This window comes from Amborella trichopoda, chromosome 9 (genome assembly GCF_054954075.1).
Source record: "Amborella trichopoda isolate Santa Cruz 75 chromosome 9, AtrichopodaSantaCruz75HAP2 v2.0, whole genome shotgun sequence".
NCBI classification, from domain to species: Eukaryota; Viridiplantae; Streptophyta; class Magnoliopsida; order Amborellales; family Amborellaceae; genus Amborella; species Amborella trichopoda.
Genome location: NC_142344.1, coordinates 5,864,307 through 6,152,664, shown reverse-complemented (window position 1 = coordinate 6,152,664; position 288,358 = coordinate 5,864,307). Strand labels below are relative to the sequence as shown.

The 288,358-nt window shown below is 35.2% G+C and overlaps 19 protein-coding genes across 83 annotated transcripts; 10 read left to right on the top strand and 9 right to left on the bottom strand.

The window, feature by feature from the left end:
* Nucleotides 1–9,304: 9,304 nt before the first annotated feature.
* LOC18445522 (Pentatricopeptide repeat (PPR) superfamily protein) lies at nt 9,305–14,381 on the bottom strand. The gene is made up of 2 exons (XM_006855659.3): nt 13,773–14,381; nt 9,305–13,313 (listed from the first exon to the last, which is right to left on the bottom strand). Exons 1-2 carry the CDS (start codon nt 14,145–14,147, stop codon nt 12,168–12,170), a joined length of 1,521 nt encoding a protein of 506 aa, XP_006855721.2. The 5' UTR covers nt 14,148–14,381; the 3' UTR covers nt 9,305–12,167.
* A 19,432-nt stretch (nt 14,382–33,813) lies between these two features.
* Nucleotides 33,814–35,692, top strand: LOC18445520 (protein EXORDIUM-like 5). Its single transcript, XM_006855657.4, has one exon. The coding sequence runs from the start codon at nt 33,891–33,893 to the stop codon at nt 34,911–34,913; it is 1,023 nt and encodes a 340-aa protein (XP_006855719.1). The 5' UTR covers nt 33,814–33,890; the 3' UTR covers nt 34,914–35,692.
* An 11,318-nt stretch (nt 35,693–47,010) lies between these two features.
* LOC18445519 (uncharacterized) lies at nt 47,011–50,973 on the bottom strand. Its single transcript, XM_006855656.4, has 4 exons — nt 50,682–50,973; nt 48,866–49,651; nt 47,741–47,788; nt 47,011–47,526 (listed from the first exon to the last, which is right to left on the bottom strand). Exons 1-4 carry the CDS (start codon nt 50,901–50,903, stop codon nt 47,197–47,199), a joined length of 1,386 nt encoding a protein of 461 aa, XP_006855718.2. The 5' UTR covers nt 50,904–50,973; the 3' UTR covers nt 47,011–47,196.
* Nucleotides 50,974–62,338: 11,365 nt separating this feature from the next.
* Nucleotides 62,339–79,843, top strand: LOC18445518 (Calcium-binding EF hand family protein). Its single transcript, XM_006855655.4, has 13 exons — nt 62,339–62,833; nt 66,963–68,121; nt 69,711–69,932; nt 70,251–70,480; nt 70,789–70,863; nt 72,435–72,506; nt 74,060–74,158; nt 74,263–74,334; nt 74,627–74,741; nt 76,688–76,756; nt 77,429–77,777; nt 78,893–79,019; nt 79,141–79,843. Exons 1-13 carry the CDS (start codon nt 62,687–62,689, stop codon nt 79,555–79,557), a joined length of 3,153 nt encoding a protein of 1,050 aa, XP_006855717.2. The 5' UTR covers nt 62,339–62,686; the 3' UTR covers nt 79,558–79,843.
* A 3,387-nt stretch (nt 79,844–83,230) lies between these two features.
* On the bottom strand, nt 83,231–91,231 carry LOC18445517 (coiled-coil protein). 24 transcript variants are annotated; one of them, XM_088847382.1, is made up of 8 exons: nt 91,063–91,231; nt 90,081–90,139; nt 86,708–87,300; nt 85,241–85,370; nt 84,843–84,950; nt 84,411–84,469; nt 83,837–83,912; nt 83,231–83,607 (listed from the first exon to the last, which is right to left on the bottom strand). In XM_088847382.1, exons 3-8 carry the CDS (start codon nt 86,822–86,824, stop codon nt 83,516–83,518), a joined length of 582 nt encoding a protein of 193 aa, XP_088703508.1. In that variant the 5' UTR covers nt 86,825–87,300; nt 90,081–90,139; nt 91,063–91,231; the 3' UTR covers nt 83,231–83,515. The 24 variants fall into 24 exon arrangements, with proteins under 24 accessions (XP_088703508.1, XP_088703517.1, XP_088703510.1 ...); XM_088847391.1 differs by having other exon boundaries at nt 85,244–85,370; XM_088847384.1 differs by having other exon boundaries at nt 86,708–87,267.
* A 5,372-nt stretch (nt 91,232–96,603) lies between these two features.
* On the bottom strand, nt 96,604–98,525 carry LOC18445516 (Transmembrane amino acid transporter family protein). The gene has a single exon (XM_006855653.4). It carries the CDS (start codon nt 98,161–98,163, stop codon nt 96,910–96,912), a length of 1,254 nt encoding a protein of 417 aa, XP_006855715.3. The 5' UTR covers nt 98,164–98,525; the 3' UTR covers nt 96,604–96,909.
* Nucleotides 98,526–109,520: 10,995 nt separating this feature from the next.
* On the top strand, nt 109,521–119,995 carry LOC18445515 (Pentatricopeptide repeat (PPR) superfamily protein). 13 transcript variants are annotated; one of them, XM_020674349.2, is made up of 7 exons: nt 109,521–110,290; nt 111,465–111,761; nt 112,494–112,612; nt 116,699–116,878; nt 117,591–117,638; nt 119,292–119,356; nt 119,559–119,995. In XM_020674349.2, exons 2-7 carry the CDS (start codon nt 111,630–111,632, stop codon nt 119,600–119,602), a joined length of 588 nt encoding a protein of 195 aa, XP_020530008.1. In that variant the 5' UTR covers nt 109,521–110,290; nt 111,465–111,629; the 3' UTR covers nt 119,603–119,995. The 13 variants fall into 13 exon arrangements, with proteins under 13 accessions (XP_020530008.1, XP_088703497.1, XP_088703496.1 ...); XM_088847371.1 differs by having other exon boundaries at nt 109,529–110,290; nt 116,745–116,878; XM_088847370.1 differs by lacking the exon at nt 109,521–110,290 and adding an exon at nt 110,373–110,489 and having other exon boundaries at nt 116,745–116,878.
* A 3,774-nt stretch (nt 119,996–123,769) lies between these two features.
* CGL1 (alpha-1,3-mannosyl-glycoprotein beta-1,2-N-acetylglucosaminyltransferase) lies at nt 123,770–142,161 on the top strand. Of its 8 annotated transcripts, none has more exons than XR_016041129.1 (19): nt 123,770–124,135; nt 125,901–125,951; nt 127,054–127,141; nt 130,981–131,043; nt 131,976–132,010; nt 132,172–132,251; nt 132,456–132,501; nt 136,157–136,219; nt 138,152–138,218; nt 138,318–138,386; nt 138,489–138,562; nt 138,678–138,739; nt 138,923–139,013; nt 140,163–140,256; nt 140,834–140,896; nt 140,995–141,033; nt 141,125–141,295; nt 141,668–141,778; nt 141,861–142,161. XR_016041129.1 is itself a non-coding variant. In XM_006855651.4 (19 exons), the coding sequence occupies exons 1-18, from the start codon at nt 124,067–124,069 to the stop codon at nt 141,776–141,778; spliced, it is 1,332 nt and encodes a 443-aa protein (XP_006855713.2). In that variant the 5' UTR covers nt 123,770–124,066; the 3' UTR covers nt 141,861–142,161. The 8 variants fall into 8 exon arrangements, 5 of the variants coding, with proteins under 5 accessions (XP_006855713.2, XP_020530021.1, XP_020530022.1 ...); XR_016041130.1 differs by having other exon boundaries at nt 141,668–141,783; XM_006855651.4 differs by having other exon boundaries at nt 138,493–138,562.
* Nucleotides 142,162–155,098: 12,937 nt separating this feature from the next.
* Nucleotides 155,099–169,202, top strand: SAUL1 (senescence-associated E3 ubiquitin ligase 1). 4 transcript variants are annotated; one of them, XM_006855649.4, is made up of 4 exons: nt 155,099–155,260; nt 157,718–158,272; nt 158,641–158,950; nt 167,329–169,202. In XM_006855649.4, the coding sequence occupies exons 2-4, from the start codon at nt 157,718–157,720 to the stop codon at nt 168,906–168,908; spliced, it is 2,445 nt and encodes an 814-aa protein (XP_006855711.2). In that variant the 5' UTR covers nt 155,099–155,260; the 3' UTR covers nt 168,909–169,202. The 4 variants fall into 4 exon arrangements, with proteins under 4 accessions (XP_006855711.2, XP_020529967.2, XP_011627534.2 ...); XM_020674308.2 differs by having other exon boundaries at nt 157,715–158,272; XM_011629232.3 differs by having other exon boundaries at nt 157,699–158,272.
* Nucleotides 169,203–169,684: 482 nt separating this feature from the next.
* On the bottom strand, nt 169,685–172,314 carry LOC18445511 (Pentatricopeptide repeat (PPR) superfamily protein). Its single transcript, XM_006855648.3, has one exon. It carries the CDS (start codon nt 171,691–171,693, stop codon nt 169,843–169,845), a length of 1,851 nt encoding a protein of 616 aa, XP_006855710.1. The 5' UTR covers nt 171,694–172,314; the 3' UTR covers nt 169,685–169,842.
* Nucleotides 172,315–173,563: 1,249 nt separating this feature from the next.
* On the top strand, nt 173,564–183,673 carry LOC18445510 (Homeodomain-like superfamily protein). Its single transcript, XM_020674381.2, has 2 exons — nt 173,564–175,731; nt 182,560–183,673. The coding sequence occupies exons 1-2, from the start codon at nt 173,818–173,820 to the stop codon at nt 183,331–183,333; spliced, it is 2,688 nt and encodes an 895-aa protein (XP_020530040.2). The 5' UTR covers nt 173,564–173,817; the 3' UTR covers nt 183,334–183,673.
* A 1,302-nt stretch (nt 183,674–184,975) lies between these two features.
* Nucleotides 184,976–189,844, bottom strand: LOC18445508 (large ribosomal subunit protein uL13w). Of its 3 annotated transcripts, none has more exons than XM_088847360.1 (5): nt 189,555–189,844; nt 187,736–188,057; nt 187,519–187,635; nt 187,307–187,394; nt 184,976–185,178 (listed from the first exon to the last, which is right to left on the bottom strand). In XM_088847360.1, the coding sequence occupies exons 2-5, from the start codon at nt 188,005–188,007 to the stop codon at nt 185,035–185,037; spliced, it is 621 nt and encodes a 206-aa protein (XP_088703486.1). In that variant the 5' UTR covers nt 188,008–188,057; nt 189,555–189,844; the 3' UTR covers nt 184,976–185,034. The 3 variants fall into 3 exon arrangements, with proteins under 3 accessions (XP_088703486.1, XP_088703487.1, XP_088703488.1); XM_088847361.1 differs by having other exon boundaries at nt 187,736–188,052; nt 189,555–189,668; XM_088847362.1 differs by lacking the exon at nt 189,555–189,844 and adding an exon at nt 189,436–189,546.
* Nucleotides 189,845–191,928: 2,084 nt separating this feature from the next.
* On the bottom strand, nt 191,929–197,237 carry LOC18445507 (uncharacterized). Of its 2 annotated transcripts, none has more exons than XM_011629231.3 (7): nt 197,160–197,237; nt 195,195–195,357; nt 194,706–194,768; nt 194,557–194,604; nt 194,369–194,431; nt 192,278–192,338; nt 191,929–192,149 (listed from the first exon to the last, which is right to left on the bottom strand). In XM_011629231.3, exons 2-7 carry the CDS (start codon nt 195,348–195,350, stop codon nt 192,112–192,114), a joined length of 429 nt encoding a protein of 142 aa, XP_011627533.1. In that variant the 5' UTR covers nt 195,351–195,357; nt 197,160–197,237; the 3' UTR covers nt 191,929–192,111. The 2 variants fall into 2 exon arrangements, with proteins under 2 accessions (XP_011627533.1, XP_006855706.2); XM_006855644.4 differs by having other exon boundaries at nt 195,195–195,343.
* A 2,837-nt stretch (nt 197,238–200,074) lies between these two features.
* Nucleotides 200,075–205,835, top strand: LPA3 (Low PSII Accumulation 3). Of its 10 annotated transcripts, none has more exons than XR_016041126.1 (12): nt 200,075–200,446; nt 200,550–200,580; nt 200,861–200,953; nt 201,089–201,151; nt 201,364–201,475; nt 202,702–202,787; nt 203,242–203,300; nt 203,399–203,501; nt 203,605–203,661; nt 204,463–204,545; nt 204,631–204,711; nt 205,497–205,835. XR_016041126.1 is itself a non-coding variant. In XM_088847357.1 (12 exons), the coding sequence occupies exons 3-12, from the start codon at nt 200,930–200,932 to the stop codon at nt 205,554–205,556; spliced, it is 732 nt and encodes a 243-aa protein (XP_088703483.1). In that variant the 5' UTR covers nt 200,075–200,446; nt 200,550–200,580; nt 200,871–200,929; the 3' UTR covers nt 205,557–205,835. The 10 variants fall into 10 exon arrangements, 6 of the variants coding, with proteins under 6 accessions (XP_088703483.1, XP_088703481.1, XP_006855705.1 ...); XR_016041125.1 differs by having other exon boundaries at nt 201,364–201,544; XR_016041128.1 differs by having other exon boundaries at nt 200,829–200,953.
* A 1,856-nt stretch (nt 205,836–207,691) lies between these two features.
* LOC18445505 (F-box/kelch-repeat protein At5g42350) lies at nt 207,692–211,737 on the bottom strand. 3 transcript variants are annotated; one of them, XM_006855642.4, is made up of 2 exons: nt 211,595–211,737; nt 207,692–210,006 (listed from the first exon to the last, which is right to left on the bottom strand). In XM_006855642.4, the coding sequence occupies exon 2, from the start codon at nt 209,938–209,940 to the stop codon at nt 207,997–207,999; it is 1,944 nt and encodes a 647-aa protein (XP_006855704.1). In that variant the 5' UTR covers nt 209,941–210,006; nt 211,595–211,737; the 3' UTR covers nt 207,692–207,996. The 3 variants fall into 3 exon arrangements, with proteins under 3 accessions (XP_006855704.1, XP_088703477.1, XP_020529897.1); XM_088847351.1 differs by lacking the exon at nt 211,595–211,737 and adding an exon at nt 210,792–210,860; XM_020674238.2 differs by lacking the exon at nt 211,595–211,737 and adding an exon at nt 210,266–210,506.
* Nucleotides 211,738–232,274: 20,537 nt separating this feature from the next.
* LOC18445503 (uncharacterized) lies at nt 232,275–242,272 on the top strand. Of its 3 annotated transcripts, none has more exons than XR_016041124.1 (5): nt 232,275–232,531; nt 237,334–237,528; nt 238,040–238,162; nt 238,588–240,838; nt 241,455–242,272. XR_016041124.1 is itself a non-coding variant. In XM_006855640.4 (5 exons), exons 1-5 carry the CDS (start codon nt 232,334–232,336, stop codon nt 241,893–241,895), a joined length of 1,176 nt encoding a protein of 391 aa, XP_006855702.2. In that variant the 5' UTR covers nt 232,275–232,333; the 3' UTR covers nt 241,896–242,272. The 3 variants fall into 3 exon arrangements, 2 of the variants coding, with proteins under 2 accessions (XP_006855702.2, XP_011627532.2); XM_006855640.4 differs by having other exon boundaries at nt 240,620–240,838; XM_011629230.3 differs by having other exon boundaries at nt 240,605–240,838.
* Nucleotides 242,273–244,234: 1,962 nt separating this feature from the next.
* On the top strand, nt 244,235–260,024 carry EMB2762 (CCAAT-binding factor). Of its 4 annotated transcripts, none has more exons than XM_020674293.2 (15): nt 244,235–244,670; nt 244,887–244,979; nt 245,620–245,693; nt 246,766–246,827; nt 246,931–246,982; nt 247,481–247,575; nt 247,792–247,862; nt 249,509–249,610; nt 251,782–251,840; nt 251,933–252,107; nt 256,106–256,279; nt 258,006–258,153; nt 258,935–258,992; nt 259,108–259,213; nt 259,406–260,024. In XM_020674293.2, exons 1-15 carry the CDS (start codon nt 244,293–244,295, stop codon nt 259,595–259,597), a joined length of 1,839 nt encoding a protein of 612 aa, XP_020529952.2. In that variant the 5' UTR covers nt 244,235–244,292; the 3' UTR covers nt 259,598–260,024. The 4 variants fall into 4 exon arrangements, with proteins under 4 accessions (XP_020529952.2, XP_088703476.1, XP_006855701.2 ...); XM_088847350.1 differs by having other exon boundaries at nt 258,908–258,992; XM_006855639.4 differs by having other exon boundaries at nt 246,928–246,982.
* Nucleotides 260,025–261,376: 1,352 nt separating this feature from the next.
* Nucleotides 261,377–277,463, top strand: LOC18445501 (TLR4 regulator/MIR-interacting MSAP protein). Its single transcript, XM_011629229.3, has 9 exons — nt 261,377–261,675; nt 270,715–270,741; nt 270,927–271,006; nt 271,646–271,718; nt 272,092–272,155; nt 275,668–275,719; nt 276,534–276,558; nt 276,720–276,811; nt 276,964–277,463. The coding sequence occupies exons 1-9, from the start codon at nt 261,565–261,567 to the stop codon at nt 277,013–277,015; spliced, it is 576 nt and encodes a 191-aa protein (XP_011627531.1). The 5' UTR covers nt 261,377–261,564; the 3' UTR covers nt 277,016–277,463.
* A 1,245-nt stretch (nt 277,464–278,708) lies between these two features.
* Nucleotides 278,709–283,155, bottom strand: LOC18445500 (putative protein phosphatase 2C 27). The gene is made up of 4 exons (XM_006855637.4): nt 282,399–283,155; nt 281,451–281,648; nt 280,920–281,125; nt 278,709–279,804 (listed from the first exon to the last, which is right to left on the bottom strand). Exons 1-4 carry the CDS (start codon nt 282,597–282,599, stop codon nt 279,249–279,251), a joined length of 1,161 nt encoding a protein of 386 aa, XP_006855699.2. The 5' UTR covers nt 282,600–283,155; the 3' UTR covers nt 278,709–279,248.
* Between the last annotated feature and the right edge of the window lie 5,203 nt (nt 283,156–288,358).

The window sequence follows — 288,358 nt, the reverse complement described above, 5'->3', positions numbered from 1 at the left end:
AAGCTTTTTATTTTTGTGATAAGTGATATTGGCTTGTAGGCCAAGGAGTTATGTGTTTTGGAAATGTATTGACTTGATGAAGCTTTGAATGAATTTTTTGAAAGCATGAGAAGGCTTGTGCATTATTTTAGTATCCAAAATATTCTATTTAGAATTATTTTATTTAATATCTATTAATGGAAAAATAATTTAGAAAATGGGGATAAAGATTCTAGCACTTTCCATAATGTTGACCCATTTATAGAATTGATAGCTCAAATCTCTCACCTCACAAGTCACTCAAGATAAATAGTTCATATTCAAAGGTGTAAGCCACTGAAAACCCTATAAAACCCTAATATTGTTCAAAGCCTATAAAAAAAAGGGATTGTCTCTACACAAAATCTTTACACTTTATCTTTCTATTGATCTCTTATGAAAGTTTCTATCTTTCTTAAAAGCCCAAAGGGGGCACGTCCTCTTCTCTCATATTTGATCACTCTACCCCACATTGTAAAAAGGGGTTAAAGGTTTAGGTTATGGGGTTATTCTCTTTTCCATCTCTTAACTATGGATGCATGGCTAAGGGTTTTAGGGTATAGCAAAAAAAGAATCAATCTCTCTCAAACTAGATTGTTAAGGGAATTCACTTAGTGTTTAAATTTGTGATTAAAGGGGTTCATAGTCCATTAGTGTGACTTGGCCTAAACTTGCTTGGTTGAGATCAAAGGTTGATCATTGATCCTACGTCATTGGATGATGGTAACTCAGTGTGGGGTGTAATAAGTCTGGTTGAGTTAATCTCTTTTTGGTTTGGTCATATTTAATTATATTGTATTTATATTCCCAAACATAAAAACTGTTGATATTTTATTTGTTTAAAAAAAATTAGTTTAGATACATCAAGGTTTTTACAATACTGGATTTGTTAGTTTTGTTTTTTTTTTAAGCAAGAATTATTGTAATAAAACTACTTGTAAGTGATCTTTGTCAAAAGAAAAGAAAAAAAAAAGGGGTGAAAAGAAGAAAAATAAAAAAATATATTCCCTATTAAAATCATATTAGACTTTCTTTAAAAAAAATACAACATAATTATATGTACTATGGTCCTTCGGAGAGCACAGTTTTCATCCACCCTTGAAAAATGGGGGGATTTCTTTTACTGAACTTATTAACAATTACTAAGATGATTATTCTAAAAAACTAAAATTTTAACACTTATATCTCACCATCTAAAAATTTGATGGTCTCACCATGTAAAAATTTGATGGTCTCACCATCTAAAAATTTGATGGTTTTTATTCAATCTTGAGACATTATATTTTCAAGTGCATCGAGGGTACAATTAAAAAAAATTTATTTAAATTAATTTATGAGTTGAAGTGGTTAGATATCTAAATTTCGAGTCCCTAAAATCATTTCTAGGTAAGATTTTACGGGAGTTTTTCTTCAAACGTTTCAAGCGTTTTTTTTTTCCTTTCACCTCGAGGGAAAAGTTGATATAAGGTTCTACTTTAAACCGTAATGTGCACCTAAAAAATCCATCGAAAAATTTGTTTTGATGTGGAGAAATCTTCTAATTAATCATTTCGACATCGAAACGTATGGATATGAAAAAAAAAAATCGGGTCTAAAAAATAGTGCATTTTACAACAAATTATTTGGACGGTCCGTTTCAAGATTTTTATGTGTTTATAGATCTGTTTAATTTGAATAGTTTATAGAGTTTAAAATTTTATAATTAAAAATAAAAATAGATTCTCAAACCATTTTAAGAATTTATGACACCAAAGCCACATTTTATTATAAAATTTGGAAGTGCACTTTAAACCTTATGTAAACCACACCTTTAAGGTTGCAACTTATCTAAACCACACCCTTACCTTTGGGCCTTGAGCTTAATTTTCTGTTTCGTAATAGAATCTTTCGCTCAAACGAAAGCTATGAAGCAGTTAGCCAGCAAATCAAAGTTTGGAACTAACTCAATCCGCAAAGCCTTTGCATAATTCACTTCTTACCCATAATTAATGGACAAGAGGTCATCGATTGTGTGAGTTGTTCAAACCAGTGTTCGTAAAATCGAACAAGAATGGTTAATCGGAGATGGGCCTGCTAGTGGTTTAACCGACTTAACCGGTCGATTCAACCGTTTTAATCGGACAAATCCAAGGCGGTCAAAAAAGTATTAAAAAAATACAAAAAAAAAGTTATACTAAAATATGAAAAGCATATAAAGAATGATTAAAACTAAACACATTGAAACGAAATTGAAAATTAATAAAAAAAATGGATTTTAGCCTATTTTATATTTTCCAAGAGCTATTTTTAAAATTTTCTAAAAAAGATGGGAAAATATAAAAGTGAGTATTAATGTATTTTTTTTTTTTAATCTTTACCATAATGTAAAAAATATTTAAAAATACATTACAAATCAAATTCCTTATTTTTTAGAATTTATATACATTTTTTTGAATTTATTTTTTTTAAATACCGGTTGATCACCTTAACCGCCCAAAACCGAAATCAACGACTGGCCAGTTCCGATCTAACTCGGCGATTAGTGGTTAGATCGGACAATTTGTGAACAATGAGTTCAAACGATCCCTTTCTCGCGGTGGACAAACAAATGGTTACTATTTGTTTTTAATTTCAAGAGAAAAAGACGCATGCCTCGCTCTCTATAATCATAATCGCAATAACTCCTGGGGTCTATGAAATTCCTTGGACTCCCTCCAAGCTAAAAGCAAATAATGTTTAAACCAATGGTTTAAAAACCGGATCGGTGACCCGGATCGGGCTTTTCAAAAACCCATCCGGATCGGCGAATCGGCGATCCGGATCGGAATCGGGTGAATCGGTCAGAATAAAGCTTCAAAAAAATCCGAAAAAATTATTAAAATTCATTATAAATATTGGTTTTTAGGAATTCAATAAAAAATGAGGGTACTCCATTAAGAATTTTCATGTTTTTGAATGAATATGCGAATATTGATATGTTCTTTCCCTGCATGAACCTCCATTCAGCATTTAATTTACAGTATTTCGTGCTCATCCCTACACTGTTGCTGTTGGGACTCGATATGTGAATAATATGGCTGGGATAGGGTGGCCTCAGAATCATCATCTCTCTCGTTTTCTCTTTGAATAATATGGATTAAAAAAAAAAAAAAACAAATTTTCAAAAAAATCTATCATGGATTAAAAAAAAAATCACAAATTTTCAAAAAATTCTATCATGGATTACAAAAAAAAATTCGATCATGGATTAAACAAAAAAAATCACAAATTTTCAAAAATTCAATCATGGATTACATAAAATTCGATCATGGATTACAAAAAAAAACAAACAAAAAAAACAAAAAATTCAATCGTGGATTACAAAAAAAGAAAAAAATAGTTCGATCATGGATTACAAAAAATTCAATCATGGATTACAAAAAACTCTATCATGGGTTACAAAAAAAGCAAAAAACAAAAAATTCAATCATGGATTAAAAAAAAACAAACAAACATTTCAATCATGGATTACAAAAAAAAAACAAATATTTCGATCATATATTACAAAACATTCGATCATGGATTACAAAAAATTCTATCATGGGTTACGAAAAAAAAAAAAAAAACAAAAAAATCGATCATGGATTACAAGAAAAGAAAACAAACATTTCGATCATGGATTACAAAAAATTCTATTATGGGTTACAAAAAACCAAAAAATTCGATCATGGATTACAAAAAAAATCTATCATGGATTACCAAAAAAAAAAAAAAAAAAAAAAAAAAAAAAAAAAAAAAAAAAAAAAAAATCCGTACGGAATCGCCGATTCACTGTTCGGACTCGCCGATTCCGTACAGTGAATCGGCGATTCACTGTACAGAATCGTCCGGTTCTCTCTAGAACCGGACGATTTTCGATTTTCGGGCGATCCGGTTCCTTTTTCACTATTTCCGAGTCGAACCGGGCGAGTCCGGTTCGACTCGGCGTTTTTTAAAACGCTGGTTTAAACTATTTTTACTTCTTTTCTAATGGGTGTGATTTCTATAAAGTTGCAACTTTAAACAATCCAATTAAAGCGCACCTCCAAATTTTAACCTAACATATAATTTTGGTGTAAACAACTCTTATGATCATCTGGAAATCTTTTTTTATATCTAATTATAAAATTTTAAACTCTAGAAATGGTTAAAATCAAGTAGATCTATAAACATATGAAAATCTTGAAAATGGGTGGTCTAAATAATGTGTTGTAAGATGCACTATTTTCGGGACTTAAAATTCTTTTTTTTTTTTTCATATTCATATATCTTGATATCAAGATGATCAATTAGAGGGTTTTTCAACATTAAAACAAGTTTTTGTTATGAATATTTGAGGTGCATCTTTAATTCTACATTTTAAGGGTGCAACCTTATATAAACTTTTTATTTTTCTAATTATCCAAATTGCAGTATTGATCATTTCTTTTTTCTAGTGAACATATGTCATACTTAATACGAGTATGGAATAAGATACTCTTCCCACAATTCATCCAATGTATGTCTATGTTCCCTCTATAGTCATAATCTCAAATAACCTACTTATCTATTTTTCTTTTACTTTTGTCTAAATCACAGCATTTATCCCCAAGTTAAAAGCATATTTTTATTTTTCTATTGGTCCATGGGTTCCAAGTTAAAATAAAATAATTTTTAATCCCTTTCTTACATTTTCGATTGTCTAAATTACAGTATTTATCTTTTATCTTATTTCTACTGGCCTCATGGTATAAATGGAATTCGAAATGCTACTTCTCATTGTCTAAAGGGAATTTGAGATGCCACTTTTAACCTATTTATGAGATTCACAAGATGAGAGAAATGCCACTTTTAACCTAATTATGAGATTCACAAGATGAGAGAGAAATGAGGGTTCAAAGGAGTTTGCCCAAAGAAAGTGAGGAAGAGGTTCATGGGCAAGGAAAACAGAAAAAAACAAGGGGTTTTTTCATTTGAGTTTCTCTCTAATTTATCCATGAGTTATCTTCTGGTTCAATGTTAGTTCCAAAGTTACTCCTTAGCATTGGTTTTCATTTGGCATGGAATTCAGCGGTCTCTTTGCAGATATAGCTCAAAAGATGGATTGGCTCCAGTCAAGTTTATAGTGAACTCATCCAGTTGGAGTCATACATATGGAGGGAAACTCTTTTTGTTATATAGATCTGAGGTTCTAATCAATCAAATTAGAGCACCTTCAAAAAATTTACTAGAAGAAGTTGTTTAGATGTCCAAGTATCCTCAAATTGATCGTCTCAAGATCAAGATGCGTGGACATGAGAAAAAAATGGATTTCACATTTTGGAAATAGTGCATTTTGGAAATAGTGCATTTTGTAATGTATTTTTGGACTGGTCAATTTTCAAGATTTTCAAGTTTTCATAGATATGCTCGATTTACACTATCTTTTAAGCCTTAAATTTTATTATTAGATATGAAAATATATTTTAAGGTTATCACAAAGATTTCCAATATTAAAACCATGTTTCTCGATAATATTTGAAGGTGTCCTCTACTTTGATTGATTAGAGCCTCAATTCTATACAAACCGCACCCATACATAAATGCCCTCCAAGGCCTTGCGGGAAGCTGCGTATATTGGCCACCAGCAACTGCCGAAATGTGCTGGTGAACATTATAAGTTAGGACACCTACAAGCATGAAATAATTTTCGTTTTTGTAACTCAAATTTTCATCGTGTTAGGACACCAAACATAAAAAATTCCCAAATTATCCATCTTTAAAAAAGTCAATATAAATTCCCAAATTATCCATCTTTAAAAAAGTCAATATAAATTTACCCCAAAAAAAAAAAAATCAATATGAGGTTCTTACTTAATTTGATTTACGACTGAACAGATCTCTACTACTGTTGCAGAGACCACTAATAACCAAGAAATCGTTACAAATAGCCATTGTAGAATAAGATCTCACTAGTTTCGGTATTCATGTAGGGTAACATGGCTATTTGAGGAAGAGGGGGAAACTAATCGTCAATATTTGCTTGTTGTGTAAAAATGACGAAGAGACTGGATATCATTTGTTCATTCATTTGCAGTTTACTTCAACGTTGTGGATCTGGGCCTTTCAAGTTGTCGGTTTTCAAATGTTTTTACCGGCACATCATTTTGATCTGATAGATCAACTCTCGATTCCTTCTTTGCTTAAAAAGGGGTGATGATATAGCAGATTTTTAGAGCTTCAATCATTTGGGAAGTTTGGTTGGAGAAAAATAGGCGAATTTTTTAGCGCTTCAGTTGGGAGTTGGATGGTGTAAAATATAAGATTTTTCAAAATGTTTGGTTGTGATTTTCTTCTACGTAATAAGGTTTTGGGGTTTCAAATATTGATGTTCGGCTCAATGTGAGGAGTTTGTTACACCAACAGAATTCTAGACCCAGTATTCGATGTCAATGGACCCCACCCTATCCTGGATGTTTTAAATTGAATTTTGATGGCAATTCTTTGGAAAACCCAGGACGTGCTGGTTTTGGGGGAGTAGTTAAGGATTATCAATGTGTAGAGATAATAACTTTTTGTGACCCATGTGGGATAACTACATCAAACCAAACAGAAATGTTAGCTATGCTTCAAGGTTTAAAGTTGTTGAAGGATCGTTGTAATCAATCCGCATGGTTGGTGGAAGAGGATTCTCTCAATGTTATCAACTAGATGTCCGGATCTAATAAGCCATCTTGGAGCTTGAGAAGGTCTTGGTTCGAAGCTTTGGATATTGGTCGCAATAAAGTTGTCACTTTCAATCATGATTTTAGAGTTTTTAGAGAAGCGAATGAAATGGTTGACTCGCTTGCTAAGGATGGAGCGTTGGCCCCGTCTTTGGTGCTCATATCCTTTTAATTATTATGTTTATCATCTTTTCACTGTAATCGTTGGTTTGATTGAGTAATAAAGCCATTGTGATCTTGTAAATAAAAAAAAAAACATGGCTATAAGTTCTAACTTGTCACCAACAGGCTGTATTGGTCATGGATGCTTTGCGGTCATCAAACTAGAACACGAACTTCTCATATTGATGAAAAATTCATGGCTTTATATTCATTTCATTTTCGAGCTAAGCATGCATAATCCTGTCAATGTGTTATGGACCCACTCAAAGGGGCATAATATACCAAATAGTATCACTATTCATGATTCATTGGCCGTCACATTGAGTGACCAAGCATACTCCTCTTAAGTGAATGTAGTCCTCAAAGTGTATGTAGCAAGACACAAGTACTATCCTAGTTGAGCAATTCAAACTCTATAAAATGGATAACCAAAATAAATGTAACATCACCATGCTATTCACATCAAGCCAAACTGTGAAATTTAACAGATATCATAAGCTGAAATTATGGCTAACCCAAAGATCCCAAAGGATTTGGAGCCAATCAAAAGGAGTTTTCACTTTAAATGCGAACACAATTCAAAATCCATCACAAGACCAAATTTTTGGACAGTTAATTCATGGCCGTTTGAGTGGACACTCTTTCCTTTTGAGCAACTCCAGGCATATGAATGCCAAGCTCCTGAACAGTCCCCACCAAACAAGACCATGAAACACTAGAAATCAAGAGATTGATTCAAAGTCCAAGGATATATATCAGCGAGTCATAAATATAGTAACGAAGTGGCTGGAGCTTTAAAGCAAAACATCAAATTCATGGAGACCCAACTGATCAATCAAAGAAGAAGTCACTGGAACTCAAAGAAGATAATGCAAGAGAAGAACCCAATAGAGAGAGAGAGAGAGAGAGAAAAAAAGAGAGAGAGAGAGAGAGAGAGGAAGCAGATTTGAGCTATCAACCCTGTGAATGATCCAGAGTGCTTCTCGTCTTCTGTACTCTCTCTCTCTCTCTGAACTATCAACTCTGTGAATGATACAGAGTGCTTCTTATGTACTCCCCCCACCCCGAACCCCCCCCCCCTTCCCCCCCGCCCCCACCCCTGGACCTGGCCCCCCCACCCTATGAAACAAAAAGAAAAAGACAAAACCAGAGGAATGAAGAAGGCATAGCTTGGAATTTAGCTTAATGTTAAAAATAGCATCTCTATGTTAAAACATCTAATACAAGAGGTGAATTTTTTCCTAAACGAGTAAGGCATTCACTTTCTAAAGGTACGGCCAAAGAGAAGCAAGGAAAGGAGATAAAGCGGAACAAGAAAAGCCGCTTTTTCAAGAGAGGGAGACCAGGTGAGAAATTAGAGAGAAAAGAAAAGAATGAACCCAGAGAGAGATAGGGTGGCTTGGATTTTGCAGTCTCGTAATGGAGGAACCAACTCAACATAGAGAAGGAAAGTGCTGCTCTGTGCTATCATCCAAGCAGCGAGCATCTGTCCCTTTAAATCACCTCCAAGTGGTTTGAGGGAACTTCCTAGTTAGCCAGCAGGGAATTCAGAGAGGGAGATCCATGAAAGAGGAGGTCCCAAATGTGGAAAGGATGGTTAGAGAGAAAAAAAATCATCATCGAAACCCTTTTCCCAACTAAAGTCAACCTGGGATATTTGAAGATAGAAAGAGTATTTAGGTGAGAACAGAGATTTGAGGGTTTAAAGAGAGAGAAAGGGGGCTTGGAGAGAGGTTGGAAACAAAAAAGCAAAACCTGGCATGAAGTTGACTTGTTACAATAAAGTACATTAGAAAAATAAAAGGCAACTGGCTTCCCCAGCCTGAAGCGCCGGCTGCTTGAGTTTAAATCTTGAGTCTCTAACAACATACAAAGGTACATGTCTGATGCTATACATTCCCATAGATAAATATCCCTCAATACTAGGACCTTGGGATGAAACATAACATACACAATTAATCATAACTTACACTACTTACACAATAAATTGCTACAACAGAAAGATATATGAAACATTCATAAAGCAGCCACAAAGATACATCTACACACATAAATTGAATTAGCTCATCTTCCTATATCAATGTTGATAGGAATATGTGCACACCACCCCAAATGCCATAAATACGTCTAAAGGCACAGGGGCGTATATACAAATACACATGCATACACAAACAATTGTTTGTATGTGCACAGAATTTTTGAGGTAACAGGTATCATAACAGGCTCATGAGGGCTCTCAAGCACAACCCTCTTGGAAGTAAGAGGCTCAAACCACTTCTCTCCGCCAATTACATCTCAATAATTCCACTCCAAGGTGGAAATAACATGCATCCGACTGGTGCCCCCACTTACCAGCCATGGAGAAAATACACAATTTGTATACAGACATACGTACACAGGCACAGAGATGCACATGACACCCACATACTAATACATTCACATCATAAATCAAGAGAGTATATGTTTATAGATCAGCAGAACATATGTTTATATACACATTCACATTTTTTTTGAATGGTTACATGAAGATTAAAAGAATCATCAAAAGATCTCCAACTACATTTAAAGATGCAATATCTGAGAGAAACGATGGTCAAAAATTCAAACGCTGTATAAACCATTGATCCATATGGTCATCAAAACATAACCATGAGGTTGTCACCATCCCATCAATGACTTGGACGGTGCTGGAGGGAACAGATCCCGCTAAACATGTCATTAAGGCATACTTACATCACCATATCACCATTCGACCCATTTGATTGGACAATGATAATCAACATGGTCATGTCGTTATCATAACCATGTGGATCATTTAAGAGTTTCCCTAAATCAAATACCAAATAACATTCATACGGGTTACCAGAAAGATATGATTCTTTTCTGATGTTGAGGGGCTTGTATGAATTGAAACAAATATGAGGCATACGTGCACCACCTGGCCCAACTACTGGTGCTACCAAAATGGTTCTTGCTACACCATGCAAAAATATTAGCCAGAGAGGCCCTACAAATAAGTAACATATAACTGCAGAAGTACTCTTGTAACAGGAGCATGGAAACATTCCCTTCCATCCTAGGAGAGGCAACATAACCCGATTCTCGTCAGACCTTTGGTCGGGCAACACTCCACCTAGAGATCGATTCCCCTCTTTTCCTTGGCCACCAATACATCCTCTTCCATTGAGGACGAGATGCCCATCTCAGGTAGTCGTAGGGTCTGGAATCCATCTTTTGCGGCCCTCTCCCGTAGAGAAACCTTGGACTTTCTCTCTCTCTCTCTCTCTCTCTCTCTCTCTCTCGCTCTCTCTCCTCCTTGTTACACTCAACTTTCCTTGCTTTCTCTGGTTCGGATAGTATGGTGTGTACCCCCTTACCCTCTGGTTCTTTCTCAGTTGCCTCCTACCAAAAACTGCTACAACCACCCACCTTCCCACACTCTCCTACTTCGGTGGTAAACAAGGTGTGGTCCACTATAGCCCCACCAAGAGTACAAGCTTTCGACTGGATAGTGTGCTCTGAGAAGGCACTGACTGTCGACCAATTAAAACGCAGGGGTATTCCCATTCCTAACCGCTGTGTCATGTGCCTTTGTGAGGAAGAGAGCAACCCTTACCTCATTATTCATTGCAGCCTTGCCTTCAATATGTGGAGCCTCATTCTTCGCCTCTTCAGCCTCTCTTGGGTTACAGCGCCATCCCTCCCAGCTCTCCTTTGTCTCTCTTGGATTCTCATTGGCCGAAGGCAGGTCGGGTCCTTTGGAAAGCCTTCATGGCAGCTACCATTTGGTTAATTTGGATGGAAAGAAATTCAAGGATTTTCCAAGGATCCAGGTGTGAAGCCTCGGCCCGCTTCCACAAGATTACAGCTTAAGTCATCTTGTGGGCTTCAAATCACAAGGCTTTCAAAGGCATTTTGGCATCGTACTTTCTACAAAACTGGGAAAACGTCCTCCACCTCCAACCACCTCAGGTTGTTCGAGCCAACAATTAGTCTACCCACCCGGTAGGCCTCACAAAACTGAATTTTGATGGGTGCTCTTTGGGAAACCCAGGGCCAGCTAGCTTACGTGGGGTCTTCAGAGACCACTGTGGCAATATACTGGCCTTTTTCTCCAAGTTCATTGGCCACGCCGACTCCCATCTAGCAGAGTCATTGGCCCTTCTTTCGGGTCTCAAATTATTCAACCCTGCTTGGGGACAACCTCTGATTGTTGAAGGAGACGCCCTAAATATTGTCACTTGGGCTTCTGAAAAGTCAGTCCCCCCCCTTGGTACCTTGCTTCGATTTATGATGAGATTATGCACATTTGCAGGGATAGATCTTATAGAGGCATATTTGGAGGGAATCAAACACCCAGGCAGACCAACTGGCTAAGGAAGGAGTGGTTGCCTGTGAGGTGGATCCTTAAGAGTCCAAGGACTGGTTTGCTAATCTTGGTGTTCAACCCCACTCGTTTTTTGTGGCCTCGACGTTTTAGATCCACTGTTTCTCTTTATATATCTTTTGTAATGGACATATTCTATATGCCCCACTCATTTTTTGCATAGAACCCTTTTTGGGTAAGCCCATTTTTTGCCGAGAAGCCCAGCCTGTGGGCTATCTCCAAAGACTACTGTAATTCCCCTTACACTAATATAACAGTTAACAATTTAAAAAAAAAAGAAAAAAACCAGGAGCATGGAAACTATGGTGCAAGCAACTGCCAACCACCAGACAACCCAGAAATGTATCCTTCAGATGCCTGCGAAGGCTTATAAGCAACATGGCAAGATGTTGAAGTCTGTGACAATTGCACAACCAGCCCAATGTTGACTCTTAATAGGCTCAATAATCAATGCACACTCATCCACAACAAATTCAGCAACTCACATTGCATTTATGACATTTAACCTCATGAGTTCATATGCCTTTTAACCTTATGAGTAGATCTTCTAGAGCTGTTAGCAGGACCACCCTCGCAGCATCCCATAGACCACCCACCAAGTTGGGGTATAGATACAAACCCTGACCCCTTGGAGGTCAATATCCCTAGATATAGGAGCACGTCTACGAGGTCAAGACCCACAAGGTATACCTCACCTCTTTCGACGAGGCCCGATACCACAAATCATCAGCACTTAGAGATGGGATTATAACTTTTTAATCCTTCAGTGCAAGCCTCTCTTGTTTAACACAGGAAAACAACAGCATTCTAGCATTTCATTCCAACGAACACCAGTATTTCGTGGTTGATTTCCAGTAAGCAAAAGCATTTTTATTGTATTCCTTTCCATTGGATATATTTTATTTGAGATGCAGCGATGATCAGCTTCTTTCATTTTGATTAAAAACCAAATCAATCAAATCATTATAGGTCCAAACTTTACGTTCTCTTCCTTTAGCCCCAAGGGACAAGTACAGCTCTTCGCAACTCCTAAGAAAATATCCTTTTCCAAAGGCAGTCAGGACCAAAGGATCAGTGTTCATCTCCACTGGCCTCCTTAAAAAGCCTGTCTTTCTCCACATTCTTAGAGCTTTTATGTCATCAAACCCACTCACATATGCATCCATAACTACCCCAACTGTCACGATGTCAGGATTGACATTAAGCAATTGAAGCTGAGAGAGCAAAACATCTAAATACTGCACATCTTTCATCTTAAGATAAGTCAAGGCAGTGATATTAGCAAAGGTGACATTTGGCCTAACCATGGCTGATTTCATTTCCTGAATTACTGATTTTATGCCTTTCCGACTACAAAGACAGGCATGAGAGAGGAGAAGGAGACACCAAAACAGATCAGTCCGGCCAGTTTTTGAAGCCACCCCAAGACCCAAATCCTCCAATCTAGAGAACCGGTGATTCTTTATGTAAGCCCTCGCCACTTTCCTAACCAGATCCTCCTTTAAAGGGATCTTGGACTTGAGAAGCCTACGAAAAACTGTCTCCATCTCATTCACGCAACCAAGAGCAGCATAGGCCTCGAGCATGGCAACCAGAGTGGAGTACTGCAAACCCATCTTCTTTGAAAGGAGAGTTCGATAAGCACCTTCCATTCTCACCATTAACCCACCTCTTGCAAACTCCCTGATCAGTATATTGTAAGTGAGGTGGTCAGGTGTAAAGCCCTCAGACTCCATTTTCTTTGCACACTTGGCCATATCATCATACATTCTGTGATTTCCATAAGCTCGAATCAATCCATCATAAGTTTCAGATTCAGGAACCAGACCAAGGTCCCTCATTTCCCTAAGGAAAAGGTTGGCCTTGTCAAAATTCCCAGTGTTAGCATACCCATGAACTATGAAATTGTAGACAGCTACAGTTGGCCGGACACCAAAATCTTTCACCTCTTTGAGCATGGTGGTTGCTTCATCCATGAGACCAGCATCTACCAACAACTCTATCATCTTTGTATAATTCGAATCATCGAGCCTTGACCTCTCCACATTCACCCAGTAGTCAAAAACCTTCAGCACCAAAAAGAAAAATCAAAATTTCAGGGAATTTACCATTCATTCTTAAAGCGAACCTTGAAAAGAAATTTGAACCGTGACACAGAGTAATATCTTAATCACCCTCAAATTCCCATACCGAAATGTTCTTTCTCCCGCTTACCCATAGAAGAAAAGATCCATCCAAGCTTCATTACTTGTTAACCAACCATCCAAAAAAAAAAAAAAGAAGCTTAAAATCATTGATGAGTTGAGATTCAAGTTATGAGATGGAACTGGAAATTTCTCCCAATCACCCAATAAATAAAAAGTTGAGTACTTTTCAAAAGCTTCATTTATTTGTTACCAAGCATTTGAAATCTAAGAAAGATACAAGAATTCGGAATTTCTATACAAAAATCATTACTCTTTTTTCTAGGATTTTGACTCATACATGAGCACTAGAAAGATAAATCAAAGACACGGTATACATACTTGCATAGCCTCTTTTATGCGAGAAGTCTCCTTTAGAAGTTTCATCACAGCCCAAAACTGATCCTTGTTCCAATCTCCTTCGTCTCTGAGGAGTTTCAGAGGGTCAATACCACCTTTAATCTTTTCAATTAAGTCCAATAGTTGCTGGGTTTGGAAGAAGTTCTGAACTAGAAGAGCCCTGTGTTTGGAGTCTTGTGGGTTTTGCTCCAATGAGATGGCTGGGTTAGTACGAGTAGACCAGCAGTTTATAGGCAGAAGAAGAGGCTTTAAAACCAGAGGTTTGTGAGGATTGATAGAAGATTTGCAGAAATGAGAAGTCTGAAATGGCAATGGTGGGGTGGAGTTGTGGAAAAGCAAATAAAATGTTTGATTCATGGTTCTTCTCTTACAGGTTTGGTTCTTCTCTCTCGACTTACAGCTCTGCCGCTCTGGTTCCTCTCTCTCTAAGTTAGCTTCTCTCTCTAAGGAAGCTTGAATTCTCTACCCTCTCTCTCTCTGTATAACATTGCTTGAATTTTTTTCTGTTCTTTTCTCTTCGGGGTGAACAAAAGTTCGATTCATGGTTAAGGGGAGGAGTCGTGGACTCCTTGCGGTAAAGTTTGGACCTATAATAGTTTGGGAAAGCTATCCTTCCTTTATCATCCAGCCGTCCATTTTTTTTATCAAGAGAGCCACTCACCGTTTGATCTTAGATCCGACATCTTAAAGTATTTTATTTTTAGTTTTTTTAATATATTTTTTTTGAATATTAAATTTAGTACATGATATCTTCTCATTAGGGCGCACGTATAAAATATTAACAATAATTTTTTGTTAAAAAAATAATGACCAAAATACCCTTTGAAAATTTTAAGAGTATTTTGATCATTTTATTTTATTGAAAATATTTTTTTTACATTTTTTATTAGTGCGAGTTTAATAAAAAAATAGACATCTAAATTTTAGTGTAACAAAAGTTTATAGAAAAAAAATAAAAATAAAACAATGTAAAGACGTGACATTGTGATTGGGGCAATCTTAGCCCTCCATTAAAAAATAGACGGTTAGATAAGGGAAGGATATAACTTCTATGTTGTAGGGAATATAGAAAGCTTTCCTTAAATAGTTGGGAAAGTTTATATGTTCTCCCTATAACATAGAAGTTTCTATCCTCCCCTTACCATCCAGCTGTCTATTTTTTATCAAGAGAGCCAATTATCGTTTGATTTTAGATCTGATGTCTCAAAATATTTATTTTTAGGTTTTTCTAATACAAATTTTTTAATTATGAAATTTAGTACGTGCCAGCTTTTCATTGGAGTGCACCTATAAAAATATTAACAATAATTTTTTGATAAAAAAATAATGATCAAAATGCCCCTTGAAAATTTAAGGGGTATTTTGGTCATTTTATTTTATTGAAAACATTTTTTGTATATTTTTTGTTAGTGCGAGTTTAATAGAGGAATGGACGTCCAAAGTTTGGTGTCAAAACAGTTTATAGAAAAAAATTTAAAAATAAAACAGTGTAAAGACATGCCATTGTGATTGGGGCAATGTTAGCCCTCCATTAAAAAATGGACGACTGGATAAGGGGGAAGATAGAACTTCTATGTTGTAGGGATAACATATAAAGCTTTTCCTAATAGTTTTGATTGATTTGGTTTATAATCAGAATGAAAAAAGGTGCTCTTAATATTGAAATTTGAAAGGAAAATTATAGGGGTGAGGTTTGTATAAAGTGTCAACCTTAAATAATAGGTGCACCTCAAAATCTCATTGAAAGATGTATTTTTGGTACCAAAACTCTTATCATGGCGTGAGTTATTTTTCTCCCCGATAATAAAATTGAAAGCTCGTGCAAATTTAGCATATCTATGAGTATTCAAAATTTTTAAAACTGAATGGTCTAGATAATATGTTACAAGATGCACTATTTTAGGACTTGAAATTCATTTTTTCTTTTATATCCATATATTTAGAGGTCAAGATGATCAACTAGAGAATTTTCTAGTGACGAAGCAACCTTTTTTGATGCGTTTTTAAGGTGCATTTTACATCTATAGTATAGGTGGACACCTTATATAAACTTTTTCTAAATTATAGATAACATAGTTTGTACTTTTTCCCCTTATACTTATGATACCCACAAATACCATTTATTTTTGTACCCACCTCAGCACCTCCAAGCAAAAGTAGATTTTTTTGGATTAAAATATTTCACTTTGTTTTTTAAAAAATATGGCATCCAACATCTGTCGGTCAAGCATAAAATTGTGTCAGACTGGCTCGTACAAATCCAACAAAAAATGTACCGGACCAGTTTTTGACAAAAAGTGTTGTTTTGACGCTGAATGAGCAAAATGTATTGGACTGACTTCTGTTATTAAAATTCTACCAATTCAAAACATAATGCACTTGAAATTGTGCTAGTCCAATACATATATTCAAGTTGTACCAGACCGGCTTAGAGTGAAAGTGGAAAATGCAGTTTAAAATGACAGTATTTTGGTCTAGTGATTATTTTTTGTTCGGTTTTTTTTCTTGGGGTGGATTGGATGTAAAAACGAAGAGTTTTGGGGTTAATAATGTGGTATCAAGAGTATTGGGGGATGACAAAAAGTCTAATTTTGAAGGTATCTATAATCTTTTTAAATTTAAAAGTATTGTTATTTTTTTCTAAAAATAAAAAAGGGAAATTATAGATATCCCCAAATTGGAATTTCTAGTCGTGGCCCTCGTACTTTTAATACTATATTGCTAACCCCTATATTGTTTATTCTACAACTTTAATTCTATGTGCGATATTTTTTTTAATTTCTTCATTCTTCTGGATTATCGATCCTAGATATCGGATAAATCTCAAGCTGATCCCAAATTTTGGGGAGGTAACCTCAAATTTTTTGTTTCCATTTCAAATTGAAAAGTTCTATACCCTCGAAAAAAAAACAATATGAGATTGGACAAGGAATGCCCAATTTTCGAAAGGCAATATCAAGGTGTTGGAAACAAAAAATATATTTTTTATTTTTGAAAATAATAATTTAGTTATTTTTAGTTGGATCCCAAAAACTCAAATAAAAGATTTTCTCAAAAATACATTTTTTTATCTGTGGGAGTTAACATATACTTTGTCAACAAAAAAAATGGGACGCGCAGGTGATAGATCCTCCTTTGACATGGTTGAAAAGCATGTAAAAGAAACTACGCTACATTTGCGTCCCCTGAAGTATAAAGCATTCATCTTAAAGATGAATGCAGATTGATGGTTTATTTTAAAATAGTTAAAATTGTCGGTCCAAACGTTTTTTTCATAAAGTTATTATTTTAAATTTTTTTAATTTTTTCATATTCATGATCTTTATTTTAGAGTTTATATATTCTTAAAAATTGGGTTAAAAAATCCACCTAAAAAATAAATTTTTAAGAGGGAAGAGACTCATTCTACATGAACTCATAGAAACGGTTTCCGTGACTAATTTCAAGTGGAAAGTGCATAGAGCCAGCTCTAAATCTTCTGCCATTTTCAAGAACATCTTGCATCCTCGTTTCAACCCTTCGAGGGTGTAATACAAATAGAAATTTTAGAGCAAGCTAAAAAAAAAAAAAATTTCTAAGTTTTAAATACCTTATCTGAAGTCAAAAGTTAATGCAAATTACTTTTTAAGGGAAATTAATGTATATATCCTATGTTTTATGTAAGGGTGAGGTTTGTATAGAGCTTAGGCTCTAAACAATGAAATTAGAGCCTACCTTCAAATAGTGTGAGAAATATGGTTTTAATATTGGAAATTTTTGTGATAGCCTTAAAATATATTTTCATATTTATTTATAAAGTTTAAAGTTTTAAAAATAATATAGATCGATAGAACTATAAAAACTTGAAAATGTTGAAAATTGACAGTCCAAAAATATGTTACAAAAATACACTATTTCCAAAACTTGAAATCCATTTTTTTCTCATGTCTATACATATCGATGTCAAGATGATCGATTTAAAGATATTTGAACATCAAAACAACATCTTCTAGTGAAATTTTTGATATAGGCTCAAATTTGATTGTTTAGAGCCTCGGCTCTATATAAACTTTTCCCTTCATGTAATTCCCATTTTTTCTTGCATGTCCCTTTTTTTTTTGTCAGTTTTATTTTCTTCCAGAATAACTCCAGCTTGAAGTACTAAACCACATGTTCTTTTCCTCCCAAAATTCGTAAAGGGGCTGCCTCTATATTGCTATCAGTCCATTACTTATAACACTGGACTGATCTTTACCGAACCATTTTGCCCCAAGCAAGTCATTTTGCCCCAAATCAGTCAGGTACTTTTAGTACATGACCGCATTTTTTTTATTATTTGAGCCGGTCCGACACTTCTAGCAAAAAAGTACCAAAATAACTGAGCCGTTACTTCTAGGACCGAACTGTATTTTTTCATCGATAGAGCTGGTATGGTACTTCAATTATCGCTCCAACTTTGGGGAGAAAAATTGTAAATCTAGAGGACTCAGTCTTGTACTTCAAGTGCTAAACTAAATTCCAGTGCGGTATGGTACTTGAAGTATTTCTCCGGGGTTATTTTGGGCAAAAATAAATACCAATAAAAATAAAACCTACTTTAATAATATTAAAAAAAGAAATGGATTTATGCGTGAACTTCCGATTCTTAAAATCCAACATTTTTGAGTTAGCATAAATTATATTTTTAACAATGTTCATTCATCATTAAGATATTTAAAATTTAGGTAATGTAATTAACCTCCATCGATACGTGGATTTTCATTAATTATTGAACTAGAAAATAAAAACAAATCATCAAGTGAAGCCTTTTTAATATGTTATTTGTTTGGGGGAATGTAATTCTTTCTAAAATAGGTAATTAATAATCGAAGATCGTTTCTGTTTGGGCTTATAGCATTTAAGAAAGTGTCGGGCCTGACTCCATGATAGCATGGACCGTTTAAGCTCTGATGATGCGGGTTCGATTCTTTCTCCATGTGATTCTGGATGATCCGGCTCCTAATATTGGAATGTGTTTGCCAGCCGGAAGCTAGTAGTGTTATATGGAACTTGGAAGTTCTTTCTCCATGTGATTCTGGATGATCCGGCTCCTAATATTGGAAAGTTATTGTAGTGTTTGGTAACTTATCTAGAATTTAGAGGGAGCCTGGAAACCTGTGTTTCGTACCACCTAGAAGTCATCAAACCTGGTGGCCGAGTAATTAAACAATTTAATCTATATATATAGAAGATTTTGTATTTGGGGTAATATTAGTTTTCGTACGACCTGGAAGTCATCAAACCTCGGGGCATAGTAATTAAACAATTTAATCTATACAAAGGAGAATTTGTATTTGGGGTAATATTAATTTTTTTTTAAAAAAAATCTAATAGGTCATCCATGATAGATCAAGCAAGAAGAATGGTTTAGACACTCCAAAAATGTTACGTTTCCTAATTAATTTTATCTAAAAAACTCTTCTATCAAGTTCATGTTACGTTTCCGAATTAATTTTATCTAAAAAATATACGAAATACATTTGTTGGTTGAAGTTGGAGGTATAGTTGAAAGTCGGGTGCCCATGCCTATTAAATTCAGATATCACTGAAGTACCATTCCATTCCATTCCAAATATTGAGTTGAATGTATGCGTCCCATTTTCAAATGCACTTCATGTTTTTTCTTCCATTATCATATATAAATATCAGTTCCATTATCATATATAACTCTTCACAATACATGCCAGCAGCCCAACTTATTGGGAATTAATTCCAATCTAAGTTTTCAGACCCAAATAAGCAACTCAACTCAACAAGAATTTGCATATTAAAGACCAGTACATTATTTATAACACAATAACACTCATACTTTGCACACATTTTGCTTAAAAATAAAAGAACAAGTAAAACAAAATGATATGCCCAAATAAAGGAAAAAACATTATGGCTCATTTTTGTAGACATCCAAAGCAAAATATTAGTAAGGGTCATAGATTCACTAATAGACAATGTGCACTAAAAGTAGATGGCTTAAACATGCTCATTTTCTGTTGAACATCTATCTTGGCATGGATTTCACTTCGTGAAAACAACGTCAGATTCACACCTAAGTTTCAGTTATCTAAAGGCCATTGCTTTTGATATACAAGATAGGAATTTGGCAATCAGACCAACATTTTCAAGTTCACAAAATTTATATTTATCTCACCATTGTGTTCAGACAAATTTGTAGCATGAATCAAACTAAAGAATAAAAGAAAATTCAAACATAAAAGCTATAAAAAAGGAATAAAATTTGTTAGATAAAATTAAGCACAACCGTCACAAATATCCAATATAGATAACAAAAAAGAGGCACAAAATTTATATGAGAAATTTACAAAAAACAAATATCACTAACTGTCAAAGAGAAACCACTAAACCGTGATTACAAAAATCCAACACACCATTAAAGAGCTTACAGTTTGCCTGTTTGTGAAGTTTTTAATAGATTTTTCTGGTTAAATAATTTAAATTGGTATATTGAACCCAACTTTATGCCCTTTACAAGTAAAACGGTAATGAGATGGCTTATGGGATATTCATACAATGATATAACCAAGTAAATAAGAAGAATGGAGTGAATATTGATAACAAAACGCAACAATAAACAAATTACAGTAAAAAAAAAAAAAACATTGTGAATATTGTTAGTAAAAGCCAATAATTAATAGATTGCTATATGTAACTTCCACCACACACACACAAAAAGGTGATTTTTCTATTAACCTAGATTTGCAAATAAAATTGGTGAATAGACAAGAACAACTATACATAGCACAATGTGACTTCCTCATAATCCAAAGCATGAGAAACTTAATTGTATATCACAAATAGGAATAAAAACTAGATCACAAAGATGTTAAAAAAAACAATTGATATATGAATGAATATTTTTCATATTGCGACACAATCATGGAACTTAGATCCATAGACTTCAATAGAGAGAGAGATTGACCGAAATTTTACAGATGAAAGAGGTGAACTAGACAAAAGGGCAAGAAAAATGACAATATAACTTTGCAAAATTATAGAAATACATGATCAAGCTAGATATTCATACTTGATGTGCTCCAAAACTTTCAAATCACACTGCTCTTTTTTTTTTTGGAGATCAAAGAGGATGAAGAAGGGGAGGAGAAGCGAGCAGAGGTTGGCTTGGGTTTATTGTTTTGGGGGGGCTTAGGGTGAACTTAGAGAGACAAAGAGGGAAAACAAAATAAATAGGAGTTTGAAGATAGAGAGACGAGAGGGTAAACAAAGTAAATACGAGAGGCCATTCATCCGGTGGTGGGATCATTTCCCTTCAACTACTTGGGAATTCCTATCTCTAACTCTAGGCCATCCTCTTCAGTTTAGCACAAGGTGATTCAGAGGGTTCAAGTGAAATTGGATTTGTGGCTGCCTAAATACCTTTTTTTGGATGGTAGGGTTACTCTTTTACGTGCTTGCCTTGCAAATCTGCCCATTTATCTTATGTCTCTCCTCCTTATGCCAACTTCTATCATTAGAAAAATTAAAAAAATGATGTGGCGAAGTTTCTATTGTCAGGACCATCTCGAGTTCAAAACTTTATCTTCAAAGTATGGCATGGATACGCATGATCTATGGTTGGGTGGGGGTCGTTCTTTGAAAACCTATCGTTAGATGTCGACCTATGGATGCCAGTCACTTTCGTTGGGTGGTGGGTTGAGGAAGTTCTATCTCTTTTTGGCATAAAAAATAGCTCGGTGAGGTTCCCCTTGAGCTCTCTTTCCCACATTTGTATGAAAAAACAACACTTCTTGAGTGAAAGATTGCCAGCATTGTCAAGCTTAGAGGAGTTTGTTTCTTATGAGTAAAGTGAAGATGCGCCCGCGTTGCTTTTGGTCTCCACCAGAGACATGCCGTTTCAAACTAAAATTTGATGGTAGCTCTCTCGGTAATCCAGATTTGGTTGGCATAGGAGGTATTCTACGCAATGAGCTTGGTAAGTCCATTTTTCTTACGCGGTTCCTATTGGGGTTGTTACGGCTAATCATGTGGAGCTTGCTTATTTATTACAGAGGTCTGAAGCTCATTATCTCAAAAAATCTAGCTCATTGTTGTATTTGCGAAGGTGACTCTCTAAATGTTATTAATTGGTGTAATAAGAATCGTGTACCCCATGATTAGTTCGGTCTCTTTGGTTGGAAATCATGGATTTAGCTGGCCCCTTCGATGTTTCCTTCACGCATGTTTATCTTGAAGCCAACTATACAACAGACTCCCTCGCTAAAGGAGGCACTTCTTTGCTTACTCTGTTTCTGATGTAATTTCTTTTGTTTAAGTTATTTAATAAAGCTTCGAACATTTGTCAAAAAAAAAAAAAAAAACACATTTCTCACGCCCTAAAAAAAAAGTCTTAATCGAACTGAAAACCCGCCCCCTAAAACGTGTTTTCTTAAAACCCTCGTCGACAACACACTGCTGGGAGCTGCCAACTTCTTCTTCGTCGATAACACATGGCTGGGAGCTGCCAACTTCTTCTTCCTAACACACTGTTGCGAACTGCCATCTTCTTCTTACTTGATAATACACAGTTGCGTTGCGGGTTGCTAACTTCTTCCCCAATAACACATTGCGGCTGCTAACTTCTCTGACTGTTGGGGGCTACTAACTTCTTCTTCCTTTCTCTCATCTCCTTGCCAACTTCTTCTTCCCTTCTCTCAGCTCCTCGAGAACACACACCTGACGACCTCTAACGACAACGACCAACCTCTAAGAGCTAAGACTCCATACCAGCTTTCTCTCAGCCCATGATCTAATGCTGACTTCCTCGATTTCGTATAGAACCCCTTCCCCTTCCCTTCCTCCTCCATTAATTTCATCGTTCCATGTTGAATCCCCTTCCCATCCTCCTCCATTACTGCCTTGTCCACATTGTCCTTCTTGCTCTTATGGAACATTTGATTGTCATGCATTGCATTGGTTTCAACAGGATTCGTTACTGACACTCTTCTTACAATATGTATAAAGACTTCAATTACTGCCTTGTCCGCATTGTCCTTATTGCTCTTATGGAACATTTGTTTCTCATGAATTGGTTTCAACGGGATTCGTTAATGACAATCTTCTTACAATATGTATGAAAAAATGAAGACGTCAACCCTGAATTCTACATGAATCTTATGACAACCAACGTGAACCAGCCGATAAGTCAACCCTAAAGAAGATGAAGAATAGGAACAAAATGAGAAAAAGTGTCGGGAATGGAAATGCAATTGGGATAACATGGTTAAAATAAAAGTGGGAATGGAAATGCAATTGGGATAACATGGTTGAAAATAAAAGTGAAAGGGTGGTAGATGAAGTGGGTCATCATAAATCAATAAAAGATAATAAAAGTGAAAGGGTGGGTGCATTGTTCCAAAATGCGGATCGCCAAATGGCGACTACCTAGCTGCTCTTGGGAGGCTCCCACGGGGCCTGCGCCCCAGACTGGCGCCCCCCTCCTTTCCGGGGGGGGCTCCTGTAGGGCCTGCGACCCCACCCAGGACCTTCACCCCTAAGGATTAGAAAATATGACTTTAAAAAACAAGAATATGTTGGATGCACATGGGAGATAGAAAAAGTGCTAAATATAGATTGAAAAGACGTCAAGCCCTTATCCGCCATAACGAATTTGATGTGGTAATACATGTTTATATATATTTCTAAATTTTAATTTAGGAGAATCTGTTATTTAATTATGAACATTTTGAGTTTGCCTGCATATTGCATTCAATTGAGGCTAATGCATTTCATTTAGTTAGTCACTTTTTTACTCTCTTCTTGTTTCCCTTTTCTTTTGCTTTCTGCAGTTCCTTTGAGGGTTTGTAGGTAAAACTATGCCTTTGTTTATTAATAATAGGTTAATATGATAAATCATAAGGTGGATTCGCCAACAAAACTTTGTACTCTTTTTTTTTTTTTTTTTTTTTTGATCGAGAACATTCAATAACGCTATGTACTTAATTGTATTTACAGGTTTAGCTAGGCGCTACGTACTATCTTGTGCATATATAACACTCAATATTGTCTTGTACTTAGTTGAATTTACAAGTTTAGCTCGGTATGGTTTAATATCTCTTCCATATGGCTTTGTTTTCTCTGCAAGAGCAAGAACTCTAGGTCTTGGTTTCTCAAGCAGTCCGCTTGGTTGCTCTAGTAGTAGTTGAAAATGTGCTGCCCAGTTGTGATTGTAGCTGAACTAGGGTTTTGTGGCTTTAGTCGTAGCTAAACAAGTCCTTAACGCATTTTTTTCAGAGTTCTATATCACCCAAATGGTTTTTCCTCTTCTTACAGACAACTAAACTGCCACCCTAGGGGATTTTGGGCTCCTGTAAATAACAGTAAATTGTTGTGTATTTTTGAACGACAACATCTCTAGCTATTACTGTAGCTTAACTGTAACAATGCATCCTGCAGCCCACTACCCTTACCCTTATTTTGGATTCACTCGCAATATAACCTTAGATAATATCCAATCCATGATTATGGGCGGACTGAAAAAGTTATAAGTCCATGGATCTCGACCTCTGGAACCTTACCACAAACCATACCCATCTTAATATCCACGAGGTATCAACTCCCCACCTTCGAAAAAATTGATGGAACTGGCGCCCCACAAAAGGATGTTTGTCATTTAATAAAGGAGCCTCTCTTCCTCCTGTAAAATTCAGAGTTTATGGTCCTGCAGATTTTATAGAGAGAAATTGGTTGGAAAAGAGAAAAATTTAATGATGAGTGCATGTAAATTTGAGAATTTATAGCCACAAAGAGAAGGAATAAACTTTTAATATGTCAAAAAAACCACCTTACTGTCCATAAAATTAAGACAGTATTTTTTAGCCAAAATAGTGATAATTTATTTCCCTAATTTCTTCTAAACACAGCCGCAACCAAGTTGCATCTAAATACTACCTAAATAGTAATGTATTTTCGGATACCCAAACAACCCCTGAATTTTACCGTAACCGTTTTAATTTTCAAAGCAAAAATGCTACCCACTATACCCATCTAGTTTTCTTAGCCTTCAAAGTTAGAGTTTATAAAAAATTTAAATCTTAATTTTTCGATTATTGAACATTGATCATTTATTAGGATTCCCCTTGTTCAGGACCGTTTTGGCTCCCTCAAGTGACAAACACTATTATTGGGGTTCTATTATTGATTAGTTTGGAATCTCAACTTGTCAATTCTCTTTGCAGATTTTCGACTCCTGAAAGAGACTTCACGTCCTGAAACAACCAGCGTACAGTTACTAGTTTGTCTAGTCATGAGCAAGAGAGAGAGAGAGTGGGATATGGGGATGATGTAATATTTTATTGCAGGAGGTGAACTTTTTGTTTTTTTGGGTAATTCAAAAAAAAAAAAATAGGATTTATTTTTTTTTTAAAGGAAAAAGTTTAAATAAAGTTACAACTTTAAAATGTAGAATTACGTATGCACTTCAAAAATTTATTGAAAAAGTTGTTTTAATGTTAAAAAACCCTCTAATTTATCATCTCGATGTCAATATGTATGAATATGAAAAAAAAAAGTTATTGAGTCCCATAAATAGTACATCTTACAACATATTATCTAGACCGTCTATTTCAATATTTTCATGTCTATAGATCTACTTGATTTTAACTATTTTTGAAATTTAAAATTTTTTAATTAGATATGGAAATATATTTTAAAATAATTTTAAATAAAATTTATTACGTCTTAATTGGATTGTTTAAAGTTGCAACCTTATAAAGGCGGCACCTTATTTAAAATATTAGTGGGTGCGTGGTGACTAGGGTGTGAGGTACTACCACCACGACCCACCCTTTTTTCCAAATCCGGTGAAACTCGAAGTTGAAAAGTTCAAAAGAAGAAGGTATCTTGTAGCATGAATTTCATTCTTAGTAAATTCGTATTAAATGTAGGCCTCATGTGCATATTCATTGCCCATTTATGAAATAAAACATGGAAATATATATAATAAGACAGTTTGTCATTAGCGTGACAATAAATGTGAAATTGAATGGCCGGATGGATGCTATTGCCCTTGCTAAAAGTCCTAAGTAATTTTCTTTCCATATTTATGACGCTCTTTAGCATAACTGGATGACAATAAATGTGAAATAGAATGGCTGGGGGGAGTGTCATTTGACCTACCTCAAAGTCCTAAGTAAAATTCATTATGAATTTATGATGTAACATGGCATGTTATTTTATAGATTTCATATTTGATTGCTAAAGATAAATGTGACCACTTTGTAATATTGTATTATAATATAAAATCTCCGAAATCTATGTCACAAATTGATATGAATCCTAACTTTCTTCTTGTAAATAGTCGGTAATAATTTAAGAACAATGAATTGCTTTTAAATTCGCAAGTAATCTAAATAACTTCACCTAGAAAGAAGCAAGAGAATAATATATAAGAGTATTGTTGAGATTAAGAAGGCCAGACAAAATAAATATATCGCATATAATGATTGTATACTACAAGACCATTTACGTCTGGTACAATCAATCACAATCACTCTCGACCATTGGATGTAAAATATGATGGGTTGAGGTATGTCACAAATAAATTTTACACTAGACCTTGTGCCCAATGAATAACAGATATCTGATCTCCAACCATCCGATTTCACATCTAGTCAATAACAGTCCGACCTCTTTGTATCAAAAGTAAATAGCCTTGCGGTATACATTTCCTATGAAGTATAGTACAACATCTCATATTTCAAAGTGGGCCACATAAATAAAATGTGCCGCCTTGTTTTGGAATGTCTTTAACTTCTATTTAAAGGGAAAAGCTTATATAGAGCCGAAGCTCTAAACAATGAAATTAGAGCCTACTTCAAATTTTTACTAGTAGATGTTTTGATGCTCAAATATCTTCAAATTGATCGTCTCAACATCATGATGTATGAACTTGAAAAAAAAATGGATTTCAAGATTTGGAAATAGTGTATTTTGTAATGCATTTTTTTACCGTCAATTTTCAAAATTTTCAAGTTTTCATAGATCTATTGATCTATAGTGTTTTTTAAGCTTTAAACTTTATAAATAAAGATGAAAATACATTTTAAGGTTATTACAAATATTTCCAATATTGAAACCACATTTCTAGATACTATTTGAAGGTGGGTTCTAATTTGATTGTTTCGAACCTAAGCTCTATACAAACCGCACACAAAAAAGGGAAAAGTTTATATAGAGCCAAGGCTCTAAACAATGAAATTAGAGCCTACCTCAAAATTTATACTATAAGATGTTGTTTTGATGCCCAAATATCCTCAAATTGATCATCTCGACATCAAGATGCGTGGACATGATAAAAAAATAGATTGCAAGTTTTGAAAATAGTATAGTTTTTTATCCGGATTTTTCTTTTGCACACCTTGACATTGTTTCACTGTGAACAAAACTTACAACGCTGACATTTTCTTGCATGTTAACCATCTTTGACGCCAGGTGGCCCTGCCACACATATCACACGTAGCTTTGCATCATGCCCTTGTGCTATGCGTTTTATACGGTGACTTGTGCCATGTGTTTTATACAGTGAAGTGCTCCTTCATCGTTTCGATAGGGGGCAAATGTTTTTTGCCTATTCACTCATTGTACTAACGTCTATTGTTAAAATTAAATTAAGCTTTTTGCTATAAACAAAAACCCTTTTATTAGATATTAGGCATTAAGTTATAGGTTAATAGAGATTAAAAAAAAAGAAGTAGTACTAATTCATAGGATATTATAACAACAAAAAATAATATTAATATTAGTTTATTGGCCATTAAAAAAATTACTAGTTTATGTGACATTTTAAAATAAAAAAATTAACACTAGCCCAAACCACTTTAAAATCTATTTTAAAGTTGCTCTGCCAATTATCCCACATTGCAAGTATGATAGTTATATATTTTTCTAATTTTATTATAATATAATTACAAATTTATGTTTCTAAATTCTATACTTTTGTAGATTTATTTATTTGTAAGGGTGACACCCTTGTTTATTATTAATAATTAGACATTGATAACCAAATATTGTATTTTATTTATTTATTTATTTACATTATAAATTATATAATGTATTATTTTATTATAGCTGTAAATATTTTTTTTTTAAAAAAAGATGATATTATAAGACAAATTGTAAATTTACTCATACAGGGAAAAAAACATCTCAATATTCGTATATTGATGAAAAAAATGAAAATTCTTAATATAGTACCCCAATTTCTTATTAGATTCCTAAAGAGCAACATTTATAATGATTTTTAATAATTTTTTTGGATTTTTTTTAAGGCCGAATCTGACCGATCCTTGATCCGAAAGGTCGATTCACCGATCCGGATGAATTTTTGAGATGCATGATCCGGGTACTGATCTGTTTTTTAAAACATTGCTTGAATCTAAATAATATATTACCAAATATATTATTTTTAAGACCTAACAATCATTATTTTCATATCTACAATCTACAATCTACAATCTAGATTATAGAATTTTCCAACATCTAAACAACCTGTTTCCGATGAAATTTTAAAGAATATGCTTTGCTATTACACAATAAAGTCGATGCCAAAGGTAGGGCCCTCTCCCACGGACTCACACACAAAAATAAATGAATAATAAAAGAATAATAATAAATAAAATCAATGCCTTATATAGACCTTCTCTAATGGCACAATGCGCAGGCGCTATTTTTCAAAGTGGAAATTAAAAGGACAACATGCTATCTTGTTCTGGAACATCCTAAACTTTGCTTTTCTTATGCAAAATGCAAGGCAAGTAAAGATAACAAAAATAAGGATACATGGATTAATAAATGAAAAAATTTAAATCGTTAAACCTTATACTGTAGAAGTTTGGTGCACCATATAAATCATAAAAAAAAGAAAAAGAAAAAAAGGTTGTTGTGATATTGAAAATCATCTAATAGATCATTTCAACCTCCAGATATATAGATCTAGAGAAAAAAGAAGTTGTTTAAAAAATAGTTCATTTTGTAACATAATATCTGGATCGTCTATTTTTTATATTTTTTTAATATTTATAGATCTGGTTGAACTGAACGGTTTTTTATTTTTAAAATTTCATACGTAGATGTGAAAATAGATTTTTAGGCTATCCCAAAATTTTCTATAGAAAATTGCATTTTCTATAGAAAATTGCATTTTCTATAGAAAATTGCATTTTCTGATAAAGTGTAGACATTAAAGGTATATATATATATATAGAGGGTGCAATTTGCATACGGATGCATCCGTAGGTCTAGAGGCAAGGTGCACCTTCAAATTTTATCATGGTATATAATTTTGATGTAAAATATTTTTACGATTATTTCAAAATATATTTTTATATCTAATCATAAAATTTTAAATTACAAAAATGGTTAAAATCAAGTAGATCTATAAACATATGAAAATCTAGAAAATAGACGGTATAGATAATATGTTGTAAAATGTACTATTTATGAGACTTAAAATCTTTTTTATTTTTCATAGTCATACATCTCGATGTCAAGATGATCAATCAAAGGGTTTTTCAGTATTAAAACTACCTTTTTCGATGGATTTTTGAGGGGCATCCGTAGTTCTACATCAAAAGTCTTATGCAAGCCACACTTCAGCAACAAATAAATATTTTGGCACAACCGTATGTTCAAAAAATAATTGGATGTCCACGCTATGTAAGATGTTCTCCATGTCATCATAAAGCTATTTTTTTATGAAAAAGTATGAGTATTTATTTTTGGTACCGGGTGGTTGCATTTATTCGATTGATCAAACTCAAAAAAAATTTAAAAAATTATCGAACTTTGTCTCAAGCTATCATATTTTACATCTTATGTTTTTAAGTAATTGTAACTTTCTTGTACTAAAGTTAAATAGTATCATTATATATAGGATGTGGTTTCTATAAGGTGGCAACCTTAAACAATCCAATTAGGGCGTACCCTTAAATTTTGTCATGCAAGTTTGGTGTAAAAATTTCTTAGGATTATTTGAAATTCTATTTTTTAAGCTAATCATAAAATTTCAAACTAAAAAAATGGTTAAAATCAAATAGATCTATAAATATATAAGAATCTTGAAAATGCAAGGTCTAGATAATATGTTGGAAGATGCATTATTTTTTAGACTCAAAATATTTTTTATTTTCATATTTATATATCTTGATGTTGAGAAGATTAATTAAGGAGTTTTTCAACATCAAAACAATATTTTCTTATGGATTTTTGAGATATATTTATAATTCTACATTTTAAAGGTCGCAACTATATATAAACTTTTTTCAATATATTATCTTATTTTTTATCATGTGACATAAAATTACCAAAATACCCTACATAATTGTGAAGGATGAAAACTACTTTCCTTTATCTTTTAAACCTTACCCACATAGTCAATATTGATGGGCGCGAAATGATGGGAAACGGCATGGGTATTTTGGTCATTTACTAGGCGTCATTTATCCCCGTTAGAAAAGGTTGATGGGTTGAAATTGCCCCTTTCCTTTTTCTGATAGACAGTTTGATCCCTGCCTTTTGGAAAACAGCTAAAAAGCTGATGCATCATTGGAATCATGGGTTTATGTCTTTATGGGACCACCACTTTGAGTATGGCTATTCTTGTCTTTTTCAACCAAAAGTTGGGGATACAATCGTCATTAAAGACAACATAGGGCAACCCGAGCCCTTCTAGATGGTTAAACGACGGACGGCTTGAAAATGTGGGCACGGGATCCAATCTGAACCGTCCATTCCATAGCGTGTTTATGATTAAGAGGCTTGTGCGGAAGAATGAACATCTGGAAAGTGTCACGTGCGATATTTCACGCACAAGGCATTTCATTTTCAATGTATTTCCAAATTAGATGTTGTACCCCCATGGGAGTACACTGTCCATTTACTTTCTGAGGTCAATTCTGGGGCGTGTAATATCTTCGATCCACACGTTAGCATTTCAATCTATACATTAACTTTAGCAAAAGAAAAATATATAAAAAAGCGCGTATATTGTTATATTTCTACTCCCTTGGTCAGTCAGTTGACGTACTTGGAAGGAATTTTTCAACTTTTCAAATTTTGGTAAACCACCTTATAATCACTAGCTGATTATTCTTTAAAAAAAATTTGAAATTTGAGTTTTTAAATATTTAGGTTTCACCCTTTAAAAATTAGATGATTTCTATTCAATCTTGAAAAATTATTTTCTTAAGTGCTTAAAGGGTGCAATTAAGGAATTCTATTATTGAGGTTAATCTATGTGTTAAAGGGAGAAAATGAATAATCCCAAGGAGTTGAATATCTTTTGGGTAAAAAATTTCTAATTTCACTCTATGTACTAGGAGAAAAAAATGTGTCAACATGGAATATAGACTCGTCCAATTTTTAAGGGGTGAGATCTAATGGTTAAAAACTCAAGTTTTAGATTTAGTTTTTTTATAATAATTATCTATTAATTATTAGATAGTTCCCAAAGTTTTATGTTGAAAGAAATTCTTCCTAGTAGGCTTTCTAAGCGAGTGAGCAGAGGTACACTGCGGTCCCACGGGACTATATTTTGCACGGCGGGTATTTGTTCTTTAGTGAATTTCGAACTTTTCCCCCGTAAATGTGGCCAGGTGGTTCTGAAATATAAATTCGCCAAAACCGAGCGGACCTCGAAGAGGGGAATGAATGTTGAAATGCCCCCCATCTTGCTCATTATTTCTGAAATAAGGCCCCACATGCGCCAATCACTCCCCTACTGTACAGATCCGGATCAACCAATTCTTCAATGTTAAAAACTATAAAGAATTAAATTAAACTAAAAAAATTAGATCATGTGAGAGCTGCACAAACACAGACTGCCAATCGTCCTAACAAAATTGCAGAGATCAATAACAAAATGAACTGACTCAATTAACAATTTTGCACGAAAACTAGTTGGTCATCTACCGATGCTAACCCAAACAACTGATTTTGGATCGATAATTCTTGAAATGAGTGTTTCAAAACTCAGATTGTTGGGTTAGATCGCTCAACCCATATGTCCATATCGGATTGTTAGATCAACAATCCAGTCCAAATTGATGATCTATAAAAATGTTTTTTTGTTAAGAGAAATATATTGTGTATATCCTTGTCCTCGTGTTCATTTGCAAAAATTTCCTATGAGCCATCTTTAGAAGTATTAGGACGCAGGTATAAAGGTCTTTTTTTTTGAGGAGGGGGAGTGGCACTAAGAAATATAGTAGATAAGCTTAGATAATAAAAATATATATGAAATGGCGGTTTTAAGGGAATTGGGGTAGGACGGATACCATTTCATAACCACGTTTAAGTCGATCGATCCTCAATCCAGATTGGTGATCCAAATCAATTCAGATTGATGATCCAAATAAAAAATCATGCCTCAATCCAGATTAATGATCTAAATAAAAAAATCACTTGGTTTTAAAACACTGCTTCAAGCGGATGGGAGACAATTTAGGTCCTATTTATATGTCTAAAAAATAGTAAGGCCAGCAACAGGTTGGGCCTACCCTTGCTCCTGTAGGATCGGCTTATGCCTAGCTCGATCATAACTAGGTCAAAGAGGCAATGGTCCTACCCTTGTCCCCATAAGGCCGGACTATGCCTAGCTCGATCATAACTAGGTCAAAGAGGTATTAGTCGATGTCTAACCCTAGGCCTATCAGGGTCAAGTTGGGCCAAAACAGGTCAGCCCTAACCCAAGCCAGACTCGATCCTAACCTCAGCCGTAATTAGTCACCCTAGCCCAGCCCTCGAGCTACATTTTATGGCCAAGGTCCTAGTGTTATAAAGGATGTTGAATGGGCTCAGCCCATCACCACCCCTGAAATATATTAGGGCAGGGAGGAGCCGAAGAGGGGGGGCGTTTGAGTTATGTACCAAAAAGATATTGAGAGCTCTAGAGGTAATACGTAAGTGATTAAGGATGAGGATAGAAACGATATTTCGAGATATTTAAGGGTGGTACATCAGGCAATCAAAGCAGTAGGCGGCAGCCTGACCCACGCGCTTCCCATCTAGCAGCTGTCCACAGGCAATTTACAGCCGGACACTATCTCTTGAGTTACCCTTTCCAAAAAAGTAAATGCCAAACAGGTATTTACAACTGTACACACCCAAGAAAGTGGAAGTACTAAGATGCCCGTCCCTCTCATGAGGATTAACTGCTGTCTCCGAGTAGATAGTTGATAGAGACTACTAGCATATCATGGAATCCACCGATTCAAAATAGTGCAAGCAAAATGACAAATTGAGAAACAAAACAAGATTATTTATTTAGGATTTTCCTAACCAGCATGGTAGTGTGCAGTGATTACATTTAACATAGACATAAATAGATAATTCTAATGATTTGGAGGAGCATTCAGTTTGGGTAAATATTAGGAGCACAAATACATGCTTTATCATGTAGATTACTTCCACTCTCTCGGTCAGAGAGGATTTTTTCAATCTAAAATTTTACTGAGCACTTTAGGATTACTGAAAGATTATTCTAAAAAAAATTAGAATTTGAGTTTTTCAATAAATAAATTTCAATCTAAAATTTTACGAAACACTTCAACATTACTAAATGATTATTCTAAAAAAAAATAGAATTTGATTTTTCTAATACTTGAATCTCAACATCTAAGAATTGGATAGTCTATATCGTTTTAGTTTTCTAACCCTTGATAGGACCTAAGCTTCATGCTAACCTTCTTTCAAAAAATAATAATAACACAACAACAAAAGCTAAAAGAGCAAAACACAACAAATAGAGCGCGGAAAAGAACATAAATCCGGAGAAATGACACCACACCGTAACTCGGGGCATTTTCGTCATTTCTCAAACCAACCAGGCAAAAGCACCACCCCACTTTAGATATTTCCAACAAAACCAAGGTCAAGAGAAAACTCACTCCACGTACGTTCCCTCTCTTTACACAGTATCGGCGCGCTTCTCTTCTTTATAAACCACCGCCTCCCATCACAGCACAGCCATACCCACTCGGCGGAATCCCATTTTCCGGTAACTGGCTCAATCCCCAGTCCCGGCGAAATCGCGACGGAATCATCACCGGAGTGTCTATTTTCAGGCCTAAAACCATGGCCAGAATCCACCTCCTCCTATCATCACTCGTCCTCCTCCTTTCTGTCCCATCAGAAGCCTGGCGCCCATGGCCAAACAGCACCACCACCACAGGAGACGCCGCCGCATTCACAGAATCAAAACGATATGAAGGCTCGTCCGAGTTTGTAGACTTGAAATACCACATGGGTCCTGTACTGTCATCTCAAATAAACATTTACACCATCTGGTATGGTGCTTGGCCGCTTCGCCACCGCTCAGTCATCAAAGATTTCCTTCTCTCTCTATCTCCTTCGACGGGCGGTGCTGTTTCCTCCCCTTCGGTGTCGGATTGGTGGAGAACGGTGAGACTTTACACTGATCAGACGGGCGCGAATGTGTCTGGGAACGTGAATGTTGCGAGCGAGCACTTTGACGTCGGGTACTCGCAAGGGAAGTCATTGACGAGGCTGTCGGTGCAGAGAATTATACGGGAGGCTGTAAAGGCGAGCAAAGGTGCGCTGCCGGTGGACCCGAAGAATGGGATTTACCTCGTCTTGACGGCGGAGGATGTGCGAATGCAGGACTTCTGCCGGGCAGTCTGCGGGTTCCACTACTTCACATTCCCCTCAATCGTCGGCTACACCCTCCCTTACGCCTGGATTGGCAGCTCCACGGTGCAGTGTCCAGAGGTATGCGCCTACCCGTTCGCGATCCCCTCGTACATGGGCCGTTCCTCAGGGCCCATGCACCCGCCCAACGGCGCCGTGGGCATCGATGGAATGGTCAGCGTTGTCGCACACGAGCTCGCCGAGCTCGCCTCCAATCCTCTGGTGAATGCCTGGTACGCAGGGGAGGACCCAACATCCCCGACCGAGATCGCGGATTTGTGCGAGGGGGTTTACGGGACTGGCGGCGGAGGGGGGTACACGGGCCGAGTGATGGTGGATGGGAGGGGACGACACTACAATGTGAATGGGAGAGGGGGGAGGAAGTTCTTGGTTCAGTGGGTTTGGAGCCCTGTTAAGAAGGCTTGTTCTGGGCCTAATGCTCTTGATTAGCCATACATTCGTTCTTTACTCTCTCTCTAAAATAGAGCCCCTCTCTAAAACAGAGCTCTCTCTCTATAGAATAGAGTCCATTAGGCTTAGATAATCATTTGGTTAATCTCCTCTCTAATATTTTAGGGTTAAGCCTCGTTGACTCCCATTCTTGCCCTCCTTCCTTCACCTCCTCTCTCTCTCTCTCTCTCTCTCCCTCTCTAAAGTTTAGGCTTGAAATTAGGTTTAGATGGTAAATCATTGGTTCTCTTTTAAGCATCTTTCTATCAGATTTTTAGGCCATGGCACATTCTCTCTCTAGGGTTTTTAAACCATGGCGTCTCTCTGTCTAGATTTTGAACCTTGCTCATAGATTTTAATTTAAAAAACGGTCACTTCCATTTCATAGATACATAAAATGATGGAATTTTTCTCACCAAATTCTTCAGGTTTGGAGCTAAGATCATGGCCTCTCTGTCTTAGAACACTTGCTGTTAGAAATGGGGTTGTTAAAATTAGGCCTTGGGGATTCAGACACACAAGAAAAATTATATTGTAAAAAGCAAGTTATAAGACATATATTCACAAAAGGTGATTTGGGTACATAGGTCCATCACACTTATCATCTCAGTCACTCCTAATCACCTCTCTTGTAATTTTTTATTCTCATTTTGAGATTAATACTTATTGAAATTCACCTTTTAGGCTCTATATCATCTCAGTCACCCCTAATCACCTCTCTTGTAATTTTTTATTCTCATTTTGAGATTAATACTTATTGAAATTCAGCTTTTAGACTATATTTGGTAGGTTGGTCTCTCTTTTTTTATTATTATTATTTTCTTAATATTCGAGAGTTTTATTATTGCAATCACATTGATACAAACACAAGGGGAATACAAACAAAGGAAGATGTTTACATCATTAGAAATAACCAAAGAAGAAAGAGAAACACCCCTTTTCGCCGGAAAGTCTCATATTATTTGCCATATCCACAAATTTGCAGTCAACAATGGCGTTGCTGCCAGGGCAACCGTTATTCCTTCTTACAATATTGAATGGAAGGGTGCGGTTTGTATAGAGCCGAGGCCCTAAAGGATCAAAGTATATCCTATCTTCAAATGGTGTCGATGATAGTGGTTTTAATACTGGAAATTTTTGTGATATCTTTAAAATATATTTTCATCTTTAAATATAAAATTTAAAGCTTAAAAAATAGTGTAGATCAAGCTATGAAAATTGATGGTCCAAAAGATGAATTATTTCTAAAACTTGAATTCCAATTTTTTTTTTTCCTTCTTATGTCCATGTATCTTGATGTTGAATGATGAATTTGAAGATATTTAGGCATCAAATCAAAACCTAATTTTTGAGGTGAGGTGGGCTCTAATTGGATTGTTTGGATAGAGTTTGGGCTCTATGTAAACTTTTTCCTTACCATAAAAAGCTGCCCTGCCCTACCAATCTCTCATAAACCAACTTCAAGCATTGCCATTGCCATTGCCATTGCCACAAAGAGGCCATGTTATCCTGATTAGCATGGCATATCATATCCACAAGGACTTGCATTGCATGACAAAAACATGACAGTGGCCAGATCCGCAAAGACCTGATTAGCGGTCGCAGATCCACAAAGACCAACATAGCAACAAATAACATTTCCACCCCAATAGCTCTCTTTTTTATTTGAAGCTGTGCTTTGGAAAGAATGGCAATGGCCTGCCCGTGTTATCTTTGTGGGACAGGCATGGTCCTACATGAAGTAAATGCAAATTATGGCCCTACATGCAGTAAGTGGAAATTGACCTCCCACAACTGGAAACACAATCGATAGCCCTGTTTGGATGCAACAAATTTTAGTGGAGGTGCCAATTATTCCTACAACCGTTGAAGAGTGAAATTTGTTCAAGCTGCTAAATTGGCCAGCCATCCACAAATAGCTTATCTTTTGATATTCTTGGGAATGCGCTCGTGGCCCCGAACTAGGGGGACTGGCAAGTGGCCGGGCCTAGGCTAAGCCAGCATGGTTCCAACTTAGTTGGGTCCCATAGGGTTGGCTTGGGCTTGGCCTGAATCAGGCAAGAGGTTTATGGCCCGTGGCCTTAGCTCAGTCTCAGCTAGGCAGGGCCTAATTGATTAAAAAAGCAGCTAGGCAGGGCCTAATTGATTAAAAAATAAAGGGTGTAATTTATATAAGGCTAATGCTCTAAACAATCAAAATAAGGCGCACCTTGAAATAGGGTCCAAATATATTGTTTTAGCAACATAACATAAATTTAAATGATGATTTGAAAATTTATTGTCAAATTTAATTATAAAAGTTAAGGTTGAGGTTTCTACAAGGCCTAGGTTTTATGAAAACAAAATAAAGCATCAAGTCAAATCATGTCCATAAAATACTTTCGGCAACATAAATCCCAGTAATGGCTCTAAAATCAATTTTCAACACCGATGACAAATTTTGAAACTCAAAAGATGGTATAGATCTTGTGGATCTTTGAACAATTATTTTTAGGGTGAAATGAATGGTCTAGATAATTTATTACAATATATATTATTTTTAGAGCTTGAAATCCTAATTATTTTCACAGTGTAACGCTCAAGCTGAAATGATCAATATAAAGGTTTTCCAATACTTGAATTGTAGCTTTTGATGAGGTATGAGGTGAGGCTTTACTTATTTTGGTAGGGCCATAGCCCTATCAAGCCTTCTTCTAATATTTAAATATTAAAAAGATAGTGTAGATCGAGCAGATCTATGAACACTTAAAATTTTGATAATTGATGGTCTAGATAATACAATTACAAGATGCACTATTTCCAACACTTGAAAATTATTTTTTCTAATCTTGTGGTCGAGATGATCAAATTGAGGTTTTTAAGCATCCTAACAACCACTTTTTGTATATTTTTTGAGGGTGCGCCTTAATTTGATTGTTTATGGCCCCGTCTTTGTATAAATTTATTCCAAAAAGAAAAGAAAAAATAAAACAAAGCTGGGATGGCAGGCTGTAGCCCGAGCCCTCCTGGCCAACCTGGCTCAACTATGGTGGTCTAACCCTTAAGCAATATTTTGTAGTCTGGCAGCCTAACACTTAGTATTTCATGGCCTGGCCATCCAACTCATTACCAATCTCATGAGCTACCAAAGAAAACCTTTTTTTGGAGCGTCAGATTGGACCATGGGGTTAAGTGAATCCTCTATTTTTACTGAAGGGTTGTATACTATTGTTACAATGAGGTGTATACTAGAAATTCTATTTTTCCTAAAAGGGATTGTATACTATGAGACAATTTATCATTGTTACAATGAGGTTTATACTAGAAACTATTTACTATTGTTATAAAAAGGTCACAATAACTCCTAGATATTAGATATCAAATCGGATGGCTTGAGTTGTGGTATAAAGTTTCATAATTTTTTTTTTTAACTTTGAATCAAATCAATGACATATTTACAACCACCCGATTTAAAATCTGATGAACAAGACTAATGGACAAAAAATTTATTTTCAACAACATTTCTTAACCATTCGTTATAGTTCTTTGTGGGAGCACCGCTTTTTTTTTTGCTTATGGATGCTTAGTGCGTTAGGGGACACAAATGTAAAATTACGTTCCCTGTTGCACAATACACTTTTTTAAATTTATTTTTAGAAATTATTGGTTCTTGTCGACAAGTGTTATTTTTTGGAAAGAGTTTGAAAAGGCAAATAGACTTTTAAAGTTAGTTAACCAACCCAAAAAGATGCGAAGCCAAATAGAAAGAACATTCGTTCAGCACAACTCATTTCATTAGCTCATGTTTCCTTTTTATAGTAAATGTGTTGACATCTCACAAAAATAAATTTGAAGCAATAAAATAACCTTTCCCTCTAGTGTAAATCCATTAAAAATATCCTCCCACGTGATGTTTTCATTATTTGCCGGGGCTGATGTCATTACTGATAGTGATGCATTGAGGTTTGATTGCATTTCAATGAACTACCTCGGAAATTTCCAAATTAGTGGATGCCTCCGTAGGTGTACCGGTAAGCTGCACCTTCAAATTTTACTTAGTATATAATTTTGGTGTGAAATGTTATTAGGATTATCTCAAAATCTATTTTTATATCTAATTATTAAATTTTTAATTTTAAAAATGATTAAAATCAAGTAGATCTATAAACATATGAAAATGTTGAAAATGGATGGTGTAGATAATATGTTGTAAAATGCACTATTTCTCTTAGACTTAAAATCTTTTTATTTTTCATGCTCATACATCTCGATGGATCAATCAAAGGGTTTTTCAACATCAAAACTACTTTTTCCTATGGATTTTTGAGGGGCATCCCTAGTTCTGTATTATAAGGTAGCATCATTATATAAACTTTTTTCTTACTTTTAATGTTAGAAATAATGTTATACTTGCCAAAACGGTTTATATAAATAAATGAAAATTACAAATAACCACCAAGATTAGACTTTCTATGCAAGTTACCCCCAACCAAACTTTTTTTCTCACTTTTTATCCCAAAATACTTTTTCTTAGCAAATACCCCCTTTTACTTTTACCCACGCGTCTCTCTCCTCTTTCCCATGAAAAGGCGGTCCGACATATTCTTAGGGCGGTCCGGTAATATAATGTCGGTCTGGTAAATAACAGTGGCAGTTCGGCAGTATAAAGAACGGTCCGGCAACAGGCCCAAAGTGTGGTCCGGCAATATCAAAAACATGAATTTTGGGGGGGCAAAAAAAAAGTATTTCTGTCAAAAAAACGTACTTTTTTTTTTACTTTGGGGGTTGTCTGCTAGAAAAGTGTATTTTGGGGGTGAAAGTGAGAAAACAAATTTGGTTGAGGGGGTAAGTTGCATAGAAAGTCTAGTCTTTGGGGTTATTTGTAATTTTCTTAAAAATAAAAACGAAATAACTTTGTTCAACTTGTACTTTTTTATTTTTTCATGGGATTGTTTATCTTTTATACATGGAAGTCACAATTATTCTCACTTGTACTTGAGGTGAGCCATGAAGCCTAAGAACATTTTTTTTTTTTAACTTTGTGTTTATTTAATGATACTCTTATAACTGCCAATTTTGAAATTTAAAGGACAATAATGATTATGACATCCATGTACATATAATAAATGATCTCTTTATAGACAATTATTTTTTGGGAAAATTTTATACAGAACCCTAATTCTCTATCTTATATTATGGTAGACCCTCTTATTTTTCTTTGAAGCAGCACAAAAATATATGTAAGGATTTCACCATACCCCCTCATCTCTTATCTCCTTCATTTATTAACTTTTGACTATAAAACTTAGCCCCAACTAACATTTTTATACCATTTCAACCCAATGTGATAGAGAAATAAGGAGCCCTCAATGTGGCATTGAGGGGCTAAAAAGGTCAAATATATAATAAAAAAATATTTTTGAAACTTTTTTGGGTTAAAAGATATAATGGGGTGGGTTAAAAAAGTTTTTGAAATGTTTTTGGAATGTTTTTTAATTGAAATGGTATAAAAAAATTTGTTGGGGCTAATTTTTATAGTCAAAAGCGAATAAGTGAAGGAGTACGGTGAAATCCTTAGATAATTTTTTATGCTGCTGCTTGAAAGAAAAATAGAATGAAAGTCTACCATAAAACAAGATAGAGAATTAGGGTTCTGTATGAAATTTTCCCATTTTTTTTTTATTTGAAAAGTGCTCACTTCGCCTATAAATTTTATGGGCGAGGCTTTACCTTCTTATTGGGTATGGTGTCGCGAAACAGGGGCAAAAAATTATGTGAAAGATTTATTTGTTTTCAGGCATATATGATTTCGCTATCTCAAAATAATGTCTACCCCTTTGTGCATCGTGAACAACATGTATAAAAAAGAATGGTGCACAAAACTATCTCAAAATAATATTTACCCCTTCATGCATCGTGAACAGCATGTATAAAAAGGAATGGTGCACAAAAGAAATGGGCAAAGTTGTCTTCATGATATAGGAAAATAAAAGGTCTCAAAACCAACCAATAGTTGCTTATAGTAGAGAAAGAAAATCGAGTTTAGAGAGAGACACATGCGTAGAGAGTGAGAGTATTGGAGAGTTGAATGAGTGGAAACAAAAACAAGAAAAGAAAGATGGAGACTTAAAATAGGGAATTTATGAGCTTTGGAGGTGACTATTCATTGCCCATTATTATTGCACACGACTGTTGGAAACCCATTTTTTTTACCATCCAATGGTTATCAACCTCTCGTCAATAGTCATTAGATCCGACTAGTATTATAGCGGTTGGATCCACCGTTGCCTCTGTACCGAGGCGAGTGTGTAAAGTCGCATCAATGCACTCATATTCTCTCTTTCTTTCTTGGTAATAAGTAGGGAATACATGCCTTACTCGTTTTTATAAATAATTAGGGGTTTGTTACATAAAACTAAGCATAAGAGTCTTTCTATATAGAAGCCACTTTAGCTTCACTCTTATCTTCAATGTAGGATTAAAACTAACCGTTGTCTCTCTCTATTCATTAAAAGGGATTGCATATAGTGAAATCATTTACCTTTAGTACGAGAGGGTCATAATTACTTATAACCATCCAATGTGAAATCTGATAGCTTGAGCATGTCACAAAGTTGGAATTTTTTTTTTTGAACTTTGAGCTTAATGCATCAAATAAATGCAGCCACTTAATTTTACATTCAATGGTCAACATTAATTTTGGTCACTTTGTACCAAAGATAAATTGTGTCATTGTATATTTTTCCTTATTAAAAATATACGAAAATGATATTTGGAAGAAAAAAAATCATTTTGAAATACCATATTATTTTTCCAAAACCAAAATGCTAACCCTTTTTGTCATGCACCTAGTATCTATAGAAACCCTTGGCATCTATGTCATGTTAGTTTTATACCGTGTTTCATATCTTGTCTGGATTGGTATTTTGGGTGGCCGATCCAAAACCCAATTTCAAGTTTTAAAATACTGGGCGGGACAATACATATCTTAGGAGGATGAAAATGGATAAAATTTCAATAAATACATATAAATGTGTAAGAGACTTAATGAATGTGAAGATTCATGTAAAGAAAAAGTTTATATAAGGATACAATATTATAAGGTAGAACTGTGGATGCACATCAGAAATCCATTGGAAAAGGTAGTTTCAATGTTGAAAAATCCTTCGATTGATCATCTTGACATCGAGATGTATGACCATGAAAAATAAAAAGATTTTAAGTCTCAGAAATAGTGCATTTTACAACATATTATCTACACCGTCCATTTTCAAGATTTTCATATGTTTATAGATCTACTTAATTTTAACCATTTTTTAAATTTAAAATTTTATAATTAGCTATAAAAATAGATTTTGGGATAATCCTAAGAATATTTTACATCAAAATTATATACTATGATAAAATTTGAAGGTACACTTTACCTCTACAACTACAGATGCATCCGTATGCCAAGCGCACCCTTCATGTAAATCGCTTGGTAGATGTCGATCTCTTCCTGCCATCAATGTTAATGAAGTTTAAATTGAGGGATTACTACTTATCAGGATGCTGATTACATTTAAATCAAGGTTGAGTTGCAAACCCGATTTATACCCAAACCGGAACTAGTCATCGGAGTCATTTTAGGGTGGAGATCATCATTTCGCATGCATTCCAATGTGAATTCTTAGGCACAATATGGGCTTGAGTACACCCTAAGTACCAGAATCACAGAGACAAAATTGTAGACGTTTATAGATGGTATCAAGTTTTTTTTTTTTTTTGGACAAAAGAGGTATCAACCTTATGTTTTAGGAGTATGATGCACTTCAAGAAGCCACCCATTTCCTAGAATTGATCATCTCGACCTTGGGATCTATCAATGTAAAAAAATATTGTAAGTCCTACAATTTTTTTTTATAGTTCAAGTGGAAGGGTAAAAAAAGAAAAGGCATAGCCCAAAATGACATAATTGAAAATAGTAAGAAAATATATAGCAACTTATGACATTGTTACGGGTATGGCTTTAACTAAGCATAATGACAGACTAAGATTCAAGTAGTGGACTTCAAATAATTGGAAAAAGGCTTTAAAGATAATGATGATGATGAGTTCAGTGGATAATGGGTTTCCTACCTGTGGTAGAAAATAAATTCAAGAAGTCATGTTGATGCACCTTGCCATCTTTGACCACCGCCTTGATACCATTCCTAAAAATGATGTATCTTATATCACGTTTTCGGTAGGAAAATAGTTTCATGCAGGCTAGACCGCATTTCTACATATGCAATCCAGAAAGTGTAAAGCATCCATCCTAAAGATGGATGCAAGGAGGTGTTCCATCTAAAAACAATGGAATCTAATGGTCCAAATGTTTTCTTGCTAGAATTATTATTTTTAAGAGTAATGATCTTATGAGAACCTCCCACACCCATATATGTAAGACCCTAAAAGATCACCATTAAATTTGACACGAATCTCTAAAAAGTTATCACATGGGTGTGGGACTTGACTTTTCTAAAGATTTGTGCCAAATTTAATGGTAATCCTTTGAGGTCCTACACACATAGATGTGGGAGGGGTCTCATAGGATTATTACTCTACTTTTAATTTTTTAAATTTATTTATTTATTCATATTCATGATCTTCATATTAGAGATTACAAGTCCTTAAAAATTAAGTCCTAAAATCCATCTAAAAAATAGATTTATTAAGAGGACTGCATTTCTACATATACGGGCTTGGCCACATAGAAATCGGGTTCTTATTTAGATTGTCCATTTTCAATATTTTTTAGTATTTATAAATCTGCACGATCTACAATAATTTTGGAGTTTAATAGTTCATAATTATAAGTGAAAACAGATTCTTGGGTCATCATAAGGGTTTCCAACACTGGAATTACATCTTTTAGTAAGATCTAGAGTTGCACTTTACATTGATTATTTAAGGTTTACACCCTATTCAAAAGTTAGAAAAAAAAAAAAAAAAAATTTAGCACCATATATAGATCATAGTTAGCAAGTCTCCGTTTAAAACATGATTTTTTTAAAAAAAAATCTTTGTTGTTCTTTAAATCCATGAAGAATTCTGAATTTTTCAAAAGATCTTAAAAAAAGTCGCGTTTTACCAATGGAATCAATGTGAATCTGCATTTTATCTGTTTTCATAAAAAACCTCTTCCCATTTCTTAGTTAATTAATATCTTTGAATTTTGGTTTAGAGATAAGCATATTAAAAGTAGAGAAGTAAGTTAAAAATATTGACAACATAAATTTCCATTAAAATTTCTTCCCAAATGTGCTTTTAGAAAAGGTTCAATATATTCTCCAAAAAATAATCCATCAAAACAACCATATATCTCAAAATAATAGTTAAAAGAAGAAGAAAAGTAACTCAATGAAAAATCTTTTTTTCCCCCTCTAAATACACAGTATCATTATAAATAGCAAGACAGATGTTTCATGACAACTAAGATTTAGGCAGCTTGGAATTCAATATGTGTTTCAAATATTTAGAATTGGTTAAGCATTTTATTGCTTTCTTTATGCATATAGAAGTTTGATTAATGGGAAAAGTTTATATAGAGCAGAGGCTCTAAACAATCAAATTTGAGCCTACCTCAAAACTTTCACTAGAAGATGTTGTTTTGATGCCCAAAGATCCTCAAATTGATCATCTCGACATCAAGATGCATGGACATGAGAAAAAAATAGACTTCAATTTTTGGAAATAGTGTATTTTGTAATACATTTTTTGACCGTCAATTTTTAAGATTTTCAAGTTTTCATAGATATGTCAATCTACATTATTTTTGAAATTTTAAACTATACAAATAAAGATGAAAATATATTTGAAGGCTATCACAAAGATTTCCAATATTGAAACCGCATTTCTTGACACTATTTGAAGGTAGGCTCTAATTTGATTGTTTAGAGCCTAGGCTCTATACAACCTGCACCCTTGATTAATTTCATCTTTTCAATTATTATTTTTTAATTTCATTATTGTATACAACATAGCAATTTGGATGGACCACTACTTTACGTTTTTGGGTTTTAGTTAACTTCAATCCTATACTGAAGGTCATTTTTATTTTTTTTGTTCCAACGATAATTTCATACCTTGGATCCCATTCTTGTTATTTGCTAATGTAGTTCTTGTGTTTAGTATTGTTGTTGTTGTTTTATTATATACTCCCAATAAATCTACTATATGTTTTGTGTCGTGACAACAAAGTAAGTATTGATGTTGTATTTATTAAAAATTTAAACAAAAGTTTATCAAGTATAACAGTAAAGATATAAAACTTTAGTTCAATGTTTTTAAAAATTTTTGTTGACAGTTCAATGGTTTTAATATATCCTAATAATAACTACAACTCATAATCTTATACTTTATTATCTTTAGATATTCGATTTTTTCACTGTTTTTTTAGCCAAATCCAAAATATTCATGATTCTCTAAGTCAACTAATTTTTGGTGATCCATATGTTTTACTTGATTTTTTACCTCCAACTTTTTAGAACAAGACCTGCATCATTTCATAAAGCCATTAGCTATGTCGAGTACGTGATTCCTAATGCACATATAGGACAGCGGAAGGAGGTGACATTTGGAAAAGGGGCTAGAGTCATAACGGTCGCACCCCACATCTTGGTCACCACGTTTTTGTAATCTACTTGAAAAAACAGGTAGAGCCTGCCTTCCCCACTAAATTACCCGAAAAAAAGGAAAAAAAAAAAAAGAGTTGACATTTTCTATAATTTCAAATGTGTAAATTGGGATCCACAAGTTACATCTATCCCCGTCATTTACCATGTGAATATAGCTCTAAACATCTAGCCTAAAAGAACTTGTGACATACAACCTAGGATATTTACAACATAAGACTATTTACTTATTTTGGTACAAGTCAGTTACAATTATTAGCAGCTATAAGATGCAAAATTAGATGTAACATTTCAAACAGCTAAGGTGTACAATGAAATTTGAAATTTATTTTTTTAACTCCATATGCAGATGATCCACTGATAACCGACTGATTTTGCATTAAATGATTTCAAGTGATAGTCACTTTTTTGTACCAAATTAAATAGTTTTATCATATACTTTTTAAAAAAAGTTCCACAAGGTTTAAAACAGTTCCGGAAGGTTAGGTATTAATAGAATGTTTTCCAAGGCCAAGGTAAATTAAAAATATCAACCACCCTAGAGTTCCATAGAGTTAAATGTCAATAGGATCTTGCTCAAGGCCAACGTAAAGGAAAAACATTAACCATCCTAATGTCATTGCCTTAGCCACTTTTTTAACAGATTAAAACTGGTGCAACCAATAAAAGTTTGGAAAAGTAATCATTTTGAAACAGAAGTTACAATAGATTTCTGAGAGAAAATGCACATTCATAGAGATTTCCAGTTATTTCCATTTAGACCTTTTGAACCCTAACAGAAATCCCCATCACACTCAACACATGTACTTCTTCATGCCATTTGCTTCTCACCCATGGTGTCCCTCACAGATTGCTCAGGTAAATGTTAACAACCACCATGATTAAGGAATGCCATGGTGGATGTGTCTACATCATCACCATCATCTTCACTATAAAAGCCTTTTCCCAACATCATCAAATGATTTTTTTTTTTTTCCCAAAAAGAAAAAGAGAAGTCCTAACGCCTTCCACCCACTTGGACTTGTCCAAAACTGTTAAAGTGCCCTTCAAAACACCCTCACACCCAAAGACCTTGCTTTTCAATGGGGCATGCCCTGCCTGAATTCATTGTTGTGGGCTCTCTCTCTCTCTCTCTCTCTCTCTCTCTCTCTCTCTCAGTGCCCTTTATATGTAGTGTTCTTTTCAAAGTCCCATAGAAAAAATATGACTGCCAAATCACTTGCTTTTCCAATGGGGACACATGATGTAGGAACAACCAACACCCCACCCCTCACTTCCCTCTCTCCCTCTTTCATGCACATCCTGTGAACTCTCTCTCTCTCTCTCTCTCTCTCTCTCTCTCTCACACACACACACACACAAGCCCCCATAAACTTCCAACAATTGCCAATCTTAGAAGCTAGAAACAATCAAAGGAATCTAGTGGATGCTCTCTCTCACTGTCTCTCATCCCAATCCCATGCTTTTGATGCAATTTCCACTCTTTTAAAATCAATCAAAAGAATCTTATGAGAACTTTACTGCCAAAACTCATCACAAAGGCAAAAGAATAACAGAAAGGCAAATGATGAGAAGAATATAGAAAATAACAACAAAACCCAAATGGGAGGTTATAACAACCTGTTAGCTTGAAAAGCTAGCATGCAAAATCAACCCTTGAGTTGGCCACCCTTGATCTGCAATTTACTCATCCCACACGCCACCTTCTCCAATCCTGGCTGCTGCTTCTCACCACCTACTCCTGAATTCTTGCCCAAAATCCATGGGTGCTTTAGGCAATGCTCAGCTGTTGGCCTCTTCTCTGGTGCAAAGTCAAGGAACGGCAACAAGAACTCAGCGAACTCTTTTGCATCGATCTCTGAGAAAGCATATTTCTCAACAAGGAGACGATCCAATGGCCAAAATTTCAATCTCCTAATCCTCTTTAGGTCACCATGCCTATCGAAGAGATCCTTGGATCTAGAACCCCCAAGGGCTATCTGAATTTCAGTTTCAAAGGAAAAAGAGGCGGCAATATCAGTTTGGATGAACTTGGTCTTCCCAAGTTTAACGAAATGGTAGTTAGTAAAAGATGAAAATAAGTTATAAATCTAAGAAAAATAATTATTTTCCGGTTAAATGATAGTTGATAACACTACTCCCAGTGTGTTCCTAAGAAGGAAAGTGACAGAAAGATAGTGGACTTTTAATTACCTTTCGAGGGATTTTTCCGAGGAGTTCCATCATCAGAGCCAGGTGGTCCTGAAACCCAACAATTTTTACTTTAGTTGCAGGGCGCCAGGGCCAATGGGGACACCAATTCAAGAGAAGATCATGGAAGTTATTGAGGATAAGCCTAATATATATAAGTTTATCTCAATACTTCTCAAGATAACTGCCATAAAGCATTCTAATAAAATCCACGGTACTTTCTTTTTCTATGGAAAGCACAAACTTCCATGACCTGAATACATTAAACTTGGGCAAAAATAGGAGATTGCATCAGTAACTTAAGACTGATGGAGCTCATTAATAGTTCGAGTTAAGATGAAAGAGGACTTTCTGAAACATTCAGATCATTATTCTGCTTTTATCTTTTCACTGCTTTATCTTTTCTTTGTAAGCAATATTATCCATTTATGTTTACATGGTAAACCAGAGATATTCCAAAATATGATCCAAAGGAGCTTTAGATGGAAAAAAACAGAGCATTTGACTGCCATTAGCTCAGAAAAGGAAAACTGAGTTATGGACAGTTTAGATTGACTACTCATAGCTATTGTCACTATAACCTTTCTAAAAGAAAGCAATCAAGAGCCATCTATAGGCCTACAATTACAATGACGAACACTAGAATTGTGGAAAACAATGACACAAGCGTCGCATCTACAATTATGACAGTTACAAGCAACAATCGTTGCGCATGTGTATATGCATGTGCGGCAGTGCATGTGAATCAGAAGCAATAGCATCATGATCCAGCTGGAAAACTGGAGCAACTGAGCAAAATTCACCACTAACTCGGAAGAAAAATTAGATCAAAACGATTCCAAGTGATACTTGACAGTTAACAGTGGTATCGTCACAATAAAAGGACATGCATTATTCGGTAGCATATCACTGCAATGACTAGCAAGAACCACATAATTCTAATATAGAAGCATAACGATGCAATCAAAACAATTACAAACACAAACCACAAACTTCTGATGTAAGAGCTCTCTCTCCTTCACTGTTCTACCCCAACAAGAAAGAGCTCTCTCTCTCTCTCACACACACACGCACAAGACACATGCCTGCACATTTGAAACTTCAAGACTAGTAAATTAGCACACATACCTCATCGACGTCGTATCCTTGACCACTATTTGGCGCAAAGAGCATATCCCCAGTTGCTAACTCAAAAGCGATGCAAGCAAATGACCACATGTCTACAGAGGCCAAATAACCAGAGCCCAATAAAACCTCAGGCGCCCTATACTGCCTCGTCTGTATATCCTCTGTAAGTTGCTTATCAGCCCAACAAGCATTTCCCAAATCAACAATCTTGCACCTCAAATCAATGCCCTCCAAGCTCCTTTCCCTCTTTCGTGAACTCTCTGAATTCCCCATAATACCCCTCCTCTCTGATATCTTAGCAACTGCTCTCTTTGCCTTTTGCTTCAATTTCTTCTCGATAAAGGTGATATTCCCATTATTGACAACCGTTTCAGGCTTCTCGAGGATTGGAGGAGACCCTGATCGAATGGGGTCTTTTGCAGGATCAATGGTAGATAGTAATAAGACATTCTCTGGTTTTAAGTCCGCGTGAATTATGCCTAAAACTCTATGGAGATAATCAAGGCCTAGAAGGATTCCGTGGCAAATTTGTCCAACTTTATATAGTTCCAGTCCTTTGTAACGATTGTACCTGATGAGTGATAGAAGACTATCGCCCAAGAACTCAAAAACCATGCATATGTGCTGGCCATTGGGACCCGAGTGTTTGAAGTGGTCAAGAAGGTGGACGATTGATTCTTCGTTATCAGGGTCCCCATTGCTTACAGCGGTGAGAATTTCAATCTCATGGAGGGCGGCCTGAGCAAAATTTTGGGCGCTTTTCTGGACCTTCAGGGCCACATATCTCTGTGAAGGGAGAAAGAAGTGTGAGAAACCATGAAATTTTGGAATGTGAAAAGCCAACAGTAGGCAAGGTGGCATATGTTTCACTCTAATTTAGCGAGAGAAATTTTAAATAGTGGGTATGAAATGTTCAGAAAAAAATGAAATGATAAACCAAAAATTCAAAACCAAGAGAAAGAAATGGTTCCTCTGGAGGAAAAGAGAGCTCAAAATGGGATAATATGAGAGAGAGAGAGAGAGAGGCAGCATCAAGACACCCATAAATTGTCTGAAAATGGATGGTTTCCCCCGTCTAAATAAGAACCAAGAATAGGAAATTTAACAAACACATGGGAAAAAAAACCTATTGGAAAAAAAAAAAAAACATCAACTATAAACCAAAAGCGAATGCGGGTCTGAAATGAGAATGATGTATCTGAAACTCAGAAAATACCCAAGAAGACAGAAATAACGCAAAATTAATAAATGAACAAAACATTGCAATTCCAATAACACAACAAGGATAAGTAAGCCAAAGAAGCTGGCCAGGTTTTTCTGAAGTTTCCTCCATTAATCAGAAAAACAAAAGAAGAGTAGATTATCAGGTGATGGGGTTTCCAAGATACATCAATAAATAAAGAAATAATAAAAAAAGAAAAATATGGGTTTCACAGATACTCATCAATTACCAGCTTCCCACAATTAGAAAAGAAGAGGATCACAATTCCCCTCGGACAAATAAAATGAAAAACAAAACACGCAATAAAAAGATCAAAAAATATTCCAATAGAAAGGGAAAAGCTTGTGTTCATGGATCTTCATAGCGATCAGGCCAAATTTAATTGAAATTAAGCCTCAATAAAAAATAAGAAAATAAAAGAAAAGCATAAAATCTATGGGCTTCAGATAAAATTAAAAGACAAAATACGAATTGGGTTAACATAGGACACTCTTAAACAAAAAATAGACAAATCAAAAAAATGAAAAATTGGGTGTCATTTCTTTTTCAAAATTTAGCTAATCAAATGAAACTGAACTTGGGTTCAAGAATTACAGAGTGAAGTGCATCATAGGCGAGCCAAACGGTGGAGAAATGGCCCCATCCAAGCTTTCTCTGTACAATATAACGAGCACTCTTAAAGCGATCAGCAGGTCTAATGTCGTGATAGCCTCCCTTCCTATATTCCTCAGTTCCTTCGTCTTCTCCCTCTGAGGCAGAGGACGAAGAAGGGGAGCAGCCACAGGAGATGCCCCTCATTGGATCGCCTGTCGCCATTAAAATTTGCAGAGTGAAAAGCTCCAAAAGTTGAGAGAGAAAGAGAGGGAGGTGGGTAGTGTCGAAGAGGAGAATTCGGAAGCGGAAAGATGAGAGAACTGGAAATTTGGAATTTAGAGAGAGAGAGAAGCTTTGGAATTAAGAGAGAGAGAGAGAGAGAGAGAGAGGAGGAGCGGCGTCGGCTTTGGGAACGAGTTTGGTGAAGATGGCTGTTTGTTACCTCATTCCTGTTTTCAAAATCGGAATGTACGGTAATACCCTGATTATAAAACGGAAATCACTAACTTGCCCATACTTGTGAAGAAGATCAAGCTATTTGAAGCTCAATAGTCGATATAAAAGGGGTGGATTTATATTATAAAAGGGCAAAGAGTTTATATAAGGTTTACACCTTAAATACTTGCCCAAAAAAAAAAAAAAAAAAGGGGGTCGACACCTTAAATCATAGAATTGAGATGCATTTTAAAAATTCACATAAAAAGGCTATTTAGATGTTGAAAGATTATCTAAGTGATCATATCGACATCGAGATGCATAGATATAGAAAAAATAAAGATTTCATCATCATCATTGTCATATAGATCTGCTTGATTTAAATATTTTTTGAGTTTAAAATTTTATAATTAAAGGTAAAATAGATTCTTAAGCCCATTCTAAAAAACAAATATACCAAAATTACATCTTTGATAAAATAAATTCTCAAGCCATTCTAAAAAAAAAATTATACCAAAGTTGCATCTTCTCCCTTTTATTGTTTAAGGTAGCAACCGCCCACACTTGGATACAAAGACGAACAGCAGGCAGCTTAAAGCACAACACAAGCAAATGAGAGGATTTGTTTGTCATTTTTGTGGATGTATGGTCAACTAGCTCATCAGTGGAGCTTTTTCTTTTTTGGAAAAGCTGAACAAAAGAGATCTAGAGAGAAAAAGGGGCAGAGAGGTGGAGATGGATTAATAAACAGGAATATAATAAATGGATGTAGCTTGTATAAACTGTCAACCTTAAACCAATCCGACTTATCCAAAAAAAAACCTTAAACCAATCCCAGTAAAGCGCACCTCCAGAATCCCATCCAAAAATGTGATTTTTGTGACCAGGAAATTTACTCCACATTTAATATGAAACTTAAAACTCAAAAAAATAATATATATTGAGCATATCTATAAATAAATAAAAATTTTGATAGCAGACGGTCTAGATGATGTATATGACATATCATTTTTTTGAACTTTAAAATCTTCTTTCTTTTTGACATGGAGGCCAATATCCTCGGGATGATCAATTAGATGGTTTTTCAGCATTGGGTCAAATTTTTTCCATAGATTTTTAATCCGTGCATTTTTTTCTACAGTACAATGTTGCAACCTTATATAAATTTCTTCAATTCGATAATTAAATATTGGATCCACTCTAAATATTAGATCCATTTTATGCTACAACCTTATCAAAAGTCCGAATCAACTCCAACTTGCCAGCCTCTGATCTAGTTTGGACTAAAATTGGGTTATATATAACAAAGAGATTGGACAAAGCCACAAGGCTAGAGAATTGGATCGATTCCGGTTTTTTTACCCAAAATCGCCTTAAAAACCTGAATGCCACTCGACTTATTCTTATATAGTTCTTTCTTCTTCTTTTTTTTCGGTCAAGGGCTAGATCATTAAGGAAAGGATCCCCCGTCTCTAGTTAGAATAAAACTCAAGACGCCATGTTGTGTGATATTCACCTTTGACCACTTAAGAGTCCATTTTCATTTGTATAGGGCCCATCAAAAAAAATACGATGTCCTATCTTTAGAAGGTTAGATCTAGGTCTTTGAAAGTCCAAGAACTATCTTCTTAAATGGAATTGTGGTGATTCTCAAGTAAATTCCAATATTCAAAATTATTTTTAAAGCTCTATAAGCGAGTCTATAATATAAGCACGCTACACATGGTTATCGTAAATTGACACACAAGAAGAGAGCCCGCAATAATACTTTAAAGCCAGGCTCCCAAAACTTGACAACAGGGCACTACTCTACTAGATTCCGTTCACAGTTAAGCCACGGATTAGAGCTATTTGGGATAATGGTTGGATGATGATTTTGGTATCATCATCATCATTATCCAATCCAGTATAGATCATCGATTCCACATTCTGATACGGATCTATGGCGTGATTGATGACCCGCAACACGAGTTTTGAAACACTGAATAAAATTATATTTTTCAAAAGGAAACAAAAAACAACATTGTTGGTCTAACATAAATTTAGATAAATAGTGTGTTTATAAAATTTTAGGGATTGTCTACAATTTATCTTTTATACATAAAAGTCACAATCGTTATTGTACATTAAATTTCAAAATGGGCAGTTGTAAGAGTGTCATTGAATAGACACAAAGTTCCAAATAAAAATTTTCTTGGACTTCGCGACTCACCCAAACCATCCAATTTAACATCTAATGAGTGAGAATGATTGTTACCTTCATGTAAAAACGACAAATGGTCTATTTGTAAACAATCCCAATGGCTTATAGGGAAAATTACAAAAAAACCCCAAAACTACACTTTTCTATGCAACTTGCCCCCAACCTAATTTTTATCTAACTTTTTTTCCCCAAAATATATTTCTATACAAAACCCCCCAACCAAATAAAAAATAAAAAAATACCTAAACTACCCTCCCTTACTTTTTACTTTACCCACGCCTCTCTTTCCTCTATCCCACCAAAATACTGGGCTCCGGTACCATGTGAGTGCGGTCTGGTAGTAGCCCTCTAGCACTGTATAAAATACGGTTCGGCAGTAGGGGCCCCGGCACTATGTAAAGTGCGGTCCAGCAATTGAAAATGGCGGTATGGCAGTTTGCAAATAGTGGTCTGGCAGTTGCAAAGGGCGGTCCAGTAGTTGCAAAGGGCAGTCCCGCACTTGTGCGCTCTGACAATGTGATACTAGGATCCAAAAGTCAACGCCAAATTTGTTCAAAATGATTTTTGTGTACGAGAAGGGCATTTCCATCTAAAAAACTGATTTTTTTCTCTTGGGGAGGTATTTGCATAGGAAGTTTATTTTGGAGAAAAAAGTGAGAGAAAAAATTAAGTTGGGGTAAGTTGCATAAAAAGTGTGGTCTTAGGGGTTTTTTGTAATTTTCCCTAATTTATAAGGTGATTTTAGGAAACTCAAATTATTTGTGCTACGATTGCAACAGACTATCCATTTGCTCATTGGGCAAAACCCAATCTAGGGGGTATTTTTAGGGGGAAAGCTTTCTATGCTTCACCTAAAGCATAAAAGTTATATACTTTGCCTCATCCAACCGTCCACTTTGAATGGAGGGCTAAGATTGCCCAAATCACAATGTCACGTTACTACACTATTTTATTTTAAATTTTTTTCTATGAACTATTTTGATGCCAAATTTTGGACGTCCAATCCTCTATTAAACTCGCACTAGCGAAAAGTATAAAACAAAATTTATAATAAAACAAAAAGACCAAAATACCTCTGAAAGTTTCAAGGGGTATTTTGGTCATTATATTTTACCGAAATTTTATTTTTAATATATTTTTATAGGTGCACCCCGATGAGAAGATTACATGTACCAAATTTCATATTTATACAATTTGTATAAAAAAACTAAAAATAAAATATTTTTAGACGTAGGATCTAAGATCAAACGGCGAATGACTCTCTTGATCAAAATTGGACTGCTGGATGGTAGGGGAAGCATAGATCTTCTATGTTGTAGTGGAAATATAGAAGCCTCTCTCATTTTTAGGGCCCTAAAATATTTGAATGTCTCAACCTACTATCCAACTTAGAAGAAGAAATCAAAAAATTTCTAATGCAATCCCTGCAAGCCTTTAAAAAAATGTTATGATATTGAAGTTATGTCATCCAATTTCTAGATTCAGAGATCTGAGTGTTGGAGAACTTAGAATCATAGTTTCTTTTTGTTTTTTGAGTTTTTTTTTTAAAAAAAATAGTCATCTGATTATTTAATATAGCTTGTTCACCTGAGGGAGCAAGTGGAAGGTGTTCCCTCACGACAGACAAAAAACAATGTGTGTAAGGCAAAAGTCTAACTGATATATGTGTGTGCACGTTTGTGAATATGTGTGTGGAAAAAGTTCATATAAGGTTGCAACTAAGGTGCACCTCATAAATCAAGTAGAGAAGAGTGTTCAAAAGTTAGAAAACCTTTCGATTGATCATCTCGACCTCAAGATATATGCAGGTATAACGAAAAAAGAATTTCAACTTACAAATAATACATCTTGTAACAAGTTATCCAAACCATCTATTATCAATATTTTAAGGTATTTATAGATTTGCTTGATTTACACTATTTTTAAATTTTAAAATTTCATAACAGGCTTAAAATGGATTATAGTTTTTGAGACTGTAATAACACCTCCTGACAAAATTTAAAAGGGGGCCTTACTTGTTTGGTACAACGTCGGTACCTTAATACAAACTCACCCTACAATAAGACCATTTATAGAGGTCACAAATTATTTACCATTAGAAATTGGGTTATTGAGGATGTGTCATTGACTAGGTAGAATGTCAAAAATATTACTACTTGTGTATTTCTTATCCCATAAGAGGCTGGTCTTGTAGTATACAATCCTTATATATATTCTCCCTTATAACTAGATTTTTATAAGATTTGGGAACAATGTGAAATGTTGTGCATTATAGTTGGTGGTATTTATCCTAAAGTATGAAGAATGTAAGAAAATATTTTTGGAGAGTTTACCATACACCACAAGAGATGATTGGCTTGTTGACTTGTATTTTGCTTGGAATTGGAAATGGACAAGAGTGAAAGAAGGACACGTGTGATCTAACCCTTGTAAGTGAAAAAAGAACACGTATATACTATTTTTTTTTTTTTTTTTCAATTCTTTTAAGTCTTTTTACAATGTAACAACTTCAAATAAAGTAAAAAATAATAATACAATAGGATCTCAAGAACTTGAAGCCATTCAAAACTACACTTTTCATTAACAAATAAAAGATACAACCTAAGCTTGGAAATAAAAAGATATAATAAATAAATATGGAAGAAACAAAAGAGGGTAACGAAGATTACCTCAACCGAGCTTTTACACCCCGCACCGAGTCACCACCTTCCAATGGCATGGGATCTAATGATCAACCTTCAAGGACTAACCCACTAATCAAGGTCTCCCCTACAGATGAATCATGGTTACCCAAACCTTTATGCAATCCATATCTCAATGGTATACATGGGTATCTCTCGCATATGCACACACTTCACCCTGAAAGGTGATTTGTTTTCTCGAAAATGGTTATCAATATGCATGCCGTGTGATGGTATAAATGATGATGATTTTGCCCCATCTATAAACACCTCCATCACACACAAAAGTTATACCGTCCCTCGACTCTCATCCGGGCATACTCCGATCTCATCAAGGACTAACCCACTAAACCCTCCTAAGTTATATTCTATGCCTAGGTAATCTTGGGTTTTCCCAACCAAACTGACTTAGCACGTTAAATACAGTCCGGTTTTAGCAAGCATCATTTACTTAGTATGGTCTACATGGGACTACACTCACACTGAGTTCATGTTCCAATATATATTTTCATTTTACAATCACTCATATGGCCTTTAATGGCCACATTCACCCAACAAATAGGATACGAGAGAGAGAGAGAGAGAGAGAGTTGTAAAGTGTGAAGCAGGAGCAAATGGAATGGAGAAAGAGAAATAAACCACAAGATGAAGGTTGAGGAGACTATAACAAAATTAGCAAGACTTAGATATGAAAGAATGGGAGACTAGGGTTATTGAGTTGTACGATGTGTTTACACGAAATAGTCTTAACAAAGTGTTGCATTAATGACTAAGGGCAGATGAGATTTATTGGAAACAACACTCTCGAGTTAGATGACTGAAATAATGTGATTTGTATACTCGGTTTTTCATGTAATTGCAAATGCCAAGAAAAAGAATAAACAATAATCAAGGCTTAAAATTTCATGAGATTGCAAAAGAGAATGTTGTAGGATGGAAAAATGCTATTGTTCAACATTTTCAAGAGGCCTTTTCCACTGGTCTTGTCCCTAACACAGACTTTAGTCAAGTCCATTTCTATAAACTTTCAAATGAATGGAGAATTTGGCTCGAGAGACCATCTTCTAAGTACGAAATCAAAGAAGCAATATTTAGTTAGGTCTTTTTCAGCATTTTTTGGATATTGTCAAGAGTGAAGTGATGGGTATGAAGAATGAATTTTATCACATGGGAGTGGTGAATGTTTGTCTAAATTTCATGTTCATTACCTTTATACCAAAAAAATGAATTATTGAAAGTGTAAACGATATTAGACCCATCAATGTTTTGACCAGCTTGTACAAAATCCTTGCAAAGTGTCTTGCTAAGATTGAGGAGAGTATTGCTGATGGTAGTTAAAGGCCCTCGGTCAACCTTTACTCATGGAAGACAAATTACAGACTATATCTTATATGCTCAGGAGTGTATAAGCTATTGTTGAAAAGAGGGCTAGTATTATATACAAGATTGATTTAGAAAAAACCTATGATAAGGTGGAGTGGAAGATTATTTTGCAAACCATGAAAGCCATGGGTTTGGTGGAAGATGGTTAAACTGGATAAAAGGATGTTTGGAGTCATCACATTTTTTCATTCTAATAAATGGAAAGTCTAAAGGTTTTTTCAAGGCAACTATGGATATTAGACAAGGAGATCATTTGTCTCAAGTCCTATTCACAATAATGGTTAAAAATTTTAGTGTGATGCTTAAATCAATGGTTGATATGGCCGTGTCGAATGTGTTTACTATAAAAAATAATGGCACTGTGGTGTCTCATATGTAATATGTGGATGATACACTAATTTTATGTGGAGCAAGTGAATAGGAAATTTTAACTTAGAAAAGCAATATTGTTAAATTCGCTTTACTTTGGCCAAAGAAGACAAAGCCTTTGAATTTTAGGCCTAAACAAAAGTAAAGCGAAGCATGGTGTAGCCACATTCGTCAGATTCAGGTAGATTTAGTCGAAGCTTCAGCTTCTTCACCCCAAGCAAAGAAATATCTCTGTAAAAGTATTTTTATTTAAATTTTTATTTTTTAATTATTTTTATATATTGATGTTGCCGCTTCAGTCAGATTCGGATCGCTTCAGTCAGATTTGGGTTTGCTTCGGAGTAGATTCAACCGAAACTTCATACTCTTTGGCTCAAGCAAGGAAATATCTATATAGTATTTTTTAAATCTTTTCATTATATATATATATATATATATATATATATATATATATATATATATATATATATATATATAATTTATATTGAATTTTTTTTAAAATTGGACGTCTTCTCCTAAATCAGCCAAAACACTAAAGTATCTCATTTTTCTCACCAAACCGAAAAAGACTTCGAAGTAAATTTGACAACATTGCTTCTAAATATGCTTTGAAGTGGTGATGGGATATAAAGTAAACCTTAAGAAGACACATATTATTGTAGTGGCTTGTGAGGAGGAAAAAGTTAAAGAATTTACGAAGTTGGTAAACTGTGGGATACTCAATCTTCCAATCAAGTACTTGGGGATGCCGATGATGGATAATGCTAGACCAACAGTTTTATGGGACCCTCTTATCCAAAGAACGCAATATAATCTTGATTCATGAAAACACAAATTGTTATCATTGGGTAGTTGATTGAGTAGTTGCGGGTAACGAGGAAAAATATCATTTTTTACTGGATTGGAGATAGGCCTAGGTTAATTTTCTCATTTGTTTGCTAAAGTTACATCTAAGAGCAAGATGGTTGAGGGAAGAGGTTTTAATAAGATTTGGGACATAAGATGTTAGAATGGTGGATAATTCTCTTATTAATGAATATATCCAATGCTTGATGTTATTGACACAGTACTAATATTGTCAAGAAGTGGAAGATAATGTTGTTTGGGAACCTAACAAAAATGGAGAATACACAGTGAATTACACTATATTTGATGATTGTCATAAATGGAAAGATGTAGACGTGGCAAAGATATGGAAATGACCTATCCCCATGAAGCTCAGAGCTTTTGTGTGACTTTTGAAGTTGAAAAAACTGCTAATAGTGTATATGTTGATAAACAAAATGTAAACTTTTAATAAATATTTGTATAATGTAGAAAAGTGATGAATAGACCATTTATTCCTCAAATGTTGTTTTGCAAAGATGATAGGAATTGGTTATGGGTTGGTTGGGCATATAAGGTGATATTCCTTTACAAGCTGAGAGGTTAATTGGTCATTAGAAGGTAAATGGTGTTGGAAAAAAAAGCAGGATAATTTGGAAGGTAGTTAAAGTCACTTTATCATGGGAGTTGTGGAAGTAGAGAAATAGAAGATGTTATGAAAATATTGTTAAAACAAATGTAGAGGCGTGTGAACAAATAAGAGTTGCAATTGCCGAGTGATTATCAATTAAAGAGAAGTGGTGGGGGTTTTTAGGATAGATTTGATGTATAATATGAAGGTCTTACTTGGTGAAAGATCAGTAAAGTTGGGGTTTGGAAAATACAAAAGGGTGAATCAAATCAAATTTTGATGGTAGTTTTTTGAGAAATTTAGGACCAATTGAAATTGGAGACATCATTCGGTACTTTCATGGGGTGGTGTAGACAAAATATTATGGTCCAGTAGGGATAATAACTGCGAATGAAGCTAAGTTCAGATCAATGCTTTAAGGTCTAAAGTAAGAGAAAGGTTTTAATATGGGAGTGATGGTGGAGGGAGATTCGTTGAATGTAATAAAAAGGATGAAAAAGGAGGCTGGATTGCCATGGTTTTTTATTGATTTTGTTGAGGGAATTGTTAGATTGTTGGATGGGTATGGAGTATTATTCATTTGTACACATGTATTGAGAACGAAATATGGAGGCGGATGCTCTAGCAAAAACAGGAGTTACTACTGATGCTTTACTGATGTGTAATTTTTTATTTTTGAGTTTCAGCATTTCAGTTTTTTGAATGAAAATTGTCTTGTTGTGTTGGTCAAATGGCATTCATGGTGATGTAATTTGTAAAGGATTATGTAATAAAATTGTTGCTATTTCTAAAAAGGAGTGAGAGAGGGTAGGTGGATAGTTTAGAGAGAGCGAGGGGGTGGTTTTAACATGATTTCCATGGGCAAACAGCGGGTTTACCTTTTTTTATCCTTTTGGGTGGTCCGCCTTTATTCCCACCACTAAGCTAAAAAGGAGTAGATGTGTCCATTTTAATTACATGTATTAATCAATAATATACAACAGTTTCTCTTTTTAAGCACACGAATGTAGAGTCAACTACTGAGATCACTTGGCCTCATAAATTTGAGAGAGTAGAGTATAATACATATGACTGTAGACAAAGTGCTGACAAGTGTCATCTCTCACCATCCATTCAGAGGATGGGTGGTGATTTAGAGTAGAATATAATGGAACTGGAAAAATGATTATATGAGCTAAACATGTCCATAACTATAAAGAAAAATATCATTTGGACGGGTGAAACGGCCACTGCTAACGGTTGACATTTCACAACGCCATATCTAGTGGTTAAATTTTAATTTTATATATTTTAATTTTTTATTTGAATAAATTATTTGCATGAAATTATAAAACATCTTAAATAAAATAACTAAAATACTTCTAGATTTATTTTGGTGAATTTTTTCATTAATTTTTTTTTTTTTTTATTTAATTTCATTTTAAAAATAAAGCTAAAGCTCAAATTTCATTTTAATATTGGTTTTAAATAATTAATTAAAATTAAATTATTTTTGGCCCTTGGATGAGGTTGGTTCGATCTGAACTACTAAATGGTGCATGTGCTGTTGTGCACCGAAAGAGGCGAATTGCTTGGATGTGAGCATCGATAAAATTCTGATTTTGAGAAAAATAATGTTTTGATCAGTTTTTCAAAACCCAGATTAGTAGGGGTGGATCGTCTACTCAATATATCCATCTTAGATGGCTCTATCAATGATCTAAATTGGTTTGAATTGGTGATACAAATAAATCAAAATAAAAAAATAAATATTAAAATAGAATTTACAAAGGTTCGGATTTAGTGGGCCTAGAAAACATAAGCTTAAAAATCAAAAAGCAAAAATATCTATGTACTTTCGTTTAGAGCGAGGTTCTAAACCATCAAATTGGAGCCCACCTCAAAAATTTCACTAGAAGATGCTGTTTTGATGTTCAAATATCCTTAAATTGATCATCTCGATATCAAGATGTATGGACATGAGAAAAAACTGGATTTCAAGTTTTGGAAATAATGCATTTTCTAATGCATTTTTGGACTTTCACTTTTCAATATTTTAAAGTTTCCATAGATATGCCCGATCTACACTATTTTTGAAGATTTGAATTTTATAATTAAATATAAAATATATATTTTAATAATATCTCAAAGATTTCCAATATTGAATCTATATTTCTCGATATCATTTGAAAGTGTACTTTACTTTAATTGTTTAGATCCAGGACTTGTACAAACCGCATCAAAGGGTGTGGTTTGTATAGAGCCGAGGCTCTAAACAATCAAAATACAACACACTTTCAAATGGCATTGAAAAATATGGTTTCAATAGTGGAAGTCTTTGTGATAGCCTTAAAATATAATTTTATCTTTAATTATAAAATTTAAATCTTAAAAAATATCGTAGATTGAGCAGATCAATGAAAACTTGAAAATCTTAAAAATCAACGATCTAAATATACGTTACAAAATGCACTATTTTCAAAACTTAAAATCACTTTTGTATTATGTCAATGCATCTTGATGTTGAGATATTCAATTTGAGGATATTTGGGCATCAAAACAACTTATTCTAATAAAATTTTAGAGGTAGGCTCTAATTTGATTGTTTAGAGCCTCGGCTCTATATAAACTTTTTCCATAAAGAAAGACAGGTAAAAAAGCATCGGAACCATATTTGATTTTCTTATTTTAATATGAATCTCAACATCGCTCCCTGCTGGCATGTTTCATCCTACCAAAAAAAAGAAAAGAAAAGGCAAAGGACATGGTTTTTATGAGTCCATGTAGAGATGCGTCACCTCTTAAAGATATATTTTTTAGATATATGATTTGATATAATTTTTAAGGACATGTAATCTCTAATGGAGATCATAAATATGAAAAAGTAAATAAAATTTGAAAAATAAAAATAATAATTTCAGTAAGAAATCATTTGGACCGTTAGTTTCAATTGTTTTTAGATAGACCACCTATTTGCATCCATCTTTAAAATGGATGCTTTATAGTTTGGGGACAGCAAATATAGAAATGCAGTCCCCGCCGTATGAAATAATTTTCCTAGTCTCAATTGCTTTTGGATGCACCATCTCTCTCTCTCTCTAACCCCGTCTCTTTCACTCTATAAGCCAAACCCCATTTTCCCATAACGTCTGAGGCCTGTTTTCCCACTTGATAGACCCCTCTCTCTCTCTCTATTCAATCACTGTAGGTTTGGATCCCGGTGCTCATGTCGTCGAAACATCGCGAAAATCACATCCGAAAAGGCCCATTTCTCCGAAATTCCCATCAATCCAACCGCTCTCTGATCATCTGAACCTCCCTCTCTCATTCTCTTCTTGGCCCCATCATCAGAATTCAAATACGTTTAGGGGTCAATGTTATAATTCCCATTTGGGATTCTTAATTTTGATAATTAGGGCTTCCTTTTTGTGGCATTTGAGGTGATTTTGGATGCGGTTTCTTCTCTGATCTAGGGTTTCCGGGACTGGGTTCAGCGAAAATGGCTGTAAGGGCTCCAGCTCCAGGCATGGAGGTTTTCGATGCTTATTTTAGAAGGGCGGACTTGGATCAAGATGGGAGGATCAGTGGAGCTGAGGCTGTTGGCTTCTTTCAGGGTTCCAATTTGCCGAAACACATACTAGCGCAGGTTTATAATGATCCCTTCTTTTGGTTTTCAATAACTTATAATTTTTATTTATTTTTGCCATTTTTTATGGTTTTCACAGTGTTTCTCGAGGTTTTGGTTAGTGGGGGTTTTCTGGTTTTTCATTATCTATGTGTTTTTTTGGGTTCATGGGGTAGTTCTGGATGCAGGTTTTAGATATTTCATCATGTTTAATTGGCTTTTCTTGTTATTCTGATAGAACTTATTGAGTAACTTCTATGTATAAGGGATTGAATTATGTCGATTAGTGGTTAAAGGCATGATTTGTGATCTGATTAAGATCATAGGAGAAATTCCTCCTACTAATTTGATATATATTTTTTCGAGTTTAATATTATTGAGCTTGAATGATTCAGGTGGAGGATGTTTCTGGGTCAGTAATGGGTGTTTCAACACTAATATAGATCTCTCTGCCACTCATGACCTTAACCATAAGATGTATTAAATGCCCTACACTATCACAAAATGATTAATGTTGTTTAATCTTATGGAAATTTACTGGCTGATACCCTTAATTAAAATGGAATTATATGAAATACTTAGAAACACCCTACATGTGTTGAGATATTTGTACTTTTTGAAGTTTTTTTCTCAAATGCTGCTATTTATTGCATTCAGTGGAACAACATCGTTGGCTATTTTATACTTGTTTATTGCTTATTCTACGGCAAGCATCGGTGGTTGATAGCTATTTGAAGTTTTGAACATATGGCATATAGTTACTTCTATGATTGTTTTGGTTTCGTATGTATTTTCCCTAAGCTTTGTCAATGTCTATATATAAAGATATTATTCATCATCTCAAAATACAGTTGGTTGTGGGAAAGTTTTGAATCATTTCATATTTTCATGAATCCATAGTATTCCAAAAAAGAAAAAGCATTTAAAATAGGTAGAAGTGTAGAACATTTACCTCCTGGAAAAAAAGATAAAATTTTAGGGTATCAATTGTACTACGAACCACCTTCTTCCACATCAGTTCTCACATCAATCGCTAACAATCATGCAAAATATTAAAAAAGCATCTCTCTATTTCTTTTGAGAAACCATGGCTTTGTCAATAGCAATGGATTTTGGCAAACCATGGCTTTGTTTCCCACAATCATTGCATCTCTGAGAAAAAGCAATGGTTTTTGGGAAACCATGGCTCTTACTTACACTTGTGAAAGCTTAGAAGAGCCTTTTTCTCAAAGGCATAATGAAAAAGCTTAGAACACCAAACTTGTTTCTCAATAGGCATAAATGAAAAGCTCAGGAATACCAAACTACTGAGCTTGTGATTGGGTTATATGAGCTAGTAGTTGGATTAGAACTGAGAGATTTAGGGTGCTGGACTTTGTTAGAGGAAAGTATAAAAGGGAAAAGAACTTGCAAATGGAATTTGTTGTTAGGGATGGCTTGTAAAAGACTTCCCCAGCGCCCACTCCCTTATGTGCATGTATATAGTGTAGTCATGACTGTTGGTCTGTATCCTTGTCGCAGAAAACAACATGAAAGTATTTCAAGGTAGTTTAAGGTAGTGGGCTTGCATTTTGAATCCCATATGTCCCCCTGATACTTGCTCCTTGTCACCAATTTTTCATGCCTTCTAGGCAATGTGGCTCTTCTCTTTTCAGTGATAAGTTTCATTTTCGTTGTTTTAGTCTGTATTACTGCATAAGTGGTCCATATTTTCAAATTTCTCTACATGATGGGTTGCTATACCCAGGGCAAGCTCTACTGCCAGATATTTCAGTGAATATGCATGATCAGATGCTGACAACAAATACGTGTGTACTACACATAGAAGCTCAAATAGAGGGATACATGCCTCCATAGATAATAAATATTTATACATGTAATTCTATGGTCTTGTATGCATGCATGCATGTGTGTGTGGGGCTGTCTGTGTGTGAGTGTGTGTTTGCATATATCAGTAGGTAAGAACTTATATAATAATACTTGTTATGTTCCATGTTATATCTGTGTGAGTGCGTGCATGTGGTTTTTGTTTATTAAATTTGTGGGAAACACAATAGTTTAAGTTTTCCCAAGTTCTTGTTTTGTACCACATCCAAGAATTTTTCATGTTTCATCAGAGGAAAAAGTTTATATAAGGTTGCAACCTTTTACTGTAAAAAAAAGGCACGTGTCAAAAAGGTTGTTCCGACACTGAAAAACCATCTAATTAATCATCTTAACCTTAAGATGTATGGATGTGGGGAAAAAAAAGGAGGATTTTAAAGTCCCAAAAATGATACATCTTGTAATGAATCATCTGGACTGTCCATTCTCAAGATTTTTGTATGTTTGTAGATCTGCTCAATCTATACGATTTTTTGATTTTTTAATTTCATAATTTGATGTAAAGTAGATTTTCAGGCCATCATTGAAATTTCTGCCACCAAAATTACATCTTTTGTTGCGCTTTGGAAGTGCGCCTTATTTGGATTGTTTAAGGTTGAGACCTTATACAAACCACACCCTACCAAATTAACCATGCATTTAGATCAGGATTTCCTTCATGTTCCCCATGTGCTTCTGTTGAATTTCTGGGATGCATACTTTGTTTGATATTCGTACTACTTCTTGTAGTTGTTTGACTTCTGTTTTGTTGAATTATGCGATTATCAAGTACCAATTTTGTACTATTGTTTACAAAACCTACTTGTCCCTTCTGGTGACCATTACTGATAGGCATGGATGGGTGTGCTTGAGACAGTGCAAACTCGGTTCTCATTTTCCAAGCTCAAAGTGTTACTGGATCAAAATAAATTATTCAAACATGATGTTCAAATTATTTAGTTATCATTTTTTTATTTTGATATTAATGATTTGTGGTTTTACTTTTTGTTTTTCACTTTGAGAAGTATGATGCTATATTATTGTTTACTAATTTGAAATCGTTGGTCAACATGAAGGTGTGTTATGCTTGCCCTTTTTGAATTATCTTGATTGTAATTGCATTTGCTCAGTTTGTCCAACAATTTTGGCATGATTGAATTAAGAAGGCCTCAAAAACATTCTGAAATGTGATGCTATAAAATGTGTATGTTCTTCTTCGAGCAGCTTTTTGTCAGAACTTTACATAATGAATAATCAATGGTTGATCATTGGACTATGGATTGGTTTGTCATCTCGTAATTGTAGATATACGTAGTAGCTTATGGCAGATGGTTCATAGTCACTCAACCTCTTAGCTTTGTTTTTCATACATAAGTCATACTACCAATGCGGATGGGGTTTGAGGTAGGTGTTTCTCTTAGTATATGATCCAGATCAGCCACCGGAGTATTTGGTTAACCTTCTCCTAGTTTTACTATTTTAAATCAGTGTTTCAAAACCCATCAAGTCCAACTCTGATTTGGCTGAGCCACTCGGACTTGGCACGAGTATGAGCTACTTAGACCTCTTAGGTGGGCTGCTATGTCTGAGTGGAAAACCTTTGGAACTGGCTTATTCACACCTGTTCCTGGTATTTGTTTGTTATTTTTTTAGACTTGACTGAGTCTGACCTGCTGACTCATCCGAATCTTACCTACTGCCTTGGACTTGGGCCCTGCCTGGTTCCAGGCCCAAGTCCGAGTTTGAAAATGCTGATTTAAATTTTCTGATGAGTTATATTTAGTGTTTCTGTTATCAATTTGTGCATCGGTGAGCTTTACCAGAATAATGAGTCATATAAAGTTGATGTCACTTTAAAATCACTGATCTTATATGGTATGACTCTGGCAGTCCTAGCTTGTTTTCGATTATGGCTTATCTATCCAAAGAGAAACTTGAGCCCATACATTTGGCAAAACTCCAATTTCACTTTTAGAAGAGATCTTCCTCATATGTTGTGTGTATACCTTTTACTAATATTTATTGCTCTTATTATCACGAACATTGATATTATTTAGAATGCGCGGTCCTTTGTTTCTTGTTGATTGGTAACAAATTTTCATAAATAAATAATGTTGAACAAGTTTATGTTTGCTTCTCATGTACAAAAATGAGTCTATATGTCATACTCTGCAAAAGAAATTAAGGTGAGGTGACTACATGGTCTTCTTGTGTTTTAGATATTCTATCGATATTGCAAAAGAAATTAATTTGTTCCCTTCTTGTTAACATCCTACTCGTTCTACAGATATGGATGCATGCCGATCAGAATCGGAGTGGTTTCCTTGGCCGACCTGAGTTCTACAATGCTTTGAGACTTGTAACTGTGGCACAAAGTGGGCGTGAGCTAACACCCGACATCGTGAAGGCTGCATTGTTTAGTCCGGCTGCCTCGAAAATCCCTGCCCCTCAAATAAATTTTGTACCTGGGGCCCCCGTCCCTCAAGTGAACCCAGGGGCCCCACCTCAACCTCAAATAAACTCCATGGCACCATCAGGCCCTCAAAATGTTGGTTTCAGAGGACCTCAGGCAATGCCCAACATGGGTGCGACTCAACAATTTGGTGCCGCTTCAAATACTCAATTCATGAGGCCTTCAACTACACCTGTTGGTCCTTCACCTCCAATGCCTGTAGCCAATCCAGGGCTCCCTGGTGCTAGTGTAGCCGGGGCCCGCCCTCCAAACCCTAACATGTCCACTGAATGGCTAGGTGGAAGAATAGGTGGATCATTGGTGGGGCCTGGCCCACCGGGCCCCACCAAAGCCAGCGTGGGTCTCACCTCGACCCAAGATGGATTTGGTCAAGCCCCATCTTCTAGTACCACCACACTTCCGCCAAAACCTTCTATGGCTAACGATTCAAAAGGCTCAACAGTAACTGGAAATGGGTTTGCTTCTGATTCAATTTTTGGTGGGGATGTTTTCTCAGCGGTATCATCTCAACCAGTTTCATCTCAAATAAAACAAGATGGTTTTGTCAGTCCCACATTTTCAGCTAGCAGTGCAGCTAGCTCAAATGCCATTGTCCCTGTTGAATCCTCCACGTCTCAATCTTCAGTTAAGCAGAGTCAAGTTGATGCACTGCAAGGACCACTGGCTTTGCAACCGAGTGGTGGTGGGCTCCAGCGGGCCCCATCCTTGCCCAAGCCAGGGGCCCCACTTGGTACCACACCTAGAGCCTCTACATTGTCTACGACTGGTGTTTCAGCGGTGCCTGCCTCTGGTTTTTCTGTTGGGGCTATGAGTTCTGCCCCTACAAACCAGTCTCAACTTCCATGGCCAAGGATTACTCAATCTGATATCCAAAAGTACAATGCTGTTTTTGTGGAGGTTGACACTGACAGAGATGGGAAAATCACAGGTGAACAGGCACGGAATCTGTTCCTGAGTTGGAGGTTGCCTAGAGGTAGGGGCACTCTCTGGCGATGATCTTTTTTTTCTTAAGCTAAATTTATGGGATTTTACCTTTTTTATTGAGAGATAGAAGTATGGGTTTTTTGTTCTGACTGCTCTTTAAATTACCTATATGATATGTATTTTTATATTTCTATGCATGAGGTCCTTGGATTGGAAATGAGATATTACAGTCTTGACTTGGGTAGTTTCAGCTGAAAGTTGGAACCTGATCTGTGCTTGTGCACAATATCTTAATCCCAGGGACCCACAACTTGCTATCTTCTCATTTACATCACTCATACTTCCCCCCTTTCTTAAAGCTGATCATATTACCCCTTATTGTCTCGGCACGGCAGAACTGATGCATATGAGTTCGTTTGGATCCTTTGAAAAATATTTCTAGAAATAATATTCCATGGAGATTGCTCATTTCCACCATTTGGATACAACCTTTGGGACGGAAATGAGTTTCTTGGAGTAATTGTTTTCTCTATTTTAAAGGTTAAAATAAAGAAATTTGGATCCATACTCTTGCCTCAAAAAAAAAAATTCCTTCCAAATCTCCCCGTCACGGAGCCGAAAAAAGAAATTGAGCTCAGCTTAACGTGGGATGGTGCACAAACAAAACATAACTCGTACCCCAATGGAAACCCTAGCCCCAACAACCATCTATTGTCCTCTCTCTCTCTCTCTCTCTATTTGTATATATATCCAAGCATAGACCCCACTCTCTCCCACTGCCTTAACCACACCCGAGTTCTCTGTCTCTCTCTCTCTCTCTCTCTCTCTCTCTCTCTCTCTCCCCCCCTCTCTCTCTCTCTCTATCTATATTCAAACCATACCCTCCCTCACTATCCTACTGCCCGAGCACCAGCTGAGCTCTCTTTCTCAAGCTAAAAGCAAGGGGTTCTCTCTCACGCTCTCTGCAGTCAGGGTTGCCATGTAGAAGACCTCATTTCCTAATATATCTTATTTATTTATTTATTTGCTTTTGCTTTTAATTTTGTCCATGTATCTTATCATTTGACCATGATTATTTTTATTTTTCATCTCTGCTTTGATGTGATTTTTATCAGATTTTAAGTGTATCTTTTACTTGATTTTGTTTTTGTTGTTGTTGGGTTTCTTGCATTAGATACTTTCGTATGGGCTGTTGCCATGGAAAGGATTTTGCCTTTTCTACCATCATATTGCTTGTGTGTTGCTTTTAGTTGAATATTGGCTATGGTTTTGGGTATTTGAATGTCAATGCTAATATGTATGTATATGAGCTCCATGATCTTGTCTTATTGTGGTGCCCAATGCCACTTGGGGTTTTATAACTTTTTTTTATTTTTCTTTTCCTGATCCAAACATAGAAATGTATCTTCCAGGTTGCATCCATATGTTATCCAAACAGCAGAATTCCATTTTACAAGAAATACTTCTCCGAGAAATATATTTCAAAGGAAATCGATATCTCTAGACAATATTGTCAGAGATCCAAATGTCCCCTAATACCAGAAACTTTTATTTGATGCAGCTGGAACACTTTTAAGCATTTTGTTTCCTTGTTGTTGCATTATACTAACTGAGCTTTTTGTTTATGCTCGTTTTCAGAGGTCTTGAAGCAGGTTTGGGACTTGTCTGACCAGGATAATGATAGTATGCTTTCGCTAAAAGAGTTCTGCACTGCCCTATATTTGATGGAGAGGTACAGAGAAGGGCGCCCGCTTCCTGCAGTTCTTCCAAGCAGCATTAAGTTTGATGAAGCACTGTTACATACTGCTGGTGGTCAACAACCTGCAGGCTTTGGCGGTGCTCCATGGCGGCCTTCTCAGGGTATATCTAAGGAACTTTATTTTTACAAATTCTCGTTAGCAATAATTACTGTTGTTGAGGATTGCCATTATAGACATCCATAATTAATTAAAGAGGGAGAAATAGAAATTTCACAAATAATAGGGGCCGGCTTATTTTGCAGATAAATTTGTTTGCAGGATTTCCATTCTGATAAAAAAGAAAAAAGGAGATGGGGTGGTCTTTTCCATTTTTTGCTTTCTTGGTGAACTCTTGATTAATTGGTTATGCTTATGAGAGAGAGATTTCCAATTCACAGTTCGTTGATGGCTTTTTCACCAAATGGATTCTTCTTTTTAGGCCTGCCACCGCAAGCAATGCCTGGAATACGACCTGCAATGCCAGTTCCTGGGGTAAGAGCATCTAACCAATTTCAAACCCCTCAACCTGATGGAGTCGGTGCTACTCAGCCCGTGCAACAGAAGTCTAGGGTGCCAATACTGGAGAAACATCTTGTGAACCAGCTAAGTCGGGAGGAACAGAATGCTCTCAATTCTAAGTTCCAGGAAGCCACTGAATCAGAAAAGAAGGCATTTTTCATTCCCTGGACTCCTTTTAGTCTTTTGGCGCACTTATAATTGAATATGCATTCTTGTGAAGGACCATTTTCTAACTAGTGATAATTAAAATATGTGCTGTTTCTACTTCATCTCATTTGGATCCCTATGAATTGACCTCTCTTCTATTTGAGAAAAGAAATAGCTGTGGACGACCAAAATATTCAGAGCCATTTGGGAATATGATCTTGTGTAACATTCGCCTTCTCAACACGTGTTTCTCAGATCCTCTTTTTGTACACATGGAAGGATCTGACTTTTACCCTGTAATTGAATGAAAGGTGGAAGCATTGGAGAAAGAGATAATGGATTCAAAAGAGAAGATCGAGTTTTATCGCACCAAGATGCAAGAGCTTGTGAGTGTATTCCTTTAATGTTAGTTTTGCTTTACCATCTTATCCAAGACTTGATTCTTGCAATTTTTTGTTCTCCGAGATGAATTATCCTATTTTATCTTTTTATGGGCTGCAAATAATTGGGATAAGGCCTGGATGATGATGATGGGTACTTGGGAGGTTTTCGCTAATTGATACTCTTTTAAGGATTATCAGATTTTTAGATTTGAGGAAAACAATGCATTCTTTGTTTGATTAGTTCTTCTGCGGTTAAAGGGAAAAAATTCATTAACACTCGTACTACTACTAAGAATATTGAGGAGCTCTTGGTGGTGTACATATACTACAAACTTTTCATTTATATTGCAAATTCTTTGAATATCAGCATAATGTATACCATATATGGTAGTCCAAAGGACATCCAGTATATGTTCTTCACTATATTGCATGGACATGGGTCAATGTGTCAATATCAGACGCTGATACAGACTTTTGGATTCTTGATACCTTAGTTGGCTGCTCCACATACACTATTGAAGATATATATGTGTCTACTTAAATAAAAGAGAAGATCTAGCCTATAAAATGGTGTACTTGAGTAAATCAGAAGAATCCATAAGAATCTGTGTTGGTATGTGTCTCAATACATGTCAAACATGGGTACAGAACCCAAGGAGAAGAATCCATATAACATAGGTTTTTGATGATGGACAGCGGAGATTATCCGTTGTGGGACTGACCAAAACAGGCATTAACTGAAGAACATCAAATTTCCATCATCTGTTGTCAGCATTATACAGTAGATGCTCCCTGTGGAATACTGCATACCTAATCCTTTGGAATATGGCACATTCTTCCTTGAATATTTCTGTGAATGTGTTGAAAGGCAAAGGAAATCTTGATCAACTTCTCTTGGACTATTTTTGCACTGTCATGTTTCCAGAGAGTTCTGAGATAAATATCCTTGTTCTTTGGAAATTGGAAGCCTCCACCTTAAGGGATGGATCCGCTGATGATCAGATGAAATAATGCAAATGGTCGAAAAATAAAAACATACATAAATAGTAAAAAAGGAAAAAATGATTTAAAAGAATTAAAGGGCAAAAGATTAAAAATAAAATTTTGTAACTAAAAATTAAACAACTAAACAAAACATAACCTTTAAAGAAACAAAGAAAGAATAGAGAAAACAGAAAAAATCTACAGATAAATAATGGGGGTATCTAACAAAAGAATGGAAAGGGATAAACTTTCTTTTAGGTAGATAGGCATGCATGAATGCACTTTCAATATGCGGTATTTGAAGGTTGTCACTTTATTGAGTTTGTTGATCTTGAATTTGATCTAAAAACTGTGTTTGGGAATGCATATTCTACTAGATTATTTGAGACAAAATAAGATTGCAATGGCTTACTGTATTCTTAGAATGGCTTGATAGCATCTTTGAGAGATGCCGGGAGCAAGAGTAATGTACTTGATTTTTTTGAGATAATAACCGATTAGGGGTTACCATATCTATTGTATTAGATCACCATCTAGCTTGAGCAATTTTATATAATTTTGTATTATTTACATACTTTTATGGCAATCAGGTGCTATACAGAAGCAGGTGTGATAACAGACTAAACGAGATTACTGAAAGGGCATCTGCTGATAAACGTGAGGTAATCCCATTCTTCTCTGATATATTCATCTCTGATAATTATTTAACTGAGAGAAATATTGTGGCTGGCAATTTGTTACTTGGCTTTGTTTTCTTGATAAATTGATTACTTGTCTGCGTTGTAAACTAGTCACAGTAAAGCAGGAAATATGGAACTGATTTTGACGAGGACATTGTGGTCTTCCCTTCGACAAATTAATTGGTTTTCTTTATTTACTATTTTGAGATATTTATCCTTTTTTGAATTTAAAGTGTACTTAAATAGCATTACCCTTCTAGGGTCCTAGTTGATATGGATCATTGTAGGCTGTCACTAGTTTCTAGGATCCTAGAAATGATACACCAAACTCTGAATGTCTGGGAAGCCTTTTGAGGTCAAGGTTAAATATATTTGCGCATATTGGGTTGTTAAATTTTAATCTCTAATATGAAATTATATTGATTCAAATCTGGGAAAGAGGTAATGGAATCTAATATGAAATTATATTGATTCAAATCTGGGAAAGAGGTAATGAAGAACTTCCTGAATTTATTAGTTTCTATGTTATAAGAACTTGGGCCTTCCTAATGTAAAATTAAAAGAGGTTTCATTCCTATCCTGTTAATGTGTCAAAAAAAAGAAGAAGACACGGTTGAGTCTATGTAGAAACGAGTCCCCTCTTAAAAATCTATTTTTGAGATGGATTTTTGGACCCAGTTTTTTAAGGACATATAAACTAAATATGGAGATTATGAATTTGAAAAAATAAATAAGTTTTAAAATTGAAAATAATAATTTTATGAAGAAAACATTTGGACCGTTAGATTTAACTGTGTTTAGATGGACCACCCATTTGCATCAATCTTTGAGATGGCTGCTTTGTACCTTGGGGGACACAAATGTAGAAATGCGTCCCCCGACGCATGAGACAATTTTCCCAAAAAAACTTGTGGATCTGGGGAATAAGTTGATATCCCTACTTGCAGCTATGTTTCCGAAAAAAAAAAAAATCTTACAAAGGACATCCATGTGATCAAGTGCTATATCCCACTATGCCTTTGTTATTTTTGGAGGACAATTTCTAACTAGAACTCGGCCTGGCCAACAATCGAAGTGAAACCAAACCTGTCGGTGAGAAGACAAAAGGATGTATATTTGTCATTTCCACAGGTTTTAGATTGGTTGTGGTGAACTTCTACGTTTCTGTTGAGTGGTGATGTTCTTATGTAGGCTTATTTTCTTCTGTTTTTTGAGAGATTTTTTTTTTTTGAGAGACTTATGTAAGCTTATTTTCCCATGCTTTAACTGGTTCGAGTCGCTATTTATATAATTATTCAAAGAAAAACTGCCGTGAAACACTGTAATTGCATCGTAAAAGCTTTATGATGTTTTGTATCGAACTTTCTCACTTGTTCAAGCATTATTTTTTGTTTCTTCTGAAAAATAGTAAACTACGAATTCTAGTGACAGCTGTGGGAGTTGAATCCATGCCCTGTCACTTGTTCAAGCAATTGTTTCCTCCCTGAAAATTTATCCATATGAAAGAGTATGTCTTATAATCTTGAAAATCTCAGGTTGAATCGCTTGGCAAGAAATATGAGGAGAAATACAAGCAAGTTGGAGAATTATCAACTAAATTAACTTCTGAGGAGGCTTCATTCCGTGATATTCAGGTATTTTATCGTTTAAGCTATTGGTCTCCGAGGATTTTATCAGGAAAATACTATCTTGAGATTTATGTGGCTCTATTCTATGAGTACATCCTATCTGTGTGTAGGAGAGGAAGATGGAGCTGTATAATGCAATTGTTAGCATGGAAAAAGGTGGAACTGCAGATGGAATTCTTCAGGTAAGTTATTATGGTTCTGCATATGGAAACACTGACCCCAATATATGCTATAATCTAATGGGAAGCAGTTATTGAATAGGTCATTGGTGTCCGTTTATATGATGGATGTTGTCGGAGTAGGTCCACCATTGGGATCATATCCTATACTCGTGGGTCCAACTCTGTCTTCATTCTTGATGTACACCATTTTGATTGGGTGGTGATGACAATGGAGTATGAATTTGACACGGGTCATTGAATTTGAGCATCTTTAATATCTTGTCTAATTCTGCCTATCTGCTTCACTTTCCAGGTTCGAGCTGATCGAATACAGACAGATCTGGAGGAGCTAGTAAAAGGTTTGAATCAACGGTGCAAGCAGTATGGTTTACGCGTTAAGCCAACAGCATTAGTGGAGCTTCCATTTGGTACTTCTTATTGAATTATCTCTACTCTTATTAGTTCTTTTACCTCTGCATACCTTAGTTTTCATTTATGTTCTATATGACTGGTTATTATGAATTTTTCACACTGATTATATTTGGATTCTGTAATATCCACTTGATGAATTTGGTTATCCATTTTTATTTGACACTTGCTTTAAGGTGGTGACATCTATGTAAGAGAAAAAAGTCATCTGCGCATACTGGTGACATTTTTATGTATTATGCACACATGTTACTCTGGGCAGAAATGGTTGGGCTCAGAGCAGAATATTATTGCCATGTTGACCTCATCTGTGTTTTGTGGGCTTATTCTGTTTGAGCTTGGCAATGGTTATGGTTGCAAATGAGATTTTTTTAGTAATACCCGTAAGTCTTGAGTGAGGAATATTCATTTAGTGTTTTCTCTGAGGCATCTTTTCTGCCTGACTTTTCTGTTTAGTAGGCATGCAGAGTAAGAATCTTATGTTCTAGAAAAGCTACTGAACTTATTGGATTTGCTCCGAGTAGATTGGGTTAATCTTCCAAGGATGGAACCTTTGGTTTTAGTTGTCTATCACATTTCCTCATTCCATGTACTTATCTCTCCTTTATGTTATCCTCTTCTTTACTGCGGTAGTCATCTCCTTCCTGCTCTTGTTTTGATTGTAGCCACCTAACTTCTATGATCATTTCTCTATTGCTTTCTTTTCTGCTTTCATTCTTCTTTAACTTCTCTGCTCATGCTTTTTCTCTTCTACTTTTCCTCCTTCCATTTATTCTCTACTTTCCTATTTCTTTGATCGCCCTCATCTCTGCTCTTTTCCTTTTTTTGTCTTTTTCCTCTTCTTCTACATTCTGCTAGGATTAGTTCTATATCTTACAATTTTTTCCATGTATACTTCATGGCCTCTAGGGCATCGGGCATATTTTTGCCTTCCTTCCTTGTCTTGCCAAGTTTTCCGGCTTTCTCTACTCTCCTTTTATTTCATTGTATTCTTTGTTCTGGCCTCGTCTTATTTGCTGCGCTTTCAAGTTATATTGTCTGTGCCTCATCTCCTCATTCTCTACTTTTTTGTTGATTTCCTACTCTGTTTTCTAGTTTCCTTTGTACCTATAATTGGAAAAAGTTTATATAAGGTTGCAATCTTAAAATGTAGAATTAAAGATGCACCTCAAAAATCCATTGGAAAAGGTTGTTTTAATGTTGAAAAACTCTCTAATTGATCATCTCTCGAGACGTGTGAATATGAAAAAGATAAAAAGATTTTGAGTCCCAGAAATAGTGCATCTTGCAACACATTATCTAGACCGTCCATTTTCAAGATTTTCATGTTTATAGATCTACTGGATTTTACACATTTTTGGAGTTTAAAATTTTATAATTAGATATGAAAATGGATTGGCAGATAATCCTAAGAATTTTTTACACCAAAATTACATGTTATGATAAAATTTGGAGGTGCGCTTTAATTAGATTGTTTAAGGTTGCAACCTTATAGAAACCACACCCTTTATATATTAATATGTACTTATTGGTATGGATATCATTCCTTAAGAGTATGATCACACTAGTTATTTAATCTTGACAATTTAATATAGGTTTGTTTATTAGAAAGTGGCAGAAAGCAAGGCACAAGGTAATATAGCTCAGAACATTGTAGGTGATTGGAACTTTTGTCTTGAATTTATTGGGCTCTCTGGATGATACTTTTTTTCCCTCCTTGATAAGCAACAATTTCATTGTCAAATTCATATTGCAATGGGGTACAACATGACATCTGTGTAAAATGAGATAAATTTATTTTCTGCAATGATATAACAGTTCTTCTCATGGCAAATCTTGTATCTAGTTGAAGTTTGTTAAGACAGTTTTTCTTGATGATATTGTGCTTTATTTTTTGGTGTATCCTTGCACCTCGCTAATTTTCTTAACATGGATCATTTGTTAGGTTGGCAACCTGGGATTCAAGAAGGGGCAGCTGAATGGGATGATGACTGGGACAAGTTTGAAGATGAAGGCATGATTAACTACAATCTTTTGGCTTCTAAGATTATGCAAATAGTTCTGTATCTGCTTTTCACTTCCAGTTCCCATTTCTGATGAAAAGAAAAATCTGTGCACCATCTTAAATTTGGGGATCCCACAGGGCTATATTCTATATATAATATATCCTGTATATATAACAGTCCTTATTTAATATATCCTCTATATATAACAGTCCTTATTTTCATTATAAAAAGAAACAACAAAAACAGTCCTTATTTATATTATACTAATATTCTATATATGACTTTTCATTTTCTAAGGTGAATTAAACAATATTAGAGATGATTTTGCATCAACCTTTTGGCTTCTAAGATTATGCATATGGTTCTGTATCTGTTTGTCAGTATCAGTTCCCATTTCCGATGAAAATAGATATCTGCCTGCCTTCTTAAATTCGTAGATCCACTGGGCAACATTCTATATATAATATGTCCAGTACGCATAACTGTCTTTATTTTTATATTAATATTCTATATATGGCTATGCATTTTCTAAGGTGGTTTAAACAATGTGCAAGATGATTTTGCGTCAATAACTTAGTTGATATTTAGCCATAATGCATATTAGAACCAATTGTTTGTCTATTTCTTCCCAATCCTCTAAACAATGTTTGAAAACTTCATCTTATTGTGTTTTCTTTCAGGTTTTATGGCTGTCCAAGAGTTCACAAAAGAAGGAGACGTCGTTTCAGGCACTAACAAAACTTTGCCTCCTCTTGTTTGGGATGAGAAGAGAACGTTCGATGAGGTGGCATCTGTTGGGCCAACCACTAATGGCGATAGTAAGATGGACTCACCTTTGAGTATTAATCATCAGCGAGCCGTTGAAACCACGTCTTCCTATGCACATAGTGATGATGGATCGATAAAAAGTGCACCAGGGAGTCCTTTTGGTAGAAGTGGACTTGGAAGCCCATCACAAGAACTTCCGGCTTCACATTTTGGGAAGAGTTCCAGTGCTGATACCTCATCGGTTGCCAAAGAAATTCAGAGGTATGCTTTTGTTTTTTAATGGATACTAATGTTGCGTGGAAAAGTATATAGGACTCCAATGGACCATGGTATATGCTACTCGTAAGGGGCTTTACTCCTGCAGTGGAGATGAACTGTAGCTGGGACAATGCCTTGTCTAACACCAGGATTTATGATAGATTCCTTGTTTTCAGGATGCAATATCAGAACGTCATCGATTATTCCATATCTGTTGATGATTCGAATATATGACAAAATTGCATTATGGGTAGTGATTGCTTTTTAATTGGTATAAGCTGGATGAAGGTGCTTGCCTGTTTCATTTTTTATATCTTTCCCAAAGCAGTTATTGGTTATGCAAAAAATCACAACTATAGAGCAGTTTGACATCAATTTTGACACCTGTGACGTTTCTTAGTGTCTACTTTGCTTGTGTATTATGTCTGGCAAGGTTTTGACTGTGCGCTAAAATAAAGAAAAAGGGCGCTTTGATTACCATTATGGGTTCCATTTCTCATGCTTGTTCTTCAACCGTCATAATTATTTCCGTACTTGCCTAATGCCTATTGGATTAACACATGCAACTTCATGTTTAAGCAAATTAAACATTACATTTTTTTGTCAACTTCTTGTACTGAGATGGTTTTAACTAATAATCAATTCATCCTTGCCCCTTTTCTTCAAAAGGTGAGGGAGTACCTCTAAGTTTTGCTGGAAGATAAAGTTCTGGTGTCAGAAATCGTATGATGGCTTGAAAATCCATTATCAACCCTTAATATAAAATTTAAAATTCCAAAATGGTGCCGATCAAGCGGATCTATAAACGCTTGAAAATCTTTAGAATAGATGGTCCAGATAATTTGTTACAAGATGCACTACTTTTAAGACTAGAAATTCTTTTCTTTTGTTGTTTTTTTCCTTATATCCATGTATCTCGAGGTTGAGATGATCAAGTGAAACATTTTTTGAACTTACTCTTTTGTACTGGATTTTTGAGGTGCACCTTACTTCTATAGTATAAGGATGCAACCTTATAAAAACTTTTTCCTTCTTGAAATAATGCTAGTAGTGTTATGTGGACTTATCCTTTTATAAATGCGAGTAGTAAGGGATAAAAATATTATCCTGTCCTGCAGTGACCATGGTGGAGCTGCGTCCACTCACTCCGGTGACAAATTTGATGAACCTTCCTGGGGTGCAACCTTCACAGATCCTAGTGATGATGTTGATTCACTTTGGGGATTTAATGCCGGTACCTCTAAGGTAAGCAAGTCTTCATGCACCCTCTCTCTCTCTCTCTCTCTCTCTCTCTCTCACTCCGTCCCTCGCTCCCACTGTATGTTTCTTGATTTATTTTACTACTTCAAAATTTTATTGGATGCAGGATTCTGTACAAGACCACCAGAGGAAGGACCCATTCTTTGATGACATGGGGCTGAACCCCATCCGCACAGACTCCCTGCACGCCGACTCATTGTTCGGGAAGAAGACTGCCTTTCCATTTGGGGATTCGGTTCCTGGGACCCCTCTCTTCAACTCAGGCAACTCTCCAAGATTCAGTGAGGCCTCGGATGACCATGCATTCAATGCTTTTGCGAGGTTTGATTCTTTCAACCCAGGTGGTGGTCGTGAAAGCCTTGCTCGATTTGATTCAATAAGAAGCACCCGAGACTCTGATCAAAGCCGAAGTGGGTTTATGTCCTTTGATGATCATGACCCTTTTGCAGCTACTGGGCCTTTTAAATTTGACCCTCACACACCAAGAGGAGGTGCTTCTTCAGATAAATGGAGCTCATTTTAATCCATTTTGCACTGAGAGGGTGGTAGCATTTTTGTTTTCTTTATCCACCACCTTACATTTTTTTTCCTTCTCTTTTCAGTGTCGTCTTTTCTTTCTCTTGAGTTTGGGCTTATATGATGATTGAGTGGTGAGCATGTGTGATATATTTGTTATGTGTAGGAGCAGATGGTCTGCTGTGGTGACCACCACATTGTATTTGGTAGAGTTTGAGCTTTGGCGTGCCCATTTTGTATGACCATTTTCCTTGTTCCTATTATTTTTTCAATTCATATTTGATTTGTACTGCTGCGTCTGTGCTTATTGCTCATTACTTTAAAACCCTGCAATGCTTTTTTTAAATTTATGTCTGGATCTTGAGGGTTTGATCTCTTGGTTGAGAAGGTTACTTCCCCAACATATGGGGTGCATATATGACACAAGTATCGACAACACATGTAGCTAGAGGTTTACTAGAGGGAGCAAATGTACATTTTGCTTCTGAGGGAGTGTCAATCTTTCATGGCCTTGGTTTGTTTAACGACCCTTATTAAGGTTCAGCTCTCCAGAGAGAAATGCACAATTTGCATTTTGTTCCAGCGTGAGCATAAAATCTTTCACTTGATGTTACATATCAAAAAAAAAAATATTGATGTTTTGCTGACACAATTTGCATGACTACTTGCCCCTGTACTGTTAAATTTATATTTGACTGGATATGGAACAGTTAGAGGTTGTTTACCATGAAGTTTATCTAAGTAATGGAATGATGGAAGTGAACTTGTCTTAAGTTTCAAGGATTAACTTTGGAAACTAGAAGCTAAAACCAGTGTGATCAAACAAATTATAAATGAATTTGTTTTTCTTTCTTTTTATCTGTTCTTTTCTGTCGTGATTCTCGCAGGTGATATCTATCCTCGACTCCGGTGCAAATTCATCGCCTTTTAGGGTGGGGGTAATCGTCTTCTTCATTAAGATATAATACGAACTGTATTTATAGGTACTTGTGGATTTTGTATCGAATCATGGTGTTTTCCAATATACTTTTAAACAAGCCCTTAGTATGCATGTGGGCACTATTTAGATACTTTAATCTGACCCAGTGTTCGGAAAACAGGAATCTCCCTTCTAATTGGTCCCCTTGTGAGTAGTCCGGATTGGTGACTCCAATCTAGCTTGCCCAATTCCGGGGGGCCGAATACCAAAGAAATTATGTAACTAGAAAATTAGAAAACCGGACCAAGATTCAGGGACTCCTAGAACCACAATTGCTCCCCTAATGATCTTAAAGCGAACTGGCCCCTTTTGACCTGGCTCCGCATGGATGGGTTTCTATGTGTAAACCCAGTGTGCATATGCGGGCCCCCACTTAAATCTATCTTAAAAATGAATTTTTAATTCAAAAATTTTAGGGATTCATGATTTAGATTAAGTTGACCATGAATATAAATAAAAAACTAAAATTTTCAATATTTAAAATGTAATTGTTTTACGGAAAATTTCTACACCATCTAAATTCATTTTTAGCCCCGTTAGATCATTAACAACGTCCATCTCTAAGATGGACGTTAGTGAGTCAGCTGCGTCTCGCATCCATTGACTCGCGACTCTTCCCCAAAAGTTTTGGCATAAAATAAGCTCACAAGTATAAAATTTGCATTAGAATTAACTTGTATGAAAATTTCGAGTAAATGTATAGTTTAGTTAAAAAAGAGAATTTTTTGAAATTTGCTGTTGATTTTCAGAAGAACCACAAAATACCCTTCCAAATCTTAAAATGAGCATATTTGCATTACCAAATTATTTCCAAAATTCAAATGATTTAAAAAAAATCAAAGAAATCTTCTTGAATTTAAAGTTGATTTTTAAAAGGTTTTTAAAATGATAAAAATACTTTTGTTAAATACGAGAATAAATTAAATTCACACGTCATTTTTTAATATATAAAAGTATTTTATGATAAAAACTTTGGAAGTACAAACATTTAAGCTAACCGGTGTAGCCTAGAATAGCTTACATGGATATTCACCAACCCATACATGGGTTTCACATGTCAAGTCTTCAAACATAGAAAGGGATTATTGCAATAGAACGTTACCTTTCTTATAGAAAAGTGACAAACACTCCAAGCCATGAGAAGTATAATTGAATAGGTGAGCCGTGTCATTTCATTCTATGCAGAAAGTCCGAGGAAAACTTTCTCTGTACTGATTGTGGCATCTGACGGCTAGGGATCATTGTAGCATTTTTGTACCAAAAGTAAATAGTCTTTATCCAATGGTTTAAAAATCGGATCGGTGACCCGGATCGGGCTTTTCAAAAACCGATCCGGATCGGCGAATCGGCCATCCGGATCGAAATCGGGTGAATTTGTCAGAATAAAGCTTCAAAAAAATCCGAAAAAATTATTAAAATTCATTATAAATATTGGTTTTTAGGAATTCAATAAAAAATGAGGGTACTCCATTAAGAATTTTCATGTTTTTGAATGAATATGCGAATATTGATATGTTCTTTCCCTGCATGAACCGCCATTCAGCATTTAATTTACAGTATTTCGTGCTCATCCCTACACTGTTGCTGTTGGGACTCGATATGTGAATTATATGGCTGGGATAGGGTGGCCTCAAAATCATCATCTCTCTCGTTTTCTCTTTGAATAATATGGATTAAAAAAAAAAAAAAACAAATTTTCAAAAAAATCGATCATGGATTAAAAAAAAAATCACAAATTTTCAAAAAATTCTATCATGGATTACAAAAAAAAATTCGATCATGGATTAAACAAAAAAAATCACAAATTTTCAAAAAATTCAATCATGGATTACATAAAATTCGATCATGGATTACATAAAATTCGATCATGGATTACATAAAATTCGATCATGGATTACAAAAAAAAACAAACAAAAAAAACAAAAAATTCAATCGTGGATTACAAAAAAAGAAAAAAATAGTTCGATCATGGATTACAAAAAATTCAATCATGGATTACAAAAAACTCTATCATGGGTTACAAAAAAAGCAAAAAACAAAAAATTCAATCATGGATTAAAAAAAAACAAACAAACATTTCGATCATGGATTACAAAAAAAAAACAAACATTTCGATCATATATTACAAAACATTCGATCATGGATTACAAAAAATTCTATCATGGGTTACAAAAAAAAAAAAAAAAACAAAAAAATCGATCATGGATTACAAGAAAAGAAAACAAACATTTCGATCATGGATTACAAAAAATTCTATTATGGGTTACAAAAAACCAAAAAATTCGATCATGGATTACAAAAAAATTTATCATGGATTACCAAAAAAAATAAAAAATAAAAAAAAAAAATAAATAAATAAATAAATCCGTACGGAATCGCCGATTCACTATTCGGACTCGCCGATTCCGTACAGTGATCGGCGATTCACTGTACAGAATCGTCCGGTTCTCTCTAGAACCGGACGATTTCCGATTTTTGGACGATCCGGTTCCTTTTTCACTATTTCCGAGTCGAACCGGGCGAGTCCGGTTCGACTCGACGTTTTTTAAAACGCTGGTCTTATCTTATATATTTCCCTATAAATAATAGGGTCTCATAATCACGAATTTTCATACTCCCTCCTTTCTTCAGCTGCATAACATGCACCAGCAACATGATATCACAAAAGACAACCTTGATTTCCTAACCACATAACAGACAATTTAATATGAACCTGTCCATTTACTCGAAAATACTCCACCCTGCACATTACTCCAAAATATTACAGTCACAAAAGCACAAGGGAACTAAACAAACAAAGTTATGTTACATAAGGGGAAGAAAATAATCAGCGGATTTAAATTGAAATCAGAAAGTGAAAATTTGTGGAGAAAAAAGAAATGAACTTTGACTACTCGTCAAAGGAGAAATCAATCAGCCTGAAAAACATATTCAAATGGTTGGTATCATAAAATGCATTGGCTTAATAGGCGTGAAAGCTCTTTAATTATCTTAGTCCAGGCATTTCTCTTTGAATTCGATCATGCACAGACAGCATCCTGGAACGTGCATTGGCTAACTTCATGAGAATTTCTACAGCTGCACATGATGAGAGAGAGAGAGAGAGAGAGAGAGAGAGAGAGAGAGAGAGAGGGAGAGAGAGAGAGAGAGGGGAGAAATGATGCCAATTAGATGAGACTTTGTATGCAGCAGAACAGAATTAAGTGAGAGCACATCACACTTCAAGAAGAAATGGAAAATTGAAAATCAATTTTATTGGTGAGTGAAGAAACTCTGGTTTATGCATCTAAAAGCTCTCTCTTTTTACCTCTCTCAAATGAAACTTGAGCAGCTTGGAGCCTTGGAGAGAAAATGGAGAGTGATTTGGACCTATGCTTTCGAAGCTGCACAGCCAAATGTTTTTTCATTATTATCTAAAATCAGGCAAGGATACAATAAAAAATGGTGCAAAACTGATTATTGCCACTAAAAGGGGTTAGACGAATATATTCACTAAGAGTACTTTTAAGTGACTTCAATTTTCATTTCTCTGGATTGGTACTTCTATGTGTTTATAACTAGCACTGAAATTTCGTAACCTATCAACAGAGACCAATCTCTCAAACGATGCCTGTTTTGGAGGTGAACATAGCTGAGACATCTTTTCTACAATTTTACGTATGTTTCCCAGGCACTGGACCCAGTAAAGGCACCCAAGTATCTAACATTATAGATTTGCTCTTCATCTCTCTCGCCCTCTCTATTAGTCATCAACAACACAATAACAGTGATAGATATCTTCAAACAAGCAAAGGATACCCAGTTTCCAATATCCATGTATCATAGATGCTCTTGCTAGAACAAGATGATCGTCATCATCAGACCAGTGATAAGTATCTTACTTGAGCATCTTCTGTGGAATTGGCTTCGCTATCTGATGAATCTTCACTCTTCTTTCCTTCTACCAATAAAAGAAGAATAGCCATTCAATAAGCATACTAATTTTCACTTGATAATTTGACTGAAGTAACACATGACTTTAACACAAGGGAAGTGATAATACATTACCTGGCCTCAAAGAATAAATGAAAGAAGCAATGTGGTAACTTTTATAGGATGATTATGAATAAACCAACTGTGATAGAAAGTGCAAAGAAGTAACACATGTCTTTAACACAAGGGAAACGATAATACATTATCTGGACTCGAAGAATGAATGAAGGAAGCAATGTGGTAACTTTTATAGGACGATTATGATTAAACCAACCATGATAGAAAGTGCAAAGAAGATAGCTCAGCTCAGCTAAGTAGCTTCCAGATACTTATAATCAAACCTTGGAAATAGTCAGATTTCTCTGGCATCTCTTTGCTATCTTCTATTCCCTGATTAAGAGAGGCCTCTTTGGGAAGCATAAAGTGAGGTTGTTGAACCATTTCGTCATCTGCAACAGTTTGTGCGGTTTCAGCACCGTTTTTACTTGGTTTCCAAAATAAGGTTTCATCAAATCAATAAGAAAATCACTATCCTTCAAAAAAAGAAACATAATCCACATACATTATGTTAGAATGAAGAATTGGTGATGTGCTTTTGCATGATAGTCCAACAGAAACTAGCTTAGAACCATAATTATAAAGTTACATTTCATGACCTTTGAGTATTTTGAGAGAGAGAGAAAGGTGGGGGGGAGGGGTGGTAGGGATGGGAGAGAGTTGGCAGTTGCATATATACAACTACCTAATTCATCATTTGATTGGTTCACCACCAATTTTATGGCAGCTGGGTGTGGATTGAGATCGAGAACCATCGCTGTCACTCTTGCAGAACCCATAGAATGCCTAGCAATAGCTAGATCCAGCCATCCCTATAACAAAGACAACTTAAAAAATGTTATAACTTGAAAATTGAATGAAAAAGTAAGAACCATCCAAAAGAAAAAGAAGAAAAAAGAACACCACCACAGTAGAACCATATTCTTTTCATGTGCAATGATCAGTTTAAAACTAGAAAGTAGATGGGCCATAAGCAATGTGTGTGTCACCCCAGTACCATTTGATTACGTGGTCAGTGCCCTACGTTTTAAAGCCTGGCATTGATTGGGTCGTGCTGGGCTGAAACTTACATGACGTTAGACCACATGGGCGTTCTACCTGATAGTTCCTCTCTCTTCAAATTCCAAAAAGCAGGTGCGAGAATGAGGACAACTATTAAGATAACAAGCAAGATTTCTTAATAACTTTGAAGATTGTTGGTGGCTTTTGTTTTCATCACTCTAAATAGCCATGGGCTTCTTGGAATATCTTCAAATTCCAAAAAGCAGGTGCGAGAATGAGAACAACTATTAAGATAACAAGTAAGATTTTTGAATAACTTTGAAGACTGTTGGTGGCTGTTGTTTTCATCACTCTAAATTGCCACAGGCTTCTTGGAATATCTAAACCTAATCAGAATTGGCACATTTTATTCATAAGAAGCCCTTTTGGTAATAACTCTATCTGAACCCAATCGTCTATAAATTGCAGATTCGATCACTGAACAAATCTTATCATATTGATGGAGCAATGGATTTCAGGATTGGCAAATTCTTTTACTTTGATCTCGGTGCTCTTAATTTCCACAAAGGGGGGAAAACAACTAGATCATTCAATTGATGCAATATAACATCATAAGCATGTCAAATAAGCATAAGTGAATCTCGTTACAACTTATAAGCATTTCATGAATAGCACAACCAACCACAAAAACTATTTCATAGATGTGATCTTATCACACGAATTTCCATATTTTTAACTAACTCCCAGCCACAAACATTTCACGAAGTTATCAAACAAGGAAACAATAGAAAAATGGAACATCTTAAAGCAAAAAGGACAAAACCATCCTATACCTCATTATTGGGTGTCTATTGAACTTTCAACACGATGCAAAGGAAATAAATAAATAAATAAAATAAAATCTGATTCAAATTTTCAATCCTCGAGGCGAACAGTGACATATCCAAGAAACCCAATGAGATATGTAGGGGGAAAAAAAAGATATTGGGCATGCTAGAGAGAGAACATTGCAATAGAAATAGAATAGAAGATAAACATTGGAAATGAAAGAGAGAGATACTTGTTGGATAACATTCACACTGGAGAGAGAGAGAGAGAGAGAGAGAGAGAGACTGTGTTCGTCCTGAACATGAAGTGGGACACGTACCTGGCGTAAAGTGAGAGATAGGGAATCTTGTAGAAAAAGAAAATCATCCATGGAATCCAAGAATTGCAGAACATCAGCATCCTGGCCATTGACACTTAAAGATCCAGCAAGCTCCATTGATATCCTTCTCCCAAGCTATGATAGAGAGGCACCACAGCCAAGGGAAGGCCACAATAGTCAGTCAAAAAATGCCTTGTTAGTTTACAAGCAAGGGCACGTGCGTTGCACGTGATTGTAATATAACACAAAGGAAGAAGTTCAAGAATCATTCTATTACAAAGTACATGAAAGCATATTTGTAATTAACAGACAAGCAAGCAAAACAAATTTTAAGTATTATCTTTTGAAGAACATGCTACAAAAATGGTAATATCAGATCATATGGTATGATTGCAACAATTTAGCCCTTCAGCATAATAGAAATTTCAGAATAAGGAGACTCCTGTAAAGTAGTTCATAAGTGTATATTCAGCCTTTAAATTAAATGAGTTTTCCAGAATACAGCTCATCATAACTTTTCCTGCTACTGCATTGATGTAGCCCCCCAGAAGGCAGGAAGCCTGCGTATAAAGGGAGTATGGCAAGTCATCTTCCTGAAGGATAGGATAGAATTATAAAATCAGTGTTAGCAATTCTGACACATGAATACTAGAATTATCCATTATTCATTTAAATTTTTCTCTTGAACATATATATTCTCATATATACTCCACAAAATTCTCACAAAACTCTCATTCCAACTCCAACAGCCACACAATCAAGACCTGTTAATTCAAACCTAATAAGAGTCTAATCAATTTCAGCGTCTAACTCAATGCGATGCAGCTATTCGTCCAATCAGTAGATTTCAGAGCTAAATCACACACTTTTTCAGATAAGATTAAAGATAACTTCCAAGAAAATAGTTATATTACAAAATCAATCCTTTCCGTCACTGACCAATGGAGGAACAGATGGAAGAAAAGGAATTGGAGGTTGGTATTCAATCAACAGATAACCTTTCGGGACTCCCTCCCTACCTCCCTCTAGGTGTCTTATTTTGTTGTTAGGTTAGTGTCTTTTCTTTTAGTTTTTCTTACAATGAACTCCATCACTGTCAAATTACATCTTCCCACGCATACTGTTTGTCATCAGAAGGTTCACGAAGAGAAGGAATAAAAGATTCTACCAGGGACTTGGAACAAATCACGCAAATGTTCTCAGCTTATTTAATTGGTTATGACAGCCATTGATCTCATACAAGGATGAGCTTTTTTTTCCAATTCGTTTATCTCAAGAACTTTAGCCGAACTTCTTGAATAAATATTCACTGCTTTCCCAACATTGTAGATGCTCTTGGGACTGCTTTTCCAACATTGTAGAAATATGCTCCTGGGACAGCAGAAAACATGATGCTAATAGGGTAAACCTCTTTATGGTTTCGTGAATTTTAGTGGATGGTTAAACCCTATTGGCATTTAAAATGGCATTATAGGAGTGAAGAATTGGAGGTCTATTGGCATTTAAAATTGCATTATCGGGGTGAAGAATTGGAGGTCTATTGGCATTTAAAATTGCATTATAGGGGTGAAGAATTGGAGGTCTATTGGCATTTAAAATTGCATTATAGGGGTGAAGAATTGGAGGTCTATTGGCATTTAAAATTGCATTATAGGGGTGAAGAATTGGAGGTTTTGAAAGATACAATTAAGCCTTCTGCTAATTAGGAACCTGGCATGTTAATGTGTGACTGCTAATTAAGGCCTTGCAAGCACTTTAGAGTTTAGACAATAAGGAACATAGTATTTCAATGTGGCCCTTACTCCTATTGGATTTACTTTATTCATGCTGGGGTGCTCATGGTACAGGTAAGAGGGAGCAAGGGAAAAAGTGAAGCTGCAGAATCAACTTCAACCATATGATGGGATAGGATTAATAGAGTTTTCTTGTTTTGGTTTTTGTATTCTTTCTCCTTCTTTGTCTTTTTTTAATGTTTTAAGTTGAGACCTGGTGAGAATGGAATTTTTTATGTTATGTTGTGGAACCGCCACCCCAAACAACTATGCCTAGAGACGATTCTCTTTGTTCATTGGATTCTCAATGTATTAACCTGTTACAGGCTGGGAAGGAAGTTACAGAAGGCGGAATTGAAGTTCTGGGCACAAAAAATTATGTTAATTCTGCAATTTATAGAACTTGGTAATTTTGAAGAAACATGCAAAATGAACTTCTTGTAGGCATTTGCAATTGTTACTATGGAAGCATAAACTGAGCTTCTTTTCTTGGAGTCTCTATTATCCATTCTGAGCTCATGGAAATGCTAAAATCTTTTCGATACTATAGATAATGAGTTTCTAATGCTGCTTGTCATTTATCTATAGGTGGGTTATAAATGATTTGAAGTGAGTAAAATTGTTTCCGGCAGTTGACATATGGTTCTTAATGTAATCAAATAGATGGTTGAGAAATTGTTTCTGGCAATTGATAAATCCCTATATCTTTTCTCACTACTTCCATCTATGTCCTTTTGGGCATTCCCCTTGCCCTTTTAGAGCCTTCTAGGTCAAATAGTAGCATGAGCACATTGTAACCAAGACTGTAATATCCTTAAGTAAACCTCAATCATGCATTAAATTCAAACCAAGAGCACTCAATTCTCTACCAAAATGTAGAGTTTTGCCTAAATGCCATCAGACTCTATGCGATAATTTTCATAATTTTCAGCATAGCAGCTTATCCTTACTTAAGAATCACTGCAAAGCATAAACAACAAAATTAAATCCTAACTTAATTCTTTTGCAGAGTCCTGATTATGATAGAACTTCACTAATTTAGTTAATTGCCTGATTAAATCAATTGTTAGCTTAGAATTTCACTAAATTTTAAGGAAATCCAAGTAGACATATACTCTTTCCTGAGGAAATTCTAATTGATTCCACATTATTATTTCTAGGATTTAAGAAATCAATATCTTGTCTACTCTTAGTTCACCATTTCTTGTCAACTGATCAATAGTTGATTTCTATCAATGGTCGAGAAAGAAGTATCAGATATGCCCCTACCATATTTATACATGTATAAAATACTATACCAAACCTTTATATGACCCCTCCAAAAAATAGAACTCTACAATTAAAAATTTCATAAATATAAAAAACAGAACTCAAATAAATTTAAAAAAAAAAAAAAGTGAAAAAAAGCAATACAACAAATTTTGAAATCACTGTAGTTCTTCATCAGTACAAAATACAGAAATTGAGATTTTCCATTTTTATTATTATTTATTGTAAAGTTGGCATCAAGTGAACCACTTAATAATTCACGGTTTACATCAACAAAGTGGATAATCAAGGAAATGTGAATGACATTTAAAAAATCAATCAGCATAAAGAACCTTGCTTGTCTTGTAAGTCGATAGAAGAAACTATCAAATGACACCATGAGAGTATCAATCTGCATTGAAAATGGTTGCACATTCAAATGAATGAACAACAAACAAAGTGTCTAGTATTAAAAGATGTAATATATCATAAAAAACAAGAAAACAGAAAAACTTAGAAAGTCATATCAATTAGTTTTGGTAGACCCTAAATGGTTCAGACTTGATAATCTCAATGGTTCAGACTTGCATTACTTTTTTTGTCGAGTTAGAGCCACAATGGCGAGTGATTGCCAATTCCTTGGATGTCAGGACCCTAAATGGTTCAGACCCTAAATGGTTCAGACTTCAACACCCCAAGACAATCTCAAATCCACCACCTCAGGCCCTGACATCCAAGGAATTGGCAATCACTCGCCATTGTGGCTCTAACTCGACGAAAAAAGTAATGCAATGTAGACACCATGCAACAACAAAAATCACAAGTTCAACATTCTTAGCTTTTAAAACCATCAATACAGCCCATAAATTGATGAAACATAGCCTTTGTACCATTCTCAAGTGGTTTCTACCCACTTGTATGAACGAAATACTGAATTTGCCAAAACCATTAAATTATGAAAAAAAAATAATAAAGATTCTTTTTAAAGGTGAAAAGAAACACATAGAACTGTACTAGAGTGCATAGTTAATAACATGGAAATAAAGAAAAAAAATGGAAACTAATTTTTAGAAAAGCTTGCTCCTCTTCGGCTCTTCCATTCTACAGAGACAAAAAATAGCATATCAACCCTAAATTCACTAATTTCGTTCAAATTTTAACAGGACGATAGACAATTTCTGCTTCCTTCTCCTTAACGGTACATCTTCATTCACTTGTTCACTTACTTCACCCAAATCACAGGTAGAGAGAATCAGAGAAACAGTAAAAAACAGAGCTTTTAGAGAGATAAACAAAATGACAGAAAGAGTGAGGAAAATTCAAAGGCGGGTTCACCATTTCCGTTTGGACTCTGTAGCAAATACAGAGAACTGCTTCTAGAGAGAAAAATAGAGCGATCCCTCTTTGAAGAAGTTTAGGTGCTTACGCCTCACAGCCGTTGGATCTCTTGAAAGGCAAGATCTGAGCTCGAAATGTTCGAGCGGCATCAAAGACCGAGTTATGCGGACAGACAAAGAAGACGCTGCTTTGCAATTATTTTCTCTTCCCCACTCCAAGAGAGTTAGTGGGAGAAAAGATTTAGAGGAAGAAAGAAATGGGAAAAATTTTTGGAGAGATAAAAAGAAAAAGATAAATATTAAAAAAAATTAAAGAGAAAAATAATTAATAACCATAAAAAAATAATAAAGAGATAAATAGGATGAGGAGGAAGGATTTACGTGGCCTTTTAAGTGTTGTATAATATGGGTTAGTTTGTCGAGTACTTAAAATGACGTGTAATATGGGTTAATTTTGACTTTTGATCAAAATTGAAAAAAAAATAATAAGGGCGAGGTTTATAAAAAAAATAGATAAAAATTAATATATATTTATAATAATTTCTCTAGATAATACAATACATGATGCACTATTTTTTATACAAAATATCTTGATATTGAGACGATCGAATTGAGAGTTTCTCAGCATCGAAGCAACCTCTTCCAATGAACATATGAGATGCGACTTAATTTGATTGTTTAGAGTCTCACTTTTATATAAATTTTTCCTAATGGTAATATATATTGAATTATAGTTTGAAAGGAAAATTGTTTCATGCGGGTTGGACTGCATTTCTACTTATGCGGTCCAGAAAGTGTAAAGCATCCATGTTAAAGATGGATGCAAGTAGGTGTTGCATCTAAAAACAATGGAAATTAACAGTCCAAATGTTCTTTTAATAGAATTGACATTCTTTGTTTTTAAAATTACATAAATATCTGTTTTAATTTTCGTTATTACCAGAATACCGAATACTTTATGTTATTATTGGTATGTTTGTTTTTTAGACTTCATAACAACTTTTTTAAAAAAAGATAAACTACCTATTTTTGTTTTTCAAAAACTGAAATCAAGCCAATTTTAGTTTTCAAAAAGACAAAATTTTTAAAATTTAAACTTTAAAATTTCAGTTTTTAGAAAACAAAATTTCTTGATTTTCTGATTTTTTAAAAACCAAAAAATTTCTGACATACCAGCAGAGCAACAAGAGTCGAATCCTGAAAGATCATCAAACCCTAATTCGTTGTGGTGCAAGTTTTATCTTCCACTCCATAAATTGACTGGTTTTGAAGAACTTATTCATTCGTTTTATTGTTCATGCTTTCCCTTGTCTCTTTCGCTCTTAATATATCGGTTTGAATATATTCGTGATTTATGTTCTGTTTGATATCAGATTTTTTTGTTTTGCGCCTTTTGGCCTGGTTTAGGATGTTGATTAAAAGTATTGTCTTAAATATGATGCGTTTGATGTATTAAAAAATACGGAAAGGATTCGTTTGCTGGATCTAGAACTTTATTGACTGTTTGGTTGAGAGAAACATATAGGATTTGAGTTAAATTTCCCGTGCTAGACGCCCGAGCTAGAAAATTGCATCTTGCTTTATATTTGTATTTGTTCCATGGCATGAGCTTGATGCTCATGATGATTGCAATTCTTAGCTGATGAAATTTGTGAGATGAAGATTTTCATGAGGGTTTGTATTTTTCGGTTTTTCAAATATGAAAAATAAAGAAATTTGGTTTTTGAAAAATCAAAAATTTAAAAATTTCGGTTTTTCGAAAACCAAAATCAAGTAGTTTCGTCTTTTTTAAAAAAAGTTGTCATGAAGTCCAAACAACAGATATATGAGTAATAACATAAAATATTTGGTATTTTGGTAATAACGGAAACTAAAACAAATATTTATATAATTTTTCATAAAATTTAATTACTTCTTCATATTCATGATCTCCATGTTAGATATTGCATGTCATTAAAAATTAAGTCCTAAAATCCATCTCAAAAATAGATTTTATTAAGAGGCCTTGGCCATATATAAACCAGGTCCTTCTATGAAATGATTTCTCTCTCGGCAACGTTCGCATGATATCCTTGCCTCACTCAAATATATTATGGTACCATGTCAAAATTCATATGCTTAGGATTAAGGACCTAAAACCAATTCTAAAACCGATAAATCAACATTTGTTAGGATAAAATACATTCCTAATTCCTAAAAAGGTGCATAACTAATTGATCTAATGACAGTATGTTGAAATGGAGCACTCCCAACTTGTTTTTTTTTTTATAATCTTCGTGCTCATATAGATTTAGGTAGAAAAGCAAATAGATATCCTAAGTTTCGGAGTCATCAAAGACCCAAATCATGTGAAAAATGAGAGTGGTGCTTCACACCTTTTCAGGTGTACTATTCATGGAGGTAAAGAAAAAGGTTTATATACGGTGATCAACATTATCCTATTAAAACAGGGTAGTAATCATCATCCAAGTCTTATCTTCACTGTCGGAGGTCCGCATATTATTAAAACAACGTATATTGAGAGAAAGTATATGATAAGATTATTTAGATACAAGGTGATCACGATCAGTCTTCACTATTGGATATAAAATTAGTTGGTTCTATTTATTTCAGTAACCAAACTCAATGTGCGAAAGAACTTTTTTTTGAACTTTGTGACACACCAATCTATCGGATTTCACATGATTGTAAGTAATTGTGACATCCCTATATTAAAGGTAAATGGTCTCATTATATATAATCTCATCTCTAAAATCCTCTGTAAGAGAGTTTTTTGACGACATAAAACCTTCCAATTTATCATCTCGACCTCGAGATATATAAGTTATATGTGACGCCACCTCTTTACCGTTCGATCCGGATCGAACGGCTATATTGTTCATAGCATGATGTCATGTCAAATACTTTTTTATTTTTTTCTACAAAATATTTTTGGATAAAATTTTGAGCGTCCCATCATAAAATTAGGAAGAATTTGGAAAAAAATAAAAAACAAATATTTTATGTAAAAATAAATAACCAAAATACCATTGTAATTTTCAAGGGTATTCTAATAATTTTTTATCAACATAAATATTTTATTCTTATTTTTATCATGTGTGCCCTTGTCAAATCTATGCCGGCCCCAAATTTTGTTTAATTTTATCAATAAAATAAAAAATAAAAAAACTATGAGCCATCTTATAACGGTTAAGTGCTAGCTTATGATACTGTGACTCAAGCCATCTCAACCATCTACTCAGATCTGACGGCTGCGACTAGGGGTCACATATATATATATCACATGTATTATATATGTGGGTGGGTTACATAGAAAGCTTCTCCAAAAGAAAATGCTTTCAAATCCTAATAGTAGGCATCTTATAACAAGTTATCAATACCAAATACCAATGTATAAAAAATCAGGTGGTTCAAAATTTGAACGTATGGTTACACCCAATTAGATCGGAACTTTCGGTTCCGATTTCAGCCAGTTTTGGTGAAACGGCCTACTATTTTTTAAAATATATAAAATCCCCAAAAATAAGGGATTTTGTCTTAATACATTTTTAAATATGTATCATCATTTTGGCAAAGACGGGAAATTGTTTGGCCATAAAAAAAAAATTTTACATTTTGCCCTTTTTAAAAAAATTTTAAAAATACCCATGGACACAAATCTATTATTTAAAATCTCTTTTTTTACATTAATTTTTAACTTCATTTGGATGTATTTTGTTTACCATGCTTTAGATATATTTGTAATATTTTTTAAATACTTTTTTGACCACCCCGGACTTGCGGTTTACCGGTTAGGCTGGTTGAACCACTTTCGGCCCCATGTCCAGTTAAGTGTTCGGGTTCGATTTTTCGCTGTTCATTTTTTTTTAAAAAAAGTAGGCTTTTGTAGATAGGTAAGGTTTGTATAGAGCCGAGGCTCTAAACAATCAAAGTAAAGCACATTTTCAAATAGAGTCGAGAAATGTGGTTTTAATATTGAAAATATTTGTGATAGCCTTAAAATATATTTTTATCTTTAATTATAAAATTTAAAACTTCAGAACATATATATGAAAACTTGAAAATCTTGAAAATAGACGGTCAAAAAATACATAACAAGATGCACTATTTCGAAAACTTGAAATCCAATTTTTTCTTATGTTCATGCATCTTGATGTCGAGATTATCAATTTGATGATATTTAGACATCAAAACAACCTCTTCTAGTAAAATTTCTGAGGTGGCTCTAATTTGATTGTTTAGAACCTCAGCTCTACATAAACCTTTTTCTTTAACGATAGGCTAAATACATGCTACTACTAAAATTTTAGAATTTAAATATCATACCAACAACTAATTAAAATGGCGTTACCGCACCTGAAATATCTGCAAATTTCAAATTTCGCAGTTACTTCGACAATATAAGGACACTTTATATAGAAATCACCCTCTTTTAAAGAAGGAAAAAGTTTATATAAGGTTGCAACCTTAAAATGTAGAACTACGGATGCACCTCAAAAATCCATCGGTAAATGGTTTTTTAATGTTAAAAAACCCTCGAATTGATCATCTCGACATCGAGTAGTATGACTATAAAAAAAAAAGAGATTTTGAATCCCAAAAATGGTGCATCTTACAACACATTATCTAGACCATCATTTTCAAGATTTTCATATGATCTACTTGATTTTAATCATTTTTAGTATTTTAAATTTTATAATTAGATTTGAAAATAGATTTTGAGATAATCTTAAGAACATTTTACATCAAATTGTATGTTATGATAAAATTTAAAGGTGCGCCTTAAATGGATTGTTTACTGTGGCAACCTTATGAAAACCACACCCTTTAAAGCAATAAGATACATCAACACAAGGTTTTCATCCGAGGGAGGAGAATATAACCATCAGGAAAAACATGAACAGATGCATTGAACCTGCACTAAGATTTGGCCTTCACACGCGGAGTTAACAAATCAAGCAGCCATGAGAAAACAAGTGTCGCGTGGTTTGACCACCACCACATAACTAAAGGCCTAAAATTGACATTGACCCTTACAAGTTGCAGATCTGAGCCAACTTTATCAGGTATGCAGCAAATGGACAATGTAGAATTGCGATTGCACTCAAATTAAGCCCTAATACTCTCAACCAAAAAGCCTGAATTTTGTAAGATCATGATTTTGGGCTTAAAATTGAAATTCAAAATCATATATCATCAACAAAAACAAATTCTGACTCAAAAACAATGGAGAAACAGAGAAGTTCATGTCCTATGAATCATTTTATGTATCATTGATCATCTAATAGATGAAAAGCAACACACAGCAGTTTCTCTCTTCAAAAAGCTTCAACTTTTCATTTTCCAAAACCCCATTCCCTCCCAATTTTCAGATTCCAACTAAAGGACAGTGTTGGATGAGATTGCACTGAAATTCAAACCCTAATAACTTTCTGCCAAAATGCCTGAAAAGCCTGAATTTCGTGAGTGCATGATTTTGGGTTTAAACTTGAAACCCAAAATCACATATTTCAACAAATACAAATTCCCACTCAAAAACTATGGAGAAACACTTAAAATTGAAACCCAAATTACATATCTTCAACAAATACAAATTCCCACTAAAAAACTATGGAGAAACAAATAAGTTTATGTATTATGAACATGAAAAGCAACACAGCAATTTCCCTCTCCAAAAAGCTTCAACTTTTCATTTTCCAGATCCTCAGTCCCACATAATCTTTAGATTCTTTACAAACTCCCACCTCTTTAAATGCAACAGCATCACTTTAACTCGAACATGACAAAGAAAAGTTCCTCTCTTTCAAAACTGAAGCAGAAGCTCAATATGGAATCCCTAACCTTTTCAGTTTTTTATACTTATGATCTCCATAACAGCAGAAATGGTCCCTGATATCCCAAAAACCGCCCCCAAAACCATAATTACCCAATCCAAAACCACCCATCCAAGCCCCAAATCCCCCTTGTGTGACAAAAAATGGAAGAGAGCAGGCAAAATAAAGGCCAAGGTACAACAAAAACTGCTCCCCACCAAGGATAAGAAATCTGCAAAGTTTGGCACCAAAAGTGCAACCAAACATATCCCAAAAACCATCCCAAATCTGAAAACCAAACTGTATCTCCCTCTATTGAACCTTCTCTCTATAACTTCATGAACAGGGTTCATCATCAGTGGGAAAGTGAGGAAGAGATTCACAGCCAAAGCCAATTGCACCGTATCAGTGAGAAAGCTCTTCCCAAAATTGAGAGTGATGATATCTTCAGTCTCAGGGCCAAAAGCAAAGTAACCCAGTGCCCCAAAACACCCAAAAAGCAAAGTTATGAAACCCATGGCCAAGGCCAGTATCCTTCCGAAGCTATTTTTCTCTTTGGCCTCGTCTTCAAGGGGCAAAATCATGCCAATTCCCTCAAATGCATACACAGCCACACCAAGGCCATAGGGGATCACTGATAAGCCATTAAAGGCCTGCAAAATTGGTTTTGATCTCAGATAGATGGCCAAATCCTCCGCAATCACGACAAACATGGCCGAGATATCGACCACATCAGCGAATATACTCAGAGGGGCCAAGTGGGTCAAGAGTTTAATGGAATTTAGGCCAAACTGGAAAGGGAAAAGACCCCAAATATAGGTGGCTTTTGGCTTGAGCCCCAAAATATTCGGTATGGGAAAAACAGAGGAAAGGCTATTGGCCACAAAAATGGTGTAACTTACACAAAAACCAGCTTGACTGAGAACAATCATGGCATCCACAGCTGCTCGCCCTGCTGGTCCACAAACTGCGAAACCCAGGTCCCCAAAACTTCGAGTTTTTGTGAAATTTTCCCTATCTAGCTTTCTTCTTGTGTACACAAGGAGCATCATGCAGTAATGGGTGAGAAAGGCAACAATTGAGAGCATTAAAATACCTGAAACCCAACCAGTTTTCGAGAAAGTGTATGGGAGGCCGAGTACACCTGCACCAACAATGGCGATCAGAATATTCGCGAAGGTTTTGAAGTTGGATGAGAGAGGTTGAGATTTGGGGAGAAGAGGGGAGTCTTCTTGTGGGGTTTTCAGGGCATGGGAGGATGAGCATGCTTCTCTCTCTAAACCCATCTCTCTCTAGAGGAAAATGGGTTTGGCGGATTTTTTACAGAAATGGGGATTTTGTGGTTTGGATCTCTCTGCGAATTTGGATTTGGGTTTTTAGGACTTGGAAATTGGGGGTTTGAATCAATCCCTTCCTCTCTCCTTCTCAATTGGCAGTTTGGATCTATGAAACTGGATCTTTGTCAGTGAAAATTGGGACTCTGGGTTCGAACTGAGTATTTTGGGGTTCAGATCTTCTTCTCTCAAATCCTCTTCTCACTTTGCAACATGGAAGTTCAGAGTTACGATCACAAGGTTATATAGAACTGGCTCTCTCTCTCTTGAAAAAGATATTTCCAGAAGAGAGAATTACAGCACGGCGTCTTCACGAAGCAGGTCCCCTTTCTTCCCCCTCTTAATATCCTGCAATCTGGCGGTGGCTCTCATGAATGCCTGCTCGTGCAATCAATGCCAACGTGATAAAAAAAAAAAAAAAAATCCACGTTCCAAATAAAAATAAAAATCAAACTCTCTCTCTCCCTTTCTCTAAAAATATGCCTGGCCAACGTGATAAAAAACAAAATAGAAAAAACAAAATCAGATTATGAAGATTTATAACGCCTAAGCTATATCAAAATAAAATAAAACCTCACTTTAAATTTTCCTTCAAAAATTGTAATAGAAACCATGATGGATTTAAAATCAATTTCCATCACCAACAATAAAATTTTGAAATTCAAAAAATGATACAATCTTATCAATAAAGACTTATTCTTAAGTAAAATGAATGGTACAAATAATTTATTATAATATGTACTATTTGAAAACTGAGAAATTTAATTTGTTTTTATAGCCATAATATTCAAGCCAACATGCAAAGATTTTTTGATGCTTGAATTATAATTTTTAATTAGTTATAAAGTGAGGTTTTATTTATTTTAATAAAACTGCAGCCCTAAAAAATCAATCAAATTCTCTCTCTAATGTTGTACCGTGGTGTGCTTTGTACCAAATCTCGTACGCTTGAGAATATAAAAATAAAAAATTCACGGGCCTGAGAATAGCACTTGCTACTTTACGACGTTCCCCACGTTTTCCTCGATAATGAGTGACCGGGGATGCCCTGGAGGCGGTTTCAAAAAAATGTTGAGAAAAAAAAATATATATATATAATTTGTTTTTACTAAAATGTGAAAAACATATAAAAATGAAAAATAACAAAAAACCTCCCAAGTTTCCTATCTATACAATTTACCCCTAGTTAATTTTTTTTGTCATTTTTTTCCCCACAACGGCATTCTTCGCAAATACCACCAATCCAAAAAAAAAAAAGACTAAACTACCCCCTCTCTCTCTTCGTGGCGTTTGCCCACGACTCTCTCCCTGTGTGTTTTAAATGCTCCGACAATCCATTTAAACGCTCCGGCAATAAGGACAATGCACTCCAGCCATACAAAGACTCGCTCTGGCGGTACACCTTATTGAGCCAAAGTGCTCTGGCGATTGGATAGGTCGCTCCGGCAATGAGGACACGTGTTCCAGCAATGCAATGACTCACTCCGGCAATACACTTTTTGGAGCCACAGCGCTCCGACAGTTGAATAGGTCACTCCAGCAATGAAGACAAGCACTCCGGCAATATAAAGACGCTCTCCAGCAGTACACCTTCTGAAGCCAAATCACTCCGGTTGAATTGGCCACTTAGGCAACACGATACTTGGGACCGCCAATTGACTCTCTCTTTTTCTTTTTTTTGTACCGGAAGGGTATTTTTGTCAAAAAAATAACAACTTTTTACCTAGGGGGTTTTGCGAGGAAATGTGGTTATAGGAAAAAAAAATGAGAGAAAAGGTTAGCTAGGAGTAAGTTGCATAGACAGTATACGTGGGGGGTTTTTGTAAATTTTGAGTAAAGCTAAACACATTCATGGCGTATTTTTGTCGAAAATTAATAAAAAATTGATTTTAACGAATCGATTTGTGTCTAAAGGTATTTTTAAATTTTTTTGAAAAAATGGAAAAATATAAAAGTGAGATTAATAACCAATTTTTTTATTCAAATGTAAAGAATATTAAAAAATACAATACAAATCAAATTCTTTATTTTTAGGAATTTATATATAATTTTTTTAATTATTAATTGATCACCAAACCTCCCAAAACTGGAACCGGCCATTATCTAATCGGGCGGCTAGCAGATCGATCTCCCAGTTTTACCAACACTAGATAAAACATTGTATATTTATTATCTTCAGCATTTGTCAATTTCTCTAAATAAATATATAGTTTATTTAATTATAACATTTGGTGAAAGCTTGCTTGGGTAGAAACCCTTTAAGTATATTTTGGAGGATAGGGCAAGAATTTATATAGGCCAGCCTTGAAAAATTTAAAAATAATGCTTTTTTTCAATATTGAAATCGGATACTTCCATTGTATAGCACTTAAACACAAAATTTAATTTAATTTAATTTTTGGAAAAATTATAAGGCACTATTATATGCCAAATTTTTAGATTTAGAATTTGAAAATAATGATCGAAGTGAGAATCCCAGGCTTTTAGAACAATAAAATATTCTAACTAGGTTTTGTTACTTGAGAGTAGTTTCAAAGCATGATCTCGCGGGAGCACACTATAGGAGCCGATCAAACATTCAATTTACCGTTGTATCATTCATCAAGAGTTGGGGCGCAAATTGGGTGATGGAAAAATGGCTGATCATTTTCGAAACTTATGGCATTTTCCTTTAAAACTCTTTGGGTCTTTGTTCATTGTTCTACAATCAAGGAAGCATGGAGCATATTATATATCTACTTCCTCGGTCGCAATAGATTTTCTCCAATTTGAAATTTTGGGAATCACTTACGAACTACATGATAATTATTTTCAAAATAAGTTTTTTTTGAATTTTGTGTTATCTAACACTTATAAGTCACCCTCTAAAAAATAGATAGTCTATATTAGATCTGAGACAGTATGTTTTTAAAGTGCATAGAGAGTGCAATTTTTTTTTTTTTTTGGGGATTAGTCTATGACTTGAAAAGGTTATATCCCAAAATTAATCCTAGATTGAGTTTTACTCGAGCGAATAAATGGACACTATATGCTCCCGGTGGAGTAAAAATATTTTCCATTGAGGACTTGGTATTTGTTTTACTTAATGCCAAGAATAATGGTTAGTTTAATCACATTTTTCAAAAAAATAAAATAAAAGGTTGAATTTTAAAATGTAGAATTAAGGTGCATCTAAAAAATCCATCACGAAAGGTTGTTTTGATATTGGAAAGCCCTCTAATTGAACATCTCGACTTCGAGATGCATAAATATGAAAAGAAAAAAAGATTTTGAGTCCTAAAAATAGTATCTTGTAACAGATTATCTACACCGTCTATTTCAAGTTTTTATAGATCTACATGATTTGAACCATTTTTGGAGATAAAAATAGATTCTCAAGCTATACTAATGATATTCTACACCAAAATTATATTTATGATAAAATTTGGAGGTGCAACTTAATTTGATTGTTTAAGGCTGCAACCTTATACAAACCATATCCTTTAAAAAATAATGGTCAGTTTAATCCAGTGTAGGAAAAATCGGGCGGTTCAAATTCTAACCGCCCGGTTAGATCGGAACCGCCTTCGGCCGGTATTGGTGAACTAGCTGGATATTTAAAAAAATAAAAATAATTTATTTTATAAAATCCCAAAAAATAAGGGATTTTGTTTGTAATGTATTTTTTAATGTTTTTTATCATTTTGACAAATAATGGAAATTTTTTTGGCCATAAATACTTATTTTTACATTTTTCATATTTTTCAAAATTACCGTTGAACACAAATCGATTATTTAAAATCTATTTTTTTCATTAATTTTCAAACTCATTTGGATGTGATTTTATTTAATCATGTTTTAAATATACTTTTTATATTTTATTAAAAAAATTATATATTTTTAAATAATTTTTTAACCACTCAAAACTTCTCCTGTTGGAGTGCTCATCGGATAGGCCGATTAAACTGCTTCTGGCCCATGTCACTAGTTTAATCTATTATCGTTTTCCATTGGTAAAGTAATCGTACCTATGATGGTCTATCGTGTTTTGGTGGCCATTAATTTAATTGCCACTCCACTTTGTTTTATTATAATAAATAATGAATCACTTTCCCTCTCCGTAAAAGAAAAAAAAAAGAATCGGTGAAGGCCTCACAGCTATGAAATAGATATGTATGTATCCCAAATTTTATATGAGATTATTTACCTTTGAAACAAGGTGGCCACAATTAGTTATAATTGTTCGTTGTGAAGTTTGATAATTTGGATGCGTCACAAAGTTCAAAAAATTTACTATTGAAGTTTGAGCTTGGTCAATAAAATAATTACAGCTATCGAATTTCACATCCAACGGTGAAAAGAGGTAAATGGTCTCACTCTGTACTTTCTTTTTATTTTTTTAGTTTTTATTCTTGAGTTAAATGTTTGCACCATCTTTTTTTTTTTCTTTTTTTGTAACATATGGGATTGTGTATTGGCTTGGAGGTATATTAGAGGTCAGTTTTATGTTTTGAATAACGAGCTGCCCTACAGTGAGCGATTCGATGTTTAGAATCTCGAATCCCATAACCTTTTTAAGTAAGTCTAGCGGTTTTATTTTCTAAACATCAGATTGCTTATTGGACAAGCTGTTTGACGTTACAAAAACTAGATATCCTGCAATCCAATGTCACAAATATCAAAATGTAAAAATTCTAAGTCGGGCTCTATGATATTCGTAATATCAGACGATGCTAGAGTGATGTTTAGTGTTGGACAATATACCTCCAACGCGTTGGACAACCCTGTAGACAAATAAATAAATAAATACAATAAAAAACAATATGAAATTACAAATATTAGATCGGAAGGCAAAATTTTAAAATAAATAAAAATAGTAATGATCTTATGAGACCTTCCCACACCCATGTGTATAGGATCCCAAAAGATCACCATTAAATTTGGCACAGATCTCTATAAAAATTATCGTATGGGTGTGAAGCTTGATTTTTTTAAAGATCTGTGCCAAATTTAATGATGATACTTTAAGGTCCTACACACATGGGTGTGGGAGGGTCTCATAGGATCATTACTCAAAAAAAAATACACGAAAGAGTAACACCTCTACGTAAAATATTAAAAAAATTGAACCATATTGTAATACTGCAAAAGTATTATGATATGGCCATAATTTCCTCGGACAAAGCTAAGGGTGGAGCTACAAAATGTGGGGCGAAGGTTGGGATTGGCCCTATAGAATTAGGACGGCCCTGGCCTTCTCCTGTGTCGGGGACCCCTTGGCCAGGTTCAAGCTAGGGCTAACCTCGAGCTACGGCTAGCCCCGCCTGTTATGAGCTGACACGGCTTTCTTGTACAAAGTTCAACAGTCTTGTGTTTGATGGACACAAGTTCTAAATTGTGCATTTGGATATTCAGTAAAGATATCTTATTCAGGGATGTGTTAGACGGACCTAATGCTCTCTCAAATTATGTTGTTATCTCGATTCAGGCTCAGTTAAAAAGAAGAAATTGAGCTTACATTTCCTGATATTACATCCATAAAAAAAAGGACATTACATTTCCTAATATTACATCCACAAAAAAAAAACATTCCATATCAAATGAGGGGGATTTTGATTTTGTCATCTTGACCGAAACGGGAAGCCAACAGATATTCTAAATTAAACAGGTAAATGACCTCTAACTCCCACCCTTAAATTTTTATACCTGCTAACCCTTGGGATAACGAAAATCCTTTGCAAAACTTTGGGACGATTAGCCCGCTCATTATATTTTTCAATGTTTTTTTTATAAATTTGATCTTTTTGTTTTACAAAATGTCAAACCCATACATTAATCATCCATATTTCTTTTTTGACTTGATATATAAATTTTATTTATGATAATAATGTATAATAATTATAATTAAATAATAATTATAATAATAACAATAATAACAACAATAATATATTAATTGTTAAATATTTCATCTCTTATAAGTATTTTGATACAGTTTTGTAATAAATAAATAATAATAACCATTAACAATAATAACAAATATCTTGATTAATCATTTTTCAAGTTCAAATGATGTCGATATAATTATAAAGTAGGTCATAATGTTAAAGAAAATTTCATTTTTTTTTAATGTCTAAATTTATAGAGTGGGATCTACATAGGTAAGATTGGTTTTAGGCAACGGAAGAGAAAGGGAAGGGAAAATTTTGTAAATTATAAATATAAAATTTGTAAAAAAACCAAATAAAAAAGCAATTAGGGGGCTAACAGTCCCAAAATTTTAAATTTACGGGGTATAAGGGACTTTTATTAACCCAATGGGCTAATAGGGAAATAAGTTTTAAGGAGGGGGGTAAAAGTCATTTTTCCAATTAAATAAACACATGTGAATGTATGGATGTACCAAAATATAAACTTATCCCGAAGTCTAGCATACATAACATAATCCACCAATAACATTAGGAAAATAGAAGCAAAATGCAAACACAATGAAAATTGGGTTAGGATCAGTGTAGGAGAAATTGAACCAGAATGGTTAACTGGACATGGGGTCAGAAGCAGTTCAACCGGCCTAATCGTGTAAGTCCTGGGTGATAAAAAAAGCATTTAAATAATAATAATAATAATAAATAAAAAATATAATTAAAGTGATTAAACAAAGCACGTCCAAATGAAGTTGAAAATTAATGAAAACAATGGATTTTAAAGAATCGACTTATGCTTAGGGGTATTTTTGAAATTTTTCAAAAAGAAATATAAAAATAATTATTAATGGTAAAAACATTAAAAAATGGATTACAAACAAAATCCTTTTTTTTAAAAATTTTTTTTTTTTATATTTTTATTGAATTTTTTTTAAATACCCGGCCAGTTAATCAAAACAGGCCGAAATTGAAACAGTTGAACCGACCAGTTTACCGATTAAGCTGGTTGAACCGCATCCGGGCCATGTCCGATTAACCATTCGGGTGCAATTTTTCCTACACCGATTGCCATGTGCAAGTACTACTTTTTGGAGGAAAGGAGGTATGTTTTGCAAGACTTTGATTCACCTCCTGGCTAGTCTCAAAGTGCTAACTATCCGAACCCCAAGAGCATTTTCTCAAGGGACGGCAACACCCTACCTACATTACTTCCGTTGGACAGAAGGGATGCCCAGGCTTAGATGTTGGGTGCTCAAACATGAAGTGTATCAGCCCTCCTTTGCATATCGAGTACGTTCTTGTCTCTATATTTATACTGGTCTTGTATATTCATTGAAACATCAAAATATTCAGAAATATCTCTATAAAAATTGTGAGACTCTGTCAAGTAGTACTTGGACTAGGCCATGTATTTAGTTTGATAATTCTTTAGGTTAAACTTATTAATCTCTTGTGGTGATCCATGGCCTTGTACATGTAGCCCATCCTTCTCATTCCAATCAAACAATTGAAGTACAAATATCTCAAGGAGCAAGAAAATATGGCCCCAAATTGTTTGTTTTAAAACATTGCACAATAACTTCCTTCTAGATGTCTGGATCCTGGACCCTTATCTACCATGTTTCTACTGTGAAATTCTTCTCAAATGACAATTGTCTCTTTGGCTATGTATGTATGGTATGCATGCTAAAATAGGATTCACGGGTCCATTCTTTTTTCTTTAAAAAAGGTTCACCAGTCGGTTTAGAACTTCGTTACCTATGCCTTTTCTTCATCACCTCTTTCACCATTTCATCATCAACATGAGAATGCTGCTTTCCACTATGCTTAAAGTTTGAAGTAGTCAAGAGCCTTTTTCTTATCAATTTTTTTTACCAGCTACCACACAACATTTTTTAAAGGAAAAAAGTTTATATAAGGTTGCAACCTTAAAATGTACAACTACGGATGCACTTCAAAAATCCATCGAAAAATATTATTTTAATGTTGAAAAACCCTCTAATTGAGCATCTCGACATCGAGATGTATGAATATGAAAGAAAAAATGATTTTAAGTCCCAAAAATAGTGCGTCTTGCAACACATTATCTAGACCATCCATTTTTTAAATTTTCATATGTTTATAGATCTACTTGATTTTAACTATTTTTGAAGTTTAAAACTTTATAATTAGATATGAAAATAGTTTTGAGATAATCCTAAGAATATTTTACATCAAAATTGTATGTTATGATCAAATTTGAAGATGCGCCTTGGATTGTTTAAGGTCGCAACCTTATGGAAACCACACCCTTCTCTAACTAACCTTATTGCACTATCTTTCAAACCTTCTTTGTTTCAGCTTCCTAGACTTTTGACAACATTTTGGTGTTTATAGTTTATGGCAGGGCATCCAGATTTTATAAAGAAGAACATCTAATTTTTTGAGAGGCCATAGCTCAAGATCCGTCGGATCATCTCAAATATGGGTCTGTTGCATCTGTGCTTCAAAGAGATACAGTTTGATATAGTTTTTACGGATGATCGAAAGCCGGATGACACTATTTTTAAGGTTGAAAATGCCATACTTTTTCGGTCTCCGAAATCTTATTTTTCCGGCGACTTTCCAAAATTGGAACGTACTCAAACGGAGACCAAAATTGACGAAATTTATTGCAAAATGATCGTGATAGTATCCTCTTTGATTTGTGATAAAAAATAAAGCTTGGAATGTCATAGATCGTACTGGATTGGTGGTCGAAGAATCACAAGTTTATGGAACTTAGCCGGATTTTGGGTTCTTCCTTAAAAATCCGTTTCAAGACGATTAAAGGGTATCAAAACGTACGCAATAGTTCAAGCATTGATTCTATGACGATTGCTTGTCCAAATTACCAGCGTAAGCGTCCGAAAAAACTCCCGAGGCCTAACAATCGCAAGAGGCCCCTCATGGAGGGAATTAATATTTTAATTCATAAAATGTGTATTTTTGGACAATTTTAGGTGTTTTTTAGCATCCCACCATTGTTTTGTGGTTGCTCTATATAAAGAACTTAAATAATTTGTAATACTTTCTCTTAGTCATTTGTAATCAAATTCTTGAGCATTTGGAATAAAAGTTCTCGAGTTTTTGGCTTGTTTTTTAACTTTACTTTCAAGTTCAAGACTCAATATGGGAGGAGAGAAAAACATTTTTTTAGAGAGAGAAAATACCTCTACAACCCCTCGCTTCCTAGAACCCCCAAATTGCAACTACCTTTGGATTTTCTAATCTCGGCTAATACTTCAACACTAGTGTTTTCAATATTCCAATAGCCTTCTCTTGGCCAATACTTCAACATTACATTTCCTGACAAAATACAAATTGTTCTCAATATCCCAGTACAAAGTGTTTTCAATATCCTAATAGCCTTTTCTTATTCTAATCTTGCTAGTACTTCAACATTACATTTCTGCACTGCACATTTTAGAACTACTAACTACTTTCATCATCCTCTCTTTTAGGCGTCTCCACATTTTACAACTGCTTTTATATCACGAAATACATACAGGGCCTGCAGCGGTCAAACCTGCACATTTTAAGCCTGCTTCTAGTTCAAATATTAATGAAAACATACATACCGGTGGATGTTAATTATATTACATTATACCACCACCTAAAGTTTAAAATCCTAATGATGAATGAACATTGTTAAAAATATGATTTATGCCAATTCGAAAATATTGGAATTTTAAAATAGGAAGTTAGCGCATAAATCCATTTTTTTTTTAATGGAAAAAAAGTACGTCCCTGTTTTCATCGGTATTTTTGCCCAAAATAAGTCGCGTACTTTCAAGTACCAAACTGCATTTAAAGCTCGCTCTTCCTGAACTTGGTTCGACGCTCGTAAAGTATTGGAATGAATCATTTACGTTTGTACTTTTTTTTAGTATAGGAAAAATCGGACGGTTCAAATTATAATGGCCACCATAGATAGAAATCGCCATTGGGCCAGTTCCGGTTTCGATTATGGCTAGTTTTGTTGAACCGGATAGATATTTTAAAAAATTTATATAAGATCTTAAAAAGTAAAGGATTTTGTTTAATGTTTTTCATCATTTTGGTAAAGATTGAAAATTGTTTTAATCATTCATATTGATTTTAATATTTTTTTATCTTTTAAAAATTATTAAAAAATACCCAAGGTACAACTCGATTATTTAAAATTTATTATTTTCAATAATTTTTAATTCAAATTATATCAGCCTAGTTAGATAGGAATCACCACAGGGCCTTCAATTTCGGCAAGTTTTGGTGAATCGGTTGGGTATTTTAAAAAAAATTATATAAAATCTTAAAAAATAACTGATTTTGTTTGTAAAGCATTTTTTAATTTTTTTCATCATTTTGACAAAGATTGAAAATTGTTTCGTTTATTAATACTTATTTTTATATTTTTTTTATCTTTTTAAAAAATTTCAAAAATATATCGCGATACAAATTAATTTTCAATTTCATTTGGATGTGCTTTGTTTAATCATACTTTAAATATAATTTTTATATTTGATTAGATTTGTTTTGTATGTTTTTATTTTTAATATTTTTTTGACTACTCGATATTTACCCATCAACGAAATTGTAACGTGACTTCATACATAAACAAAGCATTCAAAATCTTACTGATTCTTTATACTTTTTTATGTGGGATTCTTTTTATATTTTAATACAACAGTTGAATCATGAATAGAGAACTATACTAGCTATCGACCTAATTTACGGTAAAAATTCATGGGATCAATGATTAGGGGTATTTTTGAAATAATTCAAAAAAATATGAAAAAGTGTAAGAACATAGATTTATAGACAAAATATTTCCCCATATTTGTTAAAAATGATAGAAAATATAATAAAAAAGAAAACATACCTCAAATAAAATTTTTATTTTTAAAAATATTTTATTATTTAAAAGTGCTGACCCTATGACATCCTCTCAAATTTATATGCATAACGCTTCAAAAAATCATTATTACGTTTGACAGATATTCAAAAAATCATTATTACGTTTGACAGAGATTCACATGGATGTGAAACTTGGTTTTTTTTAGAGTTCTGTATCATATTTAAAAATGATCTTTTGAGCCCGATGGCCAGTTGTCAGGCCCAATTCAATCTTCCGACGCGTACGTGGCTTTTTTATTTTGGATCGGCCCAATTTAGTCTTTCGATGCATACGTGGCCTTTTTATTTTGGGTCGGCCCAATTCAATCTTTCGACGCATACGTGGCCTTTTTAATTTGGATCGGCCCAATTCAATCTTTCGATGCATACGTGGCTTTTTTATTTTTGAAACTTTGTGTTTATCCAATCACAAACCACCCGTTTTTAAATTTAAAAAAAGGGGCTGGAATGATTGTCATACAAAAGATAAATAAATGGTCTCTTTCGTACTCTGTTTTTGTACTCTCTGATTTCGTGTCATCAGCGCGCTCCTCATTTTCTCTCTACTCTCTGAACCAGATACGCAAGCGTCGTCAGTCTCTCTCTCCGTCTTCATCCTCTCTCTCCCTCTAAACTCAAATAACCTCTCTCTCTCTCTCTCTCTCTCTCCTTCTCAACTTTTACATAACTTCCCTATTTACCACAACCTGTCCTTTTCCTAAGGATTTTGTTACCAGTTGAGTGCATTTCATACAGCCTTTGCGGCATTTGGAGCCTTCCTTTGTCGGTGTAGTCGGCAAGAATGCGAACTTTTCACTGGAAAAACTACAAAACAACCGCCCACGGGATTTATTGTCGGATTTACCTCCGACCATAGTTTTTTTCTCATTGTTTACCTTAAACTTCTTTTCTCATTGTTTACCTTAAACTTCATTTGTTTTAGCAAATACACAAAACTACCCATAGTATCATATTGGCCTCATTTTGTGTCGTATTGTATGTCCGAAGGGTTGGATTGTCCATATTATGTGTCGGATGGCTTTTATTTTGTGTCGAACGTCGTGCTTTTAAACAACTGTCGGATTGCTTTCATTTTTGTGTCGGACCGCACGCTTAAAGTGTCGGACCTCTCTCATTTTATGTTTGACTGCATCCTTTCTAAAAACAAAATAGCTAACCGTTCCATTCTTTCTAGAAACAAAGTGGCTGGCCGCTCCAGACTGCATGCTTTCTAGAAGCAAGTGCTTGCCCCCATTTTGTGGTGGATGACATGTTTTCCCGAGGTTTTCATTTTACCTTTTGTATGACTTTGATTCAAGGGTATTTGCTAAAAATTATCCATGGGGTAGGCAGTGAGAAAAAGACTTTCGCTGGGGTTAAGTTGTAAAGATAGGCTAGCCTTGGGGTTATTTGTAGTTGGCATTTTGTTCTTCACCCCTAAGTTTGTAATATCTTTCTCTATTCATGGTTTTGATTTTGAAGGTAGTTATTATGGTTTGGTTTGGGGTTATGCTTGTTTATGGCTGAGATCATCACAGTTTGTCACGGAAAACATAGGGTTTAGAGATAACTGCTATATTTTATTGAGTCTCTCATTCACTGACCTCGGTAGTTTTGGGCATATAGCCAAATTTCATATTTTATTTATTTATTTATTTTTCCTGAATGCCTAAATCAGTTTCGTCTGGCGAAGAGTTAGAGTTTGCGTGGTGGTTCTGCAATTCTGAAACTTGTCTAAATGGATTATTCAGGCAATTATTGTTTATTCTTCTTTTCATGGTTAATTGATCTATATTTTTGTTGGAAAGCAGTGTTTTTATTTTACCTATTTACAGTGGTATTGTTTGATAAAATCCTCTTATTAAATTTTTTGTTCTGTTGCTTCGTATGTATTTATTTTGGAATTTTAGGGTCTTTAATCAATATATTTGGTTGACCAATAATGGGGGTGACTTTCGTTTTATCCATGCATGGATTTAAGACTCTGCTTTTTTGGTTCGGTTTATTGGTTTGTATTTGTTGTTTGAAGATGCATGAAAGAGGAAGTAGTTAAAATTATTGAAGAACTGCGGTTATTTGGTGGGATTACTGGTCAGTGGTCACATATTGTATTGTGGTCATAAAAGACCAATTGCATGCGGCAGAACACTAGTATGAGAGATATTCCTATAATACCTCTGATTTGTTGATTGGGTTATTTGTGTGTTCTCTCGCACTAGATTTCTCCTTTGGGTATTTGTTGGGTTTGATACATATTCATGGATCTTGATTATAGATTATGGATTGGTTTTGCAAGAAAATTGTTTGATGAAATGCTAAGTAGATTTGACGTAAACCCATCTGCTTACTAAACTATGGAAATGAATCTATGAATTTTAAAATTGGTTCCAAAATCAAATAGGAGAAAACATAAATCCAAGTCGAGAGTGATTGATTTTCAAAATGTATTGATTTCAGATTGTCCTGCCTCAGTCCCCGTCCTCTTTTGATCCGCTCTTTGCGCGGTTCCATCCACCAAGCCTCCTCTCTCTCTCTAAGGGGTGTCTAGAGTGAACCTTATTATCAGATCCCAACTTGGAAACAAAACATTTCCATTGCTGCAAAAAGTTAGGGTCTTTGAGGATGGAAAGGCTGGTGAAGAAGTACCAGCAGAAATACAAGAGAGTGAGAGACCAAATGGACACATGGGAAGACCTTAACTCTCGTCTACTCTCTCAATTTGGGAATGCCTCCTCCATTATCGAGAGAATGCAGGTTTGGCTCATTGTCTACTACCCTTCTCTTTGCACTTGCTTTCTTCAATATCAGATTCAAAAAAAAAAAGAAGCTTTTTTCTCTTTCTTCTGTCCCTTTTGAAAATTCACAATTATTATTGTTATGGAGAAAAATGGCATTTCATTCTTTGATGTCACCGAGTGCATGACATTGCGGCCAAAATGTGTAGAAAACCCTAGGATACTCTGTCCTTGGCTTGTGTGCAGGAAGTTCTCGAGCCAGATCCATCGAGGCTCGAGGATCAGTGCTGTGCATCTGAGTCTTTGGTTCTTGTAACTGAGAGACTGGCCTAAGGTTGCAAGCATCATCTCTAAGATTTGAAACGTGCACATGTGAAAGAAGTGAAATCTACAGAGAAAGGTGAACTGATTTCAAGTGGGATGTAATCTCTATCTGATCTGTGGTTTATTTGTTATTAATTTTTGTTTTATTTTCTGCTGCATCGTGACTAGCCTAGCGGGCCAGCAGATTAACACGCTTCTAATCCACTTTTTATATTGAGTTTAATTGTATTAATAATTGAACTAGCGGAGTGGGCACTTCTTCATTAGATGTTTTTAAATGATCCTGGTATAAAATTTAATTTTTCATGTCCATTAAGATTAATCATTTGAGTTTTTTCTCGCAACCATGACAGTTTCTAATCCATACAGTTCTAGTTTTATATTATCTTATTCTTTTTGGTATTTACTTGTTTCTTATTTAGTACAGGTACTTCAAAACACCAAATACTATGGTGTATTAACATGCGTCCCAGGCATGAAAAAGGAGCTCTTAGGGAAACAGATGGAATCCTTGGAAAGCTTTTTGAGGGCCATGAAAACCACATTGTGAGCTTCTCTTCTGTTTCAAAGATTTTGGTGAGAGTGGTGAATTGATTGTCCAGATGTTTATTGCATGGTCTGTCTCTCACATTGGTTATACTCGGGCATCATAAGACCTAAGTAGATTGTTTTTAGGGTTATTATCAGAGCAAAATACTTGAATTAATGGAGGCCTTGTATGTTTCTCTTGAAACTGCCAAAGCCACTCAGTGAAAGGCAAGTTGACTCTAGGTCAAGTGCATTTTAGCCATTTATCATGCAAGGGCGTTTGATTCATTTGGGCCAGAACCATTTAGACGTGCGGTATCTTTTACACTTACCAAGCGTTTTAACTAATGGATCAGATGCCGATTAAATATACTACCCCTTTCATTGCTAGGAAAGTTGTAATGGTCCAACTCACAGGTGTGACGGGGTTAACAAGATAGACAGGCAGAGAACAGGGTGTGGTCTCTAACCTAGTCGAGCTCTTGGTGTGACTTTTTGAATCATTGAAACATGAACAAATTACAAGAAACAAAATCAATATTGTTGCATTAGCTGCTTATAGCTGGTTAGTTCAAATTCTTCCTATCTTGATATTATTTAGGGCTAAAATTGGATAGAAAGGTAGGTACTTCCAGCTAAATTCAATGAACCATTTGGTCTTTCTGGGTCTTACAATTTGGATTGTGAGTGTGCAAGTCCTACTACGCCAGATCCTGTTGGCCACACTTTTTAGAAAATTGCATATGTGACTTGGGATTGATTAGAGTTCTGAATGGCTGTGGGGGATATAGACTTCTATAGAAGTGTCTGTAACATGTAAAAATTTATCCGAATTTTCAAGTTGTTTATATTTTGAGGAGTTGCTAAAGCGCTAATATGTGTTCGTACTTTGTGTATAAATTTGGGTTTACACTGTAATTTTGTGTATAAGTTTGTTGTGATATGGGATCTACGATTTTTTTTTTTTTTATGTCAAATGGAATGCGTTTTCTTCTAATTCATTGAATGATAAATCACTACAAGTGAAGGAGATACACGATTTAAATAATAGAAAATCCGATATTTCAAAATAGTATCTAGAATAGTATCTAGAATAACTGGAAAAGTGGAATTTGATCGTTATGACTAAATCCAAAATCTTTGTAGAACGAACCAATCATTAGTTCCCAACCATGGGCGGAATGAAGTCAGATACATGAATCGGTTAGTAAAAGAATAGAAAAAGCTTTTGTTGTCATTTAAGTTATAGAGGAATTATTGAACCCAAGAATTGAGAGTGACAAGTTCTTCATTACCCAGAATAGAATAAACACTTAGAATAGCGAAACTCATTATATTTGTCGAGAAATGCGACGTTATATTGGATATAATAACAGGTTCATGAATTATGGTCAACAAGCAGTGCGAGCTGCAAGTTGTATTGGTCAAAGTTTTATGATTACCTTATCTCACGGAATCGTTTACTTGTAACCATTCAGTATCCTTATGAAAAATCGATCTAAAAAAAAAAAGTCAAAATGAAATATATCCTGTTTGGGGAATGCATAATTAATCCTCATGACCACAGGTATCAGTTATCATGATGGTTGTCACCACCCAATCAATGGATTGAATGGTGATAGATGGAGCATGCCATCACCTAGAACATACCTTTGATGATGGTTATTTTCATCACTGTTATATATATATATAGAAAAAGTTTTCTCAAGACCCATAGGCGAAAATGAATAGTAATTTCGTCTACTCTCATCACCGTCCAAAGTTCATCGTACGGTCACGATTGTCCGGTAATGTTTCAATTTTCATTTTTTTTTCTACAAATCGAAATGACTTGAAATTTGGAACGTGTGTACATCTTAGTGAGGTGCACCAAATAAAAATATAAAAAAACTAATTCGTGAAAAAATTTGACCAAAATACCCCTGAAACTTTTCGGGGGTATTTTGGTTTATTTTTTATGTAAAAGATTTTTTTGATATTTTTCATAGATTCCCCTATTTTTTATGAATACACGCTCTATATTTCAGGTCATTCCGATTTGTAGAAAAAAAATGAAAAATGAAACACTACCGGACAATTGTATTGTGCAATGAACTTTGGACGGTGATGAGGGTGGCGAAATCACTGTTCATCTTCACCCATAGTCGTTCATATATATATATATATATATATAGTGATTTCATATTAGCATAGGCTGTCCATTTTGGTGAGATGCTTAGATCTAAACTTTAGAAGGATCTTTTTTATTTCTAATTTTTTTAGATCACTTTATTGTCAGTAGATTAACATCGTTAAAAAAAAAAAAAATGATTTTGAATTAGAGGCCTAGATCTTGAAATTCACCAAATGGAAGGTCTATATTCATTGTTGGAGGGGACTCATTTTGACCGTATATAGGGTGCAAATTAATTAATTTTTTTTTGATATTGATTATTGAGATGAAGAGAGTGTGTATATTTGTGTCCTACAAATACCACAAACATGGTTTTCTAGAAGTGTGGTTTCATTAAGCTATAATGACATGGTGACATGATTTCATTTCCCATATATATATATTTATATATATATATATAAATATATATATATATAATTTCTAAGAGCAGAAATGGTGAAAAAAACAGAAAATAATAATTTAAGACTAGGAATTGGAAAGCTAGGATTTGAAGAAAAAGTTGGGTGTGATGTCCTATGTTTATGCTGCTCATTGCAGCTTCTTCTATGGGATTGCAAAGTAGTTGGGGCTTGTCGCCGCTTGTTTAGGCAATAGGTTCTATTTATTGTTGTGCGGTTGGTGTGTGTAGACCATCGTGTGGCATTATGATGGAGTTATATGGGGACGTATGTTGTTGAAGTTCCACTCCTACACCTAGAAATTTCTTCCACCTCTAGGGGTCGTGTATTCTTGAGAGATACTGTAAAGTCACCCATCAAAGAATTATCCTTATCACTGATGGCTTTCCTTATATTGGTCATCCTTAATAAATGCAAAATGCAAGTCTTGTTTGCAAACGAAAATGAAAGTCATATGACTCAATAAATAAGAATCAGCAGACTATGGTTTCTTCTAGTGTAAGGAATTATGGTTTTATCTTACCTACTGGTTCTTTGGTAGAACAATTTGGTGTCTTGGTGTCTAACGGCCTGATTATAGTGTCTAAGAGCCCTATACAAATCCAGGTAATAACAAGAACAAAATAGTATTAGAAAATCATAGATGCTTCAGGAAAGGATGATTGAGGAGTGATACAAGCTTCAGGACCAAGGCTGATCCTAAAACAACTTTAAAGATTTCACTGTGCTTCTTAGAGCTTATTTGAGAACTGATACGTCTGTGGATGGGCAGATTATGCATAAGAGAATCCCTCCAAGAGTACTGCCATTTGTCGTGCTCAATTTTTGGTCGTTTCAGGTTAGAATTGAGTAGCTTTAAAGAAAACAAAGATGACCATTAAGTGTGGTTTTGTGTGAAACCCCTGAATGTTCTCTATGCCTATACTGGACACGTTCCGATTATAATGCCAAGTTAGTGGTGGAATGTAGTCATAGTTTAACCTGGGTGCATTGAATTGATGTTGGCAGATGGTTGAAAATGCTTGCTCTTGTGTTTGTGCTTGTAAGCTAAGAGAATCTTTGTTACCTTATGCTCATTGAAATCCTAACCTCTAAAAAGCTGACAGAGTTTAGGGTCTTTTTCTTTTTTCTTGTGGTATTTTGAGGAACTTATTTCAGGCGATATTCTGGGTTAGGTTTGGCTGGGTTTATGGCCAACTTTGCAATTAAGGAATGGTATGTTTCATGAGGCTTGTGATGCCTAGGAAGTGCTGGTGGTTCAATAGTTTTTTCGTTTTCGATTTGCAGCCTAAAAGTTTTAAGGTTCTTGTGCCTTCTCTTGTCAGGTGATTGAAAAAAGTCAAAAGCATGATTACTTATATGATGCTGTTCTGAAATAATAATCTCTGTAGACATGGTTGCTCCTCAATACATCCTTACGATTAGTTTGCTTGTGAACTTTTGAGTATTTTATTCAAATGCTTGTATAGAAATAGTTTGAGTACGTCCTTGAGTCCGCTAGGATTCTGAATCCCCTTAAATGTTTTATACCAGGAATGAGTTTGATGGCATTGTTAAAGCCCTTGAGAAACTCTGGCAGGATGGGTGCCAACTTTTGAAAGGTGAATCTAAGCAGCCAACCGCACGACAAATGCAAGCAAGAATTGGGATAAGGCCAAGTCTTTCAGATTGTCTGGAGGGGCTTAGAGCTATTCATGAGATGCACCATTCAGAGTAATCACTTTCCTCAAAAAAGAGATTATCATGCAATTTCTTGTTGTTCTTGCAAAATTGAAGTGTTTTTAATCAGGGTCTTTATCTACATTTTGGTTGATCACCAATTTCTTCATACTGTTTCATAACTATCATTTATTGGACAAAAGGTATTTCGATGTAGTACCTAAGTAATAATTTCTCTACCTATGGAGTTCGCAGCACATTGGTTTCTGGAAAAATCCAATGTATTCTTCTATTCTGAGCATCTTACTTGATGTAGTTTGTGCAATTAATTCTCTATGGATCGTTTCATCCCTCATTTCTCTTTTAGTTTAATTCACTTTCTTTTGTTCTTCTTCGTTCTTTGATGATGTGCATATATGTTTGAGAACATCTAATGCCATACTTTTTTGTGTATCAGGTCTGGAGTCTGGATTTTGAGTAATGAGCCCCTTTCTTCATTATTAATTTTTATGTTTTATTCCATGTAGTGTTTCTTTAACATTGAGTTACTTAGGGGTTATATATGACCATCCCTTTAACTAGGTTAGACACATAAATAGCAATTCTAGCATTCTAACTGTTTTCATTTATCATGTTTTTGAAATTGGAACTTATACTGGTTGTGCTTCCAGTTGTCTATGGCATTAAAGTGAAAAACTGTTGTCTTTCTATTATTAAATTTTGACTTCCATTTCCCAGTTTTCATGCCTCTGATTTGGTTTTCCAGATACCTTCTCAAATCATCAATAATTGCAGCAATCTCACTTAATTCCAGGTGAGTTTGGGATGTACCTGTATTTGATATCCTTCTTTTCTTCATCCACATGCTTTTTCCTGTTGAATTATTAGGCAGAGGACCTAGTAGATGCTCTAATGTTGAAGTTTGTGTACTTTGATGGACTATTGAATATTTAATCTATTCAAATGCTTATTTAGTTGTGTAGCTTATGCCCAATAGCCCTGAGTGAAGGAGAGGTGGTGTTTTTGGAGGGATGAGACTGACAAACACAGTTTACCTATTTGTCGGCCGAGACTGACAACACGTTATTGTTATTTGGATTGCCTAGATGAGGTGCATGTGTACGAACTTTGGAGTCCATCAGAATCCTATTTGTTTCAAAATATTTTTTCTAACAACGCAAGTCACTTATTTCTGGATCCTTCAATCTGGGTTGTTGGGCTTATACCATATTACGAGTTGCTAGGCTTACAAAAATCATTGTCCACGCATGCACATGTCTATGGGCTGATATAGATTGAAAACTTGGAGAAGGATTCTGGGCTCTTATAAAAAGTAGGGAAAATGTCTCCATAGACCCTATTTTGGAGTTTCATTTCTCTGCAAGGTTTTAAAACCTATCTAGCTGCATAAAGATTCTATTTATTATATCTTCAAACCCTTTGGACCAATTTTATCCTATTTTTTAGCCCAAACAAATTTTACAAAAACATCATTTTTAAACCCCCCTCTCTCCACTTTTCTCTTTCTCTCTCCAATCTCCCAAACCCCTCTCCCTCTCTCTCTCTCTCTCTATTCCCCCAACTTTCTCTCCCCTCCCTCCCCCGTGTCTCTTTTCCTGTTCCCCAACTCTCTCTCCCCATGAGAGAAGCATGTGAAGATAGAGAAAGAAGAGAGAAAGCTAGGTTTTTTTAGAGAGGTCTTTTTTAAATTTGTTTGGGCTAAAAAGTTAAGTTAGAATATATAAAGGATGAAATCTCTATGTTGTAAGATACGTTTGGAAAGTTTGGGTCTATAGAGAAATGAAATTTAAAAATTGTAATGAGTGGCTTGCTGTGTAAAATTGGAAATATTCATGTATTTTGTATCCGGTGTCAATGATCAATTGCCTTCAGCATCAATGGTTCGATTTTACTTTAGGTGACCTGGCGGTGAGATTTCTTTTGAAATGCATAATAAATTGCTGCTTGATGTGATCTGTTTTGTTTTCGGTAACTTACTGTTTGCATGTGTGTGTGTGTGTGTGGAGAGAGAGAGAGAGAGAGAGAGAGGGAGAGTACAACTTAGTTTCTCATTTGCTATGACCAATGCCATTTGTTTCTCTCCGATGTTGAGTTAGATGGCTGGGTAATGCCATTTTTTCGTCTTTAACTCCACTGGAATTGCTATGTGATGTGCTTCCTTCTTTGCCTCTCTTTGTTCTCTCTTTGAGATATTGTGTGTATGCTCATGACATGCAAATGCAGAGACATGAACACTGGTAGGTATGCAGCCATGAACATGTTTTTGTGAGTGAATATGTAAACGATAATATTAGATGTTCCATAGGAAATAGTTTCATTTCCATGTTCTGTAGGTTTTCTGAAGTGTTCATGTGCTGCAATTTTTTTCTATTCTTTGTCATTTTCTTGGATAAATTGGTGCCTCACTTTAATCCTCCAAATTTTATTTGGCTCTTTCTATGAACAGTTCCGCCGACCTATCAGCATTCCACCGGCTTCTTGCAGATCAGCCTAATATCCCAAGAGAGGAAGGTAAGTGAATGGCTTCAGAAAAAGCAATTGCCTATATTTTGCTTAGACAACTTGATTATCTAATCACTTTGTAAATTTATGGCTTTAACAAAATTTCGTCAACTGTTAGGAAAACCTGATGATCTCATCTTTTTACATGGTTTTCATGAACTGTGGGAGAACCCGTATTTTCTGTTTCTGATCTGTGTTTGTTTATGTGCAGTAAAATTCATCTTCAACATCATATTTGCAGAAGAGATCAGCTGAGTAATGCTGATTTTCTGGTCGCTGGTTCCTTGACATAATTCGGTGTCCCAGGGTTTTCTCGCATTACGCCGAACAGGGCATAGCGAAGAATTATCAGAATGAGTTGGAATTCTCTAACGCTGTAACTCTAGCACTTGCACCTACTGGTTGCTACATTGATGCCTCACAACGTGAGCTGCTCCTGGTTGTTCTCAGTAACTAGAATCAGTTGTGGCAGGAGGGACTTTAGAGAGAGAGGAGGTGGGAGGGTAAGGTGGGGCTGGGGGTATCGGGGGTCAGATGAGGGAGATGGATATGCTAAAATGAAGGAAAAAAGAGAAAAAGTGTAGAGTGTAATAAGATTATATTATGGTTTTACTTTGTTATTCCAAATAATATTTGAGGTTGGGAACAGAAGAAGTTTTCTTTTATTTTTTGAACTGTGAGGTGGGAACAAAAGAATTACGGATTGGCTGGTTTCATTTGCTTTTATGTGGGGAAGTAGTAGGGTGGTCAGGTCAGGTTGGACGGACCCAGATTAGAAAAGCTATTATGGGACTTGGACCCGACTGGACTTGGACTCATCGGATTGGGACCTGAAAATATAATGTGGGACCCAGACCCGACCCAACCCAATCCAAAAATTAAAATATCTATATAGTCAAATATATTGCATAAATTGCGACTTGAAATATAATGCGGGACCGGACCCGGATTTAGACCCAATAGTGTTTGGGGTCCAAATTGGATCCTGACCCGTCGGGTCCAATTTTGGACCCATACCCAGACCTGGATTGGGTCTACCCATGGGTCCAATTTTTGGATTGGGTCTACCCATGGGTCGAAAAGTTATGGAGCGCCAAATAGAGGAAGGCCTCCTGCTTCCATCACCTTAGACAACGGCTGCCAGGCCCGATATGTTGTCCAAAAGGGAGGGGAAGGAGGGATTTTGGGTTGGAAAGGGGGATAGGATTGGGAATATAACAATGATGGTCTTCTTGGGAGGGAGATTGAGGTGCTCCTTTTACCATTTCATTAGTCTTATTAAATAAATTCTGAATATGGGTCATTCAGAAATGCACCACTTTTCATGGTATATGTTTGACCACAAAAATGTCCTTACAAATAAAAAAGAATTGCATTAACAATATCTTATTAAATTTTGAAAAGGGCATTTTTATAATTTTAAGTTATTTCTTAAAAAAGTCATTTTAAAAAGTAAGAAGAATTATTTCAATTTTGAAATTCCCTTTTGGAAGGATTTTGAGATGATAAAAATACCATTCTTAAAATAGATAAATTATTCATAATCACAAGTAATTCTTGAAAATACTTTCATGGTAAAAAATGTTGGAGTAGTTACTTACCAAAATCACTTTGACTCAGTGAGTAGAATTGGCACTAGAATTGTGGAAGGGTTTGGTTCAATCAAAGTTTAGTTTGATCTTAAGTTGTAGTGGTCGATCTAAATATTAAAAAGAGTAGGAAAAAATAGAAATAATAATTTTAAGATTGGATTGTATACGATGAGACCATTTACCTTTGATACAAGGTGGTGCATCCGATGTGAAGTTTTAGAGTTTGGATGTATAACAAAGTTTGAAAAAACTTCTTTTGAAGGTTAAGTTTGATCAATGGAATAATTGCAGTCACTCAATTTTACATCCAGTGGTCAATATTAATGTCTCATCTTGTACCAAAGGTAAATGGTCTCATTCTATATTTTCTTTTTAAAATATAAAATCTATTATCGAAGGAGTTGCTAAATTTTGTTAGTCAATCCAATTAATCAAAATCAACTGATCGGACTTGGCTCAACCGCTTAGATATTGTATTTTAGCCAATTTTTAACCAAATCTAGTTTTTGCTTTGAATTTGATTGGTTAAGGAATTGGTTGGTGATTCATTAGTTGGACCAAACATGCATACTAGTTTTGCTACAGTTGTTCTAACCGTCTAACGAAGGGATCAACCTTAAAAATAAAATCCATCCAAAAAAGTTATTTTGATCCCAAAAAAACTCTCAAATTGACTATGTATGAATATGAAAAGAAAAGCAAAAGACATTCAAGTTCTATAAATGTTGTATCTCCTAAATCTGGAATGTCGATTATTAAGCGTTCATTGGTATGCTCAATCTGCTTTATTTTTTGAGCATTTAAATTTTATACTTAGGCTGGAAATAGGCTTCTGGGCCAAGGTTTTCCGCACAACCATAGAAATTAGCATTTATCATCCCCTATATTTCCCATCCGCCCAGTATATTTTTGAAAAAAAAAAAAAACGTCTGTGAAGTATATGCAGTAGGATTTGGATTCAAACAAATTGCTAGCATCTTTTCAACCATCCAAAGCCGACAATAGAGGGTTGTGGCATGCGGTTCGTGTGCTCAAGGTCGGTCAATCGATTTGGAAAATCCTCACAATAGTAACAAAACTAGATTTGATTGAAAATTATTGGAGATGAGCATTTTGATTGGTTTGTGACTGATCACACTCGTTGCTTTTGACTTCCAAGAGTGGTTGGAAAAAGTTTGATCCTTTTTTCAACAATATAGATCATGATTTTAAATTATTATTCTTATCAACTGATAATCCGACCGACTTTAGCTTGTCCAAACCTTTCATTGGTGGCCACAAGGCTAAAAGGCCGGGTTTAAAAAAATGGTGATACAAATCGGAATAGCCCGATCTAGATTAGGAAGTGGTGGAGTCGAACATGTCCTTATTACATATCGGGAACTAGACGATTATGATAGGAAAACGGCCAATTTGGCCCCTCCATTTTTGCTCTATTATCTTTTTTGATTTTTTAGTTTTTCCATTTTGAAATGATTTTTTGCCTGGTTCTCTTAGTTGGACCATTGATCCAAATCACTAATCCATTGGTCCACAACAATTTTTTGGATTAACAATCTAGGTCATTGAACCATGGTTTTAAACATTGCTAAACAATGTTTGAAATTCAAATGATACAAGTATTTCAATTTGGAAATGTATATGACGATACCATTTAGCTTTAATACAAGAAGGTCACAAGTGTTATCAACTGTTGGATGTGAAATCAAATAGGTGGTGATGTGTCACTACTTGAGCACAAAATCCAAAACAAAATTTCTTGAAAGCTAGATACAATTTTAGAAAAATTATCACAAATATACTTTAATTTTCGCCTATTTAGAAAACAAACCCCAACTTTCATAAACCTTGGCCAAACATTTTTTCTTCAATTTTGATTGTTTTGTGACCAAAATAACCTTCACGGTAAGATGATTACTATAATAATTTGAATTGATATTGCGGTACTTTTAATACCATAAAGCCTAAGCCATAGTATACAGCACTTAAAGTAGCATAATTTACAATTAAACTACGCTACTTTAAATACCATAATTTAAAATTAAATTACGCTTCTTTAAATACTGTAAAACCTAAGCCATATTATGTGGTATTTTAACTACAATATAAAATGCCTAGTTTCACTGTATTTAGGTGGTATCTATCATGTCTAGAGATAGATATCCATATTGATATGTTTATCCATAACAGAAGGTTTATTCATATGTAACTATTAATCTTTAACTCTTATTGGGGATAAATTCATCAGATAAATACCAAATCTTATCATAATATATGAATACCAATATGTAACTATTTATCTTTAACTCTTATTGGGGATAAATACATCAGATAAATACCAAATCTTAACAATATGAACACCAATAACGTTATCAATATATATCTCTACATATAGATATCCATATTGATATGTATCTAATGTATATCCATATGGTAGTTAAAATACTCTATAATATGGTTTGGGCTTTACGATATTTAAAGTATCATAATTTATTAAATTACGGTAATTTAAATACCGTATAATATGGTTTAGGGTTTACGGTGTTTAAATTACCGTAATATCAATTCAAGTTATTATATGGAGTTTAGTTGTATTACTGTGAAAGTTATTTTGATCACAAAACCACTAAAATTGAAAAAAAGAAAAAGGTGGGGACGAATTTCATGAGAGTTAGGGTTTTTTTTTTTAAATTGACTTACATTCTAATACGTTAGTTTTGACATCCAATGACTAAGAAAATTTGGGACCTTCTTGTATCTAATTAGTATAAACGAGCGCACTAATATTTCCAACGTAGTCTTGAAGTATAGTCAATCATACGTGCTCCATGTTCGACGAGTACGAATATGCCTGCGAGTTCCGTTGAAGAAATACGAAGAAGCAAGCTTGACTCTATTCCTGCAACTAAAGCTGCTCTCTTTCAATTCATTTTGTCCTAACCCTAACCCTAACCCGAACCCTAATCCTAATCCTAATCCCACTGGCCTTATTTGATTTGAAGGAGAATTTGTAACATTTGCGGTGAACGAGATTTCATCTTTCCAAATCCCCTTCACGTTTATGATGCATGGCGATTCCTGACTCTAATTTTAATTGCGGCCGTTTTTCTTTCTTTGATTGTGATTAATGGCTCGAAATGTTTGCGATTTCCGGATCCTTCTCCTGGTAGCTGCTGCTGCCTTCATTTTTATCCAGGTAGTCTTTTTCGGTTTTTTTTTTTTTAAATATGTTTTCTTATTCGATGCTTATTCTGAGTAATTCGATTCCTGAGTGGTGTAGATATTGTGATGCTTTGTACGATTTTAGAATCAGCAAATGGACGTGCTCTTTTTTGTAATTGTCTGTTGATATCATTTTGTTTTTCAATTTTTTGAAGTCAATTTATTTGATTGATCTAGTAGTTGAGTAAGCTAATTAAATTTGTGACTGGTGATTCTCAAATCTCATAATTAGAAGTTTATTCATGATCGTGAAGAGTGAAATCAGTTACTATGGACCAATAAAGAAACGGTTCAATTTATGAGCCCAATTAAATACTCGATCAACCTTTTAATTAGTTATATTGATGGCTCAGCTAAAAAGAGTTTGGCTTGCTATGTTCATTTCTTTAAAGAACGTTATTTTTTCTAATGTGTTCAAGTCACTGCGTGCATGCATATGTGCATGTGTGGATGAACCCTGCATAGATGAGTTCATTTAATGGCTATATCTGGCTCAGGAGAACTTTAACTTCCATGGTTTACACTTAAAAATGAGGTTAGGGTTCAAAAAATAGTACATTATTCAGCATTTTATCTGAATTCAAAACTACCAGGCTCTTCCCTTCATGTATGTCTATCAACATTGCTTGCACAGATAAACATGTTATCTCAAAATTACCAACCCTTTCCTTAGCCAAGTCAGCTTGCCCGATCACCACGTAACCAACTCTGCAGCTCACCATGTCAAACCTAAGACACAGGTCTACAAAACTTGGTTGTCATGTATTTACCCAAGCTCATTCAACCTTCAAAACAAGGCATTTGAGGATTTTGATTAATTAAGAAACGGAGAGTTCAAATGTACCCTTGTCCAAAGCCAACCATGACAATAACTACCCCAAAAAACACTATTTTTTGAGAATGAAATAAGAGACGATTACCCTGGGGAATTCAAAAAATACAATGACAACTAGTTGAATGATTAGGTGCTCTAAATTGTGGTTTAGAAACTTGAACTCGGTGGCGAATTTGTGTACTTCTAAAACCAAGTTCAAGTTGAACAGTGAACTTGGAGCTCAAGTTTCCCATGTTCTATAAAAAGCTTAGGAAAAAAGTAACATGTCTTGGTGGGATTTGATAATGGTTTCCCAACAAAGCAAACACCATACCACTTCACCAAATGACATCCATGTAACCAAGCAACACAACAGTAGTATATATTGCTAATAATTTGGGCAAATCCAATTTTGTTTAATTATAAAACAAGGTAAGTATGGCACTTTGAGTTGACTCGATGAGTTTTTCTAAGTCAAGTCGAGTTTTGAATCACTGCTCTGAACTATTGTGTTAGTATGACTTGTTTGTCAATTAATTTTTTTGATCTTCATAAGAGACTTGATTTATGCAATTTCTAAATGTTATATTACTTACGAGTGCAAATAGAATATGATGCTCACAACTTGTGTAATATTTAGTAGTGAAGGAGAAGTGTAATTCTTATTCGAAAAAAACAGTTTACCAACGCTTTCGAACGCCACACAATCAAGACACTTATAGCAAAAAAAAAAAAGAAAAGGGTTGTGCAGATTTTCTTTGTGCAGATTTGATAACCATATTTTACTTTGAGCAACCTTTGTGTTGATCTCCTTAACAATATCTTTGGTTTTCCTTTATAAAGAAAAGAGTTTTTTATGTTTCCTTGCATTCAGTTGTCCTAACATCATATTTTTGTCTTATATTTTTATTGTTGCAATTGTCAGCTGCGCCTTTTCCATACACAGTCCAAATATGCAGAGCAACTTGCTAGTGCAGTATGTACCTACCATCACTTACTGACAATAGATGGAATTTGAACTATGAATATAGCTAAAGAGTTCATCTTGCTGCTTACTTTATTCACATTTACGTGTTGTATTTCATGTCAGTAGTTGGATGTTTTTGATGTTCTTGAGGAATCTATCTTGGGCTTGATTGGTTAGCTGTTGTGACATTACGTCCCAAAGTTCGATTATCTGCTGAACTACCTAAAAAACAAAAATTAAAATGATAGTCGGATCTTCTTTTTGTCAAGCTGTTATCACTTGGTGTGTACTGGTTGGATCTTGATTGAATCTTTTCAGGAACATATCATACTTACTAGTTACATGTAATGCTCACAACTTAACAGTGGGGTACGGATATATGGGATCTATTGATATAATCATAATTATTTGACAAGAATATGATATTATTATGTTTGCCTCCATCATAGAAAGAATGATACTGGTAATTGTAGCTTTGCTGGAAATGAAGGTAATTTTGGAAAGCAAGAGTTTTCAAGAAGCAAATAGCCCAAGTCATAATTTGTTAGTGTGTTAATAGTGCTTCTTTTGCTTCTGGTTCTTTAGTAGTAGAAAGGGTGAGGATGGTATTCATATTAAGATAGGAGTTTAATTGATGATTTGACTTAGATATGTATTGTGTTCTTGGAATAATTTGATGCAACTTGCTTGAGAGATCAGTTTATGCTTAGACTCAATTGCCATAATCTTGTGCATTGGTTGGAGGTAGGAGTAGATATTCTACTCAGTGCTGCATGTGAATCTTGTGCATGGATTTTATGATGGTGTGGTACTTAAAGCTTGATTTTAGTTTGCCATTCACCTTCCTGCAAAACACCTTGTTTATCAGTTTTGTGCAATTCGTGCATTTCTTCCGCGCTAGTCTCTAAAATATCTCCCTTCAGGAAACTTTGATTTTTATTGCTTGTCTTTATGCAAATATTCAATTGTTTTGTGTGTTTCTTAAACATTATGCTATAACTGGAGCCTAAGAACTGCATTACAAGCCCACTGCTTTTAACACATCTCATTGCTTATTATCATGCTGGAATAAAATATTCTTTGGCTCGTTTCTCATAAATATCTGCAATAGGTGGAATCCGAGAGCCATTGTACAAGTCAAATGAGGTTATTGATTGATCAAATAAGTATACAACAGGGGAAAATTGTGGCTCTGGACGGTGAGTTCTTGACTTTTTTTAATGAATAGGTATTGCTTATGTTTTTGTTATACAGATTATGGCATCCTTTCTTGCACTTGAGAAGAGCTATGTTATATACATGATATCGACCCTACTGGTAGAATCGTTATATACGCAGTTGCATTTGTATTTTTATCCTCATTTTATTTCGTTTTCAAGTTTATTCAAAAGATCAGCTGAATATATCTAAAAGCATGCATAGAATTTAGGTAGTTGTTGGGGCTAACTTAAGCTCAATTATTTGTTCATGCCTTTATGACATGAGAAACATAATGATGCATTATTTCCTTGAAGATCAGTTTGTTGACTCTATCTTAGAACCTAGAGAGACGGATTTGAGAAGTCATGGTTAATTGTTCTGGTCGACTAATATGTTGGACGTGCTTATTATTAGGTGTTCATTTTCATAAGAGTAAAAATTGAGAATATCTACTTAATTCTCATTGGATTGTCCTTTTAAATATGGAATGCTGCAAGAATCTCACATGTTTCATCCTTTCTCGCTTTCATTATGTAATGAAGTGCTAATTGTATCATTGTCTAAGTTCTTTCTTGATCTGCATACTTAATATGCTCTAATTATCATCAATACTTTCCAATGTAAGATTTTATGAATCTTTTTTTTTTTGACAGGTTGAGGATATCGAACTCATATATGTCTTTTTACTTCTGTTTTGGAGCCATGCTCTTCTAGTGTGCCACTTCAATCTTTAAAATTCTAGTGTCTCAGAGTAATTTTTGGATGGTTAATGACTGAGACTAACTTGGAACTTCATGATAGATATGCTATCCATTTTCTCTCTTAGATGTCAAATAACTCGTTGAAGGCAATATGCATTTGTAGTTTTGTGTTTGTGTTGCTTAGCATGGGCTTTATTTTGTTGGTAATATATATTTACTTTTATCAGTAAAGTGTGCTTTAGTTTTAAATTTATATATAAGGGGTATTTTAGTCATTTTCATGTGATCGGTTATTTTTTTGGTAGGATAGTTGTGAGATTCGAACTTTGGATGTAGTGTTTCAATCATCAATGCTCTGATCAATCAAACTTGTGCCTGAATCCCTCGGAATATAGATTAAGTGCCAATGGGTCCTATCCAGAAAAGTATATTGCAATGTTGTTGTTTAATGGATAATAAAAGTAATCGAGTCCATCACTATTTCTATGAATTCCTAGCCATCCTTCCACATAGAATTATGGTGTTACTTCCATTGTAAGATATCTTAATGCATCAATCTTGTGGCTCCTCAATTTAGATTACCTTTAAGATTTTTCACTCAATAGGTGCGGCCCTTTATTGAGCAAGTGCCATGAAAGGATGGATCCCTGTAGGTCTTTTCATATCAATTGTAAAAGGTGTCAAGAGTGGCACTCCTTCATTGTGAGAAAACATTTCGTAAAAGGGGTTCTTTGAACCTCATCAAAATTTTAACCATTATAAAAATATAAGTCAAAATGTGTCCTTTCAAATGCAATGGTAGTTGTCTCTGCGAAACACTCGTTGTTAAGCATTTCAGTTTGTTATGTCTCCTTTGACTCTATGATTAGTTTGTTATGTGTCCTTAAGTCTGTCCAAGAATCATCTGTTTGACATGCATGACACTTTTTGTCCTTTCTATTGTTTGTTTATATTTTCCAAGAACTTGCAATTTGTCTATATAGCCATCACATGCAGCAGTCCATCCTGTAGATTAACATGTAAATAATTCTCGTAGTTATGTTCTTGTATTTGGTTTGATGTGAGAGTGGACCGCAATATATAGATAGAACAAGTAATAGAACTGCATGTAATGCATTGTTTAGTGGTCTGGTGGAAATATAAAAAATTAAAGGAAAGTATACAACAAACCAAAAAAAAGGAGTAAGTATGCCATATACTAATGGTGAGTTGTATGTGGGACACCACCGGGACATCCACCATCCTTCCCCAGATGAATTTCTATCAATGGGGAACTATAACTAATATCCTCTTGTCATTGGGAACAGATAGTGGATATCCCCGTGCTGTCTCATAAATGATACACTGCTGTTTTGTGCAGTACCTTGGGATCCTTTATTTTCTTTTTTTTTTTCTATGTTACTCATTTCCTGCAGGAAGTCTTCCAATATGATTTCTCTTAATAACTATCTTGTTTGAATTATTGTTGATCAACTATAACAATGCTGTTATTCCAATATATATATATATATATATATATATATATATATATATATATATATAGTGATGAGCCTATGAGACCCTCCTACACCCATGTGTGTAGGACCCCAAAGGATCACTATTAAATTTGGCACAGATCTCGAAAAAAGTCAAGTTCTACACCCATGTGATAACTTTTCTAGAGATCTGTACCAAATTTAATGGTGATCCTTTGGGATCCTACACACATGGGTGTGGGAGGGTCTCATAGGATCATTACTCATATATTATATATATATGGAAGATACTATAAAGCTCCTACAGGCGAAAATAAATAGTGATTTCGCCTATTCTCATCACTGTCCAAAGTTCATAGCACGGTCACGATTGTCCGGTAGTGTTTCATTTTTTATTTTTTATTTACAAATCGAAATGATCTAAAATTTGGAGTGTGTATTCATAAAAAATAGGCGAATCTATGAAAAATATAAAAAAAAATATTTTACAAAAAATAAATTGACCAAAATACCCCCCAAAAGTTTAAAGGTATTTTGGTCAATTTATTTTTTGCGATTTATTTTTTTATATTTTTATTAGGTGCTCCTCACTAAGATGTACACACACTTCAAATTTCAGATCATACCGATTTTTAGAAAAAAAAATGAAAAATGAAACACTATTGGACAATCGTGACCGTGCGATAAACTTTGGACGATGATGAGGGTAGGCGAAATCAATGTTCATTTTCGCCTATAGGCGTTGGGAAGAATTTTTTTTTTTTATATATATATATATATATATGGGCAGTGATTTCATGCACCCATTGTATAGTAATATGATGCAACAACCTTAAAAACCATCTTATGCCCATTTGTTTGATCCAAAATTTGAAATATATGCTCCTTTCATTCTAATGAACAATCATAAAAAAAAGAAAAATTTGAAAACACAACCTAGAAAGTATTTTTTTAGCCCAATTACCATAGGCCGTTCATTTTGGTGAGATGCTTTGATCTAGGCCTTTGAAGGATTTTTTCATTTCTAATTTTTTTGGATGGCTTTACTATCATTAGATGAACAATGTTAAAAAAGAAAAAAATGATTTTGAGTTTATAAAGGCTAAGACCTTGAAATTCACAAAATGAATTGTCTAGATTCATTTTTGGAAGAGACTCATTTTGACCATATCTAGGGTTCAAATTGAACTTTTTTTTTTTGGGGGGGATTTATTATTGAGATGAAGAGAGTGTGTGTGCAAAATTTGGGGTCATACAAATACCACAAACATGGTTTTCTAGAAGTGTCGTTGCATTATACTATAATACAACCGTTGCATTGGATCATTGTTCTATATATATATATATATATATATATATATATATATATATTGTAACAATGCTGATTCAGTTCACATTTGGTGCTCCTATCAATGTGTTTATTTGGATTGCTGAGGTTGACATTGAATTGTGATGTCTTTTTTGGCCTTCACTAAGCATACGCTAGATTTAATTCTTCAAGTGTTCATTGAATTTTGATGATACAAAATTCACTGATATTTGAGATAGAATAATTTGTTCGTAATATGTTAGAGTTATGACTATTTGATAAATTTTGTTAACCACGTGTCCTGGATTTGTCACCTGCTTTCATACTAATCGAATATTGTCTGCCAATTGCAGAAGAAAAGAAGCTGCGAGATGATGAATGTCAGCATTTGAAGGCTCTTGTAGACGATCTTGAAAGTTTGTTACATAATCTCTTGGAATGACATTTTGTTTTCAACTTATTCTCTTTCGTAAAGCAGTCCTTTCCCCTTCTGTACACATCCTTCTGGTGGAGAATTATGTGGCTGTCTGACCAAGGATCGGACTTCTCTTTTCCTTCATAGATCTCTGAATTACCTTTTGTTTTGGGATGACTCCTCATCATCTCAGTTTTTGCTGTACCCTATATTTTAGGAATGACTCATCATCTCAATTTTTGCTGTAATAAGTAATTATTTGCACTATATTTTAAGAAAACAATAGCATCTTTTTTTATAAAAGGGCAGTCCTTTCCCATACCAACAATGATCCCATTTATTGAGCATGGGAAGAGTTTTCTCTACTAGACATAGACATTGGCATGAAGCAATCACACCTTCGTATTGGGGAAAATAAATGGGGCCTAGCTTGTTTATAGGCCTTTTGTAGAGGTGGCCTGCTTCATTTGCTGGGTGTTCCAGCAAATGCATAAATCTTTTGTAACCCACCAACCCACCAACGTCTCCAGGTTTTCTGACAGCAGATTTGTACATCGTATAGATGGGAAGCAACAAAACACTTTGGAAGGTGTTCGTCCCTTCATTTACAAGAACCTTCTGCTTAGGCTACTACAGCACGTAACACTTGCTCATGAGCCCTGTTCCCTGGTTTCTTCCAACCCGTATCCTTTCTAATACTAAATTGTGGAAGCTTCTTCATTTCCATAGATTTGCATGTAATGAAGCCAGGAAATAAGCGAAACCTGTTTGGATATTTCTTTTTGGGTTTACCTGCTCCATGACCACACTAGGTCAACAGTCCCCATTTTGGGATGCATTTTCTTACTTCATGGTTTTTGTTAACGTATATATTGTCTACTATATGTGCAGTAATACTATTTATTTACTTATTTTATTTTCTTTTTATCGCAGAGAAAGGTGTGAAAAGCTTGGTCGGCAAGAATGAGGTAAAAATGGACTACAGCCTGTTTGTCACCGGGGCCTTTGCATATTTGTGCATTTTAATTATGGCATAGTACATCGCCGATGGATATCCAGTATTGTCCCATTTGAGCCTGCTCAGATAGTGTAAATTCTAGTTCTTATATGTTTTGTCTGCTGAAATCAGCATGTCCCAGTGGCAGCTGTGGTGGTTATGGCCTGCAATCGTCCAGACTACCTAGAAAGGACAATTCAATCTATTCTAAAGTAAGTTCTTATCAGACTATTGGTTTGTCTTACACTAGAGAAGCTGCGGCTCCATTATATGTGAGGGATTTTTTTGGTTTCTGTAATTCTTTCAATAAATGATTTATAAGGACTGAAGGAACCATTCTATGTCATAAGATTGGTACTTTCGAATTGCTACCATTTGGTTGATGATATCAGGACCTAATCCTATGACATTTTCAGGTACCATAAATCTGTTGCCTCAAAATTTCCACTCTTTGTTTCTCAGGTACTTGCGTATTGAATTTCAGTTAATTCATTTATTATGTTTTTCTGCTGATTGACAACATCCCTTTAAAAAGGAACGGAGTAAATACATTAATGGAAAGAATCCACCACCGTAAGCCTCAACATCCTACCCTATCCTCAGTTTCCTTTGAACTGTAACCTAACAGTACTAAGTTACCCTTCCTTCGTACATTAGGCAAAAGATACTCGGTCTAACTTTTTGATTGCCATTGCGCATCCATAATCTAATGGATAGGGCATTCCTTGCAAAATCTAATAACCTTGAGCATGCTATGCTCAATAGTGTGTGGCTATGGGGCAGCACCCATAGAAACCTGATTCAGAGCAAAAGGTCTGAATATGTTATATACAAAGTCTTCAAGACCCCACCCTTCATAACATTCGATGTGTCCACTTCCTCTCTGGAGTGCCATAATAAATATAGCCTTTCGTTAAATTAAGTGGGCTACCCATTCTTCTATTAAGCTAATTGGAATCCCAAGACTATTTATCAGCCCAAGCTGCTGAATTTTTCGACTTTGACACCCTTCTTGATCAAGTAGTGAAGGCCACAAATAGTAATGGTAAAAAAGAAAGCATTTCCATCATGATTGGCACCCTGAAAATGCCATTAATTCTCGCCTTCCATAATTCCACATTATCTATGGAAATCGTGCGAGCTTGGGAGGTGCCCTTGCTTTGGTTTTTGTATCATAGCAGACTGCCATCTTCAAACCCATAAGGGACCTCACCAACACCTAGGGCACCTGGAATTGGACAATGCACTGTGGCAATACATGGTCTATGATCTGCCATCTCTCCTCCCTTTTTATACACAAGGAAAAATTTAGGGAATGGATTGCTCGTGTTTGGATATTTTTTTCAATCGGGAACTTATTAAGAAAGGTGAAACTAGAAGAACTAAACAGCAAAGGAGGAGCTCTCCTTTTCAAGACAACCATTCCATCCCTCCTATCAGTGGACCCCAAATAGACTTTATGGGGAACAGGCTAGCATGCTTAAATTGTTGCACCACTTTATCCTCTTTACCCCTTAGACACACAAAATTGATTGCGAAAACAAAGAAAATATCAGTATACATTTCTTGCATTTTCTTGTCACTTGAATTCATTTTAATGTTATCATTCCATCACTCTTTTCTTTTCATGACTATCAACACTAAATATTATTTCTACTATCTATTATAGCCAACCAAGCTTGAAAACAGCTTCCTAAACAGTTAACCTATGATAGTCTCCTTTTATCAAATTGGGAAAAAACCAATGCCGAGCTCCCATGATATTAGAGTCTCCTTTGACAACCTAGATTTTTTGATATGCTTAAAATCTCATGTATCCAAGACGGGGGATTCCACAACTTCCTAATTTTAAGAAATGACATCAGAACACCCCCCCATCCTGGCCAAAGAGAGAGAGAGAGAGAGAGAGAGAGAGAGAGAGAGAGAGAGAGAGAGAAAGAGAAAGAGAGAGAGAGAACAGAGCTTTCCGCTAAAAAAATCACTTTTGTGTGTGTGTGAGAGAGAGAGAGAGAGAGAGAGAGAGAGAGGGAGGGAGGTAGGGAGAGGCAGGGAGGTAGGGAGAGGGAGGGATTGGGGTTGTTTCATGTGGGGGTTAGGGACACGGAGACATGGGATATGGGAAAAAGGGGGAGTTTTATAGATGTGCATGAGAGGACTTTGAATGAAGGAGAGACAGAGATAAAAGGGAAGAATCTTAGCAAGAGGATAGAAAAAATCAATTTTCTAGGAATGATGTAAAGAGAGGATGGAGGTATAAAATATTTTAGCAGAAGAAAGAAAGAGATACGTGAGTCGATTTTTAGGCAGAGGAGAAAAAAGTTTTTGTTAGGATAGATGGAAGAGAAAAAAATCATGAGGGTAAAATACTTTTAAATAGTAAGAAACCAACAATTGCATGGAAGAATGAAAAATGTGTGGTTTGAGTTGTCTCGGGTGATGGGAAACACACATTTTAAGAAAATTAGAAGGCTATAAAGATGTATGATTAGTGAACTGGTCAAAAGAACCTTAGTTATGGTAATTGATCTCTTAGATATATAACATATTCCCATCCAAGCATCATTTACATTTCTGCCAGTCCCAAGTCCCATTAGTAAGTTTTAGATTTTTCATTTAGCAGTGGGGAGTGAGTCAAAGGAAGAATTGATGCGTGTCCTCCCATAACCGTATCCATGGTCTTCACTGACTTCTAACTCATTTTACATCTGTTACTCTTAGTATCTCTCAGATATGACTTATGTCTAGATGCTGAGTGAAAGATATACAAGAATCTCAATTTCTCAATGAAGACCTGTTTGGATGAGTTTTGTCAAACACTGAAACACAATAACATTGTTTGCAAATTTTAGAATATCCATATTTTAGTCTGAGACACTCTTTCATGTACTCCATCATGGTTGTGCAGTCAGTTGTGTACTTGAGTTAAATGGTGAACAGGAACGAAGATTACCTTGTGTGGGTCCTATACAAAGATGCTTTGCCAAAGATAATTTTATTGTCTGTTAACTGTATTAGTATTTGGGAATCCTGATATACCTAAAACTGCAAAGAATCTCCAGTTTTCCCTCCTAGATTGTCCTACTAAGAAGCTTGCTTAAGGACTTAGCAATAATAAAGGAAAAAGAGCAACGAGGAGCCTTTCTCGTCCAGTATTACTATGTATATGCTCTTAATCAGTGTACAAAAACATGTCTCGGTCAGGGAACCTGCCCCCTGGTTGAGGAGAGTTGCTCGGCCGAGTCCTCAGGGCTCAGCCAAGTCATGCACAGGGCTGAAAAGCCCAAAATGAATTGAAAAAAAATAAGAAAAAATTCCCAAAAAAAAAAAATAATTATTAGAAGCAAAATAAAACAAAAACCAATCTTTAGGAGTCCAATTAAACTTAAAAAAGTATTGGTAAATGGATTTAGAAAAAACAAATTTATAGTTGGGAGAGTATTTCAGAAAATCCAAAAAAAGGGGAAAATATAAAAACAAGGATTTATGGCACAAAACACTCACCAATCTTTTCCAAATACATCGAAGTCATGTAAAAAACACTTGTATTCATACCTTATTTTTTACAAATTTTTTTTCAATTTTTTAGATTTTTTTTGATAAGGTTAAAATACCCGAGTTGTCACACAACTCGGGTTATTAGGCTAGGCCGGGTCCTTGTGAACTCAGAGGAGTCCCGGTACACTGCTGTTAACGAAAATCAAGTGTTTCATTCCGCTTTTCAAGCCACAACTTTCTTGAATTTCAATTCTATCAACGCCTCTTGTGGGAGGAGCTGTTAACTGGATGCTATTCTTTATCAGCCTATCTTGTTCTCTTGGCTACTTAGGTTCTTCTATTATCCTTCTGAGTTCTGTAGTCATCTAATAAAGTTGTATGTTTCACCCAGGATCCTGAAGTACTTCTCATGAAACCTCCTACTCTGACTTTTTTCACATTGGAAGCTTCTTAAGAGTGCTGAAGAGTACCATTTTGCACCCTAGAAAAATCATATGGTTTCAACTCTTGAAAACCACATGTTGATTAGTATACTTTGGGATATAAACTTTATTTGAAATTTGAATTTTATTTTTCTATGTCCTACAGATCATTCTGTTTGATATCTTGTATCTTGTTGCAGGATGGAACTCATGAAACTGTGAAAAGTAAAGCTCTAAGCTATGATCAGGTCACATATATGCAGGTAAATTGGTGGATTGAGTTATTCTTTTGCTGTAGTAAAAGTCCCTCTATTGTTTCTGGATGTTCTTTCATATTATATCTGACAAACTTAGCATTAAATATGGAATATATGTCCTCTATTTGTTTGATCTGACTGATTTGTGGCATTCTGTTTCACTTTCAGTACCTCTAAATCAGATTTTACCCAGTTTGTTGCATGTTTGGAGTTAAAGTAGTAATTTTCATGAAACAGTTCAGTCTGGTGGACCTTTCTGATCTGATATATTAGTAATATCTTTTTTCTGCTTTACAATGGCCTGTAACTTCTCAGAAAAGGAAATTGTAACTCTTTGAGAAACTCAGTTGAATCTTATAGCTTTTTAGGAAAAGGCTTTATGATAATTCTGCAAGTGAGAAATGTAAGAGGCTGGAAAATTGTAATGAGGCTTGAAAAAAGTGCAGTATTTTATAAATTAGCTCTATCAAAAATTTCTATTTCGAGGTCATTCCATGTGGCCAAGATGAGACACCTATCAACAGCTTCCAAAAGTAAGCAGGAATTGTACATATTGATATCAGTTAAAATGTCCAGTCATATGGAGAGGCTTTACCTCCACAGTTTCTTGGCTTTGATTCCAGATTCTTATCTATCAAAAACATTCAATAAGACGTTCTCGTATGGACCAACAATATGCTTATATCCTAAATCACATTTCTTGTGAATGGGCTTCATATTGCTTGCTTGTTATTATATGTGGCGGTGGAAAATCATTAGATGCTCTTTAGTTTCTGATGCTTATACTATTTTGAGGTTGCCATGCAGTAAACTTGTATGGATCTACAGAAAGTCACATATCAAAGTCATCATCATCATCATCATCCAAGCTTTATCCGAACTATTGGGGGTCGGCTACATAATGTTTGATTAGGATTCATGATAGGGATGTGACAAAAGTTTTCTTCTAGATTCCAACCAAACACAAGCCTACTCCTTTCTCATGCGGGCTTGGGACTAGCAATGGTTAAAGTCACATATCAACGGAAAAAAAAAAAAAAAGAAAAAAGGAAAAAGGATTTGCTAAAACTGTTCCTTATGGAATGTGACCTTCTCCGATCATTTACTGGCATAGTGCAATTAGAGAGGATTTTTTTTGTAATAAAAGCCCAAAAAAAAATACTTAGATTTTGTGTAGAGGTCAAGGGACAACCTTTTGCCAGCAGCTTTTATGTTGGAGCAGGTATTGAAAATTCTGTTCCTCTAGCTACATTTCACAAAGAAAACACCTCAGAAGGTCTTCTCTATTGTACTATTTTCAATGATTTATTACACCTATATATTGAAAAAAGAGAAGAGAGGGGGATGCTGGGGGCTGACGCAGTTGGCAAATGAAGCATGGGAACTATTTATATACTTTTCTGATCTGGAATTAGAAGCTGTATCAAATGTTACTGCTTTATAGAATGCACTCAAAACCATTTGCATTATATTATCCTTTGTAAGTTTCAATATCTTATGGTCACTGGAGATGATGACACAGGTTATCATGACCTTTGTATGAACCTAACTGAGCACTGTGGAGTGGTTGGAAGAGTGATCTGCCCCCTGACGATAAAAAGAGTTGTATTGAACTTGTTGTGCTTAATCATCTCGGATGACAAGATTACAGGATTGTTGTCTACAAACTTACAAATGAGCAACTGATTTTTCAATTTTGTTCCAAATAAGTCAAGTCATTTGTGACAACTGAGGAAAAAAAGGTGGATTTCCATTACTAAAGTGTGATTGGGTCTTCCAATATTTTAATGCTCGAGAATGTCCGTGTTATATTTACATTCTTATTACAATGAATTATCAATATCACTGGATTGCTTGCTCATTTGAATAATTATTGAGAATCTCTGTTGTGAATAATATTTTACTATTGCCTCAAGCCATTGATTTGATGGGCTGCAGCATATTGAGTCCTCACCAATAAGAACTGAGAGGCCTGGAGAGTTGATTGCCTACTACAAAATTGCAAGTAAATATTCAGCTTTTTTCCATTTCTTGCATATCACTTTTTTGTTATCTTTTGTTTTGTTTTCTTTTTTGGTGTTTCTGCTGACTAAGTTGTCTCCAGATCACTACAAGTGGGCTCTGCATAGACTATTTGATGAGTATAATTTCAGTCGAGTAATTATATTAGAAGGTGCTTACTTGAGTCTTGCTGTACATTTTTCTTCTTGTATCTTTTCATTTTCGCTGCATGATGTGGGGCAAGTATTTGATAATAATGATCTCATTCCTGAAGACAGATGATATGGAGATTGCCCCAGATTTCTTTGATTACTTTGGGGCGGCATCGCTTCTTCTTGAGAAAGATAAGTATGTTTTCAATTAGGCATTTAAACACTATGGTTTCATTCAAAATCAGGAGTCCATAATGAAACCTGTTCTAATTTTGTTTCTATTTGTTGGATTCGTTGTTTCCTTATAAAAGCACTATCATGGCTGTTTCATCTTGGAATGACAATGGACAAAAGCAGTTTGTTCAAGATCCTGGTGAGAATTAAGATGCTATAAAGATTCAACTTCTATACGTCATTTTTTTATTTGAATACTACACTGAAGGAACTTTTTTTTTTTTTTGCGCTCTTCTTTGAAATCTAGAATGAAGCCTAAGGTTTGCAAACAATGCTTTCTCAGGTGCAACCCTGCCTGATTTATGTTTTATTATATCTGCAGAAGTTCTTTATCGTTCTGATTTCTTCCCTGGGCTTGGATGGATGCTAACGAAATCTGTGTGGGATGAGTTGTCTCCAAAATGGCCTAAAGCATATCCTTGGTTTTTAAGTTCTCTTTAATTTATGGGGAAAGTCTCTATATGTTGGCACACTTAGACAAAAGATATGTGTCTGGGGGCTAGCAGGCATTTGATCTAACGGACAGGTGGAAGCGCCTTGTGACAAAGTCACAAAAAGGTGGGTGAAAACTGGCTACTGGCTCTCAGCCAATAGCCAACGTTTTGAAACCCACCTCTGGTTTTTGTCCACACCTCTCTCTCTCGTGCTCCCTCTCTCTCTCTCTCTCTCTCTCTCTCTCTCTCTCGCGTGCTCCTTCGTTGATCAATTTGTGATGGGTACTGTCTGACCAAATATAATCAAAGTGATGGATAGAGAAATTGGAGACAAGATAAGAATAGTTTAAACTAGACAAAGGGAAAAGAAACCAGTGAGGGGAGAGGAGGGGGGAGAAAGAGACGAAGAAATTAAAAAAAAAATAGAGAAGAAAAAGTGAAAGGCAGAGAAGCAAGAGAGAAGAGAGAGAGTTTGTGTATGTTTGAGTACTGACTGAATCTTACGAATTTGAGAGCATGTGGTTCCAGTATAAAAGGTCAGAACATCAATTCTTTGAAAAATTCACCTCACTGTAAGCACAATAGTTAAAAGCAAGACTAGAAGCTTGAAGGAGTTGCTGAAGAATAGAGAGAAACCTTGGGAAAAGGAAGCCATGGCTATGCAGGCAACGAGTCATCCATGGCTGTGCCACCTGTTTGGGTAGTAATGAAGCCCAAGAAACTTTGACAGGGTTTCTCGATAAACATCGTGGAGCAAATAGAACCAGCATTGTTTCTGAAGGTGGTTTTGCTGTTTGTCTTGTAAATTGATCAATGAGTGAGCATGAGAGAGAGAGAGAGAGAGAGAGAGAGAGAGAGAGAGAGAGAGATTGGCCAAAATCCAGAGCTGAACACAAATCTTATGAGATGGGCTGCTGGCTGCGAGCTGGTCACCTTTTTGTGACATCTTCGCAAGGGCTCTCCTAGCCGTCCGGTAGATCAGATGGCATCCAGACACGTATCTTTTATCTATGGGTGCTGATATGTAGGAAGTTTTCCCTTTAGTTATTAGCACTAATCGGTTTGGCAAACACAGAGATGCTTGTTTGCTTTTCGATTTTCAGTGATTTGTCCTTAATAAGCATACACTTATTGGGATGACTGGATGAGGTTAAAAGATGTGCGGAAGGATCGTCAATTCATTCGTCCAGAAATTTGCAGGACATACAACTTTGGTGAACATGTATGTACATTTGTTTATTATATTCAAGAATCTTCTGAATCTCAAACAATGATACATTGTTTTAGTGTTCATGATCTAATTTTTTCCCAAAGCAATTCATACACATAAAAAGTTGCTGGCATCATTTCTGTTGTCTTTATATTTCAATGTGGATATTGTAATCGGTTGCTCTCCCAATGCCTTTCTTTATTGCACCTAGTACTAGGATGTTCGCTCCCTTTTATTGCACCTGCACTTGCCCCGTGAGAGGAAAGTACATCATTCAAATGTATGGAAAATTGTGAAACAAATTTGAACCTGCTTATCTTTCAGTGAACTCTGGAATTGACCTCAATGAATATAAGCTTTTGGGAATGTTATACATGATTTGAACGCGAGACACCCCCTCTCTTAACTCTTAGCTCTCTGAAAGTATCTTATCAATCCATAATATTCTTACCGTGATATGCTACTGGGACAGTTTAGAGAGAGAGTGTATAACATTAGTTATTTTTTATTCTTCAAAATCCATGACAAGTTTGAGAAATGTGTTTGTTTGAGATCTTACAAGCTACTTATCTTGGTCTTTCAATCACAGGGGTCGAGTCTTGGGCAATTCTTTAGACAGTATCTGGAGTCCATCAAGTTGAATGATGTCCTCGTAAGTAGTAGCTGGTTCAATATGATATGCTTTCATGCATCTCTCTTTGCTAATTTTTGACATGTTGTGACTGCTTGCTTGCTTTGATTCTTCTCAAGGTTGATTGGAAGTCTAAGGATCTGAGCTACCTGCAAGAGGTAATATTGTCTCATTTAATATCTGTGACTCCAAGCAAATAATATCTAGTCTATTTTCTGTTCTCATTAAAGACACTTTCCCAACATGCAGGAGAAGTTTTTGAAGTACTTTGCCAGCCTTATTTCGAATGCCAAACCTGTCCATGGAGCTGATGCTGTCTTTAAGGCATATAATATAGATGGAGATGTTCGGATGCACTACCAAGACCAGATGGATTTTGAGAGAATTGCACGCCAATTTGGGATTTTTGAAGAATGGAAGGTAAGTCAGCTTCTTTCTGTAAGCTTTTTGGTTCTTTGGCCTTGTTTTAGTTAAATCTATTTTTCATATTTTTTTTTCCTGCTTCTTTGAGTTCATAAACTGAAAAAGAGTTTCAAATTTCTACAAAATCTCTCTCTCACACACACACACACACAAAAGAAAAAAAAAAACACATGCACGTACATTTTTTTTGGTCGGACAGCTTGGTTTGCACAAGGGAGGTTAAACCAAGACCTCTTCCTGACAAACCAGCTGTCTCACCAATAGTGTTGATCAACGACACACTTCCTTTTAGTTGCAAGGGAGAGGTTGTTGAATGTGTGAGAAGGGGCCTAGCTTTTCTCACAAAAATTAATCTTGGATTCCAATCAGGATGGCATTCCAAGGACTTCATATAAAGGTGTGGTTGTGTTTCGGTGGCAAACGTCAAGGCGGATCTTCCTCGTTGGGCCCGATTCTCTCAAGCAGCTAGGCATCCTCTAAGTAGGGTATTAGCAAACCGTCTCGCCTCATTTTCCTACTACATACTGCTTAAGAACACTAATGTACCTCAATATTTTTGCAGATGAGCTGCTAAACAGAAACATCATCTTGCAGATGAGTGCCGGAATCACATGCCCGAATTTACAAAGCTCCAAAATATTGATCTTGCAGTTATTGTGCCCTCCTTGTAGGATTGATCACCTCTCGGAATTAGAAGCATAAGTTTATTTTGTAGATGAGCTGCTAATCAGAAACACATCTTTGTAGATGAGTGCGGGAACCATTTACCGGAGTTTTTAGTCACAATTTATTGATCTTGCAGTAACGTTGTTGTGCCCTTGTAAAATTGATTTTAATTAGGAGTGTAAAATCTTTTTACAAAAGTTGACAAGGATACAAGAGATACTCCTAAAAGGAAAAAATGTATATAAGGTCTCAGCCTTATATTGTAGGGGGTAAGGTGCACAAACAAACCCACTAGCGAAGGTGGTTATTATGTGGAAAACCCTCAAATCGATCATCTCGACCTCGAGATTCATAGACATGAAAAAAAAAACAGATTTCTAGTTCCAAAAAATAGTTCTTCTAACACATTATCTCGACCATCCATTTTCAAGATTTTGGAGCGTTTATAGATTTGCTTGATCGTCACTATGTCTAGAACTTTAAATTTCGTAATTGAGGGCAGGTTTTCATATCATTGCAAGGCTTTGTGGTATCGAAATTGCACTTTCAGCATAGTTTTGAGGGGCACCTTTGTTCAATAGTATAAGGTAGACACTTTATGCAAAACTCACCCCTCCTAAAATTAGTTTTACCTAAAGGAGTGAAATTTATTCAAATGAAATGAAGAAAATGCTACAGGGGGAATGCAAAGTCTTTTTAAATTTTTTGGAGTTCACCAAGAAAGAGACTATGAAAAATAAGCATTACAATGCCCTTCTAACCCTAAAAGGAAGCTATGCTCTACAAGGCTTTTAAATAAGAAAGGAGAAGCATCGACACTCTGGCTCACCAACTCATGAATTTAAATTCGGGATGAATGATTAGGAAGGATTAATATATATTATAGAGCAAAGACGGAGCCGAGTGCTTAATGCCTAATGGCACTTTGTTAAACTTTAAATTAAGGAAAATGGTTTTATAGGGCTGCAGCCTTATCAAAAAAAGTAAAGCTTCACCTCATAACTCATCAAAATTGAAAATTTTTATCTCGGTTTGAATATTATTGTTGTGAAAAACAAGGATTTCAAGCTCTAAAAATAGTGTATACAGCAAAAAATTATCTAGGCCATTCATTTCGCCCTAAAAACAAGGGTTCATGGAGCTTCAAGATTTACACCATCTTTTGAGTTTCAAATTTTATTGTTGGTGTTGGAAATTAATTTTGGAGCCATCATAGAGATTTCCGTTGCCAAGTGATTTTCGGACGAGGATTTGAGGTGAGGCTTTATTTTGTTTTCATAAAGCCTAGGCCTTAGAGAAACTTATCTTTAAATTCATATCCAATCTCGCATAAATAGAAAGGTTTGTGATTGTTCAAAAGCTAAAGGGATAAAAAATGAGATTAAGGAAATGGCTGTTCAAAAGTTAAACTGTAATATAAAATTTACGGTCAAAAGGACAGACACATGGGAGACTATGAATTACAAATGCGGTTGTGTTAATGTTAAAAAAAAAAGATCATGAATTATAATTGCCATGAAAGATGTAATATACTAAAAGGGTAGGTTTAGATGGTTATGGGGATGCATGTGTTGCAGCTAGTCTACCCTTTCAAAATCCATCATGGAGATGATCTTGGATTCAAACTTTTACATGCCTTTTATCTCGACCACTGTGATCATGAATCTGTAAAGCAAATTAAGTTTTAAGCCTTAAATTTGGTTTGTTTGTACTTAAAGACTATATTTCAATTCTGCATAGATCATCACATATGTGTTGTTTTTGAAGCTCGAAATTCGTACATTTGAGGAGAAAATTGGGTTGTGGTGATTAGGAATGTGCTTGGAGTCCTAAAACCTTTGAAATGCCGATGCATGAGTTTGCGTAATGAAAATTTTTTCATATTAAATGGCCATGCATGAGTTAACATAGTTGGAAATGTTAACTTAGTCCTTTCTAGGCCATGAATGTTATAAAAGTATACTAATGTTGAAACACCATGATTATTATGTTAATATAAGGATACTCCAGCACTAAAACTAGGAAGAAGTGCATGTGTGAGGGTTATTATTAAAGTAAATAACCCTGCAAATTCTAATAATTTCAATTGGAAGATTTATCAAAATACATCTCACTTTTTAATTATTTAACATTTTACCCCTTTTCTACTTTTCAAATCAAAAGTATATGTACTTTGATGGGCATTTCAAAATTAAATCGAAATATGTGGTTAAATTGTTAAATAGTGTTAATATTTGTGGTGTATTTGATAAATTTCCCATACCCCATCATCCTCGGCAAATGTATTTTTCTTGGCGAGACAATTTTGATTATTTTAAGGGTAAGAATAAAATTCACTCCGGAGATAAGGGCCCATTTTGGAAAAATTGATGATATTAAATTAACATAACGGGACAATTGAATATTTATATTAGGAGTAATTAATGGGTTATGTTAGGGTACTCCAGCATGTATATTCAACATTTTCAGATACTCATTACCTTTTGTAATACAAAATTTTTTGAATAAAAATATTTTTGGTCATTAAGAGAAGTAGAATAAATATTTTTATAAGAAACTAAAGACATTTTATTAGTTGTTAAAAATGATTAATGTTGCATGTGAATGATGTCACATTATGTGAATGATTCTCTACTATAATAACGCAATATAAAATTACAAGCAACTAACACCTGAAAAAATCAACCACGTTTTACAGAAAAAAATACAAACCGAAAAAAAAAAAAATCGCAAGCGCGAAAAAAACAAAACGTCTGGCACACCAAAATAACTTTCTTTCTCATTAACAAAAACCAATCTCTTGTTTACAATGTAATCGTTACAAGGATTTCGTACTTCACCAGAGGACCATCCTTCTTTATTAAACAAACGTAAGGTTTATCTCACGTAAAATAAGAACCATGCAAAACGTTAGGCCTCAAGGTTTATCCGATTGTAAAAGGGAAAAAGTTTATGTAAGAATGCAACCTTTTAATGCCGAACTACGGATGCCCCTCAAAAATTCATCGGAAAAGGTAGTTTTAATGTTAAAAAACTATTTGATTGATCATCTTGACATCGGAGATATATGATTATGAAAAATAAAAAAATTTTAAGTCTCAAAGATAGTGTATTTTACAACATATTATCTACACCGTCCATTTTCAAGATTTTCATATGTTTATAGATCAACTTGATTTTAACCATTTTTTAAAAGGTAGTTTTAATGTTGAAAAACCGTTTGATTGATCATCTCGATATCGATATATATGACTATGAAAAATAAAAATATTTTAAATCTCAAAAATACTGCATTTTACAACATATTATCTACACCGTCCATTTTCAAAATTTTCATATGTTTATAGATCTACTTGATTTTAACCAATTTTAAAATTTTAAATTTTATAATTGGATATAAAAATATATTTTGAGATAATCCTTAAAACATTTTATATCAAAATCATATACCATGATAAAATTTGAAGGTGCACCTTACCTCTACACCTACGGATGTATACATCCGTATGGCATCTGCACCCTTGTAAAAGACAACTCCTTTTGAATCGTCAAGGCTTATCATGCAAACCAACATTTTTAAAGACTAACCATTTCCAAAAGCCACGTGCCCTTATCTTTACTTATCAAGGTTCAAATCAGCATCTTGAGTCACCATCTTTCCATTGATGAAAAAAATAGATATTCAAAATAATAAACCCTTAGTTTCTTCATCATGCATCTCCAAAGTCCAAATCAACATCTTGAGGGTTCAAATCAATATGTTTGAGTTCAAATCAAGATCTTGAGTCTCCATCTCTCAATTGATAAGAAACTTAGATATTCATCTCTCCATTGATGAGAAAATTAGATATCATTGTTGTCTCAAGGATAATTTCTACTTCTCTCATTTGATCTTGCTCTTCATCAAATATAAGACATTCATCAAAGATAGTAAAGGTAACTAGATAAATCTCTCGACCATGAGGACCATGAGGCTCCGACAACGCATGGAATGGGTTCTCGAAAATACCATGAGGCTCCGACAGCGCATGGAATAGGTTCTTGAAAATACCATGAGGCTCCCGACACAGAACATAAGCATGGAACGGGTTCTCGAAAATAGTAGAGCATCAGACTCACCATTGTCATTATAGTGTATCGGGGCTAGATTTTGCCTAAGCACAGGATCAGCTCCTCTACTGGCTTTCTCAAAATTTTGATATCTTCAACTCAGATATATCAGAGGTCTCATTCTTGTCAGATGGGTTGAGTCCCGATATCTGACGGTAGAACATTTCTACGTGTCATGATGCCTATCGACGAATACCACGATCCACAGGAATCTATGCTCTGATACCACCTGACTAACACCCAACAACATCAACTGTGTTTTAGATAAAGAAATAAAAATCGATAAGAAAATCTCAAGGAAAAGAACCAAACATGTGGATTCAAGTATTCCAGCATGAGCCCATAAACACAAAGAAGAAAAACTACGTTTTAGAGAAAAAAATAAAAACCGAAATAAAAAATCACAAGCGAAACGATCAAACATGTGGATTCAAATATTCTGGCAAGAGCCCAAAAGCAGCAAGAGAGAAAAAAAAAACCACAAAAAGGGTTTTCTTTACAAAACAAAAAAAAACTGCATTTTAGAGAAAGAAATAAAAACCAAAAAGAAAATTGCAAGTGGAATGAACAAACGTATAGATCCGAGTATTCCGACATGATTCTACAAGCACAAGAGAAGAAAAAAATAGGAAAATTATCGCACATATACTTTAATTTAAGCTTAATTGAAAAAAAAAACTCAAACTTTTGTTTATCTCGTCTGCACCTTTTTTCCTCATTTTCGATTTTTTTTTTACCAAAATAACCTTCATGGTAGTCGTATTACCGTAATAGTTAGTGCATGTTATACAGTACCGTAATACTTAGGGAATAGTTAGTGCATGTTATACGGTACTTTAAGTACCGTAATACTTAGGGAATTTTATACGGTACTTTTAGTACCGTAATATTGAGGTCAGTTTATACACTATCCCTTATAGGACATTTTAAATACCATAAACACTAACCCATGTTACCGTAATACTGAGGGCATTTTATACACTAACCCTTATACGGCATTTTAAGTACCGTAAACACTAACCCATGTTATACGGCACCTGTAAACTGTTTTCTCATTTTGTTTATCTCTTTTACCTCTAATTCTTTTTAGGAAAAAAAGTTTATATAGAGTCAAGGCTCTAAACAATCAAATTTGAGCCTACTTCAAAACTTTCACTAGAAGAGGTTGTTTTGATGCCCAAATATCTTCAAATTGATCATCTCGGCATCAAGATGCATGGATATGCGAAACAAATGGATTTCAAGTTTTGAAAATAATGTATTTTGTAATGCATTTTTTGACCGTGAATTTTCAAGTTTTCATAGATATGTCGATCTACACTATTTTTGAAGCTTTAAACTTTATAAATAAATATAAAAATATATTTTAAGTGTATCACAAAGATTTCCAATATTGAAATCACATTTCTAGACACTATTTGAAGGTAGGCTCTAATTTGATCATTTAGAGCCTAGGCTCTATACAAACTGCACCCTTCTTTTTATGTTTATATATTATTTCTTTCTAATTCTTTTTTAATATTTGTCTCTTTTTTCTCTCTTTAATTCTTTTTTATCTCTTCTTTCTCTCTCTACAATCTCATCATCGTTTCTTTAGAGAGAACAATCAAACATTGACTTCGGCTATGCAAAACAGAGGAGATTATCTATCTAAAGAAACGATGATGAGATTGTAGAGAGAGAAAGAAGAGATAAAAAGGAATTAGAGAGAGAAAGAAGAGATAAAAAAGAATTAGAGAGAGAAAGAAGAGATAAATATTAAAAAGAATTAGAGAAAGAAAGAAGAGATAATCATAAAACGAATTAGAGATGAAAGAGATAAACATATTCAAAAAAGGATTTACGGCATTTTAAGTGCCGTATAAGATGGGTTAGTTATGGTACTTAAAATGCCATATAATGGGTTTTAGTTTTTACGGTACTTAAAGTACCGTAATTGGCTTCACAGTCATGCCCAGAGTTTTACGGTAGTAAAAGTACCATAAAGGTCATTTTGATTCAAAAAAAAAAAAAAAAACAAGGTGTAGACAAGATAAAGAAAAGTGTGAATTTTTTTTTTTAATTAAACTTAAATTAAAGTATATTTACTATCATTACCCAAAAAAATACCTACAAAAAGAGTTTTGTGTGCAAAATAACTTTATTTTTCGTTAATGCAATCGTTCTTTTTTATAAAGGATTCCTCACTTCACCAAAGGACCATCCGTCCTTTAATAATAATAATAAATAAATAAAACAAAAAAAAACAAAACGTACAAAGGTTTATCTCTTGTAAAAGAGCAACCTTTTGAAACATCAAGGCTTCGAGGTTTATCCTCTTGGAAAAAGACGAGCTTCTTTGAAACGTCACGGCCTGCTTGCCTGCCTTTTAAGTTTTAACACTAACTTCCAAAAGCCACACGTCTTATCTTTATCTATTAAAAAGGAAGCAAATCCTTTCTCCTATTCATACTTCCTTGCTTAAACCCAAACACGATAAAAACAAAACCTTTCTAATTAAAAGATAAAAGACTAATAAATAAAAATAAAACATCCATACAATCTCTAAAAATAAAATTAAAAAAAATTAAATTAAATTTTTTTAACAACTACATCTTAATTTACATCACTAATATTACCTGTGGATGATGTAAGACCTTATGTGGATAATTCTCAACTATAATTGATAAATGATTTTTTTTTATCAAAAATTTATACTTTGCCCTTGAGCAAATATGTAAATACCTATAAACAAAAGAAGAGGAGGAGGAGGAGGAGGAGGAAGAGGAAGAAGAGGAGGAAGAAGAGGAAGAAGAGGAAGAGGAAGAGGAAGAGGAAGAGGAAGAGGAGGAAGAAGCGGAAGAAGAGGAAGAAGAGGAGGAAGAGGAGGAAGAAGAAGAGGAAGAAGAGGGGGAAGAGGAAGAGGAGGAAGAGGAAGAGGAAGAAAAAGAGGAAGAGGAAGAGGAAGAGGAAGAAGAGGAAGAAGAAGAAGAAGAAGAAGAGGAAGAGGAAGAAGAGGAGGAAGAGGAAGAAGAGGAAGAGGAAGAAGAGGAAGAAGAGGAAGAAGAAGAGGAGGAAGAGGAGGAAGAGGGAGGAAGAGGAGGAAGAGGAGGAGGAGGAGGAAGAAGAAGAGGAAGAAGAAGAGGAAGAAGAGGAAGAAGAGGAGGAAGAGGAAGAAGAGGAGGAAGAGGAAGAAGAAGAGGAAGAAGAAGAAGAGGAAGAAGAAGAAGAAGAAGAAGAAGATAAGAATGCATATGGTCATAACTATATGGTCATAAACCATATTGCATATGGTCATAACAAGAAGAAGAAGAAGAAGAAGAAACCATATTGCATATGGTCATAACAAGAAGAAGAAGAAGAAGAAGAAGAAGAAACCATATTACATATGGTCATAACAAGAAGAGAAGAAGAAGAAGAAGAAGAAGAAGATATGGTCATAACTAACTATATGGTCATAAACCATATTGCATATGGTCATAAGAAGAAGAAGAAGATAAGAATGCATATGGTCATAACTATATGGTCATAAACCATATTGCATATGGTCATAACAAGAAGAAGAAGAAGAAGAAGAAGAAGAAGAAGAAGAAGAAGAAGATATGGTCATAACTAACTATATGGTCATAAACCATATTGCATATGGTCATAAGAAGAAGAAGAAGATAAGAATGCATATGGTCATAACTATATGGTCATAAACCATATTGCATATGGTCATAACAAGAAGAAGAAGAAGAAGAAGATATGGTCATAACTAACTATATGGTCATAAACCATATTGCATATGGTCATAAGAAGAAGAAGAAGATAAGAATGCATATGGTCATAACTATATGGTCATAAACCATATTGCATATGGTCATAACAAGAAGAAGAAGAAGAAGAAGAAGAAGAAGAAGAAGAAGAAGAAGATATGGTCATAACTAACTATATGGTCATAAACCATATTGCATATGGTCATAAGAAGAAGAAGAAGATAAGAATGCATATGGTCATAACTATATGGTCATAAACCATATTGCATATGGTCATAACAAGAAGAAGAAGAAGAAGAAGATATGGTCATAACTAACTATATGGTCATAAACCATATTGCATATGGTCATAAGAAGAAGAAGAAGATAAGAATGCATATGGTCATAACTATATGGTCATAAACCATATTGCATATGGTCATAACAAGAAGAAGAAGAAGAAGAAGAAGATATGGTCATAACTAACTATATGGTCATAAACCATATTGCATATGGTCATAAGAAGAAGAAGGAGAAGAAGAATGGTCATAACTATATGGTCATAAACCATATTGCATATGGTCATAACAAGAAGAAGAAGAAGAAGAAGAAGAAGAAGATATGGTCATAACTAACTATATGGTCATAAACCATATTGCATATGGTCATAAGAAGAAGAAGAAGATAAGAATGCATATGGTCATAACTATATGGTCATAAACCATATTGCATATGGTCATAACAAGAAGAAGAAGAAGAAGAAGATATGGTCATAACTAACTATATGGTCATAAACCATATTGCATATGGTCATAAGAAGAAGAAGGAGAAGAAGAATGATCATAACTATATGGTCATAAACCATATTGCATATGGTCATAACATCATAACTAACTATATGGTCATAAACCATATTGCATATGGTCACAAGAAGAAGAAGAAGATAAGAATGCATATGGTCATAACTATATGGTCATAAACCATATTGCATATGGTCATAACAAGAAGAAGAAGAAGAAGAAGATGAAGAAGAAGAAGAAGATATGGTCATAACTATCCATAGAAATAATATGGAGGCAAAGAAGAAGAAGTAAACCATAATGCATATGGTCATAACTATCCATAGAAATAATATGGAGGCAAAGACGGGAGAGATCTACTTTTGTAATTACGTAACCATAATGCATATGGTCATAACTATCCATAGAAATAATATGGAGGCAAAGATGGGAGAGATCTACTTTTGTAATTATGTGCACATCTATATAGGTTCATGTTTCTGATCATCTACTTCTCTATCCAGCCATCCAATTTAGATCAAGTGAGTTATTGGCTGTTTGATCTAAATCCGACATCTCAGAGAATTTTATATCTAATTTTTCTATAAGTTATATGAATATGAAACTCGGTGTGTGTCATCTTCTCAATGGGATGCACTTAAAAAATATATAATAAAAAATTTTAAAAAATATAATAACTAAAATACCCTTTAAAACTTATAGAAGTAGTTTGGTCATTTTATTTTATAGAGAATATCTTTTTCATATTTTTTTAGAAATGCGGGTTTAAAAAAGAGTGGACGCCATATATTTTATAAAAACAAAATTAAAAATAAAATAGTATAAAGATGTGACATTATGATTAGGGTCATCTCAGCTGTCTATCTATCCAGAATGGACAGTTTGGACATAGTTTGGACTGAAGGAAGTTAATAAGTATTATGCAGAAGGGGAAGCTAGAAAGCTTGCCAATTTGTTTTTCGGCCCCCTTAGCCTATTGTTTTGGTCAGCTTGTCTAGCCTTTTGGTGTATTTTTTTTCAGCTTGTGTTAGATTGGTGTACACGAGGGACTAACTTCAAAATTTGTCCATTAAAAAATGGGGAAGCGCACCAAGCCAAAGTGCCCCGCATTATTGTCTTTCTGAAAGTGACAAGGTTAGCCTGTTTGCTTGTGTTAAATAGAATTGGCAGATTTAGTTAGAACTTAAAAGTGCTTAAATATACTCTCTCTCTCTCTCTCTCTCTCTCTCTCAAATGGAAATGGAAGATGTGAATTAGATGACCTACTTCAAATTAGGTTTAGATCATTAGTTATCTATATTCGATACTACCTATTATTTCAAATAAATTTTTGATGGGTTTGTTTGTTTTCTTGATAATTTGTTAAGAACAAATTTGCAATGCCCACATTAAATGGATGGCAATCTGAAGCATTTTGTTTTAGAATTCCAAATCAAATCTTATTCCGAGGATATGATTCTGGACAAGGTTTTTATGAGTCCCCCGACCCATACTATTCTTGTGCGGGCTCCCTCTAACACCTATTTTTTATACAGATCTTTTATCCAAAGGTAAATTGTTTTATGTGTCGGGTCCCGTATTTCTACATTTGCTCCCCTGCATTATAAGGCATCCATCTTCAAGATGGATGCAAATGGGTGGTCCATCTAAAAGCAATTGACGTTTTCTTCGTAGCATTATTATTATTTTTTAAAAAAATTTTATTTATTTATTCATATTCATGATCTCCATGTTAGAGTTTACATGTTCTTAAAAAATTGGGTCTGAAAATCCATCTCAAAAATAGAATTTTAAGAGTGGACTCATTTCTACATGGACTCATCGAAACTGTGTCGGTTATTGAGTTAGCCGGTCGAACATAAAAAATATATTTTTAAAAATTTTCCTATTCCGGGGTTCATCTTAAAGATGGGCGTTTGTGAGTTAGCCGGTTATTGAGTCTACTGACTCACAAAATACTGTTACTATGATATTTAGGACCTTCTCTCAGTTTGTCACCACCTCAAATCTTGTTTTATGAGATAGGAGTATTAAGTTGAATACTCCTACCGGAATTGAGAAATCCCTGTTGCCACATGCTATAAGAGTAATGGATTTCTTGTGGAAGTCAATTCCAGGGAATTGCTACGGTTAACATCTGAAAGGCTAGAGTTTCTATAAGGCCTGGGCTTTATTAAAACAAAGTAAAGCTTCACCTTGAATCCTCGTCCAGGAAGCACTTTGAGCATTGGATCTCCCCATGATGGTTTTAAAATCAATTTTCAATACCGATTGTGAAATTTGAAGCTAAAAAAATGGTATAAATCTTACATATCAATGAACACTTTTTTTTAGGGTGAAAAGGACGGTCTTGACAATGTGTTACAATATACACTAATTTTTTGGCTTGAAATGTTAATTATTATTTTTCACAACCACAATGATCAAGACCAAAATGTTTGATTTAAATTTTTTCTGATAGCAAAATTTGCAATTTTCAATTAGTTTTGGGATGAGGTTTTACTTATTTGATAGGGTTACACCCTGTCAAAATATTTTCCAACCTGAAATTGATGGAAATAAGAATTGAAAAATCAGGATTTGGCACATGGAAAAGAGAAAAAACATTGTATGTAGCCTTTGGACCTAGTGTTTTAGGAGTGTGTGGCCACTTTTTGCACCATCCATTTAATTTAGATATTATATGTCTGAAAATGTGTTTTTGGAATTTCAAATATAGGGGAGGGGAAGTACAATATAATTGGATAGCGCAAATGCCAATGTAGACGTGGACTCTCATAACTTTATGGTTTAGGTTATTGATTGTCCTGATGGGTGAGGTTTGTGTAAGTTTTACACGTAAGGAGTACCTCTAAATTTTGCCGGTAATTCTATTGTCGAGATTTTATGGTGCTTTGAAAACTAATGTTCAACTCTAATTATAAAAATTTAAATTTAAAAAATGATGTAGATTAAGCATATCTATAAATACCTCAAAAACTTGAAATAGACGGTTAATATAATTTGTTACAATATGACTATTCTTATAACTCGAATTTCATTTTTTCTCTATACCATATGACCAATAATATGACCAATAGGAAAGTTTTCCAATTTTGGAACACTCTTTTCTAGTGGTTTTTTTGGTGCGCCTTATTTTTATAATATAAAGTTGCAACCTCATATAAACTTTTTCCTACCTTTATTGAGATTCAAAATTATAAAATTACAACAAAGGTGTCCGTTGTATAAGGTGTTAGACTTAAATAATGAAAGTAAGACGCACTTCTAAATCCAGCTAAAAGATACGATTTTGGTGTTGGAAACTCTTATGATGATCTAAAAATCTATTTTTTACATCTATTTATGAAATTTAAAGCTTAAAAAATAATGTTGATCAATCAAATCTATAAACACTTAAAAAAAAATTAAAAATGGACAATCTAAATATTGGGTTATAATATTTACTATTTTTAGGATTTTAAATTATTATATATATATATATATATATATATATATATATATATATATATATATATATATATATATATATATATATATATATATATATATATATATATGACTTTATGTTTATAAGGACATCATGCTTGCTTTTGGTACTTCAAAAAAACAAATCTTGATCGAATCTATATTTGCCCAAGAATATCTTCAATGGAAGGCCTTGCCGGTTGAATGGCATTAATTAGAATGATACTTGATTAGTCTGGAAGTGAAGATGATCTTTGTAAAGTTTTTCAACTCAAAAAACACGTTTTTATGTGAATTTTAGAGATGCACCGTATTTCTACAGTATAATCTTTTTCCACGTAACAACGACGCCACAATCCGACTCTCCAAACTCGAGACGGCGACGAGTTTTTTTGTCGAGTAAAACCCGAAGTGAATGCATCGAATCGGACGGTTCTGATGCCCCTGAGAAGGTTCATTAAATCTGATGCGTCCATTGGGGGCCTCAGATGGAAAGTTCACACTGGACAAATTACTCACATAATTACGGTGCTCACCGTCGCGTGGCTTAGAAGCCAATCTCCTACTAAACGGGGTCCCACCCTTCTTCATAAAAGCTTTTTTTAGAGAGAGAGAGAGAGAGAAGAAAGCATTTAGCAGCAGCGGTAGAGAGGAACAGGCTAAGAGAGAGAAGTTATAGGGAGAGGAACAGGAGAGAGAAGCTCCAGGGAGGGAGACGTTATAGAGAGAGAAACAGGAGAGAAGTCTGGAGAGAACAGAGCGACATGAGTGCAGCGTAGATACCCGGGGGAAGGGAGAGAGAGAGAGAGAGAGAGAAGTCTAAAACCGAGAGGGAGGTCCAAGTTCATCTCATGGGCTCCACCACTCTCTGACCAATTCCTCACTTCTTTACAAATTCACCTAATGGATGCCCCCAACCACTCCCATCTCTCTCTCTCTCTCTCTCTTCCGCGTTCTTTCTCTCTCTCTTCCGCGTTCTTTCTCCTCTCCTTGCAGCGCTTTCTCTCTCTTAACTTTGTCACCGGGCGCACTCCAGGCAAGGAGAGAGAATTCACTTCCCTGTGCGTGGTGTTTTCTCACGGGCGGGCGGCCGGCTATGGGAGCATACATACCCAATCTTCTTCTTATGAGCTCTTCGAAATGAAATTGGATAACTTTTCTAGGGTTTTGTGCTGGAAATCGCGAGAAGCTAAGATTTAAAGGTTGGAAATTCTTTTTTGTTGGTTTTTAGAGAGAGAAAGCAGTTGAGGGTCTGGCTTGCTTATTGTCTGATACTGGTTCTTAAATTAGACCTAGGGTTATAGTTCGGTTTTTCCATTTAGATAGGTGATTTGGACTCACTCCAGAGCCTCAAAAGGTTTCTCCCTTTGCTTTTTGTTCTGTGTGATTATAAATTTCGTTCTCTCCCTTCCATGTCCCTCTCTATTTGTGCTTTTTAGTTTGTAGTTTATTGCGATTAAGTGAATGATATAACTGTATAATTGTGCAACCCCTGTAACTCTCTGAATTGTTAGGTTAACTCTTTCTAGAATTCACTGAGGGATATGGAGTCAAGTTTTCATATCAATCTGCGTCTGAGATTGTTGAAAGCCAAATGGAGAGTAAATTCACTCCCGATGGGCAGAAACAAGTGTAAAAGAAGGATGGGAATTACAATTCCTTCCTTGGTATATGTCAGTTCAAAAACGAATTCACTAGATATAACGTTTCTGTAGAAGTTGGTCACTAGTTTGCAATATAAAACGGCATACAATTAGGACAATTGAAAACTGGGAATATAAACAAGAACTGGGTGACAGTAAGATTGATTTGCAATGAATTTGCTCACTAGAAAATTGCTTGTGATCAAATTTTGTATTTGTTTTTTATCATGGTTATTATAATATGTGCTTTTTCTTGTTGGTAATCACGGAGGAAATGGGGCATCCAACCTACAATTGGTGTGGAAGAAAGTGGCATTTGCCTTAAGTAGCTTTAAGCATATTAAAGACTGCCTTTGATGTAACTGCTAAACAGCTTACTGACCAAACTACGATTCTTAAGAATATCCTAAAGCTGACAAAAAAGCTTGATTACCAAATGTTCCTCTCTGACACATATATCATATCAACGAAATCAGCCTCAAAATCTATTGACCAATACGCTGAGCATCAAAGATGTAGAGAGCTTGCCTAGGTAGAGTCAATCACTTCTCTGGGCGCCTACTCCACCATTAATTCATCTTTTGGAAATTAGCTGGAGATTTTGCAAGCTTCAAATTCCTTCTATTGTTATTTGAGGGGCTTTGGTGCCTTGATTTCATACCTATTTCATGCACAAAATCCTAGAAGGTCACCAATACACAACATTTTGTGGCCTTTCTGAACTATATTCTGTAACGTCTCATACCTGTATGCTGGATACGTTTGATGTCCTAACTACCAGCTCGAGACCCCCCCCCTTCCCTCCCTCCTCTCTCTCTCTCTCTCTCTCTCTCTCTCTCTCTCTCTCTCTCTTACACACACACACAACTATGGCATGCCTAGATGTTCTTTCCTAGAGCACCATATTTGCTAAATCGGAGATCAGGTCCACAAGATGATCAACTCCCATCTCCCGAAATGTAAATTCCAACTCTTATCTGCTCTTTGAAGTCTTGAACCTCACTTGAATTCTGATAATTGTTTTTGAGAAACTTGATGGATTGCTGTGATTTCCATGGTTAACGTTACTTATACATCATAATGAAATGGAAGTTGTATATTGTATTATCTGAATCTACCTGAATGCTCAATTAAATTTATGAAATGCAACTTAGTCAACAGAAAAAAAGCTATCCAGTTCAATATTCTTTCCGACTTCAAACATAGCATTTCCGTCTTGGTCTGCTTACTTGAGGAATATTAGCCTGCTTATGTGAATGGGATGTGCCTCTAGGTTCATTTTGTTAAAGATGGCGCCAGTTCTGGTCTGTGCCTTAATTAAAGTCCATTCGGAAGAAGAAGGAATAACAGACTCTTTATGCGTATATAACTTTATAATTTGCGAATATTAATTACCTAGAACTTAGATGTAGGTGAAGTATTGTAATTTGCTAATCTAGGCGATCTTTTCTAATAGTGAAAATCGCTCAAACATCTCGAGTAAGAAGGAATTGACCATCTTCACAAAATGACTCCTTTCCAGGATGTTCTGAAATGTTTGGTGATTCTTAAGAAAATCTATTGCTTCATTATTGGCCTCTACTCTCCTCTTTCATTCTTGAATTATCTCTTTCTTGCACTGAATAATAGCCTTCTCTCTGTCTGGGATTGTTTTCACCCTTTCTTTGTCATGGCATTTTGTATGTTAGTTTTTATCAGTATGTTCAAAATCTTCTTGAGAAAGATGTGAGCAATATATGATCGTTGTGTTTTAATATTACTTGAATTTTTTTTTTTTTTTTTGAGGTACTGAGTAAATTAAACATTAGTGTGCTAAATGAGACTTTTGTCACATTATATTTACTAAAGGTTTTCTTTTCTGAAGGTTTCGTATGAGTAAAATGTGTCATCCTGATATACCTCAACAGAATCCTAATATCAAGAAAAAATATTTGATTCCTGCTACTTTACTTTTATATATACTTCTAGCCAGGGCATGTCCTAATTTGGCATTTCAGGATATATTTCCCTCAGAAGATGGCAGAAGTTTGGGAGATGAATTACGACAATGGCAGTCAATCTGATGACAGCTATCATTTTGAAAGAAGGCATATTGAACCTCCTTTTGATTCTTTTATTTGCCCTCTTACGAAACAAGTATTCCGGGATCCTGTTACTATTGAAAATGGCCAAACATTTGAGCGAGAGGCTATTGAGAAGTGGTTCAGGGAGTGCATAGACACTGGAAGGCCGCCAATTTGCCCATTGACATCGAAGGAATTGAAAAGCACAGATTTGAAACCTAGTATAGCTTTACGAAATACAATTGAAGAATGGACTGCGAGAAATGAAGCTGTTAAACTTGAAATTGCTGCTTCATCATTATCACCTAACAGCCCAGAAAATGATGCTTTGCATGCTTTAAAATATGTGCAACACATCTGTGAAAAAAGCAAATCCAATAAGCACACAATCCGTAATGCTGGATTGATACCCAATATTGTCAATCTGTTAAAAAGTGGCAGCAAGAAAGTACGGTGTAGAGCACTTGAAACACTTCGTAGCGTGGCAGAAGAGGATGCGGACAATAAGGTTGTGGCATGCTTGGCTTGTTATGAAAGTATACTAATAATCTAAATGGAGTATGAAAAACCCATTGTCTGTTCAGTCATCACCTGCATTGAATTGATGAATGCTAGTGAAGAGTGATAAGACTGGACCCACCATTGGCGTTGTTATCTTCTGATGGGTCCCACTCTTTCCACCACATTTTCTTCAAAGATGGTGATAACCTAACGGACTCTGGGGTTCACACAGTCCATGAGAGTATAATATACTCTCACATGCTGGTTATTTTTGCATAGTCCATATTTGCCTAAAAGCACAAATTTGGACCTAATTAACCAGGCACATGGTATGCACAATTGCACATATGGCAACTCATCTCCTTTATTTAATAGGAAGCTATGGCTACGGGTGATACGATACGAACTATTGTAAAATTCTTATCGCATGAACTTTCTGAAGAAAGGGAGCTGGCTGTATCTTTGTTGTACGAGCTATCAACGTCTGAATCCTTGTGTGAGAAGATTGGTTCAGTGAATGGCGCAATTCTCATATTAGTTGGGATGACAAGTAGCCAATCAGAGAATATTTTGACTGTGGAGAAGGCTGACAAAACACTTGTGAATCTGGAGACTTGTGAGAAGAATGTGAGGCAGATGGCTGAAAATGGTAGACTGCATCCGCTTCTGACACTCCTTCTTGAAGGTACTTACTGCCATTTTTTTTTCTTTTAATTTCAATCCCTGACAATATGGCTCTAAAATGAGGAGAGATCTTAATTTTGGTCATGAAACTATTATGTTCTGCTGCTTGTTGCAGTTTGCTTTTCTTTTTTTCCCCTTTTATTTCGCTACGGAGAACTGCATGATCTCTTCTTCTGTTTTTCGTTTCAGCTTCATTGCAATTTCTTAGTTTTCCCACATGTTTTTTTGAATAAATTAAATTTCAAGGCTGTCTAGCATGTACTACTTCATTTATTTTTTTATTGTATTTATTTATTTATGGCAGTTTTGTTCTTTTGTTTGATTTCTATCCTTTTTGCTAAAACATGTATATCTGATTCTTGGGAAATCAATATTGTGAAGGGCATGGTTTGGGTGTGTCCTGGGCCGCATCTATTGTATTGAGTTGAGCCTTCCAAAATCCATCTTGGGGATAGATTTTGGATCTAAAGCTCCAACAGGTCTATTATCTCCACCACCAAGATCATGAATCTGAAAAACAAAGAAAAAAAAAAAAAAGAAGGAATTTTGACCCATACAAATGGTCCATCTTGTACTGTTTTTAAAACTGCAAATTCTTCAAAGATCACAAAATCTGCACTGTTTTTGAATGTCCAAATTAATGGAACTGAGGGGAAAATGTATTTCCAGTGATTTGGGATGTGTTTTGAGCCCTGAAACCCCTAAAACCAGACTCAGCAAAAACTATATGTATTCTGTATTGAAGTTGATTTGTAATCAGGAACTCTTTGTATATGAGTATATTATTTACCATGGTAGGTATGGTTGAACCCAAGCCTCTCTTTAACATGAAAGCATCAATGGTTTAACTTCAAAACTATTAAAAGAAAAAAGAAAGAGTTGAACTTAATAATGTCCTTATTCTTTCATGCATATGTTGGAAGCTCAGATTCAAACATGGACCTGATAGGTCACTTATGTTTTTGAGCCAATCATGCTGGCCAAAACAATATTAATTTTATGAATTAGTGTGGCAAGCCCAGAATTTTCATGTATCTATGAAAGTACCATAACTTGAGATAAAGTACCTCAATTTAGAAGTTGCCCGTTATAGCTGTTTCTAGAAACAGTGTGGATGCTCACTGAATAAAGAAAGAGAAGTTCTATGGGCAGTAGTCCACTATAGAGGAGAAAAAGAGCTTTACTGTATGTTTAGACGTTATATATTTGGAATATCTCTCTCTCTCTCTCTCTCTTTCTCTCACACACGCACACACACACACACACGCGTGCACGCCCGTGTGCACGCTAGAGTTGTATTACCATCATATGCATGATAAATAATAAGTGCACCATAATTTTTTAATTTTCCAAGCAGGTAGATGTTCCATACTTCTCCACCTACTTTCTCTCTCAATATTTTTTCTATCTTCCTTTATGTAAATGTGTTTCCAAATTATGTTTGAAACAGGTTTTGCTTTGAAATGGGTTCCGCCAATTCTACATGCCTTTTCATTTCAGAAAAATCCTGTTTTATTTTTCTGCAATTTCCGTTCCAAATTCCTTACTCTATACTGTAGTCTTCTTTTTTGTAGGATTTATACATTCCCCATAGATACATAATTGTGCCTTGAATTGTTCCTTTCCCCCCCCACTGTTTAAGCTTTTCTTACACGATTTTCTTTTGTGAATTTTTCTAAAAATTCACCCTTTTTATGAAAATTAAAAAATAATCTTGTATATTTATATTTCACACTTAAGTGCCACTCTATGACTACGTATATCTTTTCTTAATTTTATTTTATTTTTTACATATCAGATTATGCTCTAATTTTGGCAGTTCATATTTCTCACCATCCTACATTTGTAAAAAATATCAAAATGGTATTTTAAAATAATTAAAATAACCAAAATACCCCTAAAATTAAGAACTTTGTAGGCATATTTTGGTCATTGTTACTTAAATTAATAATATTTTCTATTTAACTTTGTAGCGCACTTTTGATATCGTGGGTCAATAATCTAGGAAAATAGAGAGATTGAGGAAGATGTTGTATATAGAATTAGAGCTGGGTGGGCGAAGTGGAGATGTGCTGCGTGCAACCAGAGTTTTATATGACGCCGCATACCAATGAAGCTGAAGGGCAAGTTCAATATGATAACTTTGAGACCAGATTTACTTTATGCGGTGGAATGTTGAGCGGTCAAAAAACAATATACCCATAGAATAAGAGTAGCTGAGATGAGGATGTTGAGATGGATGAGTGGGAAGACAAGAAGGGATATGATTTGAAATGATATATTCGGGAGAATTTAGGTGTGACACCAATAAGCGATAAGATGAGAGAAAGTAAACTTAAGTGGGCTGGCATGTGTGGCACACACCCACTACAACACTTGTTAAGAAGTGCGAGTTAGTTAAAGTGTAAGGCTCAAAAAGGGCAAGGGGTATACCCAAAAGGACATGGTTGGAAGTAGTGGAAAATAATATTGGAACTTATGGCTTCACTGAGGGCATGACCCATAATAAAGTAGAATGACGGACTTGGATTAGTGCAGCCAACTCCAATTAGATAGGAAAAGGCTTTGATGATGATGGTGATTTTTTACAAGTGATTTATAGTGAGAATAATGGATGCCCATAATTTGAGCTCAATTAGATACGTAGAAAAAAAAGATTAAAATTTAAATTATTATATTTGCTATAGAAAATGGGACTTAAATGTGAAATATAAAATATATGGGAAATTTATAAATTTGATATAACAAAAGGTTTTTTTTGTTAATTTTCCTTTTCTTTTATGCTTATTGTTTTAAGCTTTTCCTTATTGTGCCCATGCTACCAAAATCTATATATTCTTCTATATTTGTATACATCCACACATGTATTGTGAGAGGTTGTCTGCATTGTTTATATTCTATATTATTTGTATTTCCTAATATTAGTTAAAGTTCCCGATCTGTAGTTTAGTCCTTTTACACATTTTGAAACCCCTTATATATGAGGGATATAATTTCTTTTTTATATTTAATAAAACTGCCCCTTTTCTATGTTCTCTCAACTTTTATTGGTCATATCCTCGTGGTTTGTTAAAAGTTCAGTTCCACTGTTCTTGAGCTATTAATTGAGTTTGGGAACGTCATATTGATCAAGTGGAGTTATCTGGAAACTGATCCACACTTATTTCTTTAGATTTTCCTGTAAATATATCCCTTATGTATCATACATCAAAAAAATATATCCCTTTCGTATCAACACTGGTTGTAGCAGTGATCAAGAATAACAAATGTACTGCTTGTTACGATGCATGTGCAACCAAAGCGTGAAATTCTTTGGCTTTTCAGCATCATATTTCTTCGATAGGTTGATTTTGATAATGTGTGATCACAATTGAGTAAAAGTAATTAACTTCCTGGTTTATTGCTAAACCCTTCATTGTTTAGATTTCCTTCATGAGTGTCAATAATGGTAGTTTGTCTGGAAAGTTTTGCTGCAAATGTTTGAGATTTCCCCAGTTTTTTTGTCATCCTTGAACCCTATCAAATACTTATGCCAGAACTTATTGAAATTATTTTGCATCTCACCTGTTGCTTTGCATGCTTTTTTAATACAAAATTATGAACAAGTCTTTAACTGCAGTGAAATCCTGTCATACTAGTGCATAAAACATTAAAGATGCCAAAATCTTTAACCATGATGGGAATGTGACTTGAGTATTCAGTCATATGATAGAACATCTATGCGAGATTGAAGCAACAAGCTTTGCATAAAGTTAAAAAATGATCAAGATGGTTTAAAAGCCAAAGATTAGTAATAAACCAACTGTTTTGGGTGTTTGTTAATCTCCCTAGACTTGAATAGGCTTGCCTGCAGCGAAAATGCTGGATATATTCAAGAGACTAAACAATCATGAAATCAAAGCAAAAAACTATTTAAATAAATTCAAACATGACCACAAAAGGTCAAATATAACATTGGAATTCTGATTATGGTGTTAATCCAATAATTTGGACTAAATTTAGAGTCACCACAGTATTAAAGGGCTTAACCGCGAAACTCATACTCTTGCTCAAACTTGAAGAAACCATAGCAAAAAGCATTCAAATAAATTAAAATATCACCAAAAAGGTCAGAAATCACTTTCAACTAAACAAGCTTAACTGCGGCCATGATTGAGAGTTTCTTCCAAACCTGAAATCTCAGGCCAATTTTTTATAAAATAGAGTCCAAATATGTCTTTCAAAAACAAAGAGGTCCAAATATACCAAAATATTCCTCTACATAAAATGCACAAAAATGGAGAAAATCATAAAAAATTGAGCACTCACAAAGGTTAGAAATTGATCTTTACTGCAGCTAAAATAGAGTTTCATCATCAACTGTTGTCAACATTTTTGTCATATGCCAATTGCACTAGATGGGAAGGAATTAAAATGATTGACCCTCAAGCATTTAAATCATATTTTAACCCTTTATGATAGATGCCTTAAGGAGTTAACCTATTTGTCTCTGGCAGTTAGGCAAAAAGCCTCTGCTCTCTCTTAACCATCTTCTCAACCTTTCCCACCATTTTCGAAGTTTAATATTCGGGCAAAAAGGATGAATTTCACAAAAGGACATAAATATTGACAATATAAATTATGAGAAACAAAAAGATCACCGACAACAAAGAAAGCCGCACATAGAGAAAGAACAAATGCATACAGAAACTTTGAAGAAAAAGACTTCTACCATGCAATAGGCAATGCTATTTGGGTATTTTGAGCTCATTCCTTTACTTCTTTTTCTTCACTGGACAATCTGTAGTTCAATGTATTCAGAGAATCAGAGGTCTTCTGGTTCAATTCTTGTAACCAGATGTAATTAATTAATAAAACAGCATTTGTGAGTGCTTTAGGATTGACATACCTGAAATATATTACTAAAATTCCAACATGGGTGAATTTGATCTGTTCTGAATTCTAAGTTCTTTTTTTATTCGTTTATAGTTACCACAAGTTGCTCTTATTACCTATATAAAAACCCATGTCCTGGTACTACTACGTGACCTGTAATGAAGTCTTATTATCTTCTGATATACAGTTTGCAAAGACATATGGAAATATTTCTTGAGTTGAACATCCTTTATATTATATCATATTTGTTCTGAAATTGTTCTCAATTTTTTTCATAACATTGTAGGACCGTGGCAAATTAGCAATCCTCTTACCTCCTCTTTGTGTTCTGGAGCATTTATAAATTGAATGTTTCATACATCTTGACTTGTCTTTTGTAACACAAAACTAGATGCCAAAAGCCTCAGAACATAGCATGATAGCCAGTGCCACTAGGCTCATTTCTATATGTATGTGTGTGTGTGTCTAGAAATGCACATGTGCAAATAGAAAAATAAATATTTTTATATTAACCATGTGTTAATGTCAAAGAGTATGCATCGTACACTTGGATTAACGAAGTGCAAATAAAAGAAATGTAGAACCTCACTTTTGCTACCAAAATTTTGGGTAACTTCAAAATCGCCACCTTCATTTCTCTTTGTACAAATCCGCCACCCAAGTTTTTCAGTTCTTTTAAAAACACCACCCTTTTAACAGTCTTGCCCCTCAAACCCAAAAGGGGCTAAAAGTCTGGTTACTCTCTCTCTTAAAACCCAGAAACTCTAGAGTCCAATTCTCTCTGTATATATCTCTCTCCATCGGGAATGTAGAGAAAAAGCAAGGGAGCTTGTGAAAGAGGAAAAAGAAAGACAAGAAAATGGCGAAGATGACAAGAGTATGGAAGAAAATGGCAGCTGACAAGAGTGGAACGATCAGACTTTGGGGAAGAAAGAATTTGGAACCGATAGGTTGCTCGAAGAATTTTACTATTGGTAAAGGACGATGGATAGAGCATTGGCACACTAGGACTCTAGGATTTTGGAAAGAGACTAAGCTTTATGAGTGTTGGTAGAGAGAGAGAGTAGGGTTCTTGAATTCTGTTTGGGTAAAGAGGTCTAAGGGATTTATTGAGGTATATATATATATATATATAGAGAGAGAGAGAGAGAGAGAAGGGGGGGGAGGGAAAGGATATGGTGTTGGTTTGGTTTGGGTAGGGAGATTTAGAGAAAGTTGGTTTTAGAAAGAGAGAGAGAGAGAGAGAGAGAGAGAAGGGGGGGGAGGGAAAGGATATGGTGTTGGTTTGGTTTGGCTAGGGAGATTTAGAGAGAGTTGGTTTTAGAGAGAGAGAGAGAGAGAGAGAGAGAGATAGAGAGAGAGAGGTTTCTTCTCTTGTTTTGAGGAGAGAGAGTGGTAGATGGATGTTCAGAGAGTCATTTTGGGCAGTAAGGCTCTAGAGGGATTTTAGAACTCTACCATACTATTGGCGATGGCCTCACCCTCCCGTGCTAGGCACATCTCCCTGCAAAATTAGGCTTATGGGACTCAGGTGGTGATGGGGCTCAGGTGGTGATGGAGGCCACTGATGACACAGTCTAGAGTGACTTTCCGCCCCAACCCCTTGGTCTTAAGTTTTGTGGCTCTCACTCCATGAAAAGAAGGCGCCATCTGATCCCAAGATATAACTAAATCTATATTCTTCTCACATAATTTATTGCATGATGTCCTAAGGCCTGAGCAAATTCTTCCATTTTGCTCTTTCCATAGCCCCCACAGGATCCACAATAGGCAGTGCTTCCAACACAGCAAATGGTACCAACTGACGAGGTCACAACTGATCTAAGAAATAGCTTAAAAAAGATTCCCAGATCCGTTGAGCACGAGGACGGTTTAGTATAAGATGGTCAGGTGTTTATTTAATTTATCAACAGGGACATATTGGAGCTCTGAGAACTGTGATGTTTTAGGGAGTTGCTAGTAATAATCTTTGTCCAGACAAGTGAGGAACTTGTCAAAATGTAAAATATATCTTAAACTGAGGCCGTAGACTCTGGAATTTTTAGATTGTTGTGGTTACTCTACATTGAATTTGAGACATGCAGGGTCACTCCTTCTTGAGGACATTTTCTTTGTATATAATGGCATGTTTCTTCGTATGTTAGGACTGTATAAAATCTTATTGTTTTTGTGAAAAAAATCGTAACAAAAGCTAGTGTTGTTTTGGAATTTTGTTCAGTGGCGTTTATTTGTTAATAGAACCAAAGTGATCCCTATGATTTTAGAAATTCAGGCATCTTCGGTGATCCCCTCGGTGAATTATGAACTGGTGGATCTATATTTCAAGAAATGCTGTGATTTCCTTTCCCTTTTGTCTTTCATATTTCACAGGAAATGAACTGTGATACCTGCACTATGTTACATGATGCAAATATCTAGGCTGTTTGTGTCAAGTCGTTAATGGAATGGAAGAAAGCATGGAGTGTTAATATTTTAAGTTTATCATCATCATCATTAGAGCCTTCTCACAACTATTTGGGGTCAGCTATACGAATCCCGGTCTGTCATTCTATACGAAGTGTTAATATTCTAAGCTGCATCCACAATTCTTGCGCCATCCCCACTGGAGCTCCGAACTGCTAGTTAAAGGAGACTATCAGAATGTCACCACTTGGGCCTACCTTGGCGGATCAACCTGTTTTTCTAGGTTTGTGTCTTACTATAATCTCTTAAAAGAGGATTTTGATTCTGTTTTTTGGACATTTTTCCCTCGAGCATCCTTTTCTGTGGATTGCCAAGGTCTCTTGTACTCATCCTCTTTTCTATTAAAGGTTAACACGTTCAAAAAAAAAAATGTCACCACTTGAGCCTCCGGCTCTGCTGACTGCCCATGAAATATAACGCATTTTCAGGGGCCTTTGGGTCTCTTGGCAGCACATTTTTAGGGAAGCTAACACAGCTGCTAACACAGCTACTGACTCTTTGGCTAAGGAGGGAGCCCTATCCAACTCCACCACAGAATTATTGCCAACTTCTTGAACACAGTCATTCTGGATGATACTTAATAGGGTGCATTGCTTTCCTTCTATTCACTGTATAGCATTTTTGGGCCCTACGGGGTTTTTGTATAGGGCATCTGTCTGAGTGGTGGCCTCATTTTTTGTATACTCCATTTTACTCAGCACAAAGTTCAAAAAAAATAAAAATCGTGCGCCATCCACAAAGAGCTTACCTCAACCCAAGCTATAAGACTAATTGGGCTCTGATTATATGAGGAAGTGGTTATCGCTCTTTCGAGTTGGATCTAATTGGGTTTATAATCTGTTGAGTGCCTAGATCAATTTGGTTGAGTATGGTGGATTGCAGCTGCTTATTGACTTTATTCTCTTATGCACATTCACTAGGCCCTTTTCTACATTTTTTGGAGCTTTCATTCTCTTATGGTTTATATAGATAATGTGATTTTCTTTTTGTGAATTTTATCAAGATATTTTGCTCGGTCTCACTTTGACGAACCTTTTGCAGGTGACCCAGATACCAAACTTTCCATGGCCACACACCTCGGGGAGGTTGTCCTGAGCAATGATGTGAAGACCTTTGTGGCCGAGATGGTGGGGTATGCCCTCGTGGAAATCATGAAAAGTGGAACCCTTCAGGCCCGCGAGGCCGCACTCAAGGCCCTCAACCAGATCTCCTCGTGCGAGGCTGGGGGTAAGATCCTTGTTGAGGCTGGCATTCTTCCCCCTCTCATTAAGGACCTCTTCACGGTAGGCATCAACCAGCTCCCCATGAAGCTCAAGGAGATTTCCGCCACTGTCTTAGCTAATGTCGTGAGCTCGGCCTCCAACTTTGAACCCATCCCTTTAGGCCCTGATGGCCAAACCTTGGTATCTGAAGACATTATACACAACCTCCTCCACCTCATAAGTAATACAGGCCCTGCTATCGAGTCCAAGCTCCTCCAAGTGCTTGTTGGGCTCACAAGCTCCCCAACCACCGTGCTTGAAGTGGTGGTAGCGATTCGAACATCAGGGGCCACAATAAGCTTGATACAATTCATTGAGGCCTCACAGAGAGACCTACGGTTGGCCTCAATAAGGCTCCTTCACAACCTTGCACCTCACATGGGCCAAGAGCTCGCGGATGCCCTAAGGGCTGCTCCAGGGCAGCTCGGTGGCTTAGTTAGGGTGGTCACAGAAGCTCGAGGCGGGATTGCAGAGGAGCAAGCATCAGCCGCCATGCTTCTCGCCAACCTCCCCATTAGAGACTCGGGCCTGACGAGAAGCCTCTTGGAAGAAGGGGCTTTTCGGGCCATCATACTGCAAATCAAGGAACTAAGGAGAGGCGAGACTCGTGGGTCTAGGTTTGTGACCTCATACCTCACTGGGCTTGTTGGAATCTTGACGAGGCTTACTTTTGTTATAGGGCAGGACCAAGAAGCTCTAGACTTGGCTCAAGAGCACGATCTTGTGGGCTTGTTTTCCGAGCATCTTCAGGCCAACGGGCTAGAAGAGGTTCAGAGGCTCTCAGCCATGGCCCTTGAAAACCTCTCGGCCGAGACTAGGAAGCTCACAAACATTCCTGAGGTCCCAAGACCAGGGCCATGCGGTGTTCTTTTTTCATGCTTTTACAAGCAACCTGAGGTCATGGGCACGTGCCCGGTGCACTTAGGAATATGCTCGAGGAGGGAGACGTTCTGTTTGCTTGAGGGCAATTCAGTGAAGAAGCTCGCAGCTTGTTTGGACCATGGCAATGAAGCAGTAGTGGAAGCTGCCCTTGCGGCCCTATCTACACTTTTGGACGATGGGGTTGATATTGACCAAGGGGTGCAAGCCTTGTGTGAGGCTGAGGCAGTTGGGCCAATGTTGGAGATATTGAAAGAGGGGAAGACAGAGGTGCTTAGGAGAAGAGTGGTTTGGGCGTTGGAAAGGGTGTTGAGGTCGGGGGAAGTGGCTGCTGAGGTTTCGGGGGATGCAGCTGTGGCCTCAGCTCTTGTTGATGCATTTAGACATGGGGATTATAGGACTCGGCAAGTAGCTGAGCAAGCCCTCAGGCATGTGAATAGGATGCCAAATTTTTCAGGGATTTTTCAGAAGATGGGTTAGGGAGAGGCTATGGCCGTGAAAAAAAGCTTGGAGGAGTTTGAAGGAGGAGGAGGTTGTTGCCTCTTGGGTGGTGAAGAGGTAAGGGGTTCATCGAGGATTTTTTATATTGGAATTATTTGGTTCTACTTTGGGGGGTTGAAATGTTGTTTGCTATGTATGTATTCTCTTTGTGCATCTTGTTTTTTTAATTGTTTGGGCAGGCAGGAGTCCGCCTGTTGCCTCAGATAAGCTTCTCCCCATGTATGCCAGCCTTACGTTTGATGAGTTTATGGATTTTGCACTCTTCTTTTTGTTTTTCTGGTTGCTACCCTAGGACCTTACGGTTTGGACCAGTGTTTCGAAACTTGCTCAGTCCGACTCTGTCTCAAGCAAGTGGCCTGATAGGGTAACGGGTTTGAGGAAGAAACTTTGGGAATCTCATTGTTATTAGTTTTGGAGTCTCGATGGGGCCCAACTTGTTGATTCAGACCCAGACCCAGACCCTGCCTGCTTCTAGGGCAGAGTCCAAGTTCCAAACACTCTGTTGGGAGGCTTTTTTTGTTAATTTTTTCTGTCGTTTTATTTGATTTTTTTAGCTTGGTATTTGGGGCATCGATTTTCTAATTCTGAAAGAAGGAAAAGAAGGAAAAAATTATTCTACAAATCAATTCTCTTGCTTTTGGCCATATGGCCTGGTAAGACTGGTTCAATTCCCCTCGGAACAAATCAAAGAAAACTCGACCACGGTGGTCTGATTTTCACAATAGTATACATTTTGTGTGTGAGAGAGAGAGAAGTGCTGAAGCAGTTCATATGATGTCTCCCATGGGGAAGTGTTAATACATGAGCTATTTATCCTTTCATGGCAATTTAAATTTGCTGGCAAACCCTCGCACAAAAAACCAAAGGAACGGAAGCGAAAGATAAAAAATGGAAGTACAATGATGCTACTCTCTCATAAAATCTCCACCCCAACCATATCTACCCCTATACCATCAAGCAAAAACTTCCAAGTAAAAGAATCAGGAACAACATTCCTTTTCACCATTTTCTCCAAAATCCCCTGAGCATTAACCAAATCCCCATTCTCACAAAAAGCATCAATCAAAATATTATAAACACCAGCATCAAGGCAGTAACCTCTCTCCGCCATTTCCTCTAAGAATTTAGCAGCACTCTTGACATTTCCTTCCATACAAAACCCACCAACTATAGATCTGAGAGTCTTTAAATTTGGGAAAAATTCTCTGCACACCATTTGATTCATGAGCCCAAATGCCCTAAACACACTCCATTCTTTACATAACCCATCAATTAAACAATCATACACAATAACACAGGGTGCATTGCCTTCACCAACCATCTCATCAAAAACCCCAATTGCCTCTTCAATCTTGCTACCCTTGCATAAATCCAAAACTCTAAGATTCATATCTACATTTCTAGTGAAAATTGGCCTAATCCTGGTGAGAAACTCATAAGCCTCGTCTACTCTATTCCCGCAGTAAAAACCATATATTATAGTGTTATAAACACCCATTTTCTCTTTCTTCACCACCCTATTGCTAGTCCCAATGTCCTCCATCATACCCAATACCTCAAGCCCATCTTGCATTCTTCCTCCCCTGCAAAATCCTCTAATCAGCGCCTCAAAAGAGGAGAATTCAGGTCTGATTTTCTCTCTCGTCATTTCATGTAAAAGATTAAGACCCAACTCAAACTTTCCCAGGCTGCAAAAACCAGAGATTAAGGCATCATAAGTCCTGGAATTTGGAAGGCATCCCTTCCTGTACATCCCCTTCAAAACACTTTCACCATGCACTAATTCACCAGCTCTACAAAATCCATTTATCAGAGCATTATATGCAACCGTATCAAGCAAAACCCCTCTTTCTTCAACTCTGTGCAGCACCTCTTTGGCCTCCGCAACCCGACCTTCTTCGCACAGAACCTCGATGAGCTTTGTCACTGTAACCACATCAGGGACCAACCCAACAGCCAAACTCTTCTCAAACAAGACCAAGGCTTGCAAAAAGTTTCTCTCTCTACAATACCCAGATATCAGAATGTTGAAAGTGACATCACTGGGCTTTGTCATCTCACTCATCAGGCTCCTGGCTCTACCCACCTTCCCATTTTTACAGAGACAATGAATTAGAGTATTATACACCACCGGGTTGGGCTCGACTCCCTGGTTTTTCATCAATTGCAGGAGCTTGAACCCATCAGAAACTCTATTTGTTGCACACAAGCCCTTCATCAATATCCCAAACGTGTACTCATCAGCAAAAATTCCAGATTTCATCATCTTTTGCCTGTAAAAATCCCTGGCCAAGTCTATGTTTTCTCTCACTAAGACATTGAGGATTGAGTTGTACACCTTGAGAGATGGCTTGATACCACACTGGGTCATAAGATCAAGCACTTGTATGGCTTTGTTTCCCGTTTTTGCACTTCCATAGCCTTTGATAAGAGTGAGAAAGATATCTTCACTTGGAGGAGATTTTAGAGAGATGGGTATCTCTCTAATTACTTTTATTGCAGTGGGGAAAGAGCAAAAAGAGCAGAGCTTGTGAATTAGAGCTCTATAAGTTGAGTTAGTGTGAAGAAAGTGAGGGATTTTGGAGGCCCATGTGAAGGTTTGGAGAGCATCACAGGGTGATTTTTGATCGAGTATGAGTCGTGCTATTTGTTCAGTGGTTGGAGGAGGGCTGGTGGAGATGGGTTTGGATAGGAAATCGAAGAGAGGGGTCAGATGAGAGAGAAAGCGGGAGTTTCTAGCAGCAGGGTTGAAGGAGGATAGCATGGGTTCTTCTCTCTTCCTTGAGAAGACAGTGAGGTTGTCTGTCGTATTTCAGATTCTTGATGTGGCGACTTGCACAGTGATGTAGAAATTGTGTCCGTTTGCCTTTGTGTTAATATTTCGGGGTAAATCTGACGAGCCCTTACCCGTTTTTAAATTTTTATGAATACTCACAATAAAATTACATGCGGATGGATGGTTACACATACCCTTAGCACTACACCACCCTACCCTACCCTTTGGAGGGGGACATTGACAAGGTCCCACAAAACAAAATGAAAGGAATTACAAAGTTTGGGGATGGGCCCACCACCATAGATTGAGCCACTCTTTGTCGAGCAATCAACATCCCTCTCAAAAGCGTGTGATATATTTCAGTCGTAATTAGTGAAGGAGAAGAGTTTTATGTAGCAATTAAACAATAGGGTGGGCAACCTTCAAGGGGAGGGGCCGGGTCGAGTTATGGTGCCCGAGCGATTCCGCTAACAATTTAGTCGCTTTCAATGATGAGTGGGCGTAGTCCAAGTGCAAGAGAGATGCCCAATCCAATGCATCAAAATAAATTTTGCTTGCTGCATTAGTAGAGGTGGGACCCAGAGAGATAGAAAATGCCACTGCAGAATTTTTTTGGACGATCCCCCACGACCCCGATTGCCTGGATTATTACCAAGGGAGGAGCCAGCCATTCATGGTGAGCGTCCGCCTTTTCTATTTAATGGTGAATGAATGGAATAGTTCACATCAGCCGTCTGTTGTCGATATTGGACAGTTGAGATGACACATAATCTGTTGCTTCGATTCCATATTGTATGAGCATTTATGTTTTTGAATTCTAAGGAGCGAGGGATGAGGATCGAAGAACTTCCAGTGGTGAAAAGAGGTAAGAATGAGGTTTTGAAAAATTTGAGATTTATTTTTAATAATAAAAAATAAATATATTTTTTTTATGATTTTCCTAAAAAAATAAAAATTTTGTCACAATTTAACATTGTAGATTTTAAATTTTTGTAGGGCTAGCTAACGCCTTGGGGACGGTTTTATAGAAGTGTCCCATGACGCACAAATTATTTTTTTTATAAAACATACACAGAGTAAATCACCAAGCTTCCCCTGACGTGTAAACTACTTTTTTCTAAAAAAAAAATAAGAGTAATGATTATATAAGATCCTCTCACACCCATGTGTATAGGATCTCAAATTATCACTATTAAATTTGATACAAATCTCTAAAAAAATTATCACAAGGGTGTGAGACTTGACTTTTATAAAAAATGTATGCCAAATTTAATAGTGATATTTTGAGGTCCTACACATATGAGTGTTGTGTGGGAGGGTCTCGTAGGATCGTTACTCAAAAAATAATAATAAAAATAATAAGGAAAAAAGAAAATCACCATTATGCAAGAGTGCTAAAAGAGAATTCTTCAAGTATTCCAAAAAAGTGAACCACGTTTTCCAAAATGTGTAGTATATAAAAATTGAGGATTCAGCCCAAAAATGGAGTTGTTCTCGGATTTCTACCCAGGTCGAGCAAATTCCAAATTGGCCTTTCTAAACATCGAAGTAAACCCCAAATGTTGGTTTCACCTTGATCTTTAACGAATGGAGACTATGTTTAAATTTTCAAATGAAGAATCCGCATCGATTCCCTCTCTAATTTGAATTCAAACTCAAATTCAAATTCAAATTCAAAGTGCGTAAATTGACAATAAGTGCCCTTGCTCTCCTCTTATTACCGCACCGATTCAAAATGACTTGATGTCCTTTTATAAAATTGCAAGGCCAACATCAGTATTCCTTAATTTTCATGATGTCACGAACCGAAACCCTTAAATCTAGGGTTTCTTTTCAATCGGAAAACCCCAAATATCTCGCCGGGAAAAATTCTCCCGATGATCTTAAAACCATTACCTCGCCGGAAGATTTCTCCCAGTGGTCTTAAAACCCAAGGAAATGATCCTTTGCGGCAAATTGAACCCAAAAAAAAGTTTCTGCAAATCCTTGACTTCATTATAATGCACTTCTCCGGTTCAAATTTGAAATTTTTCTTACGGGATTTCGATCTTCTTTTGCATCAACATTGATCTTCTATGGGGATTTAACTGTCTAAAAAAAAAAAAAACAGCCATGAGAAGCGAGGTGCTTCCTCACACTCCTCTTGTTCCTCTTGATAAAACCCAGAACGGAAAGATGCAAATGGGGGGAAGGAGAAAGTCTCTGATGTTGGCTAATGCAGGTTCCAATGGCTTGAAGATTGAAAAGAACAGTGCTAATTACTTTTCTTTGTGCGAAGAGCCCACATCCATTGGAAACCAGATGCTTTCTCCTAATGAAAGTGAGAAATCAAGTTGCAGATGGGTTGCGATAACTCAGCAAGGAAATACCCAAGTGGTGGGAAGCAGAAAATCTCGAAGGTTGACTAATGCAGGCTCCAATTGCTTGAAGATAGAAGAGAAGAATGGCCTGAAGATTGAAGAGAACAATGTTAATTGTTTTCTCTTGTGCGAAGAATTCACCTCCAATAAAAACCAGATGTTTACTCCTGAGGAATCTGGGAAAGCAAATTTTCAAATGGTCGGAAGAACGCCTCAAGCGAATACCCAAATGGTGGAAAGGAGAAAGTCTCAGAGGTTAGCTAGAGCGGGCTCCAATGGTTTGAAGGTTGAAGAGAGCAGTGTTAAATGCTTTCCCTTGTTTGAAGAGCCCACATCCACTAGAAACCTGATGCTTTATCCTAACAAAACTGAGAGAAAAAATTTCCAAATGGTTGCAAGACCCTGGCAAGGACATACCCAATTGGTCGGAACGAGAAAGTCTCTGAGGTTGGCTAATGCAGGCTACAATGCCTTGAAGATTGAAGACAAGAACAGTGTTAACTGCTTTCCCTTGTGCGAAGAGCCCACGTCCATTAGAAACCAAATGCTTTCTCCTAATAAATCTGATAGAGAGAATTTCCCAATGGTCGCAAGAAACCTGCAAGGAAATACCCAAATGGTGGGAAGGAGAAAGTCTCTGAGGTTGGCTAATGCAAGCTTGAAGATTGAAGATAACTGTCTTAATTGCCTTCCCTTGTGCGAAATGCCCACCTCCATTGGAAACCAGATGCCTTCTCCTAAGAGAAGTGAGAGAGAAAATTTCCAAATGGTTGCAAGAACCCTGCAAGGACATACCCAAATAGTGAGAAGCAGAAAGTCTCGGAGGTTAGCTAATCTAGGCTCCAATGGCTTGAAGATTGAAGCGAACAAAGTCGATTGCTTTCCCATGTGCGAACTGCCCACCTCCATTAGAAACCAGATGCTTTCTCCTAAACAAAATGAGAAAGCAAATTTCCAAATGGTTGCAAGAACCAGGCAAGGAAATACCCAAATGGTGGGAAGGAGAAAGTCCCAGAGGTTGGCTAGTGCAGGCTCCAATGGCTTGATGATTGAAGAGAACAATGTCAATTGCTTTCCCTTATGCAAAGAGCCCACCTCCATGAGAAACCAGATTCTTTCTCCCAAGAAAACCAAGAAAGCAGATTTCCAAATGGCTGTAAGAAGAAATTCTGATGAAAACCAGAAAGAGAATTCTGAAATTCTGTCAAGAACAGAGTTTCTGCGGCTGGATAATGTAGGTAGTGACAATATTGGAGAGAATAGCATTCTCCCCTTGAGGAAATCGACCAGGTTGGTTAGGGGTTCTAAGAGGAAACTCAATGAGGATTCTTCTTGTGTTGTGCCAGATTCTTCAGAGAGAGACAAGGGAGATTTGGATAAGAGAGAGAAGATGGAGACTGCTTCTGTTGGCCCCAAGCAGGTGAGCAGAATGGGGGGAAAGAAAGAGATGAAGACTGTTAAAAAAGATGAGAAACAGAGCAAGGCTGAAAGAAACACATTTGAGGAATTTGGGGATGAAGAGGAAATTTGGAATTCAAAGAACAGTGAAGGTTCTTTTGAATGTTTTGCTAGTGAAGGGTGGAGTGAAGATCAAGAAGCGGCATTACAGAAAGCATACCTGACTGTGAAACCTGTTCCTAAATTTTGGAAGGAGGTCTCTAAGCTGGTATGCTCAAGCTCCTCTTCTTTGATTGAATTTTATTTATACAAGAATTCTTGGATTGAAATATTTGTTGGGGATGATGGGCCTGCAAACTTAGATCTATGAATCCTGAATGAGCCGATTATGCCTTTATTTTGATGGAAATTCATCATCATGTTTTAATTTTTGTTATTTTCTTTTCAAAATGGGATATTTTCTATTTAAGCTAAGCTGCTTACTATGCCATTTCTTTTGATTAAGTTGATGGTTGTTGTCTTTGATGTCTTTTAACATTTGAACTGGATTTGATTAGCTCACGTCATTGTATCTCTTCGTGATTGAATTAAGGATTTATTAGATCTCTTAAGCATGTGTATTCTTTCATCTGATTGTTTTTTTTTTCTTCCAGAAATCTTGTGACTGTGGTGCCTCCCCGATTTTATAGTCACAATTTAAAATCATTGATCTCTTAATAAAGGTGTTTTCATCTTGATACAATAACCATTATTCATGTTTTACCGCATGTCATCTAACTCAAAATTGTTACATGTAACCATATGGACATCTAGCTTTTGGGTAGACATTGCCATTCCCAATTGATGGGATGATGAATCTAGTCATTATATGTTTTCCTTCTCTCTTTGTGGAAAACTATTCAAATGATGTGAAATGTCTCAAATGACCTGAAGATCCTATTAAGCAGTAATAAGTGTTGGAAAAATCGGCGAGGCCAACTTGGACTCCCCCAAGTTATTCAGGGTTGGCATGCTGCTGAATCCAGAGCCAAACACATGGGAACCAGTCGAGTGCCGGTTCCCGATAGTTTGTTTACTTTTTGTTTCGATTCGATCAAGTCTGTCAGGTCGCTGGGATTGTGACCCTAGGGAGTCTCGACACTAGTCCTTGTCTTTTTACACTGGCAGTGTTAATGTATTTGACTCAATAGGCCTGATGAGATTAACTTTGTTGGTTAGATCTTCTTTACCTTTGTTGTTAAAATCTTATTTATCTTTGGATGAGTACTACAAAAAATACAAGATACAATGATTGTTATTTGAGCTGAATCCCATAAAAACACAGCTCTGTTTGTCAATACTTCAGATGAAGAATCAAACCTAGCAAGCCTAAGAAAAAAATTGATAGCCCTTGTGATTGTGGGTAAACCCCAACATATAAATCTTCCCTCTATGGTTAAGTATTTGGCCAAGATCTATCAATGTCAATAGGAAGTCACTATGCAAGTAGATATTGTAATCATTATTATTTATTTTTTACTCTTTTGCATTGCATATCATGGTTGTTGGGACCGGGAGCAAGAGCATGGGATTGTGATAGGCTAGATGCTCCCTATGGTCAGGATTATTATCTGTATTCTGAAGTTTAGGGATCTCGAATCCAACATGTTAGGGCATCCGATCCTAATGTTTTGGGATCGCATGAGAAATTCTAAAGGTCCGAAACCTATAAGGTAAAGGTATTTGTTAGAGCATGGTTTTTCAACATAATTACTTTTTTTTTTTTAATGGATATGCATTTAAGTCTTGTTTCCTTATAAAAGGTTAATCTAAAATGAGTGTGATTTATATTAACAGAGCTCTATGGAATTGGGATCATGTTCCCCCGTTATGGGAGCGAGATCCACCGAAGGTCCAACTACAGGAGCGTGGGATCCGGGTGGATATGTTGTGTATCATAATTAAAGGGGGTGGTTACAAATCATAATTTTCCTCGCTCATTTTCTGTTTTTCACAAGCTTCTGCTGAGAAGGAATTCCTTTCTCTGTGTTAGGAGAAAGAGCAATTGTTACCACAGAGATAAAATATGCACCCGGAAAATGATGGAATCAGAGTGCAAGGCTTGCATGTTTACATGAGTGTAGCTGTGTAGGACAAAGGCAGCACCTATTTGCGAGGTTAGAGGTCACCCTTTAGGACTTTGAAATTTGAATAGTGACAAAAATTCCATAACAGAATTTGAATAGATAACACTAAAACAAAAACCAATATTGGAAAAAAATCAATATCCAATATTAAAAAATATCACCAAACCTTAACCAAAAATTAAAATACAGTAACCTTCGAAAACTCAATCAATGTTGGCTCGAATTTGTGGGCTTTGGTTGCTGAAGCACCATTTTTTCAACCTCTTCAAGTCTCACGAACTTTTTATTTGAGTACTTCCTTATTTCATAAGAAAACAAAAAGCTTGTATTATGTTCAACCGACGTTCAACAAATCTCAAATTCTTTGTTTTTAACCTTTTTTCTCTATCTAAAAAACAAGGCAAGGGGGATTTGGATGGATAGAATGCCTTCCAAAACCCTTTTGTTCCCTTGGTAGAAAAAATGACATAAAATGTCGCATCCAAGGGCCATTTTCCTCCATCGGCTGGAGGCTTTGGGGTTGCCTGATGCTGCCAAAAGGCAGGCCTAGGTGCCCGCCTGGCAGCTAGGCACCCCTCTTGTCCAAAAGTTGGATTCTTTTGGTGTGGTTGCCATGGGTGCTTGCCTATACCTAGGTGGTGTGCCTGGGGTGCCAAATTTTTCAACACTGATTGTACATATATATTGCACAACTGGTGCAAATATAATAAATAATGACCAAAGTTTCCATACAGTAAATTATTGAAAGTGGTCCAAAGGTGTTCTAGGGCCCCTCTCCATGGCCCTAACCTCGGCCACCTCATGGTGTAACTTGATTTCCTTATGGCCTTAGGGGGTCCCTTTTGTTGGGAATATTCTTCTTTAGGTTGTCAAAATGTATATATGCCTTGGATAGTCTTGAAGGGAGATTCTCAATGCGATATTTTAGATTTTTATAATGGATTTTAGCATATTTCTCATGCAATGGTGGGGAAAACAACTGAACTTTACATTCTGCTCATGAGTTTTCTCTTTTATGTGTCAATTTGTTGTACACCATTATGATCCCTTATCTAAAACACTGAATTTCAGCATCCTTCAATCATTCCAACGGGAATTCAAAAGCCAAGAGACAAAAGTAGATGGAAGAGAGAGAGCTCACCCATCACTATCTGAAACCCCAAATTCTCCCGTCTAATTATAACCAGAGCAACACTAAAAGAAAACAGAAACTCCTCAGATGAAAGTAACAAGCCAAGAAAATGGTTTATATAACCCCACTTGTATTCTCAACATAATGCAAAATCTTAATTCCATCAAAACCAAGTCCTAATACCATCACAGAAAGAGCAATAAGCCGGTTTAACCACCTCATTTGCATGACCGGCCCTAATTATGCAATCTCATCCACAGTTCTAACCTAAAATTCTCCTACGCAAATGAGTGACCACACTCTTTATGCAAAACAAGAAAACCATGGATCAGGATATCAAAACAAGAAAACCATGGATCAGGATATCAAAACAAGAAAACCATGGATCAGGATATCAAAACAAGAAAACCATGGATCAGGATAATCAAAACAAGAAGTCTCAGAGTTCCTTTATTAATCGATTTAACCTTTATCGATCAATGTTTAATTCTCAAGGTTCCTTTAATGATGATTTCAGCACACAGTTCACAGCAAAATGTGAAACAAAATTAATAGGAAAGCCTGGTAAAATACTAGAAAAAAAAAAACATAATTTACCAGGTTCACGAGCTTAATGGAAATAACAGAATCTTGAACCTTTGGCCCTCTAATTCCACCACCCCATTGCCCCTGTTGCCAAAAACAGGGATTTACAAATCCAATAATAAAGTAACCACCTGATCCCAAAAATACAAAGGCCCCATCTCAAAACCCCTTAACCTCAAATTTATACAAATCTTTAAATTTTAATGCAAAGACAAAAATTCTGATTGATAGAAAGTTTAATTGGGGTCTAAACTCTCCTGAAATCAAATGAAAATTAGGATGGCAACTCTCCTAAATTCACTGAAATTTGTCACTTAAACTCAGCTGAAATTCACAGTACTTTACATCAATGAAAGCTTGAAAACATGGAAGTATTGTGATTTTTGTGCGGTTTTAGAAGATTTTTGTTTTGGGAAAGTATATGATGAGACCATTTTACCTATGGTATAAGGTGGTCACAATTAACCTTGACCATTGGATGTGAAATTGGATAGCTGCATTTATTTCATTGGCCAAGCTCAAAGTTCAAAAGAAATTTTCTCGAACTTTGTGACACACCCAAGATATCAGATTTGACATCGGATGGTTGTAAGTAATTGCGATCTCCTTATACAAAAGGTAAATGGTCTCATTGTATAACAATCCCTTTTGTTTTTGGGTTGCATAGATAGCACATCATTGATATCTGAAGCCACATAGAGCTTGATATTCGTGGCATTTTGGGTTAGTTTATAAGATTCTGTTTTTTGAGGAGCATAGGTATCCATCAAAGCATGATAATCATGGAATCACTGTGTTTTTTAGTTGGTTTGAGAATATTGATTTTTTGGTTTGTGGAGATATAGGGATTAGTGAGTATTATGGTGGAGGAGAGCTTAGGGCCTAATAGAAACATGGATAGAATGGGGCAAACAATTTCTGTCTTCTCCACCACAAGAGAAATGGAGATTGATGAGAGAGGTTTTATGGTTTTGTTGGTAGAATGAAGAGGGTGAGGACAAAGAGTGAAGAGAGGAAGAGAGAGAAGGGGAAAGACGATGTTTCAGCCACCATTGTTGCAGAGGTGAGGGCTCCATAGTTTGGATCTATTTTCCCTCCGAAAATGGCAATTTGGTCTGAGAATAGATTAAAAATCCACGAGGGGAGTTTGGTGAGTAGCAAGTAAAGGGTTGAGATTTCATTATTGGTGTCATAAGGTTCGAGGTTTGTTATAGGGTTGGTTATGTCTTGGGGTTGGATGTAAATTTCCCAGAAAAAAAGTCTTGTATCCTCTCGTTCTCCATATGACTTTCCAATTGGGATTTGTTTAATTCCTTAGCATATCTAAGGTTTTCAACAAGATGGTTTGCTTTTTTGTTCATAAGCTCATGGTCTCCAGTCATGGGTTCCTTTAGTTCCTATTTGTTGGGTTTTACTCTTGTAGATCTCCTCAAACATTTTTTTTGTGACTTACATTTGCAAATGGTGGAGCTTATATTGAAGTACCCTACTCTGATTTTAAAATGTCACATTGCTTTAGTGGAAATGCATCCATTGCACTGCATTATATCTTGAAGGTTCACATTCAGGCGCGAGTATCCCTTGCTATAGCTAAAGATGAGTAATACATTGGAAAGACAATAGAACACATTACTAGAAGTATTTTGAAACATTTTTTTATATAATCCTTTAGAGCTTTGGTGGTGCTGATGGCATTCAAAACTCATGCCTCCATGGTTTATTCACTACCTCCCGGGGCTTCTAACATGGTCTTGATAGTGACAATATATATATATATATATATGGAAAAAGCTGCTGTTAGCCCATGTGCTGATGGAACAGTGTGAGCCGAACGGTCCAGATTGAATCTGGTCCCATCTAATGATCATCGTTGTATTTCGTAATTGAATTTTAATTTTTTTTTTTACATATCCAAATCACTTGAAATTTGAAGTGTCTATTCTTCAAAACTAGTGGAATCTAATAAAAATATCAAAAAAATAATTCTCATAAAATAAATTGACCAAAATACCCCTGAAACATTTCATGGATATTTTGGTCAATTTATTTTATGCGTATTAGTTTTTTTATTTTTTATTTTATGAGAAGAGTTGATGCTCTAACTTTCATGTTATTTAGATTTATATAAAAAATATTAAAATTATATTACCGAAATACAGTCATGATTGTCAGATCGGTCTAGGTTCAATCTGGGCTGTTGTGCTGACCCTATCATATATATATATATAGGGAAAATTTTATATAGAGCCGAGGCTCTAAACAATCAAATTCGAGCCTACCTCAAAACTTTCACTACAAGAGGTTGTTTTGATGCTCAAATATCCTCAAATTGATCATCTCGACATCAAGATGTATGGACATGAGAAAAAAATTGATTTCAAGTTTTGGAAATAGTGTATTTTGTAATACATTTTTGGACCATCAAATTTAAAGAGTTTCAAGTTTTGATAAATATCATCAATCTACACTATTTTTTAGGCTTTAAACTTTATAAATAAATATGAAAATATAGTTTAAGACTATCAAAATGATTTTCAGTATTGAAACCACATTTCTTGACACTATTTGAAGGTAGGCTCTAATTGAATTGTTTAGAGCCTAGGCTCTATACAAACCGCACCCATATATATATATATATATATATATATATATATATATATATATATATATATATATATATATTCATTTACCTGTTGTACATGGAGGCCACAATCATTCCCATTCATTAGATGTCAAATTGGATGGCTTGGGATGAGTCACGAAGTCCGAGAAAATTTTTTTAGAACTTTGTGTCTATTCAATAACACTCTTGCAACCACCCATTTTGAAATTTAAAGGATAAGAATGATTGTGACCTCCATGTACAAAAAATAAATGGTCTCTTTATAGACAACCCCTATATATATATATATATATATATATATATATATATATATATATATATATATATATATATATATATATATATATATATATATATATATATATATTTATTTATTTATTTATTTATTTATTTATTTTTGTTTTTTGAAGTTACATGAAGTTTGATGGGGAGGATCAAGTTAGTATGGCCCATAAATTTTTGAAGAATATCTATGGACCTGAAAAGCAAGATACGTAAATTCATTACGCAGGCACGCCTATGAGCTACTGAATACACCTAAACACAAAGTTAATAAGAAGCTACGTCTATGGACTTGTGAACATAGTTCCCTTTGTAACCTTCATGGTCTGTTCTGATTTTCATATGCAGGTTCCAGGCAAATCAGCTCAGGAATGTTTTGACAGAATCCATTCCGTCCTTCCAACTCCATCTTTATCTAGGCCACGTTCAACGATTAGCGGCAAGAGTGTTACTAAAATGGGGTCGCTCACTCCATACAAAGACAAAGTACTGCTGCCTGCTGGACATAAGCCGAATAGAACGAGTAGTGGTAAGAGGAGTCTTCTTGCTCGTAAGACTGTGAGGCATCTATTGAGGAAGCACAGTCGGGTTGAACAAGGTCATGAAGTAGATCTCTTTGCATTGATTGAAGGTTCAGATTCCCCCCTTTGCTCCCTCCCTCCTACCCCAGATTGTCTATATAAACCTTCTACTTTTCTGCAAAGCAACCAAAAGGTTCATCCGGTATTGCATTCAAAGCCGCTTTCCGAAATAAAAAATATACAGGTCCAGCAGGGGCTTATGAGCCCAGAGGTTCTGAAACAAGTAAAGAATTTGGCCTTGCATGAGAAGTATATTGATCAACTGCATAGCAGAGAGATGAAAAGAAATATGGGTTCAAGGAACTCTAGCATTGGCAACAATGTAGGAGGGGATTTGCAGGATAGGGGCGTTTTTAAGGTGGCAAGGACAGCTCTGGTTACTGAGACCATGGATGTTCTCAAGAAACTTGAGAGTAATGAAACAAGTCCTACGATTAATGATGAGGAATTTGAGGATGATCTTGATAATGAGAATGATGCCAATTACTGTTTCAGACACAATTATAACACTAGCAAACAAAGTTACGGGGATTTGCAATAGAGGGGGTGCAGTTAAAGTGGCGAAGATAGCTCTGATTGTCGAGATAAGACAGCTCCGATTGTTGAGACAATTGATGTTCTGAAGAAACTTGAGAGCAGCAAGACATGTCCCTTGGGTAAGAATGAGGAATTTGACAATGACCTTGTTTATGAGAATGACAGAAAATTGCGGGAAGAAAGTAAATTCTTTTCACTGTAATAACTGTTATCCTGTATTGGAAATGATTATACGATGTGGATTGTTGCATTGGAGAGAGGCCGCTACAGTAATCTCTTATTGTTACCAAGAGGCTTCTGTTGTATTCTGCGATGAAATTTTGTAATCAAAGTTGGTTCCTAAATAATTTTGACATCTACTTTCAAGTTTAGGTAATTTTCTCTCAATTCTCGTCTTGCAATGATTTATGCTAGATGCTAACACCAGTTGTCAATCTTTTGTTTCCTTTAGTTTGTTTACCCTTTGCTCTCTTTTTTTTCGTGTTTCATATTCTAGGGTTATTACCCACTTAGACTTGGCCAATGCAGACATGCCAAAAGTTGGAAGGCAATGGGAACGAAGATTTTTGCTTAGCATCTTAATTATTACTCAAAGCCAACCATCGATCTAATTACCTTCATGATCATATTTAGAATTATGAGAATCAATATCTTTCAAGATGAGATTTTGACAGTAAAAGGACAACAAAAATTGTTGGATGAAATCATGATTCAAGTTTTAGCTGAATTGTCAGAAATTGAACAATAATATCTGAAATTCACCCTGTGATTCCGCTAAATTAGGGGTTCACGCTTAGGTATACTTTGTCTTGAATGGGGTATATGCTTGAAATAAATTGGGGAGATTTGGTTATAGTTTTGATGCCTAATCTTGTTCCCTGCTTCTTGATGACCATAATCACATTGTACTTTATATATGTAACCTCCCATTTTCTGTAATTTCTTACTATATTCCTTCAACATAAGTCATTTTCCCTGCTTTCACTGCGTTCTCTCGCTTTCCCCATTCTCATTTTTATATATGTAAACTATAAATCCCTATTTTAATATTCACTTTATTTCATTTATTTTTAACAATTTGTTGGTATTTACACTTCCCAATAGACACACCTAAGAAAATATAAAAAATGATAATAATTTGCAAAATACAAATAAATTAGAACACTTCCTGTGAAGTATTTTTGTCAACTTATTATTTTTTAAAATTATTATATCAAATGCGCCTGATGTAACACACATTTTCAAAATTTCATGCCAATCTAATTTATAAAAAAAAAAAATGTCTAATTAAAGTACCACATACAATCATGATCATTCATGTGCTTCTATCTAAATTGTTAGAAGGCATTTCTGAACCATCTAAGCGTCCAAATGGTATTTCTGAACCATCTAAGCATCCAAATGGTATAAACATTATAGCATCCCTTGCCAGGGATCGTATCCTGTACTTGGTTTAGTAGATAAATATAGACAGCGGACGTTGGGTCTGGCCATTGCACGTCCAACATTTTCTATTTTTCTTTGAATTTGAAGTGTCCAATATTTTCTTCGTTCTTTTTTCTAATTTGAAGTGTATATATATATATATATATATATATATATATATTGTAGGCACTTGTTTCTTTGCAAATGTTAGAGAAGGAAAATAGGATAAAGCGTAATTTTTGCTTAATAAAAAATCTCTATGGACCACAGAGGTTGGTTATCAATACTTCAAGGGTGCAAGGATCTCAAGCTGTGAACCAAGCTGATCTTTAGCAGATTTCTCGGCTTTAACTCTAAGTTTAGCCAACTGCTTCTTCCTTTCATAAGCCACCTGAGCCCTAACTTTTCTCTTCTCCTCCAGCTCCTGCACATGTATACGATTCAACTATCAATCCAATTATCCAAGTGAACAGCCACTGTGTTGAATAGCAACAATCCCGCCCTCTTTTTCTTTTTTTATGATTAACTGCATTTTGCTGCAGTAAAGAATGAATTTACAATGTACAGCCCCAAGGTTATCGCTTCACTTGAAAGCAGTAAGAGAGAGAGAGAGAGAGTGTTCCAATATTTAAAAGATCGCTGACAACAAAATTCAAATGGATTAATTACTAATGGCAGCAATATTGGGAAGTAATATATATATCAACACTGACCACAGATAAATAATCCATTATTCTATTCAGGTTTGGTCTCTCTAACCACAAGCCAAAGCCAAGACAATCTTATTCATCCAACAAAATAAAATGGAAACCATATTATGAAATCAAAAATATTCCTGCATGAAAATGCATGCTTCGAGACAAGTCATCAGGTTGATTTCTATTCAACAAATGTTATTTAGCCTCACAAATGCTTAGAATGCATGATAATGGCATCACTGGTTTGTAAATTCAGAACTTAGAAATGGGAATAGTCCGTCCAGTCAACACAGGCAAGCTCCAAGATAACTTGCCAAATGATGCAAACTCAAAGAAACGAGAGAATAAGAAAAGTGAGGAATGTCACCCTATTACAGTCAAAGCAGCATTTACAAGAGCATAGAATTATTTTAGGGCAACTATAGACCCATATGAATAGGGAAATAGCATGGCTGTAGTGAGCCATCAGTGCCATGTCAGGAAATGGTTCCACCTACCATGTTATTTATCCTACTCTCGCACCACTAGTGTCCAACCCATCGATGGGATATTGATGTCAGATAACTCTGACCAAATTGTTTCCATGATGTATGTCATAGAAATTGGAACCAGTATTGCAAACTTCCCGACAAGTTTCATATAATGTTTCTCAAAACAGATGTTCTTTAAATAGTATGCTCCACAAAAACAAATTTCAGCCTTCTGATTGGAAAAGCTAGTCAAAAACCTTCTCTCTCTATAAAGCCGTAAGGCTGACTTTCTCTCCTTTTTTCTTTCTTTTTTTCAATCCTGAAAATTTCCATCGAGATCTCAGTTAAAAATTTCAAGAGAGACCCAGGGCTCAGATATTTTGGCTTTCAAGAGAGGGAGGAGGAAGAACACATTGGGGTGGCTAATGGGGGAAGGGGTACTTCAGAGGGAGACGGGGTAATTTTGTAAGTAAGTGAGAAAACTTTCTTATATTAGTGAGGCATATCACAAACTATGATGACAGTTCTAGAAAATTTGGAAGTAAGGTGCCAATTTTAAATATATCAGGAACACTATTTTTCTCCCTTGACGCATCCCCCTAGAGAAATTAAACGGGGGCTCATTTAAGCACCCATTTTTAATGACCACAACCATGACTCACAAGTATATTCACTCAGATAGAGGGAAGTGCACAGAATATGTCATGCCACATAGGTGGATGCAGTCACAAGAAAAATGGTTGTAAAACACACAAAAAAAAAAAAAATCACATGCAAGTGGCATGGCTATGCAATATCATCTGCAAATCCACAGTTCCACACCACAGATTTCGTGTTCTACATATGTGAGGGCAAAGGTAACCATGACAGATATTTTCCATAAGAGATCCAGTAACAAAAATGTCCCACAGATGACAATATGTTCCCCAAAATATCATTCTTTCCTTGGGTGACTTAATACAATACGATTAAAGAAGGCTAGGTTAGCTTGTATCAACTTTTTGGGACAAACTTGAGGGTTCAAACCTTTGACCTCCCTCACCCAAGCTGATATATACTTGGGTGACTTATACAATAAGTAACTGCATATAAATTTTACATGTAGGTATAGCTATCACCAAGTAGTTGTTCCCTTTTTTCTCACTTTTCCTTTTAACTTTTTCCCCCTCTTTTCTCTTTAACGTTTCCCATTATTCGCCAGAGTTCTTTTTAGTGGATGTATCAAACAGCAGTTGGGTAGAAAAATGAGTTTCTGGTGAACTTTGAAATGACAAGACACATTGCAGAAATAACCTAATAAGTTTTACTTGGTATTCATTGGTATTTCACAATGATCAAAGAAGGTTTATAGCTTTCCAGTTTCTAAAATCAGAATCAAAATTACCTTGATGGTATCATAGTGATTCCATCCAACCTCTGATGAGAGGCGTCCAAGCAAGCAATACTTGTGCCCAGGCTGAAGCCTCAAAACCCTGTATCAAGGACACACAGAAGATCAGTAGAAACAAAGAGGTGTAGTTATTGAGCCTAAGCATTGTGAGAGACAATAAATCCTTTAATAGGAATAAAAAATATAAGGTTCTTAAGGAAACTTACTTCAAAGCATCTGGGATGACCATCCTTTTCTTCTTATCATAAGGTGGGGGGACGCCCTCATACACCTTCAGCCTGGAGAGAGCAGCAGCCCCTCGCTTGGTCTTGTGAGGAATCATCCTGAAAACAACAAAAACTAACTCAATAAGAAGGTCATAAAATGGATGAAGTTATTGTTAAGATAGAGTTGGAGAGAGAGAGAGAATAAATAACGACGTACCCTCGGATGGTTCGCCAAAGGATCTTCGAAGGAGCCCGAAAGTGAATGGGACCATGAGAGGGCTTAGTGTTCATGCGTTTTCTAAGGAACCTTAGGTATTTCATTTTTTGGCGGACAAGACCACCAGAAAGGCAGATTTCTTCACATCTCACAACTACAACTTTCTGCCCATTAAGCAGCTCCTTGGCCAATATAGATGCCAATCGCCCCAGCATGTGGTGCCTTGCATCCACCACAACAACCCTAGCACAAATCCCGGAACCTGAAACCATTGCTCCTTCTCTTCTTGTTCTCTCTTTTTATATCTGTAAAATTAACTGCACTGTGCATTTATTCAGATATATCAGGTTAGTGGATTTCTCCCCAATCTCTTAGGTCAGCATTAACAATAAATGGTTGTTAACAAATTACGGAGGAGAAGACATTAAATTTGCAAAATAAACACAAAAAAGCAATTGGTGCAACTAAACAAGAGTGTTGCATCCTTTTATATAGCAACCCACTAAAGGGGACTTACCCCAGAAGAAACCCACTAAAGGGGGTACCAAAATTAACCCATTAAAAATATAAAAAATAAATCCAAAGGATGAGGGAAATAAAAAAAAAAAAAAAAGAAGCCCTTTATCATAACTATAGGTTGATGATGGGCTTTTGAAATAGTTTATGGAACCTGGGATAATGAGCCTTGGAGAATTCACTTACAGCATTAAAGATTGAATAAAAACTGAAGCTAGAAACGAAATGGAAGAATAAGCAAAATTTACAATGTGGTGCCTTCAAAATCCAGAGATATCATATCCTAAATTGTGAATAATAAATGTTGATAAATACATTAAATTGCCACAGAACAAGGAAGGAAAATCAACTCTTGGTGAACCACTTGATCTACAATTGAGGCAGAAACAGAACATATAAAAGAACGGTTATCTTTTTCTAAATCATTTAAGAGATGCAAACTGGCGTTCATACCAGGTGAATTAAATATATACATTTTTATTGATTCAATATAAATATGAAATAAATTTATATTCAGCATGCATTAGGTTCATCATTATATGCCCAGTTATAATATGCAAATGCACATATTTATGTAGAACTAGCTGACCCCAGATTATTGGTATAAGACTTGGACGATGATGATTATCATGATGATTTATTTATGTAGAACTAGCGTTGGATGAGTACATGTACGTTAACAGATAGATGCAACAGCAACAATAGATAGTTAGATACAAAGACATACATACCAGGCCTGTGCTACATTCATATATGGGCAACCAATTAAATAATGTGCTTATTAGAAAATCAATGTAACATTTTACCAAATAAAATTAAAAATGAAAAGAAGCACCATAATCGCTCTCAAATACTACTTAACATCGTAAGAAAACTAAAAAACAGGGTAAAACAGTATAAAAGAGACCCATGAAAATGGCTCTCTCTTTCCTGATGATTTCACATGCATTATCATAAATGGGTATGAAGAAATGGAGGAAGATGACTCATGGAAGGAAAATTAATCAGAAAACGCCTGATATATGGAATAGAGAACCAGAAATATGGGAAATTTTACTAAATGCATCAACAATAAACCAGGAAGAAAATGCCCAAAACAACTAAAACAAAGGGCGCAAACTAAACGCTACATAGGTAAAAAATCAAGTCTCATTGCAGCAAAAAATAAGTAGAATGGAAATTACAAATTATTGACGTTTCTCCAGTATCATCGAGTTAAAATAACTAAATTAAAAAATAGTTAATTATAGAAAATTCGTCAACCGTGAGAGAAGATTAATATAGGGTGCAGATTTAAACATACCTTCTCCGCTTTCGAGCCGATAAATGGTTAGCGAGAGAAGCAAGAATGAGGAGCACAAGTCTTTAGTAAGAGAGACCGAGAGAGAGTTAGGGTTTTCTTTGGGTAGTCCGGGTCAGGGTTTAGGTCAACCCAAGGACATACTATGATCCATATGGTTATGCAAAACCCCTTGCTCATCAGATTTATCACCGTTTAATAAATAGATAGACGGTAATAATGGAAAAGTTAGTCCTTTCAAACATGTCATTGAATGTCGGTCCGCTTTCCACCCGACGTCACATCAACCAAGATGACAACACTTTTTTATTTTTATTTAGAGAGTATAGGTTTGATACTATTTTAAAAAAATTATATGAGGTTGACACCTCAAAATATAGAATTAAGATGAACCTCTAAAATTCTTCCAAAAATATTCTTTTGATGTTAGAAAATATTTAATTGACCATACTGACAACAAAATGTATAGATATGGAGAAAAAATCTTTAAAATAGTACATCTTGCAACCCATTATCTACACTATTTATTTTCAAGATTTTTTGCATAGATAGATCTACTTGATTTGGACCATTTTTTAAGTTTGAAATTTTATAATTATAGATAAAAATAAATTCTCACACTATCCTATGAATTTTGGATATCCAACTTGCATCCCTTCACAAAGTTTGGAGGTACACCTTATTTTCCATTGTTTAAGATTGCAACCTTATGCAAACCACACCTAATTTAAAAAAGACAAAACAATTTCTTAGATCATCCTAAAGGGCATATGAAATTTATATCGTCCAACAAAAATGGATGGTATTACCTCTCGTAGGTGAAAACCTAGCAAATTAATCTAACGACCAACTCTGAAAAAAGTAATTTGTTATAAGATTATATACTATAAGGCCATTTATTTTTATTATAAGGATATCACAATGATTCCTAGTAATTAATGTTAAATTGGATGGATTAAAATGTTTCACAAAGTTTGAAATATTTTTCCTTTTTAACTTTGAGTCCTATCAATACTATTACAACTGTCCGATTTGAAATCGTCGGACAAAAGTAATTGTACCCTCCTTGTATGAAAAGTAATATACTTTTCAATTTGTTATAAACTTCGTGTTTGCCTTGAAAATTGTTGAAACCCTCCACATTTTGGATAGCCACGATGTTTTCAAAATTAAAATCCAGCCTTTTTTTCTCAAAATAATTTTTAGATAATTACATGGTGTATCAATACAAGGTGAGGTTTTGTATGAGGTGTCTAGACTATATAAATAAGCTGTACCTTTAAAATTTGTCCGAATGTGTAGTTATGGTGTCAAAAACTTTATAATAGCTTGAAAAACCATATTCATATTCAACCCTAGTCATGAAATTTAAAAGTCTGAACACAATACAAATTGGGTAGATCTATAAACACTTTGGGTAGATCTATAAACACTTAAAAATAGACGGTTCAAATAATTTGTTACAAAATCCACTATTTTTTGGAACTTAAAAATTTTTTTTTCTTAATTTCCAAATATATCAAGATTGAGATGTTCAATTAGAATGCTTTCTAACTTTGAAACACTCTTTTCTACTGGATTTTTAAGGTACAACTTACAATGTTGCAACCTCAATAAAATTTCTATTTAAAAACCATCCCAATTAGGACTTTTGCTAGGCCAATAAGGGTGAGGCCTTTAAAATTTTATTTAACGCATTCAAGCATAGCTAAATAAGGTGGGTTATGCTAGATAGACAACCAGCATAAAACTTAGACACGTCTTATCATGAATCTTGAATTTATGTTTCTTGATAGAGAATAATGGATGAACATAATTCATGCAACAAGCTGCAAATAATTGAGATAAAGCTTGAATGATAATTATAATGATGAATTAGATATTTTGCCCAAATAAGTAAATATGCTTATACACGCTCCCACATTTTATATTTGAAAATTTTGCTCCCACATTTTATATTTGAAAAATTCTTACTCTTGCTGCAGCATTTCCCGTAAAACTCTTCGTAAAGTATACTTAAGACCTAAAATTTTAGTGACAAAACTCCTCACTTCGAGTCTATGAACGCAAAATATTTTTCCGAAAATATTAATTGATGTTTGAGAACCAGATAAGTTTTAAATCCAAAAGTTTCTTCCAGCAAGGGCAGACTATATACGCTAATAAGGGCCCCCAAAATCACTGAAATTGCGAAAAAAAATGAGACAGGGCTAATTTATTTTGTTGTAAATTTGGAAAACCTATGTAGTAAAGTGGCTCTCTCCCCATTAGATTCTTTCTGGAGAGAATTATAGAGTTGAAGTAGGCAAGTAGAGAGAGTTGGGACCGGCAGAGGATAGGAATACAGCAGGAGCGAGAAAGAGTTCCGATACCGGAGTAGAGAGTGTAAATCGATAAAGGAACAATGAAGTCCCCCATCACATCATAATATAACACCAGGCATAGAAGAGAAATAACTCATACAGTATAAAATACAGAGGAACCACTATTGGCCTCATTTATGTGGAAGGAAATAAACAATAGGAGACAAGAAAATGTTTGCCAATGCCATAAAATCCTCTCACTCATTGCAGCTTGGATCCTCAGAAGCACCTCCTTCTGCAAAAATAAAAAGCAAGTAATAAACTCACTTTCATCAGAAAAGCAAAGACAGAAGTAAAACGATGGGAAACTGCTACATGTCAAAAACGAAATTGTTATCTTTGACAAAAAAAACTGCAAATTACCTTCGCCATCAGCACGGGCATAAGCTGATCGCCTCGAACGAACCTGCTGGTGTGGGGTAGGCTGGAGAGAGAGAGAGTGTGTCAATAATACTGCCATTTCCAAGGATTGACAAGACAAAAAAAACCATACTGCAACCATAGCAGTGATCAAGAAGAGGAAGACAAGGTGTCAGCAGGCTATTACAAACCATGTTTTGCAATTTACTGGCAGAAAAGTCTAACTTATCCTCAGATCCAAATTGAAAAGAACATAGAATCTATATGTGTACAAGCGGACCGATTCTAACGAGTAATGGGTGAGTCCAACTGGGACTGGGCAGCAGCCTGCTGACTTCGGAAGAAAACAGTGGGAGCCGGCTGAGACTCGTCAGTTTCCCCACTTTTTTTGTTTTTTTGTTAGTTTTTTAAGACTAGGCCGAGTCTCATTCAGACTCTCTAAAGTTGCCTGATTTGTGCTTGGAACCCTAGCAAGTCTCAACCCAAGTCCATGCTTTTCAACACTGGTTCTAACTGAAATTGTACAATACCATGACAGATCATATTGCTCCATCAACAAATTATTAGTATAACATATTTTTTGAAACTGTTAACATTTTTATTAGTATAACATATTAGCACTATATTCGTGAGTATGATTATGCAATGCAAGTTTATGCAGTGAAATCCATGACTAACATGACAACTGATTATCCAATCTCAAATGGGCCATGATTTAAGCCATAGTTGCAAAAATGAAACAAATAACCTATTCTATCAATCAGCAAGTTCTTACCTGTTCCGAAACATTTGCATTTGAATCTTTTTTGTTTTTGAGAAAACATTTGCATTTGATCTTTTATAATGACAGAATGACAAATTTGAGTGTTCCGAGTCATTTTGAATCAAAATAATATTATGGGTGTGTCCAGTAACAACATGAAGATGTCAGATATTATGCCATCATAAGAGTTGTTTCTTCAAGTCCTGATCCTCTGTATTTCATATTTAGAACAATTGCACAATTTATTACACATCATAAACAACAAAAAAAGGAATACCAGGCTAAGAAAATATGATGCTTCGAAGAGAGGCATACAAGGTTATTGTACATCAATCATTCCAAAGAAAGTTAAACACCAAAGTATGCTACAATGAACACTGGGCTCAAAAGAGATGATCACTGCATTTTGATGGCAACATGTTTGTATTTCCAAATGCACCAATGGCAATATCTTGAATGATATAAGAAACAACATGAAGACCTGAAAAACTAAATAAACTCTAAAAAAATGGCAGCTTGTATCATTGTAAACCAAACTACCGATCATGGAAGATGATCACATGCTCAAACCCTTCGAAGTTAGAAAGGTAGTCATAAACAAAATATGTTGGACTGCTTGTTAGCATATTCTAAGGATTAGCTTTCTCCTTTCTTTATTTTTAGCTATTTCTTAATTTTTTTTGTTTATTCCTTAGTTTAATTTAAAATTCATAGCTTTTTACGATCTAGTAGGTGAGATTTACAGCTAACGCTACCAGTCGATCCAAAGAAAGGTCAGATCTATCAAGATCTGTACCGGTTTTGGATCTATAATTTGCGCGGCCCCACTTTTCTGTCGATTCACCAATTTTTAACTTGTTTCACATGAATTTGAGTTCATTTCACATCAGAGATATGTGCAGATATGCGCATAAACAAAACCAAAAAAGATGAAAAAGTGGTTGAGTCTAAATGGGCCAGAGTAGATAGTAAAATCCGGTCCTCGAAGCTCAAACATATATTTAAACCATAGTAAAACTAGCATAACACAAATTATGCCTCCATGACTAACAATCAACGAACTACAACCTCAAAAAAAGAAAAAGGAAAAAAGAAAAAGGTGAATTTCTAAACACAGATTCCAGATTTCTCAAATATTGAGTACCAAAGTTATCATTCTGGTTCTATCATGTCTAGCAAAGTGACATAGATTTACATCTCTAAAATCTGGATGGTGTAAAGCATTATGGAAAGGATCATTCAGTTTATCTTGAAATTCAAAGAGAAAAAGTGCAACACTAATCTGGTGGACTCAGATAACTAAGCAAAGAAACTGGTTTCAATATCCCTACCTGAAGTTTAGGCCGAAGAGCCTCCAGTGGACCTTTTGGCTTCTGGCCTGCAGGTGCACCTTGCTGTCATGCATTGAAAAGAAAGAAAAACAATAATCAGATACTCCCTTTTTTTTTCAATCCGCTGCTTCTAGGCAACTGCTTTCACTTAATAGCGGCATAAACTATCAACATTTAAGGAATACGACCTTTCCAAGTGCCCAATCAGCAGAATCAAAGAAAGCACGTTCATGGTCCTAAAGGAAAGGAACAAGCTTTTAGGCACATATACTGAGCCAAATACTGGGCTCTGAAAGAACAGAAATCACTCCAACAGAAAAAAATGGGAAGCAATTACCTTGGAAATGAGAGGAGGCTTTTTTGGTATGATTCCTCCATATTTTTTCTTAATCACTTCCTCCTGAATAAGATAGAGGCTTTTAGGTACTTAGAAATCACATAATTGAGAACACTATGTGCTCGAAAGCCAAGAATAAACAGCTAATCACATGCCTCTTTATTGTAATTGATCAGGTAATGACATGATTCCTCATTGTGCTTTCATGACGCTCACATAAGAAAGTAGATAAAATGATTTCAATAGGAATCCTACTGAAACTCGATGTCCATTGAAGTGAAGTAGTACTAATTTCTCGAGGTATCTAGATTCATAGAAATCCTAGACTTTAGAAAAATGATTTCTAATGAAATTCTAATTCCTTAAGTATAATGAATCTAAGATAATTAAGTTTATGGAAGGTATGGATTATAATGCACATACCACGCTTTATAAGGTTTAGAGACATAGCTTTTTCTCAATGAAAATAAGTTAGAGAATGAAGACTACCTCTGCTTGGCAAGATGGCATGTTAGCACTCTCTTCCTCATTTCCTTTACCATTTTTATCTAAAGTGTCTGTATCTTCCTCCGAGAAATCTTCATCCATATGCCCTTCAACAGTGTTCTCCTTCTCTTTGGCATCATCCATTTTCATGTCTGACATATTGAGACTTGGATACGGTGAACATGTGAAACAGCAAAAGTTTAATTTTTTGTGCAGTACAAAGTAACTTACTACATATTAGTTAGTGGAGAAGTAAAATGTTATACTGGGGTGTGTGTGTACACGAAGAAAGATAGTCAATATGGACACCCATTTAACCAAACAGAATCCAGCAAAAATTAATTACAGCAAAAGCCTTTCCCATCTGGTACAAAATCTACAAACAGTTATACACGATCTAAACATTTCATATAGTGGCTCCCAGCACCATGAAAAATTTTGGTTCCGACTAGGCTAACCCCAGGTATAGGGACAGCCATCATCCTGGTAATTGCATGGATAAGAGATAATAGGCAAAAGCTCCTTCAGGCTGCAAAGAAATGACTAGGCAGATATGGCAAATAAGGAGCAGTAAAGAGTAAATTTGGCATGTCGAGATTACAACCATGCGAAGACCCTAAACACAGTCATGTCCCAAGATGAAAGGCGCATAAAACAGTCCATGGCTATGGCATTGGCATCCCATCCAGACTATACCATTAATATTTTCTGTTTCCTTCTTTTCTCTGAATGACTACACATTCTTGATTAGTGGTAGCATGTGTTACCTAAGCAAACCAAGCCTGAGCTAGTAAAGCAATGTCATTAGTTATACAAAAATGAGAAAATATAAACAGAGCTGTCCCCCAATTTATCAACAACTCAAACCCACCATTATTTGCTCTTAATATAATAATAACATGAGATTAAAATGGAAATCCTTGCATAAGGATGATTAAATACATTGTAGAGAGATTCAAGTTACTGTTATCCCACTGGATATGTCCTTCCAACAAGTGCATATGAAAGAGAATTGGTAGTTAATGGTGCTTCATGTAGGAATACAGTCCCTTCATCAAAGTCCAGTGTGCCGGACTTCGGTCTTTGATTAATATCACTTATGCTAAAACCAAGCAGATTGAACATATCTCATACTTAAAAAGCAAAGTACATGATCAAATCATATGTTTCCACTTCAAGTTTTCTTCCGTTTTTTGCGACTTTTGATGCCGGTGAAAGGCATATAGCCAGTTGGAAGTTTTTTTCATGTATTTCAAGGGCATAGAGCAATCCCCATGAGGGTAGAGGTGGCTTTAAAGCGGAGAATTCAATGTATGAATGGTAAATAAATGGTATGTAGAGACTAGAGACCTCCATTTCCTTCTTCCCTACAACTTCATAGGACAACTAAAGCATCTTCCTAGGAGAAGAGGACAAATTAGATAGCGAGAGGCAAATCGGCCGAATCGGCTGGTACAAGTAGCCCCGCCGATTTGGGTGCCTCTATATTTTCGTTAAGAGTTTGAAAATTGGAAGATTTGGTTCTAGCAGTCGAATCATTTTGAGCTCAGTGAAGGAAATTAGGGCTGTAATGGATCATATGTCATCCTTAGGTTCGATGGGCCATTGTCATGGCTTTGCTGATTTCAAATAAAAGGTTGACTCCAAACTAGACAAGCACTGAAAATCTAGAGTTCAAGATCAATGCAATCTATGTACATAAGGAACCGTTTCGTAACAAAAATAGGATAGAGATCTATGCTTAAACCAAGGCAAAAAAAAAGAGATTGCACAGAGGAAATGTTCTTCAAATGATTTCAGAACCCAAATTCCCAAACTGCACAAATCTTTTATCACTGTAACCCAAATTAGAATGGATTTCAGATCTCTACAGGCACCAAAATTTCAAAATAAGAAAAATAAAAATAAATTATAGAAGCAGTCAAAAAAACCGTGTGAGAATTAAGAAAGAGTGCAGATTTCACATACTTTCTTCGCCTCTGAGCCGAGGAATGGCAAAGTGGGTTAGTGAGAGAAAGCAAGGACTAATTCATCCGACACTGAGCCATAGGATTTAAGAGAGAGATCTACAATAGGATTTAAGAGAGAGGAGAGAAAGAGAGATTAGGATTTAAGAGAGAAAGATCTGTGTTAGGATTTAAGACAACTCTGTGGTCATTAGCTTTATCACCGCTCAGTTGATAGATCGGACTGTGAGATATGAAAAATAAGTTCCACCAAACATGCGTAGATTGAACGTCATGCTCCCCCTCTGTCGCTGGCTGACCGAGCAACCGTACCGCGGGTCCATTTATTGTCATAATTGGATCTTAGTAAACTTTGTCTCGGTGGATATTCTCCCGCGGGGGCGTAAATCATACAATCTGTCCCGTGAGACCATATTATGCTAGTATCAATATCTGATTATATGGTCGCGCAAGACTATAAGTAGTCACCTCAGTCAATTAAAAGGTTTGAATTTTGAAACTCTTTGCGGAATCATTGGGGGTTCAAAATGATGACAAATTGTATTTTAGGGTTCGGTTTTCAAGAACGCACGTCCTTGTAAAAGCTTCAAAAAGTTTTTGAACTGGCCGTTGGGAACCCTAATTAATTAAAGGCACTTTTATGGTCTTACAAGCAGAGAGAGTCCTCAACATAATGATAGACTAACCTTGGTCAGAAATAATAAGATATTGTTCTTGGTCGGAAATAAGTTTATGGAAAAAGTTTATCCAAGGATGCTACCTTATAATGTAGAATTACGGATTCCCCTCAAAAATCCATTGGGAAAATGTAGTTTTAATGTTGAAAAACCCTTTGATTGATCATCTCGACATCGAGATGTGACTATGAACAATAAAAAGATTTTAAATCTAAAAAATAGTGCATTTTACAACATATTATCTACACCGTCCATTTTCAAGATTTTCATATGTTTATAGATCTACTTGATTTTAACCTTTTTAAAATTTTAAAATTTATAATTAGATATAAAAATAGATTCCGATATAATCCTAATAACATTTTACATCAAAATTATAGACCATGATAAAATTTGAAAGGCACCGTACCTCTGCACCTACGGAGACGTCCGCATGCCAATTGCACCCGAAGTTTATATAGAGCCTAGCTCTAAAACAATCAAATTAGAGTCTACCTCAAAAATTTCACTAGAAGATGTTTTGATATCCAAATATCATCAAATTGATCATCTTGACATCAATATGCATGGACATGAGATGGAAGTCAAGTTTTGGAAATAGTGCATCTTGTAACGCATTTTTTTACTGTCAATTTTAATATTTTGAAGTTTTTATATATCTACTCGATCCACGCTATTTCTGAAATTTAAAATTTCATAATTAAAAATAAAAATATATTTTAAAGCTATTACAAAAAAATTCAATATTAAAACCATATTTCTTTACACTACTTGGAGGTGGGCTCAAATTTGATTGTTTAGAGCCTCGGCTCTATACAACAGCACCTAACAAAAAAAAACAAGAGATTGTATACTATTCCTCTTTGGAAAAAGTTTATATGTGTGAGGCTCTAAACAATAAAATTAGGGTGCACCTCAAAAATTTCACTAGAAGAGATTATTTTGATGCTCAAATATCCTCAAATTGATCATCTCGATCTCAAGGTGCATGGACATAATAAAAAAATGGATTTCAAGCTTTTGAAATGGTACATCTTATAGTGCATTTTTTTTATTGTAAATTTTCAAGGTTTTCATAAATATGTTAGATCTATACTATTTTGTAAGCTTTAAATTTTATAATTAGAGATGAAATTATATTTTAAGGCTATCACAAATATTTCCAATATTGAAACCACATTTTTCGACACTATTTGAAGATTGCACCCTTCTTCTCTTATGCATGGAGGTCATGATCATTTTTGTCTCTTAAATTATAAAATTGGTGGTTATAAGAGTATCATTGAATAGATACAAAGTTCAAAAAAGAAGAATAATAAGTTTTTGGATTTCGTGACTCACCTCAAGCCATTCAATTTGACATCTAATGATTGTGACATCTATGTATAAAAAATAAATGGCCTCTTTACTGACAATCCTTACAAAGAGATCATTTATCTTGTGTACATTGAGGTCACAATCATTATTGCCCTTTAAATTTTGAAAGGATGAGGTTTCTATAAGGCCTAGGCTTTATGAAAACAAAACAAAACATCATCTCATATCATCATCCAGAAGAAATCTCTATGATATCTAAAATCAATTTCAACATGACACTAAATTTTGAAACTAAAAAAATAACACAGATCTTGTAAATCTATGAATACTTCTTTTAAAAGCAAAGTAAACGGTCTAGATAAAAAAGAAAAAGAAAAAAGGGTAAATACAATCTAGATAATTTGTTACAATCTACGTTATTTTTAGAGCTTAAAATATTTTTTTTCTACAACCATAATGTTCAAGGCGAGAATATCAATATAAAGGTTGTTAATACTTAACTTGCAATTTTTGATGAGTTATGAGGTGAGGATTTATTTATTTTGGTAGGGTTGCAGCTCTATCAGCCCATTTTCTGTTTTAAAATGAGTGGTTGTAAGAAGGTTATTGAACATACACAAAGTTAAAAAAAAAAATTATCATACTTTTATGATTCACTCCAAACTATCTGTATTCACTCCAAAGTCCAAACTATCTAATTTGACATCTCATGAGGGACAATAATCGTAACTACTGTGTATAAAAGGTAAAGATAAATAATCTACTTATAGACAAACCATTTTTTAAAGTTTTTCCAATATAAGTGAGTGAGGAGGATTCGAACCCAAGACGTAGTGTTAAAATCTTCAACAACTTAACCGCTCGACGAACTGTCCAAATCCTTCTCCCTCTATATTCTCGCGCTCTCCACTTTATCCGTTCCATCCTCTCCGGCGCAGAGAGTGAAGGAGAGGTTCATTCTAGAGAGAGAAGGAGAAACTCTAGAGAGAGAGATTATGGTGACCTTGGTCATGAACTCTGCAACTCTTCTGCCATTGTGCTCCCTATCCTTATCACCATTAAAATCACCTACAATTACGAAAACCCATGTTTCTCTCTCTACCCAGGCTCCTCACTCTAGGCCCCTCGCCATGGCCATGACTGGAAAGAGTACATGGGAAGCTCCTGGCTTCGACCCAAAGGCTGGCGTTCCCATATACAAGCCCAAGTCGTATGAGGTTCTCGTGTCTGATGCTGCCAATTCTCTGGCTTATGCTCTCGATGATGGGAAAAATCGCCTTGAAATCGACTTCCCGTGAGTGTTTTTTGGGTTTATTCTATGTTTTCATGATAATGGATTGTTAGATTTTCCAAATTCCTTGTTAATTTTCAGTTCCACTCTTGAATTGTGTTATCAGGCCATTGCCCAGCAGCATTTCCTCATATAAGGTACTCTTTTCTGCTCTGCAATTTTGCAAAAGATTCTATCTCAAATTTTAAGCGAAAGTACTCTATTTTTCATAAGGAAAACAAGTTTTATGCTATTCTTAACAGTCCGAAATAACTCGGTGGAAGGCAATGCTTATCCTAGTAGATAATTCTTACCCAAGTAAATACATCTTGCTTGCTTGCTTTTAATCAATGGTTGCTAATTAAAAGAAAAAAAAGGTTTGTGGTGATATAATGTTTCTCAATAGGGTGATTATTTCAACCTGTTGATCAATTGAAGGGATCTTCAGATGAATTCATCGACGCCAATATCCAGCTTTCGTTGGCTGTAGTTAGGAAGCTCAATGAAATGAAGGGAACCAGGGCTTGCATTGTAAGTAATTATATATTTCAAGTTATTATATATTTTAACCTAGACTCTTTAAGCTTTTGAAGTTCCATAATTTGAACTATCTCTTGCTTTTTGCCTGTTATTAAGTTTTCTCTTTATATGTTCTGATCTATGTAGGTTTTCCCTGACAAACCAGAAAAGCGTCGGGCTTCTCAGCTCTTCAAAACAGCTCTTGAGACAGTATGAAACTATTTTTTCTCACTTATTGGTTAATATACTTCTACAATCTACACACATGTAGTGTGCAAGGTAGAGCTTATGGCCTCAAGGGTGTTCTGTTTTTTTTTCTTGAGAGGGAGATTGGTGAAAGGTTTCTCCGCTCGGGTGCACCATTCTTAATTGTTCCCATGCTCTTTGACAACGCTTCAGACGTGGAATTTATTTTTTTCCAGGTGAATGGTGTGACTATTGGTAGTTTGGACGACGTACCAAGTGGCCCAGTGTCAACTTTCTTCAAATCCATAAGAAATACATTGGATTTTGATTTTGCCGCGGATGAAGAAGGTGACTACAAGTTGGTTGGGATGCTCAGACTGTCCTTTTGTGATACAAGAACAAGGATTTTTTATTCCTGTATTGTTCTTGTGCCATTATGATGCATACGATCTGCATTTTTATTAAAAAAAGTATGCATACATCATAGGACCATTCTTGGTTGTTTTAATATTCTGTTTGCTTGAGAAATAATCTGCTTGAAAAATAATCTGATTACATAAATTAAATCAATTCTAGTAATATCTGTAGGACTGTTGCATTTCGTAGAAGTTACAAATTTGGTATGTCGCCCCATGTCCATGATTTGAAATTTCAAATCTCGTTTGCTCAGTTGTAGAGTGCCCATACCAGGTGTGTTACCATAAGTTACCTTTCTCATTGCTGGAGGAATGCTATTCATTTCCTGTGTAACATTCTAATTATGCAATACAACATTATAACTCATTGTTAAAAAGAAAGAGCTAAGTATATTAGATAGTTAATAGTGGTATGTGGTGGCTCTTAGATACTGGATGGATCTAATTTCTAGTGGATAGTTTAGCTTGGTTTGGCCAAAGGAGGAGCCCTGGACCTTGCTCCTGTACATCAGGTGTGTATATCTATATGTGATAACAACTCTTGTTTTTGTCCTATCCCTTTGAGCAAGAAGTTGGGATATTTATAGCTGAGGATCATTTCATTGAATACTCTGTAGACTAGGAAACCTTATGATGAAACCTTTACCAATACTAAATATTGTGCACAAGGATCTGTCACCAAGAAACTAAAGTTGATTAACAAGGTGAATATTGTGTCTTATTGATTCTTTGTCATTGCAACTATATACCACATGAGGAGTTGCTACCCTCAAGGCATGTACATAATATGATTAAGATTAGTGAAGCAAGGATGTTCCGTGTCACACCCCCTTGTGATATGTTGGGTAAATGTTGTTGTTAAGATCTCTTATGTAAACTAAGTGTTGGTGGGTGATTATCTATCTCAATGTATACTTGAAGTATCTTTTTCTAGTCATATTCATGATAGGTGGCTTTTCACAAGATTTATTGTCAACAGTGTTTTGCCCAAAAATTGAACCTCTCATGCATAGATTTCTTTCCAAGATGCCAAGTTGGCATGCCATTTCTTTGTCAATAATATATTTGCCTGTTGCTTTATTTATTTGTTTATTGGGAGTTGAGCACAGCTTGCTGCTTTTCTCAATATTTTATTGTATTTTTCTGGTATAATTACAGGTCAATGGAAGTCTGACGAGCCACCATCGCTGTTTGTTTTCATCAATTGTAGTACGCAGGATCTCTCTGTCATTGAGAAGTATGTGGTACGGTCTCATCCCATTGGTCAGTTTTCTTTCTTGAGTTATGCTGGTGCCATCATCTAGTGTACTCAAGTACATTCATACCATCATATTTGGTAGTTGTAGCCAATTCAAATGTTACTGTCCAGATGAACTGTATAAGGGAAAATGTTTTGTTGGGTTTTTCCTTTCCTGAGCAGCTTGGACATCTTGTATTGCATCCTAGGTTGCAGGTAGCATCCATGTTAACAATGAGAAAGGAATCAAATTTAATTATACAGGACTAATTTGGCATATTCGATAAGACAGAGTAGCACTGAGCAAATTAGGTGACACCATGAAGATTCCAACTAATCTCAATTTTTAAAATTCTTTTCCAATGCGCGTTCAGAATTTAAAACCCATCCATTGTGTTACTTTAAGTCAAATTGTCCTCTGCCATCAACTTTATGAGGTGGGCTATCAATTGTACGTGCAGGAAATGTTTGCTGCATCTACGCCAGCTCTTCTTTTCAATTTGGAACTGGACACCTTGCGGTATGCTTGGTTACAAGTATCTAATTCCAGATGGATGCATACTGTGGCCCTTCAGAAATGCCTTCAATCCTATGAACTACATGCATCTTTTTTTGCAGAGCTGACTTGGGCCTTTTAGGTTTCCCCACCAAGGATTTGCATTACAGATTCCTTTCTCATTTCATCCCTGTATTCTATATTCGAATTAGAGATTACTCAAAGGTAACCATACTTAATATCATGGGTTTTCTACTGATGAGTTATATGATAGTATTGATTTGGTTCAATTTGTCAAATAAAAATTTTGTTTTCTGTTTGAAGACAGTTGCAGTTGCACCTTACGTTTTAAACTATAGCGGTGCCTTGTTTCGCCAATATCCAGGTATGGATGCACATGTTGGTGAAATTGACTTGCTGGCCTGCATTTGCTAAACATCAGATAATTTATTGTTGCACTGTATCATATTGTAAATTCCCAGCTGGCACTTGCATGTGAAAATATTATGCAATGACATTATTCTTTATAGCATGATTATGATTTTATCTGATATTTCTGGTCAATGATCTCAGAATCAACCAAGAAATAACGCTTGTGATCATGGGGTTCTTTAAATTATGATGTGGGGCTTTCTCTAGAAGCTCTCATTATGTATTTCATGTTACATAAAAAACTTAAAAAATTTATAAGCTTGAGAGATGAGCTCGCTATTCTTTTCATTGGACTTTTAACTGTATGTTGGAGATTTAGGGTTTGGGAGTACGAAGGAAATTTCTTGTTTCCAAAAGAGTTAATTCCGAACCACATACAAGGACAGTCCCATCTCCAGTTCTGTACTTACTAAGAAATTACAAGGTATCTCCTTGGAGATGGATCAAGACATAACCATCAAATACCCTATTAAACATCATGACAGCACATAATACCTGTCGATTTCATTCCTTTATGCTATGGATTAGCCTGATGCTTATTTGAAATACTGGTTATTATGCCTTAAGAATTAAATCGGTGTCAATCAGTAAACCCAGCACCTCCCCCATGTCCGTTTATGAAACTGGTGCTGTTACAATTATTGCCATGAAATTTTTCTGAAATTGTGATGTAAATGCTAAAAGAACGATGAAGTGAGGGAGGGAGGTTTAAAAGATGCCTGCTTCTAATATTCATTTGCTTTAATTGGCCTAGGGCCTTGGCAGGTAATGCTAAAACAAGCTGATGGCTCTTTTATTTGTATTGCTGAAAGTTCAGAACGGTTCACATTGGGTGAGGTATTACTTCTGGCCTCACTACATAAAATATTCAGTTGTATTCCTTTATCATGTCTTGCTCATTAGAGTATGTCATATCTTTTAGACAAAGGAAGAACTTTTGAGAGTTCTAGGACTGAAAGAAGAGGAAGGAAGCTCCCTGGAATTTCTGAGAAGAGGCTATAAGGTCAGAATGAACTCAAATTTCCCTTGGCTTCTGTTTCTGATCTTAGTACTTAGTGCTACTATACTGATTCTACTTTTACCTGCCACTTCTACGAGTACTAATTCTGCTGGTAAATTTTTGTAAATTTCATTATGTCGCTCTTCCCATCTCATAGAAACAATCTGTTTCCCACAATGGATGCTTGATTCATATTAATTAGATCAATTTTTCTGTTAGTGTTTTTCGACAAGAGAATAGAATAATAACCTTTGTTCCCTATATTTCAAGAAGTTCTTAAGTTCAGAAGATCTTCTTGCCACAAACAAAAAATTTCAACAAAATATAAGCAAGCTTACTAGCTTCATCTTACCTAGTTCCCAGCTTGATGAATGTGCTACTGATCAGGGAAAAATTACTGAATCTACTAACAACTTACGGGTATGAACTACCATGGCCTCTGCTTGTTAGTTTAGTGGTTTGGACGTCTTTGTTGATTCCTTAGGATTTGGGTTCAAATCATTTGTTAACCCTTGACAAGGGGACTGTAATCCATAGCCTTAAATGGAGCTCATAATCAACTATTAGGATAGTTGGACTCTTTACCCTACCCTGAGAAACCCATTTGCCAGAATATAATTATTTTCAAAGACCACTTGATACTTAAACACTGATTCAAATGCTTCCCCCCCCTCCCCATTTTTTCTCCAATTTTAATGAACTGTGATAATTTAATAAAGGAACAACCTGTATTATATGTTAACCAAAGTACCCTACCATGCATATTGGTTTGTGATGTGGCGTTGCAGACTGCAACTTGGTGGGAAGAAGACAACAATCTTGAGATTTCTTCTGCCTGGAGAAGTTGAGCCAACTGAGCTAATTGTTGAAACTAATGGAGATGAGAGATATCATTATTCTATCAGTTTCCACAGGTAATTTTGATAATTAGTTTTTGTAGGTGATCTCCAATTTTTTTGTCCTTTCAGTTGTAAACAGAGGGTGTAAATTGTGATTATTTTCTCCTCAATCAAGTGTATTGGCATCTTTCATGCCACTGTGTTCCAAAATTTTGATGTGGGGAAAATGAATACTCATTGTAAAACAATAATATTACAAGTTAATGGAGAGAGTTGCCATTCTTGTAACTGTCAAAGTGCAGGTTTTCGGCATGGTATATTGTTAGTTTCTTTAAAAATAAAGTTTATGAAAATTTTCAATATCATTAATCACAATTTGCTGCTGTGCATTCTGGAGTCCAGCTGGCCTTACGAATGATATCTTTAAGTCTCCTAAAAACTTCACTACAAAAAAAACGACAGAAGAACAGAGGTAGCTTCCTAAACTAGGCGCTAAATAGGAAAGAAGATTAAAAAAATGAATAAATATATTAATAAAATGGACATTCTGATGACGAACAATCTAGACAGATTGGGAAAGATAAAGAAAAATGTGTCCTATGGTATTCATGTTTCAAATAAAGCACATGTTCACATAGAAACTTTCCAAAGGTGCTTGCTGTTGTTGCAAGATTACCTTTCAAGGGTTAATGCCTGTAGTTCATCCAAAGGCGCCTTGTTTTTTGTTGGTAACTGAAATCTATTGAGGACAAATTGATGTGTCAAATCTATATTGTCCAAGTAAAATGGACAGAATAGAGTAAGACAACCTTATTTCTACAAAAAAAGTTGCAACCTTACACAAATCGCATCCTATCATTTTCTTTACAAAGTGAGCCTGTGTGCGCTAGACCCTATGCTGTAAACCTCTTATACATTAAATAAAAAAAATAAAAAAATCAACTGAATGGTCAATCTTAGATACACCTCCTCTGGCCAATGCATCCACTTCCACATTGGACTATCTATAAGCATGGTTAAATGATACCTGTAGTCCCTTGGTGTGTGAATCTCATCAAACACTATCTGGAGATGCCATTGGCATGTTTTCTCCCCTTGGTCCAACTAATTACATTATTGGAGTCATCCTCAATGATAATCTTTGGCCATTTTTTATAAGTGTTTCTTACCCACAGAGAAGGAAACAGACCTCTATCTCACTTCCCGAGTATGTCAATAGAACTTTGCCAAAGTGATATTGCAAATCCCCCATCCTGAGGAGGACGGCCTCACAAGCAAGTTCTAACCAATCCCGGTGCCTTTGCTTTATCAATATCCTTCTACTGATTCACAAAATCTGACAAACCCGAGAAATATCTTCTCACAATGGCCCCTGCTAGGACCGAAGCACATAAATGGAACTTTGCTGAAGTGATCTCCCAAAAATTCTCCCACCACTGCAGGCCCGGGATTCAACTACAGTGAGCCCTAAGGAGGAGGGCTCTGCAAGCAAGTCCTAATCACCCTGGATACCTTTGCTTTATGGTTTGATTAATGTGAATCAAAATTAAGTAACAAACGCGAACCGAGAGAGAGAAAGAGAGAGCAAAACTGAGGAACATATGTAGAGAGGGAGAGGGGGGAGGGGGAGGGGGAGTCCCCGCACACTAGCACAGATCATATGTTGAGAGGGAGAGGGGATGGAGGAGTCCCCTCACATTAGCACGCTAAATAAGCAGAGAGAGAGAGAGAGAGAGAAACTCAAGCACATATGCAGAGAGGAAGAGAAGAAGGGATTAGGAGGGGTGTCCCCAAACACTAGCACACTAAATAAGCTGCAAAACAAGATGAGCAGCTCTCACACACTTGAACAAAAAAGGTACTTCATAGAGAGAAGGCAATTTCTCCCACACTAGTACAAAAAAGAAGCTTCAAGTGCAGCTGAACTTAAATAGTGGCTCCCATCCACATCCATTCAACATGTTTTATTATAACTATATACTAAAGACTACATCAGGAAAACTGAGCGATGAAGTTATCATGAACCAATGTAAAATGATAAACAATTATGAACATGATTTCAAACACTAAATCAATGATATCAATTCAGATACAGATCAAGAGCTTGAATGGAAAAAGCCAAAAGAAATGACGCCTCAAGGATATCAACAAATGCAGCCTCAAGTTGCTGCCAATACATGAATTTTTTATATTAATAAGCCCAATCAACACAATACATTTCTCATCAACAAATGACGGTTACGATAGCAACAGATTTGTCAACTACCTCCACCCCCAAAACGAATGACTGAATTGAACAGAGTTAGGGTTGGGCATCTTGGCTTCATGATTAGGACGTAGGGCCCATAGCATCCAAGGTTCCAATTGACACCCCACCCCCACCCAAAAAAAAAAAAAAGAAGAAAAAGACAGTCGAGGAGCAACAGAAAAATGGGAAGCCACGAGTAATTTACAAAGGCAACACCACCAATGATTTAGTCCAACACGAATGGGCATCCAAATCCAGTGCAACATGCTTTCTAGTGATACGGCTCCACTTCATTGTCGAATCCGAAACATCACATGAAGTTAGGAAATCAAGTACTTGCCCAAATATTTTGAACATTTCGACCCCATATATTCGACCATTGTCTGCAACAAATTCAGCTTCCTGGTCCATAGGAGCATCAGGGTGTCTCGAGACCTCTCTCCAAGTATGCAGACCAACATCTAACTCCCATAATATCCTTGTAGCTTTATTGTCCTCTCTATTAACATGACCATCCCTTTCACACCATGAGACACACAGCATGAACAGTCGATCACAACAAGAAACAAGTTTGGGGAGATATCTATGGATATGGAGAGGGGAATGAGCAGTTTGAATGCCAATCCAAACACCTCTTTCCAAATCATAAGCTGCAAGCTTATCGGATTCAGAATAAACATAAAACCTTCTGTTACAAACAGCACCTGTACAAACAGCTCCAAAATCAGCAGGCAATCTTTCAATTTCCACCCACCTATTAGACAATGAATCATAAATTTCTCCTGAAACCAAGGGCTCATCCCATAAACCCCGGCCACCAACTACAATCAAGAAAAACCTTCTTGCCTTTACATTGCCATTTTCAAAATTATGAGAAGTAGATGAACAAGACGGTTGTCCTCTAGACTCCAATGGAGGGTCGGTTTCAGAAATGGCATCCCCGACATGGCGCCTTTGCGAGAACTTGTGTGGATCATCATAAACTTCAGATACACGCCTCATCCGTGACCTAGAATTGCAAAGTTGGCTTGCCCCTCCCCTTGAATTAGAGCTCCATCGCTTCATCAGTACCCCATGATTCAAATCATAAGCCTCAAAAACCCCTAAAGAAGGTGTCGATCTTGCATTGTGCATTGAGGCTGCCTTGCTCCAAGACCTACTTAGAGGGTTGAAAACAACCACTTCTCTATGCTTCCTATAACCGAAGCCCTCGACTTGGCCAGAGTTACTTATATTGGAGCACCCACCCACAATATAAACCGAGGTTCCAACACTAATAACAGAGAACAAGAACCTTCCCTTCAAGCACTCCGCTTCAATTTTATGCCACTTATCAGCTGTCACATCCAAAGCTCGGACTTGCCCCACACATAATCCATTCTTCACAGCACCAAACAGAAAAATCCATGGAGTTTGAAACTTAAAATCTTGCCTCATTTGCATGAAATGAGATGTGCTTGCCAATAAATTCCATCTTTTGCAGACCAATCGAGCATTCATTATGGTGGTCAAAGAGGCCCTTGCCAAGCACATTTGGAGTATATCATCAGAAAGCATAGCAACCCGATTCTCACATGAAGGTGAAGAAAGATCATTCGAAGAATCCAACCTTCTATCCTCAATTGCCTTTCTACTATTTCTCCTCCAAAACCTCTCCGCTCCACCATAAGAAAAGCAATCAACTCTACTCCACTGGTCCTCTGAGCTTGAGCAAACACCACCCAATCTCCCAAAACCCGTGTCCAAAGAAACACAACCATAGCCTCCTTCTCCTGCACTTGAATTCCTCCTAAAAGTGGAATCCCCAAACAATGCGATCCCATCAAATGTATCAGCACCCACTCTACACCCACCTCCTCTCCCATAGAAACCAAGGCACCCAGAATTTGAATTCCTTTTCTCTTTTTCTTGTTCTTCTCTGTTAGAGCTTCGACCTATCTTTTTGAGCTTGTGGCTAAGGCTTCGTATGAGCCGCTTTGACATGCTTGAGGATTCGATTTCGGGTTCCATTTCTCCATGAAGCATTTCTCGTAATGGCAATACTCCAGGCCCTCCCTCCACTGATGCTTCCCTTCTTTCACCTGCCTCCGCACAGAGCAATGCAACCCTATTGCATTCTCTGCTCAGATGACACGTAGCCGCCATCTAATAAAGAACCCTATTCCCCATCAATCAAAGATCTCCATCTAAAGCCTCATTCTTTGTTAAACGCTGCAAGAAATAGAAACATATCAGCATGTTGTAGAGCTAATAAAAGAAAAAAAAGGGCTGTCTAGAACAAAGTAATTGAAGAAATTCACTAGTTTCAGCAAAATCAAGTCTTGCCCGCAGATAAAGTAAAATCGATAATAAAGCTCCTTAACAAACCGGGAACTGTTATCAATCAAAGAATTGAAGAGCATTACTGTTTTAAGTAAATTCAACTCCCACCCAAAACTACAGACAATTCCTATTAAAGTGCCAACTTCACCTCCCATTCATGTCAGTTGATGAAATGCATCACTAGATTGATCAGTGAAGCATGGACTAAAGGGCATGTAATGAAACTGATGAAACCGATAAACAAGTATAAGGTTTTATTTTTCACTCTTTCTTGGCAGTCTATACTGAAGTTTTTTAATCCCAATAAGAATGGATCAAAATGCAGGCATCCTAACAAGTAGCATTGAGCATGGATTCTTATTTCAAGCTTAGTTTTTATGGACACAAACTTAAAATCCTGAACATTTTTTATACTATTTGAGTGCTTACTGGAACAGAAGCTTCGGTACGTTGCAACCTTCTGATTTGATAGAATTCCAGTGAAAAATCACCACAGACAATAACCTAATTATTGTACTCACCCAAAAAAAACCGAAGCAGAACACAGACGATAACCTAATTATTGTACTCACTCAAAACAAAATGAAACAGAACACAGACGATTACCTAATTATTGTACTCGCCCAAAAAAAAACGAAATAGAACACAGACGATAACCTAATTATTGTACTCACCCAAAAAAAAAGAAACGAAATTACTACTAGAACTTAAAATGCAGAAAAATGTCCATGAAACCCCAAATCAAAGCCGAACACTAAAGCCTTAAAAATAAAGGTAAGGAATCTCCTTTTTAGCAAAAGGCAAAAGGAGAGGGAGGTGCGACAAGATCCACTACACAAGTGTTAGAAAAAGTAAATCTAAGCAAAATGCATAAATTGCAAAGCCCCTTTCAGATACTTACAATTCACCATCTTCATTATCCAATAATACAGTCATAAGCCTCTTTAAACAGACACATTAGGCAAAGAATTACTCCTTAGAACCAAATTGTGGTTGTTAGGAAACAAATAAGAAATGCAGGGGAAATCTCTCTCTCTCTCTCTCTCTCTCTCTCTCTCTCTCTCTCTCTATCTATCTATCTATCTAAAGAGAGCATCTATCTCCTTTCAATAACCAAAAGCAATGAACAAAAAAGGGGATCCAATATGAAAGCTAGGTCCACATTCTACGAAGAAAGCTTCTAGATCCAGAGCTCCATATCATAAAAGGAGAAGCTAAAGCAAATGCAGTGGAAAAAGTGAAGAACATGAATTAATTCCTGACAAAAGAGAAACCACAAGAGCAGAAGCTAAAGCAAATGCAATGGGAAATAGCAATGAACGAGCACGAATTCATGAAAAAGAGAAACCAAAAAACCAGAAGCCAATGCAAATGCAATGGGAAATAGCACAAATTAGCCACTAAAAGAGAGACGACGAATTCATCACAGGAGAGAGAGAGAGAGACAGAGAGAGAGAGAGGGAGAGAGAGAGATTACCTGGAATAGTGATGGTGGATGAGAAGAGGTTGAAAGAATCTGACTGAGAGAGAGAAATTAGGGTTAGGGTTGGTTGATTTTCATTGAGAGCAGAGTTTGAAAAAGAGGATTCGAATTGCGTGAAGTTTTGTAAGTTTTATCTCTCTACTTCTCTGAAATGAGGTGAGGTCACCGAAAGAGCCGCCATTTTCGGACGTCGAATTTGTTGGGTCGAGTGGACTTTTCATTTTTCACTTTTCACTGTCATTCTCTCGCACGCTTCGGGAAACGGTTTCCTGCAACTGCGAAATCATGTGGTTAATATTTCGTATTTCGCTGGAAAAACCGAAATTTTGGATTTGGATGTTGAAAATTGGGATGAAAGGTTGAGGGACAAAAAAATTAAGGAAAATATTATCCACAAGGGAAAAGTATGATACCAAAAAAAAAAAAAAAAAAGTTATGGGCAACTCCCCTAAAAAGCTTTATTTTGTGACCTCCATGTCCAACTGAAAAATGACCAAACAACCTCTTAAAAAATACGCAAATAAATAAGTAGAAAAACTTTATATAAGGTTGCAATCTTATATGTAACAATAAAAGAATTGTTGTAATCTATACCCTCGTCTATTTTATTTTAAAGGGAAACGTTTATATAGAGTTGAGGCTCTAAACAATCAAATTAGAGCCTACCTCAAAAATTTCACTAGAAGAGGTTGTTTTGATGCTCAAATATCCTCAAATTGATCATCTCAACATCAAGATGTATGGACATGAGAAAAAAATGGATATCAAGTTTTGGAAACAGCGTATTTTGGAACGTATTTTTGGACCGTCAATTTTCAAGATTTTCAAGTTTTCATAGATATATTGATCTACACTATTTTTAAAACTTTAAATTTTATAAATAAAAAATGAAAATATATTCTAAAGCTATCACAAAAATTTCAATATTGAAATCACATTTCTCGATACTATTTGAAGGTGAGCTCCATACAAACCACACCCTTTATATTTTATATGCCTTATTTGATGTGTATGTAGATTTATATTAAAATGTGGCAGTTGAGAGATGGACCCAAGGAACGAGTGGCACTTAGAAGTAAGTTATGTCCAATTTGACCGTCCTAAACATATGTGATCCTTGAAGAGCGCATCAAGGCCTCGAGTCCCTAAATAACTTCAACATTTTCTTCAACTTCTACGCCCAGTCCCTTCCAAATTTTCTAATATGTTTGGACTTTCAACTTTCAATCAGGAGTCGATTTTTGCCAAAAAAAAAAATACAGCAAAAAATTTGCATTATAAACTTGACCAATTTTTTTTTTGTTTACACACATATCTCCTGTAATTATAGGTAGTCCGCTCTTTGCACTACACTAAACCTAAGGGCACAACCCTACTATCGAAAAAAACCAAAAAATAAAAAATAATTTTTGGATGATATTCTCAAACCTAAGGGCCATATGAAAAAAAGTAAAATATCACAGGGACACCGACCGTCTCCATAATTTTTTTACTTAATTAGACCCATTTTGTATTTTATACACTTTTTTCATGTATGTATGTAAAATTCTCTTATTTCAATAATACTAACAAAAAAAAAAAGAAAGAAAGCATAAACATATTCTACTCTCGTGAGAGGAGTTCGTCTATTTACTCCGTTAGATAAAACCCCACTTAGAATTAATGTTAAGACCTCAAATTTGTTGGATGTAACCTCTTCAATCCATAGATTAACTTCAATAATAATAATAATAATAATAATAATAATAATAATAATAGAACATGGTTTGCTTGCGGCCCACATATAAAAATGCGGGCTTAGCAATAAATATATATTTTAAATATAATGTGATCTTAATTTTTAGAAAAATGGCTTTGCTAAGAATACAAAAAATAACATAGAACCTTATTTTCTAATCACAAGAGGATTTTGCGTTTGGATTATGAAATTTTCAAGCATTGAAATTTGTTTTCTAATAAAACAGATAACCAAAAAGGTTTATTTTGGAAATATAGAAAGGAAAATTGTTTCATGTGGGCTGGACCGCATTTCTACATACACGGTCCAAAAAGTGTAAAGCATCCATCTTAAAGATAAATACAAGTAGGTGTTCCATCTAAAAAACAATAGAAACTAATGGTCCAAATGTTTTCTTACTAAAATTATTACTTCTAATTTTTTAAATTATTTATTTTTCATATTCATGACCTCCATGTTAGAGATTGTCCTAAAAAATTAAGTCCTAAAATCCATTTCAAGAATGGATTTATTAAGAGGCCCGTATTTCTACAAATGCAGGCGCGTAGAAATAATCGCATAGGAGGTCCCTTGTACATTGGGGTATTTGAGCTGCACCCGACCGTTGACTCGATATTGCATCGGTGATAACGTAGTTAATAGCAGCTGGATGGTTGGTAATGGTTAGTGGATTAACTGCCGCTCTACCACAGTTTTACATTTGCACAGGGTTTAATCTAGATTGACGGCCACTGATCTAGATTGACTGAATTGCGAATATTACAAAACCCAAAATTAATAATAAACCAAAAATATAAAAACAAAGACTTTTTAACAAAAAAAAAAGCCTTGTTAAAGTTTATTTTTAAGATACCAGACTTCTTGGCAATTTATTTTGGAAAAATATATAAAGAGACTATCTCAACCACTGTTGTTTATCAGATTTCACATGTGGTGATTATAAGAGTGTAATTTACTAGACTCAAACTTTAAAAAATATTTTTTGAATTTTTTGTTATACCCTAAGCCATCTAATTTTGCATCTATGGTTAGGAGTAATTGTGACATTTTTGTAACAAAAATAAATGGCCTCATCTTCTAAAATTCATGTCCTTTCGTAGTGGCGGCAAATGAACCGTTTTTTCTCCTTTTAAAAAACATATTCTTAGGGCCTCAGTTTTCTTGATTTGTTAATTTTTTCCATGGTTTGTTCCCTTCCCTTTGTGTCTCTCCAAAAACCCTATTCTTTAAGCTCTTTTCTCTGTCACTTTCTTTTTTTTTAGAAATCCAACTCTATTCTTGTCTTTCATATTCTATTATTGAACTTGAAATCAAAGAAGAAAAAGATAGAAAGATTAAAGGAAAAGATAAATTAGCGAAGATAGAAAAATCACATTCTTTGGGTTTCTAAAAGAATGATAGACTTTTTTCTTCTCTTTTGGTTTCTCTCTTCTTTTTTAAATTTTAGAAATAGAATATTGTGAGCAAAAAATTTTTTGAAGTATTTTAAAGAGAGAATGTAAGAGGAAGGAAGAACGGACTCGGTTTCGGCGAGGAAATGTAAGGGGATAAAAGTTTGGGTTGTTTTTGGAGAGAGAATGTGGGGATGAACGAATGGGTTGGGTTGGTAGAGAAACAATATGGAGGCGGGAAACAAAGGACGTGCAAAAAAAAAAAAATTAAATAAAAATAAATAAAATAATAAAAAAAAAAGAGAGGAAGTAAGAGTAGAGAAGGCTTCTTTTTTTTTTTTGGTTTTTTCTTAATGAAGGCCAAATCAATCCATTTACCCCTCTGTAAAAAGTGGGTGGGTTAATGTCAAAAATAAATTCTGATGAGGTTGAATTTTTTTTTTAAAGATACTATTAGAAGGCTTTTTTCTTAATATGTTTTTGGTAACCTAAAGCTTGCGGAATTAGAAATCCCAAATATCGGGATCCCAATAAAAATCGTGTATATGATTGGTTAAATGCAAAGTTGATGAATACAATTATAAATTGAATGCATAAATAAAACAAACATAAAAATGACACCATCACAACACATGATTTACGTGGTTCACCCCATAGGCCTATATCCACGGCCTCAGTAAGTAGAAATCTATTATCTCAATAAAAAAAACCCTCACCGATCTTCCCTTCCCAACCCATTCTCTCGATTGAGCAACACTGTTGATCATCTTCTTTCCCACCACAATACCGCTACAAGAAAGACAACTTCAACGATAAACTTTCTCTCTCTAGAAGTAGAAACAAATAAACCAAAAACTCCATAAAATACTGCCTCTCTCTTGAAAACTCATTTTTTCCTTTGGATATCCATTCCCATAACCCCCAAATGGGTGACCCTAAAAAACATGGTATTATGTCTTCCCTGGTTCTCTTTTATAGAGATCACCTTAAGCTTATTTATCGCTCCCCAAGAAACCCCTTATCTTTTTACTATAATACCTTTAATTTTTTTTAGTGAAAACATAATTCTGATGATTTTCACTATCACCAAACATAATAGAAACGATGAATAACAATAGACAAAAATTAAAAGAATGGGGCTTGAGGGGGACTGGTCTCAAATGATTTCATATCTGGATCAATATTTTTTCCCATCCAAAACATTGGGTTTCTAATTACGAGGCATGTAGTACAATTGTTGGGAACGCATAAGCAGTTATGAATGGTGTTGATCTCTTTGGGTGGAAGACGGAGTCACCTTCCCTTCATAAAGAAAGTAGTAGGAGGAGAAATTTGCCTATACCTATAATAGAGCTATAACTATTGCTCGAGGGAACTCCACGAACCTCTATGTGGTCAAATTCAAGAGGGCTCTGACTCAAAGCACTTCGTTTTGCTTGAAGTGAAAAAAATTTCTCATATGGTTAGGTACGAGAATATTTTCACCAATTGATCCCAATGTTTTTTTTAGCACAAATTGACTAGAGTACTAAATGCTACGAAAATATTCAACAAAAAATATCTCCGTAGACTCTATTTTTATGTTTTATTTCTCTATAGGCTCAAGGTTTCAAAACCTATCGTGAGACATAAAATTTTTATTTATTATATCTCCTATTCTTTTAGATCATCAACTTTTACTCATTTTCAACATATATTTTTAACCTAAACAAATTAACAAGGGCTTCATTTCTAAACCATCCCTATCCCTCTCTCGCTCCACGTGTTTCTCTTCTTTCTCCTGATGAATCTCCCAAGGCCCTGTGTGTCCTTACTTCCCCAAGTCTTTTTCTCTACCCCATGCTTTTTCCCAAATCCTCCTCTCTCCATTTTTCCCGTCCCCTCTCTCTCATTGCCACTGTGCTTTCCCAAATCTCTCTCTCCAAATCACTAAGTCTCTCTTACCCTAAATCACGGTCTCTCTCTCTCTCACCCCAAATAAATAGAACTTTTGAAGTTTTGAGAAAAATGAGCAGAAATAGGGGCAATTTTATTTTATGAAGCTCGGTTTAAAGAGTTCATGCGGTGAAACTTTGGATATTATCAATGCAGATGCTGAGATAAGTATGAGTTGTGTTGTGAAAGCCTCATCTGATTACAAAGAACCAGAAGAATGGGACCAAGAAGATAATTTTTGGGATTCCATTGAATTTCGTAGTACTGATGCCAGATCAAAAGCGAGATCTTGAGCAACTCATGCTCTTTGCAACTATTCTGGTTGGGCTTGTTGGTAGCCGATTCGTGGCATTGGCATCTGCTCTTGAAATTACCTAGGACATTGTGTAATAACTGGAGAAATCATTGGAATCTTCACATTGACAAAATGGATTGAGTTTTCTATGAGGGGTTTATTCCTGCTTATCAATAGGCAAAAGAGGATTTTGAAAGAGAAACTCAGCAATGGACCCGATCACACAGAGCCCAATTTAAGCATGCTTATGAATGAACAGAACAATCGTGGCTTACCTACTCATAAACCCTTGCCATTTGAGATTGGTAAATAAATGACTTGTAAAGTTTACATGGATGCCACAATGATGCACCAAACTAGTATATCACTATTACGTTACAAGTTGACAAGGATTATGCTACAAAAGCTTAATTTGTTGTGATTTGGGGTGAGAGAGACTGTGATTTAGAAAGAGAGAAAAAATGGAGAGAGGGAGAGAGGGATGTGAGGGGAGCACAAGAGACAGACAAAGAACGGATGCATAAGATAGGGAGAGGGATTTGGGGATGGAGAGACAAGTGTTTGGGAGATTCATGGGGAAGCAACAGTAAAGATGGGCTTCAGATAGATATCTTTTTTTAATTGATTTAAGTTAAAAAGGTGGTAGTGCATAAGATTATAAAATATAATAGATAGAATTTCTATCCTATAATATAGGTTCTAAAATATTGAATCTATAGATAAATGAAACCTTTATGGAGAAATCAAACCTAAAAATATGATTTGTAGATATACTTTCCTAATATTCAATTGGCAACTAATTGATGTGGAAATATATTACCCTATTTAACCACGTTAGAAAATTTTTTCATGCGAAAATATTCCTCAAAAAATATTTTCAGGCAAATCAATTGTGCCCTTTACCGTTGCCCTTCATATAAGAGAGGGAAAGTATCCTGCCCATTATGCGGACTATTCCAATAGTTTATGTAATGAACTTGACCTTATCCTATTATACATTTAATTTTTTTATTTTTGATTGAAATTTTACTTTATTTAAAATTTTGGGTGGAGATTCACTATTTTAGGATACTCCAAAGCATTGATAAAGGGAAAGTATATAAAGTGACCATTTACCTTTGGTTCAAGGTGGTCACAATTAATCTTGACCATTGGATGTAAAATTAGAGGGCTGCATTTATTTTATTGACCAAGCTCAAAGTTCATAAGAAATTTTTTTGAACCTTGTGACACACTCAAGCTGTCAAATTTCATTATATATAATACTTGAATGAAATATATTTTTACAAAAAATTAATGAAAATACCCATGAAAACATTTATCGATATTTTGGTTATTTTTTGTTCAAAATATCTTTTCATTATTTTTATTGGGTGCATCATGTATTGGTTGAACCTAAATAATATAGGCCATCTGTTTGGTGAGATTCTTAGATTTAGGTCTTAGAAAGATTCTTTTTATTTTCCAAATTTATTAGATATTATCATTAGATGAACAACGATAAGAAAGAAAAAATGATTTTAAAGTTCTAAGCGCCTAAATAATAAATTTTATTAAATAGACAGTCTAAATAAATTATTGGAGGGAGATTCATTTTGATTACCTCTAAAGTGCAAACTGATTTGATTTTATTTTATTTTATTTATTCACTATTGGGAGATGAGAGTGCCCGTTCAACATCTGGGACGTACAAATGGCATGGTTTCACTTTATTATAATGACAAATGAAATCATTCCCCATATTAAAATGGTCATTTAGTTACAACTTACATGATATCTAATAATCATATTGGTTTATAATGCCCTTTTGGGTACCACAAATAGGAGTCTTAAAATTGCCCATTAGTAAACCTTTTTAGGTACCAAAAATCAGTCTTGAAATGTTCCATTAGTTCCAAATTACATGTGGATACCAACAGTAACATTGGTTTATGGTGCCTTTTTTGATGCCAATAATAACAGTCTTTAACTTCTAATGAATTAGACTTATAACTAATTGGATACCCTACAGTCATACTGGTTTATTGGTTTAACACACTTGTGTGAGTACCCACTTTGTCAAATTATAGAACACCCATGTGCCTTGTACCGACGCATGCTTCGTGTGTTCCGCATATGCCCGGTCCCTTTGATTCTTAGAGCAGAATAAAAGATGGTTTTCCCATATTTAAACATAACTTTTTCTTTTTTTTTTCAATAACCAATTTGTGACCAAGAACCCATTATTTCTCTCCCTGCATAAATGTAAAGTTAAATTGTTAAATACTAAGTTTTTATGAAAAATATTAATTTGAAACAACATTTATTTCTCTCCCTGCATAAATGTAAAGTTAAATTGTTAAATACTAAGTTTTTATGAAAAATATTAATTTGAAACAACATTTATTTCTCTCCCTGCATAAATGTAAAGTTAAATTGTTAAATACTAAGTTTTTATGAAAAATATTAATTTGAAACAACATTTCTTACTTTTCTAGAACAAAAAACCAACACAATCATAAGCGCATGCTAATATGGTTTAGTGGAAAGCAGTGTAGGAAAAATCAGGTGATTCAAATTCTAATTGTGCGGTTAGAGTGGGAAGCGGCTAGTTTCAGCCAGTTTTGGCAAAACTAATAAATTTTGTATAAATCCCAAAATTAATGAATTTTGTTTGTAATGTATTTTTTAATGTGTATCATCATTTTGGCAAAGATTAAAAATTGTTTTGGCCATTGATACTTATTTTTATATTTTTCCATCTTTTTTAAAATTTCAAAAATACCCCTCGACACAAATTGATTCTTTAAAATCTATTTTTCATTAATTTTCAACTTCATTTGGATGTGTTTTGTTTAATCATGCTTTAAATATACTTTTAGTATATTATTATATTTTTTATTTTTTTATTTTTATTTTTGATCGACTTACCCGGTTAGACCGGTTAAATTGGTTGGTTTTACCAATTAGGACGGTTAAACTGCTTCCAACCCGTTGTTTGGTTAACCGCTCCGATTCAATTTTTTCTACACGATTGGAGAGTGCAACATTTTTCTTGTTTCACCGATTATTTTTCACAATAAATTTATCATATAAAAAGAATTAACTCACATTATGCTGCTTAAAAACTAGCAGTAGAACATGCTTCGCAGGTTTTCGCTTGTGCGTTTTATATAGATAAAAATAATGCACTGTTGAAATTTATTATTCAGCATTTGTACAACTCCGAAGCTCTAAACAATCAAAGTAATACGTACCTTCAAATAGTATTGAGAAATGTGGTTTTAATACTGGAAATCTTTGTGACAGTCTTAAAATATATTAATTATAAAATTCAAATGTTAAAAAATAGTGTAGATCGAGCAATCTATGAAAACTTGAAAACCTTGAAAATTGATGGTCGAAAAATGCGTTACAAGATGCATTATTTCCAAAACTTGAAATCTATTTTTTTCTCATTTTCATACATCTTGATGTCAAGATGATCAGTTTGAGGATATTTGGGTATACTTGATGTAGGCTCAAATTTGATTGTTTAGAGCCTCGGCTCTATATAAACTTTTTCTTATTGTTAAAGATTCACAGTCAAGTTTAAACTCATTTTATATCAAAAAGTGCAAAATGATTCCACAAACAAAATGTAATAGCAGGTTTACATACTTATAAGTATTTTGTAACGGAAATTTGAGGTTCACAATACACAACCATGGGTTACTAACCTCCACTCGACCATCCGGTCCAAATGTGGTCAAATGGATAAATTAGTCATGTAGTTGAAGATCTTATATTTATTTGATATATATATCATATATAGAAAGTTATTTATTGTAACTTATCTTATTGTGCAAATTACCTCTGATTATATATATATATATATATATATATATATATATATATATATATATATATATATATATATATATATATTGATAATGGTTGGTAAATTAATACAGATTTTTTCTCTGCCTTTTGTGTGTTTGACAAGTCATGGGTAGTGAAGAAAACTTAAATAAATGGAACAAATTATTTGATTATTGAACCATATATTATGTAGGTTGCATGAAAGGACATTGAGTGGAATAGTTGAAAATGGCTAAAATTAAACAATCGAAATTTTATGTGTATCTTGATAAATTTTCTTTCAAATAATTTAAATTTGACTTTTTATAAAATTTATATTTTTTAATAATTAATAGGAAATGATATCACCGTCATCAAAACCATTTCCAATTATTTTGGATCAACTACACGAGTCTTGGTCCGTCATTCAGAATTTATGAAAATTTTTAATAAAGTTTTATATTAGCTGCAAAATTTTTTATAAAGTTTTATATTAACTGCCCATCTAACACGACCCACCTCATTTACCCAAGCTTAACATTCTCACCCTCCTTAGACCGTACTGAAAACTAATATGGGAAGTAAAACTTACTTTAACAATGGATTTAATTTATTAGAGATATGCAATTATTTTAGAAACATTCCTCCTAGGAAAATCATAGAATTAAGGAATTATATTTTTATTTATATAAATGCTATAATCTTGTATGTTTATTAGATGATATTTTAATTGAAAATGGGGATTCAAAGCTTTATGCTTATTGAATAAATTACTTTTTATGCTTGCCTTTTGGTTTTGATATGAGGTGGGTGGAAATATAGAGTAAACACTAATTTGTGCAAATAAAATGCCACATAGAAAATTGAAAACGTGAATCTATGGGTTCCATTTCTTATTAAAACGATTATAATTTGAATTAAGTTATTTATTAACTGCTTTGATTTATAACTATAACCTTGAACTCCTTTAGATTTACTAATTAATTTTTTTGTCTTTTTAAATTATGCTTATAAAATGAAATATGTCTAGTTTTGATTTAAATGTTAAAGAATTGACCCTTTTGATATGGAGTGTCCATGTGTTTGATTGATTTAATTTTTAAACCATATGGATTCTTTTTCTATCTAGTGAATTTAATTATGTTTTTTTTATGATATATATATACTTTTAGTCTTATTATTTGATTTTTTTTAGATATCTGGATATTTTATTTATCAAATTTGGATTTATAAAATCAGAGATATTGATTTAAATATTCAAATAAATTCTAAAATTATTTTATCTAGTTTTAAAAATATTTAAAATTGCATGGGGCCTATTGTGCACATAGGCCAACCATGGCCTAGATGGTAGAGCCCATAAGCTCCTCCCATGGGTGGCACGTCCTACCCATTTAGAAGCTTTTTATTTTTGTGAGAAGTGATTTTGGCTTGTAAGCCAAGTTGCTATATGTTTTGGAAATGTATTGGCTTGAGAAAGTTTTGAGTGAATTTTTGGAAAGCATGAGAAGACTTGTGCATTATTTTGATATGCTCAATATTTTATTTAGAATTATTTTATTTAATTTATGTTATGGGAAAATGGTTTAGAAAAGGGAGATAAAGGCTATAGTACTTTCCATAATGTTGATGACCCATCTATGAAATTGATGACTCGAATTTTTCACTCCACAAGTCACCCAAGATTAGTGGTTCATATTCAATCGAGGCAAGCCACGGAAACCCTAAGAAACCACAATATTGTTCAAAGCCTATAAAAATAGATCGTCTTTACTCAAAATCTCTACACCTTATCTTTCTATCTCTCACTCGCATTGTGAAACCCATAGGGATATTTTTTTCCCCATCTCTCAACTATGGATTTATGGTTAGGGTATAGCAAAAAAAAAATCCCTCTAGGTTGCTAAGGGAATTCACCTAAGTTTTGTGTTTGTGATCAAATGAGTTTATGTTCTATTGGTGTGGCTTGGCCTAAACTTGCTTTCCTGGTTGAGATTAAAGGTTGATCATTAATCACGTGCCATTGGATGATGGTAACTCGGTGTGAGGTATAATAAGTCTGGTTGAGGTAATCTCCCACAACATATTTTTTATTTTTTGCTATATTTAAATATACTGTTTTTCATATTCACAATCATAAGAATTGTGGACATTTTATCTAATTAAAAGAAAATTGGTTTAGTTGCATAAAGGTTTTTAAAATATTGGATTTGTTAGTTTTATTTTATTTGAAGCAAGAGTTATTGTAATAAAACTACTTGTAAGTGGTATTTGCCAAAAGAAAGAGAAAAATAAAAAAAAGAAAAAGGGTCAAAAGAAAAAAAAAAAAAAAAAATTCCTCGACAATATCACATTAGTCTTTCTTTCATTAATTGTTTTGATTTATAATTATAATATTGAACTCCTTTAGATTTACTAATTAAATTTTTGGTCTTTTAAAATTATGCTCATAAAATGAAACCTGACTAGTTTTTATTTAAATATTAAAGAACTGGCCCATTTGATATAAAATTATTTTTAAAAAATGAATAATTTAGAAATAATATGCGGTGTGAACTCCACTTCAAATGTATTTATTTTGTTAGGAAAATTAAAATTATTTTATTTAAGGATTTTTAAGAAATAAAAACAATGGTGAAATATTATATTAAAAGGAAAAAGATTAATTTTTTTTTGGTATTTTCATATAGAATAATGGTAATTTTTAAACAAAACTAACCATGTTTTATCTTAGGTAAAAAAATTTATAGAGTCGACGCTCTAAACAATCAAATTAGAGCCCATCTCAAAAATTTCACTTGAAGTTGTTGTTTTGATGCTCAAATATCCTCAAATTGATCATCTCAACATCAAGATGCATAGACATGAGAAAAAAGTGGATTTCATATTTTGAAAACAATTTATGTTGTAACGCATTTTATGACTGTCAATTTTCAAGGGTTTAAAGCTTTCATAGATCTGTCCAATCTACAATATTTTTTAAATTTTAAATTTTACAATTAAAGATGAAAAATATTTTAACGTTATCAAAAATATTTTCAGTATTGAAAGCACATTTATGGATACTATTTGAAGGTGCGCTTTACTTTGATGGTTTAGAGCCTCAGCTCCATACAAACCGCACCCTTTATCTTATTACCATTTGATTCCATTCATTGATCCCCACGACATATTGCTACCACATATTACATTAACGTTCATTCATGACGGAAATCCGGAATCATAGCGCTCCTGATATTACGTCATTAAATATAGGCATATATTATGTTTTTGCGGGATTATATTATATACGTAGTCCCTAAGTTAAAAAGACCGAGAATTATTCTTTAAAGAACAAATTTAAAATTTTGAATTTCTTGACACTTTTAGGTCTCGTCCTTCAAAAATTAAACGTTCGCTATTTAATCTTGATATATATATTTTATTGAAGAACATAGAGAGTTAAATTTAGACACCTTTTTTTTTTTTTCCTAGAGTGAGCCTAAAGTTAGAAGAAGATGTCAAAATCTCCAAAATTTGAGATCTAAAAATTGCTCTTATAATGGATTTTCCCGGAGGAGTGAATAGATAGTTATGGTCCCTGGGGAATATAAAATCTCTTGGCTTTCAAAATTTGAGCATCCTCGCAGGGATTTTTACTACCGCGGTTGCTTGAAAATCTATGTGAGTTGGCTTCGCCATTCTCTTTCTAACGTGCCTGCGTCCTCCTTATTTCCTGTTGCTTCCCTCCCCTTTCGAGCTTGTTCCTTCTTTACGGAGGTACAGTGCCGCCTTCTTTACGCAGGTTGGTACGGTTCACTCTTTCTTGAGTTTGGTGATAATTATAGAGAAGGTTTTGTTTCATGTTCTTAGAACCAAGGCAAGGCAATGCCATTATTATATGAAAGTAAATATTACTCCAATCTTATGTTTGAATTGGAATTGAGATACTGATTCTGCTTATGAATAGTTTCAAACGTGAAGGAAGTTCGACAATCAATTAATTCAAAATTGACTATTTGATCCTCTGTGAAAGGTGTTTCGAAAATGTCTCCGATCGAATGAATAGGTCCATGAATTAAAAATATGTTGACTGAAAATTGTTAGAATCTATACCAGGCTTTTCTTCTCTTCTGTAAGTATAGCGTCAATTTTTTTTTTTAAGGGTATAGAGTTTGAGAAACCCAAGAACTCGTTTGTGCGGGTATTTGGTTAGCATTTAAGTTTGTCTCCATGTTTTCTTTCTTTTGATGCTGCATCCCTTGCCCTCTCTCCTCCCCTTTGGATTGCAGGAGGCGTTCGGCGCCATTCTTCTGGCCTTCTCGCTGTTGCTCTGGGTGTGGTCTTATGGCTCATTCCCGGGCTGCCGATTGCCGTCTGCCAGAAACTGGTGAGTTTCAAACTCATGCTACACTGCATTGTATCACAGGTATTTTGAGGAAATCGGGCGTCTGGAGTCCTCCAGTGGCAGTCCTTGCTTCGCAAACTTCGTGAATTTCGACCGGCGTCTTCTGAGAGCCAGAGGTATCCTCCTTAGTTCTTCGAATATGATTTAGATTTCCTTGCTTCTGTTACATGCATTTGTTCCCTTTTGCTTGCTTGCTGACATTTTCTTTCTCATCTCCGGCAGGTTCTTCAGCCCTTTCAAAGAAGCCCCGCCTGAAAAGGCCAGCATAGCTGATTGAGCTCCTCCACATCATTCCTTCGAGGGTCCACCTGTTTCTCTCCGAGGTGGGCATAGAAGCTCGCCAGGTCGAGCAGCTGCGGGCCCAATGCCATGCCCGAGCCCTTGTTCCGCATCACATCTCTGAGGCTGAGCCCGAAGGAGCAAAGAAGGTTCGGGGCGATGCTGAGACCCTTTGCACAGTTGCATGGAAGCAGCTGCCTCATGCCAGAGAGGCGAGCCGTGGTAGCTAGCTCGTGGAGAGTTGGAGGAGGTGCTGGGGAGACTGAAGGAACGGGAGGCCCAAGCCGCAGCTATTCGGGTGCGAGCTGAGGAGTGGACCACGCAAGACCCTTGACAATATGTCCTTCTCATGTTTGATGGGGTGTTTTACAAGTTTCAACACCCCCATGGTTTCCCTTGAATGGTGTTTTAAAATTATTTGGATTGATTATTGTCGTTGATGGTTATAGCAGCAAGATATAGGGTGCCCTTTTTAAATGAGATTTGTTTTCCAAGGGTGGGGGACTTTTATTTTTTATTTTATTTTTTAATGTTTTTCAAAAGATAATGAGATTTGTTTTCTAAGGGTAGGGGATGTTTGTTTGTTTTTTTTTAATGCTTTTAAATCTTTTGGAAAGCTAAATGTTTTGTTTTTTAAGGTTTAAATAAGCAATGGGTTTTATAACCGGCCAGAATATTAAAAAATTCTAGGTACTGAGTTCGATGACATATACATATAACCATATAAATATATAATATAATATAATATTATGTTATAGTAATATTATATTATATTAATAATATTAATATTATATATTTATATTATGCATAGTGAATAGTGTTCAACAGAAAAGTTTTGAAAGATTAAGTTCTTGAGCAATGATTTAATGCAATCGTTGTATAGTAATGTGGTGCAACAACCTTAAAAAGCTATTTCATGGCCATTTGTTTGATCCAGATTTTGAAATATACACTCTTTTTATTTTAACGAACAATTACAAAAAAGAAAAGTTTGAAAACATAATCTAGAAAGTATTTTTTTTAGCCTAATTAATAATGAGATGCTTAGATCTAGGCCTTAGAATTATTTTTTCATTTTCAATTTTTTTGGAAAGCTTTATTATCATTAGATTGAACAATGTTAAAAAAGAAAAAAAAGATTTTGAGTTTATAAAAGCTAAGATCTTGAAATTCACAAAATGAATGGTCTAGATTCATTTTTAGAGGAGATTCATTTTGACCATATCTAGGGTTCAAATTGAACTTTTTTTTTTTTGAGATTGATTATTGAGATGAAGAGAGTGTGTATGCAAAATTTGGGATCATACAAATACCACGAACATGGTTATCTAGAAGTGTCGTTGCATTATACTATGATACAACCGTGCATTAGATCATTGCTCTTACATTCCTACCTCCTTAAGAACTTAATCTCCTAATGCCCTTTAGGAACTTAATATTTCACTTTTTAACAAAGGAATGAGAAGATTAATTTATGAACTTTTCATAAAAAGTGTGAAACAAATGCATAACTTATTCATAATCTTAAAGATTACTTTTAGAAAAACAAGCACGCCCTAAAAGACAAGATTTTGAACTCTATATTTTTCTGCCATAACATTCAACACACCATTGCATAACGTATTTATTATGTTATCCCTTTTTCTTTCTCTTCTCTATTTTTTTAATTGTAATCTCAACATATTGGTTGTTGGGTCAGACATTTGGATAGGTTTGAATAATATTTAGAAAATTATTGAAAATATAAAAAGGGATTGTATCATTCTTCCTTGTAAACAGTTGGATAGGTTTGAATGATATTTAGAAAAAGTGTGTGGTTTGCATAAGGTTGCAACCTTAAACAATCCAATTAAGGTGTACCTCTAAATTTTATAACAAATGTAATTTGATATAAAAAATTATTAGGATGACTTGAAAATCTATTTTCATATTTGATTATAAAATTTTAAACTTTAAAAGTAGTTCAAATCAAGTAGATCTATAAACAAATAAAAATCTTGAAAATGGACGGTCTAAATAATGTGTTGCAAGATACACTATTTCGCATACTCGAAATCTTTTTTTCTTTTTATATTCTTACATTTTGAGGTCAAGATGATCAATTAGATGGTTTTCCAACATCCAAACAACCTTTTATGATGAATTTTTTATGTGCACCTTTAATTCTACATTTTAAAGTTGCAACCTTATATAAACTTTTTCCTTCATTGAACATATAAAAAGGGATTGTGCCATTCCTCCCTATTACAAGGAGGTGACATTTTGCTTGTAGCTATTAGATATCAAATTAGATGGCTTTATGTGTGTCGCATAGCTCATTTGTTCTTTTTTTTAATCTCGTCTACAATACTCTTACAAGTTACAACTATCCAATTTGAAATCTGACAGACAAAAGTGATTGTGACCACCTTGTATCAAACAAACATAGTCTATTTATATACTTTTTCGTGAAAATAAAATATAAATTAATATAGAGGTTTACAGGTGTAGATTTAGATGATCTAAAAAAACATTAAAAATCAACAAAAAAAAGATTAAAAAATGTAAAAAAAAGATTTAGGGAAAACTAGGCTGCTACCTTCCCAAAGTTAATGCAATCGTAGCCGATTCTCGGTCTAGATCAATGTTTCCTAATCTTTAAGTTTTAAAACACTGGTTCGACATGTTTCCATGTCGTCTTAGGGTATTTCTATGCCTCCCTAATCAACCTATGAAAATGCACAAATGGTTCCATGGTTTACTTATGGTGAGTTCGAGGTATGATGAATGTTAGGTTCATATGTTAAGGAGTTATTACAAATTGCGATTTAGACTTTTAGAATCACATTTGCATATCACACAATCCAGTCCCAATTATCGCCTCAGGCCCGATTCATTTTGGCTACGATGAATTATAAATAAATGGATTTGGGCCGCCTTGGCGCAAATAAAATTGTGGCCCAAGCCTAGCCTGGCCAAAGAAAGCACTGGGTCTAGCTCATGCCATGATACGTATAGAGTGCGTATGCTATATTCATGTAGGAGCACCACGTATCTAATCCCTCACTCAAAAGACCTATGTCAGAGGACTTTTCAATATGAAATTGAAATTTGCAGACTGTTTAAGAATATCTAGATGATTATTTTTTAAAAAAAAAAAATTGAATTTGGAGTTTTTGGTACTTAGATCTTGAACTTTAAAAATTGGATAGTCTTGATCCAATCTTGAGACATTATTATTTTTAGTATGTTGTGACTTCATTTGGAATTTTTTTTAATGAGGTTAGTTTGGGTAGAAGAGATTTCATTTTCCAAATTTGAGATCTAAAAAGTATCCCAAGCATGTGTTCTACCCGCGGGAGTAAATGGATACTATACTCCTGCTGGAGTAGGTGGGGCGTTGCGGTGGAATGTGCTCCCTAGCATGAGAAAACACAAAACCAAAAGAAAGAAACAATGGGGAAAGTTCTTATCTGGTGTTAACATTGCCGAACATGTGGAAAAAAATAAATAAAAAGGGCGCCGCATGGGGGGTGCTCAGCGTAATATTCACGAAAATATTTATCATTTTGTAATAAAGCGTACATGTCTATACTCTCCTTAGTTAATCAATTTAATGTTGTCGGACCTAAACAACATCATGTTGTGGATAATGGGAGTGTTTGAAAACCCGCATTGGTGGGGTGAATTGTCTGAGATTTGGATCGGTCTAAATATGATACAAAAATTTGATAAACATGCAAATATAAAATTAAATTAATATAGAGGTTTATGGGATGGGAACTTAGAAAATTGTAAAAATAATAATACTATATATATAAATAAAATAATGGTTTTAGGAGGAATCAGGTTATGACTGGTACTTTCAGATAACTGATTCATTGTTATCTGATTCTCAATCTGAATCGATAATTCTTAATTGACAGCTTTTAAAACATTAGTTTAACGCATTGCAATGTCATTTTAGGGTATTTGCATTGCTACACAATCAACTATGAAAGTACACAAATGGTTGCATGGTACTTTAGGTTAGTTATAGGTATGATGTCTCTTAGGTTCATATGATAAAGAGTTATTATATATTGTAGTTTTTATAGACTGTAATTCAACAGTACTTTAAAATTTTAATTGGCGGGACAAATCGTTCACTCGTGGATTTATGTCAGATCGCTGGATTGGCAATCCAAATTGGTAGAGCAGTTCGTTGACCCACGTATTTGTGCCATCAGTTTAGGGTCATATGTTGCATAGACCATGCGCCCAATAATTTTAAGGTCCTCAGTTACTGTCGATGCCTCCATCAATGTGAGGCTACATGGTAGGGGTCAAGGAAAAACATGCCAATGAACAGCACGAGTTTTCTACGTGTTGAAATGGAATTTTCAGCGGGCGTAAGAGCCTGCTGATCTTGGAACGTCCATCTTTAAGATGGGCGTCGCTTAAAGTGCACCGGATTAAACAAGTTATGAATGGTGTGAAAAATCCTAAAAGTAATCCACATTTTAAAATTTTAAAATTTTATTTTATTTTGTATTCATCAACACCTCGGCCTAGATTTTTATATTAAAGGTAGATTTTATATTAAAAATATTAAATACAAAAATATTCAATTTCGATGATCAAATTCATCCATGATCGTATAAAAATTGAATATTTTTTACGCTTATAACCGGGTGCAAGAATCCAACACCTCAGGTTTATTAAAGTAGAAGGGAAAGCTTTCTATATGCCCCCTACACCATAGAAGTTTTATGTTCCCTTTTATCCAACCGTCCATTTTTTAATGGAGGGCTAAGATTGCCCCAATCACAATGTCACATCTCTGCACTGTTTTTTTTTTAATTTTTTTCTATAAACTGTTTTGACACCAAATTTTGGATGTTTATTCCTCTATTAAACTCGTACTAACAAAAAATATAAATAAAATATTTTCGATAAAATAAAATGACCAAAATACCCCTAAAAGTTTCAAGAGGTATTTTGGTTATTTTTTATTGAAAAATTATTGTTAATATTTTTTTATAGGTGCACCCCAACGAGATGATGGTATGTACCAAATTTCATATTTAGAAAAATTGTATTAAAAAAACTAAAAATAAAATACTTTGAGACGTTGGATCTAAGATCAAACGATAAGTGGCTCTCTTGATAAAAAATACAGTTGGATGGTAGGGAGAACATAGAACTTTTATGCTGTAGGAGGAACATATAAAACTTTCCCAAAGTAGAATACCCTTGATATGCATCTACTTTATAGCCTCAAAGAAAAAGAGAAAAGCACAAAGATTGGTGCTGGAACTCAAAAGAGATCCATATACCTTGTTGAAATGTGCAAATGCTATGCCATGATTCAACTTTGATCTTCAATATCTGTCCGTATGGAAGGTTTCTGCTTTATCTCTCGGCTCTCAAGGCTCTTAAGAATGATCTAACTGTGGAGTTTCATCCTCGATACAGATAAAAATTAAGAAAATATTCATGGGTAAGCAAGGGAGTCCACCCCAAATCCCCGCATCAATCCTCAAAGGTCTCTCCATCCTAAAAATATAAAATTTTTAGGCTGCAATTAGTGGGGCATAACCCACCGTTCAGATATTGATCCGATGGCGTTAGACATGAAACTAAGCCACCATAGGACTGAATATAGTAGTGACCTGCGGATTTTGAATTCAAAGTGCTTGAGATTGAGCATATCATGTTGGATCATCTTGACACTGCATATTGGATCATCCTCACCCTGTTTCCCAACTCATGTAAGCTCAAAGAACTCAAATCTATGGCATAAATTTGGGTCAAAGAAGGGTTTATCTTTGTGGGCTCTCTAAAGATTTTCCTTTCGTTATCATGCATCATACTTTCTTTCTTAGGATCATATTAGGAGAGATCATGTGGGACCATTTTGTGCATTAATCATTAGGAAAAAGAATTACTCAAGAATAGGTTTATATTTAAAAATTTTGAGATCCGCCTAAAAATGACTAAATGATTATTAAAGTTAGCTTTTGAGTTCTTAAACACTTGGTTCTTACCCTAGAGATGATTGCTAAAGTTAGATTTTGTGTCCTTCAACACTTACTTCATACCCTGGAACATTGCACTGTCCTTGCTCAATATTGGGGCACTAATTTTTTAGGATTTGTCTATAAAGATATCATTTATCTTGTGTACATGGAGGTCGCAAATCATTCCTACTCGTTAAATTGGATAGCTTGGGGATGAGTCGCAAAATTTGAAAATTTTTTTGGGAGCTCTGTGTCTATTCAATGACACTCTCACAACCACCCATTTTAAAATCTAAAGGACAACAATAATTATGACCTTTACGTACAAAAGATAAAGAAAAACATTTATATAAGGTTGCAACCTTAAAATGAAGGATTACAAATGCACCTCAAAATTCTATCAGAAAAGGTTGTTTTAATGTTGAAAAACCCTCAAATTGATCATCTCGATATCGAGATGTATGAACATGAAAAAAAAAAGATTTTAAGTCTTAAAAATAGTGCATATTGCAACACACTATCTAGACCGTCAATTTTCAAGATTTTCATATGTTTATAGATCTACCTCATTTTAACCATTTTTTGAGTTTAAAAATTTATGATTAGATATAAAAATAGATTTTCAGATAATCCTAATATTTTTTTGCACTAAAATTACATGATAAAGTTGCAATCAACTGCACCCAAAGATATATGGTCTCTTTGTAGACCCATATTTTTAAGCACATAATTTTTTTTTTTTCATTTTGTTTCTTTTCCTTTTGTTTGAAGCTGGCCACTATGTTTAAGAAAGTTCCATCTCAAAAAAAGCTTGCGGCCCAAAAAATGCTCCCGCCGAGGGATCAAATAGACAGAGCGCTCCCGCGGTAGTAGCATATAATTTTTGCATCTTCGAGGAGATCCCTCTCATGAATTCGGCTCTTTGCAGCATTTCTCTATCTGAGAGTAGAACAAAAAGCCCACGAATTTTTCGAAATCTCACCTATTCTCCATCATTCAGGATTTTAACGCCTTCTCTGAAATTTAGGTTTTTCTACTCTACTACTTTTGCTGGTGAGTCTGGGAGAATTGGAATTTTCTTAGGTCTGAGCTTTCCTACAGTGACGGTAAGTTTGAAACTTGGTGATTGCTTAGTATCGTTTTTAAGGAATTTTGAAGAGAATATAGCATCTCTAATATCAATGCGGCGATATAAATTTGAAATTTTGATGGGTTATTAGAGATATTTCTGTGATAGCACTTGCTGTGTAGTATTTCGAAATTATGTATAATTTTGTTTGGGAATTATTTGGAATTTATGGGGATGAATTTTGATGTATTTCAAGGCAAATGGATGACCTGATGAATGTATTCAAATGTTTATTTATATGAATTTTTGAGATTTTAGATGGAGAATGGATTACTTCAATGTTATATATTGGCTTTATGCTGGTACTCGTGGGTTTTGTAAAAAGATATCTTGAGAATTTTTATACAGATGCGTTCACGGTGATATTTTTAGGATTTTGGTTTTTTTTTCTCTCCCAATTTGTGGCGAGCAATTCTTTTTCTCTACCCAGTTCTCTCTCACTTAATCTCTCTCTCTCTCTCTCTCTGCACATTTCTTTACTAATTTCTATCATCTGCAATTCTCTTATAAAACCATGCTTTACTCTCTTTCCCCTTTATTAGCGTCTGTCCTTGACAAAAGCGCCATCTCTATGCGAAGACGATCAGATACCATCATCAACGGCAATATTATCTTGACATTTTTTCTTTGAGAAAACTTCCATATGGCAGCTAAAGTTGCAGTCCATTTTCTATATTTTTCAGTGTTTTTCTTTTTTTCTTTTTCCCTTATCACAACCTCAACTATAACTGTGAATCTATCTCTGTCTGATACCCCATGTTCCCGTTTTTGGAAAACCATTTTTGGTTTTTGGCTCTCCGTGGCTGTGAACATCTCTTTGTCTTTTTCCTCTTTTTTTTTACTGAAATTTTTTCGTCAAAAAAATCATCCTAACTCAAATCTTTGTCAAAATTTTCCACCTACAATTTGGTTTTCTTAAAGTTCTCTCTCTCTAAAACACGTACTAAAACGAGAAGAACCGAGAAAGATTTGTACTCTGTTTCTCTCTCTCTCTCTCTATATATATATATAGATAGATAGCCTTTGGTTCTTCTTTGTTCTGCGATAGATGGGTTTTTATTTGTGGAATAGCAATGTATAAATTGATTGCTTCTTGTCAGTTTGTATAGCTTTACCTTAAATATTATACATCTTGTGCTATTCATTTTGGGAGAGAGTACTCTACTTTGCTTTATGATATCCGATGTGGGTCTGGGGTTGTTGGGATCTCATGTGCCAGTTAAAAGGTTGGGTTAGTTGTGGGTAATGAGAGATTGGCATAGGTATTTGTTGTGAATCTCAAAAGATCACTGAGGTTCTTGGGTTTAACAATATTGGGAACTTGTAGACCTTTAATTGTAGAATATGAGGCATTGTAGTTTATTTGACTTTTATTACCTTTCTAATTTTTTTTTGGGTCGGATTTCTAGTCTTTTATGCTAGGGTGAAGAAAATGTAGTTTTTTGTGTAGATTTTTTTTTGAGAATGTTAACTTTAGTTTTTGGTGTGGAATTCAAAAGATATCCTGATGTTTTGAGTTTTTGCTCATGCAATCGATGATGAATCTTGGGTTTTTGGGTGTCATAGAAGTCATTTGAGTTTCATTTTCCCATAATTGCAACCTTGGAATTTGATTACTTGGTGCAATGTAAATTTGATATTTGGTTATGAATTTGATTGGTTGGGGCCATGGGAATATGATATTTGGGTTCAATGATATTATAAAACAGTAAACGGATACTTAGTGAAGAAGTTGGAGGATTATTTGTTTTTCACTGCTACTGGTTATGTGGCACAAAATGGTTTTGGAAACCTTGCAGAATATATTAAGAGATTGAGTTTGGTGGCTTATTGTATGCATTTTTTTCTTGAGTTTTTTGTCACTTTCTTTTTTATGCAGAATATGGAAGATGATTTACGGTTTAATGGTCTTGAAGATAGTTCACTGTTTAATGTTCTTTTATTGTATAAATTGAAGTGGGTTGTGGTTTAGGTGCCTCATAGTTGGAAAACTTTGCTTTGTTTTCATTGTTCCCAGTTAGTGGCCTTTTCATGATTGATATGCTTCTGCTTGCTATTGTTGATGTTTGGTCTAATAATGTGGTGACTTATTGAAATCTCTCATATACCAACATTTTTTTTTTGGCTTATTTCTCTCTAGTTGCCTTTATTTCTCATACTTCTTTTATGAACATATTCTCTCCATACTCTCAAACAATGAAGTGTTGTTCAGTGATCAAGATTATTGACGATCGTCAAAGATTTGATTGGACTGGCAATTTTTGAAAAGCATGCAATTGTGAATTTCTTAATCTTGAGTTTAGTGGTTAACATTTTAACATTGTAGTTATTTTGTCTCCTACCTAAAGAAAATGACCAGAGAGGCACTTGTGTGTGTATGCGCATGTATATATATATATATATATATATATATATATATATATATATATATATATATATATATATATATGGAGAGAGAGAGAGAGAGAGAGAGAGAGAGAGAGAGAGAGAGAGAGGGAGGGAGGGAGGGAGGGTGGGGATGGAACAGTATAGAGAGAGAGAGAGAGAGGGCAGAGGGAGGGTGGGGATGGAACGGTATGAATGTTCTCAAATTTGATCGAATACTACATGATGTAATGGTCATGAACATTACGAATGGAGGGGGTTTTGATGGTCATGAAAGTTTGGAATATCTTTTGGCTTTGATCTTTGTATTGGAATGCTTGGATGGGTTTATGCATTTACAAGCAGGAATGGATTCTCCCTCGTTATGTGCTTCTTGATAGAGTTCCTATGTCTATATGATGCAATGCTTTGGCAAGTGAAGGCTTGAGGAGGGCTGTTTTTATATCAATATGCATCTTGCTGTGAAATATTGTTTTTCACTATGAGCTTTTTAGATGAAAATGTGGAATTTATCACTGAAAATGGTTACTTAAGTGCTGTTAAAAAGCAAATGATGTCTGTATTTCTTTGCTACTCACGTCTTTAGTTTAGTGTCAATTGTCAGTGCTTTATGCAATACTCATATTTATTAAATGCTATCGTTTCTTAAGAAATAGTGTTGTAGTAAGTATTTGTGTTTTATTAAATAGTTATTTATTATTAAATAATAAATTTTTATTAGATAATCATGTTTTATTACCAAAAAAAATTTATATAAGGTTGCAACCCTAAAATGTAGAATTAAAGGTGCACCTCAAAAATCCATAATAAAGTGTTTTTTGGATGTCGGTAAACCCTCTAATTGATCATCTTGACATCGAAATGTATGAATGTGAAAAGAAACAAAAATTACGAGTCTGCGAAATAGTGGATCTTGCAACACATTATCTGGACTGTTCATTTTCAAGATTTTCATGTGTTTGTAGATCTACTTGATTTGAACTATATTTAGAGTTTAAAATTTTATAATTAGAAATGAAAATAGATGCTCAAACCATCCCAAGAATTTTTTATATCAAAATTACATTTATGATAAAATTTAGAGGTGCGCCTTAATTGGATTGTTTAAGGTTGCTACCTTATGCAAACCACACCTTTTATTAAATAACCACTTTTAGATTTTCATTTTAATTAATAGCAATTTATTAGAGGGTTATATTAGAGTATTCATACATATCAGTATTTTTGTAATGTAAACATTTTTTTGTAATACAAATTTTATTAAGTAAAGGTATTTTTCGTCATTAGGAGGGATATGATAAATATTTATATCAGAAACTAGTGGTATTTTACTAGTGGTTAAGAAGCAATCATTGCTTCATGTGGATGATGTCACACCTTATGTGGATGATGTTATCCTCCACTATAGTTAATAAATGTCTATCTTTCAATCAATAATTTTACCTTACGTTTGATTAATTACTTAAATACCCCTAAGCAAAAAAGTTACTATATGGTAGGGTAAGGGTATCAAGTGTCCAAAAATGTTGAGTATCTTAAGAAAATACTCATATGTATGAGTACCCTAAGATAACCCTTTATTAGATAAGACATGTTCTAATAAATGTTCGTGTTTTATTTAAAAATATGCATTATGAAATAATTGTGTTTGATTAATTAATCATGCATTATTTACTAATTTTGTTCTTAGTAAATATTCATTTTTATAAACTAATAAATCTTTTCTAGGCAATCATGATTTATTAAATTTATGCTTTTTAATAACTTTCATGTCTCATTAAATAGTGGTGTATTATTAATTAATCATGTGTTATCAAGTGATATTGTTTTATCAAATCATCAGTTTTTAATTATTTACATTTATAAATAATCATGATTTATTAGATAGACTTGTTTTAATTAATATCCATGTTTTATTAAATATTTATGCAATATTAAATAATTGTGGTTATATGTCAATGTAATAACTATTTAGTAATATTTATTAAACAATGGTGTTTTATGAATTACTAACTAGTGATTTAGTTCATTCTTCTTATTGGAAGATAGCACACACTTGAAAAATCCATGGAAATCTGTTTGATTTCTGAACAATGGACATGGAAATGGCTGCAAGGATCCATGAATTTTGCATTGTGTATCCAAACAGGAGATTTGAGAAATCCATTTTAGGAATCTTTGATACTGGAAATTCATGAATTTCCAATGCTAGATATTTTTTATTTCCTCTTACCCAAGCAAGGCCTTTAGTGTACTTTGGGTTTTTTTAGGGGGATTACAAAGACATTTTCCTTTAATTTCAAAATTTTAGTTAGTTTTGACCAAATTTGAGTTAATTTTGGTTATCAAAGGCATCCAATGTTTAAATGCTGAAGGTTATTGATTTATAAATAGGACGATTGTATTGTGAAAGACTGCAAATTTGAAATGAAGAAATATGGCCTCCAACTGAGAGCTCCTCCTCAATCCAAGAAGCCTTTGAAAGCTCCTTTACCTCCTCCACCTGGCTTCCTCAACGATGATAGTGATGAAGAAAATGTTGAGAATGAGATTGCTCGACATGCTGCAAAGAAAAGATCCATAAAAGAGGTTATTTTCACTCTCTTACATTTATTAATGAAAGCTAAGAAAAGCATCATATGATGTACAAGAACTGAAGGTCATGATACTCTTGTGAACGATGACATTCACATTTAGCAGTTGAGATTGAAAGGTTTAGTGGTGTAATTTGGATTATATGATTTATGTTCAAAAAAAGTTGCATGAGTTATAAAGTTCATAAGTTGCAAACCACGCTTTTGGGGATTTCTTTTAGCTCTTAAAGAGCTTTACTAAGATGATAAACTCTTGAAGAATCCTTGAGCTGTTTCATGAAATCCCTTTTCGCTACACTTTTTCTTCTCTTGTTCACGAAAGCCTTATTTTCATAGTAGTATTTTTCTGCCATACCATTGGATGCCACTTAAAAAGTGAGGCTGTGATCACTTTAGTATTATTCATTAGTTAGCTGTGTTTCAAAAAGTGTTACGATTTGCATAATGTTTTCCCATTTGATGATTTATCTTTTCCTTTATTTTTTATTTAGCTCACATGATTTCAGGTTGAGGATCTTCATAAAAAAGCTCTTGAAGAGGATCCTTCTGTATTCGATTATGATGGGGTTTATGATCAAATGAAGTCTCAGATAGCCAATCCGATCCAACAAGACCGACAAAAGAGAGAGGTACTTAAATCTTGAGGTTGCTCATCTTGTTAATAGTCATTTTGTTTTGTGAGAATTGTCTTATTTCCTTTTTTTGGCTTAGTGCAAGTGCGTTTTCTTTCATTAGTGGGTGATGGTTTGCTCCAATTTCATGGTTTGTGATGTGAGGTTTCTATGAGTTAATGCCCTTATTAAATTGTTATAGGTTTCTTATGGAACTACTACAATTGTTTGAGTATGTAAATATAGGCATAAACAGCAACTATGTGATAATGTGATACTCCACATTTTATTTTTTAGTTTTGATTGGTAGATGTTTTCATATGCTTTGAAGCATCTATTGTGTTCTAAGTCTAATTAATCCATATCTCCTTTGCTTGAGAGAGTAAAGTGTTTTTGAAACCTTAAAACAATAACTGCAAAGCGATGCTTGTGATTTTGGTCAGGTCTGCACTACTTTCTTTTGCTGGAGAGATTCAAGGGATCAGGATGGAGGTGGCACTGTTGGATGCCATAAGATGTTTTAGCCTTTTCAACGTTGTTGTTGTACTGGCTTATGTGACTTTTTCTCCTTGTTTTCAAACTTTCAACTTTTCAAAGGCAGTTGCAACTCAAATTATTTTCATTCTTTATTATATGTTGTGATTTATCATGCGGTTTGTGTGAGTTGCAGTTGCTTAGCGCTGTATCTCATTAAGGATATGCCCTGCCTTAAAGCGATGAATTTTGATTGATGCATGTTGAAAATCATATTGTATATCCTGTTCTCTTATAAAAGTTTTCATTTGAAATTTAATGATGCGATTGATGAAACAAAGATACAAAGTAAAAACCAGTGAGAATGAAGCCAAGAACAATGGGAAAATGGTGATGACTTCTCACCACTTCCAACCATGTCCTTTTGGGCCTACCCCTTGCCTTTTTTAAGTTTTCTACTTTAACTAATTCACACCTCCTAATAGGTACTATACTGGGTCTGCGCACACATGGTTAGCCCACCTAAGTCTACTCTCTCTCATCTTATCGACTATTGGTGCACACTTAAATTTCATTTCGAATTTTGTTTGTCTTGCCAATCATCCATCTCAACATCCTCATCTCTGCTACACTCATTCTATGGGTATATTGTTTTTTGACCGCTTAACATTCCGTCCTATAGAGCAAAGCTGGTCTGGATAGATCAACAATGGATGGGATATTATAGTTGTCTTGTTGAAGGTCTGTCCATCTCAGTAAATATTTTTTTTTAATATTTTTGGAGGTCTATTATTTCAATGTTTAATTGGCATCATCACAGTCCTACTTACTGCCGAGTCAATGAAATTGCATTGCTTGAATAGTTTACAAATTTTGATTAGCAGAAAAAATTGAGTGGACCCAGATAATAACATGCAATAAAACTTTCAGAGAGGCTTATAGCTACATTTAGTCTAATGTTTAAATTGGCTATTTCTTCGCTGGCTGAATCCATATCTTTTCCATAAATCTTGTATTAGGGTTTTCGTTGCAAACTTACAATCTACTAGTCGTTGAACTTCAAAATTCTCCTTCCAATCTTTGTGTTTGTTTAGAAATCCTGGGCATCCAAAAATGTATTCTGTGCCTTCTTATACTTGATTTATTTGCAATAGTTATTCTGAACCATTGTCAGGGGTGCTCTTTGCACTCTTTGGTTTTGCTTCAAATCATGGATTGCTGAAATGTGGTATGCACATCCTTATCCTCATGTTTATTTGCAAAAATCTGGAACCATTCTTGGAAGTACTGGGATCCTGGGGATTTCTTCAGTATGATTCTATCTTAAGTGAAAAAAAGAAAGAAAAGGAAAACCATCTATTAAAGTTTTTTCCTTAAATTTCTTTCTTCCATACAAGCTTGGTATGCATCAGTGGTTTTGTCTCTGCCTTGATTTACGTGTAGTGTCTCTCGACATCTTTTTCAAGTTTTGAATCGAATATCTAACTTCTAAATATACAATTTTGGGCACCAGCCCAGTTAAATTGGCAGATTCATACTCTTCTAACATTCTCAGTGTCCTTTATACCTTGTGAGTGTTAATATCACTGTGTCACTTTGTGTTAATAACTGTCTCTGGACAGAAACAAAAAAGAGTGTTAGTAACACGGAGTCACTGACAATGACATTTTTTTTTGTCAACAACAAAAGGGGAGCTAGGGAATATTCTTAGGAAGTTTGGCCCTTGTGGAGTCTTTCCTTTTGGAGGTCATTGCTGCATCATTGTGCTTAAATTATGATTCTTGCCTTATTTTGGTTTTTGATTTCTCTTACTAATGCAAATGTCTCTTGGTTTTGTAAATATTTTGGAGTTTCTCTTCTCTTGGATTTCTTAATTCTTGTTCTTTAATGTTTTCTTATATTGATTTCAGCAGTGCACACTGAACTAAAGATGTTTGTTTCCCATATAATTTGTTGCAAAGTTGAATCTAATATGGCTACTTATAGTCATTTTTTTTTAAGTCAAAATACATAGGCAAGTTGATTGAGAAAGCCAAAAAAAGGGAGCAAGAACATGAAATAATTTATGAGAGGAAACTTGCGAAGGAAAGGGGCAAGGAGGACCACCTATATGAAGATAAAGAGAAGTTTGTCACAAATGCTTATAAGAAGAAACTTGCTGAGCAAGCTAAGTGGTTAGAGGAGGAGCGATTGCGAGAACTTCGAGAGGAGAAGGAAGATGTACGTATAAACAAGAATATTCTTTACAATAAGCTTTGTTTTTCATTTACTTGGGCAAGTCTTTTTCCTCAAAAAACTGAAGAAGGGTGCATTGAGATATATTGGATCAATTAATGCTGGTTACCTTTTTTTTTGATTGGTTAGTTCCCATTTAATCTTTGAATCATCTGAGGATTAATGCTTGTTACTTTTAACTAGCCTAGTAGCGCTTTTATTTTCTCATATTCTCGTCATTGAAGCAGATGCAGGTGGCTGACTTTTGTGTTAAACCAGGATGATCTTCTGGTTTCAAAATGGATGCTCTCTTTACTGTCGGACTCTCTCTCTGCACCATCCATGCATTCTACTGAGTGCATGGGTTGAGTACCAGTCTCTTTTGGGGATTAATTTTTTCTTTTTTGTCTTTTGTTTTTGTGGGGGAGAGAGAGAGAGAGAGAGAGAGAGAGAGAGAGAGAGAGAGAGAGAGAGAGAGAGAGATTTCTGCATATATTGTGCAATCAATGAATAATGGCTACTTGCAATGTAAATTCAAACTGTATGTACATATGTCTTTGTTGGTTTCTTTATTGGGAAGCATGATATTGGCTGACATCACATAGGACATTGTTTTTGAAAGGTAACCAAGAAGTCTGACATGAGCGATTTCTACGCCAACCTTTTGACTAAGAATGTAGCGTTTGGTGCTAAAGCAAGCGCTTCGGATAGGACATCCAGAAAACCTGCACCCCTTGAGGAGCCAAGACACAGTGCAAACTCACCTCATGTTGGCCTTGAAGATTCAAAAGAGAGTGTAGGTGCATCTCAGATGCAAGAACATTCTAGCACACCTCCAGTGGAAATGCAAAATCATCAAGCGGAGAGACACAGTGATAACCCCTCATATGCTGAGTCAGTGTTGCATCCTTCTCTCTCTGAAAATGTTGAAAATAAACATGTTTCGGCTGGTGAAGTTGATACTTCGGTTGAAGGTGAGAGACGGCCCCAATATAAGAGAAGCGAGGATGCTTTAGCTGCTGCTAAAGAGCGGTACTTGGCTCGTAAGAGAGCAAAAGAATAGTAGAGCCTTGTTTTTTCTCTCTCCACAAAAGTAGAGCCTTGTTTTTTTTCTCTCCACAAAAATATCATCGGTTGGTTTTCCATCGCTACTTGGTGGCAGATACACTGGCTTCTGGTTCTGACGAATAGTGATTGGTAACAGGTCTTGGTGCAGCTTTCAACACTCCCATGTCTATACTTCGTTTTGTTTATTCTCTCTGTCTCTCTCTTACTGCTGTTCCTCTTGCTCCTTAACGCTACTTTTTTATCCACTTCTTGTTTCATCATCTGTGCTCATTTTTTATTTTCACTACTGACATGTAGCTTTTTGTTTGTGTGCTCTGAACACATTTAGATGTATGCACTTACTGATAGAATTGTTATTTATGGAAAAGAAAATCATGAGTGCCATGTGTAGAATGGTCGGGTCATTGGCACTCTTTTATATGCAGTTTGCATCACCCACAAGTTATTGTTGATTTTAAATTTTGAAAGGATGGAATAAGGCACTGATTGATGACGACAGGCAAATTGAGAGTTCAGAAACATTTTCAGCTAGGTTAAGATGAAAGAAACGCATATTGATCACATAGGCTCTGCCTTGAAGTCAAATGCTATGTTTTGTAAAAAAAAAAACCTCAAGGACATGAAAATAGGCTGATTTAAAAATCCTCTCTTGGAAATGGGCCTTTTAATCCCCCTGCAAATTCTTTTCGGTTATATTATTATATACTTAACACATATGAGTTCCCACCAGATATTTCTATTTTTGAACTTCAAAATCAGAAAACAATAAATGTCATTGCACCATTTACAAAATAAAGGACGTGTGATTCAGGGATGGGTTGGATCACAAATAACTACATCCGGTTTATGAATGGCTACGAACACAAATAGTTACATCTCTACATGCTTTTAACGTGAAAAAAAGGAGAATTTCAGAAGCCATTTATGGACAATTTGTACTCTGCATCACTTATTCGTTCTCTCCACGAACTCTTTGAACTTAAATCTGCTCACTTCCATTTTGTTTTTGCTTGATAGCATGCTTTTATGCAATACCCCATTCTGATATTCATAGTTAAAGAATTGTGAAGGAATGCCATTTCTTTCTATTTTTCTTATTTTTATGAGTGTTTCAGAGGAAATTTATAAACTGGGTGACAGAATCTCATTTGAAATTCAAATATCATTTGCAAGGAGTGTGAAAATTATCTCCATTGTCTCTGTTCTAAAGTATGGAATAATTAGGCAAAGTGCATTTTAAAGTTGAAGTTCCGGGAAAAAAGCTTTCTAACACCAACATCAAAATAGTACATCGTAGAAAAACGTATTGATAGCAGAGCTCACATTGCTAAAATAGCTACACAAACTTGGCCGTATGTAACTTCGAAAAGTTTATATAAGCTTGCAATCTTCTAATATCAAAGCGAGAAGTACTTGGGAAAGGGGTTGGGGTCGTGGTGGCAGCACCCCACATCCTAGTCACCACATTGTGGTTTTCATTTTCACCACTAACACTTCCTATTAATACTTTAAAAAAAGGCCAACTCGTCTTTCCCACTCAATTACCCAAAAAAAAAAAAAAGAATAAGAAGAAATGAGAAGTACCTCAAGAATATTGTAGAAAAGAGCATTTCTATGTTGGAAAACCCTCCAATTGATCATCTCGATTTCGAGATGTGTTGATATGAAGAAAAAATAAATAAAAGTTTTAAGAAAATAGAGCATCTTGTAATAAATTATCTAAATTGTCTATTTTCAAGATTCTCAAATATTAAAAGATATGTTCGATTTACACCATTTTATTTTTTAAAAAATTTATAATTAGAGATGAAAATAAATTTTTAGACCATCAGAAAATTTCTAACACAAGGTTTCCATCACGGATACTACACTCCTAAAAAATTATTAAAGGCGCACCTTTTATATAGAAGTTACCTTATACAAACCTCACCCCTTGAAACTTTGATGTGAATAACACAACACAAATAGGTGTAGCTTCAATGGCGAAAAACAATATCTCCAATTAGTTCAATTAATCCTTGATTGATTCATAATTAGGCCCTAAACCAGTTTTTTGTGTGTATCAAATCATAAAACATGTGATTTTAAACACACACACTGTCTCTCCTTCTCTACGCATAGGTCCAGGTTTAAACTTTAAAGGGTAAATTTTGATACATTTCAACTTAACGGTACTTTAGGTATTTCCTAGTAAACATGAGGTAATAGGAGCGCATATCCTCCATCCAAAGGCCCAAAAGGGTGGTTTATTTATATTATTGTTTCCCAAAATGCCCCTGAATTCCACAATCCCCCTGAACATTATTTGATTAGCTCATCAGAGTTCTTTTTCGCGGGTACGAAAACGAGTTCGAGGGCTCCTCAGTGTTTCGTGGTCTCTTTGCTAGGAGCCATGGCTACCAACTCTGCAAAAACCAGAAGTAAATACAGCTCAGCAGAGGTGAAGGAATTAGGGCATCAACTTATCACTTCTAAAGCTCACCTCAACAACGCCCCTATACTTCTCTCTCTCCTCTCTAATCCTTCCTCGCCATTAGGGCACGCTTTAGAGGCCCTCATCTCCTTGCAATCGTTCTTCACTCCTCTTATCTCTCGAATTTCTCTCTCATCAGCTAGGATTTCAGCTGATGTTCCTCTTCCGGGAACTGCTGGTAAAGAAGAGCAGTTTGCGGAGGCTGTGTACAAGAAATGGCTCAAATCCACGTTCAACGACTTTGTCTCGGTGCTTATTGATCTCTCCATCTCTCCCCATACGGAGCAATCCCTAAGGGTATGCATTTTCTCTCTCTGTCTTGTTATTCTCTCTTCTGTTTTTTTCTCTCTACCTAGTATTTACTATTTCTCTCTTGGGGTAAATTTTGTTTGTTGCTGTTTATCTATCTCTACCCTTTTCTCTTTTTTGTTTTTTTTCTTTTGTTTCTTGAGTTGGCAAATTTCTTTGTTGTGTTTTGTTTAGTGTTAATTTCTGACTGGGCTATTGTTACAGGTTGTTTCTGTTGATGCTATTATGGAGTTAGCAAGGCAGGGTAAAGGGGGTGCATTTCGGTCAGATATTTACTTTAGGTTTCTTCGTGCTATTGTAAGTTCTGTTCCAGAGAATTTCGAGACTTCAAAGTTTTTAATTTATTTTATTTTTCTGAATTTTATGGTTGACATCTAGTTTCTTAGATTGTTCTGGTATTCAGTTCGTAAAGTTCCCCTTGTGATTTTTTTTTTTTTTTAAATAATTTTTTTTGATGTCTGTTATTGGATTAGTTATAACATACAAGGGATAACTGAAATTGAAATAATTCCAAAAAGTTGATTTTTTTTTTTGAAGAATGTAAACAAATCGATGATCTTCATTTTTTTTTAACGAAAAATTGAAGTTCTTCATCTGAAACTTTTGAACCCTGTTCCTTATGTGTTCATTTTTTGTGTACTGTGTGCACTTGCACAGAAGTAGATGATTTCTTTATATTGTTTTCTTTTATTATCCCGAGGCCAATAATTTCAATTATTTTTGCTTCTCTTTGTTTCTGGTGACATATGAATTCAATCCCCAAAGTTATTTTTATTATTTTTATGATTTTTTAAAATTTCTATTAGAAATTCAATTGTGATTTATATTTTTATGTATATTATATCATTTTGACCTGATGGACTTGGTAATTTTACTGTGCATGAGACCTTTGTGTGTTGTGAAAACGATTATTGTTTTGGTTCTTTGTAAAATGCAGGTTCAATCAACGTCATCCATTGATTTTGTTGTCCAGTTGCTTGTAACGAAGTTTTTCAAGTCCATGGATGTCTGGTATGGTCTATCTATTATGACTAGGAGAAATATATGTTCTTTTTCCTTTTATTTTTTCCATCTCTATAACATATGTATGGTAACATCTAAAATGAAACATAGGGAACCAATACTATATTCATGCATAATGACTTTTTTTTGGGGTAAGTTACGTAATGATGTTTACCACTGGAGTATGTATCATGGAAGGTGGTGAGGATGACTTAGGGTTTTGCTTCAATTTGGCATTTATTTTTTAACAATTAAAAAATATACACCAATGGCGATAAAAAGCCAAAGAATTTGAATTAGTTATTATTTAAGAAGAGAGGAATAACTACTGTAATCAGATGCAGATCCTAGTGCATTATTTGTGTTTTAGTTCAATAATAATGTACAAAACATATATATCGTAGAGTCCTTTATTGAAACAAAAAAGGAGATAAAGGTTTGTCGACTGTGCCTTGCTTGTTTACCTGTTCTTGTCACGGAATTTTTTGGTTAAGGGTTGTCTCTCTCATTAATTTCGAGTCTTTAACTGGATCATTGAATGACAATATTGAGTGCCTTGCATTGGATGGAACTTGCATGCCATTTATGAAGATATTGAACTCTTGTCTTATGGATAATTCTGCTTCACTGTAGAATATATCCTCTTGTAAAATTTAACCTTGATGACAACTATACTAGAATTAGATTTTGTTGGAATTCATTAATCTATGTTGGGCATTTCTCAGAGACATCATTTAATATCAGCTTGATGGTGTCTTGGAAGTTTCAAATGCATTAGATTCAGTGGCTACTGGTAAATGTTGGTTCTTACAGGGCAAGGCTCATTAATTTTCTTTATTTCTCATCAGATTGTTCTAATTATTTTGGTTTTTGATATTGGTTAGATGTCTTTTTTATAATTTTGTTGCATTACTGTGAAAGTTCTGATATGTAACGTCTTTTAGAAGTGGGTATTACTGAATGCAAAAGCCTTTTTATTCTTCCAACTATTCGAATGAGAAATTTGTCTTGTAGCAATTCCTTGTTAGCAGATACATTTGGTGACGGCTATTGGCATTACTTACAAAATTGATTTGTGCAGTTATTTCTCATTCATTGGGCTTGATAAACTTGCTAGGAATTATGAGCCTGCGAAGAGCGATGGTAATTCCTTTATGTTTGTGTTTTTACAAGTTCTCTTTCGAGGATACAGATGATTGAGTGTAAGACATGCTAATATGATTGTCATATGCTTAATTTGCAGCAGACAAGATGGGCATGATTTGGCAGGATGACCCTCAGAACATAAATGGCTCTGGGTGAGTCTGAGATATTTTATGCCTTCAACGTCATGTTTGGCATATTTACTTTGTCTGTAGTGCTTTGCATGATCCCAATAATCCAAGTCATCATTATTTTAGCTTTCAAATATGGAATGTCATAGGTTTATGTTCCCAAACAAAAAAAAGAAGAGATTATCAAAAAAAAAAAAAAAAACATAAAAAAGAAGAAGAGTGTTATATATTTACATTTTGTATTTGATTTATTTTAATATAACTACTGCTTCTTATTTGTATTTCTAAAGTTCTAGATGCAGGAGGCTGGTTCCATGGAGCCCCTTGCTACCAATTGTATCTGAAAATTTTAAAATTTTTTGTGCCCAACTGATGTGCTTTCAGCATCAACATTTCAAGTTATAATAAACTCTTGTAGCTTTTCCTGTATCCATAAATATATATTGTATTTCCTTAGAGATCACATATCTCAATCCGTTTTTTTAATAACTTTCTGACCTTATTGTTGGATTCTTTCTGAAGATCTGAGGGGGTATTCATTTTCAACATACATAATATTCTTTCACGTATTCCTTCTCTGGAAGATCGGGTTGAAAATGAAATGTGGAGCCAGTCAGGTGAGCAATTTCTGTGCAAATATCACTTTGTGCAGTCTAGGTGATTGGAATCTTACTACTGGTTTAATTTCTAGAAAAAATGAACCACTGGTTAAATGTATGATACACACTGCTATCTGTTTCCTCATGCTCATTGGTCCATTTTGGTTTTATTGCTTGCGGCTTATTATGTCACTGGTTTAGTTTTAGTTTTCTTTTTCTTTTTTTTTTCTGCAGAGCCTAATCATTCTTTGAGGTCATTAATACCAGAAGACACATCTAAAAAATCAGGGATATCAGTTGATGAGGTGAGTCCCCAAGTGACCCTGCATAAATGCATCACTTTTATTGTTCATATACTAATAAGACACTTTATAATGTCTAAACATGCTTCCTCGGGTTATTTTTATCTTGGTTTTCTCAAACACTCAGTTGGTTGGAATATGTACTGGATGTGCACACTTATTTTCTTTTCTGTAATTGGTAGTGTCATTGAATAAAGAAATTGTGGACTGCGAATGTATGGCAGTCTGGAGTGAAGACAGCAAAGTGGTGTCCATTCATTATGAATCATCATTGGCAGGGAAATTTGTGGTGTTCAAGGAATATGCATGAAAAGATTGAGTTCTTAAGTTCTGCACTAATTTCACTGAGTGTTCAGGGGATAGGATAAGGGTCCCTGAGTCACTTGACCACCATTTGGATTCTTCTATAGTTATGGTGTAAAGCAACTATTTTGTGCCTCTAAATTTGTTGTCTATCTCCTTGTTTAATACCCCTTTGGATGCCATCTTTTTTCAAGGAGCCACGTGCAAATAGAGCCTGATTTGTGAGTGGCTCCATTTTAAGAAAAATCTAAAATTAGGCCACCCTTTTGAGGGGTAGCAACTAGCAATTTAGCACGTCTGCACGTTTAACTGCTTGGGCATCTAATTTTGCCATCTATATCTCTGGAACCTCCCCTAAAACAGATAGGATGTAGGTCACCCTTTGTGCACGATCAAACTTGAGCTTGAGTCCGCCTACAAAAAGTTCCCTGTGGATAGGCTTGGTTCTCACGTTGGCTTGAATTTAATGGAAACTACTTAGCAACTATTGGGATTTTCATGGTCCTTATCTATGGTGACCTGTGATTAAAAAATCACAGATGTGGCTCAGGAATCGCTCAAGTCAGACTGGGAAATAACCAGAGTCTCTCCTTGCTAAGTCTAAAGTACCGCCGCCTAACTAATCTTGCCCAAGTCAGGAAAGGTGACTCAGGATCTGGACCATAGTGAGTCCCTACCCATGGCCGATTTTTTAATCATTGAAGGTGACCAGTCAGCATTTTTCGTAGTACATATTCACTTTAATTTTGCATCTTTGGACATGGGTGCCTTGTATTCTCACTTGCACGATTCTTGTTTTCATGGCACACTATGATGCAGTAGCCACTTGTTCACACCCACTATTCTTCTACGAAGTTCTATGTGACTCCAATTATCTGAGATAAATACACATATTAGTGCATGCACACAATTGTACATGTTTGTGTGCACACTTAACCTTTTTCTTTGTAGGTGATTTACTTTTATTGCACTTTTGTGCATAGATTTTATGAGTTTTTTATAATTACATTGCTTTTCTTTTGTTGTTTTTATGCGCACACATATTCATATGTAGACATGTGTATATTGTGTGTCATGTTTGCACAGGTGTGTTTGCACCCTACATCTTGTATGCTTGTATTTATGTTTGAACTGCTGTAATTACTTGATCTTAGCGGCCTTGCCATAATTTCCAATGTTCCATCATTGAACGGCGGTTCCTCAGCGAGAGGCAGCGTTATGTAAGGAGGTTCTTCTATTGGTTATGCAAGATACACTATGTTAATGGCTTTTCTCCTTTGTGATTGCATATTATCTAATAGATATTTATTGCATGATGTAAATAGTATTATTCTTTCTCTTCTCAGGGTTTCTCAACGTGCTCTATTGCCAAGAGAATAAAGTCAAAAATGAGCAAGGCATGGTTATCATTTCTGAGGCTTCGACTTCCTCTTGATTTGTACAAGAAGGTAACCTCGGTTGTATGCTAATATTGTATTAAGCTGTCGTTAGCTTGTCAATCATAGTTTGTACGCTTTCCTCTTACACTTGGTTATTAATCTTATTCTCGGAGCCCAATATTCTTTATTGTCAATATGCTCATATCTTTTGTCTCCTATTTTTTTGACTGAGACTTGTTTACATGCCTTGGGCTGTTTATATTCCATTGTTGAAGACATTTCTGTTTTGGGTGATTGATTTTTGTTACTATCCAAGGGAACATGATTGATAATTAATTACCATGGCGATGGTATGATGAATGGAGAGTGGACCAGATTTTCAAGCCCGCTCTGGAGATTTTATTAGTAGTCAAGCCTTTCATTAGTTCGTTTCTACATGCTAGAACACTATAGAGCTTATGAATCTAATGACAACAAATTCTAAAATCAAGCACTTCTAATATCTGAAGCAGTGTTTAAAACCTGGAGCGGTGTGGTGGATTGTCAACCCACCAATCCATGTTTGAGATGGCCAGTTAGGTGATCCGGATCGTTTGGATTGGCAATCGAGCAAGAGTTTGAAAAAAAAAGAAGGAAAAAGTAATGAACCTAGAAAAAAATAAAAAAGTCATAAGAGATGTAAGATATGACGTGCATATTTCTTACAAGGTCCAATTGGCTTCCTGGTTAGATGGTGTGGCTCTTCTTGTGAGGTTCGTGGATCGAATCAGCCCATGTGCATTTTTTTATTTTGAGCTCCTTAAGAAAACAACCAGTGCTATTTATTATGATCATTGAAAAACGAGAGTGCGTTTGAGTGGGCTCGAACCTTGGTCATGAAGTGCAGCAACCATAAATACTAGCCAACAAAGCTACTCCGGCTATTCGAATTAATATAGGTCTATTATACTTTATATACTAGGCTCATTCTCCAGTGATTCCTGATCCGGATTGCCGATTTTTAAAACACTGGTCTGAAGTGTTGGTATTTGATGTCTAGTGCTTCAAAAGGTAGTCGTCTTGACTTGTGTGTCATTTCACGAATTACCAAAGAAGTTGCCATTGAAATTAAGCTTTAATGAACCCCTCTCTACCCCTGCGGTATGCCTATTTTGGTGATATCGGTGAATCTGTTTGGCCTTACTATAGGGCATTTAACTCCCTGCTGTAGTTTTCTACACTACACTAGATCCTCAGGTGCTCATGAGTTTATGACCTTAGAATGCGGCGTTATTTGTTTCTGTGATGAAGTTATAGTATCTGCTTTTCCAAGCAATTGAAACATGTAACTTCTATTTGGCTGTTTAGGAAAGTTTGGTTTGAAGGAACACGTTCATTGGAACTTTCTCACCTCACTTTTATGTGCATCCCTCATTTTACAATGGCGGCCCCAATTGTAATCACAATTGCGCTGTTGGATTAATTTATGTTTTGCAAAGATACTTCAAAATAGATTCCTTAGCCATATGTCAGATACTTCAGAACCATATGTAAATAACAGTATGTTGATATTTTACTTGTGTTCCACAGCCGTATCTGTGCATCCTATGAAGCATTGCCACTGTGTTATATCTCCCCTAACAAGTCCTAAGAATTTATTGTTTGTGACATTTTGGCCTGCATAATCAGGGATACAAACCAAGTCCTACTTTTCAAACTCTCTCTTTAAAAGAGTCTGCTTGATATGTGTGTGAGTAATGACAGCACTATTTACCTGCGTTTATACAACTTGGTTGGGTAATCTGATTTTCATTTTCAAATCTTTCAAATGTTTTTGTGGGTCATAGGTTTCCATCATGCATGTTCTTGTTGCGTACTTGTTGCTAAAATGCGCACGAGATGTTGCTTCTTCTTTGCTTGTTTGTGATGGTTGCCCGGTCTTATGGGCACACATACCCCATTTATTCTTCAGATTTCATGGGTTAGAATCTCAATTATTTCTCCTACCTTGTATATATGCTACTTATCACAAGGGAATTTACTTTTATTGTCTATTTGTGGGGCATTATATGTATTCACAGTTGGTATACTGGGTGGCCGATGGGTAGCATCTATTTAATTCTTTGAACTGCAGTTTAGTTTCATGTCATTGAAAGTTTCACTTCCATATAAAAAAGGGGTTTCTTGTAAGTTATATGGATTACAAAAGTACAAACAAACATTTTCATAGGTGCTTATCTGTGCTTCATCTTGGCATGCAGGTTCTGTCTACACTACATCAGGATGTCATCCCTCATCTTGCAAATCCTATCTTACTGTGGTAAATATGCTATTTATATTTACTTTATGATCTATAGTTTATTGGATTTGCCTTTAGAATGGTTCTGACACCATACTCTTAACAAATGGCAGTGATTTTCTGACAAGATCATATGAAGTTGGGGGTGTTATCAGTGTCATGGCTTTAAATGGCCTCTTCATTTTGATGACACAGCATGGATTAGAATACCCTGACTTCTACAAAAAGCTTTATGCATTGTTGGCCCCATCCATTTTCAGGGCAAAACATCGGTCACATTTTTTTCAGGTATTTCTGTATGATGTGAGACACAAGTCAATCTTGTTTTATCCATATTGTCTAATGTATATATTTTGGAAAAGTATACAATAAGACTATTTACTTTTGGTACAAGGTGGTCGACTATTTACTTTTGGTACAAGGTTGTCACAGTTAATCTTGACCATTGGATGTGAATTTGGGTGGCTGCATTTATTCCATTGACCAAGTTCAAAATTCAAAAGAAATTTTATCGAACTTTGTGACACATCTAAGCCATCAGATTTCACATCGGAGGGTTATAAGTAATTGTGGCCTCCTTGTACCAAAGATAAATGGTACCAAAGATAAATGGTCTCATTGTGTACAAACCCATATATTTTTATGGTGAGATATTGTAATTTCTTTTACAAAAACAAAAGAAAAGAAGATATTGTGATTTCTTTATGTTTAAAAGGTATCCTTTTGGAGATGAATAATAGGTGGAGAAAGAAGTTGTTTAACCTAAGAGATCAACCACTTACTAATCTTTGATCACAAGATCCTAAAATCCGTTTGTATAACACTTTATATTTAAACAAGGTTAAATATCTACAACTTCAGCACGTAAGCATCTACAAAATTAAATAAAGAAACTTATGTAAATTAACATGCTATTTAGGCATTTGGTTTAATGTTCTGGAGATGAGATTTCAAATCCTTATTGAATTGGAGGCTGTCCTTAACAAAATTAGCCGAGTCAAATTCTTTCTGATCAAATCTAAATCTAACTTAATAGCCTGGGGAAAAGATGGTGTAGAATAATTTTAAATTAATTCAAAAGTGTCTCCACTAATGTTAGAAAAAAATGGATTGGTGACCCGGATTGGCCACCCTGATAACAGGTCGATTTGTGAATTGGCAATCCGAATAGGAGAATTGGCTGGATTGGCTGGTTTTGGTCTAAAAAAAAAATAAAAAAATCACTAGAAATGCCTAAAAATAGTTGTTTTGAGTTTCCCCAAAAAATTGGGTGTGGTGCATTATGTACTTTCAATATTTTTCAAAAACACATGAATTTTGTGACTTCGTTTCCTTGTCCGGATATCTGTTGACCATTGCACTATGTAATGGTTTAGACTATCAAAAATTAAATTGTTGTTCTAGATGATCATCATATTAGTCACGAAATTATGTAAATTATGTAATTTCCTTTACATTCGTAAATTCACATTATTCCTTAATATTGAATATTTCAAATCTCGTTTCCATATATACTATAAACTATACTCTAAAATTAGAATTATTAGTTTACTGTTACTTTCCTAAACAAATATGAATAAATTTAAATTTTATTTTATAATAACTTTTAATATAAAAAATTCTTATTTACATCTAACTCAAATTTTTATAGCGAAAAAAAGGAAGTGTGCATGCTCTTGGACCTTTTGATTTAATGGAGAGAAAAAAAAGCTACGACAAAAAGTATTTGTCAAATAAAGTGATTTAAGGTATAATAATTAGTATGGCACAAATATAGAATTTGGAAAATGAAATTGTGATCACATTTTAATTTTTGCAATAGCATTTTAATGAAATTAAAAAAAATAGATCAATAAATTTATGCTTGCAATGAGGAATAATGGATAGAGCTACTTGAAAATATATATTTTGAAGTGGCCATTTTGGATATTTTGAAATGGTCATGTATTTTCATGCTGGTTGAACTTTAGCATGAACATTTTAATGAAATGAAAAAATTCTAAAAAGATAAATAGATTAGAAAATAAATTAATTTTACCGTGAAAATTAGCTTATTTTCATAGTAGTTGGAACTTAAGCATGGACGTTTATTTATCTATCTAGCGTGAACTTCGTGATCTAGTGTTGGAGATTGATGTTACTAATGTAATATTTGGCAATATTAGGCTACCTTATATGTTCATGAATTAACTTGCATAGTGACCTAACAACAAAGTCCCACATTGGGGAAATCGAGAGAGACCATGGGAGGAAGCATCTATAAAAATGCCACAAGGAGGATAAGGTGACCACCACTCTCCAATAAAAAAAAATTGATGGTAGGAACATGTGTGGCTTTTTGAAGATTGGTGAGTTCCCATCCTAAGATTGGAACACATGTTCCTAGAAGAAGAGGCCACCCCTCTCCAATAAAAAAAATGAGTACAAAGCTCAAGTAGCTTGATCAAGACAAGGGATGGTGGGCCCCACCGTAACCTCTCTTCTCAATAAAAAAACTTTCAATGTTGTTTGGGGTTCATTTTGATCCACTTGAGGGAATCACTGACTCCATTGTAGCGAATCAATGATGTGCCACAACAAATTGCCGTTTCCTGGGGGAAATGGCCGGTTCCCAATATATTATGGGAACCTGTTCGCCCTCGACGATTCTCAATCCGGATAGGCGATTGTTTAAACACTGGTCTGCACAACTAGTTGTAGGGTTTTGAAATTAATGGTGTGTAGAAAGTAGCGTGTTAAATTTAGAGAGAATTAAGGCTAAAGGTTTCAGCAGTTTTGTTTTGGTTAATTTTAAGGACCTATAGGTTGTTTTTTTAGTTTTGATGGATTCCTTGAATGGGATGTGTTCACGGTTTAGAGGTATCACAAGGCAAAAAAATATAAAGAAAGAAGAAAATAAGGGAAAATAGAGAAGAAGAAAATGACGAGGGAGAAATGAGAAAGAATAAAACAAAGGACAAAGGAAGATGACATACAAAAGAATTTAGGAAAAGAGAAGGTAAGCAGGAATAAGAAGGGATGAGGTAAGAGTTTAATGAAAGAAATGAGAAGAGAGGAAGAAATTGATGAGGGCCTTAGAAGGAGGGACCTTAGGAGGTGCTAACAAGCCTTTTCTACAGGCTTCAATCAAATAATTCAGGAAGTCCATTTTTTTTTTTTTTTAAAGTTTTGAAAGTTAAACATGATAGGAGCTGGATGTCCCTCTTTCCCCCTTTATGCAACTTATCTTAAAACAAAATGACTTAAATCGCCACTAATTGAAATAAAATAATTGAAGGACTAGAGGACCCCTGAATTCTCTACAACTCCAAATGACATAAATCCCTTAGTTTCAAACCCCCATGCAGTTACAAAATATGTTTTCTCTCTAAAGTGTAAATGAAAGAAATTGAATTCGTCCATGGGAAGGCTATGATATCCTCATTAGAAATGTAGATTTTGAATTAACTTGCTCCGTCATACAGTTTTAGAGCAGGCGTTCACTTTAATTTGCTTTTGTTTGTTTTTCCTTTCAATGTTTTCCAATTGGAAAGGAATGGGGTTGAGATCAAAGTGGTAATACTCCCTGTGACTCAGCTATGGGTCTAGGTTTCGCTTCTTACTAATGCTAACCCCTTTTGAAAACTACTTACAGTTTCAAAAATTGCTAACCCATTACTAATAATTAACTTTCGCAAAAAAAAAAAAGGGTTTCTAATTGGAATTCCTTTTGGAAGAACTCGTTTAAGAAGAATAAGGTGAAATCGATTTGAAGCTTTATTTCTTTTGCTTTAACTTCAACTTATGTTTGTGTCTTTATTTATAATAAATGGTCTTTGGACAGTTAAAGATGGCAAAATATTACATAGCTTTGCTTACAAATTGTATGCATGTTCCCTGGGCAGAATGACCATGTTATTATTCATCTCATGGGATTAATTTTTTTAAACATAATTTGGAGCACAAAAAAATGTTGCGAACCAATCCCCCCACTAATGATTGTTTGTGTACAATCCATTTGATGGATGATCAGATCCAGGGTTTTAAGAACTTGCCTTTTATTTTTGTGGTGGAATTTTCTACACGATGAATCAATGATCTGAAAATTTTCAGGTAAAAAATCCCCAAAATATTTTCTTTTTGTGTGGGAAATACATGTACCTTCATGGGACTATGTTAGTAGAGCCCTTTAAATGTTGTCAAAGGTCCATATTGCTTCTTTAGTTTTAGATTCTCATTAACTGTTACATCTTCAGCTTCTTATCTACTTGCAATTAAATTAATAATTCACATTTAATGTTCTACAGCTTCTAGATTCTTGTTTGAAGTCCCCCCTTCTACCAGCGTACTTGACTGCTGCATTTGCCAAGAAATTGAGTAGACTAGCACTTTCTGCACCACCTTCAGGCGCATTGGTCATCATAGCACTCATTCACAATCTTTTGCGAAGACATCCTTCAATTAATTGTTTAGTTCACCGGGTATGTTTGTGCAAAAGGTCCTCAATATTGATGTTCAAGTTCTTTTGACAAGTACTTTTTAATCATATGAACATTTGTAAAAGTTCATTTTTTGGTTCCATAGTCTCTCTTGTATGTTTTGATTTCTTCCTTACTGTTTTTGCATGCATGTTTCTCAATCTCTCTGTGTGTGTACGGGCCATCTTACTTTGTATTCATACAGGGATATGTTATACCATTCACATTATGGCAAAGTCTCATTCTTAGGGTTTTTGGCTTAGAAATGCTCCCTCCCAAGGCCTGAAATCATTTTTAAATGGGGGCATTTTCATTGCCAAAGTAATTATAGAAGAACCATATGCAACATACTGATAGATATTTTCTCCACATTTAGTATCGTTACTGATTTTCTGTTCTGATGGGTCTGGTTGGTTCTGATGTTAACTGAATATTCACCTTATTTTGTGATATTTCTATCTTTGCTAAGATATTTCTATCTTTGCCCTTAGCAAAGATGGAAAATATCCCTGCCTAAAAAATAATTTGTAGAATAAGATTAGGGGTGTTCTTGTCCAAATTTCTTAAGCATAATAAGTTGATAATAGACTCATCACACAATGAGTAGCCAAACAATTTCTCTAGGTGGTGAGTGACGCAAAGCCGACCTACTTAAGCGGCCTACAAAATGGAAAGTTCAGGATTCTTTGAATCAGGATATCTTGAAGAATCTGCCATGTTGTTTCAAGTAACAGTTTTTCTTTTGGGAATGGCTATTTTCCAACCGTATTTCTGCTCTTGCCATCCAAAACAAGAGTGGATTACTGGGTACCTTCAGTGGCTAGTATTACCCGTCATGTTTACAGTCGCTATAGAAAAAGTATGGGCTACAATGGTAAAATTATTTGACAATGTTTGCGAGTTTTAAGTATTCTTGTTTGACAATGTTTGGCTGTCATTTTGGATTTTGGAGAAGCTCATGCAGCACAAATACAAAGGTTCTAACTGATAATTACTTAGTTGTATCTCAGTCTGCTTCACAGCTTGCAATTCATGGTTTGAAGTGTAAAATCATAAGTAATATCGCAGTAATTTGCAACATTCTGCAAATATATCGTGGACTCAAGAGTCGGCAATTATATTCTATGAATTATGCTGAATGAAACTTTCCACAAGATACTCTTATAATCGTATGTGTTCCCTGGCTTAATATTTTGCATAAATCTAAGTGGGGATGCAGTAAGTTATGCTTCCTATCCAGCATTGTGTATTTTGCTATTGAAATTTGTCGCTATACACCTAACTTATCAATTAATTAGTATTTTACCCTTTTCAACTTTTCCAACTCATAATCATGTGTACTTTGATGGGATTTTTGAATTTTTTTTTTTTGAAGCTGTTAACTGTAGGGGGATTTTTGAAATTAAATTAAGTAATGAATACAATGCAAATAATTCATCTTATAGGTACATTTTGATTAAGTTCCGTTTTGCCTATTTTCACAACCATCAACTGCCTATGATCTTGTACATTTTATTGCATCATTTGAGGCATTTTGAGTTGTCCTCGCTGCTTAAATTTAGTATACTTTCATTTTTATCTGTTTGGTCTCTGGCGGGGACATGATGCTTGTCCGCTGTTGTTGAAACTACGGAAATCTAAATGTGCATGTATGTGAACACGCACACACGAGTTAAATTGCTGTTTTCTTGTGAGTTTTTCCATTCTTGAGTTGAGATTTTACTTGCAGACTGTTTATGATGAACTGGATACTTCACAAAGAGATATCGACAATGAAGCAAGGGGTTCCAAAACGGGAGTAGATTCATACATTGGGGAGTCAGGAGTAGATCATTTCAGGATTGAAGAAACTGATCCAGTGAAGGCAAATGCAATGAGTATAATTCATTCACTTGATACAATTGTCCTTCATATGGATTGCTTCTTATGTATAAGAAATTTGGATTGTGGATTGGCAACGATAGGTGCATTTTCTACATGGCAGCAAGCTCTAATTTTATCAGGATTCCAATATTTAAACAGTACCAGTTCATCGCTATGATTCATGGCTCATGCATGTGGAAAGTAGTGTAACTTGTTTTGTTCTTAAGCACTTTTATTCTATCCGACATTTACTGCAAAATATTCTGCTTGAATAAACAAACAACAAAGCAGACATACTACAAGTACGATATATACTAGAAGAGGCTTTTTCAGGTGTGCACTTCTATAATACAGTCAATCTTACGGTTGAGATGCCCACATACTTTGTGATGTAATATTTCAATAGTTGTATGCAAGCATAAACTTAAACCTTTTGTTCTTAAAAAATGTTAGCTTCTTAGTAGTGTTTTTTTTCCTTTATCAAATATATGAGTTGGAAGTGAAGTTCTCGGATTCTGGTCTATTAAGGTATCCAGTGAATTTAGTTCTGGTAGTCATATATCACTTGATTAAAAGTACAATATTTGGCCTGGATCTCTCATTGAATCAATAGGTGACTTTTTGTTCATAGTACTAAAATGTTTGTTTTTGGGCTCTATATAATGTGAATACGAGCTTATACAGAAATGCAAATAATTGCATTTTTTGTTATAAAAAAAATGCAAAAAATTGCATTATATTATACATACTCATGTCTACTTGCCCAAGTACTATTTGGGACGGTCTTTATTGCAGGAAGTTCTCTATGGGAGGTTGAGACCTTACGTCGTCATTACTGTCCTGCTGTTTCTAGGTAGCTGTTTTGTCATTTGGTTAGGACTTAGCATTGAGTCTCCTTTTATTTTCATTTAATTGACTTTTACTAAGTTGTTTTTTGACGTTTCTTTTGTGATGTGTTGCAATACTAGGTTTGTCTTGTCGCTTGAGAATGATTTGACAGTTCGAGCAAAAACCTCTGAGGTTGCGATCAATGATTTCAGTTCGGGGTCGTATGGCACTATATTTAACGATGCGGTAGCTTTTCACATTGCATTATGTCTCCATTTGCCTCTTAAGTCTCATGTCTATGAAAGATGAATTTTGAGGAATATATCTGAGTTAGAATTAAATCATGTATGCAATGATGTCACATTGCATTATATTTCCATATTTTCCAAATATAGTAGTGCCCTTGGATGAATTTGAGAGCTTGAGTTATATGTGCAGGTGGGAAGAAGGATCAAACAGGTTCCACTTGCATTCTACAAGATGAGGCCAACTTCTCTGTTCCCTGAAGCTGACTTTCCCGGTTGGAAATTTGAGCATGGGCAAGATGAACTTGAAATTAGGCCAAATAATGGAAATGACCTTTTTGAGGGAGATGGGGAGAAGTCCTCTAAGAAACAAAGGCTTGGATGAGAAAAATGGTTTAACTTACATGGAATATGATGGATTTTTGTGCCATCCTAATTTGCCTGCTAATTTGAGGCAAGGGTGTTTTGGTCAAGGCAATGCCAGGCTTGTTAGTAATTTTTGCAATCCACTATGCAGGCCCTAGCTGTATTTTTTGCATTAAGATTCTCTGGAATCTTAAAGAAAATTTGGGAATTTTCATTATTTATTGTTTCAAGTAGAAATGTAATAACATTTGCTCTTGTATACGAATGTTCCTTAGACATAATTGTTTTTTCCTTTTTTTTTTCCGGTATCAGCATGCCAAGTTTATAGGCATTTCTCTTCGCCAATTGGAGTCGAGAGAATTTCAGAGGATGAATTTTGTATTGGATAATGCACAAAGTCTAAGATTATTTGTCATCAATGGAACATGAATGTTTTTCACAGGAAACATGTATTTGTTTTGACGTGAGAGAGACTCCATGTTTAAAATTGGTGAGAGTAACTTACTAGTGCTCTTACAAGATATACCCTTGTATATAATTATTTAAATTAGTCTTTGATGTGATTCTAAATAGTTGGGATAACGCTCTGAGGATGATGATGATGATGATAATGATACTGGGCATGGTCATGTGGATTATTGCGGTCCCATTACTCAAGAGCGCGTATAACATATTCTTCTTAAGAGTTAATTATATAAGTTCTCTCTTGGGTAAAAATCTACTGAAAAGGATTTTCTCAATTTGAAATTTAGAATTCATAGAATTCACCTGGAGTGTTGAGGTGAACGTTTTCAAAGAAATTTGTTAAATATAGTGTTCTGTAACACATATATCTCATGATTTAGATTTGAATAGTTTTTAAGTTTGAATATATCTCATGATTTAAATTTAAATTTTGATTATTTTTAGCTTTTTTGGCAAAAGAAAGTAACTTTTAGCAAATTATTATGAATGAGCCTTTTGAAAAAGATAAACATTTCACATAAAATTGCTTCCAAGTTTATCTAAGATTAGTTTATGAGACACTACCAAACAATATATAATTTGTTATCATAATTAATTTTCTTGGAATAGCAAATTATCAGTAATAATAAATAATTTTAAACAAGCCAGAGCAGGGGTATACTAGTAATTAACTATAAGGTCGTGGGCTCGAACCTTCCCATAACAAGTTAGGGGATAATAATATACTAACAAATTAAAACATTGGCAATAAATCTATTTTATTTTAAAAATGGGAAAAGAATAAAAGTAAGGCCAAATTATAAATCACCAAAAAATAAAGTAAGTTATAAAATCGTGAATATTTTGGATTTGGCTAAAAAAAATAGAGTGAAAAAATCAAATTATGTAAAATAGCACAACAAAGGATTATAACTCGCACTTATTATATAGATGAGTGATGATCTTATAAGACCCTCCCTTAATTATATGGAGGACTCCAAGAGATCATCATTACAGTTAATGCGAATCTCTAAAAAAGTTATAAGTACGGATATAAGACTTGATTTTTTTAAAGATCTTGTTGAATCTTTTATATATATATATATTAAAGTTATTGGAAAATCATTTTTTGGCCTAGTATTATTATTAGAGTAATACTTTGATAAATTTTTATCTAAACTTTCAATAAATCCAACAATTATGATATGGTCACGTTACAAAATATCTCATAGATTTAGCTAGTGCTAATTATTACTTTTGCGGTGGTCACTTAAAAAAAAAAAACAAAAAGACGTGGATGCTTTTGTCACTCCACGTCACTTTGACTTCTGCGTAAGCGAAATCCGGGACTCCCGAACTCTATGAGAAGCTGAGGGCAATTGTCGTCCTTCTCTAGGTCGCTTTACGAAATCGAATGGCCCCTTCGGTCTATTGGACAATTGTTTCTCTCTCTACCTCCCAAGCATAGTGCGTCAACCGGCCCACGGCAGATTTTAGAGGGAGAAAGAGAGGGGAGCTGAAAAGCTCTGAGAAAGTGCGGCAATGGCGGCCTTCCTGAATCAAAGATGCATGCTGATGATGACTTTGTTTTCGCTTTTTATTGTTGCGTCTCTCTCCCTAGATGATAAATGTGCAGCCTGCAATGTCGTTGCGGTAATCCGCATTCTCTCTAAAGAGATGATGGAATCGTTATATTCATTGAAATTGAATGCCATCCCAAATTTGAAGCTCCTATGGGAATCACTGATCACTCTCTAAACACATGAATAAATATATCGCATACATTGTCTTGGATTATATTTGAAATTGTGTATCTGAGTTTCTCTCTCTTTGGATTGGGCTTGCGCTTGATTGAATAGTATTCCATTTTTTTTTTCCATTTGATTTGAACCAATTTTACCTGAAGAAATCCATAATTTTTGCCTTTTTATCATTAAATCTCTGCGTCTTTCCCATAAATTTCACATTATACAAGGAGGAAATACATGATCTAGTCATGCTTACATGTTGCCATGTCCCTTAACTATTGTATTAGTACAATATATTTTAGCAGTCAAACCCTTGGTTGGGGGATCTGCTGCCATATCACTCACTTGATGGGAGCTAGCTCACAATTACCTTATTCCTTTCGTTCCTTGAATATGGAAATATTCAACTTCGATGTGTCGATCCTTAGAATTAGTTGCTCCATTATCAATATTCAACTTTGATGTGTCGATCCTTAGAATTGGTTGCTCCATTATCAATAAAAGCTATTGCCGTCTGATTATCATTGTTTGTTGTTTATGTCTAGTTGTGTTCTTCCTCCATTGTATTTCTAGTCGTTTTCTGCCTCCATTGTATTTCGGATAGCACATCTTTTTCTCACTTGACCATAAAATGACATCTCCACCAATGATGAAAACATGGCTAGAGGCCGACGACCTATGGTCAAGATGCCCTATGAAACCACCTCAGAGGATTACTGAACTCCCTTAAGATCCACCTAGTAATGTGATTTGTAACTCTCAGTTTCTTCGATGTATTGAAGAATGCTCTTAACTGCCTGCCAATGAGCCATTCCAGGGTGAATTTGGAATCTACTCAAATTATGTCCAATGAAATACATAACATACATTATACTTCCTATACCTTGTTCGTAAAGAATATTTTCCATTTCAGTCTTATCTTTATTGCTAGATGGACACATGGCCTTATCCTATTTCATTTTTTTACAAATTGGTATGCTAATGGGTTTGCAATTATCCATTTTGGATCTTTATGGGCATTCTCAAGATATTCCTTGGGATAAGCATAAGAGTCTTTCCTTTTTGTTTCTTGCAATCGTTATGCCTAAGTCAAAAGATGCTTCTCTCATGTCTTTTATTTCAGATCGGGAATTTAACCATTTCTTGGTTTGAGTTAACTTGCAAGTTATTTCCAACCAATAACATTGTATCATCTACATACAACAATAACATCACAAATTTACTCCCATTATGCTACACATATACGCAATGATTTAGTCAATTTGGGTACATGATCAATTTGAATAATAACATTGTGAAATTTCAAATACCATTGTCTGGGAGATTGTTTCAAACTATACAAGGATGTCTTTGGACTTTATTTTCTTCTCCTTCAACTGTATAACCTCCAGATTGTTTCATATTGGTTTCTTCTTTTAAATCACCATACAAGAAAGCTATCTTAACGTCCACTTGGAATAAGTCCTGAGTCGTAATTAGCTACCATAGCTAAGATTATTCTGGTGGATGTAAGTGTTGCTACAGGTTCAAAGGTTTATGTACAATGTCTACCCTCTTGTTGTATAAATCCCTTAGCTGCTAATCTAGCTTTGAATTTATCTATTGGAATGATGTTAAAAACTGAATCGACTGGCCAGTCTTGATCGGGAACCACTGAGCTAGTGGCTATTTTTGTTGGTCGCAGGTCCGGACTTCCATCAAATTGACATAGAACAGGTGGACTGGTCGGTTCGACCGATCTAGGTCTAACCAACTATTCCTAATATGGCTTGAAAAAGATGAAAAAAACCTTATTTTTAGTTTTTCATAACAAATTTCATCATCTTTTAGGGCTTTTGGGTCTATTTGAAATAGTTTAGTGGAGTTTTGATATTATTAATATTTGGGAAGGTTTGGGGTTTAAAAAAGTGAATTTTTAGAGAGAAGGCTATTTTGGCGATTTTTGCTCTCTGTACCCAAAAACTCCATATGCTTAAGTGAAAATCCAATAATTTTTTGGGGAGGATCCTGCCATCAATCTGCTGTGTTTCAGGCCACCAAGTAAATTTATTACACCTTTTTTTTGATATGTGTGTTTTGTATTTATAAAAATTGAAATCAATTTCAGATCTTTAGGGTTTTTGCAAGAAATGATTTTTTCCGTTTTATTTTCAAATCAATGCAATGGGTTGTTTCTTGTATTAAATTTAATAGTTGTTTAACTTTAATAAGTTTTTTGTTGCAGGTTTTTGCTTGTTTTGTAGCTTATAACAGATGATGTTTTCTAATTTTATTTCCATTCCTACTAATTTTCTGATTTTTTTATTTTAGTTTTTCCATATTTTTCTCTATTTTAGATTTTTGTTTTTTTCCTCTTTTTTATTTTTACTTTTTAACTAGTCTGACAGTGAACTGATCCGGTTCTTCAAGTCCAGTTGAAACAATGTTCTCTCCAATTCGACCTCCAGTCTGGTCTTAACAACAATGATATGTCGTGCCATCTGATATAGAATCCACTTACATTGAATAGCCTTTGTATCTTCTGAAGGTTCACTAATTCCCACGCATGATTCTTTTCTATAGAGTTGATGTCATCATTCATTGCATTAATTCCCTCTAGCAATTCATATGATTAGTGGCTGCTTTGTAACTACATGGTTCATTGATGTCTTCTTCATTTATATCGGGATAGTTGTCCTCAATCCTCACTCATGAAAACAAAGTATTCACCAAAATGAGAAGGACGAGCTCTATTTCTGTGGAATCTATATGATATATTGTTTTGAAGTAAGTTATCACTCCCAGAAAGTTTATTATTAAGTTCTATCATGGTAATACTCTTATTTGGTGTCCTCTTGTTGATGAAATATTCTAGAATACGGGCATAGAAAGTACTCTTATTTGGTGTCCCTTGTTGATGAAATATTCTGGAAAACGGGCGTCTCTACTTTCTATATGACTTCTATTCTCATGGTCATTAAATCTACATTAGAATCAGAACACCTTATGAATGGATACTTGATAGTTTTACTTTTAAGCTTGCCTAAGATGTTGCGAGAATTGGTACAAGTACATGTGCTGGTGATTCCCGATTCTCAAGATACTTAGGGTCTCATTTTCGCAATTTCATTATTTATATTATGTTATTTCATTATTTATATGGTGGAGATTGGTTACCCAGGGCAACCACCTCTTGCACCACATCCTCCTGTCCAAATATCATCTTACCTCCTCACCTTGGTCCATCCTGGCCTGTTCTCACTACCGGGCCTCGGGGTTTTGGAGTTCTATTTTATATTCTCTCTCTCTTTTCAAGGAACGCATCCGCTTTTCCCCCAGGGACGGGTCTAGCATTCGCTTCTGGCTGGACCCCTGACTTGTTCCCTCTCCTCCCTCTGTTCATTTCCCCTCCCTATTCCATCTTGCCTGTGACCTGTCAGCTTTTATTCTCTCGCTCTTCCCCATTGACAGCAGCCCTAGGACTTGGAATACCGACTTTCGTCAGTCTTTGCGTGATACCGAACTCCCCGAATTCCAGGAGCTCTCTCTCCTCATCGCCTCATCTCCTCTGCTTAGGAGGGGAGAGGACTGCATTATATGGTCTGCCTCCCATTCTGGAAGATTTTTGGTGGCCTCCCTCTATCGTTCCATCTCCTCTCCAGCTCCGGGTACCCCTCCGTGTCATCCGGCCATTCCCAAAGCATGGATTACCATCATCCCCCCCATAATCTAGTTCTTCATTTGGCTGCTGTGTGGGGAAGGGTGCTCACGGTAGATCTCCTTCAAGTGAGAGGCCTACTCATACCCAATCGATGCGCCATGTGCTTGGAGGCTGAGGAAACAAATGCCCATCTTCTCCTCCATTGTCCAGTTGCTGCAGCAATTTGGCATTCCACCCTCTCTCTTTTCAGCTGGTCCTGGGTCACACCTCCAAACGTTCACAACCTCGTCTACAACTCGTCTTTCCTCCCCTAGCCGAAAGCCAGGGCTCTGCTTTGGAAAGCCACGATTGGGGCGACCTTGTGGACTAAATGGAAGGAACACAATAATCGCATCTTCCAAGGGGAGATTGCACCCCTCTTCAAACTCATCGACTCCATTAGGGGTTCGGTCATTTTCTGGGCCATGAACCACACACTTTCTTTCCAACTGGACCCATATCCTCAACCACTGGCCCACCTCGGTGCCTCCGTCTGTGCTATGGAGACCCCCAGAGAGTGGTGGGGTCAAACTCAATTTTGACGGCTCATCTTTGGGCAATCCTGGGCCAGTAGGCATTGGAGGAGTCTTTTGGGATGACCAGGGGATTACCCTTCTCCCCTACTCCTTGATTGGGGTAGCAGACTCCTCTAAGGTGGAGGCCCAAGCACTCCTCGAAGGCCTTCAACGCTTCGACAGCTCTTGGGGCCTCCCCCTATGGGTGGAAGGGGACTCCCAAAACATCATCTCTTGGGCATCCGGCGATGCCCAACCCCCGTGGAGACATTGGCACCTCTTTGATGCTATCCTTGATCTATGCAAGGCTATGCTGGTCTTTTGGACTCATATTTGGCGGGAGGCCAACCAGGTCGCTGACAGGCTAGCAAAACAGGGAGCTGCCTCCGTTCTACTTCTGGGCTAAACGCACCTCTTGCCTATTACGTGGGCATATCCTTTTTTGGTTTTTTGCCTCCACAGCGCTGGGCGGCTTTTGTTTTCTTAGTCAGTTGTATCGATGGAGCTCTGACCCCTTTTTTTGGTTCTCTTTTGTCACTTCCTGTGGTGACATTTTGTGTTGTATCTCTTTCACCTTCAATGCAATGTTAACAGGATCAAAAAAATATTGTGTTATTTCAACAGCCTTATATGGAACCCTGTACACAATGAATGTTGATAGTTTGTTACCCAATATGCCATCCCCAAAGCATGGCTTATCATGGATGTTACCATCTCTGTACAGAGTCTTGTTTCATCCTTTAGCAATACTGTTTTGTTGAGGGTTATTCAGGAAAGTTGTTGGCTGTAGAATACCATGTTCTTGACAAAAATCATTAAATAACAATGAAGTGTATCCGCCTTCTTTTCATTTCTTAGAATTTGAGTGTGCCATCCTAAGTGGTTTTCTTCTTAAATTTTAAAAATATCCAAGACATCTGATTTCTTTGGTATAAGAATTTCTCGAGCTTTGTGACACATGCGTAGCAGTCGGATTTTACATCCGGCGGCTAGAGGCGATTATAACCTTCTTGTACCATAGGTAAATGGTCTTATTGTATAGTATCCCATAAAGTATCTCATGCCTCTATGAGTTCTTCACGTCCAATGGACCAAAATATCTAAATCAGTAGTTTAAAAAACGAATCGTTGCCTTAGATCGAGCGCCTCAAAAACCCATCCGGATCGGTGAATCGGCAATCCGGATCAGGAATCAGCTGAATCGGTCGAATTAAGCCTTAAAAAAATCCAAAAAAATTATTAAAATTCATTATAAATGTTGTTTTTAAGGAATCCAATAAGAAATGTGGGTACTACATTATTAAATTTCATTTTTTTCATCAATTTACGAATATTGAGATGTTCTTTCCCTGTATGAACTTATGTTAACCATTAAATTTGCATCACAAAAAAGAAAAATCATAGAATTATCATGGATGAAGTATATAATCATACATGGATTACAATAAAAGAATGGATTAAATCGATGAAAAATAGCCACTAAAATATCGAATTGGCAGGAAACCCTAATCCACTAAAAAAAACCCAAATTATTACAACCTAACTAACTATAATCCATAATTATTACAACCTGACTAACTATAATATTATATATTGAAATTGAAATTGTTGGTTTACATTTTATAATTATTTTATTATTCAAATAATAACAAATCCAAAATATCTTATAATCTCATCTAATTTAAAATATTATTGACAACTGTAAGAAAAATAGTACATTACATGATTTATAATGCAAATAAATTAATAAATAAAATATAAGATTTGGTTATCAGTGTAGAAATTATTAGAATGCGTATCAATTTTCGAAATAACACTTTAATTTTTCAAAAATTTAATTTTTTAGGTTTCTAAAATAAATTTAGTGGAAGAGATTGTTAGTAGTGAGAGAGATTTCAAATGGCCTCATTGTATGAACCCTATCTTTAAATTAATATTCCTAAATTTATGTTAAGGATCACCATGTTATAAAAATAAAAAATATAATTACATCATTTATTCCTAGGTTGACAAGAAATACTTGTTGTATTACCTTTTTTTTTTTACAAGAAAAATATGATACTCGTTGTATTACCTTTTATTTTATTTTTTGGACAAGAAAAATAAGAAGTTGTATTACCTTTTTTTTACTTATTGTATTACCTTTTATTTTTTATTTTTGATAAGAAAAATAAGAAAATGATGTTGTCAAGGTACCTTTTATTTTATTTTTTGACAAGAAATACTTGTTATATTACTTTTTATTTTTTCTTTTACAAGAAAAATAAAAAGATGTTGTATTACTTTTTTTGTTTTTTTGTTTTGACAAAAAATGCTTGTTATATTACTTTTTATATTTTCTTTTTATTTATTTTTATTTTTTTTGACAACATTATTTTTTCCTTGTATTTTTTTAAAAACAAAAATAAGACACTAGATAGCTCCCAGACGGTTCGAACTTGAGACGCTTAAGCTGAAATCGGTAGTGATAGCCAACTACACCACATCACCGGATGATGCTTTTCTTTCTATAATAAATATATATATATTATATTACTGTCTCAACTCTCCACGTTATATTTGTCCCACATCGAAGGATGAATGTAACATTTCTCTCTATAAATAGCTGTATGATAAGGACTCTTGGTACATGCGTAAAAGCACGGGGGTAGCCCATATGACGTTTGAGGTGAGGTGCCACGTAAAGCTGCAATTCAACGGGGTTGAGGTTGCCACGTGTGGCCATGGCCACCGTCAGGCAACATATATTTAATTTTGGCGGGTTTGAGGTGCCACGTGTCGATATTGGATATCGGCGGCCACATGTAGGTAGCTGTGTCGTGTCCACTCGCTCGATTCACTGTAGCATATCACCGAGAACCGACGATTCCTCTCTAGACACACCCGATTTCCGGTATTCCATAGGAATTGACACAGGGTGGTCGATTTCCGTGTCGACCCGGGTGATTCCGGGTTGACTCGTTGTTTTTTAAATCCCTGATCTAAATGCATAATGTTTAATATCCTAATAACCTCTGCAATAGAAATGGTTTTCTAGTCAACTTTCCATTCAATCATGGCTCACAATTTTGATAATTGATTAGGAATTAGGCCAACCTTTGCTAACTTATGTTTTTTTCCCCCGTTAATTCATATTTTCTAATCTTTAATGCCATATGCGTGCATCATTCATGTCCCTATTTATCACACTATCAACATAAGAACAAGAAGAAGCATTCTTTTTATTGTCATTAGTATGATATAAGGTATCAATTTTCCTTCTTGAAGCTGAGACTTGACCATGTCTCCCTATTCAGACTTTCCTTGACCTAAAATGGACTTCGAGACCCTTTTCATCTAACTTAGGATTGAAATCAAACTACAAATGTATTAGAAAAAAGTAGTTTTATATTTCCAGGCAAGTGGAACTTATAAATTCAAACCCAAAAATGTCACAATAGCTGTTCCCGTATGAATTTGTTGGTCGCCATCTTTGATCTCCTTATATTCACAAAGCCATATCTAGTTCTTGCAACATGTATAGTCGAAGCCGAATCCACGAATGGCTTGAAAACCACATGTGTGGAACCTTGCTTTCTCCCACCGTTATTATTCTTCTTTTGAGGACAATTAGACTTGAATTCCCTTCCCCTACCACACAAAAAATAATTTCTATTGATTGTGTTAGTGTGTGGCTATGCAGGGCAAATAAATAACAAGACTTGATCGATAAAAGTGAAATTAGTTAAAACCATATGTTATCGTGTAAACTTGCTCTCTTTTTTTATGGTTTTTTTAAGATATGTTTTATTATAAATAAATACTAAATTTGATTATTTACTAGAAGGTTTTATTTGAATTAAGAGAAGCGCCATTGAATGAAGGAATGTGACCGTTGGAAAAATAGTTGTCTCAAGCGATATCTGGTTTACGTGGTTATGACTTTGTGGGGGGAGCCATTTGTGAAACAACTAATCTCTTCAAAGAGACATTGGATGTTGGCTATTTGAGAGATTATCCTCCTTGGGACATACATTCTGGATACCCCATCATTCCATCAATATTCTGAAGGTCAAGTATAGCTGGGTATCCACAGTTAACAGTACACTTACATGTCTCTCTCTTAGTCTCTGTGTGCTCTCATAAGCAGCTCCAGTAAAAGAGAACTGATTTTTATTTTGTGAGATTTTTAAAGAGAACTGATGTGAAATCTTGATGTGTCTTTAGGTCTTAAATTGGTGATTATGTTGTTTTCATCATAGTTGTATTCATGAAAGTAAGGGTTAGATCATTTGGACATCACTTTTCTCAACTTTTCTTCATTGCCTTGTCATTCTATTGATCAGGTTTATGGGCAAGATGATGTGATCAAACACATATATCTCTCTTTATATTTATTTGCAATTGGCTTCATTAAATTTATATTCAAAATTGCCTGTGATTTTAGTGTCATTGTCATCCAGGACTTTAGTTTCTGTCTTCTGAGACTGAGTGTCTCTCTGTTTAAAGAATAATACATGTGTGTGTGTGTGTGCGTGTATGTGTGCATATAGTACTTGAGCTATACCAGTGACTTTTGCTATCCTCAGCACCAGAATGCTGGATGATACACTGAGTGGCCCTCTCTCTCTCTGACACACACACACACACACATGCGCACACACTATTTATTACAGTGAAACTCTGTACCATTGGACAAATGTCTTACCTCTATTGAATTCTCTATATTTTCATTTGTGGGATCTGATTGGCATGTCAATGTGGATTTCAGGCAGAACTTGCGGTGGGCCTTTTCAAGGTAAGAGTTTTTTGTTCTCTCTAATGAGTCTTTTTTTATTGAATAATTCTTTGCAGGTGTAAATTTCCTTTTTCTTCTTTAGTTCTTTTCATTAATTTTTTACTTTATCTTCATTGGATATCAGCAAACATAGTCCTTAATATGAACTAGTGTCTGTTATGGTTAACATGTGATGTTTGTTTCAGGAGAAACCTAGAAACCATTTAGATATGCGGCATCGTTTGGACTCAAAGGGACAACGTGAAGGGAAAGTGATTGATTACAGGTACCCTCCAAGAATGGAGTTATGCTCTGTTTTTCTTTAGGGTATTGCCACTCCTGATTTTCTTTGGTCATGTTTGAATGACACTTGCTGAAGTGTCATGTTTATCATTGTGGAAACAAAAGTATGGAAGGTTTTAGGTACATATGTTGAATATCGTTTCATTTTTTTGCAATGGGAAGGATGCTTTTCATTTTTTTGTTATAATACTCGTTTTTGGTATGAAGGTTTGTCAGTTTGGCTGTTGATTTGTAATTATGAATCTTTAGTAACTGCATGATAATTTTATCACCATACATCTACAGCGGAAGTGTTTGCTTACTCTTAACTCAGTAGTACATTGGAACTAGTAATTGGCTAGACATGTGGTGGATGGCAGTTTTCTTTCTTCTGAAATCATTCTACCGCGCAAGTGATTTGTTCTTGTAACTATAGATGAGAAGCCTTTGATGTTTCCTATTGTGTTTATTATGGCATACTTTATTTGGTAAATGATTATTAGTAGCCTCTTTTACCTTGAATTTGAAAAGTGCTGTCTGCACGGCCTATTGTTCAAATATTGCAATATGTTTCTACTCAAATATGATGATTTAATGGATGCCTGTTTCTAAGTGATCAACTTTGTTGATTTTGTTGAGTTAGGGTCAGTGAGTTGAGGGTTGTTGAACTGTTGGATGGCCTTTGTGAGAAAATGCAAGATTATACTCTAGATAAGGTAAATAAATAGTAGATAGTCATAGTTCCATGCAGTAAATTATGGATATTAACTTTTCTTGATAGTAACTACCATGCAATAGTGGTAACTTGTGATTTCTTTTTCCTAATTTTACAAGAGTTAATGGTTTTTAAGTGGTTGATTGTATAGCACATTGAATATTTTTCTCTCTCTCTCTCTCTCTCTCTCTCTCTCTCTCTCTCTCTCTCTCTCTCTCTCTCTCTCTCTCTCTCTCTCTCTCTCTCTCTCTCTCTCTCTCTCTCTCTCTCTCTCTCTCTCTCTCTCTCTCTCTCTCTCTCTCTCTCTCTCTCTCTCTCTCTCTCGTTCTTGTTCCATCAATATTTGCCTGCTGAATTTTGCCTTTTCCCTTCAGCTAGCTTCAGGGAAGCAAGAATGGGTTAAAGTAGGAGATTGGGATGACTATGTTCTCAAGATCGGTATGGAAGTTTGATATTTTGTTGGTTTTTGATTAAATGAATTCTGACTGCTTTTGTTCCATTCTTGATTTGACGTTTACTTAGTAGATTTCATGTCTTGGAAGATAATTGTGGTGTTAGTTGAATTCTTTAAGTTCAATGATTGGCGAACAATGCTATTATTGTAAATAGTTTTTTGTTTTGTACTTTATAGTATTCTGGAATGTTTAAGGGTAGATTACCCCTTCTCTTCAGTACCCTTTTTCACTAAGCATTTTCATGACCTGTAAAACCGGAGGAGTTTTTTTTTCTCTTCTTTATTTCAACCAAAAATGTAAATTCTTGGATATTGCACAGAATTTATTTATTCCCCTAATCTTGTCTTTAAGTGGTATTAGAGATTCTAGATGTATGCTTGTTGCTTAAGGTTTGAAAAAACGGATTGGTGACCCCGGATCAGTCACCCCAAAAATAGGGTTGTATCGGTGATCTGGATCGGAGAATCGGTCGGATTGGCCAATTCTGGATTTAAAAAATTCAAAAAATATTAAAAATCCCTAAAAATAGTGTTTTTTGTGTTTCCAAATGTTTTTTTGGGGTGGTGAATTATGTTCTTTCATTATTTTGCAAACATATATAAATATTGAGATGCCATTCCCCTGTCTGGATGTCTGTTGACCATTGAATATTATGGGGTTCTCAAACTCTAAAATTCCTATTGAGGATAACTTCTCTCTCAGTCAATTTTGTTTATGGCCCTTAGTGAAGAAACATGGGCGGCTGCAAGATCCAAGTATTGAGTTCATTGAAAACTTAAATAGAGTATCCTCAAGTTTAAAAACTTGAAGGCATCAAGTTTTTTTTTTATGTGTTTATGTATTATTTATTTTATTTTCATAGGTTTTTTTTTTTATTTTATGCAAAAAATTATATTTCATTTTTTAGCCATATCAATCACCAATTGTATTTTAATTTCCTACAATAAAAAGAAGCGGAGTTGTGGAAAGGGAAAATATTTGTTCTACCAGGGACTTAGCAATGCAACGGGGTATCTAAAAAACGTGCTTCTCACCTTTCTCTAATGACAAAAGCCTTATGTTCCTATGTGTGGCGTACTCTATATCAATGATGCGTGGACATTGAAATGGGTTTCGGTGTCCAGTATGTATTGGAGTGTCTAGTACATAGGCCAAAGATCCCAGTACTTCTTTGACACATCCATCATCATCATCATCATAGTCTTTTTTCAATTAATTGGGGTTGGCTGCACAAATCCTAGTTCGCTATTCTACTCTATTAAGGACCATACCTTCAGTGAGACCATAAGTCTCGACACATCCATATAATACTTAATTATCAATTATAAATTATAAATTATTTATAAAAAATATACTAAAATAACAAATGCAAAAAAAAAAAATCAGGAAAATAGTTTCTATTTTACTTTGGTTATAATTAATTTTGAAACTTTGGTCATAATTATTATGTGTCATAGGTTGTAAAACTTCCATGTACGGAGAGAGCGAGAGTCTTGAGGTTGTGGGTTCAAATCTTGAATGTTTTAGTGAATATGATTTAAATGTTAGTTACTGGTTCTATGAATTTATGTAATTTCATGGTCCCATATAGCATTAGATATTTGTTTAACATGATTGTCTACTAAGTTTTTTTTGTAAAGAGTAGATTCATTCGAAAACATCATGCATTTTTTTTAGTAGAAGAGTAGCCAACGTGCATTAAACAGCATGCATGGTTTTTTAGGAAATTCAAACCATACACGTTGTTATAGAACGAATGATATTTCCAAAAAAACCATGCATGCTGTTTAATGCATGTTGGCTACTCTTCTACTGGCCGTCATGTCATAGAACTCCCATGCGCCGCTTGGTAGTGTGAACCACTTCATGCCGTGAGGTCTTGTTTTTGAACCCCAGTAGAGTAAGAAAAACGTTTTTGCCTTTGTATTCATTAAAAAAGAAGTGGTATTCATTAAAAAAGAAGTGGAACAGGCCTGAACCGGTATGGATTGGCAAAGAAGTAGTACGAACCGCCCTTCACCGGGCCTGTTCTGCGGGGACTCGGTTGGTCCCTAATATATGGCGGTAACGGGATCGCCCAGGTCGATTTTGTTAAACCCTGCTGTTGCCTAAGGTATTGAAAATCTATGCTTCCTTGAGTGTGGATATATTCATGATGGTTTGCTGATCTGTGCATCATGTGGGGGTTCATCTAATTTTCCATCATTTTGAAGTCATAGCGATTGTGGCTTTCTACTACCCTTGACCTTTCAGTTGTCTCCTGTTGATTGTTTGGATGCAAATTGTGCTATTTTCATCTGACCATTTCCTACTTCCACCCCCAAGTATGTGTATTCTTCTTGGAATTAGGACTCCCTGATTTATTGATAAGAGTACAAAGCAGCTTGCTGTCTTCATATCCAATGCTGAAGAAAACAACACCTATGAGATTGCTTAGCTGCACCCACTTTTAGATGGCTTATGCACTCATCTTGCCTTACGTAAGCTTTTCTTCAATATTCCTCGAGTGATTTATCAGAACAACGTTGTTGATTATCTCTTTGATCTGGAGAACATTGTGGATCACACCATCATTCTCCCTCTCCCACATATTCCTCTGCCTTGCTGATTGTTGGCTTGTTTTAGAGAGTCTCAAATTGTTTCCTGATATCATCACTGCAAATTTTAATGTGCATGTCAGGAGCTGTTTTTGTATGTTTTGTTGAGAGGCATTATTGCTACAGCATTGTATTATTTTTTCAGTCGTATTGCTAGGACCAAATTGGATCATTTCTTTAGGCTTTAATTGTTTGCCTCTTAACTTATGTGCAACTTATCCCTTGTACATTAAAACTGCTTATATTTGGGCCTGTTCTGCACTTGTATTAAGCAATCACGCTTTATGCCAATTAGCATATATGCATGAGGTGTTAGAAATTTTATTTATTGAACAAAAGACAAGAACAATCTGAGGCATTAGTGTTGCTTTCCTGGAATTTTACTTTAAGTTTTATGACTCAAGCATCTGAGTCAGGTTCCTTATGTTCTATGTATCCATGACAAATTTTGTAAAATAAACGAGGGAAATCCCTTGAAACTGTTTTTTTTCTTTTCCATTAACAATGTCAATTGTGAAAAAGATTTTCCTGACGTGACATTTGGGCATTAATAATGTCGAGGAGTAACTAGTTAACCAAGTTATCTTTATGTCTGTGTTGAGCAGTTATGTAATATTCTGTCGTAGTCTTTTGCCTGTTGGATCCAATGAAATTTTTTGATGTGGCATTGGAGCATTGAGATTATATTCACAGCTTTTTACAAACCATGCTTTCACAGATTGAGATGTTTCAATCTATGATCAGAAAGTGATATTGGTGATGTGTTCTACCTATGTTTGAAGGAGATATGTTTCTGCATGCTGAATATATGATGTTCTCCTTTTTTGCTCTCAGGATTTGTTCTAACGGTTTCATCCATGCTAGAATTACTAAAAAGCTGTTATTGATGCAATTGCAGACAAACAAGAAGCACGTGCATATTCAAAAGACATATCCTCTTATTGTGGAAGGTAAGAGAGAACTATTCATTTTAATCAAATATATTGTTTATCATTTTCTGTGGATTATAATATATGTCTATCATAGTTTTTTGTGTTGTTCAGCAATTTCTCCACTATCTGTGGTGTCAGAAAAATAAATTTGTGCTATTCTTGATTAATGCTATACTTTTAAGGTAACCATTTATAAATTGCTGACATTTAAGTAGCCACATATTCTTCTACATGAAGGTGATACTTTTTGTGCAAAATGATCCGAAGCAATGTCAGAAGTTTTATTTCTTGAGCTCGTAGAAACATCATATTTTGACAAAATGAGAACTATCAATGTATCAAAATCCTTTTTCCTATATGATAAAAAATCAGTGCAAGAAAAAGAATCAGTAAAAACATCAAATGGCACTTTCTCCACAAAACTTGCGGTAGTTTCACCTTGAGGAATCATATTGCCAGTTGATGGTCTTAAATCAAGGTTACTAGAAACTAAGGAGAAAGAATCTGACTGCGAAGTTTCTAGAATTGGCTTTAGTTTCTGTGGGCCAAAATGGTTAGAGAAGACTGAAAAACGGGATAGGAGTTCCATTTCCTCCATCTCATTGGTATTTGGCTGAAACATAGAGTTTTGGCATCTTTGACTGAAGAGAAGGTAACAGCAATATTAGTTCCCTCTGAATGCTTCTGCACTAAATGTTCCTGTTTCGCAATTGCTTTATTATTATTAGTATTATTGTTTTTTACTGCTGAGGTTGTATATTGTTTACCCTTATTTTGATTTTCACATTCGTACCTAATCTCATAGTCCTTTTTTCTTTTCTTTTGTGCAAAGGTTGCTGGAGGAAACGGAAGATGAGGTTAGCTATGAATACTTTTGACCATTTTGTTGGGAAGCATAATGTTATGTTCATTTATGTGCACACGGAGTATTTCATTATCAACCCCCAACTCATTCTCTTATGCAAACATATTTGTTTCCGTATTACTTAGCATACATGACTTCTATTCTTTGGTGCAGTTAGCTGAATTGATTAAGAAAGGGTCTGTTAGGACAGGAGATGTAAAAAAGGTTCTTTGCCATGATCTCAGCAAACATTGCAGTCTATCAGGGCAAGTTCCAAAATGAACTTAAATGCCTTTTCTTTAAATTTTGTTGAGATGCCGTTAAATGTATAATATATTATTATTGAGGCTTAATCCTTTAAACTACCATTTTATGGAATAAAAATGAATTCTAATGAAAACAATGAATTGTTGTGCAGAAACAGTGGTGCCTCTGATTTAATAATTGAGGAACCAGATGAGGACCTCTGAAGAGCTAGAGGCAAAGCCATGGTTGTTTTGTTCGACAACTATACTGCAGATATTAGATTATATTATTCAAGGTTGCCATATTTATGATCACTTGTCCATTTCAAAGTAAACAAGAAGCCAGTTTTGTTAGAGGTGCTATCTTTTGGAACAGACCAAAAGAACGGTGACATTATTTGACCCATTCCTGCATGTTTTGTGTGCCATTAACTTTTGTCTGAAAAGAAGACCAATATGACAGAACCTCTGGGGTTGCAAGGCCCCATAAATTTTAGAGCTATACAGATCACAGTCAATCCTTGGAACTTAGGAAATCTCTTATTTATGACTAGACTTTCACTTTGATGATGATGGAAAAGTTTGATGAAAAGCTGAAGTTCATTTCAGATTTTCATATCTGCAGATACTGGTTTATGTTATGCAAAAAGATGCAATCCCAATTCTCCTATCATGTCAGTTTTTTCATCCTTCGATTTTTCTTCTGAGTATGGATTGGATAATCTTTTAGTGATGTGTTCTTATTGCTTCTCCCAACGCAAGAAGAAAAAGAAGAAAAATTTCTTTAAGATAAAAACAAAGTTATGGATTGGACTTGGGGGCATGGGTTACTTGTGTTTCAGGGTCCCCACAAAGCCAGGCCATGTGTTAGCAGCCTTTCTGGGAAGCTCCCATAATGATATTAAAAGTGGACCAGACACCTAGTTCCAGTAGGCTGCAACTCCAATCAGATTGGCCATTTGCATGTCCAGTATGGGCCTCTCAACATTGAGGATAAAGTTATATTGTCTTCTGATATTTAATATTGTCTATTTGATTTCTCAATCGTTTGCAAAATTAGTGACCAGGAATACATGTAACTCATTTGATGTACTCAAAAGAAGATGATGTAGTAGCTTTTGTGAACTATTTTTACTCAAGACTAGGAGGCACGGAGATCGAACCCAACTTGGATCCAGCTCCCTTTGTGCTCTGAGGACCTACAGAGATCCCTGCTAATTAAATGGAAAATTTACTGTGTTAAAGCTAGAGTCCATTGAGTTATCACCATCCAATGAAATAGTGAACTGTGATAATGAGAGGGGCCCTCCATTGGATCATGCTCTTGTTGGGGCCTCATCCATCATTCAATTGGTTGGCAATCATCCCAAAGTACCATGGTATTGCATAGTCCATTAGATTATTGCTTACCATCCTCAGGTTGCATTAGAAGGTTTCTTTAATGAAGCGTTTCCACAAATATGCTTTCCACTTTATAACAGGAATCATTTAAGTACCTTTATCACCCCTGTGGTTTACAACTTTAAATGCAATGGAGTATTTCAGTCGCTAGTTTTCGCCATGACACATCAATGTTTCTCTGTATTTACCATCCTTAATATAGTTGTCGTCTCTAAGTAAATTTTGAGTAGTATTAGGTGTTCCTATATGTGTCACATCTTACGTGGCTACGAATCCGAAACATGCCGATTTTGTTTCATAAAATATTCATTAATCTTAACCATCTATATTTGCACTGGAAACATAACTTCGGTGACAAAATTATGTGAAAAGTCCCACATTTTGTCCAGATAGTAAACTCTACACCTGTCAAATTGATATTTGAATGTAATTGAACAATTACGTGGGGCACATTGAATGGTAAGCTCAAGCCAAAAATTTATTGGACAGAAACTCATATGATTTGAGATAGTGCAGATTGAATGGTAAGCTCAAGCCAAAGCTTTATTGGACAGAAACTCCTATGATTTGAGATACACAAATAAAAATAAATTATAAATTATAAAAACCAAAACAATTGCCTAGTCCTCTCCAACACAGCTATGAAACCTCAAATGTACAAGTTCCTGCCAGTTAACCACTCCTATTCTATCCTACAACTTATTTTTTGAGGGGTCAAATATCTGCCAACACTAGCAAGGCCAAGTGAAAAAAAAAAACACCCTTGAAAAACCTCCATATTGCACTTGGATCCCTCAAAAAAAAAAAAAAAAAAAAACAGAAAAGAAAAGAAAAAGAACCTAAAGACAGTAGGAAAAGGAGAATGCAGCTAGGAACCTACATCCATTTTATCTCCTCCAGTTCTGCTTCATCTCCCCCATTTGCTCACAGACTGTTGATAGCTCCTCCGTATTACATGCGGGTACCTCAAAAAGTTGAAAACAATCAAAAGAAGAAGGGAAAAAAAAAGAAAAGAAGAAGCAAAAATCTGCCTTCCCTTTAACTTCTCCAAATTTCCTCAAACACTATCCAATGCCCCTTTCAAGAAATTCAACCCCTCAGCTGATATACTCCTCCTTACCCGTGTCTTTGGGATTTCAATTCGTGGGGGTGGATCAGCCGAAAAACAAATCACAACCACAGTCAGGTTATCACAAGTATTACGCTTTAGGGCCTCTCTAACCAACTCTCGAGAACATCTCTCAGGGTCATTGTGGAGCATAAGCTCTTTCCTTGCTATGGTAACAGCGCACTGGCTACTCATAACATCCCAAAGGCCATCACACCCCATTATCAAGAACTCGTCTTCTTCACCAAGTATTGCTTCTTGTAACTCAGGTTCGGCACTTAAGGGGCATGCTGAGCCCTTTGGGCCCTTCATGTGCCAGTCTCCTAAAGCCCTTGCAACTGATAGCTGCCCATTTAGATAGCCATCATAGACCATGCCACCAAGCTTCTCGATCCTCCGTCTTTCTATGGAGCAGTTTGGCTTGTGGTCTCTAGAGAGCTCTATTGCTCTGCCCCTCTTTCCCAAGACTGCTCGGCAGTCACCTGCATTGGCAATGAGCATGGTCCTGCACAGAAAAGGAAGAGGAAGTTTCATGATTGATTCATTCACGGTCCATGGCTTCAGTTGTGTTTTTGGTTCCCAGTAAAACATGCACAGATGGGATTGGATTATATTATTAGGCATATAGGTCAATCATGTAGCAGATGGGTTTATATGAATTCTATGTGTCTGTCTAAAGGTGTGCTTGAGGAGGATTAGTATTCATATAATACTAAGTTTCCGAGTAATTCATCTTTCCGCATGTATGTATAATACATTTATAAAACGCAATTTCATTCTTTAGATATCTAACATCATTTTCCATGGGGCATGTTTGGTCTGTGTGAAAATCTTTCCCAGGAAGCATAGCATTTCACGCATACCAAACGTGCCCAGTAAAACACGCATGGATGGGATTGGATTATATTTTGGCATAGGTCAATCACGTAGCATATGGGCTTATATGAATTCTATGTATTTGTTTCTATCTGTCTAAAGGTTTGCTTGAGGAGGATTAGTATTCATATAGTACTAATCTGAGTAATTTATCTCTCCGCATGTATGTATCATATACTCATAAAGCGCAACTTTGTTCTATGTTCCTTGGGGATGTTATGCTATAACCCAGTTCAGTGTAATACATGGCACTTCAAAGGCCATCCAGCATCAGCTTGTATTGATGGACAGTAGAGAGATTAACCATCATGTTTTTCCACCATCCATGATCAGCAGTGATGGTGGCCACTGCTATGGAGTAACATATACCATACTAAATTGCATTATGATATACTTGTACTTTTTGTTGTTTCTTCCTTTTTTGGGTGGGTAACTATAGAACTAGAGATTAACCATCATGTTTTGTCACCATCCATAATCAGCAGTGATGGTGGGTGCTGCTATGGAGTAACATATACAAGACTCAATTGGACTATGATGTACTTTTCCTTGAGTTGAATTCAAGAGCACAGTCCTGTGGACCAACATATATTGTTGTTCTTTTTTTGCTTATCAATCATAAACAAAATAGTAATTCTATTAATGATGATGATAAAAGTTCCAGGGCACTGATAAGAATCCCTCACAACGGCAAGAAATTAAGAGAAGATGGGCAGATGAAGAAGGATTGTATATTTTCATTACCGTCCATATATAAGCGCTGTTAGCGCTGTTGTGCCTGAAGAGCTGTCAAGGGAATGGGCATCTGCAAAAGCATGATCCGCCTTTGCAAATGCACTTGTGATGGCCTTATCCATGCATCTGGGAAAATGAGAATCCTCAACCATGAACTTAAGAAGGTTCTTTCTTATAAATGAAGCAGCATCTGTACCGCCATGACCATCAAAAACCTGTCCATATCAAACGCTATACTAATTATTGCCCATGGATAGTGCTCATATGGACAGTGCTAATTCTGTCCTATCAGGGCCTCAAGAGGACCCTTAACTGAGTAAAATCTCTCTCTCTCTCTCTAACACACACATACAGAGTGTGAACCACCTAAGTAATCGAATCATAAAGCAATCTCTCTCTCTCTCTCTCTCTCAGTACCATTTTTTACATGTTTTCCTGTGTGATTGTGTGCTTCGCGGTTTTAAGTTTTCCTAATTTTGTTTTCTGTAACAAAATGATTCCAATCGAAAAGCAAACTCAAGGTCATTTTAGCATACATACACCATAGAATGCGCCAGGGGTTGGGAAGTCCTGAACAGCAGTACCAAGATACTCCTCAAGGTTATCAATACAAACATGTTCATCCTCCATATATGGTTTGGGACCTATCTCAGTGCAGTTACCAGACCGAAATACAGGTATAAACGCGGCCTTTCCATCAGATGGTGGCTTCACGACTTCAATTACATTATCTGAATCCTGCAGAGAGACCCGATGATTAAAACCAGAAAGTAGCCTCTCCTTTCCTCGAATTCAAAAACAAGATATTCCCCCTTCTCCTCATAATAGTTAAGCTTCGATCTCAAACCTTGCAGAGAGAAAATTCTAACAAATAAATTAGCATAAGAGTAACTACACACCAGAATTAATCAGAAACGCAAGCAACTCATTCATTAGCAATAATTTTTGCTAGAGAGAAGCCACTTTGCAGGAAGTAGTGAAATTCAAAGATCAAAGTATTCTGTCCATTTGTGTGTGGGTTTGCATGGGTGCGTTAGGGATAATGAATATTTGATACCAAAATAGTATGTCCACCTATCACCTAGACAATGAATTTTCAAGATTAAAGCGGATGTCACACAGTCCTCAATAGCAACTACTCAAGAAATTCTGGTGCAAACATCATTATTCAGAGTGGTATTGTTCATGGTTTTTGCATGAGCAAGGCCAAAGGTTCGGATTTTGTCCCGGAAATAGTTATTTTCAGGATAAATCCTTGAACACTAGATATTGACAAATAAAAACCAGAATGGCATTCAATTCCAATACACCAACACAGCGCAATACCCAGAAGGTAAAGAAATAAACAGACAAAAATAGCATATGAGTTGTATTCTATCTGACAAATCCAAAACATCTTCGATTATTAATCTTCTATCAGAAATCATAAAAAATCTTAAAATTTAACAAAAAAGGAGAAAAGAGAAATGGAGGATATAAAACACTCACCAATTCGGCAGCAGTCGCGAGGCGTGCAGTACTAACACAATGCCGCATACACGAAATGTGACGAGGGGGCTTCCCAACCATCATCTGCTTCAAATTCTCATGAGCCCCTGACCCCTCTTCATCTGATGAACTCCCCTTTTCCTTATCATACCCGCCTTCTAAAAGAGCGAATGGAGGCGATAAATCAGTTCCGGCTGCCATTGTTACCTCTTCTCCGTCTTCCCAAACATAAAATCCCCTTATATCTCTACCCAAAACCAGAAAAACCCAACACCCACTTTGGACCAACAAATTTTAATCTTCAACAACAGCTGCTCATGTTTTCCTGCCTCCCCACCTTGCCTCAAATTTTTTATTTCACAACAACTTCTCAAGAACTAATCAATAATCCAAAATGCTCAGCACCCCAATTTCCTAAAAAAACTACTGATAAAACTAGAAAGAAATCCAATTTACAAATCCATAGTGAATTCACAGAATTCTTCTATTGAACAGTTCTACTAAAGATGGGATCTTAAGTTCTTAAAGATAGAAACCCTATTTAACACACATTGATTCCACCAAACTAAAAAGAGACCCATAAATTTTGCAAATACATTTAATGAAAAAAAGTGGGTTTTTTGAGATCTAAAGGAAACAGATCACTCGCCCCTGGTTTGATGAGAGAGAGAGAGAGAGAGAGAGCCAATAAATGTAAGAGAGAGAAAGGCACAAAGAAAGAGAGCCTTTTTATATCTCGAATGGGTCAGGAACCTGCCACAGACGGTTTCCAAGTCACCCGCAGCGGTCGGAGAGGCCGACAAACTGACACGTGGCGAGATCCCAGAGGCCCAAACCCTGTTGACCAAAGCATTCGTGGGCTCACTTGGCCGGTAACCGGTCACCAAAACCCCGGACGTCCGATCATCTTTTAGTGGCAGAGCTAACCGTAGGATAGGTGTTAGGAACACGTGACTTGACGGTAACGGTGCTATGTGACGACAAGTGAACGGCGTCATATGATCCTTTAGTTTGACAGCTGGCCGATGGAATTGGGTGCAAAGATTGCCGTGGGCTTCGGGCCAACCGTTTTCCATTTGACGGAGCCGTCACTGCCGTTTGCGAACGGAGATATTTATGTGACGGGGTCTGATTAGGTTTATTTAAGTGGAGGGTGTGAGATGAATCACATTTTTCGCACTTTTGTTTTTTAAGTGGAGGGTGTGAGATGAAATCACATTTTTCGCACTTTTCTTTTGTGGGTGGGGTGAGTCCTTTCAGCACAACCCCTCATTTCTTTCTCCCGCTTGTACATATTTTCATCTTTTATTTTTATTTTTATTTTATAATAGTGGCGATTGTTTGGCCTTTTTCATGTGGTTTTTAGGGTTTCAAGGTGTACTAGATTTAGGGCGAACCACGGTAACTTTTTCAAGGGACAGGTCCTTGTTTTTTTTTTTTTGGATGGTAACTCGGGGATTTTTTTAATTAATGGAAATAGTTAACTTCGTATTATAAATGTAAGTTACACCTTAAAATCTAGTAGAAAAAAATGTTCCAAAGTTAGAAGACTTTCTAATTGATTATCTCAATCAATCTCAAGACTTAGAGTATAATAACTAAATGACTTTCAAACCCTAAAAATAATTCTATCTTGCATTAAGTTATTTAGACTTTATTTTTAAGATTTTGAAATATTTATAGATATCTTCAATTTGAAGCATTTTTGAAATTTTAAATTTCATAATTATGGAACGGAATGTTGGACAGTAAAGAAAAAACATATCCAAAGTATAAGTGTAGTTGAGATGAGAATATTGAGATGGATGAATGGCAAGACAAGACATGATAGAATTCAAAATGCATGCATATGAGGAAACTTAGGGGTAGCTCTAATAGACGATAAGATGAGAGAACATAGACTTAGGAGGGTTGACCATGTGTAGATCAAACCTAACAATTAGGGTGAACGATTTGGTTCAAGTGAAATGCTCTAAAAAAAAAACAAATGAAAGATCCAGATGATATGAGTAGAAGTAGTGAGAAGCAATACGATAACTTATGATCTAATTGAGGGTACGGCCATTGGTAAAACAAAAAGGCATAACATGATTTTTGTAATTGACCCCAAATAAATAGGTAAAACCTTGGATGATGATGATGAATGTATGAACATGGATTTTTAAACCCTCGTAAAATTTTTAACACCAGAATTACATCTTCCAACATAACTTAAAGGTGAACCTTAATTGTACATAATAAGATCGGCACCTTATAAAAACTCACCCTTTATTAATTTTTTTACAAATATGCAAGTGGACAGCATTTTTTAAGGAAAATTATAAAAGCTCCCTACTTTGAATTTTCTACCTATAAATCCCTTTATACAATTTTATTCACGCGGGAAACCTTCTTATTGTATTGATCCATTGGTGAACACTGTAGTGTAGGTCTTTTTGGATGAAAATACCTTTTTAGTCGAACACAAAATTTTAAGGTTGATACAACCTTGAGGAAAGTTGTTGGAGCCGGGTTCCAATTGGCTTTAAGTTTAAATTTTGTTTTGTGCTTCCCTAAGAGGAGTATTTTGTTCAATATGACAAAAATCATCCCGGGGAGAGGGAGTGGTCAATACAAACAAAAACAGTAGCAAAGTTTATAATGTGATTTTTTTTTTATGCTTTTATTTTTTATTTTATTATTATTTTTTTAATCTTTGTTTTTTTTGGGTTATGGGGTTTACTTTATTTTCCCCCCTCTTTTTTATAAGATACAAATAATGGAGTAAATAACTTAACTACCAAAATTCGTTGCCCAATACCGCTTGGCCAAATTGTGGGCTTCCAATTTGGCATGTGTGTTATGTTAATACACTTTCTTAGCTTGCTTGAATTTTGTTTCCAACCCTAAGCCTTGACTACGAGAGGAGAATTTTATCTATTTGATTTTTAACCAATCCCTAACTCAATATATTATGGGATTTTCTAATGAAATTCTATCAAAATTGAGTTTAACACTAATTTAGAAGGGAGAACCCATCTAGGGGTTGCAATGGACCCGAACTCAACCCGTGACCCTATGACCGAACTTGAATCGGGTCTGAGTATCGGTCCAAAAATTGGATCTAGCGGGTCGGGTCTGGGTCCAAAATATTCCGGTTTGGGTCTGGACCCGGATCGACCCAATCCAAATAGTGCAATGTTTTAAATAATAATTACTATATGATATTTTAATAATTATTTAATTAATATTTGACTAAATATAACTATATATTTTTAGATATAATATTTAAATAATACATAACGTACCATTTAGATATTATTTTTTGGCCGGGTCTGGGTCCAGGATCGGGTCCAGTCAGGTCCGATTGGGTTTGGGTCGAGCTCCAATAACTTCAGGTCCGGTCGGGTCATGGTCCGGGTGCCATAAATTTTTTTTTCGGGTTTGGGTTGGGGCAGACCTGGACCCGACACGACCTGTTGCCACCCCCTAAACCCATCTTGCCATCATTTTACAATTAACTTCCCCAAAGTTTTTTTTATCAGACTCTGTCTTTGGTACAGCGGCCGATCCTTATTTTTGTAGAAAAAACACATCGATGTTTACTTCTTCGGTGCAGTTTGTATAAAGCCTCCATTCTAAACAATCAAATTAGAGGCTACCTTCAAATATTGTCAAGAAATGTGGTTTCGATATTGAAAATCATTGTGATAGCCTTAACATATATTTTTATTTTTATTTATATTGTAAATATTGAAAATTGATGGTCCAAATATACGTTACAAAATATACTAGTTTAAAAAATTGAAATCCATTCTTTCTCATGTCCATGCATCTTGAGGTCGAGATTATCAATTAGAGGATCTTCGAGCATCAAAACAACCTCTTCTAGTGAAATTTTTGGGGTAGATTCTGATTTGATGGTTTAGAGCCTCAACTCTATGTAAACTTTTCCCTTTGGCCTTAGAAAGATAAAGATTTAAAGTTTCCCGTCAACCATCCTAAGCTCAGATAAAAGAGGTGTGTTGCGTTAGGTAATCAGCTAATGAGGAACAAAATTTAGGTAGCCGACCCTAATTACTTAAAATAAAACTTAAATGATGGTGATTATCCATTTGATCACTATTGCAGGAATAATAGATACCTTCAGTAACCCTTTTACTCATCTTCGACTGTTAGTTCCAAAGTCAATGATAACTTGGGGGACAACCACTGCAGAAACAAATGTGAGGTAGACGGTAGATATGTTTGGTGGAGTCCATCTTTCGGAAGACCAAGAAAGGGCGATTCAAAAAAAAAATGATTAATTGCCTGTCTATTCAATTTGCTTTATTATAACAATATATTGTTTATAATAAAGCCACTTTTCCTCAAGTTATCCACCGTCGGAGAGACTATTTTGAAACATTAACCAAAAGAAAGTCTGCACATCAAAATGAGGCAAAGATATTTTATAAGGGTGCGGTTTGTATAGAGCCTAAGCCCTAAACAATCAAATTAGAGCCTTCCTTCAAATAGTGTCGAAATATGGTTTCAATACTGAAAGTCTTTGTGATGGCCTTAAAATATATTTTTATCTTTATTTATAAAGTTTAAAGTTTAAAAAATAGTGTGGATTGACAGATCTATGAAAACTTGAAAATCTTGAAAATTGACGATCCAAAAATACGTTACAAAATACACTATTTCCAAAACTTGAAATACATTTTTGTCTCATGCCCATACATCTTGATGTCATCAAGATGATCAATTTGAGAATATTTGGGCATCAAAACAATATCTTCTAGTGAAATTTTGTGGTTGGCTCCAATTTAATTGTTTAGAGCCTCTATATAAACTTTTCCCATTTTAAAAATAATCTATAAGAAAGAAAAATGTGAAAATAAGTATTCATGGCCAAAACACTTTCCAGTCTTTGCTAAAATGATAGAAACTATAAAAAATATATTACAAATGGATTTCTTATTTTTTGGATTTTTTATTTTTTGAATTTTGTTTTCTTTAGATTCCCGAGTCAGTCCACCCCACTCGGAGTTACTCGTATTTGCCAGTGTGGCGAGTTTGAGATACTCGGGAAAGTTCGAGTACTCGCCCAAGTTTTTTCTTCACTGGTAAAAAATTGTATATTTTGCATGTTGCATTCGAAACAAAAAGGTCACCGTAAACTCACCTGAGTGAGTTCCCAAAATTGGTTCTTCTTCTCTTTGTTCAGTATGGTAAACTTGTTGTAGCAGCTCCATAAGGTCCATGAACTGCTCAACAAATTTATCTTGAGTATTCATGGTGTGGTTTGTATATAAGGCTAAGGTCATTACCAATCAAAGCACGTAACACCTTTAAATAGTATCAAAACATGTTGTTTCAATACCAGAAATCTTTATGACTGTCTGAACTTTATTTTCATCTCTAACTATAAAATCTCGAGATTAAAAAATAGTGTAGATCGAGCATATCTATAAATACTTGAAAATCTTTAAAATTGACCGTCTAGATAGTACATTGTAAGTTGCACTATTTCCAAGATTTGAAAACAATTTTTTCTTATGTTCATACATCATGATTTCGTGATGATCTAATTGAGGGTTTTTCAGCACTGAAACAACCTCTTTTAGTGAATTTTTTAGATGCATCAAACCTCACCCTTATATAAACTTTTTTTTTATATTCATAATTGTAAAGAAAGACAGATACCACAATACCGGAACAATCCACTTCTCAACTAGTGTAACAATGTTATACTAGCCCAAGACTTACAAGCACATAAAAAGAAGAACAACAATCAAGAAGAGGTGGAAGAAAACTAACATTCACTAAAGAAAAATATGGGGTACACAAATGCATTACAATTTTGACACTTAGGATTAACCTTAACATATGTGCTCCAAGGTACATAAAGGCATTACAATCTTTACACCCAAGATTAACATTCAACATGACCCAATTTTCTCACCACACACGTCTCTTTAAATAGAGGTTTTTAC

Coding starts and splice junctions, on each gene's coding strand:
- LPA3 (XM_088847353.1), top strand. CDS start 200,148: ATGGTGACCTTGGTCATGAACTCTGCAACTCTTCTGCCATTGTGCTCC. Junction 200,581..200,860: donor GCAGCATTTCCTCATATAAG/GTACTCTTTTCT, acceptor GATCAATTGAAG/GGATCTTCAGATGAATTCAT. Junction 201,152..201,363: donor TCAAAACAGCTCTTGAGACA/GTATGAAACTAT, acceptor ATTTTTTTCCAG/GTGAATGGTGTGACTATTGG.
- LOC18445516 (XM_006855653.4), bottom strand. CDS start 98,163: ATGGGTTTAGAGAGAGAAGCATGCTCATCCTCCCATGCCCTGAAAACC.
- LOC18445518 (XM_006855655.4), top strand. CDS start 62,687: ATGGCTGTAAGGGCTCCAGCTCCAGGCATGGAGGTTTTCGATGCTTAT. Junction 62,834..66,962: donor CGAAACACATACTAGCGCAG/GTTTATAATGAT, acceptor CTCGTTCTACAG/ATATGGATGCATGCCGATCA. Junction 70,481..70,788: donor CCACTGAATCAGAAAAGAAG/GCATTTTTCATT, acceptor ATTGAATGAAAG/GTGGAAGCATTGGAGAAAGA.
- LOC18445520 (XM_006855657.4), top strand. CDS start 33,891: ATGGCCAGAATCCACCTCCTCCTATCATCACTCGTCCTCCTCCTTTCT.
- LOC18445519 (XM_006855656.4), bottom strand. CDS start 50,903: ATGGCGACAGGCGATCCAATGAGGGGCATCTCCTGTGGCTGCTCCCCT. Junction 47,789..48,865: donor AAGGATACGACGTCGATGAG/GTATGTGTGCTA, acceptor GTTGGGTTTCAG/GACCACCTGGCTCTGATGAT. Junction 47,527..47,740: donor TCGGAAAAATCCCTCGAAAG/GTAATTAAAAGT, acceptor ACTGAAATTCAG/ATAGCCCTTGGGGGTTCTAG.
- CGL1 (XM_006855651.4), top strand. CDS start 124,067: ATGGCTCGAAATGTTTGCGATTTCCGGATCCTTCTCCTGGTAGCTGCT. Junction 131,044..131,975: donor TCTTGTAGACGATCTTGAAA/GTTTGTTACATA, acceptor TTTTTATCGCAG/AGAAAGGTGTGAAAAGCTTG. Junction 138,387..138,492: donor TCGAGTAATTATATTAGAAG/GTGCTTACTTGA, acceptor TCCTGAAGACAG/ATGATATGGAGATTGCCCCA.
- LOC18445505 (XM_006855642.4), bottom strand. CDS start 209,940: ATGGCGGCTACGTGTCATCTGAGCAGAGAATGCAATAGGGTTGCATTG.
- LOC18445507 (XM_011629231.3), bottom strand. CDS start 195,350: ATGTCAGACATGAAAATGGATGATGCCAAAGAGAAGGAGAACACTGTT. Junction 194,769..195,194: donor TGCCATCTTGCCAAGCAGAG/GTAGTCTTCATT, acceptor TATCTTATTCAG/GAGGAAGTGATTAAGAAAAA. Junction 194,432..194,556: donor CTGATTGGGCACTTGGAAAG/GTCGTATTCCTT, acceptor AATGCATGACAG/CAAGGTGCACCTGCAGGCCA.
- LOC18445508 (XM_088847360.1), bottom strand. CDS start 188,007: ATGGTTTCAGGTTCCGGGATTTGTGCTAGGGTTGTTGTGGTGGATGCA. Junction 187,636..187,735: donor CTTTGGCGAACCATCCGAGG/GTACGTCGTTAT, acceptor TGTTGTTTTCAG/GATGATTCCTCACAAGACCA. Junction 185,179..187,306: donor ATCACTATGATACCATCAAG/GTAATTTTGATT, acceptor ATACATGTGCAG/GAGCTGGAGGAGAAGAGAAA.
- LOC18445510 (XM_020674381.2), top strand. CDS start 173,818: ATGAGAAGCGAGGTGCTTCCTCACACTCCTCTTGTTCCTCTTGATAAA. Junction 175,732..182,559: donor GGAAGGAGGTCTCTAAGCTG/GTATGCTCAAGC, acceptor TTTCATATGCAG/GTTCCAGGCAAATCAGCTCA.
- LOC18445522 (XM_006855659.3), bottom strand. CDS start 14,147: ATGAATCAAACATTTTATTTGCTTTTCCACAACTCCACCCCACCATTG. Junction 13,314..13,772: donor GCATAAAAGAGGCTATGCAA/GTATGTATACCG, acceptor TTGGTGCTGAAG/GTTTTTGACTACTGGGTGAA.
- LOC18445517 (XM_088847375.1), bottom strand. Junction 84,951..85,240: donor ATCAAATGATGAATTAGGTA/GTTGTATATATG, acceptor AAACTGTTGCAG/ATGACGAAATGGTTCAACAA. Junction 83,913..84,410: donor ATTCCACAGAAGATGCTCAA/GTAAGATACTTA, acceptor TTGGCTGTGCAG/CTTCGAAAGCATAGGTCCAA.
- LOC18445515 (XM_020674349.2), top strand. CDS start 111,630: ATGGAAAGGCTGGTGAAGAAGTACCAGCAGAAATACAAGAGAGTGAGA. Junction 116,879..117,590: donor CATGAGATGCACCATTCAGA/GTAATCACTTTC, acceptor TTGGTTTTCCAG/ATACCTTCTCAAATCATCAA. Junction 119,357..119,558: donor TAATATCCCAAGAGAGGAAG/GTAAGTGAATGG, acceptor GTTTATGTGCAG/TAAAATTCATCTTCAACATC.
- LOC18445501 (XM_011629229.3), top strand. CDS start 261,565: ATGGCGGCCTTCCTGAATCAAAGATGCATGCTGATGATGACTTTGTTT. Junction 275,720..276,533: donor ATATCCTCTTATTGTGGAAG/GTAAGAGAGAAC, acceptor TTTTGTGCAAAG/GTTGCTGGAGGAAACGGAAG. Junction 276,559..276,719: donor TGGAGGAAACGGAAGATGAG/GTTAGCTATGAA, acceptor TCTTTGGTGCAG/TTAGCTGAATTGATTAAGAA.
- LOC18445503 (XM_011629230.3), top strand. CDS start 232,334: ATGAATTCGGCTCTTTGCAGCATTTCTCTATCTGAGAGTAGAACAAAA. Junction 238,163..240,604: donor AAGACCGACAAAAGAGAGAG/GTACTTAAATCT, acceptor GGCTACTTATAG/TCATTTTTTTTTAAGTCAAA. Junction 240,839..241,454: donor TTCGAGAGGAGAAGGAAGAT/GTACGTATAAAC, acceptor TGTTTTTGAAAG/GTAACCAAGAAGTCTGACAT.
- LOC18445511 (XM_006855648.3), bottom strand. CDS start 171,693: ATGCTATCCTCCTTCAACCCTGCTGCTAGAAACTCCCGCTTTCTCTCT.
- LOC18445500 (XM_006855637.4), bottom strand. CDS start 282,599: ATGGCAGCCGGAACTGATTTATCGCCTCCATTCGCTCTTTTAGAAGGC. Junction 281,126..281,450: donor CCCCTGGCGCATTCTATGGT/GTATGTATGCTA, acceptor TGATATGGACAG/GTTTTTGATGGTCATGGCGG. Junction 279,805..280,919: donor ACAGCGCTTATATATGGACG/GTAATGAAAATA, acceptor TTTTCTGTGCAG/GACCATGCTCATTGCCAATG.
- SAUL1 (XM_006855649.4), top strand. CDS start 157,718: ATGGCAGAAGTTTGGGAGATGAATTACGACAATGGCAGTCAATCTGAT. Junction 158,273..158,640: donor AAGAGGATGCGGACAATAAG/GTTGTGGCATGC, acceptor TTTATTTAATAG/GAAGCTATGGCTACGGGTGA. Junction 158,951..167,328: donor TCTGACACTCCTTCTTGAAG/GTACTTACTGCC, acceptor AACCTTTTGCAG/GTGACCCAGATACCAAACTT.
- EMB2762 (XM_088847348.1), top strand. CDS start 244,293: ATGGCTACCAACTCTGCAAAAACCAGAAGTAAATACAGCTCAGCAGAG. Junction 244,671..244,886: donor ATACGGAGCAATCCCTAAGG/GTATGCATTTTC, acceptor CTATTGTTACAG/GTTGTTTCTGTTGATGCTAT. Junction 251,841..251,932: donor GCAAATCCTATCTTACTGTG/GTAAATATGCTA, acceptor AACAAATGGCAG/TGATTTTCTGACAAGATCAT.